The 288,358-nt window shown below is 42.2% G+C and overlaps 1 protein-coding gene and 1 long non-coding RNA gene across 12 annotated transcripts; both read right to left on the bottom strand.

Moving 5' to 3' along the window:
- Window positions 1-3,022: 3,022 nt before the first annotated feature.
- Window positions 3,023-4,658, bottom strand: LOC113945842. The gene is made up of 2 exons (XR_003527197.1): window positions 4,445-4,658; window positions 3,023-3,066 (listed from the first exon to the last, which is right to left on the bottom strand). It is a non-coding gene; the product is annotated as an uncharacterized LOC113945842 (long non-coding RNA).
- A 54,375-nt stretch (window positions 4,659-59,033) lies between these two features.
- On the bottom strand, window positions 59,034-196,068 carry CHL1 (cell adhesion molecule L1 like). 11 transcript variants are annotated; one of them, XM_027640216.1, is made up of 29 exons: window positions 195,706-195,766; window positions 164,593-164,673; window positions 148,552-148,618; window positions 119,030-119,219; window positions 116,976-117,081; window positions 115,550-115,740; window positions 106,971-107,093; window positions 105,783-105,953; window positions 103,545-103,592; window positions 101,519-101,639; window positions 98,080-98,264; window positions 92,050-92,181; window positions 91,111-91,248; window positions 90,356-90,467; window positions 89,321-89,487; window positions 87,560-87,725; window positions 86,127-86,251; window positions 82,954-83,055; window positions 82,551-82,748; window positions 81,326-81,396; window positions 78,500-78,722; window positions 77,131-77,246; window positions 76,771-76,975; window positions 76,418-76,540; window positions 73,781-73,960; window positions 67,759-67,920; window positions 66,960-67,100; window positions 66,100-66,172; window positions 59,034-64,206 (listed from the first exon to the last, which is right to left on the bottom strand). In XM_027640216.1, exons 4-29 carry the CDS (start codon window positions 119,118-119,120, stop codon window positions 63,990-63,992), a joined length of 3,687 nt encoding a protein of 1,228 aa, XP_027496017.1. In that variant the 5' UTR covers window positions 119,121-119,219; window positions 148,552-148,618; window positions 164,593-164,673; window positions 195,706-195,766; the 3' UTR covers window positions 59,034-63,989. The 11 variants fall into 11 exon arrangements, 10 of the variants coding, with proteins under 10 accessions (XP_027496017.1, XP_027496016.1, XP_027496015.1 ...); XM_027640222.1 differs by lacking the exon at window positions 148,552-148,618 and adding an exon at window positions 65,364-65,367 and having other exon boundaries at window positions 64,100-64,206; XM_027640215.1 differs by lacking the exons at window positions 148,552-148,618; window positions 195,706-195,766 and adding an exon at window positions 196,047-196,068.
- Between the last annotated feature and the right edge of the window lie 92,290 nt (window positions 196,069-288,358).

Below are 288,358 nucleotides of genomic sequence, written 5' to 3'. Positions count from 1 at the left end.
TTGTATGTGATTACCATGTGCAGATAAAACATCTGGTGATTTGCTTTCAAGCACCAATACTTTTCCTGAAGAAATACTTTTAAATCTACTCAGGAACACTTTGCAGAGTAAAAGTGATGAAATTAGGTTAATACATTATTTATGATGAGTGATTTGCTCAGCTCTATGCAAAGTGCAGGAACATCTTTAACCAGTTCAATCAAACTCTGTGAGAAGAGGTGAAAGCACATTGTTTTCCTCATTTTTCTCAGTTTCCTGGCAGACTGTCTTAATTACTTATTAAGCCTTAACATGGCAAGTTTTCATGTGGCAGCTGACAATAAAAAGCTGTGCCTGAACAGATGAGAAAACATCTGGGCAGTGCTGGGAATTGTGGCTTTGCTGCTTCACTTTGTCTGCTGTTTTAGCCTCAAACTCCTTTGCTTGAGGTTTTTCTGCCTCCTTCCCCCTCTCATTTCCTTTATACGTAGTTCTAACAAAGATATTGCAAGTGAGGAAGCGCTGGAGTGCAGAATGGAGAAGGAATTCTCGTTAATCATGCAGGTGCTCCTCACTGGGAAATTCATGGCACGTCTTCCTGCCTCATGTAGGGCTTCAGAACTGATTAACCAGCAGCTTTCAGCCCCCGTCCCACCACATAAGAAAGTGTGGCAATAAAAGAGGAGTCAGCTTCACAGCATCATATAGAGCTTAAATTTCACTGATAATAACAACATGAACAAGGAAATGTGAGAGATGGGGAAAATATCTCAGGGAAAAAAAAAAAAAAAACAAACTAGGATAAGAAAACAATTCTTCAGACCTAAAACTAAAAAAGCAGAACGAGGTACCAACAAGTGTAACAAATTTCTAAACCAAGGCTGCAAGAGAAAACACTTCAATCCCACAAGAAGCAATTAGAAGATCCTGTGGAAATAGTGCATTAAAAAGATGAGTCTCCAAAGGAATGAACTGCTTCTTCCTCATATCTTTCTTTTATTATTGTTCCATGGAATTCATTCCACTGCATATTCTCTCTGCAGTGTCTGAACGGTGCTTTCCCCTTTCAGAGCATTATCTGGCCTCTATTGTGAGGGGGGGATGAATAAGCAAAAGCTTTCAAGGCTGCTGAAGAGGATGAAGTAGGTTTTTATTTCTCTTTGTAGAACACAAAGCCTGTAGGAGGGAAATTGCAAAATATTGTTCCTCTCTAACGGGCGGTGGAGAAGTGCTTGGTTTATTTACTCATCTCCCACCTGAAACAACCCACAGATTATTTAAATAAATAAACTTCCACTACATGGCAAGTTTTTATGTGTGGAGTGGGGTAAAGAGAGTGAGAGAAATGAAGGGATATTCTTTTGTGAAGTGGATCAGACCTCTCCCTCTCTCTCCTTCCCTCTCTCCTCTTGCTCTGTTTGCCTTGTAGAGGGGGCTTGAGCTGAAAGAGTTTGGGCATCTCATAAACTAGGGCACTTAGTCCTTGGTTTCAGACATCCATCACCTCCTAGACCAGCCCCCAGGTGGTTTAAAATGCATCTTTCTCTGCAATTCTCCAGTTCCAGTCACCTGGAAGCTGAAAAGGCCTTTATACCCCTGAGTCTGCTCCCTGCTCTCGTGCCCTTGGTGATTCCTGCTCCTCCTTGGAGTCAACTGGAGACACAGCACAAATCTGGGTTAATGGGTTTTATGATCAATCAACTCTAAGGCACATACCTGTCCTATTAATAATGCAAATGGGATAGGATTATTGAGTTATGAGGAGCTTATACACAAATATTAACCGCTAATACATTCATTAAGCTGACTAAAGTATTAATTAGCTTTGATGCTGCTGGATTGCAGAGCACCAGATAGTTTTACCAAGGCCTGCTCAAATTGATTAGTGTGATCCCATGCTGTGCACTGTGTTTCCACAACAGAATTGATCTTTTTTTCCTGGATGAAGACAAACAACATTCTAAACCACATTGGGGGATGCTTCTGACTGAGCTTGGTCGGGGGAGTAAGTAAGAGAAATATCCTGCTGGAGAGTTTTATCCTGGGTGGGATCTTTCACGTCAAATTTAAAGTGGTTACTTTCAGTGTCTCTTTTTAGAACCAAAAGAAAAGTAGAATAAAATATTCTCCATTTTTAAACTGTGCTCACAACAACATCAGTGCAGACCCTCGTCGATGGGGGTATAAATATTGATACTTTAATATTACACAGGTTTAATAATCATAACTTTTTTTCTTTTAAAGGGTCCAAGACAAGGCTATGAAAGACCAGGATATTCCAACAATCCCACTGGCCTGGGGTCATTTCTCTGCATCTACTGAGGGTTAGAAAAGTTCTTCAGGGTTTGATCTGAGTGAGAGCCACACAGAGATGAATGTTTTCAAGGTATTAAAGGATCTTGAGCAAGGAAAATTTCAGATTCCACACAGTTTTTCCCCAGCTCTGGACGGCTCATTGTCCCTGCAACATTATCTCATTTCTCTGACTTCTGAAAGTGCCTTTTCATTTGCAGCACTTCACTGACAGTGAGTGACAGTTGTTCATTAACCATTATCTCTTCTAATTTTCTGTGAACTAATTGCGAGGAGCATAAGAAAAGCTATTAGAATATTGGAGCACTGAGGGATAAGAGAAGAAAAAGAGCAGGTCAAGATTACGTTGGGTCACTGCAATTTACAGCAATATTTCTTTGAAGAACTGTGGAGGTCTAGAAGTCAATTGTTAAAAAGAAGGCAGAAAGAGGCTTGCTAATATCAATTCATGAATCAATAGAAGTGTCCAGTTTGATAAGAACTTCTATAGCAATTTCTAGGGAAAATACTTACCTTATGACATGACAAGCATCTTTATTGCATGGGTTAAATGAGCCAGTAAAAGGAGAAATATTGCTGGTATACTGGAGCATAAAAGTAGGACTGAAAAACAGGAATACTCTGGCACAAAGTTAAGATAGCCAAAAAAATCAACCAGCCCACAATAAATCCCTATTTGAGGTGATGCTTACAGTGCAAAGCTGATTTTTGAGGAAGCAAACACGTTTTGGCAATCCAAAGGCATCATTACTCTGGCTAAAGTTTCCCAGAATTCTGAAAGAAACAGAAATAAAATTATTAAAACTATTGCAAGCTATGGGCAAAGTAATTTTGCTCATGTCTGCATGAACGTAACCAACCACAGCAGGAAATTCCTTAAAAAATTAGCTGATTGTGAGCACAGATCATCAGGTTTGTGTATGGATCCCTCATGGCTAAAATTCATTTTTGGCAGCAATGAATGAGGGCAGTAAAAAATTGTAAATCAAAATATATACTCCAATAATGTCCTGTTGTGTCAGTGGGATTTCAATAGCTCTTGAAAAAAAAGGTAGAAAAATGTGGGAATCTAATATTCCATATTTCCCTGTCTTTCAGAACTTAGACTAATAGGTGGAAGAAACAATGACAGAAAAAATGGCCCCATTGCTCACATGTAGCCAAAAAGTAAGATATAGGTATCTTTATAAATCAAATGTACAGCTCAGGCACAGACGGATTAACAGGTGGAGAAACAACAGATGACATTTCCAACACTGATGGGGAAGAAATATGAGCAGGTTGAGTAGTTTGGACAAGCTAAAATTCAGCACAGCACACTTTGGGAAATAGATGGCTTTTAAAATAACTCTGGAGTGTTTCTGGCCTCCTCCTGGTGCCTGCTGGCCCCTGGGACTGGGAATTCATCCTGCACCATTGTTAGGATAACAAAGAGTGAAGCTGATGAGCACTTGCACCAATCTGAAATGATTCTTATAGCCAATTACTCAGTCAGAGTTGTTCTGGCAGCAGAACACCAGAGCAGAAGTTAGAATGTTAAAATAATGCAACATAAAGGATTTATTGCTGTGAAAAAGGTTCCCCCTGTTTAGGTGGGGGCAGCGGGAAGGGTATTCCCAAAATCCTTGTGGATGGGACCAAAGAAACCATATCTTAGCCTTGGAGTAGATTAAAGGCAGGTAAACAGAACATCAGAAATATCAGTCACATAATGAAGGTGGAAGGAGATGACTTTTCCACACTGGTAACCTTCATCACAGAAATGCAGGATGAGATCATTGGAACACAGATTGGAAGAGTTATGGGATGAAAAACTAGTGAAATAAATCACCAAGCATGGCAAGTGATCGTCTGCAGCCAAGATGGATGTTTCTTTTTTAATTTACCCAAAAGACACAATCTCTTCAGTTGCACTCCATGATCTAAAAGGTCTTTTCAACTTAAACTTTTCTGATTCTCACTGGGATGAAGCTCTAGGGCTCATTATTTTCTAAGACATCCTGCAAGCTATAGACAACTATTTTCCACCATCCCTTCATTGTAAATGAACATCCAAGCAGATTAAAATAAACCCGTTTTATCACTCAGATTTAATGATTTCCTGCTGGGCTTTTCTAATGTTGAGGATTGGCCTTTTTTTAAAAATACTTACCAGTAAATTTGCCACCAGCCTTTTGTTTCTTCTCCAATGAGATGTTCCCCTCTTCCTTCCAGGTGTTTATATGTAGGGATGACCAATCCAGCAGGAACAACTTCTACCTCTCCTTGAGCCCGGAGTTCATAACACTCTTTGAACATCATCAGCCCTTAAGTGCTGAAACAAGGTGAACATTCAGCTCCAGAAACTTCAAATCCAGGTGAAGTGAACTTGCTGATTAACTCTGTGAATGAAATGAGTACTTTAGTGTAGTGCTAAGATGACAGCAAATGAAAATCTGTCCTAAATTACAGCAAAACCTGCAGGAAATTCAAGGCACCTGCTGAGAAAGTAGCTTTTCTCTTTAGCTGGAATGTTTAATCTTTCTGACTCTTGCCTTGTTCTGGGGGAGAGGGAACACGAGTACAGATTTCATGGCATGGTCATGGCCACTGAAATGCTCATATTAATCTGGATTTGCCTGCTCTGTGACTGCTGGCAATAAGGACAGTTAACATTCCAAGAGCACTTGCTCTTCAAGGAGACTGAAGAGCGTTGGGAACATTAAGCTCTGAGGTCGGTAATTTACTAATGAGAAAACTGATTCAAAGTGAAATTAGGACCTTATTCTCTCCTCCACTGAAGCCAGTGAAAATCATTTTGTGCTTTCCTTGGGCAGACTGTATGTGGCTTGGGAAAGGTCACACGAGAAATCACACAAAAATTAGACCAGAATTCCAACAACCTTTTTGCTTGTTCAGCACAGGAATAACTGTCCCTTATCCAGGGCCTGAGTTCTTTGTATCTGAATCCCTTTTCCTCAATGCAGTTTAGAAATATTCCAATGAATTTAGATTTTTCTAAGAGTACATTTCCAAGTTCTTTGAAGCAGTTAAACTTTATCAAAAGGCTGCTCTGTATTGCTGAGACCTTCCTAAGGCATCCAGTTTTCAGTGTGACATGATGACATTGAAGAAGTCACAGTTCAGTCTCCAAACTTGTTATTTTAGAGGTCGTGTTCTCCAAGAACCTGATCCAAACCTCTCTGTACTTAGTAGGAATCTTTCTGCCCTGGGGCTCCCTGGGATGTTTTTCAAGATCCCTCTGTCTCTGGTAATATCTCCAGCAGTTTATTACAAAATTCCACAATACAATATGCATTGCTTGTGTGGCTGGAAACCTTTATATCAGCAGGGCAGATAAATGCCAGTTCTGCTGTCATAATACACCTCACCAGAGGGGAGAAATTGAGGGTTGTGTTTATAAATTTGATCCATTCAGGGCCTAGAGCTGTAGTAATTTAGATATAGGAGTGTTTGTGCCCAAAATCACCAGAGCATACACATGATTATTTATCTATGTATAGTGCTGGTGTTGGGCATTAACACCTACTTGATATAACAGGAATAAACATTTCCTGAAAGAACACGAAGGACACTGGGAAGGTACAGCACAAGCACAGCTCTATAATGAACCTATGGAATATTTATGCTGTGCATTCCACATAAAATATGGGAGAGCTGCCCAAGTAAAGCCCTCCCAAAACAAGGTAAGCAGGACACTTTTATAATGGTGATATAACTGCAGGAGCATTCCTGGACTTTTATGAACCTTATGTTTCCTATTGGTGTTCCTTCAAATTATATATCACTTAAACATCACTCCCCAGCACAACTGAAATAATAAATGTATTTTCCTGCCATACAGAGCAGAGTTTTTGCATTATTCTGGGCTTCAACAAATTCTAGTGCGCAGTCAATGGCAAACATATTATTCTACTGTGTCACATAAAGGATTATTTCAGATGTTTGAAATAATGCAGACAGTTAAAGGTTATGGGAGAATAACATTAAAGGAATTCATTGTTTCAGGGCCTGATGGTAATGTGAATGATAAAAAGGTGATGACTATTACAGCCTTGAAGCATTACAGTCATTTTGCTATGATAATAGTTCTCAGATTTGGTTATAGCCCTAATATGTTACCTGAAAGTTAAAATCAGATTCTCAGGTCTGTTGGCACATAATGATCACTTATTGTCTAGAATGTAATTTCTGAAAGAGAATGAGAGTTGATCTTGAGGATAAATCCTGCTTTATTTTATGGTTTTCTTTTTTTTTCTTTTTTTTTTTTTTTAAGGGCTAAACATGGAGTTTGTACTTCAGAGAAGGAATCAATTTGAGATTGTCATTTTTGAAACACACTGAGATAAATCTCTCTCCTGCTCCCTGCTTTTACAGCTCTTTGGTCCAAGCTATTATGGACCATGGGCAGGCAATGTTCCTGGTGTTAGCAGCAATCCACCAAAGCTATCAGGTGGCTGAGAGCTTCAAACCAGACCCTACAGGTGGTTTGGGGTTTTCTTTTGGAATCCCAGAATGGTTTGGATTGGAAGAGATCTTAAAGCCCATTCATTCCACCCCCTGCCATGGACAGGGACACCTTCCACTAGCTCAGGTTGCTCCAACCTGGCCTTGGACACTTCCAGGGATGGGGCAGCCACAGCTTCTCTGGGCAACCTGTGCCAGGGCCTCCCCACCCTCCCAGGGAACAATTTCTTCCCAATATCTAATTTAAACCTACTCTCTTTTGTTTTGAAACCATTCCTCCTCATTCTCTCCCTACAGTTCCAGCCCCCCCAAAAGTCCCAGCCTTTCCCTTCCCTACACATGGCAGGAGAGAGGAGCTGGACTCAATTTTCACTCCCCCATGACCCCAAGCACTTGTCCCAGCTCTGCTACAAACACTGCCTGTTCTGATAACATCAGCACTTCACCATCCTTCATGTTTGTTTAATCCATCATTTTTAGGGCTCTCAAATAAAGAAGGAATCACTGTGTGGTCACCTCTACCAGTTCAAACTGTAAGATTGCAATCTTAGCCATAGCAAGGTCACAAAATAAAGCACATAGAAGGAGGAAAAGGTTAATAATTTTTTGCATTACCTGTAATAAGTGTATAATAAAGTAGAAGAGCTGTGAAAGTTAAAACATTTCTATTCTCATTCTCTCTTTGTAGAGAAACACATACAAACATAAAACCCTCAAACAAACAAAAAAACCAACTCAAAAGAATCCCAAGAGAAAGACAAGGACAAGGATTGGGAAAGGATAAGAATAATATTTCAGCAAAAGCTGGTTCCAGACAAGCTGAAAAATAAGTGAAATGGTGTCACAATTATGACAATACAGAATAGAAATTCAATATTTGTTCTGTAGTTTGTGCTCTATTTTACAGGACTGGGAAGTGTTTGATTAAAAAGGGAGTCGTGTTCACAGGCTGCATTATTCTTTCCAGATTTCACTTTTACAACTCAGGAGAGTCAAATAAATTTCTTACCCCGGAGTCTTTCTGCTGTCCCTGTATTTCTGGAGCTTCACACAGGTGATTGGAAATCAAACATTCAGGGAGATACTGCAGTTAAGTATTAAAGCTGACAGGTTTTATATGGCGAGCACAATAATTGATTCCATGTTATGCTAACCTACTCTGCAGGTTCAGGCAGTGAGGAGAGTTCCATCTCATAGAGGAGTCACTGAATTATTATTTTTCTTAAGGTTTCTAAAAGCACTGAGGCAATTTACATTTCAATTTTCCTTTTTTAAACATTTATAGAGATGAAGAATACAGTGAGCGCTTGTATGGGCAAGAGGACAAATCCAGCTCTGAAAATTCCCCTGAGAAAAAACCACACTGAAATAGTAAACAAATCAGTAAAATATTTAAAATAAGTTAACTTCTTGAAGGGAGGGGTTGTAGGTTTATTTTCTCTCTTTTTTTCTGGTCCATTTACTACCTGCTGGTGGCTTCTTTTTGGAGGGGGGAGCTGGGAAGTGCTTGGCAGTGGCAACAGGCTGAGTGATTTCTGGCATTTCAGAGTTTAAAGGCAAACAAACTGACACTCTTTTAAGCAAGATGGCACCAAAACCCATTGGCATAATGTGAGTGCTGACAGATTTTGGAGTCACCAACTCTCTTCTTGCTCAGAAGGTGTCCAGGGAAGAACTGAGACTTCCAATGTCCTTGGCAGAAGGGGGTTTTCCTTGGTACTCCTCAGTGGAATAAGAGTTTGTTATCATACTCCACCATGGAAAACAATCTGTAGTCTAAACCACTGCTTTTAAAAAATATATCAATATTATATCAATATATATATCTCAATAAATATATCAATAGTATATCAATAAGTGGGATTCAGAGTATTGTTGAACACGATGAAAGTTGCCCAACTTTCCCTTCCAGGGTCCTTTTCCCTCTTGAGATCCCCTCGACCAGTCAGCAGAGGGATTTCAATGTGTCTCTTATTTTTTCAGGAAGGTCTCTAAGCTGAAAATGAGGTGGTCTGGGTTGAACTGCCTCCCACCTTCCCTGGGACTGCTGTTTCACCTCAGTGCATGTTCACCTGGAACAGAGAGATTCCTTCTGGGACAGCTGCTCCAGGACCTTAATTCACATCCCAACCTCATGTTGTGCCAAGTGGAAAACCACCAACTCCAGGATTAATTCATAAAATACCACCTTTTTACCTCCTCTTAACAAGATATTGCCATGACCCAGTGTCTGTGGAAGTAACAGCATTTCTCCTTCAGTAAGGACCTGTTGGAAACCACTTCCTTTTTTGAGCAGTTTTTGCTGTATTTAGGGTGAGAAATGAGTGTCGCTTTCCTTTTGCACATTAGGGCTGCTGAGCTGAAGAAAATGGGTATAACTTTTCTCTTAATTCCATAATCTTATTATCCTAGCTCCAATAAAAACTGATAATGAAATCTGAGGATATTGAGAACTTGGATTTTTTCCATTAAGTTTAACTTGGTATTTTTTTTTCAAGCAATGGGGTACTTACCATAGTCCAACTCTTTTTAAGACTATCCAGGGAAACATAAACCCTTGCAGCAAGCCATTCTCTGTCAAAATTACATCTGACCTGCATATTTTTGCAATTCTCTGATGCATTATACAGTCAGATCAGGTTGTTCCTTGACCAGTTGTTCACCCCTATCAATTGCATTAGCATTTAACCTGTCAGCTTAAATTACAAAGGTAACAAAGGTTTGGGAAGGTTACAATAGATCCAATCTCACACAGAAGTGTGGAAGAATAATCTTAAATCATCCTTCGATGTGAGTGTTGTTTTTTCTCCTGACATACATTTACTTACCTTCTAGAAGCATCTCTGGGCAACTTTTTATGGTGAACACTACATGAGATCAGCAAAGCTTGTCAAATAAGGGCAGCACTGGCAATAAGACAGGCATGTATATTTTATCTGAACTTAGATTGTACCTGCTGGGTCTTTACTCATTTTCTCTTCTATTCCCTATCCTTTCTCTGGGCTAAATTTCCTCTTTTTCTCTCTCTAGAGATTCTGTCCTTCATTGTGTCTGATTAATAAATTAGGTGCTATTCTACAGGCACATAAGAATATTATCAAGGATTGGAGTCCTTTAAATCCTTAATCCTTTAGGCTCTAATAGAATCAGAGGATCAATAAGGTTGGAAAAGACCTCTAAGTTCATCAAGTCTGACCATCAAGCAGCACCACCACCGTGTTCACCACCAAACCCTGCCCTCAAGTGCCACATCCACACATTTTTTGAACCCTTCCAGAGATGGTGACTCCAGCACTGACTGCCCTGAGTGGCCTGTCCCAGTGCTTGACAATCCTCTCCATGAATACATTTGTCCTGAGGTCTTCTCTAAACCTCCCTACACATGAAGATTCTGTGCCTGCAAGAGGGTCAGCCCATCCCCTCCTCAAACCATCCATCATCCTGTGCTGGAGATTTACCACTCTACCACATCAGTTTTTGGGTATTGTATCAATAAAATGCCAACCTACAATCCCAGCACGCTAAGGAAAAATCTGTTCTCTTTTAAACAAATGAATATGCTTGGAAAAACTAGAAATCATGTTAATTTTACCTGAAACTATTCATATTTCTATAATGCCTTTAAAACACATGGGCAATGATGTCAGAATTCCAGCTGCAGGTTGCCTGAATAGAAAATATGACATAATTCCTACCACATCTGCCTCTACCAACCTCTCTGTGCCCCTTCCAGCACCAGCACAGGCTGCTGAGTAACATAAAAACACTCCATAGCCTTTGGAAAAGCTAAATCTGCACATGGTGGGCCAAAAATGCCCCTGACAGAAGAATTAGAAAAAACTCACAAACCTAAAAGCAAAATCCTGATTCTGTTAACTTATAAACACGTATTTATTTATGTATTTACACATAAATATGTGCACATATTTATATTATGTGCATATATTTATGTATTTATACATTAAAATGTATTTCTGATATATGTATTCCTCCCTTTTTTAATAAAGAGTTTCTACCACTAACATTCATATGCACAAAGCTCCCATCAAAGTTTGCCTGCCTGGAAAATGCAGCTTTAAGACAGTAAAGTAATAATATTAAAGGTAAAGCCAGATTGTGGTTGTTACTGAGCTCAGGAAGCACAGTTAAATATTTCTTTGGAAATATGTAGATATTTTTAAATTATTGTTTTCAGCATGTCCAGAACACAAGTTAAAAAGGCTCCAAAACAACAATGGCTGTATCTTAAGTTTGAGCAACAGATAAAGGCTAAAAATAATGCTGAAAATCTGGTTTAAGGATATATCTTTATCCAAATGCCAGTGTTCCCCCAGGCAGCTGTGGCACATGGAGTGTGCCGTGATGAATGGGGTTTAATAAGCAGGAGAGCAGAGCTTGGCCTACATTGGGCTGGAGTGCATCCCCTGCTGGAATCAGGACCTGCTGGTTTCATCTCCCCATCGAGGAGCAGCTGCCTCAGCCCTCGTGCAGAAGAAGCTGGGGCAGGGTTGGAGGGAAGGCTCTGGGCAGGACATTTGATTGCTGTAATTGTCTGGATATAATTAGCCAGATATGCAGAGATATTTCGGTGCCTGACTGAAAGAATCAGGGACTCACAGGATGGTTTGGGTTGGGAGGGACCTTAAGGATCATTTCATCCACCCCTGCCATGGGCAGGGACACCTTCCACTAGCCCAGGTTGCTCCAAGCCCCGTCCAACCTGGCCTTGGACACTTCCAGGGATCCAGGGGCAGCCACAGCTTCTCTGGGCAACCTGTGCCAGGGCGTCACCACCCTCACAGGGAAGAATTCCTTCCCAATATCCCATCTAACCCTGCCCTCTGGCAGTTTGAAGCCATTCCCCTTGTCCTGTCACTCCATCCCTTGCAAACAGTCTCTGCCTCTCTTTCCTGTTGGCCCCTTCAGGTCCTGCAAGGCCACACTTTTAGGTCACCCCAAAGCTTCTCTTTTCCAGGCAGGACAATCCCAACTCTCCCAGCCTTTCCTCCCAGCAGAGCTGCTCCATCCCTCTGATCTTCTTGGGGCCTCCTCTGGACTCTCTCCAGCAACTCCACGTCCTCCCTGTGCCGGGTTCTAATCTTTACATTCAGAGAAAAATAAAATAAAACCAAATAAAAACTAGCAAGACCTAAATACAAGAATATTTAAAAGCTGTTGGATCATATTTTGACTATGCAGATATTACTTCGAAGAAACAAGAACTGCTGTCCTCTGATCAGGGAACTCTTCTTAAGAAATCATTGGACTACTTCTCTTATCTCAGATAATATCCTGGGATATTCCAAAGGAAAACGACTATTTAAATGCAGGATAGTCCCTATAAAAGCACCTCATCAAGACCTGCACTGCAACATGGTTCATAACTTCTTGGGTGAGCCAAACACTAGCAAATCACAGTCCACTTGCAGCTTCTTCAAATATATGTGGAAACACTCCCATATCTATATTTGTAACTCAAATTAAAACTATTCTTTCTAATACTGTATTTTCTTAAATAAATCCTAAGTAATTTAGTTTCTTGTGACACAAACCCAAAGGCAGCCCTCAGCCCTACCAAAAATAAACCTTCCTACCATTTGGTGTGTTTTTCCAATGAATATTTATAGCAGTTCAGGTGTCAGAGACTCTTTTCAGTGAAAAAAAAAAAATAATAGCCTTGTTCAGGTTTTATTGATGTAACTCACGATATTCCTGCCCTTGTACAAAACAAGGTTATGCTGGAGTTGGATGTCAGACTTCATTAAAGTGTGTTCTGGGCATCCTCAACCTGTGGTGCTCACTGACCCCAGCACCTCTCAGCTCATGGACCTCAGCAAGGCTTTCTGCTGCCACATTTGCAACATTTCTGCAGAGTCAGCCAATCAATATTGGTAAAAAAAAACACCCAAAAGTTACCTGCCTGTGAATATCGTTGCAATATTCCCAAGCTGGTGGTGCTGTTGGCTGTGAGTACAGTTTGCTCCTCCACTTGGGTGGTTTCAAGTCTTTCTTCTTCTTGAGTCACAGCAAGATGTGGAAAATAGATCTTTCTTTGCTTTATCCAGGAAGATAATCCCATTTGGAGGATGTTATCTTTTAAGCAGAGCCCGTGGAATCATGGATCAGAGAGCTGGGCTTTGAGACTTCCACAAAGCTGCGAAATTTGCACAAAATAAAGAGATTTTGCTTCAACAACATCCCCTCCCTTCTCCCAGAAAGAAATAAAAGGGAGAAAAAATTCTCAGATTCCTCCATTTCCAGCTGTATTCCCAATACAAATGCCATTAGGTGGTGGATTGGGTATGGCCCACAGGCACTATTTATGGTCTGCAATCAAGCTGCAAGCCCAGGAGTTCAGTACCACTGTCTATCATGAAGTCAAACTCTGAGGCTAAATAACTTCATACCCGGAAATTTTGTCCCACCATATATTAGCAAATGTCCCAGTGAAGGCTCCAGTGTCATTTGTTTGCAGTGCTGACCTTCTTTTGAAGTATTACTGGTGTTTGTCACCGCTCTGTTCCTGATAGCAGAGATTTGCCAGTCCTTGCTGCCTCTGCTATCAAACTGCTTCACTTATATATTTAAATGGAAAATGGCTCCGTGTTTTAACTGAGAGAGGAATTCAGATGCAGGGGATCTGAATATCACAAGTAGTTCCCTCTGCAGCACAACTCAGGGAAATATTTGTGGAGCTGATGAATCACTGAGATTCCTTGTGCAGCCTTGGGATGTTGATGAACAACAGAATTCCACCCAGAAACTGCACTGGATCTTGGATTAACAACACTTACCAGCCACAGGGCTGAGGAATTCCACTGGACCGAACCCATCCTAATTTTCTCCATGTATTTCACATCACACTTTGCCACACTCAGGGCTTTAATTTTTTTCTGTGATTACGTTTTGCTTTTCTTTTTCCTTTTTTTTTCCATTCAATAACTGCCAGAACTGCAACAAAATATAGAAAATGATGAAAATTATGCTTAATCACAGTGAGAACATCAGAATCCAGTAAATAAATGCTTTCCATTATTCCTTCTTAATCCTTAAATTAATGCAATCTTATAATTTTCCTGATATTACTGGCAATCAGAGGCTCCTGTCAGCTTTAGAAACCCTCCTTGTACTGAAGTTCAGCAGGAGCAGGAAACCTGATTTCTCTAGGTACCCGAAAAGTCCATCTGTAAAATTAGACACAAATATTAAATATTTTTAGTGATTTAGGATGTCTCCTTTGACAGGTGCCTATCAAGTCATCCCAAAAGTTTTCTTCCCCCAAAAAATATTTGCAAAGAAGATATTTGTTGAAAAAACATGGATGTTATTGCTCTCTATCTTAAAAATAAATCAGGTTGTAGAAAACCATAACTCCCATAACAGATCCATTGCTTGCTGAATACACAAAAGAGTTCCAAACTGATACATTGTATGGAATTAACTAATCAGGTGAAGTTTATACCTATTAAATTAACCAATGCAAACCATGGTGTGAATCCCCTTAATTCAATTCCAAGCTGGTTTTATTTGCTTTGGGAAATGTACAAGTAGAAACTCAATCAAGGAAAAATGCTCCTGCTATTCCATTGTGTCTCCAGTTGGTACCTTTATACAAACTTAACTAATTGGGGAAAGAGAGTCAAATAAATAAAGCCCTGCATTTAGAGAAAGGCACTGTCTTATCTATCAGAAAGTTTCTGAGAAATAAGAATAATATTGGGGATAGAGAACTGATCAATATTCCCCTCAAAGTAGACTGGTTAAGTGCGTTAATTAAATTAAAAGCTGAAGATTAGAGTCCCAATTGCAAAGCAGATGTTCTGTACTCACCGACCTGCCAAGGTGGGATATTCCCCTTCACTCTGCTGTGCTTCCATTACACACCAGAATTCCTGGGAGGGTCATTCCCAGCACAAGTGAGAGGCCAAACCAACTTATCATCTTTCCAGATACTCACAAAGCACAAATTTGAAGCATCCTTTCCCTTTATACTCAGGAGTGGGAGCTCCAATCAGCAGCTTCTGGCACATGTTCCTGATGTTCCCCGTGTTCCAAGGTCACGGTGACTCTCGTGGCAGGAATGATCTTGCAATCCCGATGATCTGCTCTGGAGTAGGAGTGGGCAGAGATCACAGGAGTGTGTAAATCCGGGTGTGTAAATTTGTCCGTTCGCTCCTCGCTCCCCCTTCAGCTGATTCCCTGTCATCCCAGGCAGTGGCCGGGAATTCCAGCACAGCACAGAATGACTGAAGGGTTTGGGTTGGAAAGGACCTCAAAGACCACCCAGTCCCACCCCCTGCCATGGGCAGGGACACCTTCCACTAGCCCAGGTTGCTCCAAGCCCCGTCCAACCTGGCCTTGGACACTTCCAGGGATGGGGCAGCCACAGCTCCTCTGGGCACCCTGTGCCAGGGCCTCCCCACCCTCACCTTTAGGGAATTTCTTCCCTAAAGGAAGCACTCAGGGCTATCAAAGGTGCCACAACACTCTCTTGTGACATTCAGTAAAACATTTCTTCATTGCCTCATATCAAGGTCTGTTTCTGTGCTGCAAGACTGAGAACTGCTCCAGAAACCTGTGGAATGTTCTTTTCAGGAAGCTCTCACCACAAGTGGCACTGGGTCAATGTACCAGGCACGTGCTCGGCCCGAGGCTTCCTGGCTGGATTTTGGAATGAAATGAAGAAGCTACACACCTACCCCATCACCTTCAACTAAACAGCTGTCTGGGTGGCTTCCAGGCTTTTCCAATGGGCTGTCCAGAGGATGCTGAGGTGACAATCCCACCAGGGAGGTCTCCAGGAGCTGCAGCAGCAACTGCACATCCCGGAAAGCGATGGCACATCCCGCTCCAAAAATCCAGGATGACGTGATGCCAAACATGACCCAGAGCATTCTAGAAGCCTGCTGACGGTGTGTTTTCTTTTTTAGAAAATGGATTTACAAAAAAAATAAGTAAAGCCTCAGAAATACTGAGCCATCTGATCAGTGCTAAAAATACCCCTGCTATTTGCATGGGGAGAAAGATGTTTACATTATCAACGACAAAGAGGTTGCAGGAAACTCGTGGATTTCTTGTCAGTGTACAAGGCTTAGAAATAATATTTTACTGAGCTGAATGTCTCTTGTATTTGCTTTTTAAAAGAGTAGCTGCTTTGTATTTTAACCATGACCTTTCCATCTGTCGGGTCAAGGATATCGGCTGACCACAGAGTTCAAAGGAAAATAATTCCCATCAGACACTGCATTTTATTTTTCTCTGAAAGACAGCTTCTGCCTTTGGCTCCTAGTCAAAATTTTAAGGATCTATAATCTTATGATCTATGATCTTAGTTTTTGCTGAAGAAAAATGAATAATTGTATCTTTTCCCTAAACTGGAAGTCTCTTTCTATCCAATTTCCTACAGCCCAGTCTCACCTAAATGCAATCCCTGTGTTAATAATAGAGACTGTATAATAATTAGAGTCACAAAAGTCATGGAGCATTTTGCTGTGGAGCATAGCAGTAAAATAAGTGGGGAAAAAATAAGTGGGAAAAACAGTAGTTCAGTTTCCTCAGTCCATTGTTAACATTGTGTCTTTACTGAGAAATATAAAGGCACCATCACAATGAGATGGTGACATGGATGTCACAATAATTCTGTCACAGTTGGCACATGTACCAAATCATCTCATTCCACCCCTTGCCATGGGCAGGGACAGCTTCCACTAGCCCAGGTTGCTCCAAGCCCCGTCCAACCTGGCCTTGGACACTTGCTGGCTTTGATTTCTGTATAACCGTAGACAGCAGGTGCTTTACTCTCTCCTGAATGGTAAAATACAAAGAAAAAAAAAAAAAAACTAAGGGGAAAAAAAAACCAGGAAAACTTGTGAAAAGAGGCAGAGAAGGTAAGGCAATAACTTCTGCAAAAGGGAACCTGTTCTGCTGAACCCCCTTCTCTGGGGCAGAACTGAAGCAGATGAAACACATGTTGGCATCTTATTGCTTAGTTTTTCTTTCTTCCCTTTCTTTTCTTTATCCAAAAGTGAAGGAAAGTGTTCCCTCTCCCACCTCAGATCTATCCATCAGTCAACAGATCATGAAAACTGTGTCAAAAAAGAATAGTGTTGGCAAAGCAATAGAAACTCCTGAAGAAACACCTATATGTTGGCTTGATAAATTATTTCTTCATTTCTGTATTCATCCAAAACACGTGTATTTTCACGCTCCATTGAACAGAGAAATACTATGAGTTGCCACAGAAAGCTGCTATTAAGTTATTTTTCTTTTGCTGAAGAGGTTATTTGCTGTGGCTTTTCAAACCTTGCTGTCCTTCCTGTGCCCTACTGAGCACAGGGGCAAATTAATTTTTTAAAATGCTTTTAATGGAAGATAGTTTCAAACTTTACTTAAACTGAAGCTTTTTCTCTGCACCAGACTCAGTTTCCAAACTCACTTGACAGGATCCTGATATTGCAATCGTGCAAAATTCAAGCAAAGTCGTGATTAAAAATGGATCAATAACATAAAAATGTGATGTTCAGTAGAACAGAGGCAAAAAGGAGATGCTCAGGAAGATCCCAGCAAAGCTTGGCAGGACCAGGGATGGGTTGGAATGTGCTGAGGAAGAGCTGAGGCACGAGCAGAACCCCAAGCTCAACTCTCTGGCAGGGGATGATGGAAACCAGCTGCTCTCAGGAAAGAAGAGGACACCAAGAAGATGAAAACCAGGCTGTTAATGCCTTTTCCATTGAGATGCTGCTTGTCCCCTCAATTTCCCAAGTTTTCTCTGAGCAGGAGTTTGGGTTTCAGCAGTGCAGCAGCAGGGAAGTTCCCCACTGAGTGTGGATGGAGTTTCATTTCCCCCCCAGGTTTTCAACAGTTTGCAGAGAAGTTATGAACGAGACAGGGTGTAAATCTGTGATCTCACATTTCCACCCACCAACACTCTCCCTCTTTTTTTTGTCAGGTCAGTCAAATTAATTGGTTTCAACTCTTTTTTTCAAGTGGAAGTTCATTAAAATTTTGAAAAATTGCCATCACAAGAAAAAGCACAATCTTCAGTTAACAGTGTCAACCTGCTATTGCACTGGCTTCTTTTTCTTCTTAATTGGATGTGTTGAATCAAATTCTGCTTAGCAAACAGCTTGGATTTGGGCAAATCAGCATTTTTTTCCGGTGGGGGAAAAAAAATTATCAAGAAATTCCCAACCATCTCAAATAATTTCCCAGATGTGGTGGTAGCTTAAAAAAGTTGTAGCCTGTTCAAACCAGTTTTTTGTATGTTTAAGGTTTTCCTGAGGTGTCAAGGGACAATCAGTCACCATTTGTACTCAATAAACTGGGAGATGATACTCCAGGAATCGATGCAGCTCTGCAGAGATTTGAAAGATGTGCATTTATTGGAGAAAGCAGTAAATAAAAATAAAGCTTCACTGGAATTTAATTGAAGTGTCCAATGGGTGAGTTTGTACCTGTGTGTATAAATAACTTAATTATAAATAAACAAGCCAAAGGAAAGGGAAAATTATAAACTTAGCAAGTATTGACTAATACACAAAAAATAAGGTCAATGTCATCAAGTTGTGCTCTGCTATTCTAATTCTGCATTATTTGCATAAAGATCCTTGCTGACTGGATGCAGATGAGTTCTGACTCCCCACTCCATCGGGAAGAATCAATTTGGGGATATTATAGACTAAACCAACATTTTCCCACTGTATTCCCAGTGTCTGTTGCACATCCCAAGGTCAGTGGCTCACACAGGTGAGTTCCAAAGGACTGGCACTGTGAGTACACAGAAAGTATTAGGAATAATATTGTCTCAATATTGATTTAATGCTATTAGAGGTATTAAAGTCTTTCTAAAGGCTTCTTGGACAACTCACAATTAACATTTCTTCAATCTTCTTAAATTATCAAGCGCTGTGAAAACAGACAAGGTCATTGTTTTATCTGCAATAAAGTCAAAGGAATTGCTGGAGATATGGCAAGAGTATTACACATATAATTAACACTGTGGTAATTTATTCAATAAAGCTCTCATTTAATTACAGGGACCTATTACACTGAGTGATGTGTTAGGGGTGATTTATATCTCAGATGTAAATATTCAGAAAGAGGCCTCCCCTAATGAAAGGAGCTGCTCTCTGCTCTCCATCCATGTCCCATTTTGCTGTGCTGGTACAATATACAAGATATTAGAAGGAAAATCTTCCCTGTGAGGGTGGGGAGGCCCTGGCACAGGTTGCCCAGAGAAGCTGTGGCTGCCCCATCCCTGGAAGTGTCCAAGGCCAGGCTGGATGGGGCTTGGAGCAACCTGGGACAGTGGAAGATGGGCAGGGGGTGGAATGAGATGAACTTTAAGATCCCTTCCAACTCAACCCATTCTCTGACTCTGATGGAATCAGCCCCTTGCAAGTTGGCAGTGATAATTTTGGAAAGACTGAGTGTCACCTGACACTTCCTTGCTCTTCAGGAGTGTGGCCCTTGACCACCAGCCACTGACACCATCCTGTGGTGAGCTGTGACATGTGTTATGCTTCTTTTTCCTATGTTGGTGTTCCTTTCATCAACAAACAGTGAAGAAGTTGAAATATGTCAGCAAACCTGTGCTCTTTCTGCATCCATCAAGAAGCTTAATCAGAAATAATGAAGTAGGAAACCATACTGATCTGTGCTGCTGGAAGTATAAAAGGGGTCTTTTTCTTAACATGGAGAAATAAATATTACTGATCACAAATAAAGCATTTCTTATTGGGATAATATTGTGTGCTGTCTGCCCTCTCTGCCCTTGGGTTCTCCCAAATCCAACAGAGACTCTGCACAAAGCTTTAAACCCCAGAGCTTTTAAAGGCTGGGATATTTAGAGCTGCAATAAGTCACTGCCTCTGCATGAACTACTCCTGGGCTGTTTTACTACCAAAAGCTTGGCAAATCACTCTATTACTTAAGTCTTTTCCTCCCCAGATCTCGGCACTCACACAAACCCAGTGGAAGGAAGCCGTTTATACGTGAACATCACACGTTCCTCAACATCCATCGCTCACAAAACGCTCACTTATGTTATCACAAATTTAAACAACAACAAAAACTTCAAACCCAGTCAAAGCCAGCCGTGTCAAGCTGACAGGAGTTGATGACACTCATAAAAGGAACAGCTTTCTAAAGAGACATCTTTCTCGTGGAAAGTGTTCGCCAATTGATAATGCAGGTAATAGTCAGCACTCCAGATCTGTGCTGATATATAAAACTGCTGTCAAAACTGCTGCCTTTATTGACATCATCATGAATACTTTGCTCCCAAGGTAAAGACATTATTGTCAGAAGCAGCTGAAAACATTACAGAAGATATTTCTCAGTTTAACTATGTAAAAGTCTGTTGTTAGAAACTCGTCAGGATTCCTTAACATCAGAAAAAGACTGAAAGAACACCACTCACAATAGAATGTCTCACTTAAATATCCAATTTAAATAGGAAAAAAAACACTGGATTGGTATGACTGGTCACTCCAGGCTCTGGCAAACAAGCTGTGCCTGCCCACATCACATCTCACATTCTCTGCACAGCCCTGGCTGGGGGTCTGGCAGGATTAAAGAAATCCAATGGATTGGAATTCCCTCATTTGGTGAGGAAACTACTGAACGAGAGGCTGTAATAACAAAGTCTGTTCAGCCACATACACCCCTCACAAAACTCTGGAGCACTGCAGTGTCTGGGAGCAGCAGGTAACTGTGGAGGAGCAGAGCACAAAACCTGCTGTGCCCATTGCTACAACCTCCTTCAGCAAACACTGAGCACAACAGAACCAGAAAATATCCTGAGTTGGAAGGGACCCACAAGGATCATCAAAGTCCAGTTCCAGACTCTGCACAGGACATCCCAACAATGCCAACCTGTGCCTGTGCATGAAAGGAACAAACCATTGCCTCCCTCGGTGCTGACCTTATTTAACCTTGCCTTATTTTGGCAGATAAAACGAGTCACTGCAAAACAAATCTGCAAAAACATTTCAACAATTTGCCACTGAGTGGAACCCAAACCCAGACACCTTTGCTCAGGGACAAGCTCCTGTCTGAGCCTTGTTGTCCCAGTGACCTCCTGCCCTGCTCAGAGCTCAGAGCCAGGGCTGGTTCACCCTGTCCCCATCCCTGGGACATTTCATCCCACTCAGCTCTTACCTCTAATCTAATTTGACTGAGATGAAGGAACCTCCTGCTCTCCAGAGATCGATTCTCCTCGAGCGCAGTACATAAATGAATATTTTACAAGCCATATAAATGCAGCCCTTTCCATTTTTCTTTCCCAGCTGTGCCGTAGGAAGGCAGACACTGGGACCAATTTACAGCGTTCGGCTCCTGTCTCAGGAGCAGGCAGAGATTCTGAGCCCCTCACCAACCTCCCCCTTTGGAGGGCTCACTCATCAGCTCCAAAAATAATATATGCTGCTGTTGAGTGTATAACTTTTGATATAATTTTAACTCCTGCTCATCTGTAACAGCTGATTATTAAAAATTTGCGATAAACAAGAGAACACCTTCCTGAGGTTCTGAGCATCAGTGGTCTGTGGTGACCTCTTTGTTGGGAAAAATCAATCTGAACCAACACTACTGATGTGTGAAACTTTCTTTAATAAGAAAATGCTCTCTACATATGGCTACATTCTTTAGTGTCTAGTGGTCAATAGCTAATATGATGTACCTTAAATGTGGCTATAGGGAATTAACACTTGGCACCTGTGGATCCCACTGCAATCACCCTTTGCTTTTGACTTCAAAGGCAATAAAAAAGTAATACTGAGATCAAAGACTCCCAGCACAATCAGAGGTTTTGAAGTTTGCAAACCACAGAAATTGGAGGCATTTTAGTTCGTTCTCTCTTGTCATTTTCTGAACTCCTGAATACTTTGAGTCACTGTTCAAAGTTCTGATATAAACTTAGGTTTTGATGCACAGGGATCTGAAGATGCCAGGGAATTCCAGATTAATCCATGCTGACAGCAAGGGCTCTCATTACCTTTCCATTGATTTTGAAGATGGTTTGCAAGGTTTGGGGAAATAAATAAGCTCTGTTCTCTGTTCTGATGCTACAGAATCTCTGCTACTTGGGGCAAACAGTGCCTTTTCAAATATGTCTATGCAGCATCCTTATATTTGGGTGAGGCCCATAAACACCCTCCAACGGGTGTATGAGGAGCAGATCAGTCAGAATTCTGAGCTCCTTTGCACACTGCGCTCTGCCATTTTAGCTCTCTATTCTTGGAGTTTTATTCTCTCACTGCTTTTTGGATGTTTGTAACCATTTGCTCATCACCATCCCTGCCTGAGTGACACCTTTCTATCCCCAGGACACAGGTGCATACCTACTCTTCCTCTTAAAACCTTCACCAAGGAATATTTCCAGTCCAACTTTCTTTTCTGATCGATAGATCAGACACAAATATTGAGTGAGACATTCAGGAATGGATGGTTTTCCCATGCACTGAGACAGCTGCTCAGTCCCCCATTTCCTGCTCCATTTCTCAAACCTCCTTATCCCTTTCTATATTTAAACAATCTTTTCCACTTTCTCATCTACTTGCTCTTATCAACATTGGTTATCTTGCTTCCTCTCAGGAAAATTACCCAGCTTTCTACATGATGGATCATTTCACATAGACAATTGTGCTTATTGAGAAATTCAATACTTTTGACTTCTTGCTGAAGAACCATTTGTAACCAAACTCCCCAAAACATGATTAATGTTCCCTCCCTTTCCCCAGTTATTAGATGGAGCAGCAGACACTGTTTTAAGGTCTTCCTGTGGCACAGGCTACGTAAAACATCCAATATTTGCTCAATTACCATGACATCTCCATGCTTAATATTCCAAACTAACTATTAAACTTCAGTAGCAAACATTTTGATCTGACCTCGCGATCCATATTATTTAGTGATCCAAAATCATCTCAGACAGCGCTGTGAGACCTGACCAAGCGAAATTCCTCTTGAAAAACAAAATATGGGCAACCAGAGAACCAGTCCCTCAGAGCCAGGCACAGGGGAGAAGCTGCGTTGAAGTTCCTGGAGCTGTGGAACAGAAAAGCTGTCAGCATTCCATGATTCCTGAAAGTCCCATCACATTACAGCTTGGAAACTAAATTGCTTTTCCTTTATGAGAGATAATCTGTGAATGTAGAACCACATCATGGTTAACCCCATTCATGCAGAAAACTGTCCTGGGCAGGTAAAGGGATTTTAAATTTTGGCAACTTTCTGCATATCCAGGGGGCTAAAGGAGGGCAACCTCCTCTTCCCGCACTCCAGGGCCCTTGTAAAACAGGCTCTACAGAGCAATAAATCTGTTTATTTTTGTTATGGTTCTCCCCTCTCTCTCTGACTGCTTCTGTTTTCTTTTGGAAGGCACTTGATTGTACCATTCCCTGTCTGTTTTCAGCATCATAAAATGAAATTCACTTCATTGATCAGAAGATGACCTCTATCCAGTGCCTCTTAGATTAGAGATAACAGCAGGCTGCTGTCTCACTGAGAAATAATTTCTTCAGCTTCCCCAGCTCCTCTTTATTATGATTGCTTCCTAACATATCACTTAAAAACCGGAATGGAAAACAAATGAGAATTTCTTCTCCCAGTGTTTGTATTTTGACTTACCAACAAACACAGACACACACACTGCAGCACTCGGTGCTTTGGAATAATTCATACTTTCCTGTGGAAGATGAAGAAAATATTTAACTGTAGACAAATGAGCTGAGGAAAGGGGTAAAAATGGATTGACATAAACTCTGCATTTTGCCTGAGAGACTTTCTGCTTTAAAGCAGGAAAAATGGTAGATGTACATTCATGTGAAATTTAAACTGTGCATATTCAGGAACAGGTTTTTAAATATCAGCAATAAAGATCATGTTGGAATACATTATCACATTCTGCACTGGAGCATGTGTTACATATTTATAACAAGGAAAGCGTGCAAGACTAATCATACACTATGAATAATGCCATGTTTTTACAGGCACATTTGCAGTGTGTTATCCCAGACATTCCCTTCTGCTGGGGACAGGAGGAGGGAGAGGCTCCTCCAGCACTCAGCATCCTCTGCAGGAGGACCCCACCTCAAAGGTGTGAGGTGTGCAGTGACATTATTTGAAAATAGGCATAAATGTGGGTATTATTGCAGTGATTTCGGGCCCTCTGCTGAGCTGTGGGAGAGGTTCAGTTGGCAGCAAGTGCTGCACTTTGTTCCCAGAGTCCTGGAAGTGATGGGATTCCTGGAGGGCTTATCAGCCTCAGGAAAGCCTCTCAGCTTCGGTCTCACCATCCTTCACTTCCCCTTGGTGAAGAATATGCTCTTCAGGAATAAAATAAACTGCTCTTTTCCTTCCCTCCCAACCAAACTTTGCGTGCCTCAGCCACTCCAGTGGGCTTCTGACAGCTGAACTTATTTTATCAAGTAATATATAATTAAAGCTACACAAATCTGATCCTGTATTACACTAGTACAGATGAAATACTACATGAATATATCATCCAAGTAATGCCAGTTTTATGAGCTGTTTGCCCTCACATGAGCTACTCAGCAGAAGCCCTTCCCAGTGTACTGAGCCTTTCTTCCTTTATTTAAGGAGAGGGAGCTTTCAAAAGAGGGAGAGTGGAGAGCAAATGTTATTTATTCCTGGCTGTGATGTGTGTCAGTGCTGCTCTCATGTGATGGAACAAATCTACCCTCATTTTGGAGCATCTTCATGCAGATTGTCCTCCAAGAAATTTAGGCTGAGCTTACAAGAGTGAGTGTGAAACAAATACTGGGAGTAGTTTTGGTCCTGGTCTGTGAAAGGTGGTCCTGCTACAGGATTGGAACAAGAGAGTATTTAAATTGTCTTCCAACCCAAACCATTCTAGAATTCCAAGATTCTGTGAGCAGTTCTGCAAGAAGGGGATGTGCTCAGTGGGATTAAGGACCAGCTACCAAAGGGTTTGTCCATAAAACACATCGTTTTTTAATTAATATTCTCCACCAGTAGATGAAGGACAGCCTTTAGAAACATTGATAACATATCCAGAATGAACTTTTTGCAATTTGCTGGACAGCTGTAACTTGTTTTAAACTTAAATTTTGTAAACAAACTTTGACTTACCCAGGCTTCAAAACCCAGAGCACATTCCCAGGAGAAAGGAGAAGCTCTTCCTCAAGGTCAGTCTCACCCATGGATTCGTGGAATAAAATCTGAGCATCCCTTAAGTAGGAATACATCATCTGGGAATCATCTCTCTTTTGTCAAGAAGGAAGTCCTTGGGAAAGGGACTCTGCTTTTCTTCAGGGTTGCACCAGGACAGAGCTCTGCTGTGAACTTGTTCCTCAACATCCCACTGGAATAACATCAACATTAACTCAGAAAACTTGTTCTGCACAAAACTTGCTGGGCACCCAAACGTGCCACTGAAAATCCTTGTGCCCCATTTTCAAAAAAAGACAGGGAGCACCTGAATTACCAACGCCTTTGTTCCCCTTTCTCCTCAAATTCTCTGGTGCTCAGAGAGTTACTTTGAGGTGGCCAATCCACAAGGTTTGTGACACGTCTCAGTGCAGCCCCTGCCATTGTTTCAGACAATTTTATCTGCTCTGTGATTTTCCCAGCTCCTGAAAGCACACAGATAAGCTGACAGACACATTTGTTGCGTGATACTGGCTCTGCACTGCTAATATTGGCTGTTGCCTGACATTTTATATAACAACATTTATATAACAAAAGTTCCTGCCATTTCTAAGTTATGTGATGCACCACACAATTCAAACCCAGTCGGCCCATTTTCTCCCCTTATCAACTTACAGCTTGGGATGAATCAAGTAATATCAGAAAAGATAAATTATGCCACTGTTTATTTACAGTTTGCATCCTGCAGTTGATGTACCTCATGCAGGCATTGACCTGTGGAAGAACTGGAGCAGCACATTATTTTTGCAGCAGTAAAATTGATGGAAATTGATGATGCCTGAAAAACACACAATTATAGTGTCTTGATTAAAAATGGAGCACATTTCAATGAACTTTTTCCCTTCTTCTCGTGATTATGATACACAAGTACTAACATTAATGGTATTTTTTTATATAATGAACCATAAAATTACAGTTGGCAGTCAAGAGCACTCTAGCAGATAAGTAAGGCAATTTTCCTCATCATTTTTCCCTTTGTTGTCAATCTTGTTGCATAGCCCATTGCCTTTTCAATGAGCTGTAATGTGAATATTCAAGATCTTGCTTTTCCCCAGTGTATATATTCCAGTTGAAATAATTCAGTTTCATGCCACCCATTTTAAGAGGTTTTATTAAACAAACTTCATATTTTTAGGTCTTCCACCAGTCCTAGGACTTGCCTGCACGCTGACAAAGAGAATAATGGCATTGCAATGGCACAGGTTTCAGGCAGATCTGCAAAAGTGCTTATTGAGCTTGCTGTGCAGACAGGCTTAAAAGTTTGGGTTTGATTTGGCTCTACCATTGTCTTTCTCTCCTTACAGAAGGGTTTGTGAAGTTTAGACATGTTTGAATACTCACCCTGTAAATATGGCAATCCAATTATCTACCAGTTTAGACTGAACTGAGGTACAAGGAACACACATATAGGAATCAGCTCTCCTATTAAAGCATTTTAGGAAGCATTTACTCCCTGCTATTGCCAATGGTCTCATAATTTACAACTCTCGATAGAAATTATTGTTGCTGTAGTGTGAGAAATGAGTAGAATGTTGTATAGCTTCGTCTGTGTCTTACATGGAATAAAATGGCAATAAAAAATAATATATTACGTAGCTTGGAGTTAGAAAAAAAAAAAAGTGAAGTGCTCTTGAGGGGAATTTTGATTGGCACTTCCCACTCCATGTAAACTAATCGGATACTCACAACTCCCTCCTCCTCCAGCAGTGGGATGAAGTCCAGGATCCTCTGAAGACAAAAAAGTTGGTGAGTGTGACCTTGTCCACAGTTTGCAGCGCTGGGTGAGAAGGATCCTTCCCAAAACGAGTTTGGAAACATCCTTTTTCTGTCCCTCGGCTGCAGGATTTGCTCAGAGAGCTGAGCACTCAGGGAAGGAGATGATGTAGATAGCTCAGATATGATCAAGATCAACACTTTATCATCACAGCAAGTTCAGAGTCATGAGAAACTCACGTGGACGTGCTCAGCCCTGGTGCCACATGACACTCAGTCTGATTTTGGGCTGTTGTGAACTGCCAGTTTCTTCCTGCTTCTCGCTCAAATCTCTCCTGATCACCTCACCAACCTTCCTCTATTATTTGTGATTTGCCAAGGACAGATGTTCTTTCTTCTTTTATCTGAACAAGACATCAAAATGTTGGTGGGTTTTGGTATCTCTTAATCCCTGCGAGCAGCAACAGCACAGCCAGACAAAAACATGATAACTCTCTTTGTAAATAAGAATTACAATTACAAAAGTCTGCCCTGAAGTAACGCACAGCAACTCCTTCCTGCAGTTCATCGCTCAACTCGCTGCCAAGCTCCAGTCCCTGGCTCCATTCTGGGAGTTAATTACATGGATTCCAGCAAAATTTTGTGATTCTGTAGCTTTGCTTTTTCCCCCCAGACTCTGAAGCAAATACTACCAGTCACTGCTACTCAAGAATCCCAGGATGGTTTGGGTTGGAAGAGACCTTAAAAATCATCTCATTCCACCCCCTGCCATGGACAAGGACACCTTCCACCAGCCCAGGTTGCTCCAAGCCCCGTCCAACCTGGTCTTGGACACTTCCAGGGATGGGGCAGCCACAGCTTCTCTGGGCAACCTGTGCCAGGGCCTCCTCACCCTCCCAGGGAACAATTTCTTCCTAACATCCCATCTATCCTGCCCTCTCTCAGTTTAAAACCATCCCCCCTCGTCCTATCAAATTCAAAACCTGTAACTTGGATATTGTGCAATGCTACTGAAATCCCCACATTAATGGAATTATTGTAGCTCATTTTGTGGCATTTGCTTCCAGATGTCTGGGAATTTGCAAGGCTGTGCAGTGCAAGAGTGCTGTTAAAAGAATTTTTAAAATTCAAGGGTTTCATCAAAGACAGATTGTTTTATTGTAACTTATAGTAGTGAAGATAATTAATCATTATGTCTCATTACATTTTGTCAGATCAGCCTCCACTAAGAGATGAAGTACCACAAAGTAAATAATCTGTGGAACAACAGTCCAAATTAAAGGAGGTGACCCTTATTTTCATTTTGGATTTCTATCACCATGTGAAACACAACTCTTATCCTGGGGAGGGGGGTGGAAATCAACCCTCCAAGACCTCCTACATGGTTGATCTAAGTTTCTTGCAATTCTCAACTTAATTGAATTTAGGGCTACATTCTGTGGTATTTAAACATATTAAAATCTCATTGACTTCAATGGGAGTGTTATTCAGTTAAAAACTGCATTACTTCAACTATTTATTGAGCTCTACTTGAATAACCACACAGAATCTGATGGCTCACAGAGATCTCTACAAACACAGGAAAAAAAAAGAAGAAAGAACAAACTAAAACAAAAATTATAAAGAACTAAAAAGCAGACTGATCTGTAAAAAGTGAAAATGAGACATGAGGATTGAACAGCACAGATTGGAGCGTGAAGTGCTGCATTTTCAGGGGTGCAGCTGTGATTTACCCATCCAAACCAGAGCATCTGGCAGCTGAGCAGCTGCTGTGGGTTCAGTGAGGAGCAGAGGGTGCCACAGACCTGCCTCTGCTCCCAGAGCTCCTCTTCATCCAGGAGCTGAGCCATCAGCACAGATAAATCCCCTTGATGGGATGAGAAACACCTCCTTTCTCCCACTCCTTGCAATCAGCACCTTTGTTTTCCTGTTCCCTTGGTAGCTGATCCCCAAATGCTTTGAGTTTGCACAATATGAGACCTTCTTTCAGGCAGAGATATTTTTTAAGGTTCATGAGTCGCAATAGGTTTGGAAAATGAGCCAGTCTGGGATTCCCTGTCCCTGCCTGTGAGCAGAGTCATTGGGAATTGGGTTTATTGGTTTATTTCTGCAATATTTGTTTTGTTGGGTTTTTTTTTTTTCCCTGTGGGTTCCTACCTGCAAGAAAAATGTAGAGGCAACTTTTAGTGGGTCACACCATAATTCTTCCAAAGAGACTGCTGGGAGAATTTCCCAGTGCTATTAATTCCCATTAAGAGGAAAGATGAGGTCCAGATTTGAACATGCAAAGTTTGCAAGAAATTGCAGTGAAGAAGGGATGCCACCTTCCTAGTGTGGAGAAGCTGCTGAGACCAAGCTGGTTGCCTCTCCAGGTGGCTTAGAAGCAGTGGTTGGTTTTATCCAATTTAAAGGGAACATGGAATGAACTCCCAGCACTCAGAGAAGTACTTACATGTATTAGCTGAAAAATTACCAGGTTGGTTCTTTAGGTTTCAGCTCCAAGAAATGCAATCCTTTCTTAAAATGATGCTTAAATATGCAGTTCATCAAAGCCAAGTTTTAGAAGAAACCACCAGTATGTCCATCACAGGCAACTTCTAATCCCCAAGTACCAAGAACTCACTGTTCCTCAATGATCCACATTTCAAGGGTAGGCTGGTTCTCTTGTATAAAGGCTGTTACTAAGCCAGACCATGTCTATAAAATAAATCAGAGTTAAGATGGTTAGCAATTAAATTTTGTTGTGAGGTGTGAATGGTGAGACCTGTGTTTCTGATGTAGGACACAAATTGGTGAAAAGTGTGAGAAAAAAACATGCTCTGATGTCGTTTGGTACCTGTCCATAGAACTCTCACAAACAGTGAAGGTGCCTGATCTTGGCTCAGAGAGGTCAGAACCAAATCCAGGGCTGAGAAAGGAAGAGTGTCAGGTTTGCAATGAGCTGATGTGGCAGGAGGTCAAGGTTGACAAAGCAGCAGCAGCCCAATGGCTCAGATATGCCCATTGCTGCATCAGTCTGCCCAAGCCTAAACAATACAACAACTGAAACTGGAGGGGATCATAACCTGAAGCAGTTTGTTTCATACTGTACAATCATGATAAAGAAAATCTCAATTTTTCTCCATCAATTTGCCGTGTAAATGGGAGTTTCAACCAAAAATCTTTCATCAGAATGAAAGTCTCATGTCAAGGACATGAACCAAGCTTAAATCTCAGAGGAACAGATATGAGATGCTAATTTGGGTTTGGTTTTGTGACTAAATAAAATGCTGCCAGTTGTACTGTCCATTTGGAGGCTGACAGGAACAGGGAGTAGAAATACCCCTTTCATATGGTGCTTAGCAGCAAGGCAGAAGAGTGTTCTCTAAACCAAATTAATGCACATGCCCTGATGAGATAAATTGCATTTTAAATTTATTTCTACAAGTAGGAGGTGGTTATTCAGCTTATAAACTATTCCTCCTAATCAGAATCTCTGCTCTTTTGGCCTCTGAGGTAACAAAAGGAGCACACAAGGATCATTATTTCTCACATTTTCATGAATGCTGGCTCTTCTCTTCTACCAAAGGCATCATGGAGGTGTTCACCATGAGCTGCACGAGTAGAATAGCAAAGAGACAACCCCACAAAAAAGAAATCTGAATAAATAAGTTGTAATGTGTGCGTTCTGCTACATTAAAAGTGGTGAAGGAACAGTTAGTGTGTGATAAAGCTACGAAGTGAGAGAAATTGGAACTTAAAATTCTCACTGATCCACTCCAGCTTCACACTTCACTTATAGATTTTTATTTCCACTCTTTCATGAGTCTCTGATCTTATGATTTTCCTTCCCATTTTGCAGATTTTAATGAGTCTATCAAGGCATTTGTATAGCACTGAGGAGAAGGTTATGCAAAGTCTGGAGTGAATTCAAATTGATTCTGAGCACAAGACACTTTAACTTAATATCCATCTCCCACTACCAAAATGGCTTGTTAGTACCACCTCACACTTCCCATCTCACATTGGTTACATTTGAACAAACCAGGATCCTTTTATCCCTGTGGTTAATAATTCCCAGTCCTGTTCTCATTAATGCCACTGGGAGATATTTGCTTCTCTTACACTATTGCACTACCTTAATAGAATGTTTTTTAATACACCTTTGATTATTTACTGCTCATGTGCTCAGAGTTCTGGAGCAATGTCATGGTGGTTACAGATGTTCTGGAGCTTTTTATGATAACAAAATCTGAAGCAGCCGATTTTTTTATATTCTTTTCAATATTTATTTCATTTCAGGTCAGAGAGTGACAAAACCAGTCCTTGACAAAGCTGTAGATGCTCACAAATATTTATAATAAAGTAGTATCTGGCAGCACTAATGAAATCTATGGAATTGCTGACATGTTTAATGAGATGCAGATAATTAAGCACATTTTTTTTGACTGGGGGAGCCCAGGTATGATGGAGAGGAGCACCAAATTTCAAAACACTGGACACCCTAAAACTAAAGGAACTCCTCATGCCCAGCTCACAAAGCCCACTCATCCTTGGGCTCTGACCTAACTGACATTTTCACCATTATCCATGCAGGTTTTAGAATTAATTATATTTTCCTACAATTCTTCAAGGAAATTTCATGAGGGGAAGAAAAAAAATCACCGACAAAACTGTAAGAAAAAATGAAAAAAAAAAAGGCAAAATAAAAAGAGGACAACAAAGGAGACTGCTCTAAAATTAGTCTGTGTTTGAAGACATGTCTCACAGAATGATTTTTGAGGCTGTGGTGGTGTAAACCATCCCACACTATCGACAGAACCATGAGAGACTATCGACTCGGGGGGGGGAAGGATCCAACCCCTGCTCATCACAGCCCTCTCACTGGAATTTGAGCCCTCGAAGGTTACAGAGAATGGAGTCTATAAAACCCAAGCCTAAAAAGTGTATTATTTCTCAGAGGACACAAATGTAACAAGCTTTTCCTGATGGCAAAAATCCAATTATTGCAGTAAAGGTTGTGCTCGGTTTATTTCTCACTTGGTGTCAAAGCAAACTGTAAAATGAGGTGCATGGGAACTCTGCTGCTCTGCCTTTACTGGTGCATAAGTTTATACTCTGCCTTTTTTACTGTAGTTAGGAAGAAAACAAAAGGAAAAATTGAAAGGTAATGTCATCAAGCACCGGCCAAGAATGTGATATATAGATTTTTTTGGTTTTTTATTTCTTGAGAACTGCAAAGAAAAGTTTAGCATAGATTGGATCAAATATCTATTTTTCTTTGCTGACAGAAATAAAGTTATCTTCATCTCTATTGAATTTTTCTTCTTTTTAGGTAGGAATATATGTTAAATTGGTACAAGTGCTTTTTCTATTTGTTTGGCAGAGGGAAAGAAAAAATTCCACTCCATACTAAAGGCTAAAGCAATTATTCCTGGCTGTATCTTTGTTTTCTGGGAAATGACAGCGTGGCTTGCAAGGAAAGCAAAGTTATGTTTTTAAGGAAAAGAAGTGCAGAATGAAAACCTCGATGAATTTTCTGCACTGACCACTACAAATAATGGATGCAACACTCCTCCCCTTGGATCCCAGAATCATCTGGGTTGGAAAAGATCTCCGAGATCATCAAGTCCAACTTTTGACCCCCACCTTGTCACCCAGCCCAGAGCGCTGAGTGGCACATCCAGTCCTTCCTGGGACACCTCCAGGAGTGGAGACTCCAAACCTCCCTGGGCAGCTCACTGAGTTCACAGCAAAGTGCCCTCAGAGCCAAGACCTCTTTGAACACCTCCTCCATACTTCCCTAACTTAGTGACATTATTGCAATAGCTGTAAAATGCCTTTTTGCTTCCTTTTGCTCATATTTAATTTTCCTTTCAGATGTTATGAGGTCCTGCAGCAGGACCTAAGCCGGGAATTTATTCCTGGACAGAGCCAGTGCCCAACAGCAGCTGTGGGAGCACAAAATCCTGGGCTGCATCCCTTTGCCATGAATAAGCTAAAATCCAGCTTAAAATCAGGGGATTTAATCAGCCTACTTTGACTGACCTCACTCGAGACGACCTAACTCAGTTTGGGAATTTGTTTTTGGCATTTGCTAAACAAGACTAAATCAAACAAACAAATCAGAAAGCCACCACTTATTAAGTCTGACCTGCTGCCTCTCAGATTGAACTCAGGTCAGATCCTGCTTAACATTCACAGTCAGGAGTAAGTTTTCTCTGTCAAATGGGAACTGTTAAGCCACACATAAAATGTAATTAAGCACAAAATCCAGCTGCCTTCATATTGATGGGATAAAACATCACCCGGTGGGAGAAAGGATGGAAGAATCTGGCCCAAAACTTAAATTTAAACAAGGTTATGTTAAAAAGATAACTGAAAAAAATGACCATGCAACACGAATACTGTATTTTAAAAACTGGTTAGTGCTCACAAAGCTGCACTACCATCAGTTGGGAAGAGGGCACATCCATATTGGAAAATAATGAAAATAATGTCTGTCTCAGTGTGTTTGAAGTGGGGATTTGTCTTCAGCTGACTAGCACCTACTTGCTATTGCTCTGTTGAAGCTGACTAGAAAGCAAGATAAATGAGTCCTTAGCTGACAATTGTTTGCTAATTCCTATTAGTACAACCTGTATTCACTCAGGAATTTCCCAAAACAAATACTGAACGTGCTGCTTTTAGCATATATTGGGAGGTGGGGTAACCCCTTTCCAGCCATTCCAGAGATTTTTCCCTATTAATTTTTACATGGCAGTGATTAGGAAACAGCAAGAGGTGCTGTCTTTAGTGGTCCCACTTCAGTGTCTTTATTTGGATTTCCTTTTGAGTTTTCATCCCAATTAGCTAAAAGTGAGATCACTTTTTTGGTTTGAGCCATGATATTCATTAAATATCTAAAATGCACCTTCAGTAATTGTTGTTGTTTTTTTTTTTTCATTCAAAACTTCCAAAAACAACAAACAAGAAACAATTCTCAGAAAACTCTGCAGGATATAATTATATTTGACATAATGCTCTGAGTGAGACCAACACATAACAGACAATAAAACCACGATTTGTAGGAGGCCAGCACTTCAAGGCTACAAAAACTGTCCTTTCCTCAACCTGAGAGGTTTTTAATAATGCTGTGACACTCCAGCCATGCTTACACCAACTGATATTTATTTATTGACCCCAATCTCGTGACACAGGTCGGAGTTGTTTGCCAGACACAAGACAGGGACTTGCCCACTGGCTGCTGTCAGAGTCTTTAAGTCTATTTTCATTTATCTTCGCGAAAAAAAACCTCGCCCAAGTAAAAGCTGCAGGGCTCGACTGGCAAAGTTTGGAACAGGTTCATTTCTCAAATTAAAATTTTATAGGGCCCTGGCTGTCAGAGCAATTTCCAGACATGCCAGGCCAGGCCTCATCCCTTGTGCTGACACCTGACTACCTCCAACCCCATCTGCCGCCACCCCGATCCCATGCCAGGGCTCTGCCCTTGGAGCTGGGAATCACCAGCAGGAGCTTCAGCCCCTGTCTGCCTTCTCCTTCACCCCCACACATCCATGCTGCCCTTTTCCTTTGGATTTCATTCCCTTTCCAGTTGTTGGGTTTTTTTTTATGCAGGCAGGTTTATGATGACTATTTCTGCCAAGCCTCAGTGGTGGCTGCCTTTATCAGCCCAGCTGACAACAAACCATTGCTTAAATATATTTGTGAATGCATAGTTAAAACAAACAAACAAACCAACCAAACGCTGTAATGTTTTGGAGGAAAATAACCCCCAAAGGAAGTCAACGAGTTGATTTGAAAGTAAACTATGAAAAATAAAATTATTCCTGTGGAAAACTCCAATAATCTGTTTTTAATATTTAGGCTGCTTTAAACAGCACACAGATTAAATTTGATATAGATGGAATTGCAGCCTCTATTTATTTGAATTCGTACATAAGGAGCAACATAAAAACCTCTGGAGTTTGTGGAGGAGTCTGTAGCAAATTTGCAAATAACCATATCTACAGCAGCAGTGTATAATGGACCAGTATAATATACTGGAGAAAGTTGTCACTTGTTTGGCAATTAACACTGATATAGCAGGGAAAGGAATGAGAGGATATTAACAGATTAATCTTGGGGCCATTTAGGCTGCGCTGAAGCAAAATGACAATTTTTCTCCAACTCCTGTTAGATCAGTGCCCTCTGCTGATCAGTGCCTGGCTCCAACTGCTGCAGGAAACTGTTCAAAACCTCCTGAACACAGCCAGAGTCTGGGGATTTACACTGACAGGGAGACACCCTGCAGGGATTTATGCCCTCAACACCATCTTCCTAAGGGAAACTACAGATGAGAGGGAAATTTAGCACCAACAGCCTGTAGTGACAATATTGCCTATAATTACAAGCATCTCTACACATCATAACTTCTGTGGTTCAGCCCAGAAACAAAACCTCCTTTGCTTTGCTGCTAAACTTCATCTCTTTCTCCTTTCTGATCAAGTGAAATATTTTTAATGCATTGTGGAAAAAAAAAAAAAAAGGGATTTACTTGTTCATGTTACAGCTGTATATTGAGATAAGCTGTCTCTTTGCAAACAGCCCATGCTACCACATTTGGCTACTCCAAGAGCAAGGATATTTTTAAGGTGAGTAAAACTGGCACAGACAAACCCACAGATGCAGAAAGAAATGAGTCCAAACTTGCTTTCAGCCCTTCTTATGTTGAATGAACTAAAACAGAGTGTCAAGAATTATCTTACATATCTATAATAAGTTATACACGCATTATCAGCCTGATATCAGTGTTTAGCTAATAAGCAAAATGCAAAACATGAGATATTTGCCAGCTGTCACTTCCTGCAGCAGATACAGGTGGAAGGGAAACCTTGTCTCACCCACAAATATTATCGTGCTTGGGGATGCTCACACAGGCAAGGTCTTACCTGCAACAAATGCAGAAAGCCACAGAAAACTATGAAGACTAATGTTTTTTAAAAGCCCTAAAAAATAACTACAAGAAAGCAGAACACCCATAAAAAGAGAAAAATTCAATAGTGAGCTGGGAAACTTGACAGCAGCCTGAGTTTAGGCACTGACTGGAAGAAGGAACAGGTTACCCCCAAAAAAGAGAAAGAAATGTACATTTCTGGAGTCTATTGGTGCTCTTTACATTTAATTCCTTCCTCTTTTTAGATTAAGCTTTCAACTTACAAGCTCTCTACAAATCCCTGACAGGAAGGTGGAGCCAGGTGGAGGTTGGGCACTTCTCTCAGGTAACAAGCAACAGGACAAGAGGAAACAACCTCAAGTTATCCCAAGGAAGGTTTAGGTTGGATATTAGGGAAAATTTCTTCACCAAAATGGTTGTCAAGCCCTGGCAGAGGCTGCCCAGAGCAGTGGTGGAGTCACCATCCCTGGAGGGATTTAAAAGGCTGGGTTAGGGGTGGGATTGGCAGCGCTGGGACTGGGGAACAGTTGGACTCAGTGACCTTGGGAAGGCTTTTTGAATGTAAACAATTTCATAATTCTATCCCAAAACACAGCTAGAAGATAGAGAGAGCCTGAATTCATGTTATTCAAGAGCATTGCTACTCCCCAGCTCAGCTCTCCTGGGCAGGATTTTCTTAGGACGTCACTGCTGTTTTAATTTCTGTGCCATGAGAGTGTCTCGTGCATGTCCCAGTGGGGTGTTGCTTTTGTTGGGGAAAGAATCAGAAGAATACCACTGACCATCAGAGTGAGGAGTGGCAATGAAAAGCTGACACCTTTATCTATCACTAATCATTTTAAATAGAGGGAATACACATGGAAGGGACACTGGGATCCTCTCAGTGTGAGGTTGTGGATCACATAGTGCAGCCCCCGACCCACCTGGAGCAGCAGACCACCAGCACTGCAGTGCCAGCTCACCACAACACAGCTGGATGGACAAGGGGAACGGATTCTGCACTCGTGGTAGTAACTGGGACACCCTCTGGGTGTCCTGGTTTGTCCCCAGCAGGAGGAACCTCAGTGCAAGACCAGAGCCTGGAGCCGAGCCACCCGTTCCCAAATAACAGATCCACAGCAGATGTTGGGAAATCTCAGGAAAACACAGGAAACAACCTCTTACCGTGCTCTTTTGTAGAACATGCTATTTTTTCTGCGCTTCCATGCTAATTAAGCTCCTTCCTCCCAAATCCTTCCCCTTCCCTGAGTGAAATGTCAGCATTAGTGCTGATTCAGTGGCACCGACGTCTGCGAGCGGCGCTTTCGGGAGTTAACATTTAACATTTAAGCACAACGGTGCTGCTGGCAAGGTACTACTTGGCACAGAGAGAGCGAGAAGTTTGGCAACTCCGGGCCAACATGGGCAGCAGATGTTTTTAATGCCAGCTTCCCTCTAATTGTAAAGCAGCAGCAACAGCACAGCGTGAACGGAGAATTCCATAAATCTCCGATGTAGGACTGGCCCACAAGTGCATAAATTCTGCCACTTGTTAACAGAATTTTGCTGACAATCTCCATGCTCTATTTAAAACTGCGTGGTGTGCAGTCCCATTTGGCTTCCTAATAATAGGCACAGCTTGCTCAGGCCAGGCTTGCAGACACAGGTTGCCATGATACAGTTCCCTGCGCCACGGAAATCGCAGGGGCCAATTTGGAGCACGCAGCTGAATCTTGCATCAGCAGGGCCCTGGTGCCAGGCATCTCTGCTCAGCAGAGGAGGATTAGCACATGTAATCAAAGTTTCCCTGGTCCTGAGGATGCAGCAGCAGTAACAGGCTTTTCCCTCACCTGTAATAAAGCCCCCGGTGCTCCTACAAGCTGTGAGGGTTGAGTCGATAGGCAAGCGTTCGCCCTACAAAGAGAATTTTGGCTTCGTGCCCTCACTTGCTCAATGCAGTCATCCACCATCTACTTTCCTCTGTCACACTGTAAAAATACAAGCTTTCCTGTGCAGAGGGTACCAGAGCTCACAGGGGGCTAGTTTGGCTCCTGTAACCTCTGCTCTCGCCCCACGGTGCTAAACCTGCTCTGACATTCTCATGGGGTCTGGAAATTATTTCCTCAGATTTTTCCACAAAATTAATGTGACATTAATCCTCATCCTCAAGATTATGATATCAGTCTTGCACATTGTTTTTCCTGGCTGGAGGCATCAGTGTCACTAATGCTCCCAAAAAGAGATATGTCCAGGAACACCTTCCCTGCTCCCCGTCCAATCCCACCGTGCTGCTTCATCCAGACAGGAAGGGTTAAACCACAAACATAAAATCATGGTTTGGAGCTGACCTGGAAAGCAAAGTTTATGAAACATTTATTTGCTGCTCTGACATCTGGAGGGAGATACATCATTTAGGTCATGAATTTTTCTGTTTGGATCCAAGCTGATTGCTCCTGTTGCCATACTCCACCCTCTGCTCTCCTGCACCTTGTAGCCCACAGCTAATTTTAAAAAGAGAGGAGGTTGACCCTTAAGAAAGCTTGAAAAGTAAAGTGTTTCCTTTTCTTTTCTAGGCAGCAGGAAACAAGGCTGTTCACAAGAAGAGAAAATGTAAGAAATGAACGTTTGAAGGCCGAGGAGTTAATACGAAGAAATAAAATATTGCATGTTTATGAGTGAAATAAGAATGTATCCTCTTGAAACTTGCACTCAGAGGAATCTGAACTGAGTTAATCAATCACCAGAGTACTGATGGTGGAAAAAAAAAAAAAAAAAAAAGACTTATCAGCAAGAGGCTGGCAAAGTAGGCAGAAGGAGAGCTGGACATACCAGTCCACTCTGTCTAAACCACTGAGGACACATTCAGCTAATTTAATTCCACACAGCAACATCCTACTCAAGACAGCTGAGCTCCTCAGGCTAAAGATGTTGTTTGTCCAACTTTTATTATCCTTAGTTATAAAATTAGAGAACATGGACTTGACTTGCTGTGGTCACTGTCACTGCAGGACGTTCTCTCTCCCTTGTCTGGCAGCAATGCACTCTCAGCCCCTATAAATGTTATCAGAAAAGTGGAAGGATACTTGCAAAGGAAAGGGTAAAAACTGCCAAAAGAGTCAAACCCCATCCACTTCTCCCTATTACAGTGCTTCCCAAGACAGAATCCCCTGAAGGAAGAGACTGTGTGAAAACAGGAGCTGTTTCTCTCTCTGACAGAAAGAGGATTGACAGATTCAGTATTTATTTTTAAAAGAATGCCTAACTAAGCATCATTAGTCACCCATCATCCATATTTTTCTCCATAAATGAGAGTGCATGAAGCTATAGAGTCTCCAGAGAAAGCAATTACAATATTAATTTCAACTAAATGACAACTAAGAAAAAAAAAAAAACTCAGCTAGTTTAAGTTCAGTTCTCTTAGAACCTGATTATGAAAATGATTTCACAAACACTGAAAACCACCAATCACCAATGTAATCCTTAAATGAGCTCCCTGGAAGGATCTGCAAAGAGCAATATCCAGGAATACATTCCATCAGTAATGCACATGCAAGCCTTCAAGTCTGTCAAGACACAAGGGTGGGTCCATAAAAAACCTGCTGGATCCTTGAGGTGGGGGACCAGGAACACACGTGCACCTGGAGCTCTCTGCTCTGAAATTCCAGGAGATATATCTTATAGTCCCACTTCATGGGCCATGATCCCTCCCATGCCACTGGGTGTTGTCCAAAGCCTCACTGAAATCCTAAATGCCTCCTGCCTTTAAAATTTCATAGACTCCTAAAAATGATGGTTGGAAGGGACTACAGGAGATCACAGTTCCACCACTCAAAGTAAAGCTCTTCATGCTGGATTAAGTAAACTTTTGCCAGTTAAGTCCTGAAAATCCTCAAGGATGGAGCTTCTGCAGCTCCCTGGGCAGCAGCTCCAGCACTGCTGGAAGGATATTTGGAGAAAGGGCTCCTCATCCTTTCCTAAATGGGAGAGCTGAGAGAAATCTTGTAACTCACTCCAGCTTTGAAACGGCACAGAAGGCAAAGTCACAGTGTGAGTGTTGGTGTCCCCAAGTGCCCTGACTGTCTCCTCAGCTCTGCTCACTGCTGACAGGGTCAGACCTGCTGCCTCAGGCATTGTGTCACCACTCCAGCACCAACGGGAGCCTTCCCCTAATTCAGATTTCAGGCCAAATTCTTCTGATGAAAAGGTTTGAAATGACAACAATATAATAACTGTCTAGTTAATTTACTCAATAATGAGCACCAATTATATACCATGAACATTTCCTTTGTGAATTATTTTCCTTCTCAACAACAGTCCAATGGTTTCCCATCCTCAGAACAACACAAAATAGTTTATGCCAATTTTATAGCTGTCGAATATGCATTATGTTCCTGCAAACCCCAGTGAGATTGATGTGATCTTGTATTTTAACTACACTGGCTGGTTCTTGACTTGGGCTCTGCTCTTTGCTTTCTGGCAAAGTAATGCCCATTAAAAACTGGAATTATTCTAAAATAACCTAGAAAACAGGAAAACAAACAACAATTGAAAGGGTTCTTTTCAAAGATTTCAAGGGACCTCCTACTTCAAACCAGCCTCTTAGACCACCAAAGCCTGTTTAAAAGTTGTCTTCAAAATGAAAAACAAACAAAGCTAAAACACCCTTGATTGTAGAAAGCTTCAGGAACGTCTAAATATCCATAATTTGTCATGGAACTCACTCTTCCTTCTGAGACTGCAAAAACCTCAGTGCCTCTGATGGGTTAAATGACACCTGGTTGAACAAAATTTTTAGGACATGGTGCAGTTGGGAGAGTTTACTGACTGTATTTTGCAGGAGCTGTGTGATACTTGCTGTTGGCTCAGAAAATAAGTGGAAAAGCTGCTTAATTCTCCATCCTTGTGGTATAACACCACCCAAATGAAGATGTAAATATAAGCAGCCAAATAGGAGTTGTATCCTGTTTCTTGAAACTTCTCTCTGTGCTTTCAGATCTGCCAGACTCGAGTTTCTGACCCCAATTAAGCAGCTTCATCTCCATCCTTCAACCCAGGAAACAAATAGGTAGAAGGGACGACCATATGTTTGGGGTTTCAGTTCATTAAATCCTTGATCATGCAAAACCTTTTAAGAGTTACTACCCCATAAAATTCATACAAAGCTCCAGTTTGTGTTGTTTGGAAGAATCTTATTAAACACTTTCTCCAAAGAAATATTCCAACCTTTTGAGAATCAGCATGACACTCCAATGAATTATTCATGCAAGGCTCTGCAAGATGGGCAAGTTTCCTGCCAAGACGTGCACAGTGAGGGGTGTTATAAAACTGAAATTGGAATGTGGAGAGAACTGATGGAAAAGATTTCAAAGATCATCTCTGTTGAAAAAAAAAACCACCCCACAACTTCAGACCTTTAAACTCATTTTTTTCACAGGAGAGAGCCTCCTAAATGTCCCGCTTCACATCCACTCCCAGATTTCCCAATTTTAGACCATGCTCACAAACAGATCTGTGCTTTTAAATGAAGCCACTGAGTGATGGAGGTGGGATTTCTGGGAATCATTGACACAATTTATTCCACTGATACTTAATGAGGCTGAATCTCAGGAAACTCTGCAGAGGTTTCCCTGGTCATGTTCATGCCCCAGCAGCCCAGAACATGCCCTGGGCTGATCCTCAGCAGGGCAGGGGGGATTGTGCCCTTCTACCCCCTCAAGTGAGACCCCCCTGCTCAGCTGCAAGGTCCCTTCCAGTACAAACCATTCCATGAACCATGGAGGCACAACCTGCTGACACCACGGGGCTTTTCCTAAACTACCCAGCACATGATTCACCTACACACACTGAAGGAGTACCTGAAAACCAATCAGGCCCAAGAACAAAATCTAATCCAATTAGTTGAGCCTAACTCAGAATCTGACAGCTGGCAAGAACCAAATTAAAATTGCACACCAAAAATGAAAATATTTTTTTAAAACTGACATTCCCAGGTTTAGGTGCTGCTGAAAATGAATAAGGATTCACTTTGCCCCCAACAAATGCTCTGCACTGAATAACTAATGAAAGCCACATTTTAAATTATACAACAGGCATAGGAGGGATGGCCACCACCAGTGCAAAGCAACTCAGTCCCACCTCTCATTGTTTTGGTGGTATTTGCACAAGGGGAAAAACAGCCTTGTAAGCACAGAGAGTTGATGTGAGTGATTGCTGAGCACATTTTAATAATTAATTCCACCAATGAGTTGAGTCTATTTTAATTTCACCTTAGACAGTATTGCTGTCTCAGTGAAGGAAACTGCAAACTCTTCTGTTACTGTTCCAAACACTGACACTTTGGAAGCATTACAAAAGCAGCAGGAACGTAATGAAAAATATATATATAGTGCTGAGACTTTTGAGCTGCCCAAAGTGCTCTTCAAGATCCTGCAGATAATCTTTAGGGAATCATCCAAACAGCTCTGTTGTATAAAGTTACATTAAACGATTGTACATCACACTGTGATGGAAAAGTCATGCCCAAAAATGCTGATCAGTTTGATTGGACATGGATTCAGTTCCAGTGCCTTAAAAGGCCTGTAAAGAACAGCTTAGTAAAGAAAAATAGAATAACTAAACCCAGCAAAGTGATCATGCTCGCATGTTTCAAACAGAAATGTAATGGAATTATTTATCTGTGAAGGAACCACTAAGAGGATCGGGGGGGAAAAAGTGTTTGTAAATCTCTTTTTTTCCTTCAACTAAGATAAAAAGTTGTTTTGTCCTGTGTTTTGACTTTAGAGAAGTTTCTACAAAGTCCTTTTGCATCAGTACCCCCATGGCTAAAACCACAACACTGCTTTGCAAAGCCCTAACACGTGTCCACATTTAGGCCAAGAAGAATTTCGTGCACACCAAGCAGATGAGGTGGATACTTCTGGCAAGTGAAGGAATGTTTCTACATTTTCCCAGCTGCCTCCCAAAAAATACAGGTTTCAAAGTCGCTCACAATTTCCAAAAAGAGGCCTTTTTCTCCTTTGGAGGAGATATGATATTTTTTCCCCCCTCTTTTCTTCCAAAGGGAGCAAATTTCATGTCACGAAATTGCAAATATTTGTGGGAGCAGCTTCTTCACCAGAGCTTTCAAGAGTAAAACCCTGATTCCAGAGTAGAAAGAATACATTTTTGGAAGAAATTAAAGCATTTTCATCAGTATGAGGTCACAATGTTATTTCACTGGTACCTGAAAACTCTTGGCCCTATTCCGACTCCAAAACACAAAGGAAACACCATCCAGGAGCTTTTCTTATGAGAGAAAAGCTGCATTTCCTTACAATTTCCTTGCATTTTGAGCAAAAAGGATTTAGAAACTGGCATCTTATTGTGGCAGGTGCAGATTTTATTTCTGCTACTCCGAAATGTTGCACAGATTGTACTGGGGACTCTTTTTCTGAGTTAAAACCTTTGGCATTTCTCTGAGATCAAGTCACAGAAGAAGAAGAAGAGGTTATAAATATGTGTTACAGAGCTGTCCCAGTCTAAAATATATTCTGCAAACATATCTTAGGGTTCTGTAAATAAGGTTACTACACATAATCCCACAGGTTCCAGTATTATATGTACATAATAAAGCTTAAGATCTTATTCGATTTCCAGGTATTTTGTGAGGAAAGCCACTGGCAGATTCTCAAGGGCCAAATATTTCATTCAAAGGCAAGGAGTTATTATCATGCTCTGAATAGATATAGTAGTTAGTTTGTACAGCATCTCATAAAAGGGTAATTTGCAGACTTGAGGAGAAAAAGAAATGCTTTAAGGAACACAGGGAATATTTATGGAGCTACACAAATTACTTGGCTGAGTATTATTTTAGGAACTGTTCTAGAGACTTATTTTAGAAACTGAAATTACTCCTTACAATGTAACTTTTGCCATTATTATTATTATTATCTCTTGCACTTAAAGATATTAAATCCTTGCCTTGAAATTTGGCTCATGAACATGCAATTATGATTAAGGCACTTCATCTTCTTGGCCCCTTAATTCATCACAGTAACTGGTCAAAGTTCACACAAAGTCTACAATAAATGGAGCTGGCCCAGGCAACCTCAGTGCAACACAGCAAATCCAACCCCAGGGTGAGCACATCCTCATTTTCTCCCAGTGACAACATCCCCTCTGCCTAAATCTGTATTTTTGGATCTCGAGCAATACTCTGTAAATAGCAGATGAATCAGGTTATCTAGGAAATGAAGCAGTTTTCACATTTTCAAACCAATTGTGAGAATAAACTTAATTATCAATGTGAAGTAAACATATTTTTCTCACATTTAGTCCAAATTGCTCAGGGTAGTGCTTTTATCCCTTCCCTGCTGTTTCCCTGAGTGAGCTGTCTCTCAGAAGAACAGGAAACATGTTATACCAAAGTGCTGGAAAATTTGAATTAGAGATCAGTAAATCTAAGATTCAGTGCTGATCACACAGGTGGCAGAAGGACTCTGGGACTTGAGTATTAATGTGTCCACTTTAATAATAAACTTAATGAAAGCCATTGCTGCAGACCAGATGTGCCCATCACACTTGTATCTTATCTGTCTTTCATACATTTAATCAATATACAATGATGCTGAACATATCTGTGCAAACATCCCTATTTTTTAACCCTGAAAGCTAATCAATAATATTTCCTTGGCTTAACCATTGGAAACAAGGGGTTGGAAACATGGAACTGGCGCTTCCTCCCTGGCAAACATCTGTGGGTACTAAATCCACACCAAGATGACAGCTGAGCCTGGTAGTGCCACCTCTGTGTCATGGAAAAAAACCAAGAGTTTTCCTGAGAATGATACTGTTGGGAAAAGTTTTTCTCTGCACTGGGTGTTTTTAGAAGATTGGGATAACCCCAAAGGGTTTCAAACAGCTTCCAGGGTCTCATGTCCCAGGAGACAAGAGAGCAGGATTGGTCCAACAAGCAGCAAAGACAACCCACAGCCACCTCAGCCTCCCTGGGCAGGCTCTCCCCAAAACAGCCCTGCTTTCCATGGGAGTGTGGATTGGGAGTCTGGTGTCCTGGGATGTAAAGCCTCTCTGGACATACAGGGCAAACACGCCCCCAAATCAGGAGTGTCATTATTTTATCTGGGCCACAGCAGCCATGAGGTGCTTGAGAACATAACTTGGGGAAGGAATTGGACTGAAAACCAAAAAACTAAAGCTGCCTTCCCACAATCCCCCTCCCTGCAGCTCTGTTGGCCACAAACAGGTGTTATAGGACAGAGATCCCGACTGGAATTTTCTGTAGAGTTCAGAGCAACAGCTCCTCCATTCCCATCTCCTAATCTTCCATTTAGAGCTCAAAAATGTCACAGTTTCACAGGCCACACCATGGATTGACATTCCTTGGAAAGTCATTTACTGGTGGTCAATACACTCTTTACAGAAATCTATATTTTATATCTCTTCACTGTAGTTCCCCATAATGTTAAAAAAAAAGCCTCACAAAAACCAACAACAAGAAAAAACCCAAACCAACAAAAACAAACAAAAAATGAGGCTGTATGATCAAAATTTCACATTAAGCTTTTGATAATTCCTTGCCAAAGGATTCAATAGGAACCAGAATTCCTAAACAAAATTACAGCTCCCCGTAATTTGTAGTCATTTTCCAACTAATGTATTTTAGCAGAAACACTAATGAAAGACAACCTGACAGCACTCAAAATATGTACATATTACAATAATGAAGACTTCATTAGAAACCCTATAAAAAGTGCCTTCCATATGTTTCACAAAACACGGGATGTGAGCTGTTCCTTGATTCTGGGTTTGCTCCATTATGGAAATCACATTTGCAGACATTAAACTAGTTAACGAGTTTATTTGGTCTTTTTTTAGGGCTTTGAAGCTGAGGACAATGGGTCAGATGATCAGAAAACGAAATATTTGTTTACACTGACCCAAACTGACTAAAATTTTGACTAAATTCTGAGAAACAACAACAGTTTGAACACTGCTGGTCTCAGACGACCCTGCAGTTGCAAGGACACTTCTTTCTGTCAGTAGTGATAAAACAAATAAATACTCATTAAAAACCCAACCCAACAAACCAACCACTGTTAGATAATTAAAAGAGTGCTTATTTTCTTATTTTTAACACTATAGAGCACATTAAAGCCATTAATTTAAGATTCATAGGTGAGTACTGAGAAAAAGAAAAAAGTTCTCTTGTAATGGTTTTTGGTTCAAAGTGATGTTTTTCCTGCAGTTACATCCCATTGACTTGGATTCTGTTGATTAGAAATTAACTCAGAAATCTGACACAGCTCCACCCAAATCCATAGAATTCCATTTAGTTGCTGGTGGAATATTGATAATCAGGCTCATCAACTTCAAATGAGCAGGAATTGATTTACCAGTCAGGAGGAGTCGTCAAATCAGGCTCCCAAATCCAGCCTGGTTCCTGGAGCCCTCCTCAGAGACTTTTGATTCATGAGAGCACCCAATAAATATTTTAATAATCTCACTACGAATAAAGAGATGAAACTTCAAAGGTTTGCTTCCCTAAGGAGGGGGAAACTGGAATTTTGAAAAATAGGGAACAAAAGAGTCAAAGGAAAAGAGGGGGAAAGTGACTTTCTGGGAATAAATCTATCCTGGAGGCTGCAAATATAACCTGAGCACAGCAGGTGTGAGACAAGTGGGTTGTCAGAGCCTTTGGGAACTATTCTGCTTATGGAGCACCGTGTTCCAAATGATCCCTTCTGCTGCACCCAGGGATTTCAGCCTCACAAAGTGCTTTTCACTCCTAACTGGGTCTAGCAAATAAATATTGGCCTATTTTTGTGAGAAATATCAGTATCGAATTTTCCCTGCCCAGGAATGAAATGAAAGGTTAAAAAAACCTTAACCTGGGGATGAATGGTAAAATGGAGTGGGAAAGTGTGCTACAAAAATTGCAACCTGGAATTTTCCCCCAGGGAACGATTTGATGGACTTTCTTTGGGTTTAATCTTCCAAAATACAGGATACAGATTTAAATTTTAAACAGAAATGTCATTTAAACCCTGAAAAGCAACTCTTCACTTAAATACAAAGCCAAGCTATGCTCTAAAAATATATGTTTTTAACAGGGATATTTGTCAAAAGCATCTTTATTCCCACCACACTGTTTTACTTCCACATCTACATAACTCCTGGTGGAAAATTAAGGGAGGAGCATCCAAGAAGAGCCAACTGCTCTGCAGCTTCTAGAAGCCCTTCCATACTCAACTCCTCCTGGACTCTAGGATTTTTATGATTTTTTTTTTTCCTAAAGGCATTGGCAGTTTCTTTTTCAACTTAAACAATTTACAAACCCAACATTAATGTGCAAATTGTATTGGCAATGCATCAACCGAGTCCCCAAAATACAACAGTATTTTCATTCAGAAGATCCAACAACTAATTAAAGGGGAAAATCAGGGCAGATATTGTTGCTAATTTTGTCAATTAATTAAGAGATGAAAGGAAGTTAGAAAAGAAGGACACAATATTTCAATGTTTGCTTCAAAAATCTGTGAGTTCATGAGTTTCTGAAGAGAATTAAAAAAAAAAAAAAAATGCTGTATCTGGGAAATATTTTTAGATTTTGCAGAGTCCAGAGAGGCACCTGTGCACATCCTGACCTCCAGCAGAGCTGCTAAAAATAGCCTTCAATTTAGATTTACACCACACCTTCAAAAACTAGCCCTAGAGCCTGGATGGCTCTTTAGAATACATAAAAAATGGAAGGGCTGATGTGGGAGCTCAGTGGTCAGACACATCTGGGCAAGCTGAGGGGTGGATGATCAGTTTTAGATGTTATTGCAGATGTCCAGTCCTCATTCCTGGGGGGTGGCTGCTCCAGCCCAGGGGTCCTGCTGAGGGCTGTGCCCTGCAGGGACCCCACTGTGCCCTGCAGGGACCCCACTGTGCCCCCAGCCCGCCCTGCACACCCAACAACCAAACCCTTCTGACCTGCCTTGGCTCAACCTCACACTCCAGGATTGGAGGACCAGTCCAAAGGCCATCAATAAGGGTTGGAAAAATCGAGATTATGGCAAAGAAATCCAGTGGTGGAAGTTTGCCCCTCTCCCAATTTATCAGGTCAATAATTAATGAGCCCTGCACACACCACTGACAGCTGAGCTCTCTGCATCCAACCTGCAGCCACTGTAATTTCTACCAGTATGATCCCAGCACAGACCAGTAGAGACCAATCTGGGAAGTCCTTCACCTTTCCTCTGTTCTTTAAGCAGACTCCAGTTTTACAAGGCTGGACTGCAAAATCTTTCATCATTCTGGTGAATTTTCCCTGAACTCCCTCTGAATTTCCAAGTGTCTTCATGAACTGTAGGCAGAAAAACAGGACAGCAGCATCCCCACATGGAGTCTCCTCGTGACAGAGAGCGCCAGATTCTCCCCAGACCTCTTCAGTATTCTCCTGTTGTGCTCTGCTTCCCAGGATAAAATCTCCTATCCTGCCTGTATCAGCTCCCATTCATTATTCTTAGATATATGACCTTACATTCGGTGCTATGAAACACATATTGATTGAACGCTCATCTGACAGCCTTGTAATTACTCAGGTCATCCCATTTACCCTTTTTAAATAATGGCAGAACACCAGCTTTCTCCCAGCCTATTGAAACTTCCCTGGCGAGCCAGGACTTATTAAAAATAAACATTAACGATCCAAAGAGAAGCTCAGACGGCTCTTAAAAATTTTAGGTGCCAGTTAGGCAGACTTAGTGATTTAACAGAGTCTGATGAGAGTAGCTGCTGTTTAACTGCCTCTTAATCACTACTGGGATATAAATTATTCCCTCCTGGGAGGCAGCAGCATCACCCTCCTTCCTCCCTCTCTGCCAGGACAGAGGCACCAACAGCTCAGGGTCCAGCTGCAAACGGGCTGGTGCAACTTCTTTTCACTCCTGTCTTATTTAAAGGATATTATGAAAAAGAAGATTATGAGACAGGTTTAAACTCACTGGCCAGACATGGTTTTCATGCCTTTTTTTTTTTTTTTGTCTTACTCAGTTAAACTCCTCATTTACATTCTCTGCTGTGTGCTCCTAATTGCCCCACTCACCGTTTGTTATGGAGCATTTTAGGGCCAAGGAGAAGGGGAGGAATTAAGGAAGTTCCATTGCAAATTTTGTGAAACCGGATCTTTTGGAGAAGAGTAAATAAATTATTGAGATTTTTGCCCATTAACACAGACCAGACATGATCAAACCGTGCTTCCCTGCACCAAGCAACCACTAATTTTCCATTCAGTGATCAATCACTCTCCTGCTGTGGAGAGGGGATGTAATACAGAGCTCCTTCCTGTTGGATGGGTGCACCTTGAGTTAGGAAAAAAGTCAACCATAACTTTTGATCTCCCTTCAGCTGCTTCCACACTGGCTGCTCAGAGGGAAGAACCCAGGGATGCTGAGGTTCTTCTCCAGTTCTTTCCCTAAACCTTCTGCCCTGCAAACACACGCTGCAAAACAGAGAGCTGAAGATCCTGTGGGATTTGTTTTCCAAGCAGACCTGACCGAGTGCCCCATCCTGTGTTTTAGCCATTAGAAAAGTGAACTCACTGATGGCTCATTTGTATTAATTGCCTGGCACTGACAAGGGCAATGCCCTCTGGTCCCAGGGCCATTCCCTGTGCCTGCTGCCTACTTGCTGCTTCCAAAAGAGCAGAAAGAGCCACTAATTGTTATGTCCAATACTGTTCATTTCCTGCAAGCAATACTGATTTAATTAAATTTACATGGCTATAAGTGACCAGCTACAACTCCTCTCATCTGTTTATACAGGTCACTAGAATTGATAAATCTCCATTTCATTGCTGACATCTTCATTTTAAGTGCTCCCTCAGTCCCCTGCTGAACTTTCAAAGCTGTTTCCTACCCTTCCTGCCCAGCTATTCGTGCTGTCCTAGCTGAGGCTGGTGGAAATAGAGAAGACCTTCCAGAGGAGGCAGGACAGCAATTCATAAAACACAAACCCTATTTAGTGCTATCACTGCCAGGGTATTTCCTGGTATAGATTTCTTCTCAAAGACCCTTCATGCTCAAAGTGTGAAGGGTTTTTGAGAAAAAAAAAATTGAGTATTTCTCTTCTTTCACTCACTTAAATCCTCTAGAGCCATTCCCAGGTGAAAACAGAGGTTGCAAAGCCTTGACCCTCAGCAGAGATCACCATCATCCCCATGGTGGGTACCTGAAGCCTGCAGAGACAGGCACTGCTGGTGATACCCCAGCAGGGCAAAAGCTCAAATGAACAGGAAATAATCCTGTGCTTTGAGCCCCAAAGTGGACAGGATTGACCCATGGGCAGCTGTGCCTTCCTGTGCCACCGAGAGCCCTCCAGTTCCACTCCAACAGACACGTTTGGCACCGAGGTTAAAGCTCATCCCATTCCCTCTGCTTCTCCCAGGGCAGCCAGGACCACACTTCCACTACCTTCAGAAAGCTAAAAATCTGAATGAAGGAGCTTAAAACCTGCTCCACCTCTGTGGCCTCTCCACAGCTGTCTCTTCAGCCAGCTCAGCTCTCTACCCAAGCCCCAGGGAAGCACCCAAACACTTTGTCCTTGTCCCAGGCTCCCGTTCCCTTCCTCCCCATCTTTTCTTTGGCTCTGGGAGGAGAATTCCCACAGCCCTCCCATCCTGCCGTCGGTGCTGGAAGCAGGGTCACACCAACACAGGTGAGGTGACTGCTCCCAGAGCAATCCCTGCAGAGCAGTGGGGGTTCACTTCGAACACTGGAAAGAATAAAAACAAAACACGTTTTCCAGCTGTACGGAGGAGGGAGGAAGGAAGGAGACACCGGGGCTGAGCAGCACGAGGTCCTTCTCAAAGCCTGAGCTCAGGAATCAGCTCATGTTTGCTGTGCTGCTGGACAGCTCCAGTGCAGGGGAGAGGAGTTCAAGGATCCCTTCCAGCCCAAACCATTCCATGGTTGCACCGCCACCAACTGGTTCCCTCTTGCAATTAATAGGAACAACATTTGCTTGGGTCGTTCTGATATTTTTTTTTTTCATAAGATTGTGTCCGAAAAACTTTTTCTGCAACGAGGGAGAAAATAATAGAAGCAGCACTTCCAAATCACTTATCTGTAAGATTTAAAGCATTTTGCAAAGGAAAGGATCTCTGGCCATTTTTCCTCATCAGACAGCACCTCTAGAAGGGAGATTGTCCTCAGAGTGCCCCATTAGCTGGGGAGATGCATTTGATATGGAGCTGAAGCCTAGCAGACTGATTATCCCACTGCTGCCACGTGTGTTAAGTCAGAGACAGAACTCAAAGCAGCCAAAAGGCAAATCTGGCCCAGTTTCTCCTCTTTCACTCTAGGGAGAATTCAATCAAGGATTGATTAATGCTTGAATTCTCATCAAGAATTAATAAGTTCCTGATGTGGTGAAAATGAAGACTCTCAGAGAAGCAGCAAAGCTTGTTGTTTTGTACGGGGGGGGGAGGAAAAAATTACATATATTTGGCAACTCTGATGAGATGGCAAAGTGACAGAGAATTCTGAATTCCCTGACTGCTTTTGATATTTTAGTATTGAAATGAATGGGTTGACTGCAGAGATGACTTGAGCTGCTTCCACCAGTTTTCCCAAGTGCAGGTACAATGTTTAGGGTCCTTAGAAACACATCAGGACAGGAACATCCCTTCATTACCTCACTTGGGACCAGGTCCCAGTAAAGAGGGAACAGCAGGGGTCAAGGTGTCTTTGAAGTGTCTTAAATCTTGTGCCTTCTGGGAACTTTTGCATTTACTGGGATGTTTTTAGCTGTGAGACTGACTGATTTATCTAAAGGCCCCTACTCTTGTTGCTCAACACTCATTCAAAAAGGAATCCTCCAGGCTCAGGTGGGTGCTGGAGGAGAATATAGACCAACATCCTCAGTACTCACTTAGGTCTGACCTACAGAAGGGAAGCCACAAGGATACAGGAAAACTCCACTGGAATTCCCTCCCCCAGCTCATGCAGGAGGTGCTTGGCATTCTTAGGAGCAAGAGCTTTGGGATACACACTCAGGAGAGGAGGAACTGGTGAAGTTCAGTGTTAAAATCCAGCTTATCTATGCACCAACTGATGTCAAGCACTTGCAGGTTCAGGGGCCAGCAGCAGCTAAATACTGGACTCAGGTGTTTGGTCTGCTCTGAAGTTCTTAAATCCTCAAGCAGCAGAAGTTCTGAGATTAAAAAAACCCAATAGATCCTGAAATCCAGTTAAAGCTCAAGAACTGGAGGCACCAGAGTCTGAGCAGCAGTTATTGAGGCACAGGGAAAGCCTGTCAGTCAGTCCAGCAGGGACAGGGCCCAGGGAAATAATCCTCACAGGTGATTTCCTACAATCACTGTGTACTCAAATCCTTCCAGAGGACACAGCCAAGGTTATAAAAGTGATTATCTGCAGAGACACAGGACCAAGCAATATCCCTGCCCAATCACTCCGTGCAATTATCCTGATGCATTCCCTGGAAGAGCCCCCGTGCACGTGGCAGGATGTGCCTGTTCCCCCGTGTAACCACAGCAACTCTCCCTCCTGTGCTCCAGAGGGGACCAGAAGGGATTTGGGATAATAAACACTGAGCTGAAACACCAGGTGAACGCTGCAGAATATGAAATTCCAGACTGTATTTGTTTCTATTTAGCAACTGTTTGCTCTCACGAGAAGAGTTATCAAGTGGTGATCGCTGGGGATTAAAAAGCCAAGTGTGACTTGCCTTGGCTTCACCAGCCTGGAGGGATGGGGATTGCAAAATTTAACTTGCAAGGTGCCTCATCCTCTGATGGTTAAAACTGAGGTATAACTGAATAAAATTTCATTGTAAGGAAATAATTAAAAACTCTAGATCACATACCTGTCACATGCAGGGAAAGAGTTTATTCTGTTCCATCTTATTTTACTGCTCATTTTAGGGTGGGGAGCAGAAAACAGGTTCCTGTTTTATTTCACAATTTTTCTTTCACATCTCTATAGACATTCATTTGTATGTGCAACAGCAACAGAAATATATATTGTCCAGAAACCCTTATGGAATATTCTGAATTTTCACAGGGAAAATGTACAGGGGGGAAACTCCCTCTGTGCAGACACAGGCAAAATGAGTTTGGGAAAGGGAGGGAAGGGCAGGTTTTAGACCACTGGAGTTGGAATTTTTCTTCTCCCCATGGCAAGATGAGAGTCCATGTACTGATTTAATTCCACCTCAAACCTCTGCCCTTTCAGCTGCTTCTCAGCTTTGAAATTCACCTTTACACAGACAACTTAAACCAGTCAGTGGCTAATCCAGCTGGGAAGTGTGAGCTCAACTCAAACAGTGTTTGCACAAACATGGATGTGAGTTTTGCTTCCTGTGTTCATCTCCCTCCTCATCTCCCAGCTACAAAATGAGCATTGCCACAAAAAACCCAACATCTTCCCTGGTCAGGGAGTCCAAGGACTTAAATTTCTTTTTAAAAAGGAAAAAAAAAAAGTTAATAAACGACAAGAGAGAAAATACACATTTTTTGCCCTTGTTGATATTAATTTTCTTTCATTTTACATGAGTAAAATCAGAGCAGAAGTTGCTGAAATCCATGGCACTACCACTGCTGTACACAAAGTGAGGAACAAATGAAGCTCCACACATTTCTCCCTCTCCACATGACTGTGGATGACAAGAACACAATATCTCTGTTTTTCCATTCTCCCAAACCAAGCCCTGGTCATTTTTTTGGGGGAAAGTCTCACTTATTATAATCCTAGAAAAAAAATATATTCCTTTCTTTGCATATCTGAACAACAGAGCCCGTAGGACCTACAGCCAAATTCACCTGGGGAGGTAGCAGCTCAATGCCACCATTGCCACTGTAGAAAAGCCCATTCCCTTGTCCCCAAAATGTGTCACTAAAGGTTAAAACTAAGAAAAAGCACAAAGTCAATACTTTCTCATCAAAAACCTCATCAATGCACCTGAATACTGAATAAAATGAGGCTCAGCAAGTACTAATAGTGATAAAGGTAAGAAATATTCAGTGATATTCTTGGTACTTCCTTTGAGTGGCTGGAGAGATAAAAATACCTTAAAGAAAAGAGACATGATGCTTTAAGACTAATTGAACCAATAATCAAAGGCTGTCTCTAATTCCTGGACCAGGAGGTCAATTACTGAACTAAATTTGACAGCAGATAGATGGTAACAGTGTGCAATTACCATTTAAAGACTTGATAATTATGGTAAGAATTAGTCTGCATTTTCAGCAGCAGCAAAATCCATCCATTTTTAGCAGTTATTATCTTGATTATGAGAAGAAACAGATTCAGCTTTGTCTTGTCAAGCTGACAGAACCCTGCAGGTACAATGAGCCCTGACAAAGGGCTGAGGAAACGAGCCCATGGAGTTGGAAGTTTCCTTTAAAAACTGGAAACTTCAATGGCAGACAGGAGAAAAAGTTCATATTGGGAGCATTCAGCAAGGAGAGATGTGGACAAATTTCAACTCATGTATAATAGGACGGAGAAATGCATGTTTTTGTGAGGTTTGCCAAAATTAGTCAAAATGTCGCCTTTGCAGATAGTTAAATGTTCAGTTTTGAAAGGCAGAGTCAGCAACAGAGTCACAATCCTGCATATTTAAAGAATTAATATGTTCTTCTTCCATTCTCCCCATGGCTTTATACAGTCAAAAGGAGGGGAGTTTTGTAACTATTTATTTTTAAAAATTATAAAATTCTCAGTAAACCACAGGCTGAGCCTGATGACCTTTCTTCCATGAGGTAGACTGGATTTATATTTTTTTCCCCTTATTGAAATAATCTGAAAACACAAGTGTTAAATTCTTCCTCTTAGTCATGATTCTGCAGCCCTGGGACTCCAGGAGCTGGGAGGTTCAGAAAAGCTGGATTCAGGTAAATCCATGGAGATGCTGCTGCTCTGGGAGAATGAAAACCTGTGCAGGAGAGTGGCTGAGCCCAGCAGAGCTCAGCTCTAAATATATGCAAAAAAATCCAGGAAAAATATAAAATCTGGAAATTAAGAGTTATCAGGACAACAAAACACGACACCATTAAGAATTAGATCATTCACATCCTTGAAGTCATTAAAAAATGAAATAAAAAAGAACAGTTTTCAGTTTTCTTTTTTTTCTTAGTAAAAAAACTTCAAGAAACTTCTCAAGACCTGAAAATCCTCCCCAACTGATGGTCATGGGAAAGGAAACAAAGCAAACACTTTTCAGCAAACTATTTCCTCCTCAAAAAACTTGAGGTAAAACTCACTTAAATTGCTCCTGGTGAAGAAACAATGAAAACAAGTGGCTTTAACAGCTGCTGTGATTTTCCCCCCACCTCCCAATGCTCCTCAAACCCTTTGTTCCAGAGCTATTCCCCCTCCACTTGTCATGGCCCCTTCCAGACCCCTTTGCTGACATTACTCTTGGCAACAGTTATTTTTCCTCCAGACGTTATTTTTCAAATTAGGTGAATTACTGTGTCAAACGATCTGATTTCACTGCACTTTGTGTAAATTTATTTACTTAGTGGTCTCTGGGTTCCATGCTGAGCTTGGAAAATGTACTCTTTTCAAAACTATAAATAATTAACCAGAACTCCTGCTCCACTGGAAGTTGCTACTCCACTTGTAATTTAAATAGTCCAGGATTTATTTTTGTTTTCCCTATGCATGTTTCATATAAATTGCCACTTAGAGGAAAACAAATGCTTAGAACAGTGACTGCATGAAGTCATAAAGGATAACATCCCTCTTACATGGTGAGCTTATTTTTATTAGAAGCTGCATTTGTGCTCTTCATCGTTTAATAAATAATAATAAAAGGTATTCACTTAAAAATATAAGCATGCACAGGAGAGAGAGACACAAGTGATTCCTGGGTTAAATTCCACACCAGGACCAGGCTCAGGAAGGTCTTCACACCAGTAACAAACTGGTGAGTGCCTGAGCACCTGCACAGATCTTCTTTACATCACCCAGAAGAGCAAGTGGGAAGAGTTTTGAAAAAATGATCATGTTTTCAGCTAAATATTCAGCATCAGCATCAGCTTTCCATGAGATCCACATTCCCTAGAAGCCCAGCTAAGCACTTCTGGGCTCACACACCCTGAGTGACAGAGTTGGGGATGTGGCAAAGGTCACACTCTCCTTTGGGTGTCTGCTCTCCCAGGAATGAAAATTTATTACAAAGAGCCTTAAACCCTGCAGATTAGCCTCACCTTTTTCTTTTATTAAACTTAAAAACTTTTTTTCCCTCTTTTTTTTTTCCCCCTTTTTTTTTTTTTAAGGCATCAAAAAGTCTGGAAGAGCTCAGACACCTCAATCCACGGTAAGTTCAAAATCCCACGTGTATCTGTCAGTGGAACACAACTTCCACCCTGAAGGGATGAGAGAGGTTACAGGTGGTGAGAAAAATGCAGGCTGAGGAAGAACACAGGGATATAAAACAGGCTGGAATTTCTCCGAGCCTGGGGACAGCAAAGTTGAGGGATCAACACAGACAAATCCTGATGGAGAGTCAGAAGGAAAAAGAAAAATAAGAAGTCTGTGCAGCAGAGGCAGTCCCGTACCTCAGGGATGACAACAGGCCTTTTCCAGAGGAAACAGCTGAGCAGCCACCCTTTTTCCAGCCAGGAAAAAGGGGAAAATCCCACAGCACAGGCTGCAAACCAGCCCTAATACAGCAAAACCCTTTGTTGGGATCACAGCCCTCCTAAATCTCCCCAGCAAGGTCTTCTCATCTCCTCACTTTACTCTTCCAAGTAAAGGCAGTACCAAACCCATTTTCCAACAGCTGGTATGTTCTCACCTGGATGCCTGGTCACTTCTCCACAGCCATGGGTTTTCCTGCAGCTCCACTTCCATCTCCAGCCCAGCAGGAACACAGGAGATACAACATCACCTCCCAGTCCTGCTCCCACAGGATGAGCTGTAACACCACTGGAGGGCTTCCCCACCCCAGAAGAAATGGGAACTGCAGCCAGGAGGGGAACTGCAGCCCAAATTGGAAGGAAAGGCTGACTGGTCACCAAGATAATTAGTAAGGAGTATCTCCTGTATGGCATTTCCCTCAGGAGAAGGAACTGAAAATGAGCCACAGCTGCCAAGTGCTTCCCACCCTCCCCACTCCTCCTCACCTCCATCCCAGGTGAAGCACAGCTGTCAAAGCCATCAGTTTTTAGAGGTTTCAGTCAAAAAAGTACTGGAAACGTGCTGAAAAAGCATAACATCAGGAAGCCTTTGAACTCCCAAACTAAACCAGGGGGTGAAAGCAAAACCAGCTGAACACAGGGTACTGCTGCCTGCTTTCTGCTTTGAAATGTTCCTTCCCCAACATTCCAAGCAAAGGGAGAGGAACATGCTGCAACCTTCAGGCTGGGCTTGATATGCAGCATAGAGGTACAAACTCTACATTAAAAAAAAACAAACAAAAAACAAAAAAACAACTTGAAATGAAGAGAGTTGTGCTTTTTTTCCAGAAGTGCCCATTTCTGCAGCCAGGGCTGGGGTGGCACAGCCCTTCTGGGCAGGTTTGGCCACATCATATGGGCTTCAAGCATGGCAAAACCAACACACAAGTCTTGTTAAATGAGGCCTAGAAATCTGCAGAGCTTAGACATTTCCAAGGAGGGAGTCTGCTGGCATTTCCCTCTGGGTGACTGACTGACTCCTCTGCATTTCAAGCTTATTAACAGATGGTAAAAGTCAAAAAGCGATGACATTTCGTTGTGGGACTGGAGAACAGAATGAAATGTTTGAACATTAGGAGTTATACTCTGCCCCCAAACCACTTCTATTAATGCCAAATGTGTATTAAAAGCAAAATACCAACTAAAAATATATCGTTCCCTTATTTTATCCTTAAACTTTGGGGGGCTGGGTGTCAGCAGAGGCTGTGGGATGTGCTGAGCTGGGATGTGCAACCCACACACCTGAGGGTGGCAGCAGCATCTTTATCCTCACTCCAGTGAAGCACATGATTGTAAGACTTCTCCCCCCCCATTATGCTCTTGAGAAAAGTGTAAATCTCGTTATTCCAGGACGTGAAGAACGATAAAAGAAAACTTGGGATGCCCTTGGTGCCTTGCTGAGAGGTGAACGCCAGTTAGCACAGCCCTGCTGGGTTCTGCATTCCCACTGAACATATCCAGGAGTTTTTGCAGGTGAGGAATGAGTTACAAAAGCCCTGACACCTTCCAGTTAAAGTGAAGTGGCAAAAAACACGTGGTCAAAAGAAATATATTGAGTGGAATACCCCCAAAATAGCACAGAAACCAAACCAGGATGGGAAACCAGGGATTATGCTGTGTGTGTGTGATTTGTCTCACACCTGACATCAAGTAGATCTTTCAGATTCCTGTTAAATACATGAAAGAAATAAATTGATTTTGCAATATCAGCTGCCATGGATTTATCTGCTGGCTTTTAAGGAGTGCTCAGTTTGAATGTTTCAGTTATCAGGTGGGTGCATCACATGCAGAACCTTCTCCATGGACAGGCAGATTACAATTAAAGAAATCACATAACACAATATTGTGGGGAGGGGAGGGACAGGATGACCATTTTAATAATCTGTAACAACAGAATGAAGGTATTTTGCTCCTTTCACATTTTTCTTGGCAGGTATTTTGCTCTTCTTCTATTTCCATTGTCAAACAAAGCACAGTTGTTATGTTTCTGTATAATAAATAAATATAGATTTCAGTCTTTTAGGACAAACATAGTTTACAAGGATAACATATAGATTTCAGACCTTAAGCATCAGTGTAGTTTCCCCTAATTAAGGTATAAGAAATAAAAATAAGTATTACTGTGTTCCCTGGTGCCTGGGTATTTATAGAATTTATTTAGCATTTATAAAATTGAAAATATTCTGGTGATCTTTAATGAAGAGGAGCAGAAATTCAACCTGCTGATGTTTATAGGTGTATTCTACCATGTGTAACTCGATCAGGTCCTCTCACCTCTGCTCACGCCTGGTATGTTGACTTTTGTCCTCTGTTTCATGGCTAAGTGGATTTTAATCTGGATAATGTTATTTTTGTGGGTATTTCACGTGTCCCTCAGCTTAGATCTCTGTGTGCTGGGAGGTTCTGTGCTCTTAACAGGGTAGATAAAGGCTGTAAGAGATGCTGACAGTGTATGGGATGACAGTATGATCCAGGAGATGATCAGACCATGGAATTAATGAGGCATTTGAATTCGAGGTGTTTGCAGGTCAGGTTCATCCTGCCTTGGTGTTGTATCCACATGGTTGTTGGTCTGTGGTGTCCAGCAGTCCCAGTGAAAGCCAAGGGCAGCTCAGCCTTGGTGTGAAGCAAAAAAACCTCCCCTCACACCACAAGAGAGGGCTGTGGGTGACAAATAAAGCAGATTCCCAGCAAATAAATGCTCTCAGGTGAAAAAAAAAACAACCCAAAACCAAAAAAAACCAAACCAAAACAAAAGAGAAACTTGCTGATTACAATTACAACTAAGGCTTTTGAAGATTACATCAAGTCAAACTTTTATTAGCAAAGTTGTATTTCATGTAAAATGAAAATATCTTTTCGAACCATACGTGCACACCTGCGTGGTACAAACAGCAACTACAGATACAACACGTTCCTCTAAACTTTAATCAATGCACACAAACATTTAGCTCCAAAAAAGTAACGTCCTGACGGTGACACCACATTTGCTTTGATCTTTTTTCCTCGTGAAATTACAAAGTATCTCGTGTAAAGAATAATAACAACAACAGTAATAATAATAATAATAATAATAATAAACCGAAACACAGACAGTGTGCTTTGGCTCAAACCCACCGGGGGGTTCCTGCCTGAAACCAGAACAAATCAGTGCAGATCACTTGAGATTGGACAGGAGAGATCCAGAGCTGCCATGTAAACATGTCCTGGTGCTCCAACACGGTTTGTGCATTTATATTTTGAAACCCTAAACATTGACAGAGGTGCAGCCGAGGGCTCAATCCCCGGGCAAACCAAGGAAATTCTCTGGGAAGAATTTCCTTCCTTTAGGTCTGTTTTTTGAAGGCAAGTAAAATAACTAATTGCACCTTTCATCTGCAAAATAATGACTGTAAAAAGGAGGAGGAGGAGGTTTCCTTTCAGAAGCTCGAGGATCAGTGAAGGTTATTCTAACTTTCGTTTACAAAATGTGGATTTATCATTTAAAAAAACCCCACCTTTTTATACAGAAAGGTTGTGCTAGTTCTTATTTTCATCTCAAAAATTATATGGGCCTGAAAACTTTTATTAAAACCTCTCATGCACTGGATTGACCCACTCGGTCAATGGAATTACTTACCAGGAAAAGAGCTGCTCATTAAAATTTGTGTAACATGAACAAATATCAATCATTATATGATATTCCAATTAGATCCATTTAAGATGTGAGTTACAAAGAAGGTTTTTTATACATGAACACACAATTTTATCCAGAGGGGGAAAGTCATTTTCAGATTTGATTCCTAATTCTGCTCTTCCTAAAGGTCCAGCCCAGTGGGGCTTTGATACCAGTCCTGGAGTGTTTTCCTGTTGAACTGCAGAGAATGGAAGATTTCTGGAGGTTGGATCCCCAGACTTTGCCAGAGAAGGAAGCTGGGGCCATTCCTACAAGTTCTTGATTGTGTAATTACATTATATATGCATAAATATATATATTAATTAAAGAAAAAAATAGTTCTGGGATTACAGCCCTTACCAAACCAATATTATGCTGCTCTGTGAATCCAAACAGTTCACTTGGGAGAAAGGACAGAGTTTTTTCCCATGATTTAGGAAGAGCTGATTTTATTTGTTTCATCTCATGCACAGTCAAAACTGCACAACTTTTTGGGACACATCCATCCCTCTCTTCTTTCCAGAGGCTGTTTAAACCCACAAACCTGGATGAGTGGGGCCAGGGAAAGGCCTCCTCCTTGCTGGTTGGAATCACATGATTTAGACTTAGATATCAAATCTGAAAGTGTCATTTCCCCTCTCACACTTGGACTGAGGCAAAAGGAAATGGTGGATCACAACCAAACGGAGCCAGACCCCAGCCATGGCACGGGATAATGAATGATTCCCAAATGGAACCAGACCCCAGCCATGGCACGGGATAATCAATGATTCCCAAATGGAACCAGACCCCAGCCATGGCACGGGATAATCAATGATTCCCAATCCAGCTCCGTCTGCTCCCACGGCAGGACTCCCTCCTCCCAGCAGCCAGGCTGACATTCCCTGCCAGGTACTAATTAATAAGATCACCACAGACTGCCATCAGCTAATTTTAATAAACACTCCTCTCCAGAGGGGGAAAAAAAAAAAGCAACAAAGGATTTAGTGACTTAATTTAGGATTTCAGAGCATCGTGGGATTTTTGAGGCTTGTCCTATGCAGGGCCAGGAGTTGGACTTTGGTGACCTTATGGGTCCTTTCCAGCTCAGGGTATTCCGTGTTTCTGTGATGTGCAGTAAAGCTGGTGATGCTTTTTGTTGAGCTACATGGCCACACTTTCTCTCAGCTGTAACATCTAGAAAAAAAACCTCAGCTCAACTCCTTGCAATGACAAAAAACTCCTCAGGAAAATCTCGCCTTGCTCTGTTAATTTATTTTCGAAAGCAAATCTCTAAAACACCATCGGTGCCCTGCACTTCCCAGGGCACACTGGATGAGCTGTACCCTTCCAGCAGAAAATAAAAGCCCAGGGAGGGGGGAAAACCAGGGAAATAAATGATTGGGGAAGAGAAAACAGCTCAGGTGAGGGAGATTTCCTGAGAGTTTGAGCCATTTGTTTAATATTCACGGGGTATGTTCCTCAATAGCCTGTGTGCCCTGCACAGGTTCTACTGCACATCTTTTCCTCACTGTTGGATTTTTAGGCCCTGAGGCATCGTGAAGCACCAACACTAAGATTTAAGGATCTGAATTAAAATTTTAATGGGAAAAACAGCACATCACAGGGACATCATAAACACCTCTCAGCAGCAACAGAGCGAGTGGGAGCACAGGGGATTCGTGTTCATTATTCCATAATTTGACACTCACTAATACAATCTGAAGTTTGTGCCTGTTTAACAGAGGTTTTTGCTGAGAGGAGGAGTCTGTTTTATCTGCAGTGACCCCAAGCACAAGGAAATGGATGAGCAAACACAGCCCATCCCCAGCCCAGAGGGCTCAGGGAGGATTTAGGGGAGCCCACCCCAATTTTATTCCCTAGTTTTGTTCCTATCTAGAAGACCCTTGATCAGTGCAGATGATTCCTACAGGAAATACCTTAAAAACAGCCCAAAGCTTGCAGCAAAGATTGTCACAAGCCTAATCAGTTCTTAGATTTTATCTGGTTTGGGCTGCAGCAGACACGAGTCAGCAGATAAAGATGCTGCTGGGAAACGTCTCTGTTGCTGAGATGCCAATTTTCACATGTCTCCAATTGTGCACTCCCTTCTTTTGAAAAGGAAGATTTGTTGTTTGGGGGTTTTTACCAAAATGAAAAGCTCTTTGGAATTTTTCCATGTTTGGATTGAGTGAAATACAGAAAATAAAACTTCATAAATTACAAAAAGTGAATGATTTGGGTCACTGATGTAGCGTGGGGTGATTTTTGATTCAGGGCAGGTTTCCACTCATCATTTTATACTCATATACAGAGCCTCAGTGGGGGTTTGGGGCTGGCTGGTTGGGGGTTGTTTTTTCCAAACAGAGGTTACGAGAAAGGCCCTTAAAAACTAAAATTAAACAAAAAAAAGAAGCACAGATACGCAGAAGCACCGAGCACCAAAGGCTTCCAGAAATTACCAAGCTCTGAGGAGCAGCCCCAGCCTAAGGGGAGCTGAGTGTGATCCACAGCCTTTCCACTGGGAACAACCTGCATTTCTGTGGGCAACTAACTGGGCTTAATTGGAGCCCTTACTGGAAACTCAGAACCACGGGAGGAATTCTTGCTTCCTCGCTTTCCTCCACTGAAATCATGGAGCCCACGAAGGAGCCACTGGGGAGATTTGCCTAATTAGCATCACAATGCAAAATAGCTTTTAGGATCTATTCCTCCTGCAGTCACTGTTTACAAACATTCTAATGGAAGTGACAGTCCTTTGAAAGCCCAAGAAGAAATGAAGCCACATCGATACTCTACTCAAATTAGCAGATTCAAAAGTACAAATGCTATTAAAGAGATTCAGGAGATTTCAATACAAAAAGACCAAGAAAATGCGCTGTACAGCTTTGCTGAGTTAGTGCTGGGGAGGCAAAGGAAAGAATTTAAACCAGCATTCAGTCAACAAAATATTAACAGAAACTCTACCATAATATTTTCTCTTTGCTTTTGCTTCTGTTCATTTAACAGTGAATAGCTTGAAAATAAATGATCTCTCAAAAGTCAGGTAGCTCTAGTTTAGGTGATATTGGAAAAGTGTGAGAGTGGGATGACTGGAATACACAAAAACTCCTTCTGAAAACTAGTTTTGCTGGTCCAAACTCATATTGAGAAGCAATTCTATTCATTCCTACACAGCTATACAGACCCATGCTAGCAACATGTCTCGTTTAAAATAAAACCAGGCTGATCTTTACTTTTGTCAATATTAATATCATATGTACAACGTCTCCAGGAAATGTTTGCTAGCTCACAAATATACAGATATGAGACAGACAACAAGGATTTTGCTTAGAAATGCAGCTTGCAGAGACTGGGGAAAACAAATTAAAACACTTTTGAGTGATGGGATGGGAACCCTGTTTTGCCTTGCCACAGGAAAGATGCTGCAGCTTAACTTATTTAAGGAAATAGTGCCAGCTACTGGGCAGCAGCTCCATCCACATTTTGCTGTGGATAAAGCTGCATCTCTAAGTATTGGTAATTGAAGTCAGCTGTAACCACTAAAATAATTTTTAGAGTATCATACACGAAGGAGTTTAACACCTTAGGAAAAATTATACAATATATAGAATATATTTCTCCGGTATTTTAAATTAGCATTTTTCTCAGTAGGGTCATTGTGCCACTTTGCAGAGTAACCTGCTATTTTGATTTGATTTTCTTGGTTTATAACTCCTGGGTTATAACTGAGGCCATGACACATGTGGGAATTCTACACGTAAATGTATGTACAAAGTGACAACAGCCATACAGGAAAAAATTATCTGTACAGAGAAACATATTCCAAACCTAGGAAACACATGGAGTAGCATTTAAGGATACAGATATAACACCGAGAATTTCTGGGTTGGTCAGACTAACACATTTTGTAGAGCAAATAATTCTTCGTTTTTGTTTTACTTAGAAGAAAACACGTAGAAATTAAGATAGAAAATCATCTTTTAGTGGCAGTGACTCATTTTTTATATTACCTGGGTGTCAGGTTGGTCCTGACCAGCTCAACTGGCAACCTGTGGAGTGCTGATCGAGATAAATATCACAATTAAACACCAACCATCCCTGCCAATATTTCAGGCGTGGAGAGGAAAAGTTGCCGTAGAACTCCCAGTGCTTTCCACTGATCCTTTTTCCTTAGATCCAGAATAAGCTCCAATAAATGAACCATCTTCATTGAACATCCCATGCTCCCCTTCTCCATAATCTACCAGACTATCAGCACTTTCAGTGGCTTTAATGTCCCCATTAAGCGACTGGAGGCTGCCTTTCAGCGGCTTTTCATCGCTGTCACTACAAAATAAAGAGATGCCTTTCCAAAAATCCCGCTTTGCATTGCAAAAAAACCCCCCAAAAAACAAAAAACCCTGCTCTTTTTATTGGGAAAGAAAAGCAGCAGGAGGGAGGAGCGAGGGAGAAATGTCTGTGTGGGTGATGACATGGATGATGAGACCCCGTGAGTCCTGCTCTGCTGCTCCTCACACAGGTGGGTGCCACCAACCTGAACTCCCTCATGAGGGATTTGATCATTGTTCAACAAATTAATTGGTTAAAAAGGTAAATATTGATGAAAACTACCCACGTGTTTAATCTTTTGCCCCTTTTTGCCTTGGGCACGCAGGAGAACGGACAGAAAGGGAAGGAGAAAGAAAAGGAAATGCTGGAAAGGATCTGAGGGGTCTGTTCCAGCAATCAGGGCTGATGTCAAGTCTTGGGCACCTTATAGAGGGATATTTTCAGTTTACAAAACAGTGGGCAATATTCAGGGCCTAATTATTTAATTTCCTTCAGAGTTGGGTGGGTGAATTGATGAGGCATCAGCTGGAGGTTTTATCTCACTGCCTTGGGAGCATCTGTTTGAGTTTAGGTACTAATAAAAGTGTTTTCCCCCCTTTTTTCTGCTGTTATTTTATCTTTAACTGGTGGACTTTCTTTCTGCTAAAGAGGAGGAACAGGGAAAAACAAAAGCAGGATCAGTGTCTGGTTCCGCTCACGTGCAGTCCATGTTCAATGAAAATTCCACAAAAAAGACAAAACCATCATCAAAATTCAGGGAAAAAAGGGGAATTCCACTGGCCATTCCTCCTCAGAACCAGAGCAGCCTGATTTCCCCTGACTGAACACAACATTTGGGGGGATTGGGAACATAGATTAAAAGATTACATTAAAAAAAACCCCTCAATTAGGCCTCTGAATTAGGTACATAATTACTCAGTTACAGCCCTTGCTGATGCCAACTCAGTGTCAAAGCTTTGGCAGTGTTATCCAAGGAAGGACAGAAAAATTAATCTGAACTTCACTTCTTCAGGATAGACTCAATATGTGTGCAACCCACACATAAAAATATTTGCTGCTTTTCTGCACGTGGCATTTCTACTGATAAAAAAGGCAAGTTTGGATTTCAGGGGGAAAGGAGGGGGTCAGAGTTATTAACCTCAGGACTTTCTTACCTTTCTAAATATTTGTCCCATTAGAAAGCATTAAAAATTAAATAAAGATGAAATTATGCAGAAAAAAAAAGCCCCTATTCCAGTACAAATAATGTAGTATATATAAGTGGGATTTCAACAGCAATTTTATGCCCTTAAGGCCAGAGACATCACTTTTCCAGTATGGTTCTTATAATGATGCATTTTCCTTCACACCACAATTACATATTACTTTAAGTTTTAGGGTTTTTAAAGCAGCCAAAGCGGTTATTTCAATTCTGCTACAGAGACTTCTGTAGGTTTGTTTGGTTTTTTTATATTTTTTACCATATTTCAAACTTTTCCTTATTTTATTCCACAAAATGAGCATTCCACATATTACAGATTCGGGCCTGACTGGGATTGAAGCCCACTGAAGACATAGAATTAATTCGATGACTTCAGTGGGCAGCAGGAACCCAATTACAGCAGGCACCCAAATTATCATATATATTTACATTATTCATACAATGCTTATTAAAAAAAAAAAGTGAAAAATAACCACCATAATCAATATTTCCTTATATCCCAGCTTGGAAATGAAGTATAATGGATATACCTTTATATTCCTACTCTTATCCACTCCTATGAGGTTTGCTTTGAAAATGAAAAACAGCATTAATTGCATGCTAGAAAAATGTCCCAAACAATGATGGCATTTGGAAAACAAACAAAACCCCCACAAACACAAATGCTTGGGAAAGCAGGTCCTATTTACCTATATTCCCCAAAGATTTCATCTTTTATTGATTGAGCTTCGGGATCTGGATGCAAATCTTCTTTTTCTTTCACTGTGCAAATAAAATAAAGGACAGGTCTGTGTGTCGTGTTCCCACGTGGACTTTTCTTTTCCCAGATGAATTGGGAAAACCTCCTGTCATCACCCACAGCCTGACCTGGAGCTGGCTGGACACACAATAATTTGGGGCTATTCCCTAATTTTTAAAGAGCTGGAAAGTGTTTATAGGATCCTGGAATGGTTTGGGTTGGAAGGGACCTTAAAGATCATCCAGTCTGGGCAGGGACACCTTCCACTAGCCCAGGTTGCTTCAAACCCTGTCCAAACTGGCATTGAATGTTTTCCAGAGCTGGGGAATCTACCACATCTCTGGGTAACCAGATTTATAGTGCAATACTTAGAATTAAGCCCTTACTAATTTCTTTAAAAATTACAGTATTACTTTTAACAAAATAGTCTCTTTTTAGCAAAACAGTCACTTTTTTTTAAGTTTGGCTTCCTGTGGAAGTTCTATCAGTGTGTCAAGCAGCAGTTATCAGGTGGGAAGTGAGCAGGGAGCCCTGCCAACAAGGAACTTCGGCTGGATTAAATGCTGGAAGATTCACTGAAGATTCAGTCAAAAGCCTTGGCCAACTCTCTGACCAGCACACAGCACTGTCTCACCCAGAGAGCACAGTTTCACTTGTATTCATTAAAATCCCTTCTGTGGATATTTATCAAAAGCTACAAATCCTAATTGGATGTTTGTGCTCGAGGCTTTGCTGCCCCCAGAGAGAAAAGGCTGAAGGATGTTTGTTATTAACATGTGAAAACGGCGAAAGGACAATAAATCCATTTACCTGAATATTTTCCTCCTTTGTTTCTCCTGACAAAGCAAATGGTGAGCAGCAGCAGGGTGAGCAGAGCTATGGCACACATCAGTCCAATGAACCACCCCTGGGTGGAAATCCCATCATAAATTCCAGCATAGGCTTGGGGAAATGGAAGAGGAGCAACAAGGAAGAAAATTAATCGGAGGAAAAGGGCATCACCCTGTGATAACATAAATACATCACATGCTCTGTGCTGGATCCTAATTGAACCAGTCTATCACTACTTATGGTGTTCTACTTAAATGCAAGGTAGAAACACGTCCAGAGTGTGGCATTTTTGGATTTAAGGGGAACACGAAGTGTACAAGGCACAACACAGACATTTCAGAAAGGTAGTTCTGAGGGAGCAGTTGACTCACAGGATTAACACCACACAGCAAAGCTGAGCAGAGAGTTGTTAAGCCTCTCATGCAAGAGCAGTTTTGCGAAAGAGAGAGAGTTAAAAGTGCCCCCAGTACATGCAAATCACCAGACTGGCCACTTCAAATGGATTTATATCACAGCACTACCCTTTCGAAATCCCACAGGAGGGAAAGCTGCTTTGGAAAGGTCTGGGATTGTTCCAGTGCATCAGGTAATGCCCAGGAATCAGCAGAGAACCTCAGATGTGTTTGTGCTCCCGTGGGATTCAACTGCAAGGGCCAACTCACAAATCACAGGGGAAAATGATGATTTTGGAAGACTTTCACTGCACGAACATCAGATGGAACCTCAACATGGAGTCACGTTCAGAATGTTTATCACCTGGAAGGGTTTCATGGCTCACCTCTCCCCCTTGTCTCAATTACATCTTCAAAAATGCTATTGTTATCAACCCAGTTCTTAGTCACTAGTCGAACTGTGTACTCAGTGCCAGGCTCAAGTGCCTCAATGGGGTGAAACTTTTGGGTGGGTTTGACTGCATCAGAAATCCTGCCGGTCCCTTTACCTACGGAATGTACACAGTCAGGTCACACTGGTTAATGGGAGTCATCCAACAAAAGGCCTGTGAAATGCACACTCACAAAAAAGGCAAAGAACACACAGATAGGACACGCACAAGGATTTTTAACCTTTGTCATCAGGCAATTTGATTTCTCAAAGTAAAAACAAAAAAAGACAAAACAAAACAAAACATTCCTCCTGCTTGATTTTTTAATATTCCATCAGATGAAATAAAAGAGCTGAGGGAAGTAATCCTGATGTTTATGGAGGGGTTGGTACATCTCCCAGGATGAAAGTTAATATTGATGGGGGATTATGGATCTGCTTTAACTAATGCATGCTTAAAAAATTACAACTTGCAAACGGGCTCGCTGTGTAAAGATAATCTGGGGTTTGATGCTTCTCCCATTGAACTGAGCTCAGCAGGGAAGCACAGACAGCTTGTTATCTGGATATGGATTCTTATATGTCTCACAGAAAGAAATAACATCAGGATTTGTACTCATTTCTCTCCTGACAGTAGTTTTCCATGTCCTTTTAAGCTCCACAATGCCTTGTTTCAATAGAGTTGGAGTTCGCTTTTAAATTGATACTTAAGCACTTAAATGTTCCTGATGAGTTTAATATTTGATTAAGAGATGGGAAGTTCCAGTAGCTTTGGCTTTAGAGCCTTGATACTTGCAAAACACCTCCTGTAACCTCTGTCTGCATTCAGACTGGGGGGTATCAAACAAGCTTTTTCAAAACAGCATTTGTGGAGAGCAGAAAAAAAGGACATAATGCCTGAACAGGAACAGCCTGTTCACAGCAGCCAGTTCAGAACTGTGGGTGACATGGAGGGATCTCTTTAGTCATCAACATGGGAGTGTCTCTGTCCTCGATGGCAGGAGAGAGACTGGGAGGCTGCATTTGATTAAAATAACTCTTTAATTGTTCTCGGTTGCCCAGTTTGCCTGTTTTATCCAAAGTGGTCTAAACTAAAGGTGGAGCACACAGTATAATTTGAAAACTGCTCTGCCAACTAGCAGTGGCAGTAAAACAATGTTCATTAATACTTCAACTAGTGAACAAGCAAAGCAAGAAGCTGCTGGAGATTAAGGCTGAGTTGACAGCTGAAGGGAGAAAAAACCAAAAAGATTAAGACAAATCCAAGCACAGTCAAAGCAGCAGTTCAAGATAAGTTTTCCAAGGCAACTCTACATGTATTACAATAAGCAGTTAAATTAGTAGCCCACTGGGACCCAGAGAGAACACATCCAGCTGAAATGCTGCTGATACTGAAGCACAGCTCATTAGCATAAATTAATCCATCTATCGGTAATTTTTTGCTAAATGAAGTATGTGAAACCCAGCTATAATTTTTAATCAAACTGCAAATTAGGCAACAGGATACCACAGGTATATTTTAATTACACGCTCTAAAATCAAGGCATCAGAAAAATGTATTTAATGGAAATATTACCCACAAAGTAGCACGAATGAACATGAACCTTCAACCCAGTGTCTATTAAATACCATAAAACACTTGTTTATGACATGATAACCACATGATCCAATGTGTACACAACACCAGCAAACATTTCTCCTGAATTCCTGGGAAGCTAAAGCTGGAGCTCACTGGCAGCCCACAGCTGTGGTTTGTTGTGCATACTCTTAAACCAGCTTAACTAGGCCCTGTCTCCCACCTATTTATGTCCAGCTTGTGCCAACCTCTTCTTTTTGAACGATCAGCTCTTTGTAGAAGCAGAAATGGGAGCTGATATGGCTGGGAAATACTCCTTTTTCTGCCCAGTTCTTGCTCAGCTGTGCCACTGCCCTGGCACATGGAGCAGCACAGAGCTGGGAGGAACATTCTGGGATGAGGTTAGAGCCCAACCTGAGCTGGGACTGGGGATTTGCCAATGGATCTCCAGCCTATTTACCATCACCTATCCCAAAACACTGATTTTTCCTTTAAAATTCAGTACAGGTGTCCAGTGATGAGTGATTATGAGGTTTCTTTCCATGCCATTTCTTATGTTCTGTGTTACACACTCGATATTGGACCTACAGAGGAGAAAGCCTGGCTAATTGGGGCTGGAATAGAAAAAGCAGTGTGGGATCCTGAAAATTAAAGCAAAGATACCCAGACAAGGAAAATCTCCACCTCCTGAAAGGCCAGAGAGCTGAAGGAATGAGCTTCAGAAAATTGAAAGCAGTTGGGTGAGGTTTTTAATCTCCAATAAGGGAGAAGGAACATTAGTAATAAAGGCATATCACCAGCACTTTTCATCTTCCCCCACTATTTATCAGCCATACCATGGGACTTGCATGAACATTAAGCACTGAACTGCAATTTTACAATATTCCTGCTGGGCTCCAAGATTTATGAGTACAACCCAACACCCATTTTTTATAGAAGCTTATGGTATAAAGGGAAAAACAATAGAAACCACCCCCAAAGACTTCAGAGAGTGCTAGTTCTCCAAAAGTTAGCACATCTGTTATAAAACAGACTTAGATAAAAAAAGCTGGCAGTCTAATAGCTAAATACTAATTGTGGGGCAGCATCTTCATTTGTAACCATACCTGCCTAAATACATCTGGAAAGTTGAACTTTCATTAATTTTCCCCTGCTGTCTGGCTGTTAAAAGTGTATAAATATGCATCCCAAGCATCCTTCATCTCCTGGGCTTTTTTAGTGCAGGAAGTAATTCATGCTAAATTGGGATTATTTTAATCTGTAGAGATTAGTGAGCCTGTTGTACACCAAGTCTACTGAGAAGAATTTCGAGGTGAGGGAGTGATCAAGAAATTTTCACCCAAATTTCACTGGATTCTCTTGATTGTGAGCAAAAAGGGTTTGCTGGTAACAGCACCGGTGGTTACACGTTACTGAGGTTTTTGTGTTATTCCTTTTCCCTGTGCCTGTGGCAAAAGAGAACTAAAACCCCATTTGTTACAAACAGTTACTCTGGTCATGAAGGAAAGTAGGAACCTCTGGCTAAGATTTTCAAAAAGCCTTTAGAAGTTACGTGCCCATTGCCATGGAAATGTAATAAAACTGGTGAGCCTCTATTTCATTGGCTCTTCTGGAAAATAAAGCTACATTTGGAAGGTTTCCTCTGACTGAATTTTTTAATTAATGTTTGAATTTCTGGACACACAGTGATAATTCTCAACATGTAGTACATGTTCAGTAATCCTCGAGAAACACTGGTAACAAGATGAAAAGCAGCTCTGATATATTATTTTCCTTCGCTTATGCAAACACATTATTTTGTGTTATGTTTCTGAGGGAAATGGACATTTTCAAGGGTAAATTAATTAGTTTGTAGGTCATTTGAGAAATAATGTTTGTAAATGTAAAATTAGAGAGAAATCTCATTTTCTTAAAATACTACACTTCTGTGGAATGAAACTAAGATGGAGCCACAAAAATTAAACTTTATTTTGCAGTACAATGCAAATATCCTTTTGCCCAGAATCTTCATGATTGTCCACAGTATTTTATCAACAGATGATAAAGATATTAGGTTGCCTATCAGGGTTTCATAGCTGAGTTATTGTGGCCATGTTTAAGATCTGTCATAGGAAAAAGACCTTTTATGAAGAAACAGAGATGTGAGCATGGGATGATCCTGAAGTACATTTCCCACCTAAATGATTCTCTGCTTCTACCCATTTATCTAGACAGAGAATTATATTTATTTAATTGATGTGAACTTTTTTTACTAAATTCAGCAATTCCAGCCACTGCAAACTCATCACTGGGAAATGGTTTCCACATAAAATACAGGCTGGAAAAATTATAATGTAGAACAAAGCAATTTTCCCTGCACAACCTTGTTTTCAATGGTGCTACAGTCATACTCATATATGTACATATTTAAAAAAAAGAGATGGGCTTTTATTTCTGATTCCAGATGACAATAACAGAGGTAACTCCAAAGAAATGAAATCAATAGCAGGTGAAGTATATCAATGATAAAACGTGAATGAAAGCAGAGCTTCCACCTCAACATCTGCACTTTTCTGGCAGAATGTATTGTGAAATTCTGAAATACCCCTGGCAAAGGCTGTATTACAGCAGAGGAAGTTATTCAAAGCCTTAAAATGAACAAGGAGAGCTTTATGGTTTTATTATTAAACTGGAACATAGTGGATATAGAATCCCTGAATCAAACCCCAAAGTGCTCCATCACAGAGTTTCATTTCAGAGGGCACCACATTTTATATCTGTCATTTATGGGGGTCATTTTGAATGATAAACTTTGACTTCTGAAATCACTCCCTTTCTTCAAAAAGAGAGATTGTTTTAATTTTGAGCAATTGCCTCCCTGCCCACACCAGAGCTTAAAACCCCAAGAAGGTCACTGAAAAGAGTGATTTTTTTTTTTTTCCCAGCCTATCATGTTTAGTTGAAAAATATCTGAACAATTTAGCCAGCAAATAATGACACAGAACTCTAATGGCATCTCAGTGACAGATGCAGTGCCCTAATTTAGGGTGGCTTGAGAACCAGCCAGGAGCACATAAATCACAGAACTGGACCCTTGCAGCTTTTATTAATTATCCTACTCTATTCCAAGAGCAACAAGAACAAGTTGTTGCCACTGCTGGAAAACAGTCTGAAGAAAGAAGAGAATGAGAATAAAGAAATGGTAACATTCTCATCCCACAGATTGGGATGCATCTCATAAACCCTGAGAAGGTGATTCCAAGAAGTTACAGAATCTCCAGTGGCTAAAAAACATTTTTCTGGTTGCCCAATGAAGGTCAGAAAAGGTAACTAATGAGGGGTAATGGTGGATTTTTAGCTGGGAAAAAAAAAAGATCTTTTTATTTCCATAATGAAGAATAAATTTTAAATCATGGTGATTAATAGCTACTACTATGAATAGATTAATAGGTAGAATAATAGTTTCTACTAGTATACTACGGTGAGACTGTAGGCTCCAAGACAGCTGAGAAGGAGTTTTACTACTTGAGAAAACAAACTGCAGATCACAACTGGATCCTGAACTGGGATGTGATGAGTTTAAAGTTTCTTTGACTGAAAAGAATTCTGCAACTTAGAAGTCCAACAAGGGTGTTGTGTAACGAGGACCATTTTTCTATTTTACATCAACATTGCTCCAGACTGTGATCTTTGCTGAAAATGATGAAGGCAAGACTCTTTTGCTTATCACGTTCTCTTTCTCCTTCCCCATGGTAAGTGCCCAGCAATGGTTTCTGATTAATAGCAGGGACCTGCTCCTCAGTGTTGAGGAGTTCTCAGACTTGCTGAGCACAGTACATTTTATTTCATTTCAGCTGAATGTGAAAGATGAGCTCTCACACAGTGCTTGCCATTTTCCTTTAAATCACTGAACATCAGTGTTTCAGGACAGGGTGTAAGTGGCACACAAATGTTCACTCCCAGTCCCTGATAAAATAATCATAAATAATGGATCAAATACACTGCAGTCAGCTCTGTGTTCATCTGGATTTTCCATGTCAAGCAGCCAACTCTAATGCTGCTGGAAGTCGCCCATCTTCATGCAAGGGCAGAATTTGTTTTTATACTATTACAGAGAACAGATTATCTGCATCTTCAGTTTTCAGCTGGTGACTAAATGCAATTCACTCATTCTAGAAAGGCTTAAAGACTTGATTGGTGGGAACAGAAATAGGGCTGCACAGCAAAATGAAGCAGATGAGCTCTGCTTTTCTCAAGAGCTGCACGGCCGCATTAAGAAGTCCATTGATTGTTCTCATGGAAAGAAAAACAAATTTGTTTCCTCTAATTACAAAGGAAATGTCAAGCCTGGAATATTCTCCATAGATTTTCCCATTACTCTTTAGCTCTTCTCCCCATAAAAACATATTGCCCGTGAACTTACTCCCTTGAGCCACGGTGAGTCCCTCCTCCGTGACGGGCTTCCCGCAGCCCTTGGCAGTGCAGGCCTTCACGTAGAACTTGTACTTGGTGCTGGGGCTGAGCCCCGAGAGCCTCCAGCTGAGCGTGGAGCGGTTGGTGACGCTGACGTCGCTCATGGGCCCCACCTCGTGTGTCTCGTTGACTGGATGGGAAGAGGAGCTGGGTCAGATCCTCGGAATCACACAATGAACCAGGCGGGAAAAGATCTCTTGAGATCAGCCAGTCCAACCCGTGACCCAACCCCAGCCTGTCACCCAGACCGTGGCACTGATGCCACATCCAGTCTCTTCTTAAACACCTCCAGGGCAGTGACTCCCCCACCTCCCTGGCAGTCCATTCCAGTGTCTCATCACTCTCTTTGTAAAGAATTTCTTCCCAGTGTCCAACCTAAACCTCCCCTGGCACAGCTTAAGACCAAGCCCTCTTGTCCTACTGCTGGTTGCCTGGGAGAAGAATCTGACCCCCACCTGGCTACACTCTCCTGTCAGGGAGTTGTAGAGAGGGATGAGGTCTCCCCTGAGCCTCCTCTTCCCCAGGCTCAACAACCCCACCTCCCTCAGCCTCTCCTCACAGCACTTGTGCTGTATCACAGGATATGCTGAGTTGGGAGGGACCCACAAGGATCATCAAATCCAACCCTCAGCCTGCACAGGCCCATCCCCAAGAGTCACACCCTGTGCCCCAGAGCATCATCCGAACCCTCCTGGAGCTCTGGCAGCCTTGGGGCTGTGCCCACTGCCCTGGGGAGCCTGGGCAGTGCCAACCACCCTCTGGGGGAAGAATCTTCTCCTGAGATCCAACCTGGCCCTGCCCTGGCACAGCTCCAGCCATTCCCTGGTGCTGTCCCTGGTCCCCCCAGAGCAGAGCTCAGTCCCTGCCCCTCCTCTGCCCCTGCCCAGGCAGTTGGAACTGCAGTGAGGTCTCCCCTCAGTCTCCTCTTCTCCAGCTGAACACACCAAGTGCCCTCAGTGTCCTCACACGGCTTCAAATCAAGGCCCTTCCCCATCTTCGTTGCCCTCCTTTGGACACTCTCTAATGGCTTAATGTCTTTTTTGTATTGTGGCACCCCAAACTGCCACAATATTCAGGCTGAGGCCACCCCAGTGCAGAGTAGAGTGGGACAATCCCCTCCCTCAACCATTTCTGTGCCTGTTTCCAGCATGAAACGTGCCATGAACACTCCTGTGAGGGAGGCACTGCAGTGAGTGGGAAGGATAAATCCTGAATAAGCATCTCACCTTCCTGCCAGGGGCTTAAATGGGATTTATATCCTCCCTGTCAATCTCTCAACTACTCACTGAGCTATTACTGTTCTTAAAAAGCTCTCTGATTCCAGATATGCACATCCTGAGTGGGAGGGAAAAAATTACTGTCTCCTGGATCATTAAATATATATGAATTGCTTCTTGCTTTGCTTCCAAACAGCTGCAAACTTTTACAAGCAAGTTAGAGGATGGTTGTGCTGCTGTGCTCTGCTCTGCCTCAGCACAGAGGGCAGCTGGAGGAGGGGCTGGGAGAAGACTGGGAGAAGAGTTTGTAAATACACAGAAATATCTGCAGGGAGGGGTCAGGAGGATGGACCAGGCTCTGCTCAGTGGTACCAAGCAACTGGGCAAGAGGCAACAGGCAGAAAATGATGCCCAGGATGTTCCACCTGGACATGAGGAAGAACTTTATTCTCTGGGTGACCGAGCTCTGAAACAGAGACCAGAGAGGTTGTGGAGTTTCCCTCACTGGAGATATTCCAGAGCCATGGACACAATCCTGTGCCATGCCCTCTGGGATAACCCTGTCTGAGCAGGGAAGTTGGACTAGATAACCCACTGTGGTCCTTTCCAGCCTGACTCATTCTGTGATTCTATAATTAAACGGATCCACGCTCTGCCCATAGTGATCAAAACCAAAGGGAAGATCCAACCTCAAACCCCTTGCAAAGGCAACTGGGCAGTTCTGCCACCAACAAAGATTAATAAAAAGTACACTGGGTTTTACTTGTTTTGTAAACAGGACATAGTCTAATCCTCAAACAACATATAAAATACCCAGAATGGTCACCACACCACACAGCTGGTGTTATGGGACCAATACTGGGTCTTGCCTGAGGTTGTCTGCTCTGTTTCTCAGTTCTTTCAAAGGCAAGATAGAAAGAAATACCCCTGGAATTAGGTTATTTCTCAGTGATTACTCAATAACATGACTCAGGTGGTTTGTCTCTGTTTCTGCTGAGGCACCTTATGGGGGGAGAAGCTCAACGACACCACGTGCAAATCTGTATAAATGTGGCTTTACAAGTGCTCTCATTACAATTTATTTTGCACTGAATGAGTTTCACTTCAGTAAAATGCACCTACAATTTACAGGTCTTACTAACTGCTACATAAAGCATAATTTGCAAATATGAAATAATTGAATTAGCCCATCAGTGTGGGATAGGGCATGGCAATAACATGTGCTTACATGGGAAAAGTGCCTGGAAAACTTTTAGCTCTGGAAGCTGACTTCAGCCTGCCCTCTAGCAGCCTGTGTGCACATCACATCTGTGGTTTTAATTCAACTGGTCATGCTGCAATTCTAAACTCCAAGTACACCGAACACGTACTTATCTGGTATTGCAAAATGTAGCCAGTAAGGTGGCCATTGGCTTTCCTGGGAAGTCCCCACGACAGAGTGACAGAGTCCTTGTCAAAGTTCAGGATCCTCAGAAAACGTGGCTGTTCAGGGACTGGAAGACACAGGGATTATCTTTCAGAGAGGATTGAACAGCTCTGTCCTAAACACACTTGTTAAATGAGGATACAGTTTAGCTCAACACCTACAGCTCCCCTTTCTAGTGAAGGGTTTTATTGAATATTGGAGATTTTACAATCACTTTAGATAAGAAAATCAACTCACCTTGTCACAAGGACAATTTCAATTTCTGTCCCTCCATCCCACATCCCCATTTTGTCTTACCTCCTTCTGGAGTTTCAAACACCACGGGGGAGCTCTCGGGGCCATCCCCTCGGGAGTTGTAAGCCAGGACAGTTAAGCAGAATTCACTGAAGGGATCCAGGCCAGGAATCATCCCATAGTTCCTGTCTCCTACAAATGTTAGGAAGTGTTTCTCTGGGTGGTGCCTCTTCCCATCCAGCATGTTTTTTGTTTTCCACCAACTGACCTGCATGGAGATCGGGATTTCTATAACAAATCATGTTAATGATAATAATTTCTCTCACCTTCCCAAAAATGAGAGGTTGCAAATCATCCTTGATCTGAGGATTCCTTTAGTAGTTTGTTGAACTATATAGAAATATTTAAAGAGAAACTTTTAACCTTATAGCCTCTTAAATGTCCTCGAACTCTGTCCCTTGGTATTCCAAACCAGAAGACTTTGACCAGTGTGCTGTTCACAACATCCACCGACACGCCCGAAGGAGCAGCATCTGGGACTGTAAAAACAAAAGTATCAGGTATTAAAGACCCTTCCAAGATCCCAGATTCCCAGTGTTCACAGCTCCAGGGATTGGCTTTCCAGCTCAAACCGTGGCAGCTTGTGCAGCCTTACTGCAGGCAAGAAAACAGCCATTCCACCTGCAGCCAGTGGGTGAAATGGGCCAATAAACATGATTTTTTCCATATCAGGGTTTTCCACTGAAGGTTGGAATACAGGTGCACTGGGACATATGAATTTCTACACCAGTATTTATGATTTCCTGCTTCAAGCAATGCTTACAGCAGTGAGAAGAATAAAAAAATGATTAACACAGCACTCAAGAAGGCAATCATGAAGTTTTTTTTTATAATCAATTTCATTTTACAACTAAGCTCATTAAACAGTTGGATTTTAATCACTGAACAACACAGAGAGCTATTACAGTGCCTGAAAAAAAAAAAAAAGAGGCCTTGATCCATTGACAACTGAATTGAAAGGAATATTTTCCAGAGATAGATATAAAATAAGACTCATCACAGACAGACAAAGAAAGTAACCATGCTGTGGAGTTTCTTTCCCCCTGTTCTCACTATTCAAATACACTCTAAGGGGAGAGATGATGCAGAACCAAACCTTATTCCCACCTGTGGGTGTACAGTGGGAATTCTCCTGCCTGAACAGCACCCAGTCCACTTCCAGCACTGAAACCTCGTGCTGGTGAAACACAGAGGGCCTGTGACACCTGGGAGTCAAGGAAAACCACTGGACAGAAGCCCAGGCTGGAGAATAGGACACATCCTTCAAGGACTCGATGGACAAGGTAACACCCAGCATCACCTATAAGTTCACTTACAACACCCAGTGCCTGAGAATTTGTACCCAATTAGCAGAGTATTTAACTTCTGACAGTGTTAAACTGGTGAGTTGGGCCTCAGAGAACCCAAAGCCTTTTTTTGCCCACCAAATACAGCACGACTGCTACACTTCATAGGCTTCTTATGGACTGTGGCGTTCAAACAAGTACTCACATTAAGGCAGCAGCTGAGATTAATGAAAGCACAAGTGACCTCTCCAAAAAACCCTCACACTCCAGCAAACTGGCATCCAGCATCAGTGGTATCCCTGTCTGCTGAAGCCTCTTATGCTGGGCACTGGCATTTCAGCAGTTTTGGCTGGGAGCTGTCTAATCCCTCCCTCCATATCTGATGGTTTTGCATGTCAGGAATCCCCCATGCAGCGTGTTTTGACATGAAAGTCTCCCCTACTCACAGTCCTCTCCCGAATATCCGATGGTAACGTTTGGTTCGGGGCCGGATCCTAAATTATTGACTGCCTGGACTTTGATCTCATAAGGCACGAAGGTGGGAGTGTTTCTCACAGTCAGGGAATGTTTCTTCACCATCTCCTCATTCCAGTCCGTCCTGACCCCCCGCTGCCTCCAGCTCACTTTGTACTCCAGCCCCGGCCCGTTCCTCTCCACAGGTTTCAATGGCTGTGGGAGAAGTTAAAAGAGATCTTGTCTGCCTTTGTTGCAGCAATCATGAAACAGCAGCAGAGGGGAGGGGGGGAATAATTTTGGGGAGTTTGTTACACATTGGAAGAGAAAAAGGAGAAAAAAAATAAAGCCTGAACTTTTCACTGTCACGTTAATTTTGAGATGACTGGAAGAACAATGTCGCCACTCCAAGAGAAATCATGACACTGACTTGGGTGAAAGCTGAAGAAACAGTTGGATTAAAAACAGATTAATTGTTAGTAGACACATTTCTGCATCCTACATCAGGTTTTCTTTAGCCACAGGTTTTCTTGTGTGAGGTCAAACCACATGCCTTTAGCACAACTAAATGGCACGTTTTGGCACACGGCTGTGTGTGCCTTTTAACAGAGATAAAATTTGCATTTTATCTTAGAATTTTATGTAGCATAGCAAGTTGGGTCATTAAAATTTAGATCTGTTCTGACTGCACACCAAATGCTTGAAACTGTGCCTGGATATTTAATGTGCAACTGCTGGGCTACTCTGTTTTTACCCATCAGCTGAAGAATTCATCCCAGCATGGTTCCCATCTAATTAACATTCATTTATAAAATATTAGGGGATGTATAGCAATGGTTTGTCATGAGACATTCTCCAGTTGGGTTTATTTCTCTGAAAATGTCCCACTTTAATTAATAAAGTTAAACAGTCACCTGCCCCACCAAACATGCTGATGGTTATTTTAGTTCATTAAAACAGCTATGGGTGTTTCCCATCATATAGACTATTTTTAATTATATTTAAATTACACGTTGTAAATATTAAATATACAATAGCTGCTATATATAAATATGTAATAATCAGTATCCAAGTTGCACACAGAGATCTGAAATGAAATGGCATCAATTAGCAGCAGAAAGTGATGCCCCACTGATGCTCCTCATCCACCCAGTCTGGGGGATCTGCAAAAATTCCCACTGCTCTGCTCTGAGGGTATGAGGACCTTTGGGATGACTGTGGCCAATGAGTTGGTAGATTGGGCAGCTTTCTAACAGGCACCACTGTGAGATTCACCTCCATGGCAAAGATCCCAGGGAATGAGATTTGCAAGAGAAGCTGAAGAAGTAAAAAATTCCTACTAAAATATTACTTCTTGTTTAGAGCTAAATTGAAGCACTGCTTGACTCGTATTTTGATCTCCCTTAATGCTGCAAATCCGTGGCTGAAAATGTAGACACTAATGCTCAGCTGGTCTCTTAATCCAAAAATAGGCAGATTAACATCATTTTGCAGTTTTTGTCTGTCAGAAATAGCATGTTCAGTGCCCAGCAGTTCCTCTGAAAAGCACACAGGAAACGCCATAAATAAATGAATATCCTGTTTACAGCATTTTAATGATTCAACAAGATTTAACAAAGCCTTTCCAGCCCATTCTCTGCCTTCAGTCTCAGCTTTCACTTCCACTTTTGCCCAGTCTGAGCAGTGATCAAACGCTTCCCAGAGAGGAGCAGAACTTGCTTCTGTTCAATGAAGTCATACCAGCATTTCCCAGTAAAAATACTGGGTGTTACCACTCCAAATCCTTAAGGTTGGAAAAAACCTCCAAGGTCATCAAGTCCAACCTTTTCTGAGAGGTGGGATTGTCCCTCCTGACCCTGGGCTGTGTCACACAGCAAAAATCCCATTCAAATCCAAGCCAATGGAGAGAGGACCATCTCCTTTTGGATGCAATTACAGCCTAAACCTGAAGTTCACACCGGGTAAACATTTATTGTTCCTCACTGTGAGCAGCAGATTGAAAAATAAATCTCATGTAAATTGTGTGTAATTCCAGCCACAACAAAGATATGTTTCCTTCCACACTGGTGGAAATTTGTGTTAAATGAAGGCATATGTAACCCTCCCAACTGTTGGCACAGAACCTGTAAGCTCGAAACCCAGGAAATTTGAAGACTGGAAACCATCCTCAAGACTTTTACACAGTTCCTTTGATGCACATCATATGCTTTCGGGCTTCATCCACAGTCCTTTAGCTCTTGGTGTAAAAATTCAAGCTCATTCTCTTGGACAAGAGATCTGTGGCATTTTTTAACCTCCAGGCTGGCAGGGCAGAAGCCATAAGTCACCCATCCCCTCCCTGGGCCTGGCTGCTCATCCTGCAGAGCAGGATAAGACCACAGTTATTTGAAGCACTTTCTAGTGTACCAGAAGCAGAGATGAGCAAATTTTGTGGGATTCTCAAGGTGTTTTATAGAATCACTATATTTTTTTAATATCTGGTGAAGTTAGACATAAAAAACTGTCTTTTGAAACAAAAGTGATGCTGGGGGAGAAAATCCAGAACACATTTAAGCCAGTGACAGATTTACCTTTGGCTTCAGAAGAGTAAAGGATTCCACCTATAGAATTTGCTACTATTTCCTAGAAAACAGGGGTAGGAGAAGGGGAGACAAAGTCCATTAAGGAGAATAAAGGGATCCACTATTTTTTTAAAAAATGTAATTATATTCCAGCAAGGAACAACATAACATGATAAATTCCATGCTGCTTCAGAAACTGATGCTTGAAGATGGAACCTGTTTCCAATATTGTAGCATTTACAGACATGTTTTCCTTACCTCCCATTTCATCACCATTTCATTGGGTTCAGAAGCCTCGACTCGGATGTTTTCTGGGTTCTTGTCTGGAGCTGAAACCACACAGGTGACAAGGTTAGTTTGCATATCCTGGGGTTTATTTGCATTTAGCATTTAAATGCAAAACAAGCATCCAAAAGCATTTCTTACATCTCTCTTAGGGAAAGACACCTAAACAAAAAAACCACTTGTGAGATTAATTACTTGAATCAGCAGAGCTGACGTGACCGAAACACATTGTTTATGCAGTTTTGATTCCTAAGTGGCCCCGTTGGTTGGAGCCATCAGCTAACGTGGAACTGTGACTTTTGGATTGGAAAGCACCAGATGTAGGGGGATTGTGAGGACGAGATTTCTCTCCCTGTGGGGACACACTCAGCTGAGAAGCTGAAGAAGGACCTGAAATAAAAGTAAAGGGGGATAAAAAAAAAAAAAAGAGAAATGCCAAGGAATGCAAATGCTGAGCTGAACAGTTGGCTTCAAAAATGATGTGCAGGGAGACAACATTTTCTGCCACAGTGAAATGCTCTGTGAATGGAGAGTTTTGACAAGCTCAGTGCTGCTGAAAGGCTCCCTGTAAAACCAGCTCTTCTCCAGCAGCTTGTCCATGAAGGGCTGCCAAGGGCTTCAAAGGTGGAAAATCAGCAGAGTGGGGTGCTAGAGGTAGGAAAAACACAGCAACCTGGACTCTTCCCTCTGGTACCCTCTGGAATTTTATGTAGCATAGCAAGTTGGGTCATTAAAATTTAGATTTGTTCTAACTACACACCAAATGCTTGAAACTACAAGCCTGGACACTTAATGTGCAACTGCTGGGTTGCTCTGTTTTTACCAATCACTGAAGAATTCATCCCAGCATGGTTCCCATCTAATTAACATTCATTTATAAAATAGCAGATGTATGACAATGGTTTGTCATGAGACGTCCCTCAGTTGATTTAATTTCCCTGAAAACGTGCTACTTTCATTAATAAAGTTAATGAAAGCGGTAACCTGCCCCCCCAAACATGCTGAGGGTTATTTCAGGCCACTGGACCAGTTGGGGGTGTTTCCCACCACATAACCTACTTTTAATAATCCTTTGAGCTGCCACCGAGAGCAGCACGAGTGACCTTGATTTCTTCACCCCTCTGAAGCACAGAGGAGGGCACAGAAAACGCTAAAACAACACGAAAAATGGTAATATACATTAGAGAGGATTTTTTACCAGCTGGGGGTGTTGAGTAGCGCAGGGATGGTTTGCTGGGCTGGCTCCTCCCCACGGCGTTCACGGACACGACGCGGAACTGGTAATTCACGTACGGGGCCAGGGACAACAGGGCTGTGGTGTCATCCCCGGGGATTCTGGTGAGCTCCTGCCACCTCCCTGGCTCCCAGCGGTTCTCTTCAAACTCTATGATGGACTCTGGGCAGGAAAAGCAACAAAAAAACAGAAGAAAAAAGGCAGAACTTGTATGAACAGCTTAGAAATGTCTTATAACAGCTTAAACAAATTAACTGTCGTAGTCAAATGGATTAAGGAGGGTTGTGAGCTGGGTTGGTTTCTTTGAACAGCCACGCTGTGCCAGAATGAGGAACAGCACAAGAGGATGCTAAAAATCCCTTCCTACCATTGACAGGGCTGTTGTGGCTGGACCCAGCTCTCCAGGACAGTCGAACACTTCGGTTCTGGTTTTCAGAGAGCTGAAGGTCTTCTGGTGGATCAGGAACATCTGAGAAAGAACAAAGAAGTGTCAGGAGCACAGCAAGCTGCTTCTGCTTTCTTAACGTTTTCCAAAGGACTGGAGAGTTCAGTGAAGGTGGTGGTAAAACAGCCTTTGATTTCAAAATGGACACAATGAGGAAAGCAGGAACTGCTTTTGAAAATGTTTTTTATTACAGACAGCCAGGTGGAATCTTCAGGACCCAGGGAACGGCTTGAAGTTGTCTCAGGGGAGGTTTAGGTTGGATATTAGGGAAAGGTTCTTCCCCCAGAGGGTGGTTGGGCTCTGACCAGGCTCCCCAGGGCAGTGGGCACAGCCCCAAGGCTGCCAGAGCTCCAGGAGGGTTTGGATGATGCTCTGGGGCACAGGGTGTGACCCTTGGGGATGGGCCTGTGCAGGGCTGAGGGTTGGACTCGATGCTCCTTGTGGGTCCCTTCCCAACTCAGCACATTCTGGGATTCTGGTCCTGACTTTTCCTTTATAAAAACAATATCCTTCTCAAGTTCATTCCCATCTACTCTCATTACTGTGCTTGCAGCAAGAGAGTTTTCTTTCCAAATCAACACCAAGATCTATTTAATCATTAACAGATATTGACGCTGCTCTCAGCAGGAACTTATATCAGCAGCACTTGGATTTCCTCTGGAGCAAACCAGAGTGGGAGAAGGTGACTCAGCTCTGACAGTTATTGAACTTGGCCTTTTAGGGTATGAGTGAAGGGATAACATTCATTAACCCAGCCATAGGGGGCTATATTAATAAGAAACAAGAAAATTAATTACCTGCCAGCTCTACTAATGCCATCCAGAGAATATATCACAGGCAGAGGTGGTGGTGGGTGTGACAAGTGTAGTGAACCTCCAGGGGACAAGTTTGGGGCTACAGAAGCCCCAAACATAAAACTACCTGCTGCCAGAGATCACTTTATAGGGACATGGGTGCCAAAATGACCAAAAGATGCTGCTCCCCCTCGCAGACCTTGGATACAGCAAGGAGAACACACATCTCCAACACCTCCTTTTGCCAAAATTCTTGTAACTGAACGACCATTCCCAAATCCAACAGTTTCAGACTGACAGATGGTTGTCTGCCTCATGGTTTGCTCTGACAGTCTGATTGTTTTGGATTAGTTTGGTAACTGGAATGTGATGTAAAAGAGTAATTTCTCTCTGCTGGAGGTTGGTGGTGACCTCTCACCCTCCCAAAGTCCCCCACACACTCCCCCCTTAAACTGGGCTGGTGTTTCAACACCTAAAAAATGTGCAGACCAAGGAAACGTGATTGCACAACTTCAGGTCTTTGACCTGCCTCCACCCCAATTCTCAACTAAATTTTTGCCTGACAATGTCATTTCTCACAGGAAAACCAGTTCCTTCAACCACAGACTGTCTCTGTCATTGTGAAAAAAATTCACTGTGCTTGTACAGAGTTATTAAAATAATAATATTGTGTTTTCTTGTTTTGCAAAGGGATGGAGTCACCACGTCTGGTGGTCTTCAAAAGATGTGTGGATGTGGCACTTGTGGACATGGTTAACATCTGGATTCAATGGCCTTTGAGGTCTTTCCCAATCTAAACAATTCTATGATTCTTTGTTTATCTCAGGGTACATCAAAAAGTTAAGAACTTTATATTTTAAGTTAAGAACTTTTATATTTGGGTTGGGGTTTTTTTGTTGTTTTACTTTTCTCTGCATTTCTTTCCTCTATTTCTGTAATACCCGGGAAAAATCAGGAAAACACAGTTAAATCTCCAAGAATTTTGCTGTTCTATTCTTGGAGCATATCCATTTAAAATTCAGTATATTAATTTAAAGATGCTGATGGTGCATCTTAAAGATACTCAGTCTGCTACCTGTTCATAAAATATACAACAAATATTTAGAAATATTCTAACTGCATATTTTTTTGCTCTTAGTTGCCCATATTCTGATGTCTCCATCTGTGCCATATTTAGTTCTTTAGTCATCTCACAAGTCTTTCATTGCAAAAGAAACCTGAATTTTTCATTTGAAAAGTAACAGATATTGTTAAGCCACCAAGACCTTTCTCATACACAATAAACAAGGAGAAAAGAGCACAAAACTCTTTTTCTTCTTCTGCAAACCAGCTTTTTAAACAGGAATAAAGTGCTTTATGAAATTTTCATAAGTAATGTAACGAATAGCCTACAAACATTTTGAATTATAGAGCACTGAAGAAGCCAGTACCATAAATAATGTGCACAGCATCTTCTTAATTTACTATTTACCGAAAAATATCACGCCTTTAAAATGCAAAAACATCCTGAAGGTCAGATTGACTTATTTCTTGTCGCAATCTCTGCCAGAAATAAATAAAAATGTAAAATGGAGCAAGAATTAATGCGATTAAAATGATGCAAGACCATCCACTAAATTTTAGTTATCGGGTGATGCCCTTGGGTACCTGTGCAATGGGATACACAGCACTCCACAAGTTCACCCCCCGAATTCCAAGTAGCCCTTCAGGAAGGGAGGCAGGTTGGAAGGAGGCTCACACAAGGTCAGGTTTCAGACCCAGTGGGTCAAGGCTTTTCTCTGCTGTGGACTTGCTATTTGCCACTGGACAAGAATTCGCGTTCTGATTCACAGAGATAATTAATCCTTTTAGGTGCTTAACTTCCACTGATCTTCAGAGGAGCTGGACAACTAAATACTGGCCTTAAGTCCTTCTTCTTCCAAAAATAGTTCAGTTATTGTGCAGATTTCCAGTAAAATGAGATGAAGGACTGAGCAAGGACTTCAAAGCAGAGCAGAGCCATTCTCAGTATGCTGTTACACCTTCCAGCCTGGGCTGCCCCCCTACAGCCACTGTGGGGGACTCCTGAACTGAGAAAAAAATGCTGCCTCATCTTCCTATAACAAAGATTAAATAAATAATAAATAAAGTTTGTGTCAGCATTCCTGGAGGTAGAGGGAGAGCACAGCTGGGGTTAAGGAGCGAGAGGCTGTGAAATTGGTTATTGAGGCTTTCTAACTGAACTGGACAAGAGAAGGAAAGAAGCAGAAGTGCTGCAATGGCATTTGGAGCTGTTTGAGCACCAGGGAAATCAGCCCTTACCAAGAACAATCAGCCGTGACTCGGCCGTGGCAGAGTCCAGGGAAGTGCTGCCCACACACGTGTAAACTCCTTGATCCTCCAGCAGCACACTGGAGATGAACAGTGTGTCCCTGTCCAGAATCATCCTGAGGGGCCAAAGAAAAACAAGGGATGAAAAAAAAAATCTGTAAGACAAATATGACAGACTGACACCACTGTTCTCTGAAAAACTGTTCCTAAAAACACTTGGTAACGGGACATGCTGAATAACATAACTGCACATCAGGACTATTAATTTAAACAGAATTGTAGTTGTATTATACACTGTACTGGGGACTACTATTTGTATTTTGTAGCAATTTAGCCTCCATGGCTGGAAGTTGATGTGTCAATCCTGGTCTGAAAAGAACCCCATTGGTATGCACGGGATGAGTGTCTGAATCATGGGATTTTGGCAGGTCATTAATGAGGCAAATATGTGGTCTTTGTGTTGGAATTTTTGGAAGGGTTGAGTAAAACTGGGCATTCCCAACCCACTTGTGTAATGTCCAATGCCCAGGGGAAGTTGGCATTATCCCAGGTAAGTGGGCTCCACAGCAGACATGGAAATCTCCTGGCACTCCCTCCCCACCCTATGTGGGCTCAGCAGGATCTCCAACCTCTCCAGCACTGCAGTGTTTAGGAAACCACTTCTCTGCTGTGGTAGTTAATGAAGACACCTGATTAACCACTGTAGGACCACTCCTATAAAGGCTGAGCTCCACCCCCTTGAGGACAATGGAAACACAAAAAATGGGGCAAAACTCAACCTGGGCTTGCAAGTCCTAAACTTACATATAGGACAAACTCATCACTTTTAATGTGTAGGATTTTAGGCAGAATCTCAGATTTTTCCATTCACTTCAACATTAGAAGGACTTTGCTTTGGACAAAGAGGTGTAAAATACAAAAAAATAATAGTTCCAATGAAGTGGAGAAACAACTCCATAGCTGACTTCCTTGGGGCTTCTTGGGTTGAACCAACAATTATATTATATATAAATTATCTATATTAGATAGATAGATGGATGGATAGATAGATAGATAAGAGATAAATAGATAGATATAAATAGATACATATGGATATACAGTTATAGGTAGATATAGAGATATATTATTATATAGATATATCCATATAAATATAGTGATATAAAATATAACGTTATATTCTGCTGTGATGATGAAAGAGTTAATAACCCCCCAAATCACTTCCCATCCGTGGTAACTCCTACAGTTGCATTTATATGTATATATGTATAAAATGCAGATCTATTCACACACCACAGGAAGAATTCTTGCAGGCCTGAATTTGCATTTCAAGCTATTAAGGCTCCTGGTTTAAGGAATCTGGTGTTGCAGCCCCACATCCCATTACCCAGCTGAGATGAGAAGAGCCCTGTTCCCTCCCCACTCACCTGCCACCTTCCGTGCTGTTGACTGGCAGCTCATCTCCATCTTTCCTCCAGGATAATTTAAAACTGTGTTTCAAGTGGGAATCATACTCAGCCTGACATTTCAATAAAATTGAATGTGATTTCAGCACTCGGGCGTTCTTGGGAGTAACAACAAGTTTTGTAGCATCTGATTGATCACAGAAAAACACTTTGATTAGGAGAGAGAGCGCGACTATTATATCAAATTTTCACCACACACTTCATATGTAAAAATCAACCTTAGGAGCAACAATCATGCCTCTTTTTTTTTTTTTTTTTTTTTGTTATGTATACACACACTTCAAGGGGAGGATGGTTTGTTTTGAAATAGGTATTTGCCAGGATTTAATTTTTTGCCTCAAATTGTTTTTCAGTTCACTCTAATCCAAAGAGCTCCAGAAAAAAAAAAAAATCCACAAAATAAAAAGTCACAGGTGAAAATCCTTGTTAGCAGACTGTCATGAAATGGATGATAAAAAAAAAAATAAAAAGGCTTGAATATGATTTTTATGTCTAATTGCCATTTGAAATAAGCTTTGGCAATGATCCAAGAAAAATTACAAGCTTATTAAAGTCAAGTGAGAAAAAATTATTGCAATCAAGTTTGTTCTTTTAATTGACTGTAATCCAAATGCAGAAACAGATGAATAAGTAAGGAGAAGGCACTTAGTAGAATTTATATTTGCAGAGAAACGTTGCCCTGTGAGAATTTCATTGTACATTTTCACGTTTATTAGCACTGTAAAATTTACAAAGCAAAGGGAGTGGGTGGAAATACAACACAAAAAGAGGGGGCTTTTTTCTTCAAGTTTGTCACAGCAAACCCTGCACTGGAGAGTCCTTTGGAGGACTTTGCTAATTCAGTATTTAAGGGGTTTTTTTTATTGGCAAGACCTAAATCCTAAGTAAATTTGTATAAAACCCACTGTGTGCTGAACAGAAGCTGTTTGCTGCCAACCCACCATAAAAATCCCTTAAAACAGAACTGGAGCACAAGGAATGGATCTAAAATTTATAAGTAAGCACATTTCAGTAATATTTTTTTGTTTTGCTTTATTTACCAATATTTATCAACAAACAGGCAAAAGCCCAGTGCAGAGTCCTTAAACCAGCAGCACCCACAACTCATCCTGCTGCACGTGCTTGGTGTCCACAGCGGAATTTAATTCACTTTGGGATGTTCCTTCTGACCCACAAATGGGAAATGGCTTTAGGGAAGGAGATGGGAAGTGGCTTTAGGGAAGGAAATGGGAAGTGGCTTTAGGAAGGAGGAATCCCAAGGCTGTGGGAAAAGCAGGAGCCCTGTCTGGCTCAGCAAGGACCCCACCAAGCCACGAGCACAGGGAGGGCTCTGGGCTCCCAAGGGTCAGCCAAGAACCTGCTCTGTAACAGCACCCATGGCAAAAAGGAGGGAAAATCCTTTCAAAATAATGAAGATAATGGACATGGAATGAAAACCGCAAATTTTTGGTGGCTTATGCAGCTTCTGCAAGTGTCAAGAAGAAAGTGGACATCATGTATAAGCATGGAAAAATCCAACAGAAACTTGGGGACAATATTAAAGGCTACATGTATATGAGACCTCTGGCAATTTCAGGTCACAGTACCCAGAGAATTTCTAGATTCACAGAATAAATCTGTACCCTGGACTGAACATTTACTAATTATTTATTCACTGAACATTTGTAAATGTAAAACCTTAGCAGTTGTGAAAGGTTTTTCTGTTCACGAGTGAGCCTTTACCTCTTATATCCAAATTAGCAGTGATTGCTCTTTTCCCAACAGAATTTGCAGCCCAGCAAGCATAAGATCCTGAGTCTTCCTTCTTTGTGTCTTTGATCTCCAGGGTTCCATTCTTATTTAACTCATAGCGGAACGTTGAGAGGGGCTCTATGCTGTCATCCTTGGTCCTAAAGATCAGAACAATAGGGTTGGCTTATTTCTAGGGCTGCAGGAACTGTTATTTCATGGAGTTATTGCAGGGGACACGGGAATTTTGGGTCTCAGCTCTGCCTCTGAGCAATTAAAGTCGTGGTTAGGGTCTAGATTAGGTATCAGGAAGAAATTCTTGGCTATGAGGGTGGGGAGGCCCTGGCACAGGTTGCCCAGAGAAGCTGTGGCTGCCCCATCCCTGGAAGTGTCCAAGGCCAGGCTGGACAGGGCTTGGAGCTACCTGGGCTAGTGGAAGGTGTCCCTGCCCATGGCAAGGGGTGTAATGAGATGATCTTTAATTCCCTTTCAACCCAAACTATTCTATGAACCTCTGACAAGTGTCCTGCAAACCAAAACCACACTGAGAGCATCTAAAAAGGTCTTTAAACTACTCTGTCTTTCATCTATAGCTGCCATCTGCAATTTTACTGTATCTGCCAAGTGCTGTGACAATCCCGTGATTTCCAACCCTATGAAACCGGGTCCAGCTAAATATGTTCTGTAAGTCACTGTGTTTCCACCTCAATAATGTGCCCAAACTTAAAAAGTTGCCAACATTAATCTAAGGATTAGTAGCAGGATTTGGCTACTACAGCATGGCTTGGCTTAACAAATATCCCAGCACTTGTCTCACACAGGTATTGAGGATTTTCATTAACCCTTTTTATAAACCAATTCCTCAGGGTTCTTAGAAGTGTATTTGAACACAAGAAACTTATATCTGTATACAGTTTTGTTACAAATTTCTAATCTTAACTCTATAGAAATGACTGACAGATTTTTCAGTGTTTGGTGAGCCCGTAATGAACTTGTTTCACATGAAAACATCACCTTCCAGTATCTTACCATCTGACATCTGCTGCAGGTGAGGCAAAAATGTCACAGTGCAGGAAGGCACTGTAACCCACCACTGTAGCATAGTTTTCCCCATCTGAGGTCAGGATTAAGGGAGCAATATCTGCAGAAGAGAATGCAAGGTGAGAAGCACTGGATTTCACAACTGGGAATACAAATATTGTCTGTGCATCATCCACTTTTCCAGCAAAGGGCAAATGCTGAGGCACTTCATGGGAATTTCCCTGCCTTTTGGAACCAGTTGCACTGAGCAACTGAGTTCTCAGAAGCTTCCAGTTGCCTGCTGGACATGTTAGAAATGTCAGAAATGTCACCATGAGACAAAACAGATCCAGTTCTGTTCCTTTAGGGATGTTTTGTATTAAATAAATCCCCATCACTCCCTTTCTCCAAAGAACAGTCTGGGAATCACAATTGAAATTAAAGATTAACAGTACACTTAATAATTAAATAATAGAGTTGTGGTCACAATTCAGCCCCCAGCGGTTTGAATTCAAAAATTTTTGAGCCCAAGTATGTTTTTGAAATAAAGAGTATATCAAAGCTCATGAGTCTCTCTGTTAATATAATATTGCCCATTATAAGACTTGTTACATTAACTTGGTTAAAGTAATTCCTAAAATCTGGGGGCAGTGCAAGGAACTGTGACATGGTTACAAGCTCCAAGCTGTCCTGAGGATTCAGTCATGAGAATGGGACCCTGGGGTTGTCAGATCTTTTGCCATGAAGAAGAAGGGGGCACTCACTGAGGACATTCACGTTGGCACTGGCCAGGATGGTGCCGTGCTTGTTGGTGGCTTCACACTGGAACACAGCACTGTCCTGCAGCTGCAGGTTGGTCAGGCTGATCTCCCGGGTGGAGATCCTCCCTCTGAAGGTCCTGCCTGGAAAAACCCAAATTATGTCAGGAGCTGGAGAAAACACCATGACTGTGGAGTTCATAGTCCCTCCTCACTGCTTGAAAGTCAAAGGCAAAGCACATCTTCAGGATAAGCCTGAGACTGGTTAGAGCACAGTGCTACTAACACCAAGGCTGTGGGTTTGATCCCTGTATGGACCCTTCACTTAAGATTTCACTTGGACTTGATGATCCTTGTGAGTCTCTTCCAACTCAGAATATTCTGTGAAATAAGGGGATCAAACCAGAACCTTGTTCAACAGCCAGAGGGCGAGTTGCAGAGCACTGCCTTTGCCAGCAGTCCTGAAGAAAGTGCTCCAGAAAGTGCTCCAATCAGACTTTTCAAAATGGTAGTAATAATACTGCTATACCAGGAGTAATAAAACTGCTACACCAGGAGTAACAATACTGCTACACCAGGAGTAATAATACTGCTACACCAGGGAGCAGGGCCCGTGCTCCACAGCCACTTGGGCTCATTCAGAAGCACAAAGAAAGAGGAGGAGACCTCAATGAACATAAGCTGTCCAGATCCCCAAAAGATTATGGGGTGAGGCAGAGGCAGCACCTCTCAGGTGCCACTGCTCCACACCGTACTGCGTTCCCTTCAAGATCACATTTAAATATTAGCTTCTGAAGTAAATAAATATTAATTAATATCTACATAGATTCGAGTCAGACATCATCCAGTGTGTTAGGATTTGTGGGTTCCCTCTGAGTGGGTGCCACACAGGCTCATGTCACCCAGCCAGCCCCTGGGCCAGCCCCACACTGGATTTGCACGTACTGTCGATGGGCATCCCGTTGAGTTTCCACTGGATGCTCGGCTCCGGGTTGCCAATCGCCTCACACAGCAGCACGAGGTTCGTTCCCACGCTGTAGACACCACCTTCGGGCTTCTTCAGCCACTGGGGAGGCTCTGGAAAGAGGGGACAGAGCAGGGATCAGTGTCACAGCCGCAGGAGTCTGACTCTGCTGTTGCCGCGGTCCTCCAGGAGATGGCAAACGCTGCCAACACTTGGCAGCCCGTCCCGCAGCTGAACTGGATTCAATGCAAAGCGATGTCAGGAAAGGTAAAATTAGCATCAGCACGCATCGGTTCTGTCCTTCAGACTCTGTGAGTGTCAGGGAGAGTGTGGAAACGGGCAGTGTTTATCCAGGTGGAAAACAAATGCAAATGGGAGGCGAGAGGCTGGGAAGCAGGGACCCTGGGATGGGTCAGCATTTCCATAAGGACCCTCAGACTGTGGGCTGGGAAATGAGCTGAGATTATTTCAGCAACGCAGACAAGATGCAAATGCCCCTCTCTGGGCACGAGAAAGTGTCTCCCACTGCCTTGCCCAGAAGTGGAAGGAGTTCCACGACAGGATTTAGCACCTCCACCTGCTCTTCCAGCTGTGCTGTGTACTGTCACTTCAATATTCTGATTTTCCATCCTCTATTCAGATCAGAGGCTGGCCCGAAGCACGTTTAGGAATGATGAAACATTCTCTCATTCTGAGGATGAGAGAAGGTTTGGGTGCAGAACTGTTGCCCACAGGGTGGTGGTAGAGGAGCAGCCGTGTGTGCTGCTGCCGTGTGAGCAGCCCGTCAGCTTCAGGTACCCAAACCCTGTCGGAAAAACACATCCAAAAGGGAGGGAAGGAAACTGAAAGGCAGAAAAAGAGCCTTTATCTGATAAATGCTTCATTCTCCACTGACTGAATGCAGGTCCCTGAGCCTGCCTACACTTCAGTGGGCAGCCTCAGTCCAAAACACAACCTTGAATTCATCATTATCTCCCCCTGAAAAGCAAGAAACTTCCAGATTTCAATACCAGACCTGACACTACCTCTTCTGCATGTGCTTGGCAGGTCATGGCACCTCTTTCCCTATTTGAAACAGGTGAGCTAATGCCTGGGAAACACTTGGATCTGCTAGCTAATGCTCAGAAAACACTTTGAAGATGAGCAGAGCTGTTGCCTGGTAATACAACTCCAGATGTTATCAGTGTGATAAGCTAAGACAAAGCATCACTGCTCATATTCACACAGATATTAAAAAACCACCTCTGAAGTGTGATGATACACTTCCACACCCAGCCCAGCACTTCCACCTGAAGAGACATTGTTCATCAACATATAAAGACTCAAGTAAACCCCAAGATACTGAAGCTTATCTACAATGATAAGATCTTCCCATTTCCTTCACACAGGACAGGTTTCTTACCTTCCTCACACCCAGACTGACATGACCACATTTGTTTTGCTTCCTGGTATTTGACTCCAGGAAAAAAACTCTTGCAAACAACAGAACATTTTGGTCTTGCAGATCTTTTTCCTTCTCTCCCTCACATACATCATGCTTTCCTCAGGAAAAGACAGGTTAAAGGCACGGAGGTGAAAAGGTTTGTGGCAGTACTGATTAAACTGTTGGTTTGGAATTTTTCCTTTAAGTCTGCCACAAACTCAGTACTTGTGTTAGGATATTTCTGTGTTTTGGAGGAGGGGACACCAAGCACAGCCTGAATACAAACCACCTGATGCATCCCTTCCCATTTCCATCTGTGCATGTGCATGATGCCTCTCTTTCCTTTCTCAGCATGGGAATTGCTGTGGGTGCCCCAAGGATGTGATGCAGCTGTGAAGTCAGAGGCAATGAGATTTTGCCAAGTATGAAATGGAATTTCACAGAAAGGCTGAAGAACCTCTTTTCCATGTGGCAGATATGGTGCACTACTTATAAGTATACAAAGTAGAAGAATAACAAAAGACACACATATTTTTAGAAACTACAAAATCCAGTGGTCGAAGAGTCAAAGAGTTAATCTGTGTGAGCAACAGGGAGTGGCAAATTTTTCCTGCATTTTCTTGGTGAGTGTTATCAAAGTGAGCCTCCTGATTTAGAGATTTAGGTCTTTATAGAAAATACTGACAGGTTCAAACATGAAAGGGATCTAAAACGGGCATTTAGTCCATCCTGCTGCAACAGAGCAGGATCATCTACACCTAAAACACCCAAAATGGATCCAGACCTTCCCCTCAGCCTCCCATGCTGTGGCAGCACTGTGCTTTTCCCCAGGACCAGAACAAATTTGGAACATCTAACCAACATCTGCCTTGCTGCAGTTTAACATATTGTATCTTACATCATCCCCAGGAAACTTTGTGAAGAAACTTCTATTCATCTGAATGCTCTTATGCACTCCCCAGATTTATTTTTTTACCAAATTAAACATATCTGGTTTTTTTCCTCAAATGCCATGATTTTGGGTTCTGTGTGGGTTCTTGCTGCCTTCTGAAATGCCTCAGTTAACTCCAGCCTTGATGAAATTCGTGATGTAAAATTCCTTACATTAGGTGAGGCCTTATCAGTTCTCAGTAGTTCTTCTTACAACACCACTTTTCTTCATACTTTCCAGGATGATTTTTGCCTTTTCTGCCAGACTAACATTTCCCAGCCACGTTCAGCTCTCCATCCAGCACCTCCTCCCAACCACCCTAACCAGACATTTCCCACCCTGTGCTGATGAAGCCAATTAGTGCTGCCTGGGGAGAATTGCTCTGCACTCGTGCTCACTGAAGCCCATCCTTCTTATTCCAGACCACTCTCCCAATTTGTCAAGATCCTTTCAAATTCTCCTCACATCTCCCCAAAGGCTGCCAATCCATCCCACTTTGGGGGCATCAGCAGCACCTTCAGCTGCAGGTACCACCCTGGGCTCTGCATCCTGTTGGAGCAGCTTTCCAGTGAAACACAGAAATACAATTTGAACCCAGTTAAAACACCCAGTCCTCGTTCTGCCTCACATTAATTTCATCTATTTTCCTTTTCTCTATCTGAATACTAGAGACAAGTACTACTGCAAGACACAACTGCAAAGGCCCTTAGCTATTGTATCATTACTAAAATAAGCATTATATTGTAATAATTATTTCTATTAAACACCATCTAGGAGCCTCAATCGAGATCAAGGTAACACTAGCTCAGGCATTATGATACTGCAAGATTTTGAGGTTATATGTACATTTGCTGTTGGGTTTGGTGGACTATAAACAATAACCAAATAAACATTTGAAGTCAAACAATTTGTGGGCTTGCTTTGCTATTTTTTTAAATCATTGTCTCTCATTCTAATAACAACAGTGAGGGTTTTGTGCCTGCTCTGATGTTCAGGTTACAGCTTCCCTTGCAAAGAGAGATTAAAATGCTCAAAGAGTCAAGCAATTTGCTTGCTGAATATTTTCATATGCTTGGTAATAATTACCTGAATCTTTGCTCCCAGACTCAGTAGGATTAGTAAGTGGGCTGCATGCAAATATCAGTAAAATTGTTATTTAGAAAGATGGGGCACTGGTTTGAGATCCTCAAATGCCAGAAAGAAGAACAAAAAACATGGCAGTAAATCCTGATTTACACACCAGCACTACACTGAGGATGGTTGGTGGTTAATAATAGATAATTTTTCCTCCATGTTTAATTTTCTTTTCCCTTCGAGAGGAGCCTGTCAGACGTGAGGAAGCCCTAAGTCAGCACAACCTCCCTGAAGCCAACTGAAATTAATGCTCAACTCCAGAGCTCAGGATCTGCCCTTGAGTGTGCTCACAGGAGCTCCTGCAAGAATGATGAACGTGTCCATCTCTGATTAATGACAGTGACATTTGCTGGTTAGGAATTGGAGAAGACAACAATGTTTGGGCTCATTTTTACCTTGATACCTTGGTTGTGAGGTGACTCCTAATAGGAAGAATTCCTGCAGGTGACAGTAGTCATCATTAGTTACACACATGGAAAATGAATTTAACAGCAATGGCTGGAGTGGGATTATTTCCTTCTTTTACTTTCCTAAGTACTTGTTTGTTAATAAAAATTTGCCAGAAAGTTTTCCTTCCCCTAGAGACCGGGAGAGATAGAGGTCAAAATCCTAAACTGCTAAATTAATGTTATTTCTCTGGTATTTTAGTTTTTGCAGCTCCTGCAATTTCTTTGAAGGAATCGATTTTTTTTTTACAGCTGAGAAAATCATCACCAGATTGTTAAAATATTCAGCTACAGCAGAGATGCTCCAAACCATCTGGAATGATTTCTGGGAGTCAGCACTTCCCCTCTATCACAGCTGAAAACTTGCCATGCCCTGGTATCCCCCTCTGCCACACTTCCAGGGAAGGAAATAAGGCTGTGAGGCACGAGGTTGTGTCAAGTGGATGGGAATGATTCATCACACACTGGGAGAAAAGGCTTTTCCTCAGCTGATGAGTAAATACAGAGCAGGGGTTGAAAGTGCCTTTCCTCCCATCATTGTGACTCCTTGTGACCAGGGAGTGAGAAGAAGCCCAGATGAAAATGAAGCTGTTGGCAGACTCTGACAGATAATCCTGCTGGTTATTTATTTCATTTTTTGACTCTGCAGAGCAGAGGGTGGAAAATTTCTCACCAGTAAAATGTTCTCGGGGAGTTTTTCAGCTGTGCTTCAGGATTCTCATTCTGCAGCTATTCCTGGGCAGAAGCTGCAGTGGCTGGGAGGGGTCTGCAGGTCTTGTTTGTCTTTTCTAAGTCTCACCAGAACTCTGCTTGGCTCCTGGGAAAGAGCATCTACATCTGCCTTGTGTGAAGGGCTCACACCTTCAGAATTTGGGGAGGAGGAGGAAGGGGGATGGAGCCACACACCTCTATCTGCACTCTGCAAGATGCCTGGGATGAAGGGATCTTGGCTGGCTTTGTTAATCTACCACCTTCTCGAGCACCATAAATAAATGACGAGCAAATCTTGCACAAACACAGCAGGTTCTCTGTTTTGCACAAGCACAAGCAGCCAGCCCTCACCTGGATCAGCCACCAGACCTGTGTGTGATCATGCACAGAGACTCACCACCCCTCACACAAGGGTATGACGAGCACAAGTGGAACCCTAAAACTATTTATGAACGCTGCTAATATTGGTCATCCTTCCAAGCAAGCAGGTGGGGTGGGAACAGGCCTTGGATACTCAGTGGGATGACAAAAAAGATCATACTACAATTTTTTAAAACTGTTGAGGAGGTGGTGGTGGATTGTTCACAGGTTGGACCCTATGATCTTAGAGCTCTTTTCCAACCTAAATGATTCTGTTCACAATTAGTAGAAAATATTTGTTTTACTTTGTTTCACAAATTTTTATGATGCTTTTCAAGGATTATAGAAACCACTCTTAGCTCAGGTTGTCCCTACACAAATTCACAGCAAGAGAGCACAGGAAGGAGGGGAGGAGAGGGCTGATACCATGTCTGCTCACTGCAATTTTACAGCCCTTCCTAGGAACTCACTTTGGAGGAAGCCAAAGAAAGAGAACTGAGCTAAATGTCCCTCTGATCCAGCCCAGAGTAGCCATTTTCAGTCTTTAAGGGCAAGGGGAACAATTAGATCTTTTTGTCTGACACTCAGATTAATACAAGACATTTCATCAATATCTCTGCTTGACTAACTCACATCTTTAGAATATTGAATCTGCTCACGTATTTGTACTCCTGTTCACCACTTTGTAAGGCCTTCATGGTTCAGGAAAAAAGATGCATTACTTATATATATATACACATATTTTTTTTTTTAGAGTTGCTACTTTCTGCAACCTTCCCAAATTTAAGAGACCAAAATTAAATTAGGTATCAAAAATTAAATAGTGTCGTGCAATTCACACATGACATCGAGTTATATTAGCAAAGGTCATCATTATTATATAAACATAAAATTTGGAAAAGCATTTCCATAAAATATGGAAAAGCTGATTATTATTATATTATTCCCTTCCCTTTCACCAGCTCTCTGTTCAAAATCAGTAAGGTCAGTGAAGTGTACTCAGCACCTTCCACGTGGACGTGGAACTCGTGCTTCGCCCTCCCCATGGGGTTGCTCGCCGTGCACTGGTACGTCCCTTCATCAGCTGCTGACACTTGATCTATCTTCAGGATCTTCCCAAAATTCTCTGTTTCTGGTTCGTCCTTGGGCATGTTTCCAGTGACTTTGACCCAGCTTAGATGAGGAGTTGGGCTAAAAAAAATAAAAAAAGAAGATTTTTAGTTGTATACTAAGCTGCTTCCTGTGATAGCACTGCTGGAGACTTCACACTGTGGTTTGTCAGAGGATTTTGAGCCTTTTTAAAACTCCAGGGCTAACTAAGGGTTATATTATAGACCAAAACTATTCTGTACTGCTTCCTGATTTGGAGAACCCCTGTGAGTGGGTTCTTCAGCAGGACAAAGCACGAGGCTGCATTCCTTGAGTGTGTGTTGGCACGGACTGTGGGAGAGGGACCGGAGCTCATCTCCTCCCGCTCCAAAAGGGCACCTGAGGACAGACGAGGAGGTGAAGACTTCATTAGAGTGACTTCACTCACTGCCTGCCTGTTGGCCAACCACTGGAGGTGGCTGAAATGCTCTTTACACCCTCAGAAAGCGGTGACACAGGGATTGGGGCCAGACCGTCGTCTGCGCATTCCCAGCTGGGCTCCGCGTTCCCGACACCGCACACGACACACGGACACAGTGTCAGATCTGCTCACTCTCGTGCCCGTCTGTTCCCGTGGCTGGATGCCCTGGCACGAGCTGCACAAAGCCCCAGGTACCCAGAAATTATAGATTTCTAGGAGCACTGAATGCGAATATCCCATTATTTCCTGCCAGAGTCCTTGTCCCGCTCTTGTCCCAAAGCCTGGCCTCGTGTCTCCTCGGTGTGGCACGGAGGCAACGCCCTCCTGACACTGCCATTACTCAGGATATAAGTCTTCAGAAAAAATGACAGATTGGAAATGTACTTAATTCCTTATTTTGCAGTTGGATGCCCCTGATCTTAGTTGTTGGGAATCTGGCTCGGTCTATCTGCTTCCATGGGTTGGGGACATTTGGTGGGATGGATTGGCAGAGATACAGGCAAAGCTGATCATTTTTCTGCTGAAAAGGGAAATTTTAGCAAAAAAAAAAAAAAAAGCTTTTTTTTTGTTCTAAATATTGCATTTTTTGAAGGATTTCAATGAAAGTATAAAGAAGTACTTTGTATTCTTTCAAAAGTGGCTGTTTTGAAAAAACCCACCTTTTTGTTTGAAAAAATAATTTTTAAAAGAGTTTCCTGGAAATTTTTGAGTGAAAATTGTATATATATATTTTTTTTTTTACCTTTTCCCAAATAAACAAGCTTTTCTGGCTTTCTCTTCTTGTATATGATATCAACTTCTGCACCTGAAATTCATATTGGAGTATTTTCAAGGTGCTTTGCCCATTCAATACTTTGAAAACTCTATAAACTCATAACTGTGGACTAGGGGAGGTTTGTGGGTCAGCAAATTAGTTTGATGGGAAGTGAATTAGACAAGGAAGTGTTGCAACAGGGAACCAAAACTTGCTGCAGATACCTGGAGTGAATCCAACAGAGACAAGTAATTCACCTTCCTTCAGGAATGCCAACCAACTGCAGAGGCAGAACCCTGCCAGCCTAAATGAGCAATGCCCTTTCAAGCCCTTATGGAAAAACAAAATACCCTAAACATGTTTGTTCAGGCAGATAAATATCCTGACTTTGGAATTTTCGAGAGGGGATATAATTTCAGAGCCTTTATTAGGAATTATGTCTGTGCTAAGCAGGCTCTGCCTCTGTTGTACAGCAGGAGGAGAGGGTGATTTAAGGCTCTGTTTGACACAAAGCTCTGTCACAAACAAACCAGAAGGGACTTTGCTTTCACTGTGGGTTTGGTGGGTGCAGAGATTTTCGCTTTACCTGTTTCTCTGGTGGCAGCTCGACTATTGCATGGACAGGCACATGGGAAATATTGGAAAACTGGACTGGGGTTTCTGTCTGTGGGAGTTAGTGCAGCAGGGACAGCTCTGAGAGAGGGAATCACAGCTAAGTTGTGAGGATGGCACTCAACATTTATTTAGCCATTCCCTTTTTTGCTCACCCTCATTTTGTCCTGTGTTTTTTACAAAAATCAACAAAATTGTCCTGATTTCCCGCCACATACCATCTATTTTTACCCTGCCCTGTATTAACCCTCCCAGTACCTTAAGGGAACCTATAAGAGAAAGGAAGAGACGCTATTTACAAGAGCCTGGAGCGACAGGACAAGGGGCAATGGCTTCAAATTGAATGAGAGTAGGTTTAGGTTGGATTTGAGGAAGAAATTCATCCCTATGAGGGTGGGTAGGCCCTGGCACAGGTTGCCCAGAGAAGCTGTGGCTGCCCCATCCCTGGAAGTGTCCAAGGCCAGGTTGGACAGGGTTTGGAGCAACCTGGGCTAGTGGAAGGTGGCCATGGCAGGGGGTGGAATGAGATGAGCTTTAAGGTCCCTTCAAACCCACACCATTCTGTGATTTTGTGATATATTTTTACACTGAACATCTCCTCCTCCAGATATTCCTCCATAGTTCCTACACCTGGATCCACAACTAACCTTTGAGTAGCTTCCTAAGATAAATACTGACAGCAATAACAAGTTTGAGATGTCTGTGCAGCACAAAGCACCACAACACACACAGGAGTGGGCCCAGGAAAACTTGGGACTGGGACCAAATCTGAGGTTTGCCCATTACTGCTGGTTTTAGCAGGATCAAACCTATAAGGCTGATTCAGGTTTACTGTATTTTTACATAGTCAGGGACTTTGTTCCTTCACATACTGTCATCTGTGAGAGCATCCTGGAAAGAACATCCTTTGTATGGAATTCTGGGTGCTGGGGAATGGACCACAGTGAGCAGGGAGGTTCACATGGACACCTGAACCAGCATCTCCTGCTGCAACTGGGCGAGATGGACCACTGGTTTCACTCAGTGGCACATCCACTCCTTAAAGAATGCCTTGTATCACATCACTCAAGCACTTTGCTTTTAAAAACATGAGATCTTGCTGAAAAAATGTTGAGCATTGAAGCAAAACTGAATTGACAAAACCAGAAAAGAAACATCACAGGTTGTGAGCCACAAAACAGAAGTGGATGCTGATGTTATTTAGTTTCTCAACATCTCGAAAGTAGTACTACTGAAAAAAGCTCAATAATAGGGGCCTTTTTTAAATACAACAATAAAAAAAAAAATCCATACTTACCATGATGTGATTTTAATTACTTGTTTACAAGCTACAGCAATAACCAGTGTTGCATGTGCTCTGTGCTGCTTTACAAGGAGCACACAAACTTCACAAACAACTCTGCCTAGAAATTCAATTTCAAACTGTTGTATAATTGGTAATACAGCTTTTTCTCTGCTCATTTCTATCTCAAGAGGTGATTAAGTTGTGCAGAATTGTGCATTACTCACAGCCCTTCAGCAATACATTCGAGGAGCAGGACACCTCCCTTGATGACAGTGACTGATGAGCTACTGCCAGCAGATTCAGGAGGGATCAGCAGTTTGGGTTTTCTTTCCTTGATAAAATTTGCTGAAAGATAAAATAAAGGAGAAGTTAGACATGAACTCTTAGGGCCCTCAGTAATGCCCCAAACATCACTGCTGTCAGAAGGTTTCAGACATGGATTTGAACGTTTTCTTTTTTATTTACACAGTTTGAGGCTAATCCAGGACATTTATTTCTCCTGATAAGAGTCAGAAGACAAGTACAGTGATATCAACAGGCAGCAGTACTGGTGAAACCCCTTTTTCCTACAGTTTTATGTCCTGTTTTCCAAGCACTGGCCCTTCCTACCATTCATCTCATCCAGTCTGTGTACACTGGTGCCCTCAGTTGCTGAGCTTCTGGTCCACACCATCTTTCTTAACACCCTTCTTCTGCATTGACTTTGTTATGTTTTAAACCTCAGACGAAACATCATCTCTCCTGACTTGAACATCACACAGAATTGCCCTTCTTGCTACAATTATTAAATCTACAGTAATGGAGATACAATTTGTAGGGAAGACTGTTAAAATAATAAAACAAGATTGACTTGTATTTGATTTCAACGGCCCATTTGTTCCAGGCTGCCAAACAAGGGTTTCATGATGAGACACAGAGAGAGTTCAATGCCTGCCCAGTTATCACTCTCATAACAATTAGCACAGTAATGAATAAGTCCCCAAATGGTCCTAGTTCTTCAAAAATAGTCAGTTATGGATGATTTGGTAAAAGACCACATATATCTCCCTGAACCATTTTCCAATTTTTCATTTCTTCCTCCCCTTGCTTTGTATCTCTACAGATCTGTGTCACAAGTGCTCTGAGCTGCAGCAGAACCCTTTGGTGCCTCTGGATACGCTCACACATTTCCCATCTGCCTCCACCTCCTGCTTCCAAAGGCAGGCAGTGCCCCTTCCCAGCAGGAGTTCAGATATCCCTCGGAGGGAAAAGCTGGGTTGGAGTGTCTGCCACACCTCCCAAGACCTGCTTGCTCTGCTCACAGGGCTCAGCCTCCACGGGCAAAGGCTTGAGGCTTGATGAGTGCTCCAAATCATCCATCCCCAAAACCCTTCTCGGAGCTTGTCCAGCAAAACAAGATCTTTCGGGAGGTTCGAATCGGGCATTTCAAAAAACAGAGACTCTAAAAAGTAATTCAACCAAAGAAATCAGAGTCAAGAGCTACAAACAAAACCCAAGACTCTCGTTTTTATACATTTTAAACAAAATTAACTGGGTGGAGAATTGCAGGAATAGCCACTAGCTGCCTTCTGGCTTATCCCCACTGCCTGCATAAAGCTCAGCAGGATATTTCCAGGTTATTTTTTCAGAGAGGGGCACAAAAAGCAATGGAAACTGGGAATCCTCAGGATGAGAAATGCTTTGCTGTAGTCCTTACTTGTGGGGTGTAACATGCAGGTCAAGGTACAGACAGAGAGAAGCACCTCTCATATACAGGGAGGGTTGTGTCCATGGGGACAATTAACTCAGAGCACCCAAAACTCTGTAAATCCACACCTTGAGCTCCCCCTGAAATAATGCAGCCCCTGGGTGACCCTTTGGACATGAATTCATGGTGTCAAACCGTGGCTCCCTAATCCTAGAGTTTTCCTAACTGCCAGAAAAAGATCTGGAGCATCCAGCTCTGGCTGCTGCTCTGAGCTGATAACACAAGAAACCCAGGATGTCACCCTCCTTACATCATGTTCTGGAGAGTGAATGCTTCTTCCTCAACTAAAAAAAGCTACCTTTTTATTAAAAACCCTGCAGACTTCTGTCAAAAACTTTGAGATGAGCAAATTGTCCTCCACGGAGCACTTAAATCCAACCCATCACAATCAAAAGGCTTTTGTGATATTTTTTCTTTTTTTTTTTTTTTTTTACCGGTTCCCATTTCATCTCAGCTGGTGGATTCTCAGTTTAAAGGCTAAAGAACAGATGTATTCAACTCACCCTTAGTAACAGCAGCGTTAGGTGAGCCTGAGTCATTAGCATGCTTTACTGAAATAAATAAAAGTGACAACCAAACACAAACATGCAGGGTTGAGATAGAATCAAAAGAAACAATAAATCAACCAAAACAAAATCATGCCCCGCCCCAACCCCCCTCAATTTCTGCCATAAAAGAAAGAAAGAAAGAAAAATATAAAGGAAAGTAACAGATGAACAACAAATTTTTGAAAATACAATGGAAATTGTTCAAATATATGTGTTATTCTGCAAAATACTCCATGGGTGATGCAATCAGCTTTTCAACCTTGCTATCTAGGGTAAAAAAAAAAATCACTAAGTTCTAAGTATCCATTAAAAAGAAAGGGTATCTAATTTATTTATTCTCTTGTTTCTTATTGCTTAAATTTCCTTATATGTCTTTTTTTAATGCAGTCCCTCAGCAGGGACTTGGCACAGAGTGGGGTGGGCGATGTCAAGCTGAGTTTACAAAACCCTTTAATTTATGTTTCACTTTTTTTTTTTTCCTAGACCAAGTCTTGTGACTTTGATGACAAAGTGGACACACTGAAGTGGGTTTTTGGGTCGCTTCCAGGGCTACCAGTGGCCCCACAGCCAAAGCCCATCTAATTTTTCTCTGTGTGTGCACGTGTGGGGGACTGGACCCAGTGGAAAACCCACAGAGAGCAACGTTTCCCCTGGATATTTTTCTCACAATTATTATCCCAAGATACACTTTAAGCAAGCATTAAGACACACAAAGCCACCAGTCAATCCTTTATCTTTTTATCCTGACAAGAAAACACTCAGAATCACATATTAAATATGAGATTTTCATTCACGAAGCAAAAAAAATCTCCTTGGCTTTCTGAGCTGCATAAGCCCCAAAGGTCAGAAGTATTAGTGAAACAGAAAACTGATATTAAGGGCACCGGGAGCTCAGTGAGTGGTACAAGTGATAGCACAAATTCTTACAGCCAGAAGAGGTGCAGGCAGAGCAGGATGGGCCTCCAGCTGGTTTAAGCTGCCTTAGTTCCACCAGTTTCTGTTGGGCTTTGCTGATTTAGCACAGCTGGAACTGTGCCCCAAAGGCTGGGGTTATTTTTTTTTTTTTCCTTGAGTATTTGTATCCTTTTCCTCTGGTTCTAACACTGTAGGTGTACAGCCCATCCAGTCAGGGCTGGAATCAGGGGTTTGACACCACAGCAGGTTGTGTGCGCCCAAAAAATGGACAGGTTTGATGGAGCTGGGAAGGGGCTGGAGCAGCAGGAGCAGCTGAGGGAGCTGGGGGGGCTCAGCCTGGAGAAAAGGGGGGTCAGGAGGGACCTTCTGGCTCTGCAACTCCCTGACAGGAGAGGGGAGCTGAGGGGATGTTGGTCTCCTCACAGGGAACAGGACAAGAGGAAACAGCCTCAAGTTGCACCAAGGGAGGTTTACGTTGGATATCAGGGAAAATTTCTTCACTGAAAGGTTTTTCCAGTGGTGGAATCCCCATCCCTACAGGGATTTTAAAGCCACGTAGATGTGGCACTTGGGGAGCTGGGTTAGTTCTGGGCTTGGCAGTTCTGGGAGAACAGTTGGACTCAATGATCTTCAAGGACTTTTCCAACCTCAACAATTGTGAGATTCTGTGGGAGAGCAATCCCTGCACGCCCCAGTGAGACCCGAGGGCAGGGCAGTACCTGAAACCATCTTTGGTATAAAATCCTTGGAGACTACAGGAAAACAGAGATGGAAAAATAAATTTAAAAAAAATAAATAAATGAAAATTTGATGTTCCCTACACAACATTTCATGAAGAAAATGGAAAGTGCCTTTTGTGTGACCACTGATACTGAGGGCAGCCTGGAAAGCACCATCCTTCCCAACCACATGGATGCAGCTGGACAAAAACAGAGAGGAGGTGGCCACATAAAGTCCTCAAAACCCAGTGAAGTCCCATCTGTCAGAGACCTGCAGGACTGTAAGAGAAGCAGATTTCCCTAATACATCATTGGCTTTCCCCGTGGGGAGAACAGGAGGAAGAACGGGGCACTTTTGGGGTCCGACAGCTGCAAAAAGCTTTTCTGGGTTGAATTTAGCTCTGAGAATAAGGTTAATAATGCAGGAAATAAGCTCAGTAATGTGCCCTTTCTTAAGAGAGCATCTCTTCAAAGACACAGGGCACACATGGGCACGCACTGATGCCTGGGGAGTTCAGAAAGCATCAGAAAACAGGGAACTGCTCATGCCCAGACTTACAACGGGAAACCTTCAGCGTCATTGGCATTTTCTGCACAATTGTCCTGAGCCTTGGAAATGCTGCAAAGCAACAATAATCACTCCTACTGTCATTCTCCTCCACGTTGGCGAAGTACAGATCTCCCTTAAGGCTCATGGAGACCCTTTCATCTTGTGGAATGTGCTGCAAATCTGCAAGAAGAAAATAATTGTGAGATGGTAATGACACTGAGCTGCTTCACTAATGCTCCCCTCTCATGTGCTTCCTTCCAGATACAGCCACAAAACAGAACTTGGATGCAAAAAGGCAGAAAACACGGCGTAAACAATGGGTTATTCATCAATATTCAATGTACAATAAATATTTTTCTGTAACAATACCTATTTATAATGTAGATGGAAAATAATCGATAATAAAAAATACACAGGGCAAAGTTCCTGCTCAGGTAGAAGTAAATTTTCAGCATCTCTCCTAACAGAAAGGTCTGGAATGGTGATCTGGAGGTCACCACTGGCAGATGTCTCCCCAGCCAGTCTCCCAAGCATTTTGCTGTTCTGTAACTCCAGATTAGGGCAGGGCACATTTGTAGGAGCTTGGGTTGCTGTTCTGCCTCCTTGCTGATCCAGCCTAATGCAGGTCTGTGCTAACCAGGCCTGGCAGGAGCAGCGGGGCTGCCTTAAAGGATCAGAGCTTTAGTCTGGCACCCTGTCTCTGCAGGTACCTGGGCAGCATCCCAAACAAACCTTTCATGTCATGGAGACAACAGGAGTTACTTTGCTTCCCAAGAGCCAGAAATTCCTGCAGAGCACAAATGCTGCAGAATAACAGCACAGAAACCCACAAGGAACTAATTATACAAACCCAACAGATTGTTTTTTTTCTTGGTTTCATAAATCAACCATTAGTTGATGAATATTGACACATAATATCCTCTCTCCATAAATGCAGGAATCCTCATTATTGGTAGTCATTAACTGAAATATGAGCTTTCTGATAGCTCATCTTTGATAACTTATTGTGTCAATCCACTCTACAACTTGTGTCCTGTGAAGACAGATCTCCATTCTTCATTTTTGAGTATCCAGATATTTCTCCCAAGCACTTGCAGACTTCTCATTCTCATCAATTATGAATCTGCAATGAAGCTGCTCTGGAAGACAAATGTTTTGAATCTCCTTGCATGAACTGTGCCAAAACTGTTTACTTACCAATATTCATCCAATAGATATGCAAAGGTGGGATGCCTTTTGGGGGGTTACAGTGCAAAATCACAGAATCTCCATGCTCCACATCCAGAGGCTCGATTTTTTCTTTGGGGAACTTTGGTACACCTGCACAAAGAAGGAAAAGTTCCTCTTTTATTGTCACCTTTTGAAATTTTGTTTTTTCTTCCCCCTTTAATGTAGTTTTTAACAAAATATTTACCTTAACAACTTCCTTTGGATTCCTGCTTTTAATTGGTATTCTTATTTATGAAGTGGTGCAGAGTAGGAAACCCCTGCATTTACTCAGAGTAGGAAATCCCTGCATTCAAGGATAGCCTGAGTAGGAATCCCTTCATTCACAAAGTGCACAGACCACGGTATTGAAAGCCAGGCACTGAATGGGGATGTTTAACACTTGTTCGTGATGTCCCTGTGCTTTGCTTGGGCTTTATTTTAACACATTTATTTGCAAACTCTTTCTACAGCTCCTTTGTTTGCACTGTCTGGAAGGGACAACTCCAAGCCCCAGAGAACCACAGCCTAAGGCCAAGCCTGGCACAGAGGGCTGGGCACTGGTGGGTCCCCAATTGCTCCCAGAAGCTGGGAAACCAGCCTGGGAGTGCAGAATGTCCTGGGAAGTGTTGGCTAAAAAGTGGTTCCCAAGAAGCCACTTGCAAGTCCCTGCAGGTGAGGACAGACATCAGGCAGCAATTCCACCTCGTGCCTGGAGGTGTCCCGGTTCTTATCCAGCTCCAGAATCAGAGGGAGCAGAAAGCTGGTGCAAAGCCTGTGTTCCCTCCTCATCCCCCCAGGGGTGGAAGCTCAGCCCTGCAGACTTCCCCAGCAAGCTCAGGATGCAGAGACAGGCTTTGCACAAAGACTGCACAGGGGAGCACAAGGGCTGCACTCTTTGGGCTGAAATAGAGGTTAAATAGTTGATGTTTAATCACCCAGAGCATCAGCACTGACACCAGCCTGTGCAAAGTCAACCTGGGCAACCTCAGCAGCCCAAATTTCAACCCAAGGGCATCTGAGAAGAGGGGGAGCAGAGCCCACCCCAGACCAAGCACTGGGAGGCTGCAGCTCAGAGATTATCACCAAGAAACCAGCCTGCAAAATGGAACCACTCCTTACAGGAGTTTAGCTCAGACAGTTTCAGGGCCTCCTGCTTTCATTTCAGGCAAGTTCAAACCGGCAAAAAGTTTCAGTTTAAGCAACTGCCTCAACCAGCAAAATGAAGAGCAATTAAACAGCAAAGGAATGAAAATGTCCTGGCTGGGCAGAGTCAAACTGGCACAGCAAATATCACCATCCTGGTGTTCAAGTCATGACAGGGAGCTCTGATGGTGCCTACACAGCCTGAAACAACAGCCTGAAACAACAGTGGTCCAGCAGCTCTGCAGGGAATCTGCAGCATCCTAAGGAGGAGGGTGGGAAATGCAAGGACAAGACTCTGAGGACACTTCAGACATTTCAGGATTAGTAAACATAAAAAGAAGCAATCATTAGAGTGCTGATTGCCTGGATGCAGGCTGTGCAGAGATTTTATCTCCAGGAGGATTATTAGTAGGTTATGAATTCTTAGGAGAGGCAAAATGGAGCTAATGAGCATCACCCACCCTTGTAGGTGAAATTTCAGGTGAAAAAGAAGAACTACATATTTATATCCAGTACATTCAGCAACCTACATTCTTCAAGTCCTGGAAAATACATCTGCTGACTGCAGAGGTGAATGTTTTCCAGTAGGAAAAAGCCAATTTGTTGATCTAAAGCTTGTTTATTCCCAAGAAACATCACTCTCAACAAAACTTCAAGAAAGCTGGATCAAGTGAAAGATAAGGGATTTCTGACTAAACCAGAGACCAGTAAATAGACTAATAGTGGGATCATTCATGTAGGACATTGGAAACTTGTTCAAACTCATTGTTTGCCTCATTTAGCACAACTAAATCTAGGTCTCCAGTCTCCCAGTTGGGTGCCATAACCACTGGTCTTCGCAGTGTATTTCCATAGCCAGTAATTACAGAATTACACAAAAATATAGAGTCCCACCAGGAGAGTCATGCTCTCAGTGTCATTAGCTGGGAGCACAGACATTCATCTCCAAAGTGTGGCCCAGATTTGGCATCTGGACTTCACTGGGGGAAGCAGAAATTTGACCCCAAACGTCCTCCACCTCAAACAAGCACTTGCACTGCAGGTGACTGAGCCTTTTGGGCTCTTTCCTGCTGCTTTTTTTGCTTATTTCACCATGAAAAAGATAGAAAAACTCTGATTTCCCCTCTCATAATGCATAACTTTGAGTGTTTTGAATCCTTGAAGCTTTGTAAAAGAGGAAAACTCAGTTTCAGGATAAATTCCTGAGCCGAACCTTCTGACAAGTGCATTTTTTTGTGGTCTCAAACAGAAAAATACCTGCTCTGAATTCTTATTTATTAAAAATAAGAAGCTACTCTCACATTAGACTTTGGCTTTTGAACAGCAGTCTCCAGTACATATGTCAGGAATATTTTGGATTTTTTGCAGTGTTCCTATGTTCTAAACAGGAGATATTCCAGAATCAATCACTACTGATTCGTGGCTGATCACAAGAACTGTCACAGCTGAATTAAGCTTGAACAGCCACAGGGAAGACAAAAATCTGCACACCTGACATGTAGACATCTCCTAAAAGCCCTCCATGATGTCTAAAACTCTCAAAATACCTGGGAAAAGTTGTTGGGTTTTTTTTTCCTGGGAAAGGCTTTGCTGCCCAAGTATTTATTCCTGACGAGGCAGTACCATGACTGCTGCACAGCACTCAAAAATCAGCCTTAAAGTGCTTTGACAGTGTGTGAACCATGGAAATGGAAGATTATCAGTGTCCAGAGTCATTTGTGCAAGGAACCAGGCTTTGCTTAATCCCTTGGGGTGACTCAAAGTTTAATGAGAGGAGCCTGAAGCACTACTGGGAAATCAGGGTGGCTGGGAGAAAATTCAGAAAGGAGCCTGAGTGTCTCCCTCCTCCTTCTTACCTGGTCAGAAAATGCAGTTTCTCAACCAAAAACAAACGGGAGGGACACCAATACAATGCAATATAAAATCCACATTTGAGTTTAGCTGCATAAATTCACAAATACATCAACCAGACTGGGTTCTCCATCCCCAAAATTGCTGATTTACTCAAGTATCTTTTGGCACACTTTGTCCCACAGCTTGGTTTTTGTCCTGCTGCTGACTACAGTGACTTCACACTACAACTGTACCAGTTATGGCAATTTATTCCACTTTATACAAGAATACATCCCGTTCAATCTGATATTTTACACTTTTCTCAGTGAAGTGTTGAGAACTTGAAGGAAAAGCATTTCTCCAGGTAACTTGTCTTTGAGACTCCTGTGTCTTGTTTCTATTGGTATCTGATATAAAATGGGAGTCAATTCTTAATGTTAAATCAACAACAAATGAATACATCGTGAAGCTATTGTAGAAAAACATCACTATCCACCAGGTCTATTTTTATAACTTTCTCTGTGGATGCTGCTGGAGATTTGTCCTGGGATAGAGGGATGCTTAGCCTGATCCCTCATGGATATTCCTATATTCCTCCTTGCAAATAAATCCTTAAAAGATGTAAAAGTGAGAGAAAGCAGAAACAGTCAAGAAATTTTGTTATCCTGGCAATTTCCAGTTCCTTGGACACTTTAATTAGTTTTAATTAGGATTTTTCATGCAGATCTATATCTTGTGCAGCAAACAGCCCAACATATCAAAGAATCTCAAACATGATTTACAGTCCTCAATCACAAGTGCACTGAATGCATCTTGGGAAGCTTCCAGTGCTCATCTCTCCACCTCAATTGATATTCTGAGCCACAGGAGCAGTAGTTAAATCTGTAATTTTCATTGCAGCCTTTGAACTGTTTATGAGATGTAATCCTGCTTATTTATGGATTTTTTAATTGTTGCATTAAATTGAAAAAGTTACCAAAGGCTGGCTGCCAAGAAGACTGTGGCTGTCAGTCTACTCTCCCTCAAAGATCTGGGGTGGAATCACTGATTTCTTTTTCCTGTATAAATCTCTCTATCACCCTTTCCAAAATGATGGTTGCTAGCAACAGAGTGAACTCAACCATTTAGATGGCCAGTAAAGTTCTCATAGGTACAGGACATGGGGTTAGGAGATAAGAGGGTTACATTTTATTCCCATCACCTGCAAAGTCTCAGTGAGTTCCTCTCTTTTATTTTCCATGGAGGAACACAAAGTGGGTTACTGAGGCTTCCTGCTTCAGTGTCAGCTCAGCATCTTCTACTGATTTCACAATATTCACATCTGGGTTTTTGAATATTAACACAGGTTTGGCTTTCTTTGGGAATTCTAGAGCTCACATCACTGGCAGAGCAGAGCCTGCCACTGGACAGTTTTATGTTCAGCCCAAATTTCCATCCCCAGATCTCTGGGCTTTTGGAGCAGCAGCTTTAGAAATACTGAGCATAAATCTTAAGGCAATCTACCATGAGGAGTCTTTTACACCACAGTTAATTAAAGAAGTTTAAACTGTACTTCTTCTCCTTCCTCTGGCATGGGGCCTGCTCACTAATTCAAGCAACAGATTCCCAAAATCCAGGAGGAGGGGAGCTGAAGTCTGTGTTCTCACCATTTAAATTCATTTTCCTGCTGCATGTATCTTGTAACAATCTGGCCTTTGTTAGTGCTGCACACAGATCAGATCCTCAGAGCCCATTCTTCCCCCTCTCCTTAATGTCAACCTATATAGGGGAGGTGGGGTATTTTCATTATGTAGGTGAGATTTAATGATCATTTCTGCTGACATTTCCATTGCTTTCCTGGGATGACTACTGTGAGTAAACAGCCTTTTGTTCTCCTTTTCAGCAGCCACCTCACAGACCCAGTATTCTGCTGCTGCAGTGTAAATGTAATTTATGAAAGAAGCTGGCCCTCTCTGACTGGCTGGGGTTTTCTTCCCTTCACTGGCACAGTGACTTGCCAAGTAGCTTCACATTTGACTTGAATGCAGCTGGCAAAGCTCTGCCACCTCTACATCATGCCATGAATGCATGGAGTGATCTAACATGTACCAGTCTCTGCTTCAAAACCCGGGGGTGAATAGAGGTGATTTATGCCCAACTCCTCTGTCAGGGATTGCTGATTTGCAGCAGATCTGTGCAGCAGCAGCTCTTTTACTTGGCCACAGTTGTGGACCATCCAGCACTTCAGAAAAGCAAATGTGTCTTCTATTCCTCTCTGAATCCTGATTTCATTTTCAGCATCTACATTGCACCATTAAATGAAAGACTTGATGGCAGAAGAGTACCAATAACAGCAAATGTGCTTTAAGAGATGTATGAGTTTGGTAAATCCCTCTAATAGGTTATCTGTACCATGTATTTATTTTCTGGGTTTAGAACTTTGTACATATTAGCTCTAAAATTCCTCCTGCACTTGATAACAGCCATGTTTGTAACCTCTCAATGAATTTGTTGCTAACTGTTCCCAGTGTATTTAATACCTACTCAAGCTGTATAGCCAATTTTTCATTAAAAGCAAAAAATGTCTACTCTGAGTAAAAATTTAACACTCCCAAATACAGACATAATTGTTTTTCATGTTAAGCATCTTTTTTAGTTCAGGAGCAATGGAATATGGGAATATCCTGCTGCTGGAGGTGACATCCCTTAATGAAATGTGACACTGAGGTCCTCAACTCCTCTGAAGTGCAATGACTTTGAGACATTTTGCTTATAAAAGTCACAGGAACCCCACTGCCCTGGCCAGGCTGCAAAGTGAGTAAGCATGTCCTGTCTAAAGCTGAGGAACTGCATCAGGCTCCTGTTCCTGCCTGAAATTCCAGTGGCATCAGCTGCACTGTCCCACCTGTGGAGCCAACTTACACCATCAGCTCAGCAAACCTCAGCTTACTGTCCTAAAACTTTGTGCAGTTCTCCTCTACTCTGGAATGACATTCCCTTAAAGTAATTGCATGTTGGTAGAGATTAAACCACAGAGCAAGAGATGCAATCTTGGGAATTCCTCACAAACACCAACCTGTGGCATCAGGGTGTGCATTGCAACACGAAATAAATTTCCCAAGGAAAAAAAGAAATCCATAAAACTGGATGGAAAGGAAATAAACCATGTCTTTCATGAGCAACACTCATAAAGTACATTCACATGGCATCCTTAGAAGTCCTCTGCCAGAAACTCTCCCAGCCCTTAAAATGTGTCTTGTGTTCCGTGTGACCACAGCACCACGACTCTCCCACCCCTGGCTACGCCTTGAATGCTTCTCAGAATTATTTCTTATGAAAAAGACGTGAAAAAAATGTTCATACGTGTTTCTCATAGCCCATTTCATCCACACTGACCTGCCAGAAGTAGGTTTTGTACATAAATAGCCATGTCCTGGCCCTGTGAGGCTGAGAAGGCAGGGGAGGAATCCCCTGCCACGTGAACACACCAATTCCACCTGGACAAAGGGCTGTCAGATATTTGACAACAAAATATTGTGGGAGCTCAGAAATGCAGGATCTAACCTGGAAAAAATTCCACTGCATTGCTGAATTTTTTCTTCCTCTACATCCCACAGCTGCATTGTGCAGCCTGTTCCATGTTCTCACCCTGCTCCACCACAGAGCCAGGGAATTTTCTTCTCCTTTCTACTCCCACTAAGAAGGTTCTGCTTCAGATTTTTCTCTTCCAATTTCATATATTTCAATCCTGAATTTAAGACAATTGTGTGTTCATCTTCCAAAATAAAAGGGATGAAATGTATTGGTACAAAGACACTTGTATCAACATCAGGACACGATCCAGTGTTGGACCTGGCAGTGCTGGGTTAATGGTTGGACTCCATGAGCTTCAGAGGTCTTTGCCAACCTTAATGATTCACTGACTCTATAATATTGTCCTAACCAGGACCTTGAACTTTATATCCATAAATCCATATCCATAAATTGCATCCCACTTCTGCAAACCTGGTCCCTAATCCCCCGTTTCCCTCTCTGTGCTGGTGATGGAAGGACAAGTTTCCAGGATCACTAATTTTCACTACTATATTTTTGAGCTCATTTTCCACTCAGTTCCAGGCCTTTCAAATCCTCCCTGTAAGTATTTATTATCCCAAAGCCAGACTGCTCCTCACATCAGACTAATGAACTCCCAGCTGACTGAGTCACTTCCCCTGGAGCTTTCAAACATTTGCATCAGTTGCTATTTTGCTGTAAAAACCTGCTATTTGTGTCATCCTTCCCCCAGCTCCTAATTCCCTGTTCCCAGCTCAGAGATGGGACCATATTGTCCTCCAGTTCCTCACTGGAACAGCCTTCAGTCGTGGCTGCTGAGCTGAAATGTTACAGTCTTATGACCCTTAACAGCTTTTGCTTTTCAATAAATGTTTGGAAAGCAAAAGCATCACATAATTTCTCATTCTTTATCAAATAAAATTATCCAATATCAGAGGGATCATGCCAAATTTAACTCAGGAGTTTCTCCAAACTCACAAAGTGCCTTTTACAACATGTAACCAAAGTGATCTGACTCCAACCAATTTTGTCTTCTCTGACAACAGCTTCCTAATCCTTTATTGCCCACTACAGTTTAAATTTTTAATATAATTCTAACACTAGTTCATGAGCCATCCCATTACTTTTACCTTTCATGAACAGCTAATGCCTTTCAATAACTGTACTGCCCTTAGCTACTCTGTCATATTTTCTGCTATTTGCTTTATCTCTTCAAATATTTTAATTCCTATATTTTCATGATGTGCTGGCATCAGCTCACAAACAAATTGTCTCTGCCCAGATTACTTAGAGAATTTACCAGCCTACAACTCTCATCAATATTTATGCTTTCTTCTTTAGAGAAAGAGGAAAGTATTAGAAGTGGAAGAAGAAGCAGTGGGTCTAAACAAACACAAATCAGAAAAGAATTCTTATGGGTTTTATGGCAAAGGCAAAGAAAGTGCTTTACAAAGGCATTTAAAAAGCCAAGTCAAAGCAAACAATCCTTTTCTGTTGTTGAGCTTCCAGCTCTCCTGAGATGGCTATCAAAAAGTTGATACTAATTTACTCACTAACTCATCCTCTAGAGGCAAAGTGGGGCAGAAAATGCTCAAAGAGCAAAAGTAAATAATAATAAATGTTCTCCCAAATACTGTATCTGGGAAAACATATACATGTTCTACCCAGTTTCATTTGGATGCAGTTGGGAAGGAGTGTCAGTAGCTGCACTTGGGAGTTGATAGTCCAGGGGTCTTGTCTGAAATCCTGCCTCCAGATTTGATTTCTGTCCTCAAAACCAGCAACTAAATTAAATCATTCCAGGGAGCAAATAAGATTTTTTCCCTTGAATATTCACTGAGTAACAAACAGTTCATGTTTCACCACACACCAACTTAGGAACAAGTTCTTTCTCATTTCATTTCAGGAAACACAGTTCTCATATTAATATTAATATTAATATTATTATTATTAATTATATATTATTATTAATAATTATATATTATTAATAATAGTTATATATTATTATTATTAATAATAATAATAATAATTTCAACCCAAAAGTAAAGTGAAACCCTTACTTGGAACAATAAGCTCAATTTCTTCTGACATGGCAGTTCCCAGCACGTTGGAAGCAAAGCAACGATATTTCCCTTGAAAATTGTTGATGATTCCTCGGTTTTGAATCACAAAAGTTCCAGAGTTGTTGGATGTAACTATCCTCGGGTCAGACAACAAATCAAATGGTTTTCCATCCTTAGTCCAGTTAAAGCTGAAAAATAAAACAAGTGTTAGGAAGGGCAGGTTCCAGAACAGCACTAGGAGACTAAACCAGGGGTAAATGTGGGTCCAAGAGTGTTTTATTGAAATAAAAGGATGTAAGAGGGGAGAGTTGAATGGCAAAACAACCATTGTTTGTGACCTATTTGTCATAGGTCCTGTATCTGGACTTCTCAGATGGACTGAAATTTGGCTGCACTGATTCAAAATCTGGCAGTTGGAAATCACAGTATAACATGCATTCAGTGGGAGATGTACCTTTTTTTTTTTAAGAGTATTGTTTCAAGAGAATAAATTAATGTCGACAAAACTGTATATTTTGTCACTTCACTAGTTTTGGCAAAACTGCCTTGCTACAGTATGGAGGGAATCTGGGTTCCTATCACCTAACAGGCACTATCACATCACTCCAAGACAACAGAAAACTTCTCATTGATGCCCTGACAATCTGTGAAACAAAGGGAATTTGTTATCATGCTACAAATCCCCATTCAGAGCTCAATTAAAAGTGACCAAGTAATCTTGATATGAAGTAAAAAAAAAACCTTTTTAAAGTTTAAATTGTGTTGCAGAGAAAGGAGAATGGAAGGATTAAAGACTAAAAATGACATGAAAACCAGTTATTAATTTAGCCCATTCAGTGTGGAAAGCCTCAAGAGGAGCTTTTACATTCTTGTTAATCACATTTTCATTAAAAATCTTTCTCTTTTCTACACTGGTGTAAAATACATAAAGCTTATCTTTGGATATTTATTTGAATGACTCCTTCTGTGTCCGTTTGTAACATCACCATGGCCCTGATGATGTCAGGTACAGATGAGTTATCTGATAAAATGCAAATGTGATGTGTGAATACATGATTTAATGTGTTTGGCATTTTTAAGGTGGCTGTGGAAAAGGCAGAAGAGCAGCTGGGCTCCTTTGATTATTATTACACACCTCCTATCTTTTGCAGCACTGCCCAGACAAGGTTTTTTTTAAATCATGGGGTGAACTTGGCACGTGCCAGAGAAATGGAACATCTCCCAGCAAGAAAAAACATGTTGATACCTACTTACAGAGTGAGGGGAAGTGATGGAGCAACAAAAACTGACTGGCCCAAGTGGAAACCCAAACCTTAACCATGATGATGAGCAGGTTAATGTGCACCAGCCACCCACAGCCAGAACAATGTTTGGCAAAGGTTAAAAGCAAACAGTTTCTGCTGCTTCCCCCAGCACTACTCACGTGGGATGTGGGTTTCCTCTGGCTTCACATTTAATTGTAAAGTCCTCATCAAAGGGGTAGGCAACCTGGGTGTGGGATTGCTCTGTGATTGTTGGAAGCTGTGAGACTGAGCACAAACAGGTATTGGGTTAAATCACCAGGCAAGCAAAACGGAGCTCCCTCGGGTCCTTCCTTGGAAAGGGACAATGTCAGGATTGCCCCATTCCTACTAAAAGGGAGTCTTGTCTTAATAAAAACATAATCATCATCTTCCTGGTATGGACAGTGCTCTCTGCTCCCCCAAACTGGTCACTGGCACTGCCCCAGTGGCCAAAGAAAGGCTTGGCTGTGCCCAGCCCAGGGGCATCACCTGCTCACGTTCAGAGCTGGGACTGTGCTACCCCTGCAGCCAAAGCACGGGGCCGTGGGCTGGGGAATTTATCCATAGGGCAAGTCAATAACTGGCTTTTAATCCAGACACAGATTCACACACATGAAGCAGCAAACTTGTACCTCTGTCCTGGATAAAATTGCCAGGAAATCCATGGACTGCAAGGCTGAGTTAATACCCCTCCAGGGTGCAGAGTTACCACTCACACGGTCACGCAAGGATGTTGCACTAACATTGTTTTTTTTTCTGAGGGAATTAAAGTGTTGCAAATGCCTGTGTAGCAGAGCCACACGAGGGAGAACACTCCCTGCAGCAGGGCTGGGGATAATGGGATCATCACATTGTTATAAACAGCCAGCAAGAGAATTAACATGCTCTTTGGTTGCTATTTGGAGTCCAGGAAGCTCAAAGCTGGAGCGAAATGTCTGATCGTATCGTGTGGTCTCAAAGCTGAACACTTTCTAAGACCACCAGCTTCACTGATCAGGAAGAACTCTTTTTATTAAAATATAAAATGCTTTGTTAGAGCAAATTAATGGTGATGTGGTTCCCTCACGTAAAAGCAGTGGGTGCCCAGGCAGTTTGTCCTGCACTTCACAGGCACAGCTCCACTTCTGCATTATTGAAACTCAAGGAGCTGCTGCAGAACCTTCCTGAAAAAAAACCCTCTACTTTCCGATGCAAATTGGGACAGCTTTAAAGAAAACTCCTCTAACCCTGCTTGGTTGCCTTCCCCTTTGCAGCCAGGGCTGTTGGCAGCTCCAGGGTGCTGACAGCTCACAGCAGCTCCACGGGATGCCCCAAAACTGGCTCATGTCCTACTCTGAGGCCACATCACTCAAAACCCTGCAAAGAACCCACAATGCTTTTCCCTTAGGTTTATTTGTTTATTTTCCCCCACCATAATTCGTAAACCCCAATATTGTTGAGTTTTCCTTTGTTGAGACTGTTTAACCACCCCCCCAAAAAAAAAACCAAACCAAACCAAACCACACCAAACCAAACCAACACCCTAGTGCAGTTTGCAATCCTCCTGGTCCATTTATGTTTAGAAAATGCAGAGCTCAGAGGTCTGGGCTGTGCTCCAGGCAGTGGGGTTCATGGGCTTTGCTTGGATTGCTCCCTATGAGCCTCATCCCATATTTTACACGTGTCCTGGAAGCACATGGACCGTGTAAAACAGGCAGTTTAAATGCACCACAGCCAGAGAGGGACACAGGAGGTGCTCCCCGGGGGGATACAAAGCACAAAATACCTCCCTGGGGACCAACATCCACCCTGAGCCACACACCTGCTCCTTTTCCAGGCTGGAATGGCAGGTTGCAAGACAAGAAAACAAGGATATATGTACATCAAACAAGCTTCAGGGAGATTCAGAGCCAAAATGAGGAATTTATGTGAAGGACAAACCCAAACCCTCGGAGCTAAGCTGTGTGTTGGATGGCAAACACCAGCTAGATGTTATTAGACAAGTTCACTGCTGCATTTAAACAGGCAAAACCAGAGTAGCTCTACTTTGTATCACACCCGAATTTCCCAAAGGCCAGGTTGTGGCAGGATTAAATTTGAAATGGAACAACTGGAAAGGAGGATTTAATATTTTTTTTCTTCAGGGGAAGTTTAAAAGGAAAAAAGGGGATATCAAACAAAACAGCAAAGTGTACAGCAAATAACTACAACTCACCTGATAATGGTATTTCAATAGCTGCTGCCAAACTCAATACAAAGAAAAACAGGCATATGGTGATGCCTTTTGTGCTTAATAGCATCTCCATCACTCTTCTGTAAACAAGGAGTCCAAACAGAACAAGAGATACCTGGTGCTTCCTCTCACTGTCGCTTCAAATCAGACGTAGGGATGTGAAAGTGGAAGTCTAGTGAGGAGAAGAAACAACAATATTACCCTGCAAAATGAACTTGGGTCTAACAAAGTTATAAATAAAGTAAATGCTTCAGCTAAACTGCAAATTGCACTAAGTGGTCCAATTTCCTCTCCTCTCTCTCCATCCTTTGGTTTCAGGAATAACCCCCATTACATCTCTAACAAAAAAATATATACACAAAAGTACAACTCTATTATAGCATAGAAGGTTAATTATTTTTTTTGGGGGGTTGCAATTAAAAGTAGGGATGGTTTAAAATGCAGTATATTTGTAATCATTCCAGTTCATAAATTTTTCTAATGAGAGTTGTGTAAGTTGGAAAGTAATGTAACAGATCTAATGAGAGAAATTTGGTACACTAATGACCTTGTTCATAAATCTCATCTGTCTTTTATCTTTCATTTATTCTTAAAAAAAGGACACAATCTCATTTAGTTCATTAATAAGGACCAGAACATGAAACATTTGCTTTTCCTCCATAATCCCAGAACTCCTATAGGTAGGTTTTACACATTCCATTAGACACTCTTTGGTTCTTCATTACAAGGCAAAAATGTCTTTTAGCTGCCAAAAGGAGACATATCCAGTGCTAATGAGCATTCAAGAGCAATTCACAGAGAAGTAAAAGTCTGGTTTAGATCAGACAGCAGGAAGAAATTGTTCCCTGGGAGGGTGGGGAGGCCCTGGCCCAGGTTGCCCAGAGAAGCTGTGGCTGCCCCATCCCTGGAAGTGTCCAAGGCCAGGTTGGACGGGGCTTGGAGCAACCTGGGCTAGTGGAAGGTGTCCCTGCCCATGGCAGGGGGTGGGACTGGATGATCTGCAAAGTCCCATCCAACCCCAAACATTCTGAGATTCTTTGATTCTGTGAATGTGGGTACACAGAGGATTTCATGCAGCTTCATTCATGGTATCTCAGTGAATTATGAACCACTCTGAGGTGTGTTTTGTACCTGTGCATCCTCTAACACATAATGCTAAGGGACATCAGTCCCAAGAGAATTTAGACCTCATTGTCAAGATAATTTCACAAGAGCCATTTTTAAGACAAGTCTACTGTGCAAAGGAGCAACCCCAGCCCTGTGCAGCACAGTGAGCTCTGACTCCAGCCACCAAGTTCACAGGCAGAGCTGTACGACCGTGGCAATCCATTTCCAGACTAAGCCTGGCTCAAACACGGCTCTTGGATCTTTGCACATCCCACCCGGTTAATCCAGGGATCAGAAAAGCAATCCCGGGATCACCGGGAGCAGTTGGCACTGGGGGCAGGCGGGAGGTGGGACCCGGGGATGCTCGTCCTTGCCCAGCACGGCTGGAGCAGGGACAGAGCTGAGCCACAGCCCACACACACACACAGGGTTTTCTCCTCACAGTTGGTTTGCTGGACCTCTACAACACACAGGCACAAAGTAAAGATTCCCCTTTTACCCAGCACGCTCCCTCTCGCTTCAGCTCTTGGGATTGAGCAACAGGTTGTGCGGTGGCCCTTCCTCCAGGGTAACTTCTGTTCACATGGTCCCCAGCTCATGAAAACTTCCTGGAAGGTGAGGTCTTTGAGAGCAAAATCCTTGGATGAAGGTTGAAATTGGCCAACGAGGGGCAGGCGACAGACACCATAATCACATAAGCCTCATTTGGTTAGAAATGAGGCTAAAAACCAGATGTCTTATAAGTATCTTAGGTAGCGAGTGTTTGCTGATGGAAGAACCTGACTAATCTGCTTAGTGCTGGTTTCACAGAGGGGGATGGTGCAGAAGGGCACCGGAGGGGACAGAGACCCTCTGGCTTTGCTGCCACCCCCAGGCTGTGCCCGAGAGCAAATCAGGCAGAATGAGGCAGCACCAGCAGGTTGTGTTTTGTGGCAGTCAGTATTTCCCACAGTTTGAGTTCTCCTGGCTCTAACTGGTGAGTAATGGACCTTTCCAACCCTCAGCCTGCTAAAAGCTGGGCTGTGTGACAGCCTGGGGGGCACCCAGGACACGGAGCAGCCCCACCTGATGGCTGCTGTCACCGCAGGACAGGGCTCCCACCCTCCCTCACCTGCTCCTGGCAGACACTCAGCTCCAGATCTGTGTCAGCCACAGCAAAACAGATGCTCTGACAGCAAACCCTCTGGACACAGAATTGCAATTTAGGCCCATAAAAATCTGACCAGTGTTGCTGCCTGCAGATGGTACATCCGTGGCAGTGAAATCCTCCTCTCTCCCATCTGCTGACAGCTCTGGGGACCCGAGCAGGCAGGTCAGGATGCCAACCAGAGGCAGGAGAGCTGGGATTCCAGGAGGTGTGCAGCCTGCTAAGGTCACAGGCTGAGCAGCAGCAAGTTTCTTTTTATATCAATGTTACAAAGCGTTGTGTAGATTCAGATTAAATTCAAGGAAGAAACCAGGAATACAGCTCGATTCCTTACCCAAACCCATCAGCTCACACCATCGTTTTTTGGTTTTTTTTTTAAATAAAGTGACAGAGCAAAGCAGAAACATTCCAAATAAGCAGGATATCCTTTATCCTGTGGTACAGCATGACTTGCCTCTGCAGGCTGCTGTAATTAGTCGGCCTGTCTAGCGCCTCGCTCCTCTTCCCTGGCTGGAATACTAATGCAGGGGCTGACAGCACCAGCATTGGGAAGCAGCCAGCACAGGGGACTGGTGCTGCTGGACTTGTGCACAGCCAGAGGATACTTCCAGAGGCCACTTGGAAATCTCTCTGCACTGTGTTTTACCTTGACTGGTTTATTCTGGGGTGGATTCCCCAAGATGCAGCCCCGGTGTGAAAGGAACCAAGCAAGAGGAATTAAGCATCTCTATCTTTCTGGAGGTGTTTGCCTGGTGATAACTATCCAGCAAGACAAGCCTCCTGTTCCCATGTCATATATATTATCCCTAATGGAGCAGCAGAGGTGCTGTCTGGGCTGACAGTAGGTTTTATGGAATGCCAGCCCTTTATGCACATCTCCCCCAGTCTCTGCTGCACCCTGTTCTGGACAATGCTGGTCCTCAGCACATGGACAGGTGAGACTCATCCTCCCAGCAGAGACCTGTGCCAAGCTATTAACCTTATTTAAGGTGACTACAGAGAGGGCTGCCAAGCTGTAGGCGTTTAGGATGGCTTTAGGTGTTTAGGATGGCTTCAGGTGTTTAGGATGGCTTCAGGTGTTTAGGATGGCTGTCACACCCTTGGCTGTCCCACCCAGCCTCAAGCCCACAACTCAGCTGAAACTACAAAGATCCTGATTAAATCACCAACCCCTCCTCTCATCTCCAGCACCCAAACAACCCCCAGTCCCTTCCTAAACAAGCCATATCAGACATCCTCCATCAGATGCCCAGACATCCATCCATCTATCCATCCAGACAGCCCATCCATCCCGGCTTCAAACACAGCCACATGCCCAAACTTCAGGCAGCACAATTCTTCCCTCCTGGGATGATTAAACTCCAGCCCAAAAGTTCTCATCTTGTGCCAGTTCCTAGCAAATGAACAATTTAGTTGCTTCAGTAATTTGGAGAAATAAATGAGGGAGCTGTGCAGGCACTTGGCAGCTGTGGGCAGGTTTCGGTCTCTCTGGTGCCAAAGCACAGCTCTGTCCTTGGGGGTGGGTGAGTGCCAGAGAGCACCTTCCAAAATCCTACCTTGGTAAAACACCAGCCCTGCTCTGAGATAGCGTTGGGTGAGGCCCAGAGCTCCTGTTTTTCATGGAATCACTGCATGGTTTAGGTTGGAAGGGACCTTAAAGCCCACCCAGTGCCACCCCTGCCATGGGCAGGGACACCTTCCACTAGCCCAGGTTGCTCCAAGCCCTGTCCAACCTGGCCTTGGACACCTTGTGGATGTGGGGCAGCCACAACCTCTCTGAGGAGCCTGTGCCAGTCCCTCACCATCCTCACAGGGAAGAATATCTTCCCAATATCCAATCCAATCTTCCCAACATCCAACCCATCCCTGCCCCCTGTCAGTGTGAAGCCATTCCCCCTTGTCCTGTCACAACAAGGGGTTGGGAAAAGCCCCTCTCCAGCCTTCCTGTGAGCCCCCTTCAGGTACTGTCAGGCTGTAAGGTCTCCCCAAAGTCTTCTCCTCCCCTTTCCTCCAGGAATTCCACCTCCTCCTTTGTTCTCACAAGGAGCTGGCTGCAGCATCCCTTGGACCAGGGAGGGGGGCACCAGGTTGCCAAAGAAAACCTTTCTTCCACCCAAGGAATGAACACATATCGATGCAACAAATGTCACATTCACAACCCCTCCTCTCCCGTTCGCTTTCCCCCCCTCCTCCCTCCATTTCTATCCTTCTATTTGCTTTTCTCTGCCTCAGGCTTAAGTCAAGTAATTTGAATTCACTGCAAATACTTATCTGTAGTTCCTTACCTGCAATTCATTATTTACTGTGCTGTTCAGTTAATAGTAAATACTGATTGCTCTAAGGACAGCTCATTTGTTTGTTTAATGAGCTGCCTTTAACTTACACTAAGCAAATCTTTCAAAATTTTGCTCCAGTTTTTTCCAAGGAGCAATGCAGTTCCAGAATCTTTTATTATACCCCCTTACTTCCAGAAGGATGTAATAAAAATATTGGACAACCAAACAAGAAAAAAATTACATTTCCATTTATCTCATCAACCTAGTGAAAAATTTTCCCTACGTGTAATTACTACATTAAAATTGCTCATAAATAGTAGCAGGATGACAGCCAAAATTCCCAGATTACTGGTCTACTGCTTCCAAGAGAAATTATATTGCACTACTAAATTTGGTACCTACCTCAGCTGTTTGGTTCTCCCTTCAAATATGTAAGGTTTGGTTCTTGTTTAAGTCCTGTACAGCACAAATATTCAGGAAAGTACTGGATTCTCACAGCTTAACACTGGGACATCTCTGGGCTAAGTTTTTCATTAGCTAGAACTGGGTTTAATTTCTCAGTGACTTGTAAGTAACAGGATTTTTAAATAAAAAGCCATTTGTGATTAGAAATTACAGCCTTCTGTATGGTCACAGTTACAGAAAAACAGAAGATCACTTTGGAAAGAAATTGTGTTCTGGTATAAGAAATAAAAAATGTGTTGTTTAATGATACCACATGGAACCATAAAGGTTGGAAAAGACAAGTTCAGTGAGTATATAATATAGGAGCTTAATTAAGTCCTCTCACTTTCTCAGTTACAGTCCCATGGTTGGGGTTCAGCTTGTAGAGCACCAGTGCTCCAGAAGTGTTGTTTCCAATTCCATCCCTGCACAGGGTCAGCCTGGACCTGGAGGCTCCAACCCATGTAATCCCTTCACCCCTACCACTTTTGAGGCTGCAGGGATGTTCCACCTGCAGCTCCCAGAACAGGTTCCCTGGGATACAGGCAGAGCCCCAGGGAGCACATGGAATTAATCACCCCTGTGCTTTTCCATGCCACAAGTAGAGGTAGCTCCCTACTTCACTAATTAGCTGGGAAATGCTGAGATTTATACCAGTGAAACCCTAAACACAGTGCTCCAGCAACAGCATTTGTGCAGCTCTAGATGTCTTTTTTTTTCCCCTGCAACCCCCCCACGTGCAGAGTCACTCAAGTGTTTGGAAAAGATGAGAGGGAATATTCATAAGGCCCCCTCGTTTCACTTCAGGTGTCAGTGTTACACACACAGCTTCTCCCCTAAAAGCTTTTTGACATCCCAGTGCTAGTGGCAGGGAGAAGATAACCTTCACTTGACTCTATCCCAATCACCTATTTTGGGATGTTGTCAGTTCTTAAAAAAGCAGCCCACGATGCAAATGCTGGAAGTGATTAAGATAATCACCGTAATGAGAAAGCTGTTCTTCCTTCCGTGGCAAAATATTTCCAAATAGACAGTAGCACAAAGCTGGAGTGGAGATATTTTTTTTAGATGCAATTCCACTCTCAGGAGGTTTAGTGAGAAAAGTCTATGTATTATTTATCCTGCCAAGGACTTCATAAACCTTATTGGACAGCACATCTAAAGTAAAAGTTGTCAGTGTAGTTAAACAACTTCAGCATTATTTCACAAAATTTATATGTTTCAAATATGATTGCAAGTATTATTCCTTCCCAATTTCGTAATCCATCAGTCTTTCAGTTTCCCAAACCACAAAACCACTCTAAAAATGTGATGGAACAAATATAATTAATAAAGAAATATGTACCAAAGGCCATGAAATGTAGCACAAGCAGCATTAAAAATTCACTTCAATAAACAGTGTATTAGAATTAATTTCCCTGGGACAAGGTTATAAGAAATAAATAAGGAATCCGGGAGCCCAGCTTGTCAGGTCCTGGTTTTCTGGGAGGGCAGTCAGCCATGGGGTGGGCAGGGGGATGGTCTGGCCCCAGACTGTGACCAGCATCTCAGTTGGATGTTCATGCTGATTGTGTGGAACTCAATTTATGGTGTTTCTGACTGAGCCACCCTGAGCTCAGCAGAAGTTAAGAGGTGTACAAGCACCTTCCACTCCAAGTGCCCAACCCCAGCAGAAAGCACCAGTACCAATATGATTCCTGCCAATTAGATTATCTGAATAATTTTTTCCCCTTCTTTTTTTGCTCACACCTTCCAAAACGTGCCATGAGATGGCTCCTTTCAAGTCAGCAAGAGTTTGGGTTTGGGGTTGGGTTTTTAAAAACAGCAATGTTTCTGGAAATACATGGTATCCAAACTTAATAAGTGATGCCAATTTGTGCCCCAAAGAAGGCGCGGAGGAACTGCTCAGAGACAGAATTTTCAGTCTAGGTTTTACCTGGCTTCATAAGTAATTTAGAATCACAGAATCATAGAATGGTTTGGGTTGGAAGGGAACTTAAAGCCCATCCTGTTCCACCCCCTGCCATGGGCAGGGACACCTTCCACTAGCCCAGGTTGCTCCAACCTGGCCTTGGACACTTCCAGGGATCCAGGGGCAGCCACAGCTTCTCTGGGCAACCTGTGCCAGGGCCTCCCCACCCTCTCAGGGAAGAATTTCTTCAGTACCCATTTTGATCTTTCTGCTTAACCCATCCAGTGTTAACTGGAATTGACTGAGCCCACCAGAGGATCATTTGTTAAATAAAACTTCCCAATTCTGCATTTGCTTCCTGTGAAAATCTGCGTGAGCAACTTTAAAAACTGGAACATTTGACAAAATCACCAACTTAATTTAAGTTACACAACTGCTGAAAACAAAGTTCACTTTTGCAGCTGTGGATATTCACAACAGAAACCTGCTCAGAAAGTCACAGCCCTCCAAATATGATGAGGAGCCCCAGGTTTGCCAGCGGATCATCAGATCCACTCTGCTGGAATCTCAAAGTGCCTCAGAGCAGCACTTGTAATAATGACTCACAAGAAAATCCAGCCTGGAAATCAATACCTGGTTTAGCCTCTTCATAACCAATGAAATAAACCCTCACTGAGGATGGCACTTGCTGCTGATGAAAACCTCATTATACTTTAGTTGTGGCATTACTGACACCGCACTTACAAGTAAATTGAGATAACCACTGGTGTGGTTATTTGTACCATTAGAACACACAACCCTGAGTGCCCTGCAGCCAAATCCCACCACTAGGGGTGTTCTTAAACCTGTGAGTAAATACAAACATCTGTATTGATTTTAAGAGAAGAACAGCGCTGAAGCAAGACACCAGGTGACCCCAAAGTGGCTCTGGCTCAGCCCTTCTGATGGGACAGGCATGGATAAGCATTAGAGGGAGTGCAGGAGAATCCTCTCCTGGTACAGACACCCTCCCAACTTCTACTGCTTGGGGACTTTCTGAGCCAGATGCTGCAGCCAACCTCTAGTCTGTAATAGCTACCAACGGGCCTCTCTTCCACCAATTTAAGTATATTTTTTCTTTTTACTCCTTTGATGAAATATTTGACCTCCATCAACTGAATTAAGGAGTCCCTCAACATGTATTAACATGTAAGTGTTAAATTTACTGCTTAATAATCTCACTGGCTCTTCCCAACTCTCTACAGTCCCCCCCCCTTGGCATCAGTTCTGAGTGTGCAATTCCTTGTATCCCCCCTTTGCAAACCCATGACCAAACTGAACCCCCCCAGAGCAGCAGCTCAACCAGAGTATGTGTGTGTGCTGGGGTAACTCAGCAGCCCAGTTTGGTCCCAGGTCCTGCTTCCCTGCCCATCCTCACTGCAGTTGCAACTATTCCTCCCCAGTTCACTTTTGGACTGGGTTAACTGGGCACCTCTGAGCAGTGGGAGCTCTGGGCCACTACAGCAGCTCCTGGAACAGAGGAGGTCAGGTCTCTAGACACAAACCTAATCTTTTCTTCAGTGGGAACCAATCCATATCTTTACATTCATCTTCTATCCTTCTTCCAGTTCTACTGGGGCAGCAATCTCTCTTTCAGGGGAAAATGTGGATTCAATGTAGTGTACCTGAGGTGTATATACCACATCCTGCAGCATAAATTGCTGGTGCAAATGTTCTGCAGACTCCTGAGAAATCTACAAGTATTTAATTAGCAAGTTTTTAAGGCATTTAAAGTGGAATTAAAAATACCATGTTGAAATTTTAGACTATGTTCCTTCACTGCACCATGAAGTGTACTTTGCATGATTCTTGTACAAGTCACCATAAAATAAGGTTTATATATGCATATTTACAGATGGAAGAGCAGCCTAATCCCCCCACGTGTGTCTGCTTTATCTCCTTCACTCAAAGGTATGGCCATGCATTCATTCATTTTTTGTTAACCAATGAAACCAGAGGGATTATTCCAGCACAAGGAGATAACGCTGCAGCAGAGGAATGTCGTGACCTACAAACACACAGTGACCATCACTGGTAACAAACCAGCCCAGATCTGAGCTTTGCAGATCCACCTGAAAGCACAGCAGCCTGGTAAAAATTCAGCTGCTGTCTGAGGCTTTTGCCACTCTGTATTTCCTCGAGATACTACGTCTCCTACACGAGCTTACCACGTTTCTGCCTGAAACTAGTTTTATATTAATTGAAATTTTGAACAGCCATTAGCATTTCAGCTCATAGGTCAAGCATGAAGCACAAACCAAAGGACAGCAGCAAGTGGGCTGGGTGAGTGGGGGTGAGGACGTGTCAGGCAGGCACAAAGGAAAGGACAGCAGGTTGCAGTTTGTGTTCAGATGAGGCTGTTCACGACAGCTCTGCTACGGAGGAGATGCAAATTCTCCTCAATTTCAGAATGGATTTGCAGCAGAGGCGCTTGCTTCTTTTGTAATTTCATTCTCCCTCTTTCAAAACACGGAATAATAGGAAAATCATGAGCTTTCTCACGTTAATACAAACAAACACGAGTTATAGTGAAGCAACATCTCCTCGGAGCAGCCCTGCCTCACCTCGAAGCCTCTCCTGCAGCCCAGCACAAGGCACAGTCTGAGCCATTCCAGCTCCATCCCTGGGCAGACACAAAGCCAGGCAGAGCCCTATTGACTTGGAAATGCGGGCAGGGATGTGCCAGGCACAGCTCCCCGCGGGCCTGCAGGGTGATGGGATTGTTCAGTGAGCAGAAAGCTCAGGGGGAACAGCTCAGAACGCGCTCCGAGCGCACAGCCCGGGGCTCCTCGGGAATGTGCCCCGGGAGGAATCCTGCGCTCCGGCAGGTGGGAAAGGAGGGGGAGAAAAACCACACAGCCAGCCCTAATGGGCTCCACTGGAGAGTGCAGGGTGCTCGTGGTGCAGGAGCAATCCCCGTGCCAGGAAAACCACCCCAAAAGAGCAGAAACCACTGCAGGGCAGCGAGGGCTCCCCTCGGTGTCAGTGGTTCTCACAGCACGGGCTGGTGTTCACTGCAGAGCCCCCTGCGCTAGAAACGAGGTGACAACATGAACAGAGGGGAAAATGGTGTTTAATTGCAAATGAATTACCCCTATAAACAGGAGAAAACAGTTATTATTCCCACCTGATCCACTAAGGATCATCTGTTCCTGCTGCGCCACAGGCAGGTGAACTCATTCACAATGTACAACACTGGCAGTGCTGTCAAACATCAAAATTCCTAAATCTGAGCTCGCTCCTTCATCCATGCCGTGCACCATGAACACTCACAGTGCTTCTCAGTGCCTCATGGACTCAGGGGACTCTCAGTGCATTCCCAAGACCCCAAGTGAAAAACCCTGGCAAGCTTCACACATAAAACCTTAACTCCCCGAGAAAACTAACAGCAAAACTGAGGCAAATCTCCCCTCTCGGTTTTATCTGTGTATCTCAGCACAATGGCACTACAAGGCAGTGAAAGGCAGTGGGACACTGCGTGTTTCTAATTTAAATTGCAGCCAGTGACTCGTGACCACGGAGGGATTCACAGCGAGCAGTCTGTGTACTTTCTGCCTTCCTCAGGTTTTTCCTCCTCCAGTGTAATAACAGAGATTAGCTCCTTCAGCTTTGTGGAGGACCTCCCTAGGCTTGCTTTTCCCAATAAGTCGAGGCAATTGAGCTTCCAACATTTTCCACATTACCAGAGATACAAAAGATTACTTTAAAAAAAAAAAAAAAAAAAGTAAAAATTAAGTCAAATGTAGTGATTCAACCACAGATGCTGAATGAAAGCATTTAAGGGCACAAGTTAAGCACCATCCACATCACTCTGAAATCCTGACATGCCTGGATGGGGAGCATCTCTTCTCAGAATGAGAATCTTGGTTTGATTCTACAAGAGGATCCACACTTATGAGTGTGATTTACAGTCTACCAAGGAAATACCACCACAGGAATTGATTTAGGGTAATAATAGTAGGATTTGGCCCAGTTTGTACATTAGTAAGTCGAGAGCAAACAGGATAGCATTAGAGACACATGGATATTTCATCCTTATCCTGCATTTCCAACTTCCCTTATGTTTACCTGGAATCTACAATCATTTCCTTCATTTCAAAGAACTTCACAGCTAAATAAAACCCCCAACAAGCTTAAAGAAAAACACACAGCCCAGCCCACACAGGTGAGACAATCTCGTTTCACCTGTATTTTTTAGGAGCCTTTACAATCCCGGCCCAGGCTCATGAGAAAGTGATGGGACAAGTTTTTTGTCAGGATCTCCAGGGAGAAAAGTGTTCACAATCATCCTGGAGATGCCTGAGACATTCCTCCAAGTAGCATAATGCTGCAATTTATCTGGTCATCATTTTTTTTCCAATAGCTCCTGTTAATGAAAACGTTTTGTGCCCAGGCTTTCAGGGGAGTTGTTGATAAGGTGAGGATTATTTCTGAGCACAGCAGCAGTTTTCTGCACTCACTCAGGTAGTTTTACCATTGTGGGAGAAAAAGCATCATTCAAAATGCTCCAAATCCCAATGATTTTCTTGCTGCAACAGTTGCTTTTCTCCATTAATGCCTTTTTTCAGGGCACTGAATCAAAATATCCATCAGCTGCACTGACGACAGCTGACAATATATTGGATATATCTACTGTAGCTGTGAAAGAAAGGGAAAAGACTTTGCAATTCTGTTTTTCTCTCCTCTGGATCCACATTCATCATCCCTTTCACTGCCTGAAAGATGCAGAAAGGCAGTTGTCAGTGACTGCTTATTTTCAGGTGATCACAGGAGAGGTTTCATCACACAGATCACAAACACACACGGTATATTTGAAGGCACAGTTGATCTTTAGGAATACAACTGAACTCCAACTATGTGCCTGAACAGAGAACAATGAGGAAGCAACACATGCAGCAAAACACACTATCCAAAAAGCCTAAAAGCCTGGAAAAATACGCCTATTTCCTAAGCTCCCGGAGAAAAATGTTTTGAAGGAAATTGGGCAAATCTAAGTCCATTGCCTGAGCTACTGGGGGGTTGGTAAAGCATCTCCTGAGCCAGACAAGAAGGTTCAGAAACAATTCAGAGGAAGTGCCCACTAACTACACAAGGGTAATTTAGATCATCACTTTTCCTTTCTCTTTACTTTTGGTGTTTTCTTTCCATGGCAACAGCAAAACACAGTCACCTAAATCCCACCACCAAATATGAAGTCCTTGTTTCAAAGCTGGAGCTGCTGCTGGTTCCCCATGAGGTGACTTTATGAACACTGAACACAAACCCACCATATCTCCCTTGCTTTGAAAAAAAACCCAACTCCACCTTGCTAGAAATTAAAGTAAATAACATTAAATTCAAAGTACAGCAAATGTGCATCAGGAGTGAAAAATTCTGCTTCAATTATTCAAGTCTGTTCACGTTAGGTAAAACTGTCAGGAGTACCTTCATGCTGAATGTCAAACAGGCAGAATCATGGCCTTCATTGCCCATTCTCTCCATAACACCCTGTTCTTCAGAGCAAGAGTGACTTTTTCCTCTGCAGAAGTGTCACACTAATCAACTACAAGCACGTTGGGATAACGTGCTCTCCATGCCACACACATGAAAACTGTATTACAGACTTTGTACAGAGCTTCTACAACATCACACGTGTTGCTCTAACTTTTTCTTAAAAAGAAAACAAACAAACAAACAAACTTGTAAATACTGTTGGTCTTACTGTTTTTATCCCTAAATACTGCTGGCCATATTGTTTTTTCTCTCATTTGTGACATGTCAGGTGGATAAATCCACTTCATTGCCCTCTAATCATTATCTCACATTATGCACCTTAGGAAGACTCACCAGAAAGTGCCTGAGAAAACCTTAAAAATACCCCAGAGAGGAGCCAGTTATGAAAAAGGCAAGAGCTGCACAATATCTTTCATACACTTGACTCTCAGATATCTCTAATTTAGTGTCTCCTTCTTCATGCTTCCCTGGAAAGAAGCATGGGAAAGAAGAGCTGCATGGCTTCATTTCTTATGGATCTGAGCACTTCAAACAGCTCTCCACAGCACAGACATGTGAATGGACACCCCATACTCTTCATTCTTGTCCAACTCAACTGGTGTGTCCATTGGGTCCATCCCCTTGGACCAAACAACATCATTTGTTATAGAGCTAAACTGCACCTGGAAGCCTGATGGAAGCTCTTAATACTCCCTGAAAAACATGACTATATTATGATAAATAACATTCTATGTTAAATGAATAACAGGAATCCTCTCAAGGTCCAGGTCACAGGGTGGCAGATCAAGAAGCAAAGGGAATTTGCTGAGAGCCTGAAAATAAATGCAGGGAACTGTCTATAGCCAGTGGCATGGGGGCACAGGGCAACACTGCTGCAGTGGAAAGCCACACACTCACCTGTAATTTAGCCAGGGAATGCTGGAAAAGAGCTCATCCTGTCCCTACCTAACTCTGATTTATTCTGCATAGCAGAAAAGCCAACAGGAGCCTTCCTTGTTAGACCTTGTACACCTAAAACACAGGTAACAGGAGGTGGCAGGTGACGTATTGGCTTTCTTGACACTCTGATTTGCAACTCCATAAAAACCCCCAGATCTTGAAGCATCCCAAGTTTCAAACAGGCAGAGAAGGAGCTGATGGCTCCTGAAGACATGGCAATATAAAAATGAAACCACTGCTGCCATTACAGCACATGCCCTTTGAGCTTTCCTCTCCACTCTCCTTTTCCTCCCTTTGTTTAGCTGCAGTTATTTAAAGGACAGATCTCTGTTTAAGCAGCTGCTGCCACGACTAGTTGGCCCAAGCAGCACTTTTAATTAAATATTTGCTGCTGTGAGAGTTTTCTCTCCCCTCCCTGCCATCCTTGTGGACAACATTTGCTCTTGCAAAGATAACAGGTCTGCTGAGCAGCCTCCTCCTTTGCCTGCCAGGCCTCCTGCACTCCAACCCCTGCAAGGGTGTGAAACCCCCACAAAAATTAATTTTATGATATGCATCGTGACATTTGCTATCAAGGACAACCATCAACAATAAGGAAAAGAAATAAAGCTTGCTGGGATTTAATAATGATTATTAAATTATGTCATTTACATAATTAGGCTTTAGTAATAACTATGGCATATCTCTCATGGCATGGTAAATTGGCAGAGCACTTCATAAAGGGATTTTGGGGCTTTTTTCCTTCTCTTCCTTCTCTCCCACCAATAACTGAAGAGTAGATCAGGTAAATGATATGACAACACACACTAAGCAGGTTTGCACAGAGGATGGAAACTGAGATGAGTATCACAATGTGAATAAGAGAATTCTTGAGAAATACGGATTTCAAACAGGTTTCTTACAGATTCCTTTCTCTGAGAGTTTCTTCCTAGTCAGCAGCCAGGTATAACAAAGCCTCTGGGATGCTCTATGGTATTTCCCAACCAGAATCAGCAAGACATCAGGTTCACTCTACCATACCTGTTCACAGAATTGTTCACTCTGTTCCTCCCAGCAGGTAACCCTGGGAAAGGCATTAAAGGCAACTGGGTTGAACAAATACCAGTAAAGGCTTGACTTGCTTGGGGAAAAGCTCCTTTCCAACAGACATCTCACAAAACAAATGTGTGTCTTGACTCATCTTTACCTGGTCTAGGTGTGACTCTGAGATTCTAACCTATTCCCATACCGGAAACAGCAGAGTGTGGAAAAAATCCCAACCCTCTTCACTAGACTGAGTTTGACACTAGAAGTGGAAAAGGTAAAGAGAAACAAAAAAATTTATATTTTTTTATTAGCCAAGACATTTCAATCTCTGGGAGAGACACTTGTGGTCTCCCTTTGTGCCAAAATGAGAAAGCAGCAAGGGATGAGGATTCCTTGGGAGGGTGGGGAGGCCCTGGCACAGGTTGCCCAGAGAAGCTGTGGCTGCCCCATCCCTGGAAGTGTCCAAGGCCAGGTTGGAACAACCTGTGCTAGTGGAAGGTGTCCCTGTCCATGGCAGGGGGTGGAATGAGATGATCTTTAATTCCCTTCCAAAGCAAACCATTCCATGATTCTGTGAGGCTGAAGGGATGAAGAGCTGTGAAGCAGCACAAAGGAGCAAAGAATTTGGAGTGTGAAATAGAGATGGAGAGAGAAAAGCTTCAGGAAAAAAAGAGGCAGCATGACAAGTACTTAAGGAAAATTAGAGCAGACACCAAACAAGGCTGGTAGAGCTACATGGGGCCTTGGAGCAGCTGCTGTTAGATGTGGATGAGAACAGAACAGAGCCTGGGAGAGGGATGGCTCTGTCAAAATCACAGGGAATGCAGATGAGTGAGGGGTCGGTGCTGTGCAGAGACAGGCAGTGCAGGGACCTGAGAATTTGTGAGGCTGGAACAGGAACTCACTGGGGAAGAAATGAAAGAGAGACTGGTCTCAAAGCCCCGAGCAGGGAACTGGAGACCCTGCAATGGCAACAGTCTGTGAGGATCACAGAGCACAGCACTGAAAATTCCATTCAACTGAGTATTTCAAACCCGCCTGGATTCCCCAGGCTGGGAGACACAGTGGGAATTTATTTCAAAAGGAAAGACTAGAATCACCAAGAAAATTTTGGGGGTTTTATATATAAATCAAATAGTTTAAGACAGACAAGTCTGTACAAGCTATTCTGTCACATCAATACACCAGTATTACAGGACTCAGCCCTCACTTACTCTAATCTACACCAAGCTGTATCCTTTGAGGTCAGGATAGATGCTCCTGACTGATATCAGTTTCAATGGAAAAAAACCCAAACAAACCAAACAAATAAAAATTCTGTTTCTATGGGAAACCTGTCAAATTCCACTCAAGCACCAGAATATCTCCCTGCATTTCCAGTTAACAGAAGCAACTGGTGAAGCAAAGCAGGGCTGGGGCCACTCTCTGTTACCTCTCTCAGAAAAACCTTTCTTGGGGGGGATTTATTAATATGATTTACACAGTAACTGCAATTCAGTTTGTTTCCTGAAAGGAACAGAAAAGATCACCATCCCAAGTCCCTGTGCTTTCCTCAGATCCATTCACCAGTGAACTGAGGTCATTGTCACTCTCCTGACTGCCAGGCAGGTAAATCCAAACTGACAACACACACAGGTCCTTCAGATCAGTGGAGAAATCAGGGAGAGCCTGAGAGATGTTAATAAAGTACCTCACCACCCTCCCAGGGAACCCCCATCCCTTGCTGCTTTCTCATTTCTGCACAGAGGGCGGCCACAAGTGTCCATCCCAGCAGTCGAAACATCTTGGCTCAAAAAAAATCTGTTTTTTTGTTTCTCTTTACCTTTTGTACCTCCAGTGTCAAACTGAGTCTAATGAAAGCTCTGGGATTTTTTTCTCACACCAAGTTGGCTCTGTCATTTCCAGGATGGGAACAGGTGAGAATCTCAGTCCCACCTCGCTTGGAGGTAACGCCTTCAGCAGCTGCTAATTCAGGTACACACCAAGTTTCTGTTCCCTAAATCTGTCTCCTTTTCTTTTGTAGCAACATTTCTAATTTTGCAACTTTGGCTTTATTAGAGTGAAAGTTGTTTTCATCCTCAACTTGGCGAATGTTTAAAAGGGCTCACACAAGCTTGCTGGGCACAAGGAATACCGCTTTCACACTCAAAGAAATCCGTGTTTTCAACAAATACGTTAAGCCTCTATAATCCAGGACAAGTTTGGGCATCCCAGGCGTCTGGGAGTGGCTCTCACTCGCTGCAAAATCAGCTCCAGGGGTTCTACCAGAAAGCTGCAGGCCAGGAGGAAACATCCCAGAAGCTGGTTCTTGTCTAGCACCACTTCTCCCTATCCAAAGGGACCACCCAGGACTCCAAAAAACATCCAGACAGATGCAAAGTGTGGCTCATCTGCTTCTAGACCTGGTGGAAAAGCACTGGCAGGGGCTGCCCAGGGAGGTTTGGAGTCCCCATCCCTGGAGGTGTCCCAGGAGGGACTGGCCATGGCACTCAGTGCTCTGGGCTGGGGGACAAGGTGGGCATTGGGCACAGAGGGGATCCATGGGCTGGGAGAGCTTTTCCAGCCCTAATGATTCTGGGATTCTGTGAGTGCTGTATAGATGGAACTGGTGCTGCAGAACCTGTCCCAGTGCAGAGCAGGCTGAGCCCGACCCAACACCTGCTTAATGTGCCAGGTCAGCAGGAGGTCAGACAGTGCCCCCCAAAATATTCATCTCAGACACACTCCTGCACTCTGGGCCTGACCAGTGTCATGGAAAACCCTCTCAGTGGCAATTTAGCCATGAACAGTCAGGAGGCAGCTCCAAGTTCCCTCAGAAAGTTGGCAGTACCTTTGCTCCAGGCTTTGCAGTGACCAAGGGCTGAAGTGTCACCTGCAGGGAGGGGTGACACCAACCTGAGCCCAAATCCACTCGAGCTTCCCTGCAGGTGCCAGAGGTACCCGCGGGTGCCAGGATGCCACGTTTTACCCACTCCAACAGGTCTGCCTGGAAATGTTTTGCTAATCCTGAACCACAAAAAGGCTTAAAATATCTGTCAATCAGGGCTGCCTCCCCGCTGGCCTCCCCACAGCCCTCGCAGCCTTGCTGGGAGGATTGATATTGAGATCACCAGCACTGCCAATGTACTGAGGAAAATTAAACCCCAGCCGTGGAAACAATAGCTATTACAAAGTGTGCAATCAGCAGGAGATGGGATGAATGCTTGCAATTCTGAGGCGTAGAAAGCACTTTTAAAATGCCTTTAGTCTCATCTGTACTTCTTTAATATTTTGCTGCCTGATAGTTGCATTTTATGGCTGGGCCACGATTTTAGCGAGGTACAAACTTATGGAGTGTAATGTCAAGCTATGTGGTAAAGTCAAGTAAACATTTGTAGTAATTATATGCCCAGGAGATTTCATAACATCATAGAATTAACAAGCAGCTCAGTAAATTATATATCACTTGATCTGCAATTGCTCCATCTCCAGCAAAGAGCTCAGCTTCATCTCCAGCAGCTCTGACAGGACGTGTCAGCGCGTGGTGCAAACCTGTCAGGCAGTTATTGTGCACTAATATCAGCCACCACCTCACCTCACAATGCTCCTTTTCAGAGACTTAAAGCCCAATTTTCCTGCATTTTCTTTTCAAGAGGAAGCACACTCTTCACCAGTAAAAGCAGGCAGTTTTCTCGCACCTCGGGATTTGTGTTGGAATTCATTTCCACTTTTCCTTCACCACGGAACAACTGCTCAAAGGGCCTGGCTTGGATGCAGCGATGATAATTCCTAATTCCAAATGGGTGTCTGGAAACATCGAAATGCTCCCAGGCTCAGCTAGGCAGGGAGATGCAGGCTGCCTGTGGAGCAGAGCAGCGTGCCCAGCCAGCAGGAGCGAGGTTCTTGCTGCAGACATATGTTCCTAAAGCGCTCGCTCTGGCACAAAGCTCATTAAGCACCCTGACAATCATTTTGATAAAGCACAAGCCAAAAGCTACTGCCTCTCCTGCCGAAAACTTAAGCAGTGAGGATGGCTCAGGAGATTTCCAATGAAGGGAATGCAGATTGTTTTTAAATATCTCTTTCTGGGCTGCTCCAGCCATGCCAGGGTTACCAGCCAGGGCGATTACAGGCAATCGGCTCGACTGGGTATTTGAGCACAGCAATAAATTGCCAAAGCAGCTGCTGCTCTCCTGCTCAGAGATGAGTGCCCTTTAGCATTTGCTAAAGTGATTTCCTAAGAAATCTGGATCATTTGTCAGGCCACTACCTGAAATGTGTAACACACTTACAGAACTCGCAGATTCATCACCGGTTAATTCTGTTTTCTGAACACACAACAAGGAGACAATGCTCAGCCATCAGCTCCCTTCACATCTTACAGCAGTTCCAAGGCAGAGAGTTTACTGCCTTCCACACAGAGTCACAGACTGGTTTGGGTTGGAAGGGACTCTAAAACTCATCCAGTTCCACCCCCTACCATGGACAGGGACACCTTCCACTAGCCCAGGTTGCTCCAACCTGGCCTTGAACACTTCCAGGGATGGGGCAGCCACAGCTTCTCTGGGCAACCTGTGCCAGGGCCTCCCCACCCTCACAGGGAACAATTTCTTCCTGATATCCAACCTAAACCTACTCTCTTTAAGTTTGAAGCCATTCCCCCTTGTCCTGTCACTCCAGGCCCTTGTAAAAAGTCCCTCTCCAGCTCTATTGGAGCCCTCCAGGCACTGCAAGGCCACAATGAGGTCACCCCAAAGCCTTCTTTTCTCCAGGCTGAACAATCCCAATTCTCTCAGCCTTTCCTTCCAGCAGAGCTGCTCCATCCCTCTAATCCACATGTCCAAGCTGCCTGACCCACACAGCCATGGGCTCCATGTGGGAGATGCTGCTCATTCCAACCCTTCCAGGGCGAGCTGAGCCAGAGCTTTGGCTTTGCACCATCTGACCTCTAAAAATACAGGAGCTGAAAGATGGGAGCCTCAACCAGGGACGTGAACAAGCTGTAACATCAGCCAGCTCCTTTCTGACACAGGAATTTATCTATTAGTTTATTTAATTTTCCTGGCAAATTTAATTCTGCCTCTAATCCTTTTGGTTGCAGGAGCAATGCACTGGAACTGCATCTCTGAGCAGCCTCGACCTTATCTCTCCTGTATTGTTTTCTTTCAGTAAATGACTAATTTATCCTGTGCACACTCTAATACCACAGCCATCTGCCAAAAGGTGTACAAACCATCTACATTGCAACAGAGTCTATTAATATGTATTAAAAATCACATTACAGTTGACATAAGCCATTTTTGCACATGAATATGAAAAATACGACTATTATACTTAAAACTTTCAGCTAATCATGCATCACTGATTTTCTCCCTCCGAGTTTATAATTTAAACCTTTAAATGTTTCATAGCAGCCTCATCAAACCAAGGTTGCTGATGGCTGTTGAGCTGAGACAGCCCATTAGAGTAGCAACAAGAAAAAGGAAAAAAGAAAACAAATAGGAACCTGTTTTGGGAGGGGACAAAAAAAATCAATTAAAGAGTAAAAAGGAAATTATTTATAGATAACAATAAAATAAAATAAATTAAGAAATAGTGTGCACCTGCCTCTTTCATTGTCTCATATGACACTGGTCACAGTGCAAGGATGGCTTGTAACATAAATCTGTCCAAAAGGACATCAATGCCCAGCAGACAGAGCAGCTTTGACAGATGACATGCACAGAACAGACAGATCAGAGGTGACTTCTGTGTGAGCCATAACATGACCAGTCCTGGTTCAAGCTGTCCAGACATCAGAACCCATCCAGCTCCCCAGTACAGCTTTGCCTTTGCAGAGCGCAGGAAACATTCCCTAATTTCTATTTCACTCCCAGTTTTAGGGCTTTTACTCTGCACAGCTCATTTAAAACCCTGGGACTCAACAGCCTGAAAGCTCTGAGCAGCTGAAGCCCAGAATGGGGGCACAAAGTCCCCAATGTCTGCAGACTGTTCCCCCCAGGACACCAGTCCTGCAGGTATTTGACACGACTGAGACCAAGATTCCAGAGGATTTGGATGCTCTGCTCACATCAATACCAGGAGCAATCTCTGAGCCCAATCTCCAGGGGTAACTTCAAAATCCCAGACTGGGTTTTTGGTTTTCTTTGCGTGGTTTGTGTGTTCCTCCCCCAGCACTGAGGGAGCAGATCCACTTATGTTAGAGTTTATTAGACTGTGTTTTCCCCATCCCTGGGTTACCTCGTGTGAATGTTAATCACTGTCATTATACAGTTTATTGTCTGTTAAACCCTTACCTCCATTCCCACCCCACTCCCCCCCCCAATAAAAAAGTGATTAAAACCAAATTAAAATAGGTCAGGGGAGAAAACAAAGAAAACAATCCACAAAACTGGGTGCCATTTCATAAAGGACTTTTGTCCAGATGTTAAGATCCCTTTCCCAGTTGGCCACGCTCCTCATTTCCAAACTATCCCAACAACCTCTTCATATAAGTGTCTTCAAGAGCAATGCCAAGAGAGAGTGCAGTGCTGTTCCCAGTTAAGTAGATGAAAACCTCTGGATTCTCCCATGAATCCAAATTTTTATCCCAGGGCCCCTTTTCCAGAGTCACTGAATAAGGCACCAACTATTGGAATCTGAAGTGCTACCAGTAAATTATTGCATTTAGGGTTGAAATGTGAACTGGGAAAGGTGATAAGGACAACAGAAACAGGAATTTCTAAGGACCTGGAAAACTGCCACGTTTCAAGACTGAGATACATTCATTGCTATGAGTCTATGAGGTTAAAATTATCTGGAAAATTAATACACAAGTGAGTCCAGAATATAAAATTAATATTCCAACATAATCTTGTGTAGTTTATGCCATACTTCCTTTGGTGACCAGGTATCTATTTGAATTTCCAAAGTGGTTCATTGCTCCTAGCAAAAAATGCAGCCAAGTAAGGAATTCAAACATCTGCATTCAGGTTTTATGAATAAAATAGATAACAAGGGGACAGGGGCTTCAGCAATAGAAAAGTAATACCTTCTGAATACTCAAAAAAACTCCCTCAAAAACACTAAAACACAAACAAAAAAAACCCCAAACAAAACGAACAAAAACCAAAACAACACTGAAAAAAACCCAAAAACCAAAACCAAAAACCAACCAACCAACCAAAAAAAAAAAAAATAACAGAAACAAAAATATTCCACAAAAACCAGACCAGAAACCACAACCAAAATGTCCCACAAAACCAAAACCCAAACCCAACCCCTTTTGAATGTATTTCATTGCAGATGTTGATGTTCTTTTCCCTGAATGTTTGTAAAATCGTGGGTAACACACAGGAAATACATTGAATCTCTCTTGAACCACAAAAAAACCATCAGTTGATGTTGCAATGGGGTCACAGAAATCCATTCTATCAGGAGGCAGACTCGAATTTCTCCCCAGTATCCCCCATGATGGATGGATGGATAGATAACTATGATTAATTTTAATCTATCAGAATAATGTTTAAATATTAACAAAACTCATCCCCAAGTTCATTTAAATTATTAACACTTGATTATCTATTAATTGATTGTATTATTTTTTCATCAAGTGCTGGAGTTTCTCCCCAGGACTGTTGCTATTCCAGCTCCTTCTTCCCACACTGAATTCATCCGTGGCCCTGCTCCTGGTAGTAAACTCAACACCCAGGAGTGACAAATCAGCATCTGAGTCAGAAATTCGGACTTCTGAGCAAGTTCTGTTTGTATGAAATGAAAATATCTTTCATTCTAAGGTTGTATCACTGGTTCCACCTTCTTTTACTGCTCCCAAACTACTGTACACAGACATAATCCATTCCATCAGAGAACAGCAACCACCTCACCAGGTAGGTGTCTGCTGCCTTGGTACAAACTTCACATTTTGCTTTGAAATTAATTTTTAAATTAACTACTTTTGCAAAATATTTTATCACACAGAAAGCAGACTGTGCATTTTCTTGCAGGGGAGATCATGTCACTGATAAAGAATTCTCTTTAACCTGCATGTAAGGAACTTATGACTTGAAAATGCCCAGACCCATAGGATGCAACTTGTGTGACTAGAAACTATAATTACAGACCTACCTGTACATTATTCATAATTAATGATTACACTTATTAAATACAGCCAACTTTTATACCTTTTCCCCACCTAAATCCCCATTTTAAGTACTGATTTTCACACTGCTGCTTATTTTCCTCAACAGAATTAAAACCATACCCTCAGGGAGTTACAAAATCTTACACAACCAATGGTTGTGGTATCTTGGTGTTGATTAGAGGGGGTTGGGTAGGACAGGGTGTGGTTATGACTGGCCTCTGAGTAAGACTAAGACACAAAGATTTAAGACACATGTATGCAAATTCTGCCTCTATTCTGAGGAAACCTGCCACAGAAATGCACATGGCATTCAAAGGCCATTTTGATGGAAAATATGGTATTAAAGGACAAGGGCAGTCAATGTTTGCAGCAACTCACTTGGAAATAAATATGATTATTTGCAAGGGTATGGAGAGACAGGTCAAGGGGGAATGGCTTCACACTGAAAGAGAGGAGCTCTAGATTAGAGATTATGAAAGAAATTTATACTGTGAGAGTGGTGAGGCACTGGCACAGGTTGCCCAGAGAAGCTGTGGCTGCCCCTGGATCCCTGGAAGTGTCCAAGGCCAGGTTGGACGGGGCTTGGAGCAACCTGGGCTAGTGGAAGGTGTCGCTGCCCAGGGCAGGGGGTGGGACTGGATGGGCTTTAAGGTTCCTTCCAACCCAAACCATTCTGGGATTCTATGAGTACATGGTAGCAGAAAAAAAAATTAAATCTGAAGGGGAAAATTTAGGATAGAAAGCTGGCTTGGAAGGACTAATGAACAAGATGACAATCCAGACACACAAGGGGGCTGGGAAGGGGAAAGAGAGGATATAAATAGCTTTAAGGAAGAAACTGCAAAGCTGTCCCTCTTGCCTTGGCTACTGTTGTATTTTGGACGTGACATCCCCTTCCCTGCTCCCCTGCTGCCACGAAGCCCTACAGCAAATTCCTGTGGCACATGGATGGCCCAGTGCTTCTCCCTCCCCATCTGTCACGGGGAAGCTGCCATGTCATTCTTCCCACATTGGAAACACAGGCCAGGTTGGACAGGGCTTGGAGCAACCTGGGCTAGTGGAAGGTGTCCCTGCCCATGGCTTGGGGTGGAACAAGAGGATCTTTAAGGTCCCTTCCAAGCCAAACCATTCCATGATTCTGTGATACCAAAGAAAACAGTTCTGGACGACTGGTGCAGCTTTAGGAAGCAGTTTAGCCCAAAGCCAAAGTGCACACCAGAAGTCAGATAATGTTCATGATGCCTGTGAGAATCCATCCATCAGGACAGAGAATGACATGTCCCACAGCTGGGAGCTGCTGAGGAGTGAAATGGGCCAGAAGCAACACTCAGACAACCTTCACACTCGTGAATTAAAAGGGTACAAGTGGAGAGCGGGGAGAAGGCTCTGTGAGTTACGGCACATCAAAGGCTTAGTGACATTGGAGTAATAAGAAATAATGAATATTTAACTTCCAGTTCTTATTAAAAAACCTATTAATGTTTTATTTTGTCATCCATAATAAAACAAGAAATTAGGCCAGTGATTCTTAATGACACACACAGTGCTCTAGCAAAATTGCTGGACCAAAACAAAGGCTCTCCAGAGTAAGGGCAGGCAGGAGGGGGAAGCTGAGGCCCATGTCAGGCTGTGTTTTGACTGTGCCAGTCTCACACATAAAACCAGCACTTCCTTGCACTCTAAAAAATGTTTGTGAGGGCAGAGCATGAGCTCAGAAAGGGATGATGTGGATTACAAATCTCAATTCAGACCCTGTCACTGCAGTCCTTCTCTTTTCCAAATCATTGTGGTGCCTTTAACTAAGGAGATGGTCTTGGTTAGGAGGCAGAATTTCAAATTCCAACTCTGCCAGACATTACATATGATCCTACTGCACTTCACTGTGTCTACCCATGATGCACCTTCTCCTTCCATCTTTTGGACACCTGGCCTGTTCATACCACAAGTTTCTCAGAGCAAAAAAAAATATCTCCTGTACTTCCCATGGGATCAACAGGCTTATTCTAATAACAGTATATTTAATCACAGCTTTAAAGTACTATTTAAGCCTTATTTTGAGGTGCATTTGTTCCAAGTTTGCCAGGAAATTCAGGCTTTTAATTACAAACAAAAGGATGCTTAAATCCTCCCGGTACCAGTTCATAAATGTGACACAGAGGTTTAACAGAAGAACTGACAGCACCTGTGATCCTATAAAAATGATTAATTAAAGTGTGCAAAACCCAAGTAATATGAGTAAGTAAGTGCCCAGGGTATTCAGCAAGGTGAAATTAGTGGAATTCTATACTTTGGAAGACCTGAGCAGGGAACACCATCTGCTCCTGCACAGCACTGTGGGCACAGCTTCCATGCTCTGTGGGCTTTCCAGTGCAGATGAAATGACACCAGGAGACCAAGCTATAAGTGAAAATGACTGACTCTTGGGTTCCTGACACCTACTGCTGCTATAAAAAACAGGGAATCAGAGGGAATTGGGAACTACAGCGCTGCTGCAGCCCCAGGTCCAGTCTGGAGGGGACTGGCAGGAGATAAAAGGCACGTGCATTACAGCACAGCTGGGAAAAAATCCACAATTTTCCCTTCTGAAGGAATCAGTGACAATGAGTAAACCCAGAGCTTCTGCTGCAATTCCTTCCTCCTCTTTCCCCACATAGAATCATGGAATTCCAGAATGGTTTGGGTTGGAAGGCACCTTAAAGACCATCCAGTCCCACCCCCTGCCATGGACAGGGACACCTTCCACTAGCCCAGGTTGCTCCAAGCCCCATCCAACCTGGTCTTGGACACTTCCAGGGATGGGGCAGCCACAGTTTCTCTGGGCAACCTGTGCCAGGGCCTCCCCACCCTCACAGGGAACAATTTCCCCTGATACCCAACCTAAAGCTACCCTCTTTCAGTTTGAAGCCATTTCCCCTTGTCCTGTCACCACATGCTCTTGTAGAATGTCTTTCTTCCCCAAGTTAGACCTGGTCTAACTGGCACAGGAAGGTCACACTGACAGCACCAACACCCAACCCAGTGCAGTGTCCCCCCTCCACGGCACAACTCCCCCCTCCCCACCCCCTCACAGGCTTCTCCAAGCTCCCCAAAATGCCCACTATTTCTTGCTCCTGTCATGATTTTCCCTCTTCTCATTCCACCAGGAGCCAGGAAACCACCTGACTTATCCCTGGAGAACACCCTGACTCGCTGAACTCCAGCAGGGAGGTAACTCAGCCTGGGGGGACAGCTCTGAATTCCAGAGGAGAACAGTTTTCCTAAGCTGGGTTCAGCTAATCAAGGTTTCACTGCAGCTCCCCTGCTCTACCTCAGTCATTTATCACATGACAAGACCTCGAGTGCAGATCTACTTTGCATATACTATTACTTATCAAGAGCATTTAGTCACAGGACCCTCTGGAGAGCACATTAGGAAAGATTATGGACTAATTGTACCAAAGACTCCCCTGGAGAATCCCAGTGCTCCAGTGCAGAGGGCACACACGGCTGCTGCCACAGCCCGAGCGTCAAGGATGACTGGTGAAAAGGTTAAAGCTCCTGCATTGGATTCTCCACAGACTAAAGTGGCCCCTAATGCCTAATAATTTAATGTATTTGCATTAATGTACTAGTGAATCAATATTTGCTTTAGCCTATTGCACGAAATAATTTGAAATGTTTCTTCTAAATCCAATTCAATTTCATCTTTTAACACTAAACCACCTTTATTTCATCATATATGAAGAGCCTAATTAATATTTCACGCTTACTACTTAGGCTCAGGTTCACAATAATCAATTGCAAAACCCAGCTTCCACAGGACTGGTTGGAGCTTAATCTTCCTTTTTGCATGTGCAGTGCCCCTCTGGGTTGCAGTGGATTTCCATCAAGCTGATTTGTTCCTATTATCATACCTAGACCTTTACTGTTAATTAAAAGAGAAAAATAAGTGTATCATTGTCTCTACAAACAGAGGGTTTATTTGCCCTCCCTCTTCTCATGTTCTTCCTCTGTACTTTTTGCCTACAAGGCATAAAGTGCTGGGTGATTTCCAAGCACAAAGTTTCTGAATTTAATCTAAATTAAGCCCCATGTCCAATTTGATAACAAATCCCTCCAATGTCAGTATTCACACTTCATGATTGTAATTACATACCTAAAAATCATAATGTGACAGTGTTGACTAATGCTCCAGGGCAGATTTTCCTACCATTCTATACACACAATCCATCTGATCCATCTACATGTGATTGTTCTCTTTGGCCTTAGGCTAAAAAATGAAATTTTTCAAGCTATTTCTTCCCATTATAAATGTTTCTGCTGGGAAAACTGGACACTTTCTTTCTCATTTGAAGATCTTTGAATCCAAGCCACAGAGTTAATAAATACATCTGGAGTTCATTTATTTTCTGGAAACACCAGCTTGGTTTTTACTGTAACAGACATCACTCCTGAATTACTCCTGACTTCAGGAACTTGAGTTGCTAAATTTCAAAGGACTCTTCCACAGGAAGAACCACCAAACAGTCGATTTTTTTCCCTGGTCCTTTTCCACAGCCTTTCCAACTGCAATTGAGAAAGACAACTATGGCTGGAAATGTGCCATTCCTAATCCCAAGCACTCTGATATAACTGGATTAAAGTATATATATATATATATATATATATATTCAGATTTATTTCCAAGTCTAAGACAGAATAAAATCACCTTTCTGGAGTGCAGGAGCAACCTTCTTCAAGTTTTTCCTGCTGGGAAAAAGCTGGATATCAGGATGTCCTCCCTTTACAGGAATAAACTCTGAATATCAGGAGAAGCTTTCCATGCTGCCAGAGCAAATCTGGGCTATCTTTTCCACTTGGACCAACTTATGGGGCCTGTGCAGATCCGTGGAGAGCCCAAAACCCTCCAAGAGCTTCAGTCCCTTCAAAGAGGATGCTCCTGTGAGGGACTTGGGAATCCTGCACTGCTGATAATTAACATCCATCCCTCCTCTGCAGCAGGAGCTTCCCTGCTGACCTTCCTACCAAAAGATGCAGCATTTTAATATTAAACAGCCACAGGGGGGAAAAAAAGAGGGAGGAGGTGGGAGGGAAAAAAATTGGACTGTTAAATTCATAAGTTTCTGTGCCTAAAGGGGATCAAATCCAGTCTAAAATGATCCCTTTGGACACGTTATGGACAGAGCTCTCAGAAGTCAGACACAGGAGCTGAATATACAGAAATTCCTCACCCACCACACATAAGGGACTTTTCTTTAGCGAGGCAGCCAGCAGCTCTGCTGGAATACTGTGGGAAAAATGAACAGATCCCACCTAAACAGAGCTTTTCCTGTGTATATTCCATCAATTCTGGGCAGAGTGCACAGCCAGGGGGGGAGGAATCCGTGATTTCAGTCACTGCTTTCCTCAAATATCATTTTTTGCAACTGCAAAAGCCTATATAAGGAGGCTTAAAGCTTGTTCTCTGGAAGCACTTGAGCCAAAAATCCCTATCACATTGATGCTCATGGAAAATAAGGAGAATTCCATGAGAAAAGTCAAATTCATAGTCACTGAAATTCCCTCCTCATTGGAGGTGTTTGATCAGCAATAAGCCTTGCACTGATAAATGGGAAAAATACAGTGATTTAATGCACAAAATTACCTTAATTTACACGAAACCCCAAATATGCTAGTGTGGGGCATTCTGAAGTTTTTTCCTTCTGAATCCTGCTATTCCTATGGAGAAACATCAGCGGAGCACTGAGCAGACAGGAAAGCTGGAAGACTCACTAAGCCACTTTTAAACCATGAAGATGTGCAAAACTGAATATTTTCCAGGTTCATTAAAATACAACTTAATTACAGACCTCAGGTTTATCTGTGTCACCCAATGTCACAATACTTCAAGGCAGGTGATGAGGGGAAAAAGGCAAAAAACCCCAACAACTGCATCCAGCAGCAGAATAATCTGCATTATTCATCAGCAGTCGTGCAGTGACAGATCCCAAATAATTAGTATTACTCATGTTAAGTTGTGCAATTCCCCTGCCTGAAGAGGAGCCACAAAGAAATGTAAAGTAATTTTATAAGGTAGAGATGCTCTGGAGCTGCTGCAGAGCCAGAAGTGCCCACATGGGCTGGGAAGGTCCAGCAGAGCAAAGTTCCAGCTTGGGGTGAGGAGGAAGAATAAACCTCCCCAAATAACATGGAGTGGTACAAATCAGAAAAGTAAAGGAATTGAGAATTCAGATGTGTGCCTTACAGGTTAGGAAAACCTGTGACTTTGCATTCAAAGGGGAAAAAAAAAAAAAGAAAAAAGAAACAAACCAAACCAAACAAAAAAAAAAACAAACACAAAAAAACAAAACCAAAACAAAAACCAACAAAACAAAACAAAACAAACAAACAACCACAAAAACAAGAAAAGGAAGCCAAACAGAAGCAAAAAGGAAACAAAAGAAACAAAAACCAAACACACAAAAGAGAAAAGAAAGAGAAAAGAAACAAAAGAGAAACAAGATACAAAAGAAAAAAGGATAAAGATAAAAAATTCTTTAAAAAAAAGGTGTGAAAAAGATACAAGTGAGATTAAAAAAAGATTTTGAAAGATACAAAAAGATACCAAAAATACCGCAAAAAAATATATAAAACTATACCAAAAGCATATCATAAGTATACAGAAAGGATGCAAAAGGAGATAAATACACACAAAAAGAATAAGATACAAAAAGATGCAGAAATGCAATAAGTTAAAGGATACAAAAAAGATGAAAGATACAAAAAGGGAACAAAACACATAAAAATACAAACAAAAAAGAAACAACAAAAATAACAAAAAAGAAACAAACAAAAAAGAGAGAAACCAACTGTTTCTCTGCTCTGCAGGTTGTTTGTTTTTCCCCCTGCCTGACAGAACAGAACTGTTTTTCCTGGCTAATTTTCTTTCAGCTGACACAGACACGAAAATTCAGTCCAATTTTCCCAGCAAACATCTCTGTTCCACCTGGAGAACCCGGCCCTGAGGGGTTATTGATGGGTTTTCCCAGAGAAAGGATTTACCTGAGGCAAAACTGTTCTGCCTGTAGCACGTGAAGGAAAATGCTGGTTCAGCTCTGCAAACACACACCTGTGGGACACACACGGACCTGCTCCAGACCTGCATTTAGGGTGGAGCCAGACAGGGAAACAAAACATTTTGGCAGAGCAAAGTGATCAATATTTAAAATTAAATTTGAGTCTATGACTGGTAAATAGAATATTCCCCTTCTTTCCCGTGCTCAGGGCAAATAAGGCCATCACAGAAACTCGGTAAAATAAATCACATTTCTTCTGTTCAATCACCCAAAAACAGATAGAAAGAAAACTTACACCATCTCCCACACAATTTCATACATGAGTAACATGGATTGACACTCAACTGCAACATGGATAATATTCTTTGACAGAAATGACCATTTTCCCCAGCATATTTTCACCCCAAAACATGCTCAAGGATTTTGTCACTCTGCCTCAGATCTGATAAAATGAGAACTTCGTGTGTCCTGGCTGCCACAGAACATGCTGGAGAAGAAGAAAATTGGGATTTAGAGGATGGGATGTCAACCTGGATTCCCATTTTAATACTTATGAGAAAATTACCCCACTCTTTTCTTTTTAGTTGAATTTTTCTGTCCTCTCCAGTTTCAACCAACATTAAGCAATGAATTACTTTCCATCCTCATCCTTCCATCCTTCTCTCCACCTGTTTCACATGAACTTCTTAACATGAGATTTTCCCATTAACACAAATAAAATATGTATCTTTTATTTAAGTCCATTTTTTCTGACCTTTTCATGACAGTGATCTAGGACAGTTTGGTACAGAATTACAGAATGATTTGAGTTGGAAGGGACCTTAAAGCCCATCCAGTCCCACCCCCTGCCATGGGCAGGGACATCTTCCACTAGCCCAGGGTGCTCCAAGCCCCATCCAACCTGGCCTTGGACAATTCAGGGATCCAGGGGCAGTCACAGCTTCTCTGGGCACCCTGTGCCAGTGCCTCACCACCCTCACAGGGCAGAATTTCTTCTTAATATCCCATCTAAACCTATTCTCTCTCCATCTGAAGCCATTCCCCCTTGTCCTGTCCTTCCAGTCCCTGATGAAAATCAGGAACTTGTATCTCTAAAAGCATCTCTGTCTGAAAAGATAATTGACAATTACTTACTGTCCACATAGAGCCAAAGGTAGAATTACAACTGAGGTAACATGAAAGTTAGGAAGAGATTCCTGGTGACTTCAGCAGAGTTTGGATCCCTCTTCCACAAGGAATCGCAAGAGACTACAGCACAGTTTTGATAAATCTTCCAAAACTGGAAGGGCACTGCCTTGATGTTCAGCTGCCCCCATTTATTAAAAAGACAGAAAGAAGCTGCTTCCACTTAGAAGGAGCCAAAAAAAAAAAAAAAAAAGCTGCCAGGCAAAACCTGGCACATCCCACAGCAGCCAAACACGGAGCTCATTAGCCGGGAGCGCCTGCACAGCCCTGGTGACTTTTCCTGCTCATGCCAGCCTGGAAGGTTCAAGGTTGCAAATGGTTGTGGTAGGATACTTTAAAAATCTAACCAGTGCTAAAGAGAATTTGCTTTTCAGCTCAGGAAATCAGTGTTTGCTAAAAGATTCCTACAGAGAACCTGAATTTGGGTTCTTCAACACTGAAATGTATCAGAAATACAGTTTGTAAGGAAAATCTGGTGTATTTAGCCAGCAAACAACTGGTAAAAAATCAAATTCCTCTATGACCCAGGGAAACAGAAATGTTAAAAGGAATTGTCCCAGTTAAGGTTATTTTAGATGTGAAGAAAAGCAAAAAGCACCAGTCACTTGAGAATAAACTCAGATGTCTCAGCTCTGCTTCAGCTCAAGGTTTGTCACTTCAGCTCTGCCTCACTGGGGAGCTATGAGGGGACATGAGACACAGCTGAGAGACTGAGAAAGCAGGTTTTGTTGAGAGACGTAAAAGAAAAAAACCACTACAGCAACAACAACAAAACCTCCACAAAACCTGTGGGCTAAAACAGGAATTCAGAAATACTGACTATATAGGGAAAAAAATCCTGATTTTATATCAAGAAACAAGGTTCTGTGATACAACTCTGCAGAAAGACCAACAGGAGATGGAGAGACAAATATAGGTACAAAATAGAGGCAGACATATATACAGCCCAGGCATGAACACATCACAAACACTTCCCAGAGTCTGACACACCAAGGCACCCCAGCTCAGCATGAACAGCAGGACAATCTTGGACATCTGTCCCTCTCTGGTGACACATCAATCAGCCATCTGACATCCCCAACCTGCTTTTCATCAGCTCAGAAATTACAGACCTTCTTCGGGGGGAGCCTGTGTGCTCCTCCTCCTCCTCCTCCTCACTGCTCAGGGGGGCTCTGGTGCCTCTCCTGCCCCCTTGTCCTTCTCCTGGATGTCCCTCCCTCCTCACCAGGACCTGGTCCACGGGTTGTGGCTGCAGCTTCCCCAGGGAATCATGACTATTGCAGGGAATTTAACCTGAAACGCTCTGCAGATGCAATGAGTGGCCATTTAAGCAGTGAGTCATCTTTTCTGGGAGCCTTTTAAGGAACTTTGCTGGCACATTTTCAGGGTGAATTTCTTCATACTTAGTTTTGCAATTTGCAGGGTGATACATCCCCGAGCTGGAAATGTGGATCATATGGCAGCAGAACCACGTTTATCAAGGGAAAAGCATTTAGCATTATATTTTCCTGAGTGTGGTACTTCCAAAGCCTGATCTTAAAATATCTGAGTCTGTCCTTCTGCCCTATTTCAACGAGCTCCTCTTTCAAAAGAAGTCAGCTGAACTTGGCCAAGAAATATTTAAACTCTATCTTTCATTACAGCCGAGAAAGCGATATTTTAAATAGTTTTAACATGAGTTCCTAAACTCAGCTCATTTCTGTCTCTGACTGTCAGAGCAATCTCAAGCTATTCTAATGCCTTTTTTTTAATTATTATTTTATTTTATTGGAGGTTTTTTGGTTTGGTGGGTTTTTTTTGGTTGGTTGGTTGCTTTTGTTTTGTTGGGGTTTTTTTGCAGTTTCCAGCATCCTTTCATTTGCTTTTGTGCTCTTTCTGGGAGGGTTTCTCTTAAGATCAGCTTCAAATGGGGGCAGTTGGCCTATCAACACATTTTATGAAGCCAAATTACTGAAAGTACCACGAAGCTTGGTGTAATTACTGTGTAAGCAATTAAAAATCCTCAAGTACTGTTATTTCCTAGGCTATGATGGCCTCTAACAGAATTTCTCTTAGATCAACATGAAACACTTCCACACTTTCATTTTTCCACCCCGAATGTACCCAGGGTGCAAATCTGTGTTACAGAGATGACCAGGTTCCTTTCAGGGGGATCTCAGGGTTCAGCAGAAGACCCTCTACAAGTTCATGAGATGTGGCACCTTTTCTTTTCAATGACATTCCCAAAAAGCAAATTATTTTTGGTTATTCCGAGTTCCCTGGTGGATGTCAGCCCGCACCTGCCTTTGCTGCATCACCAGACTGCTGCCTCTCTGTTGAGATAATGCCTGCAAGTATTTTTATCCCTCTTTCCAGAGAGGAATGGGTTGCAGATGGGTGAAAGTGGCAGACTTACAGACAAAAAAACCACCCAAATGAGTCAGAGAAATGTGATGAATCATCTAAATGCAGGGAAATAGAGAGAAAAGAGATTTGCTCTCATGTCTTGCTGTAAAACAAAGTCAATAATATCTCATGCATCCAGGTCACTAATTTGGACAAATCAGTGGGGAACTGGACAACCACCTGCACAGAAACAGCCAAAAATTAAACAATTTATAATCACTAATTAAGCTAATTCCTTATGTTTCAACTACTTGTCAATGAAATGAGCTATGATGGCAAGTCCTGGAAGCCTGAAGAGATTGATAGCAAAACAATACACCTAAATGTACACACAGTGATGGAGCAGGGATTAAAACCTCATTAGTCCTGTGTTAACCTGTGCTTTGCATGTCAGAGCTCAATACCTGAATACACAGAATGACAGAATGCAATATTTATTCTTTCTACATATAAATATACATATATGATCTGTAAAGGACACTTAAATCACATTAAGGAGACAAATCAGTGGTATTAATTATATACTTTTTAACTGAAAATCTCAGTTCTACCACTCTACAGTAAAACACTCTCTTACCCTTTCACACACATAGAGAAAAAAAATCCCTATTAAATCCAATTCCTTTAACACATGATCCTTTTCTTGATGTATTTCTCACCAAATGATGGCACCACATTCATTTGATGCCTCATGGCACAATCATCCTCCCATCACCAGCATCTGGACCTATTAACTCCTATGGGATCCAGTGGGGCACTTTTCCATCAGCCACAACACTCAATGACAGGTCACTTGTCTTGCAAGTGTGAGAAAGACTTTGAACAGAAAATAGTGTGAAGAGAAACCGAAGCTCAAGTTAATCCTGATACCAAGCAACCTTTTCTCACTGATCTTTAATACTTGCTACAAGAATTAAAAATCAAGTTTCAGGTCAGGACATTGCCAGCAACCCCCAGGAGGCCAAAGGTTCCAGCTCGTGATGGGAACTTCAAAAAATATGTCAAAAGCATTAGCAGTTCTGAGGGAGACAAATGTTTGTGTTCAAGCCCTCTGGTTAAAGCCAAAATTTAATAATGAGTGGCATCAAGAGCTGTTTTTCATTGCAAATCAAGTAACAAGCAAAAAGGTTTGCAAGTGTTTTCTGAATATCATTGGTTTAGTGTTCCACGAGTGCCTTGACAAGGCTAAAACGTGGAAATCTTTGGTAAAGCCACTGCTTCCCAAAATGCTGGGTTAAAAAATATCACCTTGAGAACACCAGGGTGAAGTCATCATTTATTCAATGCCAGGCTAGGCTTTCAGAGTTTCACTGAAAAATACTCTGCTATCTAAACTCTACACCCAAAAGCAGCCCCCAACCTCCTCCAGCTCCTCCCAGGGAAGGTGCATTGCCCTCCACCGTGGGGGCTGTCCCATCCTCACCCACCACCCCTGGGCACAGGACAGCAGCACCCCAGGAGTGTTGGGGGACACTGAATGCATCCCCCACTTCCCAGGAATTCACCCACCAACCTTACAAATAAAAATTCAAGCAGAAGCCCTTCGAGAGAAACGAAAATCCCGTGTAATGAGCAGGGGTTTGGCCAAAACTGTGCATCTTGATTTGGGGGATAAATGTTAGAATGTCGAAACACACTGGTTTCATGAGAACTTCTTTTTTTTTTTCTTGGTAAAGGGAAAAAAGCACAACTATTTTCTAGGACAGCTTGTTGAGGAAATTAGGCTCTTTACACTTGTCCCATCTATCCAAACCCCTCCATCGCTGGCAAGCAGGGAAATTTCAAAGGGAAGAAACCCAAACTTTTCCCTCCACTGAGAAAAAGGGCATTGCAAATTCTGCTTGAGAGCAGCTGAGTGGCAAATCTCAGCGTATTTACTGGCAGCTCAGCCAGCCTGGGCCTAACATAGGCTGGGAGTAACCCAGGATTATCTCCTACCTGCTGGGGAAGGCACAACATGCACCAGCTCTGCCCAGTGCACTGATTGGGAATGCAAGGCAGTAGGAAAACAAAACAGGCTTTGGGGTTCACAGGTTACAGAGTATCTTGTTTGGGAAGAAAGGCTTGATTTTTAATTACCTGGAGAGAATTACTTTCCCTGTTATTTCGTGCTCTGGGGTTATTATTAACTTTTTAACATAAATCTGCATTGTAGAAACGTAAACCCAAGTTGGTTAATGAAAACAACCGCCCTGTGGGGACACAGCAGCTCAACAGATGATCAAAAAGCCTCATTAATCTGCAGGATTTCATGAAAGAATTAAGAAAAAAATATGTATTTCTCTAACACAGGCACGAAGCACTGTTGAAAATATCTCTCCCTTCCCCAAAACTAGTTTGCACAGCAACAAAGGCTCCCTCAAATCTGAAACCAAATCATTAAGCAGCAGTGGGAAAGCACCCCTTGCCCAGGCGAGGAGGTTTCATAGCCCTCACGTCTGTGCCCTGCACTCGTTCATTAATTCCCAAATGAGGATTAGGAGGGCACACAGTGCCCCTTTGTCTCCCAGTGTGGCACGCTGAGGATACAACCACAAGCCCCTTGTTAGTGGGTGTCCTCCTCACCCCTCTCCTGGAGGCAGGACTTGTGGAGTGACGACAGAAGCCGCGCGGGAGCTCCGGCCAACGCAAACTGTCAGGGAGCAGCAAACAAAAACTGGTGGTTTCACAGCAGCCTCTTCCAAGCACTCGGCTCAGAGGGAAAATCTGGAGCAGCAGCCCTACATCCTCACACCTCAGCCCTTCTCCTCCAGTTATCAAAGCTCCAGCCCCCAGCAGGCACAGAAATCTACTGAGCATCTGTCAGGTGTCTGCATGTAAGGGAGGAGATTATAGGAAAACAACCCTTTGGAACAAACATGCCTATTAAATCTGGGAGAGCGATAACGGTATCCAAGTTCTTGAATTTAATGAGGCAACGGCACTAAGGGCTGACTCTTCCTAAATGTATATATGGAAATAAATCCCTTGTAATGAACTCGTGTGTCAACTGGCTTTGCCCTTCCTGCATGTTAACGATAAAAAATTCCAGTCAAATTATTCCAGGCACTGAATAACCAGTTTCCTGTACTTACCCTTAGCCCTGTGTGCAAGGACAGAACAGCAACTACACTGAGGGGAAAAGGCACATTAGGCCACCTGGTAATAACTCTTTTCCCTCTTTTGCCATATTCAGACATGATCAGCAATTTTGGTTTTGGCAGGATAGGAAATGCTAAGCTTGGCAGGCGAGTGTTTAGAAGAAAATGATTTTTTCAAAGGTGGTGAGTGAGGAAATATGCAAAGTGAAATCTCTCCAAGAGATATCTGCCTGCTTGGGAATCCTATTTCCAGCCAGCCAAGGAAGATGGTACAGCCAAATAAACAGATTAAAAACCTGCCGGTACAACTGAACAACGATCAGTCTTAGAGCTCCAGAGGAATAACTTCTACTGCAACAATTTATGATCTGGCATGACAGGACGAGTTTGGAGGAAACATGTCAATAGCAGAGCAGCATTTAAAGAAAATCCCCGAGTCATTTGTCACGTCTCTGTCAGGCCAGACTCGGGCGCGAGTCGTTTTGTAACGAGACATCAGCTTTTAGAAACTGGAGCTCCAGTGACTTTCAAGACTTATGTTGCTGACATGTGGCTGATTTGGTTAGCCAGGGTATAATTTTGTGAGTCTACTCAGCGCACACGTGTGGCATGGAAAGCAGGAATCCATCTGGGCCCACCCCCCGCATCCGGAACGAGCGGGAAAACGGCAGAGGAGAAAGGAGCAGCTCCCTCAGACAAACGGCAACTTCTGCAAACACTTCCCCCAGCACTTGTCAGAGATGGGAGAGACAGCTCTGCACGGAGCATATGTGGCTTGGGGAGGGAGATGAAGGGCTGATCTAACGAGAGCTGGCACCTTGCCAGGGCCCGGGATGCAGGGAAGGAACGGGAATGGGCCAACTCCGCCTCGGCAGCGGGTGGAGGGCGCGGGGCCGGTTTGTTCTGTTCTGGAGGAACATCAGTTCACCCCATCCAGGGTGGATCAGGGTGTCAGAAGCGGTTCTCAGCCTGTCAGGAAATAAGGTGATTCCTCATCACATGAACACTGAGTTGCCTCAAGATAAAACACTGGTAATGTTGGTGATTCTGGTCACAAATCACACCTCTCTGTGCAATCACTTTGCTTTCCAAAGTCTTTCTGGTTGCCACAAACTGCATTCAGAGAAAATGGTGATTTCAATTTCTAGTTTGATAATCTTCATGGGTTTTATTAACTTAATATTTTAAATCTTAAGAAAAGAAACTGATATCACAGAATCACAGAATATCCCGAGTTGTCACAGGATGCAAATCTGTACACCTAAAATTTGCTTATCTCCTTTTTGCTATTAATTATTACATTTTTAATCACTTTATATTCTCTAGCATTTACTTATGCTGTCAAATAATGCATTTAGAAAAATAATTCAATAGCTCAGTCGCTTTCAGAAAGTGAATTCCTCTTTCCATTTCCTGAAGGGACCTGTGTTATTTTTTGCTTTTAAATTATTTCTTTATTCCAAAGTACAGGACTGAAGGCACTTTCTTATTAAATCTGTCACAGAAACACCTGACTGCAAGGTGGCATTGCAGAAAAGGGGAATATTGCTCATAACAGAATGAAATGCATAAATGTTCAAGTCTACGGAGGCAGGACTTGGAAAGGGATTAAACTACTAAAACATAACAAAAAGTAGGCTGTAATTTTTCAAGAGGATCTTATAATGGTTTACCATGCCTCTTTAATACATTTATTACGTTTAGCATGTATTTATTATTTCAATGTTCTCTACTATTCTGTCTCAGACAGACAGAGGACTGCACTATGCTACACACTGGCCAAGTCTATAACTAATATTGCTAACAAAGATACATTTATATATATACATAAAACTAACCAATGCTTTAATTCATGCCACAGTTTTGGCCTTTTTCCCTATCCACAATAGGAATTTGCCCTCACATTTGCCTTTTCACAGAATCACTGAATGATTTGGGTCAGAAGGGGCCTTAAAGATCATCTTGTTCCCACCTCTGCCATGGGCAGGGACACCTGCCACTAGCCCAGATTGTTCCAAACCCCATCCAACCTGGCCTTGGACACTTCCAGGGGTGGGGAATCTACATCTGAGGACTTTCTCCTCACACAACACACTTCTATATTTTTCATTTGGTTGGATTTGTTTTTTTTTTTTTTTAAGATTGAACAGTCTCTCAGTTTGGGATTTTAGGACAGATTCTTTCAATTCATTTCAATTAAAATTGTCCTGCATTTTCCCAAGGTGAAGACTAGCAAAAATATACTAGTTTCTCGTGCCCATAATACAAATTCTTAGGCCTTTTCCTGGAAGGAAAAGTCCCACAGCACAAGGATCAGACACCAGGAGAGCAAAAAAGGGAGGGAAATGCAATGGGAGAACATGACCACAACTGCAGTGCACTTATAAAAACAAGAATAATGCTGTCTAGTTAACAATAATTCATTTGAAGCAGGAGCTGGGACCACAAGCTGAGCAGAGCTTGAGCCTATGTGAGTAAGATACAGCTGAATAAATCACTGAGGATTAAATTCTGTTTGAAATACTTCAGGTATCTGCTGAAGTTCTCTTTAAACTACCAGTAATTACTTTTTAGCACTGTCTGGGAATGGCTGAGGTCCCAGAGGGTAAGAGATGGTCAAACAGAACAGTTATTTTTAGGAAGGGGAAAAAGGAAGCCTACATAGTCTAGTTTAAGATTGCAGGAACAAATGATAAACCAATGAAATTGTAAGCACTCACAGGAATATAAAGTGAGAAGAAACTGCCAAGATGAGTTTGTGGAGAACTAACCATGTGAACCCAGTCTTCTTGGGTTTTAAATCAGGATAATTTCCCTACCACAGCAGGCAATCAGATGTGATACATTGTGAACAAACATATTCCTCTCTCACAACAAGGCAGACTTACCAACTTCTGAGTTTAGACAGACAAAAAACCCACTCAAAGAACAGTTTTCAACAGTTCACTTCCACATTGAGGGAGCACATCACGTGTTTGACTCGGTCCCATATTTTCATGAGTGGCTTAGGTCACAGGCAGTGTGGAGGATCCACCAGCACTCTGAGTGACAGCACTGACATCCCAAATTATTTCAAAAAAAAATCTGAAATCGTGAAGTTTAATTAATAAAAAGGTATGCAAAGTCCTACCTATTTTGGAAACAATCAAGAGCAAGATCTAAAACATGTGGTTTTGGATGGGCAGCAGTACAGTGAGGACAGAGAGGTTGGAAAGGATAAAACCTAAACGTGAGTCAGCACAGCTCTGCTGCCAGAGACAAGTGGTGTTTGGGGAAATATTAACAGATGTTAACCACACGACACAGGAGGTAATTATTCATATGAGATTTAGAAAACATGACCTAGAAAGAAGGATATCTGCTCCCTCTGTAAAAAGAGAGGGCTGAAAATGAGACGTGGCAGCAATATCCCAACACATTACAGGGTTTAATTAAGAAAGCCACGCTCAGTTGTACTTTGTGAACACGAGCAGTGGCTGCTTTAATTCACTGAGAGGAAAATTAAGGACAGATAGTATGAAAAGCTTTCTGAGCTACACAGATAGTTAATCATTTCAATACATTATCTCCAAGAAGGCTGCTGTGACCTACTGCTGGAAGCTTCTAAAATGACCTTGACACAACCCCCTCTCCTGAGGCAGGATGTGAAGTGGGGTCCAGTGGGCTGAGCTGGTTGACCCCTTAGGATCTTGTGCCAGATTTGCATTCTGACACTTATTATTTTTAGAAATAACATCATATAGAAACATTATCTCCTCTGAAAAAGAATCATTTAATTTTGCACATCTGACTGGGGCTGCCCCAGCACAGCACAGCTTCATATTATCTTTTTTTTTTCCAATTCATATTAAATACTGGCAAGGCAGGTCAAATATGTCCATGTTTGAGAATTTTCAAAGAATCTGTCCCTAAAGGCACCTCTTTATCCTAGTGCTCCCAGCTTCATCTTTTCCTAAGAAATACAGTCAAATAAAACCAAATAGGAAAAGCTCCCTTGTTACACTTCCAACACTCCTGTACACATTGATTTCTTCACATGGTCTACTCCATATTCTCTTCAGGAAAAAGCCATTCAGGAGGCAGTGTGTAATATAATTCCTTCATTGTGACATTTGAATTACATATTCTTACTCATTTTTCCTTAATTTACTGAGCATTTGGTAGTATTTTGCAGTAAAGCTTATTTCAGCATCAAAGCAGAATTTTGTATTTCAATTTGCTGAAGTAACACGTGAGCTTTGCTGCTGCTGAATTTATTTTAACCTTATATTTTTGTGTGATTTTATTAACTCATTTATATAAAGCTGGATTACACTTTATTACCAATCTATTTTCTCTGTGTCTACAAGTGTATAGTAATATGGCAGATAAATCTGAAATAATAGGAATAACAAAAGTACTATTATGCACAATTATAGCTGGTAGCACCCAAAATCAGACATCCTTAATAACAAATGACAATATTATATAAAAGAAATACCATCTGAAAACCGATTTTGCACGGTGTATTAAAGGCTTGATGGTTCAGGAGATGGGTAATAGAATAAAAAGCCTTTTATCTCAAGGTCATCAATTCAAATACAAGTCAGAGTGATAGCAACTGAAAGCCATTTGATGGGGGTGCTAATGAACCCAGTCTTGTTACTGGAAATTTAAGAACCAGCTTAACATTTAGGCCTTTCTGCTGGCCCTGGCACAGCCAGCCCAGAAGTCCCAGAGGGTTTGAGGAGCAGATCCAGCCCAGCAGGTAGAGCTTTATTTCCCTTGTTATCCACTGCCAGCCCCAGGCTCTGTCACTATTTTAGCAGCTCCCTCCCAGGTACCTGCTCTGTTCCAAAATCCAACAGCACTGCTGGGCCTTTTATTGCTTGGAAGGCTGAAAAACAGGGTTGGGCTTTCAGCAAGTGACCACTTCAGGTGATGCAAAGGCAACATTCCAAGTTGGAACAATTCCCTGCATTAATGCATCACTTTTTTTTTGATATCTTACTATTTTTCTGGCATGTCTCAAATAATGTGCCAAAGTAAACCAATAAAGTGGGAAAGAAAAGAATCCCTGTGCAAACTCCAGCAACTGTTCAGCTGGTCTCACACCAGCCAGCCAATAAAGCACAGCACATATTGCATGACTTGACAAGCAAATTCCAGATCTTCTCAAATAAAATCCCTGCCTAATTTCCTTTGTTCTGTTATAATACCCATACAATTTACTGTTGGCTCTGGTATTACCATGATGCAAAGCACTGATAAGAAACCCATTGATGTCATCCTTTTTATGCTGAATGAGATTTTTATTAAAGAAAAACCAATAAAAACAACCAAACACTAGATATGAATTTTCAATTATTCTCAAAAAAAAAAAAAAAAAAAAAAAAAAAAAGAAAAAGGCATCCCAGAAGGAATTTGCTTTCATATCTTACACAGGCAAAGCTCAGGGTTTGCACATTCAAATCAACACCTACAAATATCTGTTTGCAAGAGTAAATGGGGTCACACAGAAGCATCAGAGGGATAAATAATCATATATGGAGCGACCTGGTCTGGTGGAAGGTGTCCCTGCCCATGGCAGGGGGTTGGAATGAGACAGTCTGGGAGGTCCCTTCCAAACCAAACCACTCTGAGATTCTGTAGGAACAGGGTAAGTGTTCTTACAATCTCTAATTGGAACACCCAGATTCCTTTTTGAATTGAGGTATTCAAACAACCTCTCCAGGTCCCTTCCAGCATCAATTATTTTAAGATTCTAAAAATTAACCACCTCACGCCTCATGTAAACTCCACCTTCAGTAGTGCCTGGGTTTAGGGGAGCTGTTTTGGTTTTCAGAACTGACTTATGGATTCATTTTAAAGGTACCCAGGTGCCTGAAGATGCAGTTTATGACCAGCTTGGGTTTATGATGTCTGGAAAACCAATTCCCTTAATGCAACTTTTCCCCAGTGCAATAACCATTAGAATGCTCAACCCTTACCCAGGGGAGACAGCAGAAATCCCCAAATCCTCACTTTTCTGCTGAAGATATGTCTTAGCACCTACACTTCCTCAACTAACACCCTGTGGATGTATTTTGCTGCTACACTTGATAATTTATTCCTAAATCCTGATAATCTCACAATATTTATAACCCACAACTGAGTGGGAGCAAAACCTCCAGTTTTATGGAAGCTCTCCAGATGCAATCCCAGAATGGTTTGGGTTGGAAGGGACCTTAAAGCCCATCCAGTGCCACCCCTGCCATGGGCAGGGACACCTTCCACTAGCCCAGGTTGCTCCAAGCCCCGTCCAACCTGGCTTTGGACACTTCCAGGGATGGGGCAGCCACAGCTTCTGTGGGCAACCTGTGCCAGAGCCTCCCCACCCTCACAGAGAAGGATTTCTTAAAATCCAACCTAAACCTCCTCTCTGTCAGTTTGGGCCCATAGAAGTGTATGCTAGGGGCCATACAAATTTTGGATCCTCCATCAGCCCAAGACGTGCAGCCTCCAACACTCGATTGCCATCTCAGATTTCCCTTCTTAGTAGTCAGGATTTACCAACTCTGATTACCTGAGGTGAAAACTAGAGATCACTTTGGTTCAGCAAAGAGCTCCCCCCTGGCTTGCAACACCAAATGGCCCTACTTACTTCGTGTCTATCCAGAAAACTTACTGTCAAAAATACAGAAATACAGATTTAAGTGGATTTTGGAGTATGGAAAAATCCCAAATCCATCAGTTAAGGGCATTAGCTCATGTGACACACCTCAGTGAAGTCAATTTTCAAGGATAAGCATGTGACAAGCTGACTGGAGGAATTCTCCTTTAATGCATTATTAATTCATTTATTATTACAGTTATTATAATCTTTATGCAGGGCACTGAAGTTCAATTTGTTCTATATGAGCTAATGTTTTTAATGAGCCCTTTCTTCTCCTCAGGATGGGAGCTTCCTTAACCACTTATTTAGCTTTTAAGCACGTAGAAAATGACATGATGATGTACCCTGCTCATAAATACAGCCTCCCATATCATGCTCTGAATTTTAAATGAAAAGAAATGATTACTAACTTTCACGCCGCCAAACATCTTTTTAAAAGGTAATAAGACTCATGAACTCTAAATTTAGGAACTTCATCACACAATAGAAATCTTAATTACGATTCCTCTCTCTGACAAAGAGGAGAAAGGCATTCAAATAAAAAGGCCCTGTGTAAGTAAATGCAGTTCTTTGTGGGGCAGACACTGGAACACAGATTAACTCGAGTCTCAAGCCCCATCTGAATGGCTTTGGGTTCATTCTCTGGTCACTGCAGGGCAAAGAGGTCACGGGGCTGAGCCCTGCCCCGAGAAACTGGTTCACTCGGGGAGGAAACGGCGCATTAAGTAGAAAACTGGATGTGCTTAAAGTTGGGAACCAACGAGAGGAAAACAGCCCATTTCCAAACATCCCCACTGCTGTCAGGACCCCCGAGCACACCCACCTGGCTGGGAAGGCTTTGGGGACCTTTCCTGCCAAGGGAGAAGCTGAGGGTGTTTAAAAACCCCGTGGATGTGGCACCTGGGGACAGGGGTTAGTGGTGGTGGCCTTGGCAGTGCTGGGGAACAGCTGGATTTGGTGACCTTAAAGGTCTTTTCCAACCTAAATGATCCTGTGATTCTCTATAGGAAGCTGCTCAAGTCTGCACTTTGTTATCCCGACATTTCCAGGATTTCCCCCTTGGAATGGAACGGTTCAGACCACGGGATGCTCTCACAGAGATCACAGGAGGAGGTTTAGGGGGATAAAAAGCAGGAGAAGGTTTTTGGGGGATATATGAGAAGGTTTTGGGGGTCTTTAAGAAGAAACAAGACAGACTGTCCCCTAGAAAAAGCAGAGTAAGTCTTTATTCTCCTCTCTCCCACATACCTAAAAAATAGCCATGGTGACCTTTCCAGATGGCTGGGCTTGAAAGAGGGAAAGTTTATAAGCTGACTTACAAACTGACAAGAAAGTGAGCTTTTCAGGGCAGAGCTGCCCCTATAAAGAGATAAATGAAAATATAACCAGATTTTATGGAGATCTGGAATCACACAGCAGCTGAATCCCACTGTCTGATTAGCTGGGGTTTATCAGAAACTAGTGAATTATTTCCTACTTGAAACAATCACTGGCTATAAGGAAATAATCAATTTATGAGTGGGAATAATAAAAAAATAAAAATAATAAAAAAGTTAGAGAACTATTCAGAGACTATGTTTTATCAATAACTTTATCTTTCTGAATTTTACAGACCACAAAAGTTCACAAAATGAAATTCAGCAGCAGATGCACGAGATGTTCTCAGCCCTGCTCTCTGCAGCAGCCAAGGCCACGAGCAGAATACAGAAAATCCTAATAAATGGTAGCTCAGAAGAAAGTTATGGTGCAAATAATTCCCATTATGGGCAAATCTTTGGCCTTAGAGCTCCTATTATAAAAGTTAATGGGAAATGAATATATTGGTAGCACAGACTCCCTTTTCACCAGCCACAAACAGAAACAGAACACAGAATTATAGGAGGTTGTTTTTTTTTTTTTGAATAGGATTTAAAAATAAATAAATTAACAGCTAGAAATCCCTTGCCAGTGTGATTATTTCCTCCAAGCACATCTCACTCCAGGAAGGGTCCTCAGGCACTAAAATACCCTGGTAACAAACTGTCCTAGGGAAGTCCAAGCCATAAATAACTCCAGGGTTCCAAACCCTTTTTTCCCTGCTGAACAGTTGTTGGCAAAGCCACCACTAAGGCCCTGCTCTTCCGCTATTTCTCTTCCACAGGCCCAATTTTAAAGAAATCCAAGGTCCATCTCCCACTGTGGATCCAGTTCTCCAATGTTTGAGGTAACTCACTGTCCCCATAAACCACCACCAACAGCTGCTGGGGAGCAGAATGGGAGGCTGACCTTGAAATGATCAGAATAAAATAATTACAGCACCTTTTTATCTAGAACTGAGGGGGTTTTAAACTGTAAAATTACAATTTCCTCACCATGAGTTGCTACAACAGGATAAAGCCTGACTTGGGGCTCAGCTACACACACAATAACAAGTGACTGCCTGACTTGGAAAGAGAAGACAAACAAGCTCCATCTGACCTCAGAGAGCTTTCAGGCTTTGAAATCATGTCTGCATTCTTCAGGGAATTAAAATCACGTGGAATTACTCCAGAACACACTTACATGCACAAACAGATGTACACACCACACACACACACACGTGTTTAGGCTTTTATAGAAGGAATATTAAAGACAAAAATGGTCACAAAGGGGTCCAAAATGGTTACAATGACTTTAACTGTTATGAATCAGAAATGGAGGTAAATAAAATCTGCATCCAAACCACAAATATTTAATTTCAAAGAAAAAAACATGCATTTCTAACCAGTACATGCAGCTGCTTCTTCATCAATGCATGGTCAGTTTGTAGTTTTACATCTGAGGGGTTGTCCCCACTTTACTGCATCTAGAGAGAAAGACAAATTTGGGATTTGATAAATGGAATGTCATGTGTTGAATTTATCTAAACCAGTATCTTTATCAGCACAATTTCTTTGCTTTATTTTTTTTTCCCCTCTGTGTCACTGAGTTTATGACTGATCTCATTCTCCTTGCCCTTCATTTAACTGGAAAAGGACAGGCTTTTCCATATTTGAATAACAGAAGCAACATACCCCATGGAATAGAAAAAAAATGGGCTGAAGTGAGAAAATCTGATTCTTGTTCTAAATCTGGTTTGTGACCTTGGAAGGAGTCACTTCTCTGCACCTCCATTTCCCCTCTGCTTCTTTGCCTTTCTTGTCTACTCCCATTACAAGCTTTCTAAAACCTGTTAAGTGTTTATATAACACCAAAAGATAAGGTTCAGCTTTCTTTGGAATCAAGAGATAACACAAAACCAGAAACAATAAACCTTATCAACCACCACTTACATTATTGCTCTCCTGTAGTTCCACTATTATGAAACACATTTCAAAATGATTTTCAATAGTTACTTCCCTTTCAAATCAAAAAAAAACCAAAAAAGGCTCATGAAAGGAAAGTGTATTCAAGGGGAAACAGATCTGGTTTATTACAATATATTCCACCTGTTTTCAACACGTTGGTCAAGAGCTGTATTTCTATATCAACCTCTCTAACAGCTGGGCATGACACACCTCTGCTGTTGACCTGGCACCTCGATATTCCCACCCACAGGTGGGTCACAGGAGGTTCTCTATGTGCTGGAAGCAAGAAAGCCAAGGGGAAGACGGGGGAGCTCCAAAACCACTTCTCCTGCTCTCTCAAAAGAGAGAACACGCACACAGTATAAATTCCAGGCCAACTCCTACGTCAACAAGGAGAAAGAGGAGCACACAAGGAAATTTTGGTCTGTTTTTACCTTTGTGGGTCACCTTTAAAAGTGATTTTCTTTCCAGCCTCTCTGTATGAATGACAAGATATTCAGTGAGATGTCTTAAGGGAAAAGAAGTGATAAAGAGGAATCCAGCTAACCTATTTTCTTCCTTGTCACTACCTGATAATCTCTTTATCTGGTCTGATCTCACCAGTTGCAGACAGACTTATTTCCCTACGGACAGACTCAATCCTTCTTCCAAAGTGCACATGTGAACATGCACCTCCTTTCCCACAGTGTTTTAAATTCACATTGGAACATCCCCTTGCTCTTTTGGGGTACATATAGACAGATTCAGCCCACACACAGATGCAAGTGTATTTTACACTGTACGTGCTTTAGTCTTTCAGATAGTTTCTGTGGTCAGGGGCACACCAAGAACATTTACATGAACCTCCCCCTCAACAGCAGTTTGCAATTTCACTGAGACACAATTCACCAGCACATATATTTTAAATTTCAACCCCTTTGTCGATAAATTATGGTTTGTGATGTGAACAGAAACCATTTTCTAAAGCTCTGCAGTGATTTAGGAACCTCGATTCTATTTTCAGCTGCACCTTAATCCTTCTTGACTTCTATTGAAGGTTTAGCTTAGACATGTTTGCTCTCCTGCTGGCAACACACTCAGCCTTTCAGAGGGCCTTTACCTCCACAAAGTAATGTGCCTGCAATTTGTAATGCCAAATGCAAATTGCCTGATCCACAGCCTGTGCCAGCTGGGCACAGCCCAACAAAGCTGTGGCAGCCTGGGCCAAGCCTTGCAAGACATGCCTGGGCTGGAAAACAGAGCAAACCCAATCCCAGTCCCACACACAATCACCAGGGCTGCAAAGGGGAGTGGGAAAATCCTTATGCTGGGAATCAGTGCAAAACAGGCCATTTGCAGGATTTCAGTTCATCACAGCCCTGGATTCAGAGAGTTCAAGACAAGATGCTGTTATTCCATCAGGTCTGGACTTCCTGCCATTACATTTCCCCCAGTTATCTCTATATTAAGCCAATTCCCTTGTAATTGATTAAAACCTCTCCTCCAAATTAAAAAAAAAAATCTCCCTTTTGTTTAGAGACATGGGAAGAAAAAAAAGAAAGAATTCAACATTATTTTAATCAGAGATTCTAAGGGAGGAGGGAATTTTTATTTGTATGTCCCCCTTCTCCTATTTTTTAATTTATCTCCAAAATCACAGCAGAGAAGAGTAACTCAAGTGCTTTATAGCCTGAATTCATTCTAATCAGCTGTCTCCTATCTTTACCAGCTGTTTGTCTGCTTCTCCCATTTATGCTGTGCATCTTGGACTTATTGATCTAGTAAGCTTTAAATTACAGCTATCCATGGGAAAAAAAAAGAAAAAAAAAAAAACAAACCAGGAAAGACCAGAGCTGATAAAGGATTTCTGAAGGGCTACTCAGTTTTGCTAAAAGAAAATCTTAATGGCATTTCCTGGAGAGAAGGTCTGTGGGGCTGAAGTTATTAAACAGAAGAAGAGCAAATAGAGCTCACAGGTTGGAGGAAAGAATTTATATCTAAAACATTTTCAGTGGAAAGTGTAGGAAAACATGTGGGAAAAAATACAGGATATAGTATTAATAACCTGATCTGTAGCACTGGGTGTATTGGGTTTATTAGAGCCATGTAGTTTGTAGCAGCTCTTGTTTCAGGTCTAGTTGAAGCAGTAAGGATTCACTGCTCCCCAAAACCACTCCCCAAAACCATTGCTCCCATCAAAAAGGCAGAGCAGGAGCAGAGCTGATTTCAGTGCCCACTGCAGCTTCAGCTCAGACACTGCTCAGGGGGTCACTCCAGGCTTTCCCCAGTGAGCTACTGGGGGTCAGAGGATCATGGAATGGTTTGGGTTGGAAGGAACCTCAAAGATCATCTCATTCCAACCCCACTTCCATAATCAGGGAACCTTCCACTGTTCTCCTGAAGGAACTCAGCTGACCATAAATATCCACAGTTCACCACAAATCCAACACTGCAGTCAGTGACACCAATTCCCACAGGAAGGTGATCTCAGCTCCTGACAACACGAAACACTTGCTGAAGGTTATCCAGCATATTGCTCAAGTTTCCTCTGTACCATGAAGGCAGAAAAACAACTTGGGTGTCTCTGCCCCAGGTGTTCCTGTTGGAAGGAAAGCACCATCATTCCTCCTGTGCAACAGGCACAGCCAGCTCTTGCTTCCCTGGCTCAGGTAAATGGCTCTGGCTGCAGCAAGATACTTAAGTTTAGAAACCAACCTATTTCACAAAGGGATTGCTGAAACCATGTATGTCTTAATGAGAAAACCTGTCTCCCATTCTGTGCTGAAAACTCAACCTGCTGCTTGGTTTTTCAAGGGAAAAAAATCTGCAACCTTACAAACTGGAATTTATGACAACTGTCCTAGAAACCTTGTGGCCTGAATCAAAGGCAGGTGCCCTGGTCTTTTAAATCTACTGGGATTTTTAAAGATGAGAAATTAAAATACAATCCTTTTCCTCTGTGGGTGTGGACAAAGTGTCTGTGTGTCTGGACACCCAGTGCTGCTTTCTGCTCTGCCAAGGCATTTTATTGTTCTGATGTGCCACAAGTGCAGTGGCTTTGCTCTTTCGATTTTTCCAGAAGATCAGAGGGAGCTGTCAGATTTCTGAGTGAGGGAATGCAGTTCATGCTTTCATTCACTCCCTGACTTTGACACTGTGTTGCAGCTCAGAGAGGTGCGGGGCAGGGCAGGGCAGAGGCAGCAGGGCACAAAGATGGCTTTGAGGCATCTCTGCTCCCTGTGTTGAGCTGCCCAGGGGCTGCCCTGCTCTCTGAGCAGAACCAGCAGCAAATGCTGAGCCAGGATTAGGTCTGGCATGACCTGCTGCCTCTGGCCATGCCACAGATGGCACAGGCAGATTCCCAGGCTCCTCCAGCTCCTGATGGCAGAGGAAGAGCAGGGATGAGTGGTCCCTGCAGCAATGTGACCTTCACATTTCATCCACCCATTTCTCCCTGACAAATCCAACTGATGAAGTAAAAACCCTTGAGTCGCTCTGAAAATGAGAAACTAAATATTTGAGTGTTACTTGAATTGTGCCTGCTACAGATCCCCACAACACAGAGCAAGACAATTCGTAGATTTGGCCCAGAGGACTTGACAAAGCAGGATGGTATCAAAAGCAGGGAATGCTGCCCAGGATGGAGCTCTGGCACTGCTTTGGATGCTCCTGAAGCCAATCCAGTCCTGCAGAGCTGAGCTCTGCACATCAAACCTTCCGAGCCCTGGCTCTGCCCTGCAGAGCAGACCATGAAGGTTGATCCTATTTCAGTGACACGTGGGTGGCAAAGGGATGAAAGGACCCCAAATCCCAGCAGCCAGGCCTGGGCAGTGTTTCCATCAGCTCCAACTCCACTGCCAGTGAGGAGTAAGCTCCACTTGTGCCTATTAACAGCAGGGTTTTTAAGGAGGAAGTTTTTTCAAGCAATAAAAAGATGCATTAACCAGCTCAGAAAACAGCACAGGATGAAATGGATAAACTGCCACAGCAAAAGGTCAATGTCCTTATGGCTTATGGATCCCACACAGGTGAAAAATGTGCTAAAGGGATTATTTACAGTGATATCTTCAGATTAATACCAAGTACATGAAATTAGTATGGGTTGAGAAAAAAAAAAGCAAGAGAGAAAAGAACATCTTTAATAAAGAAACAAACATTTTAAGTGTAATTTTACCCATGTGCATTATGAATACAACCCAGTGTGCTGAGAAGAGTCAGCACAACAGTTTTCCATTTCTTAAACAATATGATTATTTTCTCTTTAGCAACAGTAGGATTTATTAATTTTACAGGAATAACATTAAGAAGTCTAGTTTAGTAGACATGTTTTGCCAATATTTCAGTTTTCCCGCTAGGAAATGCGTTTCTGGTCTGTCTCATATTTAGAATAAGGTGGCTCAATAACACCAAACACAATGTTACGAGTTGCTCAAATATCTGTTTATTTATTACTAAAAGGACTATCAGAACATGAAGAGAGCCTTGAAATACTAATCATAGCTGTCTAGGACCATCACATGATGTGAGCCAACAATTCCTGTGATTTACTGTACCAATAAAAGAAGGCAGCCGTGAACATTTTTGTAAATCAAGTCTATTGGGCCAGATTTTGCTCCTTGATTACTCAGGCATAAGAAATGTTATAGCACTTTACCAGTACATAATTCAGGTGATGAATTTAATAATATGGATAGGCAGCATTAAAAGCTGTTACAATGTTTACCAGAGGGAAATCACCTTGGCTCCAACTAACACACAAAGGCTCATGCTCACACATGCACACACACACTCTCTCTCTGAGGTTTGTCAGGGCAGCAGAGCCATTTTTCCCCTAAAAAAAATGCCAAGGTCTGTGCAAAATCACCCAGGTCTCATGTAGAGCTCTGCCACACCACCCCAGGAGGTGAATGCTCAGCAGTTAAACCCTGTGCCATGACTTGCACGCTTGTGTTGAGTTTAAATTTGCAGTTTACACCAGGTGTTACGATCCCTTGAGGGAACCTGTGACTGGCAGAGAATCACCTCTGTCAATATTTCCCTCCTGGGTCGATAAATCCTGATAGTCAATAAAAGTCAGCGAGCAAAACCAACCCCAGCAGGAGCCTTGGGGTGAAATTTGGCACTCTTAGTACCTGCCTATTAGTTAGAATGATTCTGCATTTAGGGTCCCTGAGGTATAGAGAGCACTTTCACTTGGTTTTAATAACCTTCTAATGCACAAATCTGTGTTACCACCTTTCCCTGAGCTCTTCAACATGGATTGTGTGCAAACTGAATGGCACATGGGCTGAGAAAAGGATTTCTCCTGAAGAGGAAAGGCAGCACCCTGAGTACCTACCAGCTGAAAAATATCCACCATTCTCCAGGAGACCCATGAGTTCCCATCACAGTACTGGGGGTTTAGGAATGAAAACAGCCAAAAAAACTTAGTTCTGTGGTTTTTTAAGATATAAATTAGTTTTCAACTATTCACACCCGTGTGGCAAAACACGTGGTCCTTCTCAGACACTCTGGAGCAAATCTTATCATGGAGTCAGAAAATCCCAGAATGGTGTGGGTGGAAAGGGACCTTAAAGCCCATCCCATCCCACCCCTGCCATGGGCAGGGACACCTCCCACTAGCCCAGGTTGCTCCAAGACCCGTCCAACCTGCCCCTGGACACTTCCAGGGATGGGGCAGCCACAGCTTCTCTGGGCAACCTGTGCCAGGGCCTCCCCACCCTCACAGGGAGAAATTTTTTTCCTAATATCCAGTCTAAATCTTCTCTTAGTTTGAATCCATTCTCCCTTGTTCTACCACTGCATAAGTAGTCTCCAACTCAAACAAATCAGTGTAGGTTTTTTAAAGTTATTTTTATTTACACCATCTGACAAAATATTCCCTAATGTGTCCTGGATATAAATTTTATGCATTATGCAAATTTAACTGAGGATACTCTTCTCCACTCTACAACACAAAAGTCCATCATATGTGAGCTGCCACGATACATGAACTCCAAAAGATCAGAAGAACCAAACCCATGACAGTAAGTACAAATAACACACCCAGGGTCTTGAAATTATTTTAAAAATAATCCATTTTGTTGCTTCCCTCTTCACAACAAATTTCGAGTATAGTTTTAATTAAGGAATATTTTCTTCCTGTTGTGAAGACAGTTCACTGTTAATTTATAATTTTTAGAGTCCTTTTTTCCTGGAAATGTCCTGTAAATGCATATGGATGCTGTCCAACATTAAAACTGGAAACTTAACCTTATAATATGTGACTCTATGTTCAGATTGCTAATGATCATACAAACTAATAAGTAACTTATTTGGCACCTAAAATGATAAGCAAAGCCAGGAAACAAGCAAACCAAAAGATTTCTAGACCCAACTGGCAAATGATTTACAGACTAAAAATTTCTCTAGAGATTAACTTATAAAAGTTAATGACTTTCAAGCAGAAGGCAAAAATGAAGTCAATAGTCTGAAGTTGTTCATTATACCTCATTTGTTCAATTCTAATCTTGATTTGGTCATCAACTCTCTGCTTGTTTATAAGACAGTCAAGCCACGCAAACAAAGTGATATTTGTTCATTTAACAATACTGAACCCTTAGACAGCATTTTTCATCATCGAATCTCAAACCCTTCTCCAGAGAAGGAGAGCTTTGTTATCCCCGATTCAGATAAGGAAATTGCAGCAGAGGGGATAATTGCAGAGCCAGAAATAAAACTTCCGAGTACCAGGCTAATGACCCAAGTAAGAGCACAGGGCACTTGATTAGCACAGAGACAACTGAGGTCAAGATGGGCCATTGCAGCATTGCAACTTTTGAACTGTTGAAAGCATGAAGAGAAAAGTGCACCGGGAAAAATTACATTAATTCAAGTGCTTTCCACTGGCACTTAAGATTTCAAGTGTTCTGTTAACTCATTCTGCCCACAGACATGCAGAAAGACGATCCCCCATCAGGAAAGGTCATTAAGGATATGGTTAAGTTATTAAGGTACTCCAAATATTTAGAATCCAATAGGGTTTTGAATTATTTTTAGTCCATCAGAACATGTTGGAAAAGGCACTGTAAAGGATTAAAAGCTGTTAGAATCTATGCCCAGGAAACAGAATTTTCCTCAGAAGAGACTAACGAGTCAGAATTATTTCTCAAGACCTTTATGCTGTGCTGTGAAACAGGTGATGGGTTTGCTGGGAGCTTGTGGGTCAGATGAGAGAGGAGCAAGGAGGATCTTGCTGTGGGGGTTTGCTGCCTACCACCCAGGCAAGAAATGGAAGTGGATAAAGCTTTATGGAGCCTTCACAAAGGCCCTGATCATCCTGGGGGACATTAAGCACCCTGGTATTTGCAAATATGGCACTGGTGGTGCACAAGCAACTGAGATTTGCTGAGACAACATCGGTGCTGAAATTCAGGGGGGCAGTTTGGCTTCCTCAGAGAGATAGAAGGTGTGGTGCTGTGGGTGACGGCCCTGGGGTGCAGAAGGACACAGGAAAGCTCCTTGATCTTCCAGGGAAACATCCTCAAAGCAGGAGAACAATCCACCCCGAGGAGTGGGAAGTGGAGCAGACGTGGCAGAAGGATAACTTGGCTGGACATGGAATTCCTGACTGATTTCAAACACAGAAAGAAGTGAACAGAAGGTGGGAGTGGGAACTATCCAGAAGGACTACAGAAGCCTTGCCCAAACTGCAGGGAAAAAATTAGGAAAGCCAAAGCCAGGTGGAGCTGAAGCTGGCAAGAGACAGTACAGACAATTAGAAAGGTTCACCCGTAGGTACAACTGCAGCAAAAGACCAGGGAAAATGTGGGTGACTCCTGAATATGTCAACAAAACTACTAACAAAGGGCATAAAGGAAGGATGAGGCATTCAATGACATTTTTGCCTCAGTCTTTATGGGCAAGGCCTCCTCTCAGGCTGCCCAAATCCGTGGTCCTGATGTCTTTGTCTAGGGTAGGGAAGTCCAATCTATGGCAGAGAAAAATTGTGTCAGGAGGTACTTAATCAAACAACCTACAGAGGTCTGTGAGTGTGCAGGAAACAGGCTGACATCACTATGAGGCTGCTCTTTAAGTCTTTGAAATGTTGTGGCAATTGGGGGATCCTTCTGGTGACTGGAAAAGGCAACTGCCATGGCCACCCTTGAGAAGGAACAAGACACAGCAACATCCAACTGCCTGGTGACTGTCACCCCAATCCTAAAGATAACAGAACAAATCTTCGTGAAGACAACTTGTTCAACCTCTTCACGTCTTCATTAACAACTGAGACAATGAGAGCAGCAAGTTCCCAGGTGACAGCAGAGCTGGGGAGCTGCTGACACGCTGGAGAGCGGGACGGATGTTCAGTGGTGTCTCAGCAGGGCTGGAGAAAGCAGCTGACAGAAAACTTCCAACATTCAGCCAAACCAGACATGAAACTCTGCAAATTGAAACCCACGGAGCAGAAAGCAGCTCCAGGGAAGACAGGCTGAGGGTTGAACAGGAGCTGGCAGTGATGGTGATGGATGCCAACCTCACGCCGGGCTGCGTTTGCAGGAGCAGAGCCAGCAGGGCAAGGAAAGCAATTCCTACTCTTTATTCAGCACTTGTGAGACTGCATCTGGAACAGAGCGTCCAGTTTTGGTTTCCCTGTTACAGAACACTGACAAACTGGCAGAAATTCAGCAGAGAGAACCAAGATGATGAAGGGGCTGCAGCACAGAACTGAGGAGAAGCTGCTGAGGGAAGTTGTTTGTGTAGCATGGAGAGAGAAGGCTAATTGCTGTTTTCACCCGGACAAAGCCTTGAGCAGCCTGATCTAACTTCAAAGCTGTGCCTACATTCAGCAGGAGGATGGACCAGATGACCTCCAAAGGTCCCTTCTAATCTAAATTATTCTAAAATTTTAATGGCTTCTCCTTCCCTTGTACTTATCACAGTGCATTCACTCGCAAAGTATCATTTGGAAATAATTATTCTGACTTTGTGCAACATTTTCAAATGCAATCCAGAATTCCATACATATTTGAGAAGCATCCAACCGCAGGTGAGGAATATCATGGCCTAAAAGCCAGTCAGCTGGAGCCAATTAAAGCACCATCAACCTCCCATCACACCAAAATGCCTAATTGAACTTCCACCCTCCATGCAAGATGGAGATTTTTGCCTCCTCCACAGAAGCCCAAAATGAGGGGTTCACTGCTCTGGGTCTCTGCAAAGCAAGATCATTATCAAAACACAACGATCAAAACAGGAGACGCCTTGCACTGATTAAAATAATGTTATTCCACCCTCGAAGGGAAAAAAGAACATTTCCCCTGCAAAGAGATGACCTCAGATGTTTAGTCAGAGACACCCATTTTTACCCTCCTGGCTAATGCAGAACATGAGCAGGAGCAAGTGCCACCCATGCATATTTAGAATTAAACTTCAAAAGCAAGTGGTTCATTAACATGAGGAAAAACAAGATGTGTTTGAATGATCGTTAGTCACGGTCTAATAAAACCTGAGCTTGGGCTTAGAAAGAAGAAAAAAAAGCTAAAGTGTATGTTGACTGAAATATATAAACTTCCAATGAAAATCAATTGGTATTTATAGCTGCTGAATAATGCACTCATTACTATTCATTCTCATTACTGTGCATTTTGCAACTGTCACAAAAAATATGGTGACTGACTGACAGCTTTTAAAATATTTTTATGCCTCAAGAACCAAAATAGCTGAAAGAGAGCTGGAATTTGGAATTCAAAAAAAACCCGGACAAACTGCCAGTAATACAGCAACCTAACCTTCTCTTAATTTCATTTTTTTGTGCAAATTTGCCCTGTCTTCTGAGTTAATTTGAGTCATCATTTTGCTTTTCTCCTTTTTTTGTGGGGGAAAAGAATCATTTTTCCCTCCTATTTGGCTTTACTAAGCTGTGAAAAATCTCTGTATATCAGAAAGAGTACGAGCAACATTTTCCCCTAATTAGTCCATAAAAATGCTAATTTCTCTAATGAATCAGATTGAAATATCACAGGAGTAGGTAATAGCACAAATACAGAGTTTGCTTATGGGGTAGGCTCTTGCTAATCACTACCACAGCACTGGGCTACTCACGAAACCAGTCCTATAATGAGGTTAGAGAGGCAAAACATGCTCATCTCAATTTTTTTGAGCCAAAAAAAAAAAAAAAAAAAAAAAAAACAAACTTCCCTATGCATTCCCAGCAACCTTGAATTCATGTCTACATGTGAAGAAAACCAGACCCCCAGGATTTACAGCCCAACCCTTCCATCCCCACACAAGCAGAGGTCCTCTGCCTGTTTACTCAAGCTGAGGATGGGGCTATAAATCTTTATTCTGCCCAATTTCATTGTTAATATAATCCATTTCTGAGACTGATAAAATAATACTTTCTTTTTTTTTTTTCATGGACCGGTAGCTAATAATGTCACCACTTTGAATTACACAAGACTGAGGTCATTGTCTGTCTGCCCCACAGCATCTCTCTCTAATTTTCTTCCTGTCCTTACACTTTTGCTTTTGCCTTCTGTGCTGGTACATACTAAGGCACTTGTATCCAGGAAGGAGTGGTCTTTCTCCAAGTCAAAAATCTAGTAGAATCAATGAGCTCTTAGAGGAAATCTCCTAGGGTTTGACCTTCAGGGTGGCCTTTTCCTCTTTAAACCCCGTGTAAAACAGCAATTCTGCCAATCAGTCCTCAGGAAAAGATTTAAAGAAAGGGACTGTCGCCCATTGGTGGCACCAGAAATCTAAGCAGGAATTAAGCAGCTTGAAAAAGCCTTTAAATTCAACTTGCCATTCTCCCAGAGCTCTGCATATATTCTTCATGGCCCTGTGTTCCCTGAGCCCTTTGATCATTCCATATTGAAGTAGTCTCTTGTTTAATACGCAGCTCCGATGACTCCACGATAACATCAAAACAGAAGGGAACAGAAAGGACATGAAAGAATATGAAGTCAATGGCTTCCCCAATCACAACACACAAACAGGGCTAGTTAAAAGCCACGGCTTTACAGAGCTGCCTTTATGCTCTCACAAAGCTTCACGCAGCGTTAAGACCAACTACAAACTGGGACTAATGATTAAAACTACATTGGGCTGCCTTTCTTCTGCTTTAATTGTTGCTCGCTTTGCTCAGAGGGATTAGATCCACAAATCCAGCACCTATCTTTGTGCTTCAGCCCAGAAGTCCATGGCACCAGCTGGTCTAACCATTTTTCTGTTAGAAATCAGGGCTTCCAAGACAGGGTTTCCTCAATACATGGAAGATGCACACATCTATAAAACATGGTCCTTCATCCTTGTACTGTCATGGAATGGTTTGGGTTGGAAGGGACACCTAAGATGATCTTGTTCCAACCCTGCCATGGGTAGGGACATGTTCCACTAGACCAGGTTGCTCCAAGCTACATCCAGCCTGGTCTTAAACATCTTATAATAGAGCTCCAACCATCCTCTAACCAGTTCTAGAGGCATTTTGAACAAGAAGCAAAAAGGGAGAAGAAGTTTCATTGAAATCTGTCTTGTGCTCTTCTAAGAGCATCAACTCGTTCAACAAAAAAAAAAAAAAAAAAAAAAAAGAAGAAACAAAGCCTAGTTACACAAGATTTTTTCCTCCTGATCTCCAACATCTTCCTGTTTCAGTGTTTACACAAAACTCCACAGTATGTTGTGGAGGCCAGACAGACAGAAAAGTTGATGTCTACTGTCTAGAACTGATCTCACACTTGGTTCTCGTGCCATATTTCCTGGCTGCCTACACTCATGTTAATCTGCTAAACCCACTTGGAAAGCAACATATCACTTGTCCTCAGTTCTATTATTCATCAGACAACCAGGATGGCAGTTCCATGACTGACTGCTAATTATCCTTTCCCACTGCATGTCAGAGCCCGTTGCATTTTCGGCAGCAATTTATTCTTCCTCCCATGGAGTCCTGAGGTGGAAGCTGAGGCCTATTGAAGTCAGTGACAAAGGCCCCATTGACTTCAATTGTGTTGGGAATTCATCTTTTAATGGGAAGAGACCTGCCTAAGTGTTATTTAGTGTATGATGTCAACACTCTGAGATAACAATGACATGGGGATAACATGCATATCACCAGCAGTGCCAGCACGGGACATGGCCCTCCAAGGCTCTGTCACATCCCAGACAGGATCATGGCACCTTCCCTTTCCAGCTGCCTCCCAGCACAGAACAGCCTCATGTCTGGTCAAGCCCAGTGCACACAGCATGGTGTGTAACTGCTGGGATTTGCCAGGGTGATGGAGACGTCCCCTTTGCTCCCTGGGCTGGATCCCTGCTGAGCCCACAGCCTGGGCTGTTCAGATCCAGTGCCTCGAATGGAGATACAATCCCTGTCTACAAAAGCAGCTTGGAATAGCTATGGAAATATTAATTCACAGTGTACACTTCACCTGAGCTTCTTTAAGAGGAGCTGAAAAGACAGTGAGATGGCAAAGGAATCTCACCTTTCCCTGACTTCCTATTTCTCCTCCTAGACGTACTGGCAAGAGGGACAGCAACATTGTCCAAAATGCTCATTTCTTACACAGAAAATTGTAGTTTACATCTGAGAGTGTTCTGTGTATGTAAAAGAGAAATGAAAGCTAAAATCCAAGTGTTGCTTAACACATTTTCTGAATTACAACAGGCCTTGAGGATGTTTTTGCTGCTTTGTTTGTTTTTGGTTTTTTTTTTCCCCTTCCAAATAAGCTATCCTGACTTGTCTTTTCCCTCACCTATTCCTACTGCCTTACTCCCCCCAGGTTACACAGACCAAAGTGTTTCAGTTTTGTGTTCACTCTCAGCTGGAGGACTCCCCTTGCCTGAACTCCCAACTGGAAAGAAAGATGCTCAAGCCAAATTCTCAGCACAGCCCATGAGATTTTAATCAAATATATTTTTTCTGTGCTTCTGTAAGAACAGATTTCAACTTGCTGCTCCTTTGTTCTGTGCAAGGCTGGTTTTCCCTTTGCTAATCCTGTACCACACAAGCCAGCTGACCTCTGAGGAAAAGGGAAATCCATTCTCCTCAGTCAGGATTGGTCTCTGGAGCTTCTAAACCACTGAAGCCTTTTACAGTCCTGAGTTTGCTTTTCTGATGCATCCAATATTGCTGTTGTTTAAAAAAAAAATTATGCAGAAAATTATTGCTTAAATTAATAGCAATTCTTATCTATGGAAGGAAAAAAGAAGAATGATAAGAATCAATCATGATTCCTATGTAATATGGGCTGTGACAAAGCTGCGGAAGTAAAGAGGGATTGTAAAAACTACCTCAAAATATGATGCAGAATCCACAAGACAAAAATTAAATAAATAAATGAAAATCAATCTGCTCTGTACTGGTTGTTTGCAAAATTAGAACAATTAATTCTGTGTAAACTAACCTATCAGGAAAGCACACTGTGGGGCTCCTGATAGCTGATATTGCACTACACTGTATTAAGGAAAGAATGATTTAATGAGATCCCTGGAGAGTCTCCATGGACTTGGATCATCCTCTCAAAAAGACCATTTTTACCCCATTTAGCCGCCAGTATGTTGCATCTCTGATACACACATGAACAGAAAGAAAAAAAAAGGAAAACCCCACCTAAAAAGCACTATTAACACAATTATCAGGACCAATAGGAATTGCATCTTTCAGGATCAAAAAGGACATTATGTCATTTTCAATATATAAGAGCCATCAGAAATAACATCTGTATCCTAAAACTCACTGCACTTAAAGCCACTTACAGCCAGAACAGCAGCAGCACAAAGAAAGCTTTTACACACAGGGGGGTGTGAAAAAACATCATCATCATAATAATAATAAAAATAAAATCACAGAGTGCTTGCCAGAAAAATCTCCAACCTGACTTTTATTAATATTTTATTTTTCTTTAAGTAAAGACCTAGCGTAGAGCTTACAAAATACAGTAAGTGCCCCAGTTTAACATTTGATTTTTCAAATAAAGTGGAGAAAAGCACCTTCAGCCCCCAACCCCAAAATGGCTGTATTTCCAACTGCTCACTTGCTGGAAAATAACAGCTGGGAAACAGCAAGGTAGAATATCTGATCAGGAGCTTAGTGCTAGGGTTAGAAGCTGTTCTATTTGCAGATTCTCTGCAAAAAAACCATGTATAACCACATTTGTGTCTCCAGCCTGAGCAATCAATATTCTCAGGTTTCAAAACCTTTTCCAGGGAAGTCTGTGGATTTTTCTCACAGTCTGATCTGTTCAACACAAGTGTTTCTGCCAAGTGGGGCCTCAGATTAGAGGGGCAAACCCCTGAAAATTTCAAATGAAGCGCAAATAAATAATAAACCAACAAAGGAATCCTTATAAACATTCAAGCCACCCTGTAAATTAAGATGAATTACTGTAAATTAAGATAAATTACTGCATTTCCTCTCCAAATGTACTGTTAGACTTTATGGAAGTACCAGCTCTCTACATCACTATCATAGGGCTGGACAGCACTAATATAAACCAGGCTGTGATGCCAGTGTTGATTTGCAATATTTTCATGTTTCAGCAAGTTAGTAGCTCAAAGATTCAACGTTTTATGGAGTTAACAGGAATACTCAAGAGCTTAAGCATTAAGCAGTTAATGAATGCAAATCAACATGCCAGAATATGCTGAATTATCATCATGCTGCTCCCAGTTCACCTGGGCCAGCCCATGTGACATCCTCTGCCATGATCCCACCTGGACCACGAGACACCCTAAAAGAACAGCTGGAAGAAGCCAACCCGCAGGAGGTTGCTCCCAGGCAGCCACCACTGAAGCCTGTTCTCCACAGGGAAGTGGATTCCAGCCCATATTAATCACCCCTAATTGATTTTACACCACGAGGAAACTGAAAAAAGAGTTCAAATACAGTCTTTGAGTCCTAATATTTACACGGGCAAACATTTGTTTATCTGTCAGCTGTGTAATCTCAGGGCCTCTGCAGAGCCTGGGACAGTCTCTTAAGTAGCTTTCTCCAGTTTTGATTAGCTACCTCCATAGCCAGCCCTATAAATATTCCTAACATTTGCACCCAGTGGACTAAGTGTTTTGTTGAGCAGACTAATTGGTTCACAACCCCTGCTAAGTATCAGCCATATCATCCCTGACTGCCATGGGCTATGATCATCATTAGCCAAGTGACAATCTCCCAGAGAATTTGGGCTTTTTAATCTCTGCTCTCCCCGAGGACATCAGACTTAGTGTGGGTTAAAGCCATCAGAGTTTGCTCTCACTCCTTTCTTACTCTCCATTCTCAGCACAGAAGGAAAAACCTTGTGAGTGTGGTGACCCAGAGGAAGTTCATGTCCACACCACCAAAAAGGGACCATGAGATGTTACAGATCTTGGGGCCAGTGCTGTTGGGGCAGAGGGACAGATCCTGCCTGCATCCACATTTCCACAATTTCCAGGAGAAGTGTAAATTAACAGATCCCAGCTGAAGTCACACCCTGATGGAAGAAGTCTTTGAACTTCATCTTTCCTTTTATTGACCCCACACTAACACCAAAATGTCATAGCTGGGACAATCCCAGGGGCTGCAGAACCACCCTGTGTGTGAGTACACCTGCCCTGACACCCAGCTGTGGTGGGGAGAGAAAAACTGAAGCAGGAGAAGCAGAGAAAGAAGATGAAACACAGGTCAAAAGCTGGAGGAAAAGGTGAAAAAGAGAATAAAGGTGGAAAGATGAAAGGTAAAGTCTGAGAGGACATCATGTCTTCAGAAAGGCAGAATCCACCCAGAGAGTAGCAGCTCCAGATAATGCCAACCTAAATCTGGAGATTTAGGAAAGAAACAAACAGGGGTTTTCTCTTTGTTTTGTTTCATCAGGAAGAAAAAGTTCTGCTCCTAAACTCAGGAAATACTTTAAAATGTTTTAGATCTGGAGTGTTAAGTTCTCTGACTTCAAAAGACACACGAATCACAGACACCAATTTACTGACATTGCTAAAAAAACCACCACAATGAAGAAGGGCATCATCTCCTCATTGCACCTCTCCCCATCCAAAGGGAAGAGCAAATACCTTGGCACAGACAAAAAGCCCTTCCTGGCCCTCTGGATTACCTGCTTTCAGACTAAATTCTTCCTCTTAAAAATATCCCTGCCTGCTGCTGCTGGAGATTCACCTGAGCATTTCAACCACAGAGGGGAAATGAGATGTTAAACCATCACTCACCATCTGAAGGCAGAAGGAAAAAAATCCAGCTTTTCCCTGTTGGCCTTTGTGAGTTTTATAGAGAAACAGGGTTATTAAAGGATGAAATCAAAGCAGCTCTGATGGACACCTCCTGTCTCGTGTCCAAACTTGTCCCAAGGCAATAAACTCTGGGGTTTTGGGACCAGAGCTTCACCCCAGCAGTGTCCTCCCATCATAGCAACCCAGCAGCATGAAGAGTTTTATTTTTCTTTGAGTCATGCTGAGAAATCTCTGCAATTTGTAGCTTTGGAAAGCCTCCACATTCACATTTAATTTGAAATTATATCCTCCCTGTCAAAACATGCCTGGGGGCAAGTCACTTATGAAGAAAAAAAAAAAAAAAGAAGAAGAAGAAAATATAAATCTGAATTTTCCTGTCTGCTCTGAGTCATAACATCTGCCACAGATGTCAGCAGCTGAAGACAGGAAGATGTTCTTCCTCAGAGAGGAGCACCCAAATAAAGCAATACCCCAAAATAGAATGAATCTGAATCACCTCTGAGGCAAGACCTTAAATATTAGCAACAAATATTAGTACATGATCTTTCCAGCGCTTCTCATGTGCCCACACGAGGCAAAATACCAAATGACATACCTGTCTGTTGAAAAAATAGAAGGTATAAATGCACTTGTATGTGTACACTCATATAAACACACACATTACAGGGGTGTAATACCAAGTTTCAAAGTTCATGCCTCTGGAATAAATCTAAAAATTTGATATGCTCCATATTGTGCCTGAAAGGGAAACAACCAGAAGTGAAGCAGCTCATCCATGTTGCTGGTACTGTGATTATTTTCAGGGAAGATAAATGTAATATCAGATACAAAAGCTCAAGGCAAAAGCTACTGCCTGTTGCACCAAATGGTTTTGAAATCTAAATAAATATATGAGATATACGATCTTATTTCCATGAAGTGCATAGTGGTTAAATAATTCTATGCAAAATCAGACATATATAGTAATTTAACTAATTGTGTGTACATATATATATATATTTATAAATAAAAACACCTTTTCCACTCAATCTACTGCATCTTCAGAAAGGGCCAGGACACTCAGTTTAAAGGGAACTGTGGAAACCCTTGCAGGAGACAGTTCCAGAATAATCTGTCCAGGGAGACATTAATTTCCCCATCCCTATATTTAGAAGCGACCTATGATCTAAAACATGAGCCTTCCTCGAGGGTCAGAAGAGATTTGTTTCATTTTATGCAACTGAAGTTAAATTCACAAATAGCCCCTGGCCTTCAGGAGGCTGAAGGAGAAGAGGGTTTGGATTGGATTGTTTTCTTTCTACAAAAAATATCAATAGGAAGCATCTGCTCAGCAGCCCGGGGTACTCAAGATGCAACTGAGATGGGAGATCCTGTACAAAACGCCTTAGAAAGGGCTAAAAAGAATAATTATTAATAATTATTAGAAATTTAGATGAGCTGCTGATATATTCTGACCTTTGAAAACAAACATTCAAAAATTATAAAAATAGAAAGGATTAAACTAGATGAAAATAAGGAAAATATTAAAGGTCTCTTTAAGAAAGGAATGAAAAGAATTATCAGTATTTCATGTACAGACCAAGTGTTTCAAGGAATTGACATGACAGACTTAAGTATTTATGAAAACAGGTGAAACAGGGTCAAACAGTCACTTCAATGATCACATTAGAATTAAGAGACAGCAAGTTTAAAATGGGGAAAAAAAAATCACAATAATTAACTTTGTGAACTGTCTGGTACCAGGTTGTTATTGATACAAAGGGCAGAATGATTGGAAGAATGATTAGATGTTTAAAGTGTTAATAATAATACTTTCCCAAGCCAGGATAAGAATTTATAAGAGCTATTGATCTCATGTTTCAGGATGAAAGCCAAGAAGTAAATGCTTGGGAAGAAGGGAAAAAAATAAAAGAAAAGAAATCTTTCAGGGACACTTTGCTCCTTAATTGTGATTATGAGGGTTCAGGGGAGGAGGGAGGAATGTTTGGGGTTGGGGTTTTTTGTGTGGTTTGTGGCTTTTTTTTTCCCAGGGTGTTGAGTCATCCAGTATTAGTTACTAACAGGGAGAGGATTCCAAGTTAATTGGATCTTTAATCGGATTGAATAGGGTAATTCCTACCTCTCTGCGTTCCTAATGGATGTCACAATGTCAGGAGTTAAATGCTGAAGTGCTGCTCTGATTTGAGAGCAGCTTCTGGGGAATCCTTAGGCAAAGACAATTACTGAGATGTCCATTGAGAAAGAAAATGATCATGAAGGTCGATACACTTCCAACAGAATTTCTGAATAATTAGTTAGTCCATTCTTACAGGTAGGGCAGACACTCTTGAACGATATTTTTTTCCTCAATAAATAACTTTATTACCATTTATCATTTTTCCTAGTTCCAAAGAGAACATGACCATAATCAGCCCAGGTTCTACACTCTGAAAACTGCTCCTCAGTATTGCTGGCAATGCAAAATGTTCGTGGCCACACGAGGCAGAAACACTCAGCCCATGCAAAGCTGCAGGTAATTGGATGCTCTAATTGAACACAAAGAGTTTATGTTTCTGTTAAATAGTCCAAAGGAAACACGCTGCCTTTTTCCAATGAGAAGATCCTGAAATAACAACTCTCTTCAAAGCCAAAAACAATAGAGGAAATGTTGCTAAACAAAGGTAATAGCTTTGCGATGGAGTGGTAAAAAAAAGAACATATGTGAGTTGTTTCTCTCCCCATAATCATTACAGAAACAATCTCTGCTGTGGATGTTAGACAGAGCTTTTGAAATCTTCCTGGAAAAGTCATTTCCACTCCTGGCCGAAGAATTTCCATGAGAGTAAAATTCCTTACAGTCTTTAAGGCATCCATTTCACTTCCATTAGAACTGAAAATCCACAGAAAAGACCAGCAACAAAGTCAACCTGGACCATGATTTTGGCTGAACCACAGCACTTCCCCACAGCAGAAACACAATACTATGTTTAAATTAATGATTGCCTCATTAATAGGCATTGGAAGCACTTGCAATAGAGTTTGTTTCTCCTTGGAAAAAAAAGAAGTCAGAGTCAATGACCTGGTAAAACTATTTCAGGAGGACAAAAACACACAGAACTTGTCAAAAAAACCAGCTGAGACCATGGAGATTTCTCTGCTGGATTCCCGAAAATTTGGTTTAGTGGTGTAAATACAGGGCTCAGGATTTCTTTTAGGACTGGTATCTGTAAGACTGATGCCACCAGGGTGGAGGGCACAGCAGAGCCCATGGTGAGGACTCTCTGCTGAACAGGACCACGGAGACACCACTTTCTCTTCCCAGAGCAGCAGAACAGGGGGCTGACGGCGCCAGAAGCCCGAACCACAAATAGGTTTCTTCATCATCATTAGCAAAGCACAGAATCCAAAACTGCTGTTTTGACTAGGAAACAGATGATTCCAGCCCTGCCAGCACTCAAGGTGCTTCCAATGCCAAGATTCCCTTTGCTGAGACATATGCTCCAACACTCACAAACAGAAGCACTGTCTCCAGTTGAAACTCCTTTCTTTGTCCTTTTGGCGCTTCTATTTCTCCTTTTTTTTTGTGCTTCCCACGTAGGTTTCTCCTTCTCCTTATCTTCTGCCTTAGATTTCCTTCACAATGCTCAGAGATTTTAAGGCCTTTGCATCTTCCTGCACATCACAGGCAGTTTGTGCTTTTTCCCTATCGCTGCAAATAACATCCAGTAACTTGTGTTTGATTGCATCACACAAGGTATCCCCTCTCAGTTTGAACAAATCATAGTTCATTCTAGTGCTTAATCACAGATTAAAAAAAAAAATGTCTTTAATGTCTAATTTAAAATTGTCTGGCTCCAGCTATCAGCTATTGGATCTGATTTTTCTTTTCTCTTCTTGATTAAAAAGCTGGATATGCTTTCCCCATGAAAATACTTGTCCCTGTAATCAAGTCCCTTCTCAATCCTCTTTTTGATGAGCTAAGCAGATTGAGTCTCTAAATCTCTCACTGCATGGAATTTTCTCTACTCTTCAAATCAATATTGTGGTTATTTTCTTGACTCTTCAGTTTTGTAAACCCTTTTTTTCCAGTTGCTGACACCAAAACTGGACATGGTTTTCCAGCATTCTCATGGACTCAGATAAAAACTGTGTCAAAGGATCCTTCAGCTCATTACGAAACCATCTTCCTTTCTCTGTCTGCTGTTACCCCTCCATACCCTTTCCCCCTGGTCTCAAGGCCACTCTCTTCCAGTGCATTGCTCAAAACACAGGCAACTGGAAGGAAAGAAGAAGAGGCATCTTGCCAGCCAGTCAGTCACTCCATATAACTTATTATTTCTACACTCCCAGTATTGCCTCACCCACAACTTTGGCAGCAGTCAATTAATTTTGGTGTTCAGATTATTGTTAAAGATGGTCAACAGTTTCAGGACTAGTTCTGGTTCTTTTGAAATCCCATCGAACCCACACATCTTCCAATGCATGAGCCTCACTGACAAATACCTGTTCAGCTCTGCCAGCTAAGTCTTAATCCATTAAATAAAGGCCTTGGAGCAACCTGAGACAGTGGAAGGTGTCCCTCCCATGGCAGGGGTTGGAATGAGATGACCCTGAAGGTCCCTTCCAGCCCAAACTGTTCCATGATTACATGAAATGACACTGTTACTAGTCCTACACACCAGCTTTGTTGGGTTGGCTTGTTTTTAGCTGAGATTTCCAAATCTAACACTAAAAACTCTGCCACAAAGCTCAGTTATCCACATCTATCAAACCTGTAACTCCAAGAAGAACCCTCTGTAGAGGCCTTAATTATCTCACTATTCTTTAACTCTATACTAATTCAGTCCTCTATCAACTTTTCCATTATTTTTCTGGGATTGGTGCCAAGCTCTCCAGACAATCATCCACTACTTCCTTCTGCTTTCCCTCTTTGCACATGGACTCCTCTGGTATTCCCACAAAACACCAAGATACCCAGGACAACAGAGCCAAAAACACTTGGCCATCCTTGTGTGATGCATCACCCTACCTTTTCCAAAGATAATAACCAAGATTTTTCCAACAGACACTTTATGCCTTTGATCAGTCTCACCTTTCCCTCCCACCACCATTTCTGTCCACCCATCCCAGTTTATCTGTCACAAGGTACAGAGACACCAAATCCAGTGCCTGAGGACAATACAGGCCAAAAAGCTCATCACCAGGGCCTGCTTGTGAAAGCTGTTTGAGAAGCTTCAGTGTTCTGTTTTAGCTGTAAAATTTGATTTTTAAGAGATCCAGCTTTGACCTATCTATGTATTCCATCAGGAACTATAATGGTAGGACACAGGGTAATGGGTCCAAACTGAAAGAGGGGAAATTTAGGTGAGACATATGGAAGAAATCCTTCCCTGGGAGGGTGGGGAGGCCCTGGCACAGGTTGCCCAGAGAAGCTGTGGCTGCCCCATCCCTGGAAGTGTCCAAGGCCAGGTTGGACAGGGCTTGGAGCAACCTGGGCTGGTGGAAGATGTCCCTGCCCATGGCAGGGGGTGGAACGAGATGGTCTTTAAGGTCCCTTCCAACCCAAACCATTTAGTGGTTCTCTATGATACATCCTCAGTAAGCAGTTTCTTTCCAGTGATGCCCATTTCCTCCCCCCCACCACATCCTCTCGATTCCCTGCTCCAGAAGCACATTTAGCATCCCAGAGAAATTGAACTTTCAAGTCCCAGCCCTGCTCTGGGTGATCCTAAGTGGACTGGACACCCTCTCCTCTCCAAGGTGTGCAGTAAATTGCTGGATTAGCAGCACACACTGTAACGTGCTCGGGCACTCGGAGTATCAGCTGTCTCACATCATTTACCTGCAGCCAAGTTACAGTTCAATTACTGAAGTAATATCTCATTCAGGCAGAACAAAGAAAGGAAAAATATGCAAATGAGTGAATTTAAATTCACTTAATTTAAAGGCCTAAAATTTTTAAGGGCACACTCCCTCTCTGGGGACATTTGGGTTCAGGGATTATAAAATACATGAAGCTATAAATGGTTAAATGGATTGTCACTGCCTGAGCATCAAAACATTGCATACATTATTCTTTTCAGGGACTGCATTATATAATTAACACTGGCAATACACAGAATTCCTGACTATATCCTATCCTATGCAAGGATAAAACTTGGTCTAACTACCACCCATTACAGGGAGCTTTGTGCCCAGACAAGCTTAGCATACATTTTGCAGGATCACAGTGGAATAGGTTTGTATGGAGAATGCTGCTTATCTGCTGAATACAAAGATCATTCCAATTTTTTTGTGATCCACATGATAAGATTGTGAATAACCCTTCAGGTTTGTTGCCTGTTGGGATTTGTTTTTTTTTTTTTTAATAAACACTGAGGCATATTTTTTATGCACCAAAGATGAATTTTTCCTCTTGCTATGCAGCTGGAATTCTGTGAGGTTTCAGTGCACAGTGATGTCTGACAGGGGGAATGGCTGACAGTGAAAATCTGCTGCACTGGCAGGATAATGTGGTACAATGCTCCGAAAGGCAGGATCCTGAACACGGGGAAGTAAAGGGGAGAAAATCTCTTTTCTTTAGGGGCTGCATAACCAAACAAGCTGTATTACAAGAAAGATGGAGAGAGACTGTTTGCAAGGGCATGTAGTGACAGGACAAGGGGGAATGGATTCGAACAGAGTAGGTTTAGATTGGATATTAGGAAGAAATCCCTCCCTGAGAGGGTGGGGAGGCCCTGGCACAGGTTGCCCAGAGAAGCTGTGGCTGCCCCTGGATCCTTGGAAGTGTCCAAGGCCAGGCTGGACAGGGCTTGGAGCACCCTGGCTAGCGGAAGGTGTCCCTGCCCATGGCAGGGGAGTAGAACTGGATGAACTTTAAGGTCTCTTCCAATCCAAACCACCTCATCATTACCTTCTGGTGCCACCACACGTGCCACACTTCACCTTTAATAAAGCTTTGTTCTATAATACAACTCAAACAGCTCTCAATTTTCAGCCATTCCCTGGGATATTACATGAAGCTGAAAAGGCAAGTCCAAGCATTTCCTAGCAGGTAGGCACCGTCTGGACAGGTATTAGCTGAAAACCAGGGTGCTGAAATCCCAGGTTGAGTGAGGGCTGCACAGGGACAGCAGGGATGCTGCAATTCCACAGGCTCAGCAGAGATAATCAAAATCCCAGATTTAGGTGAAAGCCTAAGTCAAACCTCACGCAGTCAATAACAGAAAGGTGCATTTGTCATGCAGGTGGTAAAACCTGAGCAATTACTGGGGATTTCAGTGGAACCCTGTACATTTAATGAAGCGGGTCTGGCTTAGCTTTGTGCAGCTGGGACAGACCTTTAATCACTGCTACTCTGTAGCTTACACGCCACAGTTGTCAGTTGTGTGACTCAGAAACCTGCAATATTCATTGCTGTTTCTTGGCTGTTTGTTTCCAGTCAAAATAGGAGACAAGGATAAGCCACTTGAGAGGAGACACCATCACAAAGCTCCCAACAGGAGTGTTTGTGGACACGATTCTGCAGAAGCCCAGATGGCTGAAAGTCAGTGTAACTCAATCATCCTCAGCTGAACCACAGTCATTTATATCAGTCAAGGACCTGAGCCATTACGCTTACTTCTCAAACTGGTTAGGTTGTAAATTAGATTTTCATCACTCCTGGGACAAAAACCTGACTCTGATGAGGTCAGGGGGAGTTTGACCATCCATTTCAGTGGCGCCGTGACTTCACCAGTGGTTTTTCATGTGCAATATTCAGCCTGAAAGTCACCACAGTTTATCAGGCTTTCCTAAAAATGTATTAAATTAAAGCTTCCATTAGTACTTGCAGATAGCTCAAGTCCTGTGTTCTTTACTTCTGCTCAAATGGAACCAAAGGAATATTTATCACAAAGGAATTTGGATTTTAATGACCAAAGTAACTATGGTTTGAGCAATGCCTCAGCAGAATTCAAAGTAAGCACAGAATACAGTTTATTCCTGCAGAACTAAATGAACAAAAAAGATCAGACAGGACATTCTCTGGCTTACAGCAGGTCAAAACAGAAATCCCCTAAAACCTACTCCCTAATGAAATTTTATAAGAGAAAAGTCATTGGTGGAGTAACATGAAAGAATAACCTGTGAAAAATAAAGCACAGGACCCTTATCCAGGAAAAGACTTGAGCAATAACACAAATTTTAGACAATAAGTTCACTGAAATCAGCAAACAGGTTGTGGTTTGGAGTATTTTGCCTACAAAGGAGTAAACCCAATGACATTAGGCAAACGAGCATGGATGCAAACATCCACACAGACCTGGGTCAACCAGCACAAACCACCCCAGTACCTCAGAGGGGAGGATTTTAGGGATGAGACAGACAGATCCCACTGGGCTATGGGATCAGCCTTGGGAAAAAAAAAAAGGTAGAGGCGCCCAAATCTGCAGACAATCTTTTATTATTAATTCTCTGTTTTCAGTAAACTGCAAAAATAATGATGTATTTTGTGAGCATGTCTAATAATAAAAAAAAAAGCCATTGAGTTAATCACTCCTGTTGCTGAAAGCATTGTTGTGGTATTTTTCTAACAGAAAAGAATCTGCCCCGGAATAATAATTTTACTTTCCCTATAAGCAGAGCAATCTTTCATCAAGACTAATTTTATTTCAAGCACTGGGGATACAGCACTGGCACCAGCCATTTTTTACTGAGACATTGTTCCAGGTTTCCATCGGGTTTAATACTGTAAAATACACGTGACAGAACTGAGCGATGCATTTTTCAAACATTCTCTAAAGCTGTGGGAATACAGTCCTTAAAGGCAGCCCTCTCTCCTTTCAAGTGCCATACAAGCACAGCAGGCAGCATTCAAAGCCACCTCTTCTGTGTCAGCCAGCAGGAAGGGCTGACAGGGAATTGCCTGTGTCACACTCCAAAAGTCACCAAAGGAGACACAGACTGAAAGGTGGATGGGCCCAATTCTGCTTGATTTCCCCCACCCCCGCTCCCCCCCTTAGTGGATTGCTGCCTAACCAATTAATTTTGGCCTGAATAGCGACTGCCAGCCTAGCAGAGTCATCCCCAGGGCCTCCCAAAAAATGGAGACACTTGAAATGAGATTTTTAAAAGCACCAAAGTCATCTGACTAAGCTATACTGAGAGGACAGAGGACTTTGGCTCACTGAAATGCCTGGGTTTCTTTGGAACTGGAGCCTTGTGCTTTCACTGCTTGGCTTGTCTGTAGTTGCATTTTCTATTCAGGAGGGCACTGAGAGTCCCCAGCCATCAGATCCCCTTCCCATGGGTCCTTCCCACCTTTAAAGTTACAGCTCTGTCCACCTCTCAAAAACAGAAATGCACAAAGGTGCTGCCTCTGATGCTCCCATGAGGAGGAGGTGTCAGGAACAGCACCAAGCAGGTGACACCAGCAGCAAGGTGAGGTCCAGACTAAGGACCAAGAGCACTCACAGAGCAATGCAAAGGCCACTGGGTGCTGTTCTGAGGATAAATATCATGGCAGGTACACAGGGGTCACCTTTCCCCACCTCCCTGAGTGCAAACACAGGGAGGATGAAACAGGGACACCACAAGAAGCTCCATTTCTGCCCCAGTGGGTGTTGGGAGGTGACCTGTGAGAGCCTGGCGTGGGGCTGTCCCCGAGGCAGCTCAGCCTGGCTGACACACCAGCTCTTACAGCCAGACTGGGAACCATCTGTTCAAAATATCCTCGAAAGCTGCACTCTCACAGAAACAACCCTGCCCAGCCTTGGTCGTTGGCTCCTTCTCCTCCAGCTGCTCAAAAGTGGATCCAGACTCTATTGCTTCCATGCCAGAGAACAGGAGCAAAGACATGGATGAGTCCAAGCAGGCTCATCCCTGTCCTTCCCAATCTCCCCGTCACCCTCCCTAAGTCAGTCAGATCCTCACCACACACACACCTCTGATTTAATTCCATCTTGTTGCTGACAAACAACAAGAGAGAAAACCCAAACAATAGGAGAAAACCACCTGAAATCAGCAGTTTTCTTTATAATTGGAGAAAAGAGAGGGCTAGAGAGAGTCAAAAGAAAATATGAAGACTTAAAATCCCTAATGAAGAAAGCAACATAATTCTTGTCCTTACACGAAATAGGATCTGCACCTGGAGATCACTCTCGAAACAACAAATATGATATCAGCTGTAACAATAAACAGTAGTTTTAATGATAAACTGTTTTCCATCTGCATTTTTTTTGAGTTTTATACATTCAGGTGCAATGAAGGAAGGCGGAAACATCTGCTAGGGAATGCTGAAGCCCCAGAAAATAACATATCACCACAGCCAGCACTCCATGGACTTCATAGGGGGTGTCTGGGCACGCCGGGAGGAGAAATCCAAGATACCAAATATTACCATGTACCTTCATCTGTTTATAGTGCAGAGGCAATCACTGCAATGGCAAGTGCTAATCAGCATTTGGGTATGCAAATGGCCTTAGAGAAGTCTGTGCATAAAACAGATACAAGGAGAGTGGCTGGGAAAAATAGAAAAGCCAATTAAAGCAACCTTGACTTTCAGGCACTGACTTTGTTACATAGAAACAACAGGAAAAAAAAACCCATAACAACACCACCACAAAGTCAAACAAGCTCACATTTACCTTAATCTTTGCCTAAGTCTCTCTGAGCATAGAAAGGCAATTAATTAATTAGAAGTGCACAGTTTATGAACTACTATAATCTTAGCCTAGGAATACTGACAATGAGTTGAGATTTGGTTCAGTGTAGTCTTAGCAGACCACTACAACACCCCCTTCTAATCCAATATACAGTAAACCACGCAATACTCAAGCTCTTTAAAGAAGAGAAGTACCTGGATTCCTTTTTCTCATCAAGAGAGAAGAAATTTTCCAGAATACCAACTGCTATCTAAATAAAATGAATACCATGGCAGCCTGCAGTTGTCCCTGCCCTGGTGTGCTTTCTCTTAGTTACAATTTCAGAAGGGGATATGTCTATATTAGCAAGCAGCAGAGCTCAAAAGGGCATAGATAAGTAGAGTAAAACAGTGCTGGGAACCCCAGATCCAAGAGCAGAGCAACGGCTCTGCTTCAGCTCCACTCAGGAGGCCATGGATGAAAAACCCATTAGCAGCTGAAGTGCACAAAGTAAACTCCTGACAGAGATATTCTGGCTTAGGTTCAGCCAGAATTAATCCAGTTTGTGAGGTCTCCCTGCAAACAAACACCCAGTAAGCGGGATGCGACGACTGCAAGATTCCCTTCCAAGGTTCTCTCCAGAACTAAGGTGTCAGCACACACAGACCCAAGGGCAACAATAAGGAGTTCACTGACAGAAGTACAATTCAGTGAACATGAACTGTCTGCAGGGTGCCACAGCCTGGTAAAAATCAGTGTTGGCACTTTGGGTATATAACCATGATAACATTGCTCTTCCTTCTGCTCTTCGAGTACTAAATCTTTTATTTCCTTACACAGAACAGATCTGTTAAAGAACCAACGTCTTCCTGGAGGACAACTCAGCAGAGGTCTCCAGCCACAGGGGCCATAGGATGGGCCAGACCATCCTGATGTAATTCAGACAATGATCAAACAACACATTCCATGTTGCATTTCATAATGGAGTGTAACTGCAGGATCTCACAGCTCAAGACAGCATGAGGGGAACTGTTCAAAAAGCACTTGGTAGATGACTGCCTTTGTTAGGACTTACGTGTCCCACTAATGATTTTGGGTTTTGCACAGAAGCCTAACCAAGAAAGAACAACTGAAACTTATTGTAAAACCCTGAGCACACCACCACCAGAACGTGGTTTACAAGATTCCTGCTCTGTTCTCATCCCCACGCTGCTCCCCAGGCTCTGTACTGGGACATTAATTTTCATTACACATGATTTAAGGTTGTTATAAGGTGGGCTTTGTGCTCACAAAGAACCCACAATCTTTAACAAAACAGAATTTCTACTTTACTGGACAAATATACCAAAAGAAATTGTGGCATCTTGGTGGGTTGCTAAGCAACCACGAGCTCCAGTGTCACTTGTTTGTGATCAATTCAAGTCATTCATCAGGCTCTGAAGCGCCAGTTCAGGAATTCCAACAAAATCTGTGCCTTGGGAAAGCCACGGGGACTTCCTGACACACAATACCACTTTCTTTCCTCTAAGATAAACTTTGTAGATGTTCTTTTGATCTGTGTGATATGTTAATTCATTATTCTTAACATACTGCTAATGGGAAAAGCTATAATTAACTAACTACAGCATTGTAACTCGTGCAAGATAAACTGAACTAATTAGTAGTGTTTAAAGTAGTCCCTGTCCTCTCCCACTGGGAAAGGAGTGGATCCTTTCTTATCACAGAAGCAACTGCCCACAACATCATTTTCTGTAATGAATAGATACCTTTTTGTTTCATTTTCCCTTCCAAACAGAAGTGATAAAGTACATTTTTATTGGCAAATAAGGTGGCTACAATCCAAGCCCCTTGAGGTACGTATCCATGTCGTGAATAATGTTATCTTTCATTTAAAAGAAGGCTTATCTGTTAGGTTTCTTGGGATAAAGAGGTGGACTGTTGTGTTTCCATTCATTAAGTTTAATTGCTGAAGTAACAAATCCTAAATGCCCATAATAATGACACTCGCTCACACTGAGTTAAATGTGCTCAGTGTATATTGCTGAAGCACAGTCTCTTTATTTCAGCCTCATATTCAGAATTCACTCCTATTTCGATAAGAATCAATGATAAACAGGAAGAGTTTAGAAACAAACTGTTTTGGAAGCTGTGTGTTGTGTACAGGAAAACTTCAGCTGCTTGATTGCTGACAGGTGGTTTTTTCTAAAGATATTTCATTATAATTTCACATACATTGGGCAATATTTCTGAAGAAACTCCAATGCTTTCTGCAAATCTTGGTATCTTATCTTTTGCATCCTATTTTAATGTCACATGATCTGGTCTTGTAGTTCCTCTGCAAGCCACACTCCACTAACAGCAGATGCTCAGCCCAAGTGAAGACCAGAGAAACTGGCTAAAAAGAATTTATTAATTTTTTAACTACCCTTTGGAAGAGGTGGGCGGGTTTTTTTTTTGTTTGATTTTTTTTTTTTGAAACACAAAGAAAATGTATTATTTTTAAGCAACAGCAAAGTGTTAATACAGCAGCAGTTGTGCTTTTTAATAGTTCCTATCAGGAAAAGCCAAGCAGGGGTTCAGGGGAAGTAGTGGGCAAAGGATGACATGCACAGCTCCAACAAGGCAACACTGCCCATGTGTTCACAAATGGGAAAAACTGACATATTCATTTAAAGTGCAGACTCTTTTCCTCCCTCTCTTCCTCTCAGAGCTGCATCTAAAGTCATAATATTTATTATTTATTATTATGGAATGATATTTGGGGGAGCTCAGTCACACCAAAGGAACCTTTGCCAACAAAACAAAAATACCACCTGTCAACTCTCTGGTGAAATTTTCCAAAACATGTTGCAAGCAAAACTACTCCCATGTGGTGCTGAGGATGAATTTCCTTATTTTTTATCTGTTATGGTCGAATACCTGTACATTATCCAACATACCAGAGCTTAGCCCCTTTCTGCCCCAAAATAAGCAGCAAAGTATCACTAACCGTAGAATATATCATATTTGTAGAAGTGATAGGTGAGAAATCTATGTACCTTTACCGTGACTATTAGAAAACGGAACCTTCTTGCATCCTGAAAACCCAACCCAAGCTGAGCCCACCAGTGCCCTGACCGTGCAACACAAATCAATAACACACAACACCGAGGTTTAAAGATTCCTACAGCTCTCCTGCAGAGCAACACGGGCACATCGCTTCCCCAAGAAAAAAACTCAAAACTGGGGACTTTTGCAGTTATTTAGGTATTGCAGGGGAAAAAACCACACAAAATCCTCTCCAAAATCACTAGGAGAGAAGAAACAAGTGTTTGCCACAGAGGCAGGACATCCAGGCTGGCAAACTTGAACGCAACTAAGCCGAGAGGAGAGTGATCCGCCGTCCCCCAGCAGAGCCCCCCCGGGCCCCTCCATCGCCCCCCGGGTCCCGCAACCACCCGCAAACTTTCCCCGGGCAGCGGCTCCTCCGCCCGCAGGACCCGCTCAGAGCGCGGGGAGCCCGAGCATCCCGGTGGGGAAGGAGAAAGGGAAGGACCGACCCCCCCGGGACCCCCCGGGATCCCCCCGGGGCACTCGCCAGGGCTGAGCCCGGCTCCGCTTCCTCATTGCTCCGCAGGGCGCAGCCCAGGTGCGGTGCCGGGAGGAGGAAACCCAGTTTTAAAATAATGTCAGTAATGATTCTAGAGGGTTTCTGTGGCCGGGCAGGACGAGGGGAGGTGGCTGCAGGGCAGCCCCTTGGCTGGGCACCCCCGGACCCCCATCCCAGTGCCCCCGCGGTACCTTGAGCCCGGCGCGGGCGGAGGGTCGCGGCAGCAGCGGCTCCGCAGCCCCGTCCCGGCGGCTCCGAATTAATCGCTCCACCCCGAAAAAAAAAAAAAAAAAAAAGGGGAGGGAGGGAGGGGGGGGAGAAAAAACCCAACGCAAGCACCAACCACCCCAAACCCAGCCCCGCTCCACACCCACGAGGAGGGAGAGGGTCCCTCCGTGACTGGCATCGCTATCTCCTCCGGCGGAGCTTACAGGGAGCCATGGCAACGAGCCCCGCGCTCCCCAAAGCGCTGCCGCCTCCCCCGGGGGTCGAGCAGCTCCCACCCCCGCCCCGACCCCGCTCCGGATCCCACCTGCCCGATCCCAGAGCCGGCACCGAGGAGCCTCTGCCCGCCGCTCCTCCGGGAGGCACCTGGCGATGGCGGGAGGGACCGGGAATCGCGGAGGGAAGGAGCGAGGAACGGGAGCCCCTGCCCGCCTCCCGACCGCGGGGGTGTCCCGCACCCCGGGCAGGTGCGGGAGGGGCGATCCGAGTGCCGGCCAGCCCAGAACCACAAGGGGAGGAGGATAAAGGAATGGCCGAGCTGGGGGACACTGCCCCCGGCAGGACCCTCGGATGCTGTCGCTTCGTCACGGTGGTCACCAAAATCCGGGCAAGGAGGGGAGAGGCGCTGCTAGGGAAGAGACTGGCCCCCGCCCCGGCTTAGCCCTCCCTGGGGTGCAGAAGTGTCGTTGCTTTTCAGAGGAAAGGATGAAAATTCGGAAAACTCCAGCCTTTCCTGCCCCACAGCTCTCCCCCTGTAAACTCCCGTGTACCAATCATCCCAACACCCGGTGTTTCATGCATCCACACCTCTGAAAAATCCATCTTTTCCTCTTTTTTTTTTTTTTTTTCTCTAACACCCCCTCCTAACGTTTGCTGTGTGCGCTCTCCATGACCACAAACCCAGATCAGGTTGATGTGTGCACCTGAGCGCTCGGGCTGTGCCTGTGTGTGGTTCACCACAGCGATCCCTGGGTGGAATGGGCTAAATTTTTAAGTGATTGGTGAAGACAGTCGTCACAAATCTGCCAGTCATTGTCTTAAGCACTCCTTGCAGAGAGGTGGGGAAGGTCAGACATAATCATTTTCATGAGGCCTTGGACTTCTCAGACGATTCTGTCTCGCTGATGACCTTTGGTTGTTTTGCTTTTCTCTGAGCTTTGCCTAATTCAATGAGCAATAATCACAAAGTAACATTCACGGACATTAAACCATAAACCCACCCTACCGAATCACAGCCACACTCACGGAGATTATCAGCATTTGGGTTAAACATCTTTTGGACAGTGGCAGTCAGAATTTGTTGATGTGCTGGCCAACTGATGTTTATCTCTAGCAGATTTAAGCAGGTGAGCTTACTATTTGGCCAGGAAGTAAATAAATAAATTTAAGGAAAGGTATGATAAAGATGGTAGTAAAAGAAAAAAAAAATCTGAAAACTGGAAGGGTAAAGAGCAGAATAATTTAATATATATTTACAGAAAGTAAATGCAAAACTGTTAAAACAATGGTATGTTTGCAGTCATGCAAAGAAAGGCAAGTCACAGATATAATTTTCATATTAATCTGTGTTTAAGTGAATTTGATCCAATATAAATGCCAAACTTCTCCCCAAATGCGTGGAGCAAAACATGGAAAGCGTGCTGTGGTTGCTGAGAAAGCTCTGAAGTTGAGCAGCCGGATTTCTGTGCGGTGCAGACCCAGCCCAGAGCACACAGAGGGAATGGGAGTTCTCCTTTTGAATCCTGCCCTCACGGCCAAATCCTGAATTGACTTACTGTTTCGTGCAGAGACAGTAAAAGGCTACATTTACAGCACATTGCTTCCCAAAGCAACCAAGAGCTAAGCAACAGCCCTGTGCCCCCGTGCAGGGGAAATCTCAGGAAGTAATGGACAGGGAATCAGCTGGAGAGGAATGTCTCAAACATGTCAGGGCTGCAGAGGTGCTGAAAAGCCATTTGACCGGGCACCAACAGACCATCAGAGATCCACTCAAACCCAGAGGGGACTGGAGATTCATTGGAGCGTTGGCAACAGCTGAAGACACCAAGGGTGGGAAGCTGCTTGTCTGGGAGCTGAGCTAACAGAGCTGGGAAAAGCCGGGGAGAGCTGGCATTGCCCCTCCTGCCACTGCCAAGAGGATGAAAAATGGGGACGATGACTCTTCCCCACTCCTGGCCAACACCATCCCGGATGCCTCAGCAGGACCAGGAGTTTCCAGGTTGATCTCTGACATAAAGAAGAGGGACAAGAATTTATTCACCTCCAGTGACTGCTCGAGGCAGGACTGCTGCCAAAGCCAACTTCCCAGGCTGCCCATCCCTACATGTCCCCATGCCCATCCCAGACACCATGGAGGGAAGCTGGGCTTGCAAAATGCAGCCACCACTTAGACTTTCATTTCCCTGCTGGCCCAACTTTTAGATCCTCTCTGCCAACATGATTTTCCCCAGGGCCTCCTCACTTTTTCAGGTTTCAGCCCATAATATGGAAACCATAACATGGTTTGAGTTTTTCACACAGAATCAGGAAGAAAGTTTTCCTTCCGCTAGGAAACCAGCTAATGGAGAAGTCAAAGTACCTCAGCTCACCAAAAGCTGCTCCACACTTCCAAAATAAAATATGTTCATAACAAAACATGGCCCTAACCACATCTATTTGAGAAAAGGGTTTGCCTTAAGTAAAGGGTAAATAGATATAATCCACTGTGCTTCAGATTTCACCGGGTGATGAAATAGGACAAATGTTGCAGCATTTCAGGCTGCATAGAACAAAAATAGAGACAGAGAAGTTCAGTTAGGTCCTCTCTGTGTCTCCACAAAACTGCTCTTTATTTTGGGATTTCCTGCTGAAAATCAAGGAGCCTTTTCATCAAACCCACTACTTAATGTGAGAAGGAGAGAACAACACTGCGAGAAACACTGGAAAAATTAATTAAATCTCTCTAGGCTTGTACTGATTACATATTTAAAATACATGCTAAATGCATAATATTGTCTCAAATCAAGTGCAAGGAAAAACCCTCAGAATATTTATCTCAGGAGTTTTCTGAAGAAATCAGAAGGAATAGAGGGTGTGTTTTGTGCTGATCAAACTGTAACTTGTTACCTGATTCATATCCTCCCTCAAGACACACCTACCATTTTAAACCCAGTTCCAGAGTCTGATGGCAGGCTCAGAAGATTCCCAATTGTACTCTAAATGCCATTTAAGATACATGAAATACTCAGGACAAAAGAACAGATTGGCCAGATTTTCTTCAGAGAAAATTAATTTGCTGGTGATTGCCAGCACGTCTCCCACCACCACCTCTCGGTAATAAAGATGCTGCAATTTTCTGAATAGGTGGAATATGCAAAAATAGGAATGTATTTGAATATCAAGGACCACAATTTGATATGGATTTTTTTCTTAAAAATAGGATAAGCTTCTGGGAATCTGTTTTGGTCCTGGACAAATTAAATGGCTAAAATAATTGCCTTTATGCCAACTGGTAATTTTTCCATGTCAAAATTTGGGGTTTAGATGATACCCTGCTGCAACATTTTACAGTATTTTCATTAACTATGGAATTTTTAGAATATTTAAATTATACCAGCTGAGATGTAGCTTGAGAAGCACAAAGCTGCATTAGAAATTTTGAGTTCACAGGAACCACAAAGGGAAAAACAGAGATGAGAGAGAGGGTGATGCATGTCCCACTAATGGCTTATTAAACATGGATCTGAGCACACCTCATCAACACTTAGCTTTGAAATGGTGAAAGTTAGATGGGTCTTGACCAGAGAGAAACTACAAAAGTGCCAGAAAATGCTCGTCTGTCCCTTCCTAATGAGGATACAGGAGAAATCCACGTGATCAAAGGGCAGCAAATCTCAAATGAATTAAAGGAACTACCACTTTTCGCAGTTCGAAGCAATCCCAGGAATTCAGGCTCTGAAGAACCTGGAGTGAAATGCTGGGATTCTTTTTCTTAATCTAATTTTTTTAAGGCTGGATAATTTTATGACTGCTAATAACATTTGTAACTATGCAAGCTAAGATAATAACAATGGTAATCAAATCTCATGCTTCAGGGCATAAATTGATTGCTTGGAGGGGCTATGGAGGTTTTTCCTTTTTTCCCACCACTGAGTACATGATTTCACAACTGACTAAGTGCATTACAAGGGGAGGGTTTGCTCCTGTAGCCAGACAATTGATCTAATCCATAATAACAAATATGACACCAAAATACAGTGAGCTGCCTGTCTAATGTGCAAAACACTAATAGATTTAGGATCAAATTCAGGGAAATATTTGGTTCTTATTTCCCAGTTAGTTTTCTGCAGTTCTTTTCGAAGACAGCAGCAAGGTCTACATTAAAAATTAATAAATCCAAAATACAAACAACTCCACAAACTTACTTAGGAGCAAGAATGCCACAGTGAATCTGAAAGACCCAAGTTAGGCAAGGGGAGTCGTCCATAGTGAGGTTCAGATCCAAAGATCAGGATGAAAAACAAGTCACAGAGTAGGCTGACCCATGTTATCCCATGGCCAGCTTGTAAGAACTATACATTTCCTTCAAAAAAGAGGCTGTGGTCTCTTTTTCTTGAAAAACAGGCACAGCAGGAGATAACAGAGCTCAGCCTGGAGATGGGGATTTAGGTTTAATTCCCAGCTGTACCAGAAAGCTCCACACAAGTTTGCACTCTGCTCCAGGACAGGCAGACTGAGCTCTGGAGAACATATTTCATCAAGCAGAAAATAATCAAAGATTCACTGGACCCACCCTGGGGCAGAACTGAGCCCTTTCTTTGTTACAGAATTTCTGGAAGAAATGCTTGATCTCCACCAGTGTCACTACAGACTATTCTTGTTCTTTCACAAAATCACAGAACTATTTGGGCTGGAGAGGACTTAAAAAATCCTCCAGCTCCAATCTGCTGCCCTGGTCAGGGACACCTTCCACAGAGAATATGATTCATAGAATATTTCCTTCAAACATACACCAAAGGTCTTAGAAATTGCCCAGAAAGCTTCTTTCTGAATGAACATACAATGCAAATAAGAACAACTTTGTACCTTGTTATTTTTGAGGTCATTTCTTGTTAAGTGAGACCTTTGCCATCGCAGGTTTTAGTTTTGGGTTGGTTTGCTTTGGGTTTTGGTTTCCTTTGTTTATTTGTTTGATTTTTGCACTGTGCAGTGGTGACGTTCCCAAATGCAACACTCCAAAGCAGAACTCCACAGCACAGGTTTCATATACACACAAGTATTGAAAGCAGAGATGTGCCACATCAATCTAGTTGGTCATTCTACCAGAGACACCTTCTCCTTGGGTAGCCTGCCCAGTTATCCAGGTACCAGTCCCTGGGATGAAGCTAAAACACTAATTTGAAGAGAAAGGCTGTACAGTAATCAGAGAATCACAGAATATGCTGAGTTGGAAGGGACCCACAAGGATCATCAACTCTTAACCCTGCACAGGACCATCCACAAGAGTCACAGAATGGTGAAAGGACCTTAAAGATCACCTAATTGCAACACTCCTGCCATGGGCAGGGACACCTTCCACTAGCCCAGGTTGCCCCAAGCCCCGTCCAACCTGGCCTTGGACACTTCCAGGGACCCAGGGGCAGCCACAGCTTCTCTGGGCACCCTGTGCCAGGGCCTCCCCACCCTCACAGGGCACAGTGGCAGAGCAATGCATGCCCAGGCCTCTGGCACAGAATGGAACAAGGACATTTATAAGAAAAAGCAAATGCCACATGAAAACTCCTATCTGAAAACATATCTTTGGTCTCTGCACAGAACTGGCACAGAGCCCAGACAGAGCAAGGCACAATATTTAGTGAGATGGAATTGTGACTCACGTCAGGACAATGGCATTGATCTCATTCATTTGTGGAAGAGATTAAAAGAGGCCCAGGAATAAAGATTTCCTATTTCCTGAACAATTGCTGCTACTCACTGGACAAAACATCAGCAACAAAGTCCTCACAGTTGTTCTTATTCTTGCCTAGTGCAGAGGTGGGATATATAGAATGAAGCCCTTGCCTGGATAATCCATAAGCACAGTCCTATTTTTACAGTGATGCAGATGAGACCTATTGCTCACCAACTGCTGAATAAAATGCTTTGTGGTGTTTTTTTTTTCCTGTGAAAAGTCAACTGCCATAATTTCCATAAAATTTCTACCGCCAAAACCCTGCATTGATATAACACAACCTAATTATCCAAACTTCCCTATACAAAAATAAGAACAAGTATTGTAAAAAATGGTTTGTGCACATTTTCCAGCTGAGAATCAAACCCATTTGGATTGTGATAACAACAAACATTTACAGAATTATTCCAGCTACCCTTGAAACCAAGCAGTCACAGTTCTGAACAGCTAAATCAGAATTACCAGGGACCCCCCTCCCAAGTTGTGCAGACACATGAACAAGATGATTGCAGAAGGGTTCATTTGGTTTTCATGAGAGAAGAAGAAATGACAATGCTCTTCTTAGACAGGGACAAACACTGGGCCTGGCTAATGCTATCATTTGTATTCTTCCATTTTTTTGTGTCCATATAATGAACTGATTTTATTACAACAACCTGCATTAAAATCCACATAAAAACCCAAACAACTAGATGGGTTTCTGCTGAACCAGTTGGTGCTCCCTGCATTCCTTTCCCAGTTTAATCTGACTGGTGGCTTGCAGGGTGTTCAATAGGTCACCTGCATCAGCAATTTCAGCCCAGACAATTTGCTTCTAAATACTACATGGTATGATACACATTTTCCAATTACATCTCAGACTGCTTTTAAATTCTACCAGACAAAGTTATCTGAAGACTGGAGGGCTTGGGAAACAACAACACACAAATAACTGTATATTATAGCAATTATTTTTTTTTTTTTTGCACAGTCAGACTGTGAGCAGTTATACAAAATTATTGATGCAAGCAGGGAAGCAAGAGCTTGACCAACAGCATTAGATTTCTTTTAAAAATGTTGGCAAATTCTCCCATAACAGAGTACATAAATGATTTATCTCTCTTCAATGTCCTTCAGACAAGACATTCAATGAGAAAAATAATTAGTAGTGTGAATACAGATAAAATAATTGGGAAAACACACAGTAAAAACAGGCATACTTTTGTCTTGTCCTTCAACATTGATACATGTGTATATATATATATATAATGAAAACCCAGGAGATTTTATTAAAAATAAGCATCACTCAGTAAATACTGGAAATATTGCCACAAAGACAAGAAGATGACTGTGAGTCAAAAATTCCATTCTTATGAGAATGAAACAAAAGAGTCCCTTTAAAGTTTGGGGATTACCAGAATGATCAGAATTACACTTTTAATGTATGAAAAAACACAGTTATAGTTTCAGTAAAGTTTGCAGGCAAAACTTAGCATTTTTTTCCATATGTAAATTAAAAAGATAAAATCTCCCAACACTTGGAAGAGCAGCCAGTAAATGCAATGTGATGAAACAAGGAATTCAAGTCATAACATCTGAATCCCTATGAAGAACCTCTACTCTGAGTGGGACGTAAGTCTGAGAGGGGTTTAAGAGCCTTATCCATCTGAGGGCTACAAAATCCATAGCTGAATAAGCAGAGGATATGAAACTGGCATAAAAAAAAATAGGTCAGGCAAAAAAAAATAAAGTGCAGAATTGGAAAGTGCATCTTACAGTGAGCAAGGAGAACTCACCAAGTGGGAGGTTAAGAGCTCATTAGATCCCTGTCTGTGGACCCAGAGCAGACAGATGTTTGCAAAGGAGGGCTCCTCTATCCAGCTGATAAAGTATAATAAAGCATAACCAGAACTAGTGACCTCTTTTTTCTAAGCAGTGAGTTGGATTAACCCTTTGGCAAAATTTTCTTAGTTGTGGTAAGTTATTCGTGATGGGCCATTACGGCACCAAGACTGTATTTTTTTCTTAAGAACCCTTTTTAGCTCTAGAAAAAAGGGTTGAATCAGGGATTGAATCAGGGATGAATGATAAAAGAAATTCATGTTGGTTGGTCACAAAGGTTGTGCTGCAGCCCTGGCTGATGCCCAGCAGGGACAAAAGCCCAGCTCAGCACAGAGTCCAGGCCAACAGGACCCTGGAATGAGCCAAGGATGTACAAAGATGACCTCAAAAGAAACCAATTAAACCAAGTCCTGTCAGCAAAAGGAACTGCTTTTGGGACCTGTCCAGCTTGAATTGACTGCAGCTGCACCAGGCTCTGCAGGCTTATCCTGCTCTGTCACCCTTAGTCCTGCTCACATGGTCCAGCTCTGCACTGTGGAGCAGAAAAAGTCCTGTGACAACAGCTATGAGGGCTTGAAAAGGTTCCTCAGAGAGGTAACATGCTCCCTCAGAAATCAACACCTTAAACATGCATCCTAGTTTGGCTAAATCCAACACTGAGGGGAAACAAAACCAGGGAAAGCCCTTTGTCCAACCCACCTGTGTTGGGATTCATGCAGGTGAGCTCTGGTACACACAGATCTAATGATACAGATTTACCAGGGAGTCCATGCTGGGCTGACTTCCAGCTCCTTGAAGTTCATAAGGCTGAAAATTCATCCTGTGAATGTTTCTATCATCTCCAACAGCTCCCAAATTTCAGCTTTGGTGAAAATGCTTTCTCAGTCCTTCTGCCATCTGCTTTTTTTTCTGCTGGGCTCACACGTGTTTCTCTGGCAGCGACTCTGTAAAACTTGCTAAAGCAGTGAAATGCACAATCAAAAGTACATTTTAAAAGTGTCTCGCCTCATTTGGGAGTTAAATGCACTTGTATCACACGTGCATAATGATTAAAAAACTGCAGATCACCTCTATTTGGCTATACATTTCTCTGCAAAGTATTCACTGACTGCTGACAAAACCAACCTCCTCCAAGGTCCAGGATCACAGATAAACAGATATTCTCACTTGTGGAGTCCCTCACATCCCTTATCCCACCACTGGATAAAGAAATACCCCTGCCAACATTCAACCTCTGGGCAGAAATGCAAGCCAGGCATCATTCTGCCATGATGACAGTAATCACCAATGCACCAAAGGAACTTTTCTAAAGGAATTGCTTCTAGAAAGATACTTTCAACCCTCTGTTCAAGCTGTGAACATCCAAACTGTTTATATTTCTCTTACCTTTTCTGGAATGAGCTTCCTTCCCTATGCCATCCATGATTCACTGGAATACCTTAAAAGCCTTACAGATTTTCTGGGTAGGGGGAGCAGGAAGGGTAAAGAAGTTACCATTTTCTTTCAAACTATAAATAAAATAAATAACTGTTTCAATTTACTTCTTTCTACATGACTACATCTCTTTCCAATCTAAATAGTTACAGGATTCACTGGTTAATTTGTGGAAGAGACTAAAGGACTGTATTTTCTCTTCTTGCAGTAGTCAGTCATATAAACTTATTTGTTGACAATTGATGATTCTGCTCTTATTGCCAAGAGATTAGACTGACTGAAAATAAGGAGAAGGATGTTAAATTATGTAACTGCAGCAAAAGTAAAGCCAAAATCTCCTCACACAAACCATTGAAAAAGGAAGTCCCTCTAAACTAACCTGTCTATCCAAAGCGGGAGTAAGAAGGGGTGAAGAGACAAAAGATTCCAAACTAGGCAGGGCTTCCTCTGATCAGAATTTCTCCACTCATAAAAGTTTTCATTCCACATGAAGATGCCTTTCTTCAGGCACAGCAGTTGAAATACAACAGGGCCCTTGGGTGGAAAATTAGAATATAAAGGCTATCAACTGCCAATTAATCTTGTGAGGTCAATGGGAAACAGCCTGAATTGCTGTTTCCAGATGGGCAGGAGGACGCTGTGGAATTTAATTTACCCTGTCACCGATGCACTCTGGCACATCTCCGAGTCCAGGCTCTCAGAAAAAGCAGCTGAAAGCCCAATGAGTCGGCAAGATTTGGGGACTGATGTGTCAGTTTATTCTTGTGCTTGGACTGGAGATGGATATATATCCATTATAGGACAGATGGGTCACTGTGTCCCCTTTATCTGACACTTTGGGTTGGCCTCAAAGGTGTCACCATGTTGAAGGCAGGTATCACATACAAGGGATGCACAGAAGACTGTTTAATGTTATTTGACTTTTCATTTAAATCTTATTTGACCTTTAATTTAAATATTAGTAGTGCTGGTTAAAAATCTCTAATGAGTTAAAAACCTACTCAAATTTTCAATCATATATATTTGATTATGATTATCATATGATTATAGGATATATTTAAGGAGAAGACAGTACTGACTTACCTTAAACACTTGAACACTTTTAATGTTTGACATTGAAGTGTAAAATGAAGCAGTGAGTTGTGTTCATCATGAGCAGCTGAGAGAAATTAAAATTTAAAAAAAAAATCAAGTCTTCAAATAAAAAAATAAAAGTCCCTGAAATCTTCAAAGCAGTGGCTGAAGGTGTGAATGCTGCCAGTGATTCAGACAGCTTTGTGCTTCTCTGAGAAAAAAAAAAAAACGTGAGAAATGCTGGTACTACTGTGTTTTGACTCACGTGTTCTCATCCAAAGATGCTTTTTGAACTTAAAATACTGAGCAGGCTGCAGCATATTTATGGCTGTGCACCTCCAGAGAGAGTTTTGAGCACTGAGACAAGCCCTGTGCTGACAAAGCCTCTTTTAAAGCACAGCTGATCTAGATGTGGTCACAGACCACTCACCCAAGGCTGGGTTTAAATACTGCTGTAATAAAGCCAAGTGCACCAGATAACCCCTGGGGGCACCTATTATGGTTACTAACATATTAATTGACTAATGTAGCTACAAAATGGAATAGTCTTAAATATGAAATATGCTGTCTCTTTGAAATATGTTGAGATCTGGATCAGCTCGTTAGAAACTGATAACAGGCAATATTTTCCCTGTGGTATTGGTTTAGAGCAAGTATTTATCCTTCAAGACATGTAGCTAATCTTTGTCCTAAGAATAAGTTGCTCTTCATGACAAGGGAAAACCTTGCTTATGTTTCCCAGAAAATGCTACTTTGGCCCACCAAAGAAAATAAGGTGATTCTGTGGAAAAGTGAGAAGCCACAGATTTCCACTCCCTGGGAAGTCAGTGTGATGAGTTGTGCAAGACAGTGGAGAAATTCAAGGTGCAAGTTCAGCATGCAGAGCACCAAAAGGCAAGAGAAAGTAAAATATGGCTTTAACTGTGATGAAGAGGATAAGGAAGGCTTATGGGTGTTTATGTTGATGAGGTTATTGGCTTGGAGTGTGACCCAAGGAGAGGAGAAGATGGATTACTCCAACAATGTTGTCTCTATCTGTGTAGGAATGACAATGAAAAACGGGGCTTTAATTGGCAGCTGCCTCTTCACCTGGACTCAATAAGTGCTCTCACTTGTGCCCCTGGAGTTATGGATGCCAAAAAGGGCAAAGACAAGCTGGAATTACTAAAAAAAAGACGACAGAATAAAAGACAAGCATGTTTTGACTGCTGGTATAAATCAGGAGTGATGCTGATGAGCAGGGGAGTGATACCTCTGTGAAACAAAGAAATGTGAGCAGGATGAGACCCCTCCTCATTAAGTGAACAAACCACTTCTGAACCAGGAGAAAAACACAAAGCTGGCCTAAATTAAAGCTGCAGAGAGACAACTTTTGCTATCCAATTTGCACAGGATTTGTTTTGCTCGCAGAATAATTCATCCTTATTTCTACTGCAGTAATGACTCCAAGTTCTGTGATAGCTGGGCTGTGTGCTCACTCCTGAGATAACATTCAAAAAGAGAAATCAGGCAAAGGATGGTACAAACAGTGGCAATATAATGGGGAATGTTGGCAATTGGGCTGTGTTTCATAGGCTAACTTGCTTTTTTTTTTTTTTAATAATATGAAGTTGTTTAATTTTTTTTGTACTGTAACATTATAATGGGTGTTTGGGGTTGTTTTCTCCACAGGAGGGGAACTCAGGGACAGGAGAGGAAGTGAAAAAAAAAATGAGGAGGTTAAAAATTAAGAGGAATGTAGAGAGAAAAAGGGTTAAACAGGAGCAGCACAGGGGTAGGTGATGAGTGAGTGCCAGTGGGGGCACTGCCTGGGCCAACATCATTCTGTCCCATCCCACCCAAATGGTCCTGGGGGTCAGGACAGACCCCAGGACAGCCCCAGATGGGGAATCAGGCCCAAGGCATCCTGAAGGTGAAGTAAGGAGCAGTAGGAGATGGGGTCAAAGAAAGACTGAACAAGACTCCCCAGTGTGACTCTGAGGTGCATCAACCTGGTCTATGGAAGGTGTCCCTGGGGGTTGGAACCAGCTGTTCTTTAGGGACCCTTCCTGCCAAAAGCACTCTGGGATTCTGTTCTGTGGTTCCATGATGCCCATAGCACTGGTGAAAGCTCACTGCTCAGTGAGGCAGGTCCTTGGGAGACAGATCAGAGCACAACCACACCAGTGCCATGTCCCAGACACCTCCTGGATGCTTCTTAAACACCTCCTGGGTCCCCAGGGAGCAGGTGTGGGAATGGGGGTCCTGGAGAGTCTGTGCAGGGCAATTAAATCTATTAGTGCCCTCGGGAGAAGGGGTGAGAGAGGGTACACAGCAAAGGGATAATGGATAAAAATTAACTGACTGATAGAGCTGAAAGGCATCAGCCTCCTGGGTGGTGCTGTGGACCCACAGAGCTGAGCTGCTGTTTCAGTCCCAACAGGACAGAATCTAAATTTCCTTTGTAGGACCTGGGGGAAGGGGCCTGGTGGGGGTAGAAAGGAAATCTCTGGGGTCTTCTCCAAGCCTGGGGGGGTTCAGGAAGCCTGATGCACCTCTGGAGACCACAGGGACCAGCCTTGCATGCAGTTAGCGAGTACTTTTTTCTCTTCTGTTGTTATGGAAACAGGCTGTGGAAGGGCTGCTGAGGTTCTGAATCCTCGGTGTGCATTGAGGGCAGGTAGACAGGGGATCCCTCTGTAGTTTCAGAGCTGAATAAAGATATGGATGTTATTTTGCAGATAAATTAAATAAGTACAGATAGTCAAAGCCCCAGCACAGAGGCATTCCTAGGATGGCACTGTTCATAGGAAAGCTGCTGCTGGGAATTCCTGAAATCACCTGTAAGGCGTGTGCAGCATCACCCTGCTGAATGCCAAAGGTTTTGCCTAAGGAGACACCTGGTTACACCCAGAGACAACTGCACAAGGTGCATATTTCATTAAGAGATTCCTTATGTTTCTCCAGTTAATTTCAAAGCTCTCTCCAACCTAAAGTTGCAGGATCAAAGACCTGAGGATTCAAAACTACCAGGATAACAGTGGTGATTTGGAGAGAGAAGGTGAGTTGACACCTGAGATAATTCAGCAACTCTCGATGCTCTGAGGCTGGAGATAATCATTCCAAGTGTGTTATTTCATCTGGGATAACACACATCATCCAAGCCTGTGCTTCTAGTTCCGTGCTTGGCAAACCAGACTGGTTTTTCAGACCTCCAGTCCTCTGTGGATGCTCTCAGTCTGTGAGCCAAGACACTTCTCCAAGAGACTCAATGACTTCTTTCAAGAACAAACTTGCAAGAGGCAGCTGGTAGATGCATTTACTCATGTGAGCAGGCCGGGAAAACGTGTCTGATTGCAACAAAGGTCAAAAGAGATGGTTAATCCCTCTGTGGGCTTCCTGTCCCACCTTCCATCAATGGAAGCAGCTTCCTCCCTATTTATTCAGCTGAACAATTTGCCTAAAACTGTTCAAAGTCTGTAAGTCAGACAGCAATGTTTAAGCACAGAACAAAACCATCACAAGCCAATTCCCTCAATCTCCACAGTAGGAAAGAGGAAAGAGAAATTCTCCAACACTGTTTCACTGATGAACCTCCCACCTTTGTGGTAAGAGTGGGATTGTCACTCTTCCTCCCAAGGATACCTTCAACTCTGTGCTAAAGCTGCTGATCAATGCACTACCTAATGCCAGCTCTGGATGGCATCCTCAGTATGGATATTTGTCCATTCAGTAATGCCTGGAAAAAAAATACAGCTCACACAGGTTGCTGCAAGCTCTTGGAGGTAAAACTCCAGTCTTTCCAAGCCAGACTGTGAGGTACCCTGAACCTGGGAATGAAGGAATATGCCCAGAAGAGAAACTGCTGCGTTGTAGGAAACTTCCTCCTCTCTTCCAGCCCTGGGGTAGAGTCAGGGCTTCTGGTGCCCTCTCCTGGTGCCAGAGCACCACGAGCTCTTCTACAGCAGTGAGACCACCAGCATGGTCTGTCTTCTGGTGCTGGGCTGACACCAGATGCTGGGATTTACTGATGTGTTTGTGATAACTTCCCAGTTCAAATCAGTAAATCTCACACATGGGGAGAGAGGGGACTTGGGCAAACCCATGAGATGTGTCACTGTGCCGGGCTGTCCAGTCAGTGAGTGATGCTGCAGTGACACACAAGTGTATCATTTCCTTTGGGAACCATGCATTCAGGTCCATGAAACGATCCCAGGTTTTTAACTAACACAAACTCTTTTGGTCTGAAGCTGGATTCTTCAAGGCTCGTTTTCTGCTGCTCTGTACAGTCAGAGGTAAATAAAACCAAAACCCTTTCCTATTCATAGGTCTTGTGGAAGGAGTCTCATGAAAAGTAGGCATGGTTTGCAGTCTGAGCAACTATCACTGGGGGGGCTTCCCAAATAAATCAATCCACACTCATTAGACCTTTAGTATAGATAGCAGTGACAAAGGGGACATGTGGGCACAAAACAAAACATAGAGAAGATCTTTCCTTCACAAAAATGAGATGATGCCAACTTTTCTGTCCTTACCTACAGAATGCACAAGCTCTTTCCTCCATCCTCTCGTTCTGGAGAAGATACAAAGATTTGGAGTGATCAGCACAGAACATCACTATAACCACTGAATTTACAAGAAAAGCATTATGGCACAAACAACAGAACAGACCCCTGTGATGAACAGGTTTTTATTACCTAATAGTAATAAGTAATACCTAATTTTTTATTACCTAATAGTAATAGATAATGACCATGAAATTCAGTAGAGAAAAGGTGAAATCTGGTGTTCTACTGTCCCTACCTTACTGCCTTCATCTGAAAATGAAATCATATAGTACTTTTCCATCAGTATTTGCTCATGAAGGTTAAATTGCCCTCAGTTATCCTGAACTAAACTGAAGGACCAGATCTCTTGCAGGAGCACTTCTGGGAGCAGGCAGCAGCTTGGAGAAAAGATTATCATGCAGGAGCAAGATTGCACTAATTGCAGAAATAGGTGTTTCAGCTGCTTCTGCTTTGGAGTATTGGAGTGAATTAAAACAGATGAAGCTGACATTAAATAGAGATTGAGAAAAAGTACCAATGACTGGGAAAGCAGAGCTGGGCACAAGATGAAGGAGGTGTTTTATTATGTGCAATGCTTCATGATTTCAGAGCTGCTTGTGTCACTGAGCGCACGAAGTGACCTGAGTCTTTCCAACAGCACTACCTGCAGGACATGGGAGAGACATCCTACTGTCCATCTGCAGCAGATGCCAGGGGCACACAACCAGGTCAGCAAGACACCTGGAAGAGAGCAGAGACAGAGATTCATGGAATGGTTTGTGTTGGAAGGGACCTTAAACATCATCTCATTCCAACTCCCTGCCATGGCCAGGGACACCAGGTTGCTCCAAGCCCCATCCAACCTGGCCTTGGACACTTCCAGGGATGGGACAGCAACAGCTTCTCTGGGCAACCTGTGCCAGGGCCTCCCCACCCTCCCAGGGAAGGATTTCCTCCTAACACCTCTTGTAATCTCTCCTCTTTTAGTTTAAAGCCATTCCCTGTTGTGCCACCACAATCTGCCCATGTAAAAAGTCACTCTCCAAGTCGCATCCCCTCCCCGTGGCTTGGGCTGTTTCCTCAAGTCTTCCTCACACAAAGACACCCCCCGGTTTCCATGAGGATCTCTCTTCAACTGGAACAAGTATCCTGTGTCTACTGGGGGTTTTTTCCTGCCTCAGGGCTGTACCTCATTGCCCAACCCAGGCAGCCTCACGTGCAGCAGGCAGGAGATGCAAAGACAGTCTCTAGTCTACAGCTGCACCAACAAAAGCTGTCTGAATGCAGAAAAGAAATAAACTGGCAAAGTAGAAAGCCGAGATGATGCAGAGCATTATTCCCCTCCACAGGGCTCTATAAAGCCATGACTACTAAGTAGTATCTTCTAACAAATACATATTTTTGCCTTTATTGCTCAGACTTATACCAAAACAGATACACAGACTGGTGTTGCATGTAAACTCCTTTTCCCATTCAGAGTAAATACAGTGTGAGCATTTTCCTGAAAATACTGACAAAATAAAAATGTCCTCAGGGAACCATATCCCATTCCTTCAGCTGCTCATTATGTAGCTTGCTCTGAGGTTCATCATACTGAATTTTGAATCCCAGGTGCTGATGGGAACAGAAGCATTTTGCCAAAAAAACAACTGTTTTAAAATCAGTGCCCAGAATTTTTTTTGTCTGTGTGCAACATTTAGGAGACTTAGTGAGGTAAAGGCAGAACTAGATCCAAGTCAAAAGGTGGTACTTGGAAAGATTCAGAGGATAAATTGGGTGGGGGAGAAGTGCAGTACTCAGCATTCTTGCTTATAATCTTCAATTTACATGGAATGGTCTCAAAACAGGGATTATTATAATGTGTGAATTCATAGCTAATTGAAAAAAGGTGCTGTGGTTAACTCAGGAACTGCTTCATTTCCTACCCTTTTATCCTCCCTAAATGTGAATCTACATTTAAACATGGAGGAAAAATACATGGTGTATTCAGGAACAAACAAAGGTATTGTCTGACATAAGGAGCTTATGTAAATGTGCGATGGCAGAGCTCCTTTTGCCATAAACCTATCAAATACCTCAATAAATCAGGAAGAACAAAAAAAAAAAAAATCTTTTATTTAAGGAGGTTTGCAATGGGATTTCACCTGTCCAGGACTGAGGACACCACTGTTCAGGGTAAAAAAGGAGATTTGTTAACATCTTCCTGAGCAGTAAATTGCAAATAAATGTCAAATTTTGTGTGTTTCCATTATGTAGCCACTGACAGTTTGCTAATTTTCAAACCAAAGTGACATCATGCAGGGATGGCTGCACCTACAGGAGTGTTTGACATCTTTGCAGTCCCCCTTTACAAGTCAGGAGATTTATTTTTGCTTTTAAAGGCACACAGCCTTTAAAAAAATTAATTAAAAGGTGCCTTTACTACAGTGGCTTGAAAAGGCATTGAATGTAATGCAGTGGGTACAATACAGGATCAGAGACCCTGGACATCTCCATCCTACCCACTTCTACTGTCCTGCCATATAATCTCAGCAAACTATGTCCCCTCCTTCTTTCCCTCTTGGTATTCTTACCTTTTAATTTTCCTTTTAGACTGGAAGACTTTGGAAAAGGAACTGTGTCTTATGACATATCAATAGAGTCCTTCAGTTCCCAGTGTTCTGCTCTCAGTTGTTCTTGGAAGACCAACAATTCTAATTACAAGGAGGCAGGATGCATGTGGATGCAACATTATTTTGTTCAGGCTAATCAGCTCAATTCCATCAGTGGAATCTCTCTCAATTATAGGAGAATCCATGTGTGTGACTGAGACAGCAGGAATCAATCCTAATTACTCCCCACTGCCTGCACCATTCTCCTGTGCAAACAGGGAAGGGACACGAGGTGTTCCCAACACAGCCCAATTCCTTCTTCTAGGAATCTGTTACTGCCCTACCAGGAAATGCTTTTGCTGTGCCAAGCAAGGAAAGCAGCAGTATTTATGTCAGAAACAGCAATAAATGAATGTTTCAAGCAGAAAAACGGTTGTAAAACTCATCAGAGCCCTTCCTAGAGAGAGCAATGACCCATCTTCCTTCCACCAGCATGTTCTGAGCAATGGATCCAACAGCTTGTCAAGGAGAAAATACAGAATTCCCTATGTTTTATGCAAGATGAGAACTCCATAAAATCATTTCCTTGTCCTGACAGAAAAAGCTACATTTTGTGCTCATGGTAAATTCCCTTTATCCTGTTGTAGGGTCTCAAATCAACCTTAAACCTAATTCACCTAAGGATGAGTGTTGGGTTTAAACACCACCACTCACGAGGCACAGAGCAGGAGTCACCACTGTGGATGGAAGGGGCAGGACCATCAGGTCACCAAAACTGGCCCACAAGTGGCAGGATCTCCTGGCTCAGACTGTCCAGAGAAGAATTCAGAGCTGGTTTGATCCCACCACCACCAATGACATGCACAGACAATATTATAGCTACTCCAAGTACCTCTTGAGCATCCCTGGCAATCAAGCTTCATGTTTGTGTGTACCAATACTAAATGGAGTGAATGGGTTGGAGTGTTTCCTTTGATCATCTGTATTTGTATATTAGACCCCTGAATATGCTCCTTCATGCACAAATCAATCTGAGTTACAAAAGATATTGAGCACAGACTGCCCAAAACAGTCATGAAAAGGGGTCAGCTCAGCCAGCCTGTGCTCCTGCCTGCAGGGCCAGGTTGCTGAACTCAGCATATAAACCTGCTTTTATTTTTATCCACCCAGATCTGAGTGCCTTATTTTGAAAGGTCTGCTACAAATCCAACCAGCAGCCACAGAGGAATTAGAAAGCTGCTGTGTCTCAGAAAATAATTTTTGTCCAGGGTGTTTGTACAAATAAATGAATGAAATTATTCAGCAGAGTTGAAAAGTCAGGACAAGGGTGCAGTGAACCAGAACGGAGTGATAACCAAAACCCTCCTGCAGCACAGTATCCTCTCTTTGTTTTGGAAAGTGCAGCTTATTCCTGGCAGGAATTGCACTTCCACAAGTTATACCCACACATCAAAGAACGCAGAAAGAAGTGTAAAACAAAATTGGAGGAGACAATCAGCAAGATTTTACTTTAAACCTACAGTTGAAGATCAAAAGGTCAACGCCACGTTTCCATCTCTTTTTGTCCCGATGATTCTAAATTGTGCTGCTCTTCTCCAGGGCTAGGTTTGGAAATTGCACACAATCTTTGTCAGAGTTTGACCTTGCAAAGATCTGCCACAATAGGGATTATGGTGTTGTCAGAAGATTATTCTGCACCTGTTTCCGTGACATTTGTCCCTCACAGAGGAAGTGCAAATACTGATGACATCGACCCTCAGCGATGCCTTGTCACTCCTGGTGAGACATAGCTGGGAAGCAAAGAGACAGAAGGGAAAAGGTAATGCAAAAATAAAAATAGAAGCAGAAATTGGAAACCTTTATTCCCCCCGTCTACCACTTCTACCAACAAAGCAAAACAAAAGGTGCACAGGAAAAATCAATAGGAGTGAGCAAAAAGAAAAACGTGTGGGAAATATACACAGAGAGATGCAGGAACTCCCAGGAATTTATACCAAAGTCACATTAAAAACTGTATCTCTCTCCAAAATATGGAGAAACCCTGGATAAAACATGTCTGACATAAAAGATTGCTGAGATTGAAGTGACTGACAATATCCATGGGGAGAAAAGACAGATGAAAACCAGGCTGTTGCAGCTGGATGCTCTGACTGAAGTTAGATGTTTCTTAGCAGGAGAGAAATGTAATAACTTTGGAAAGAAAATTGAATAAAGCTAGAAAATGTCCTCTGCAGGATGAGTGAAAGGCTGGCATCACAAGCACTGACAACAAAGCTGGAAACAAGCTTGAAACCTTAGTTTTCAAGTGGTACAAAGCTCCTCTTCCGGACCCTGTTAACTTCCCACTAACCATAAATGGGATTAAAGGACCTAATAAAGTTATTCCATTTTCCTGGAATTACCTGTATTTTCAAGCTTTTTCTGGCTCACAGTACCATGATATTAAGTTTCCTCATTCTCTTGGCTGCTGGTGGAAAATGGGAAAGTAACTTTGCGGGGCTGTTATAAAAATCTCATTCTATCTCAGTGTCACCAATAAATACTGTCTTTGATATGGATCACATCTGTAACTCTGCAGGAGTTTTCCTGTGAAAAAAGTGGGGGGTTTTTTTTCTGAACTACGTAGCATAACACAAACAAATCTCTAGCTTAGAAATTTAAAATGGACATATTTCTTTTCAATAACCTTGAATGTTTTAATCCCATCTTACCAACAGCAACATGAAGAGAAATAAATCTAATTTTTGTACCTATGTGACACCAAAATCTCCTTGATTCCAGCTAGACCTTAAGCACATCAATGACCTAAATCCTCATTTCTAAAAAGACAGGTTGAGATTTAATTTACAAAAAACATAAGCTATTTTTAAAATATTCACCAGTTTTTCATCTTCATTCATTCTGATGCACATATTTAAACAGTTTCCAGTATTTCAGTTTTCTTGGCCAAGCAGAAATATTTATTATACTTGTAAAGTTTATATTACCCCGTAGCAAAGCAATTTATCATTACTATACATGGGTGACTTTCCTGATTATTAAAATACTGTTAAAGTGAAAACTGCTCAGCTCACCACACTTCTCCCTAATTTATTCTTGTTGTTTGACTTCAACTGCAATATAACTGAAAAATAATACATCTGAGTGGAGAAACTGAGACACAGGATGGATAGTCAGGAAGGTGAGAAGGGGATATTGAGTTGTTCTGGGAGTGTTTTGGAGCTGGTTAGAAATGGCCAGTGGGAAAAGGAGGCTCAGGGGGGACCTTCTGGCTCTGCAACTCCCTGACAGGAGGTGGGGCAGGGGGGTCGGGCTCTGCTCCCAGGGAACAAGGGACAGGAGGAGAGGGAACAGCCTCCAGTTGTGCCAGGGGAGGGTCAGGTGGGACATCAGGAGGAATTTCTCCCTGGAAAGGGTGGTCAGGCACTGGAAGGGGCTGCCCAGGGAGGTTTGGAGTCCCCACCCCTGGAGGTGTCCAAGGAAGGACTGGACGTGGCACTCAGTGCTCTGGGCTGGGGGACAGGAGGGACTCCATGGGCTGGGAGGGCTTTTCCAACCCTAATGATTCTGTGATTGCCTGAAAAGTTAACCAGGGATCAGGGAACTGCCCTGGAAGTTGTCACAACTCCACTGCAAACACACCCCAAGCACACAGGAGGCTCAGAAGTGTCACAGCCCGACATGACTTTGTTTTTCTTTATATGGAGAAGGTTGTGGAGAAAGCAGAGTGATTTTTTAACAATCCCACAGGAGGGAATTGGAGTTCCAAGTGTATAAAGAAGAAAAGTTCACAAAAGTTCTAGATCTTTTTTCCAACCCAGTAAAAATCATAGAATCATTAAGGCTGGAAAAGCCCTCTAAGGTCATTAAGTCTGACTGCTCCCCTGGCACTTCCAAGGCCACCACTAAACCATCTCCCTAAGTGCCACATCTACATGTTTCTTAAATCCCTCCAGGGGTGTTGATTCCACTACTGCTCTGGGCAGCCTGTTCCAACACCTGACCACCCTTTCAGTGCAGAAATTTTTCCTCATATCCAACCTAAATCTCCACTGGTGCGACTTGAGGCCATAACAAAACGTTTTGTTAGGTTCAGATATTCCCATTGAATGAAAGAGAAGTGACAGTTTTTTCTGGCTTAAAACACCCCCTTCATGTTTCATTTCACAGCCTCTGTGGCTGAACTCGAGCTAGAATTTTGCACACCAGGGTTCCAACCAGCAGTGATTACTTATGGCTGAATCGACAACTTCTGCATGGGAGGAACTGGGATGGCAATTCTGACAGAGAACGACCCCTGAAAGCTGCCACGGGTTGTGCTCTAAGTTTTGAATTAAGCATCAGCCCTCCTTTGGTCTGAGAATCTTGTCAAATTAAAACCTGACCAAATCCAAATGCTCATAAGCAGATAAGAGCCCCGAGCTCATTATGGCAGAGCTTTTCATTCCCCAGCAGTTCCATTTCTCTCTGTCGTTTGCTGCCTTTGTAGTGATAACTCCCATCACTTTAGAGTTGTCACGAAATGAGATTTTCAACAAAACATTTATTTTTCCAATCTGAATTCACCATGTTTTAGGTAATACTTCCACATTCTTTCTTTTTTTTTTCCTCCTGAAACTGAACCTCAGGTCAAGTTGGAGGCTGCTCCTTGCTGCCAACAATTGCCCCAATCAGAGCGGCCGCTTTACCTCTTAATGAGCTGATTTTTTTGTTCTGTTTCTTCCTCTGCGTTATCTTAAAATGCAGAAGATGGTAATTTAGTTTAGAGTACAGAAAATCCCCTCCAGTCAGAAATGCATTCTTCTGAAGCTGTAGTGGCCAATAGCAAACAAAGTTCAGCTCTTTGGGTGATGTCAAAACAATGCCTGATGGTAACAAAGCCAGCTGCTTTGATTTATATTGCCTTCCCCCAGCAGTACAAGCCAGCGTTCTGCTCGCCCTTTTCGCTGCAGTTGCACATTAAGCTGAATGCTTTGGAGATTTTCTCCAACAACTCCCAGATCTCTTTGCTAATCAGTATTCGACACATCTTTCCTTCAGCAGATGCGCTGTTTTTTCCCTTTGTTCCAAGATTCATTGTTCTCCATTAGCTGCAGTTGCCATTTATTAGTCCAGATGCAGAAACGATCCAACGACCCCTTATGAGTCGGTGTAAAACACCCACCCACACGTCTGTGCTCAGCAATAGGCCCTTGGATCATCATGTATTTAAATATATGCACTGAAACCATGGGCTGCTTACGTGAGATTTATGGTGTTCCTCAAATGTGTGTATGACAGCGAAATGTGATTTTGAACTGTTAAAAGTGAGCCAGCTTCAAAGACGGTTTTTTTTGAAGATTTGCTCTTCTGGGCTTTGAGAACAACACAAAAAATCCACAGAAGCAGATCCTCAGCTGGTGAGAAATCTTGTTAGAATTAATGCTGCTGTGTTGATTTACACCAGGTAAGAGTGTGATCAATTAAATCTGTGCTGTGAACTATATAATTTTCTAATGAAAATTTAAATGTAGTCTTGCTAGGCGACAATATTCATTTTGGAGTGAAAAAAGGAGAAAAAAAATGAAGTATGGAAACACTAGGAGGATCCATTCTTGAAATACAGTCAAATTGGTAGGAAATGGAGTGTGTCATGCTTAAATATTCAAACTACTGATAATATAAACAGGTGGCAACCATATAATGTAAAGTACATTAACTTGGAATTCTGTAGACACTTGGAAGATAGGAAAATAGGATTTCACATTGCATTAGTTCACTGGTCCATGAAATCCTATATCCTTCTTTCAACCCTGGCTAGTAGTTAATTCTTCAGTGGAGGACAAACCCACCCCTCATAATGCAACTCAGAGACACAAAATGCTGTAAGACAGGAGAAGCAGGAAAATAAAGGGCAAGACAGTCCTTGGAAAAAATTGGAAAAGGCCAAAAATAAGAACTCATAGCTTTAATAAAGAGAAGAGATTCACTCCCTTAGAACCAAGCTCAGCTGGGTTTTGGGTAGCTGGAAGAATGAGGTGCTTTCTCCCCTCAGGTTACCACTCATCTCCCCATCAACGCTGCCTAAAATTTATGGTCACACTGCCCTTTATGAATAAAGATGTTTCCACTTCATAAAGCCAATGGTATTACTGGCACTCACTATTCCCCTTCTTGCGGGGGGAGGGGGAGGGTAGCAAGGAGGGCAAACCAGTGACCCTCCCTTTGTGACAGTCCCTCCAAAACAGCCCTGAGAGTCACTGTCAGGGGCAGGTTGGGAAGATAATATCAAACACAGGGACTATTGTCTTAGCTACCACAGAAATAAGTGTGGGTTTAAATTAAATTAAATATTTTGGCATATTCTGGTCCCACCCTTGGAAGTGTCCAAGGCCAGTTTGGAGAAACCTTGTCTAGTGGAAGGTGTCCCTGCCCATGGCAGGGGTGGAATGGGATGAGCTTTAAGGTGCCCTCCAACCCAAACCATTCTGGCATTCGTTGCTTTTAAAAATGTGTTCACTCTGAGAAATGCACCTGGAGCATGGTCAGAGGACACCAGAAGGGACTGCCCATCCTGGTGTGGGGCACACCCCCCCCGGCAGGGCTCCTGCTTCGTGCCACCACCCTGCCTCACACACAGCTTGGGTTTTCTACCCTCTTGGGGAGATGAGGGAAAGAAAACCCTCAGAGCAGCAGGGGAAGCACCTCAAGAACCAACACAAAATAGTATCTCTGTGTAAACTCAAACAACACTATTTTCCCACTAGATCTGGGCATGGATCCTATTAAACAGCATGGTCACTTCTTTCCCTTGTTCCCAAATGACTTTTCACACCAATAAAATGACAATTTACAACCAAATCATTTCAGGACTGTAAACTGTTCTAAAAGCTGAGCTCAGGCAGGGGCTAATGATGCAGTAGATTTACTAAGCCAGGTCTAAACATATGAGAGCGATTGGAAAAAATATACTGTCTGATACTTTTTTAATATACTTTGGATAACAACAGTACACAGAAAAGCATCATTTAATATCTTAAATGATCCATCTTGTCATGCTCTGGCTTCATCTCAGATGATCTATTAGTTTACAGCATTCTATTATGGAGATAGAAAAAAATAGCTTGCAATAAATTATCACAGCATCTATGTACTTTTCAGTATCTCCTTCCTTTCCCATTTAACACATGCCAATGTAAGTCCTTTTCCAAATGCATGGGTCCTTTTCCTAATCTTTGGGAGCTCTTTATCAGCACAGACCACAGGATTTGGGATATCTCTCCTGGATAGCAAATATTTGGTGTATGATCACTAGACCTTAAGTCTTACTGGTGCACAATAGCAAGAATCCTGATCCATTTTGGAAGATGATGAGCAAGTCAGACTCTGCAGATACCAGGAAAGGAACAAAATTCCTGGAAGAAACAGTTCTAATTCCCTCATAGGTTTTGGAAACTTCTTGAGAATGCTGCTCTACCCTTAAAATGTCTGTTTGCTAAGGAGCTCGGGCCCAGCTCCCACTTGTGCTCTCTGTGCCACTCCTGTACCGGGAGGTTGCCAAGAGCAGGTGGGTTTTCCAGGATGGATGTGACTCTTTCCAATGGCCTCAAGTCATGCAGTGAAGGGATTGATCCTGGGAACCACAGCTGGAGTTTAAAGGAGGTCTGGAGGTGCTCCAAAAATGAAAATCCCACAGAAATGCCATAATAGGGCAGGCACCAAATGCCTCCTAATTTATGCAGCAACAAGCTGTTCTCCAATTTGGGTGCAGAGATGAGCACAGCTCCAGATCAAGGCTATAATCTCCTGCATTTATCAGCCTGGAGTTCCTAAACAGCTTCCTCCCTCCCGTTGTAAATGACATCTTTTGATACGTGTTATCACATTTTTTCATACAAATTCCATTGAAACAGCAGAAGAGCATAACAAAACACTGAATTATTCCTGCTAGATTCAGCAACTGGAATTAAAGAGGGTTTTTTCCTTCTTGATCATAATTGTAATATTTCATATTCCTTCTACAAAGAGCAGAATTTAATGGCTGTTATGGATTTTTCACCCCCTTAGAGAATTTCTGAAAAATTCAATTATTTTTGGAGACTGCTTGAGTTTATATCTCCCAGTGATGATGAATTACCTATTGTATGGCTGACTTAAAAACAATACACAAAAATCAATTGTTTGACAAAAGGAAAGACACAGAGAATCCGGGATTGGCACAAAATGCCTCTGCCTTGAGTTTAAAAATTAACTAACGTCAAGAACTTTGCCTTTTTAAACCACTTTCTGTAGCAGCATCTGATTACATTTCAGCTGTTTTGGTTTCCCATAGAGATTGACTTTGCCAACAAGATGAGTTGCCATCAAGAAACTGTAATTAACTTAATGAACTTTGTCTTTTAAACAGTTGGAGATTTTAGAGCTCAGAGTAATGATTATTCACGAGTAGCAGAGTTTTGTTTCAAACATCCATATTCAGCACCAGATACAAGAAATTTGCATGTTCACATTTTCATGCTCAGGCATTACAGTGGTTTTTAGAATTGCTGAGTGTCTAAAGAGTAATGTTAGGCATCAAATAATAGCGTTAGAAATCACAATAAACAACACTGAAAATGGAATTTAAGTAATGCCTCTTATAAGCAAGAGTTTTACAGCTCAAATCTGCTAATAAATGAAAAGCATTGCACCAGACCACTTCCTTCTGTGAAGCCCTGGGATCTAGTTGGAAGCCAACTTTTCATTCTGTCCATGATTCCAGAAACAAATTATCTCATAGTTTGAGCTGAGTAGCGTGAATTGTCAAGAAAAAATATAGTTAGCCTGAAGCTATCAATACAAATTGTTGCAGTGCCAAATGCTCAGGCTTTGCAACCAGCTGATCTTCCCTCTTTAAAAGTGTTTTCATAATAATCTCATGCTAAACAAATCAAAAAGTGCTGCACTGGTAAAGTTTGACTGTGTAGTGCTGTGATTTTGCCTCGCACACACTCAGCCTGTTCTCATCCCCAGGCCATCAGATGTTTTAGTTTGGGGGGTTTGGGCATAAGTTGCTCAGCAACTTTGAATTAAACTGTGATCTTTGATGGGGAGTAAAGTGTAAGAAACTCCTGCAGAGTTCTCCCTCTCTGAGAAAGGCTGATTGTCCTGTCCACACCAGACCCAGCTTCTTGTCCTAACTCATTAAAAGGAGCCCTAACTCTGAACATGATCCTGCACAATGTTGCCAGTGGAAGAAGGAAGGTACAAATATTCAGATGGTAGATTTAGATTAGATATGAGGCAGAAATCCTTCCCTGGGAGGGTGGTGAGGCCCTGGCACAGGGTGCCCAGAGAAGCTGTGGCTGCCCCATCCCTGGAAGTGTCCAAGGCCAGGTTGGACGGGGCTTGGAGCAACCTGGGCTAGTGGAAGGTGTCCCTGCCCATTACAGTGGGCTGGGTGGAACTGGATGGGCTTTGAGGTCCTTTCTCACCCAAACCATTCTGTAATTCTATGATTTAACATCCATCTTCAGAAAGTGGCCACTGTACCTTTTTCCTGTTGGCACAACCTCATTAATTAGACCTGTAATTTATCCTGCCCTAGAAAAGCAGTGTCCAAAACCATCCCAGCAGCACAGCCCATGTACTCCCACACTGCTGGGAGACAGGGATGAGCCTCCTGCCTGCCTTGGGGTCACCTCCCCACCAAGAAAAATGAAATCCTGGGGAAGAGTGAGTGATACATGTCTGAGGAGCAAGGCATGCATGGGGTGCGTTGTAACTACAGTGCCAGCCTGCCAATTTTAATGGGTGACCTCATCTCAGACACTTTGAAAAGACTGTTTTCAAAAGGCAATCCACATTTCCTGAGAAAACTCAGTTTCCTGACAAGGCATTCATGCTGAATCTCTCTCAGGAAAGAGCTACCTTGCATGGCTTAGAGATTTGTCAGAAAATGTGTGGGGTTTAATTTGAGGGTGTCAGCATTTATTACTTTTCTGTTTGGGGAACTTTTTTTATTATTATTTCACTCTAGAAAAAACGTTCCTGTTTTAAATATCCCTCCTGCTAAAACACACATAATTACATTGTCACTGAAAAGCAAGAAAGTTGAATCTCGAAGCTCTTACTCACCTGAGTAACCTCCCTGAATCAGAGCAGTGGGATCAAGCTCCTCGTTACGTGTCTCTGGAAGGCATTTTGTTATAATGCTCCTGGATATCTCCACTGAGGACCCTCCATGAGCCTCTCCCGTTGTAAGGGCTTTGCCATAACTCCTGGAAATGCTGTATCCCTGCAGACAGATGTACAGGATGAGTGGTCCTGCTTCCCTTCCTTCCTGCAGAGGGGAAATAAGAGCCACCACTGAGTCCCCATGTGGTGACCACGGTGCTCTCCAGCTGTTTATAGAGGAAACATTCCCCACTGGTGAGGGTTTTCACGCTGAAGAGTTACAAAAGGGAAGCATCAAGCAATTCCTGAACCTGCCAAAGGTAGGAGCAAAGGTTTTCTCACTGTAGCAGCTGCAGGTTTGGGATGAGACCATAAATTCTTGATTAAATTGTGTGCATGAAGGCATGAAATTCTGGTGATGGTATTAACTCATCATTTTTATGTCTGAAATACAAAACCGTGGTTAAACACCTTCATAGCACAGACATGGCAAATAATTCAGTTCAGGTAGATTTAGCTGCCTAAATTAGGTTCTACTAAAGAATAGCTGCATCCACATGAAGGCTTTTGCCTGTACAGACATGCAGATTTACCTGTGTCCAAACATATCTATGACACCCAATATCCAAATTCCTCAGCACTTCTGTTGTTCATGGAATTAAACCTTACGTAGAGTCCTTGAAGACCATGACTGCAATAAGTGGACTAGTTTGAACTGCAGAAGCACTGAAGCTAAAAACAAAAAATACAAATTGTCCACACACAAAGCTGTGCTAATGGTGAGGGAATTCTGCATCAACCTCAGTTTGATCAGCAGCAGAGCTCACTCCATAACACAACAGAAGCGAGGGAAAGGCACTATGATGTGTAGAAAATGCAAAGAAAAAGAAACAGAGGTGTGAAACAGCAAATATTCTCAACAAAAATATGAATGAATAAATGAATAAAAGCACCACAACACATGAAAAAGTTTGTCTTAGCAGCAGAGAGAGTGAACAGCTGACGGTACCACAGGACATCAAGAGATGCCAGCGGGTTCACTGAACCCAAACCCAGCTGATGTGTGGTCACAGCCCAGCTCCAAAACATCTGGTGTCTAAGGGAAGAGTCTGGCCTTAGGCAACACCATATTTATTGCAATCTCCATCCCAAAAAAACCCCTGACAATGAACCAAACTACCACTTGGGAGATAAAACACAGTTTTCTCTAACCTGTTTTAAAACACACACGTCCCCACACAGGACATTATTTGGAGGAATGAAGACAAATCCTGTCAGTGCAAATATGTCAGCCAGCTGACAATATTTTCTGACAAGTACCTTGAGGGCAGAAATCAGTTAGAGCAGCTGGACAAGCTGCCCCTGCTATTCCTCACCTGTGCTGATAAGCTGCCCTGCCAGCCCTGGACACAGTCATACTGCACATTTCAGCTGCTCTAATTTAGGTGAAATTCTACCTGTTACTTTCTGTAAGGCTTTCTAAAAATCAGGACACCTTTTATGATCCCCTCTGGTCTAGAGTCAGTTATAAAGTGCATGTGTTTTGCCTTTTCCTAAAGCACAGTTACTGAGAAAATGGGCTGTACAGGTATCATTTATGTGGACGAGCCAGTGCTACCTGTAGTTACATCAAGAGACAGCTCAGCACCTCCACGTGCTGAAACAGGAAAGATCAAGAGCTGTTGAGCTCTGGAGGTGCAGGACAATGTTGTCACCACTCAGCATCATTCCCCCCCATTGCCAGGGGCAGGCACATTTCCGTACAGCTGTAACATTAATTAAGGTTACCTTTTAGCAAATTCCTTAAGGGATCCATGCTATTCCCTAAGTCAGGCACTGCAGAAGCAGAAACATGCAAACAGAGCAGTTTTTGTATCAGTGTGGTAAAACATCATCTCATCTGCCCCAAGATAACAAAGAGACATGAAAGAGAAGAAACGAAGTGATGGTGAGAAAAAACATGAAAATATTTTTCTTTTGGTATATTCACAGCCTTGTGGTGCATGGAAATGCTCCAGCAACTACCTACCTACCTAAATTTTAACCTTGATTTTTCCACTAAGTGAACCAGAGCATAATTCCAAAAATAACTCTATAACAGACAAGTGTGAGTTCAGGGATTGCCCTGCAAACAGAGAGAGATGATGTCTTGGGACACCCCCCTTTCATCTGCAGCCCTCCACATTTCTCCCTTCTTCCTGTTTTTCACAGAGGCTTTGCTGTCTCCTCACTTTTAGGTTTCTCATGAAACTCATTTTCGGCAAAAATCTCAGTCCAAGACTGTAGCAAAGGAGCTGCTCTCCTGACCTGCCATTTTCCACTTCCAGAATAACAGGTGGAGGGGGAAAGGATATGTGCAGCAGGACTGATGAAACCAAATGCCTCCTTTAGGGCTGTTCCTTGAGTTTTCTAAAGCCTTCAGAAAGTTTTAGTAAGACAAGTATCAGAGATGGTGGGGTGAGAACATCTGCATCACCCCAGGGCTCCCTCGTGTGAAGTGGGGCAGAACAACATGTTCTGAACTTACAGACACTGCCATGGGGTGTTTCTTCTCTAAGTTTCTTCCCACTGTTGGAAACTTAGATTTTCCATGAGCTTTGTAGACACACACCAGCTCACCGACCTCAGGAAGCGCCTGCAGAAACTCGTGAAAAGTTTGCTGCAGCTTTTCTTACTGTGATGAACTGGAAATGCAACTTGTTCCTCATCAAAACCATATTTAATTTCAGGGAATTCCAGTGCTATCAGAGGAAGTGTTTGCACATGGGTTTATCACAGCCCCACTGGCAGCCACTCACACTTGGTTTCCCCTTTAATCCATACCCAGTTCAAAGCTGCCTTGAAATTCTCCACGGACCATTTCCAGTCATCTGCACAGATCTTGTGCCCATTCTGGGTTTCATTGAAGTCACTGGGAGAATTTCCACTGATTTTAATTGAACAGGCTGTTTAGCTTTCTTTTTCCCCTCTGGCAATGAAACATTCCAACCAAAAAAAAATTTCAACACCGTGTGAGTGTGGGTCTCCTATTTTATGGCAAAACTGAAAAGCAGCTCATGTTCACCCAGGATTTTAGTAAAATTTACAAATAAGAACCATTTGGTGTGTTTTCCTCTTAAAGCACACACCAGTTGTGTAATTGGTCTGAGTGTGAAACTATTCTGAATTATGCATTGAGATTTGCTAGAACAGGACTTTTAAACACAAAATATATTTTGAGTTGTACGTTACACTGTCAGTTTTCTTAATTAGTTTGTCTGTTGTTTTCTTCTTCCCTGGGAAAAATATCATAATTTCCATGTAATTACTAAAACAGTGGATCATAGCATGATTTCAAATAGGATTCAGGGCAAATTTATTCCTACCCACTGTACTACTGTCATAGAATCATGGGATCATTAACGTTGGAAAAGACCTCCAAGATCATCAAGTCTAAGTTCTGACTGAATACATACTAGAATATCTGAGCCCCCAGATCTGCTTTCTCTGCAAAAGTGAACTATTAAACATAAAAAGAGGACATTTTCCATGATATTCATCCTTTCTGAACTGATTGGGAAGAAAAAAACAGGATGTGAAGACAGCCAAAGAAGACCTGTTGGGTGGCAGTGGTGAGGGATGCTCAGTGAATTCTTAAATAATTGTGCCCTAATGCCAAGAATATCCCAGGGTTGGCACTCCCCTCCTTAATTTCCTTCACTCTTAGGAAGGAATATTCCTTATCCTTGTCAAATTCTATGAATATTTTGCTTCCAGTGTTAACAAAGGTCTGATTCCCCCCAAGTGCTGTGACAGGGCCTGTTCAGGGTGGTTATTGTGACTGCAGGAGCACACCCCAACAGGAAGATGCCTTCCCTGGGAATGAAAGGAAATCCACAACAAAAGAAGTCCAGAAAGTTCAAGTCCACCTCAGGTTCACTGGTTTCTGTGCTATTCTTTCATGTTATTCATATTCTCACAATGGAGAACTGCAGAATTCAAACACATTTTCTCGAGGTTTCTTTCAACGTACAAAACAGGGTTGATTCATTTAAACAAATAAACAAAAAAAAACCCAAAACCAAACACCAAAACCCCACCAAAAATCAAAAAGAAACAAAAAACCACCACCAAACAAACAAACATAAAACCCCCAAACACTCCTCCTCTCCACCTCCCCCAAAAAACCCAACACGAACCCAAACGACCACAAACCCAAAGCCAAGCTGTCTCTTTTGAACTCAAGTGTCCAAACCCCAACAATTACCTGGATTGCTCAAAAAATAAAGTCCTAATAACATCAAATTTCGAAATTTTTGTCCCTGACAGAGCAGAAAATCAACCCCCTTCCATGCCTGGCCAAGGAAAATAGGCATTTCTTGGTGATTGATATTCCCCTCCACCCAACACAGTGTTAATTGAATGGATTCCATTAGGATAGGAATAGAAAAGACCAGATTAAAAAAACAAGCCAGCTGTAAACCGAGCCAGTGATTTTAATGGGAAGAAAATAAAGGCCGGCAATTGCGTGGTGAAGTGCATCAAAATGTTAATTACTTCCAGTCACATCCTTCTGAACTAGTGGAGAGGATGACGGAGATAAGGCCTAATAAAAAGTCTTCCCAGACAGCAGAATTTTAGCCCTTGGTTATCCTGCAGTGGAAATAAATGGGTAAGATGAGGAATATTTGCAGCAGTGTGGACTTAGTGTTTAGAATGAGTTCCCAAATCGTGAGCATGTTCTGGCTCTGGTTTTTGTCAGTGTTTGCATCTATTCCAAGTGAGGGCTGGTATAAACATTTCTATTTCAACTTGGAAACCGGGTTTCAGCAAGACACTTCAGTTCAGCCAAGCAGGACCAACCTAAGAACCAAACATGATTTGGTACCACTTTACTGTTCTCATAACTGGTTCCTGCAGAGAACACAGTTCCCAGCAGTCCCAGGACCAGTTTTACTTTCATATTACAGAAATACACCTCAAAGCACAGTCACAGGTGAGCAGCAGAATGATGGTGCAATCCCTTTCCAGGATACATCCTGGATTCCTCAGAAAACCAGCTGTGCAAATCTGTGCCCTGTACCTCAGAGTGAGGCCAAGCAACCAAGGTCCTTGCCTACCTATACACCATAGATAGGATGTGGGAAGTTGATATTCACAATCCAAAAAGATTGGGTTTGGCACGTGACTAAAGATATTTCAGAAGGTGGTTTTTGAGGCACCAGTTTTATGAAGGCTCTGTCCACACCAAACTCTTAGAAAACTCTGATTTCTGAGGTACCTAGAAAAGATCATTGTAGCCAACAGTCACCTAAGGCAGAGGAAACTGTGGAAAATCCGGCCTCAAACACGAGTCCCAAGTTGTTCTGAAAATTCTCACCCTGTGGTCTCCAGACAAAGCTATCCAGGTATTTTATAAACAGCCTGATCCTGACTTTTCTTCTTCCCGACTCCAAACCACATCAGCCACCTAACAAGGAGCATGAAAGTGTGCTCCCTTTGATTCCTCTTCCCAGCACCCTCTCAAGAAGAGAGGGATGCACTTGGTTCTCATTTGTGTGGGAAAATGTTGACAACAAGTTCTGATATCCAAATCCGAAAGAATCATGTTTGTCTCTGGTTTTAGGAATTGGCTGTGGAAGAAATGTCCTTTTCATTGCTGATGTGAATCAGGACATAGAAAGAGAAGAATTAAAGAAAATGCTGCTGTTCCTGGTAGAATAATGGTTCTTACAGCCTCCCTTCCTGTCAAGGAATGGAGTATTGATTTTAATCTGACAAATCTCAAAATTACAGGAGGTTCTCCAAGTCCCACAGAGCAGCCCTGATGAGACCCTCTTAGCTTTCCTTCCTTACTTATAACTACAAAACGTCCTCACAACTGCCCTAACGGGAGCACGGAGGAATGAGAGTCTGGGGAATTTTAAAATGTCAGAAATATGCAAATATTACGGATTAGTATTCCACAGAGAGCCATAATTTTCAGTGTTTGCACTCATTTTAGCATTCCTTTTAAATTAAAGGCACAATAGGTAAGCTGGCAGCATGCAGATGGTTTGAAGAGTTTAAAACATCCTTATTCATAGTTTGGATGTTTTTTCCTAACAGGAGCTATTTAGAACCCAATATTTGTGCTCTTTCAAATGTAACAGGATTTGGTCTGAGAACTAAATTCACCAGGAAACCAGTAAGTTATTCGACTTAATGGTTTTGCATGTTTTAAACATAAATAATATGTGTTAACAACATCCCTTCAGATATTGAAACCTTGAGATGCAGACAGCTACCTGTTCAGGAAAGATTGCAATGGAACAAAGCTATAATTCCCAGGGAACAGGCACAGGAGGAATGTGCCACTTTGGAGAGCCATGAATTAGATCCAGAGAGCACCACTACACTCCAAGAAATGCAGCTGGGGGTAGATGAAGGATGTTGACACTCCCAGTGCATTGCCACCTGCCAGAGGTAACTCTAGAAGTGAAAATGCTCAGTGGAAATCAGATATTTGGCAAAATCCATTAAAAACATCCACAGGCTGATCAAGGGGTGGCTTTAGAGTCGGTCATCAGCAACCACTGAACTCAGGCCACGCTCATATTGCTCTCTGGCTTGGAAAGGTGTCCCCTCCCTTTGCAATTTTGAGTTCAGTTCCATCTCCAGGGGTTGACTGAAATGCAGGGAAGTTGCTCTGGATCTGGTCTCTGGAGGTGGAGCATCCTTGTTCCCTTTTCCCTGCTGTCTGGCAAGAACCTGACACACATGGGAGCAGCATCTCCAGTCAGGGACGGGATGTGAACCACAACCCTGGTCAGCCATCTGGAGCTGGGTATCCTGATTCCCCACATCCCAGTGGGTGCCTTGAGCTGGGATTTATTCTCTCCCTCCAACCTCCTCCCTTTTTCTGGCCTCGGGACTCGCAACCTCTGCTGTGACAACCGCGAGCGGTGAGCGCTGTTTGTTCTGACCAAGCTGTGAACAGATCACTGCTAGGGGGAAAAAAAAAAGGTGATGGATGCTCTTCTTCACCCCTCAGCTCTCAGGATATGGAACCCAGTGGTTTGGGGGTCTCACCCTGCCCACCATGGTGCCATTGTACACCTACAGTTGCTTCGTTGGCACCTCGAATGAAAACGCCGGAGCTGTGGCTTGTTGAGCTGCCCCCAGAGAAAACCTGTTGCCCACCTCAGCCCATGGCTCAGGTGGAGGCCATATGGCTGCTGCTCCTCTGGGGACAGCTCCAGGCACGTGCTGAGCTACAGCAGCCAGCGATTTGGGAATTCAGATGTCAAAGATGAGATGAAAGACATCTATTTCTTCCTCTGTCCCGGCCCCTTAAAGACGTTTGTCCCTTTTGGGTTGCTCAAAGAACCCTCCTCGTGTGCCCACCAGCACATTCCTGGTGGAGCCTTACCAGTTAATAAACTTTCCCCTTGTCAAGCAGGGGGAAAACACACAAAAACAACCCAAAGAAACAAAAGCTTATCCTATTAACTAGTTGTCAATTATCCTTGATGGGTGATTGTGCCAGTGGCCACGGGGAGATGCTGGCAGGTGTAATTACTGGATTCTTTTAGCAGGGTTATAACCTCTGACTTGCAAGGCCTGTCTTCAGGTACAAAAGAAAGTGAAATCACTGAATAAATTATGATAAGCTTCTGCCCTGCATAAATAAGGAGGATTTCAACTGAAACTGGATAATTTTAATTGCCAAAGCATTTTATTTTCAGTGCATCACCTCTCATGTTGGATGGTGTGAGCAAATATCCTCACAAAGTGTGGTCTCTTGTTAAAAAATGCAGGGACCAGGACTGAATATTACAAGGAAATATATTTATGTGGAAAAATATTACATGTCGAGCTGACAAGAATCTACTTGTGCTTATTACAAAAAGCTACAGCACAGTTTAAAACTGACAATCCATTACTAGAAATCCATCTTTTGCTTAGGATGATAAACCAAGATTGAATTATAGATTTCACAGCAGCAATTCTGACATTCTGCATTTAAACCCGCACCTTCTGCTTTCCTAAAGCTTTTTTAATCCATTCATTTGAAATAAACGGTGATGCTCAAAAATTGCCTCAGTTCATGGACATTTTCTCTGCAGGAAACATAAAAACACAACTCTCAAAATCCTTCACAGACCTTGTTAAAGGGGCTTTCTCATAAAAACCTCATTTTTAATGTTTATTTAATTTTTTTAAGTTCAGTTTGATTTGTTAACAAGTACATGCCCCAAGTGCATGTCTGCATTTCCTATTTAATTCAAATTTGCAGGGAGGGCTCAGATGTAGTTCTGTGTTGGGCAGGATTCTGGTTTGAGACCATTAGCATTCATACATGAATATTTAGTCACACGTGAAATCCATCTAATCCACAGATTGCAACGCCAGTGAATAGGGCAAGTTTGTTATCCACATTCTTCCACTAAATTAAACCTTTCTGTCTTGTGTGAAGTCATTTAAAATGGAGATTTCTGTTCGCTGTACCTTGTTCAATGACAGCCCCAGCAGCTGGAGTATGGGCCAGCTCCTTCACACTGATGTTATCCCAGGAAGGGACACCACGAGTCCCCAACTCCAGCTCGCTGCTGCTTCCTGCTCGTCTCGCTTTGATAATTCAGCGACAAATAAAAGCAGTTAAAGCACTCAAAAAGCTCATTGGACTGAGCAGACCGGGCCAAATCTGGTGTCACTCCCCCTAAAGAGCCAAGCCCAACGTGCAAACACACGTGTGTGGGGGAGAGGGAAAGACTTCCCAACTCAGCCTTAGAAACGTGGAAAAAGTTCAACATTCAGACTCCCCCAAATGTTAATCAGGCCGCCGCCTTTTGTCACTCCGCTGAATGACCGTAGTCAGGCTATTTAAAGCAACTGATGCATTCAGTTGTTAATTGTGAGTGCCCATTGAGGGCACCTCAAATGAACCACAGTCTCCCTCGGTTCTCATCCCCCCTCCCTTCCCAGCAAACGGCTGGAAAGGCTCTAAGACTGAACACGAAGTTCATCTCCTGAACCAACGAAGTCCTGCAGAAATTGTTATGGAAAAGGACGGGCAGTTTTGGAGGAAAGAGGAAACTCAAGTATTTTAGTGGTTTTTTCTTTATCACCCAAACCTGCCCTTGCTCTGCTCTTGTCTGTTCTCAGACCTCCTGAACGGAAAAGTGCCCAGGCTCTGTCCCCTTTCCATGTGTCCCCAGTCCAGGCCAGCTAAGGAGAATCCTGTGTGAGAAGCTGTGACCACCCTATTGTTGCCATAGTCAACATATTTTTTACAAAGTCAGAAGAATTATTCTGTATGTCAGGTTTTTCACCTCCCTCTTTCACTTGTCTGCTCACGGGGAGGCAGAGGTTGTGTGCCATCATTCCTTAAGTGTTATTTTATGTGCTAGAAAACATCTATTTCAGCCCTCTACATAAATATTTAAGCACCAGTTCAAGGATTCATGAAGGATTTCAACCTAAACAACCAGTCCAAATAATGTCAATGGTTTTATTTGCAGAGTGTAAAAATAAGTGCAGTCACACACAGTTGCTGTGTAGGGCAATAAGCAGCTCAGTGTGGATGCTCTGCATGAATGGAGGAGAACACCTGGACCATCCCCCTGAAAGCCCAGACGACCATCTGCTGGCCATGATAAAAAATTAAAAGGCAAACAGCCTTCAGGGAAAAGCCATGCATCACTAGAAAGAGCCACAGACCTGCTTCAGGTTAAACCTGAACGACATCCCATGAAAATCAAATTCCTGGGTACAGCAATCTCCTGAGCTGCTGTCTGTGAGGAGTCCTGCTGGGGAGTCCAAGCAGGGGCATGAAAACGGGTACCACTGGCAGCACAAATGCCTTGTGTAGCCCTGGCTGTGAGCAGTGGTGCTGAGCTCAGAGTGGGAGCACTGAGCAGCCCGGGCTGAGCAAGGAAGCAACATCAACAGGGGTGATGTGGAGCTGGACAGCACCAGCACAACAATGCAAACCCAGCCCCCATAGTTTGCTAGGGAGAGACAGAGTTTCTGTGTGCATAAAACAGAAGGCTGAGGCCTTGGGGATCTATAACAAATATTTATTTCAAGAACAAACACGCAGAACCTAAATCCAAATGTATAAAATCTGGATGTGCGGAGTTTAAAGCTCCAGGTACATGAGCAGCAGGGACATGAAGAGCCACTTCTGCCACACACAGTGGGACTGAAGAACACCATGGACCTACCACAAGTGCTGTCCAGGGATATCCCAGCACTGTTTCATCTCTATAATGTTCCAAACCCTGTCCTATTCAGCCTGGAGCTTTTGTTTTGTTAAGAGAAGGTGACTAAACCCTGTATCCATTCAAATGGTAGAAACAAACATCTCCTTGGTCAAATTTTCTTTCTCTTTCTAACTGGAGCCACATTCAGGATCTCTAATCAGTGCATTCCCAGCACACACAGGCATGGCCTCAGCTCCTCATTCACAAGCCTTGCAAAATACTATTTAAAGGAAAAATTTCTAAAAATTGAGGTGGTTTGGTTTTGGGGGTTTTTTTGCAGTGGTTTTAGTAACAGCTTGTCTTTGCTTTTAATCCCCAGCCCTGGAAGTGTCCAAGGCCAGGTTGGATGGAGCTTGGAGCAACCTGGGCTGGTGGAAGGAGTCCCTGCCCATGGCAGGGGGTGGCACTGAATCTTTAAGGTCCTTCCAACCCAAACAATTCTGGAATTTATCAGGATGCAAACAAAAATAATGAAAAACTGTAACAATCCCACCAGTGTTTCAATCAAAGTGCCATTAACCCCCTGGGGAGAAAAGTCATAGGGGAAAATCTAATCTACGGATCCACGCTCAATAAATTCCCAACATTTTTGGAAATTCAACTGAAATGAATATATTTTGCCCTAAAATGGGACTTATTGTAAAGTACCCAAATACTGACTTAAAATATACTTCTGTAAAAAGCCCATGGAAGATTAGTTGAAGAAGGTTACATTTGTATTAAAAAGAGGATTTTTAATAGGCAGTAAAACAAAATAAAGAATACCCACCACTTTTTCCTCCTGATTATTCAGGTGGAGTGAAATATCTTGTCCTGTTGCTTACAGATGGAGTAGGTTTAAATACAAAGTAGCCAGATTTTATTTTCCTCTGTTGACCATTCTGTCCTACTCATTTGTAGCCTGAGAGACACTCCCAAGCAGCAGCACTACCTTTAACACCAGTTTTTAAGCTGCTCATTGAAGTGTCACAGTTACAAGCCCTAAACCCTGGCTTTGGCTGATTTAGCAGCTTCTGTACTCTGAAAAATCCAAATTCTATTACCAAAGAAACCTTGCCAATGACATGATATTACACAGCATGAAATCACTCCGACATCTCATCTTCTAAGGGACTTACATGACAGAAAGAATCAGAAAATCTACACAGTCATCATAGCTCACAATTTTTCCAGTTCCCAGCCTAAACAAGGCACCAGCCTGTTTTCTGAGCCCTGCATTAGCATCATTCAGCATAGGGAGTAATTTTCTGTTTGAAAAGAAACCACATTGGGATTATAAATTAATATTAAAAGCAACCCCCACACTCTTGTTGTCTCCCCAAAGAAACTGAGCTGGAGAGGAGGAGGGTTGCAGCAGATGCAGATGTTCCCTTGTATACTGTATTTAGAAAAACAGAATAACAATAAAACCCTGAGGCATTATCTGCTTTCTACCTGAAAAGGCAGGAAAGTGGCTCAATCTACATTCTCTTCATTACATTTTCTTACTGTTTTCAGTGACACAAGAGCATCACATCAGTACTTGTTGATGTGGCAGCAGTACCAAGGACTCACATGTGACACTGGCACAGACCTGGCTGGTGCCCCAAGGAGAGCATGGTTACCATTTTTCTATTAAAAATGTAGAGAGAAGGAAAGTTTATCATAGAAAATTGAACCACAGAGAAAGGAAGAGGCAGATTTCCTCTGCTTCACACGCCTCACAACAGAGCCAGGATGCTAAACTCGGTATCTGCACTTCAGCCCAGCCAGAGCAGTCATTTTGGGAGGAAAAAGGGTGGAAAAACAACCACTTGTGCCAGGGTGATGTGATCAGATATCTGACTATGCAGCTTTTAGTCAAGCTGAATCCTCCTCACTTGAATCATCTAAGAACCAGCACTCCAGTCCCAACTGCTGGAGCCAGACCCCCTCACTGAGTTTAGAAAAGCTCAGCCATCCTTCAGAGACAAGGACAGGCAGCTCTCCACTCTCACAGGAGTAGAGGAGAAGCAGGGAGTCTGTAGAACAAGTTAAATCCGAGCCTGTCAGCTCTCAGAAGCTCTTTTTGACCAAAAGATGAGACCTGCCTGAAGCAGAAACAGCCTGAAAAGGGCCAGACCTTCCCCTCCTTGGCCACCACCATCTGTGGGAGCTCAGGCAGCATGGAGGCAACTCAGAATCACCTGGTGAAACATTCAGCAATTGGTGACATGAAATAAAATTCCCTGAGCCATTCCTCAGAGCTAAACAACCCCACTGCCAACATTTTAAGGAGAGAAACTGCAGATCTTCAAGTGAAAATGAACCAGTTGAAGGAAAACTGAGGCTAATGGATCCTTGGTAGGTTAAATTCTCATTTTCTCTTAGATTCATTGAGGTTTTAACTTTGAACTAAAACTCAAAACGTAACATAATTGGAGGTATTAAGCACGGATTTTCAGAGACGAATGCCAATATCCACAGAAATTAGACTGGAAAATAGTTTTGAAAGTTACTCCTAATTTTTTTTTATTATTATTGCTATCCATACTAAGTAGATAAATAAAACAATAGCGTAAATAGTAAACAACCCCCACTATAATAAAATAATGGGTGCCTGTGCTAAGGTCAGATTGTTGCTGGGTTACACCTTTACGGTGCACACACCCAGGGTTAGCAGTGATGTCTGACTCAGCTCTTGGGACAGTACCTAAATCTCAGTAATTTCTTAGTAATTCCAGCCCACACCAGCCTGCAACCAAGTGCTTGCAATACAGAAACAGCCCTATGATGTCTGCCAGGCTGGAGCCTTGAATCCCGAGGTAAATACATCATTTTGCTCTGCTAATAAATAAGCTCTGTCCTGGTTAGGCTGGAGTGTGTGTCACTGGGGGATGATGGCAGGGGCAAGGATGGGGTCTGGGGGTCAGGGGCACAGTCAGGGCAGGGACCCCCTTCCCCAACAGCTGCCTGGTGTGATTTAAAATATCAGTGCAGACACCTCAGGGCTTCCCTGCTACCTTTATATGGGAACACAAAGAAATAACTGGTATTTAATGAACTATATTATAAGAGAGGAGGAATTCCAGTGGCAGATTGCAGCTACAGCCTTTAATCTTCATTATGGATTCAAACACAAGCATCTAAAGCAAGATTCAAGTGGGATGATGAAATTCCTCTTGTTTAATGGATAACAATCAAGGAACACATAATCCCTTATCACAACGATTCTGCAACTCCTCTGTCCCTTTTATGTGCATAATATATCTTAATGGGCTTTACAGCAATTTAGGGCCCAAGACAAAGCATCTGGCAAAGACTAATTTACAACCACGTCGCTCACGAGGAACACACACCATCCACAGGGCTGAAATATGGGGTGGCACAGGCATTTAATCTTCCTGCTATCCAGAAGTCCTGTAAATACTCTTCAAAGATATCAGAATTTCTAGAGAACAAGGAAACCCCCTCCCAGTGTTGCTACGTTTCCTTATGGCATTATTTCTCTTTTAATTGTTATCTTTTGAGCAACAGACTGAGTTCTTTTTCACTCATTAATAAGATTACCTCATGTTAATTGAGATATTGTCCATGTCCTTCCTAGACATTCTTGCAGAATAACAACACCACACATAGGAAAACAAAACTTAAATAGAATTATCAGGATTTTGAATTAAAAGCAATTTCAATGATAAATAAATATAATATGCGACATGGAATAAGTCATTGAGAAGGTAAATACAAACAGTTTACAGATTTCAGGCATTTTAGAGAGAAAATGTTGAGGAAAATCATGATCCCAGTGTAAGTGCACAGACAAGGCAAGTGAGGGAACGATGAATGTATGGAAAAATGGAATTAGTGTTCCCTTTTCATTTTAAGGACATGTCAAGATGTGAGACTGAGATGCATTTGTTTTAGAAGATCCTTGCTGATCACAGCTATGTTCTGACAAGTAAAAAACACAAGTGCTGTAAAAACATGCACAAGTAGTGCCTCTACCACAGCATTAGTTAGGTCCTAATGAATTTGAAGGAGGTCTTCCCAGAAAGACCTGAAATATATTCAGGAGTACTGCTACATTCTATAGGGCTGCAAGCAGTTTAGAAACCTTGATGATATCTGCACTAGTCATTCATTTTACTCCACTGGTCCTGGAATCTTTTTGAATGAATCCTTGCTAGAGCTGAAGCAGATCTTACAGGAGGTGGAATAATTTTCTATAAGAAAATTACAGTTGAGAGAAAACCCAAAAAACCTGCTCAGCTGTTGAAATGGTTAATTGCCTGCTAAGACTATGTATCTTTTTATTCTCCTGACAAGCATCTTACAGTCACTTTTGAAGTAGCTGATTATCCAGATTTGGGTTCTCATAGGCAAAAGCAGAGGCTGATTTGGTGAATTGTTCATATTCTCTTTGCACCTGCAGTCTCCCACTGACAGACAAATTTTCTAACCACTTCACCATTCTCTGAGTCTTCCCTGTACTCCCTGAAATTCCTAAATTGCAAAGATTGTGCAAATACTACCCTGTTGATAAATGCTGGGATGTGTGTGACCTTTTGGTCACTCACTGTAATGGGAGCTATTTCTCCACTAATTATTAAACAGTAGTTTTCAGGTAATTTTGTGACTATTTTGCAGGTATTAACCAACTGTATATTACTCATATTGTTCTATAAAGACCTGAGAGGGGGAAAAAATGAAAATTTAAAGTATTCTTTAAAGGATATTAATTTTCCCAAGTAGGCTACTATGTGGGCCTTGTCACTTGATTGGGAACCACCTTCATTTGAAAAAGCTCATCCAAAAAGATGAGTGCCAAATGAAAGGCCAAGCTCAGACTTTCCTGCTCTTGGTTCAAGGATGAACAGCCAGAAATGTGGTACCCACAGAGTCAATAATTCCATCTAAGCATTTCACAGCTGCTCTACTAGAACTGTGTCTCTGATTAGCACGTGGACCAGAACTTCTCTCTCTAACTTCTATTCTGCCTGTAAAGGATTTAGAAAGGTGAAGGTTGAACAAAATTACAATTCCTTGTTATATTCTGGCCAGGAGAGCTGAGGAATGAAATAGGGATTGCAAGGTTTGCCATCCCATCAGCAGGGAGCAGGCACTGGAATCTCATTCCCTTTGATCCCTATGGATCCTTCTGGAACCTACACACGACTCTTCTGGGCCAGAGTGTATCAGTGCATTATTTTTAATGGTGCTAGCAGGATTTCCATGGCTAATTTAGGTTTGAGGGTGGGTTTTACTGTTATTTTTTTAATGACTGTGTGACCAAGCCATCTCCCCCTTCCTCTGCTCAATAGATTTATGTTGTGTTGAGCTACATCTGTTCCAGTACCTTAAACTGCTCCAATCTGAGCTCTATTGACATTTTCATTATGTGTGAGTTGACAGTACATGGTTGTATTAAGGGATTTCCAACGATGGGGGAGGGAGGGAAGGAGGGGCTGGGATCTCTCTCTGCAGAGATTTCTACTAGATGATGATGCTTTTCAGCCTGGCAAAATGATAATGCAAAAAAAAAAAAATTAGGGCGTTTTAGTCAGTGTAAGAGGACAAAAATCACAGCATCCCTGTGAAATAAGTGCTGGCTGGAGAGCAAGGTACGTGTTATTAATATATATCAGTATCTATATTCCAGAAGGAGATGGCCAAAGACTATAATTAGCTCTGAAGCTAAAGTATGAGCAGCATAATAATAACTATTAGTCTAAAAAGGAATGTAATGAATAAAAGCTCGGTTCACAAAGGAACATAATGTTAATATTGAAATCTGGACATGGTAAAATGGCAAGTTGTAAAAGAGGAGCATTTAATGACACTTTGTGTCTGTGCAATTTATTCAGGATATATTAAAAAAAAAAAGGAACAATTATAATTTACAAGAACAAGGAGTGTTTTATATGTGTTTTGTCACAGTCTATCAATGATCCTTGCCTTCAATGCTGTCTCCAGTGTGCACATGCACAACCTCTGTGCTGCACAAATACACCGAGATATAAACACACATATATATTTCTATATCAAATCAGGATTTTTGTCTTCCTACAGCAGGAAAAATGGGTAGAGAGAACAATACTGGAAGAGATAGATATCAAACCTTACAGGAGATCTCTCTGGTTGCTCTCCAGATCTGACCTTGAAAGGCAGCTTGCACATGATTGTCAGTGAGTGCCTCCTCCTTTTCATTGACCAATTATTTACACATTTCTATTCAAACCTGAGGCTTGAGAACATGGGGGAAGAGAGGAAAGCTAATGCAGGCACTTTGCCCTCTTTAAAAGCTCATTCTTATTGTGAATTGAGACAAAGAAGTTGGTTAAACTCATCACAAACTAAACAAGACAAAGAGAGTGTTCTCTGTGTTCATATTTCCTCAGTGATCCCAGGTTTGTTAGGACAAAGCAAGATAAAAGTGTAGGCATTTAACAATCAAAGCTGCTGTCCCAAAGGATATTGAGATCATATTGAAATATTTCTAGTTAGAGTTATTAGATTATTATTATAATCTGTTGATCCATCCTTTTTAATATAACAAAATACTTCTCTCTCTTCAGAATTAAATTCCTTTCTGCTGAGTTTGCAACTAGAGTGAAAGGAGAGAAATAGATAAAAAGAGAATTAATCAAAACCCCTGAGCTGACAAACTAGTCATGTTCTCCTCCTATGGTTCCATCACCTCTTCTTTGATTTCAGCAGTGACTGACTATTCAACACATTAAAAATGTCTGTCACTACACTAAAAGCTGCCATGCTCTTGACCTGGCCCACGTGTCTGTTCTTCTTCCTCCACACTCTCCCTTCAACTTTTCCTATTCCTTTCCCTGCTTCTGCATTAATATTCACCCAACTTCCTCTGTATCATCTGTCATCCCGTCACCTGCACCTAAAATAATCTGCTGTTTTCCTTTACCAATGATTCTATCTCACCACATACGAGTATCTCCCTATAGAATATAAAATAAATAAAATAATCTCTTTCATAAATGAATGCTCCTCACCAGTGATAACTGTGAACTGCTATGATTTACATGACAGTTTGCTGGAAACTTTATAGGCAATTTTCCTCCCCCACCTGACCTCAATGATGTATAAAATATACTTTAAAAAATGACTCAAACATAATTTGTGCAGGAAGGTTATAGAGTTATAGAATGATAGAATGGTTTGGGTTGGAGGGAACCTTAAAGACCATCCAGTTCCACCCCTTGCCATGGGCAGGGACACCTTCCACCAGCCCAGGTTGCTCCAAGGCCCATCCAACCTGGACACTTCCAGGGATGGGGCAGCCACAGCTTCTCTGGGCAACCTGTGCCAGGGCCTCACCACACTCACAGGGAAGAATTTCCTCTGAATATCCAATCTAAACCTCCAGGTTCTAATCTGTCTGCAAATCAAGAGAGCTTTCCCAAAGGTTCTGGTATTTCACTTTAAATTAGGTTGAAAACAAGGGCAAGAGTCTACTTATTAAAATAAGTCACTTCAAACCCAGCCTAGGATGATATCCATAGCCATCAGGAATGATTGAACCACACTGACCCTACAAAAGCAATTTTGAGTAACCTGTATAAATAGAGTGGGTAGAACTACAGGGAACAAGATGAGTCACCTATTTCCAATACAACATTCTGCCAACGCTTCAATAATACAAGACAGCACCAACAAAACAGATCAGATCTGTTAGTTACACCAGAAAAGAGCCTAGAAACTGCAGATTTTCACCAAAACTCTAAGGAACGCCTCAGTAAACATTAAATCTTCCATAACAACAAAGTGAATTAAAATATGCAGCACGTTGGGAGAGTCTATCAAGAGTTCAGGCCTCAGTGATGTGCAGGGTTGGCAAGGAGGACCAAAAGTTAACATAGCTGCAGACAAAGCAATTAACATCTCTGTTATGTGCTATTGATCCAGGGATCCCTCTGTTAACAAACCTTCCAAAACCAGCCAAGAAAGCACTTGCTAATAATGCAAGATGAAACAGATACCAGCCAAATAATCAATTAAATGGAGCCATGAGATGCCTCCTTTGAGGATCAAGGAGGAGAAGAGAGATCAAATGAAGGAAAAAAAAAATCATAATTTACAGTGAGGAAAACTGTAAGATGTTCATTTGAAGTCCAAGCTGATAACATAATGCCATGAAACAGGGACAATCAGCATCCTGGAGGGATGAGGATGATCCTCTCCTACTGGAGAAAACCTTCCAGTGCCTCCTTCAAAGGGAGGGACTGGATGTGACCCTCAGTTCTGCCTTCAGTGATCTGGGAGGCTGAAAAAAGAGGTTACATAGGGGGGAAAAAAAGGACACAGGAGCCCTTTTACTTGTGAAAACTGCAAGGAATCACAATGCTGTAAAACAAGGTTATGTCAGCCATTGAGGAAGAAAAGAATTAAAGTAGCCTTGCTTTTCCTTCCTCTTGGAAACTCAGGAAAATCTAATTTTGTGCAGACTATGGAAGCCATTAACAAAGAACAGTGAGGCTCCTCTGCACATACAACTCAAAATAAATGTAATTATTCCATTTCACTTTACATCTGGGGTTTGTAGTTTGTTTTTGTTTTGGTTTTTTTTTTGGTTGGGGCAGCCTTTCTTCTTGCTAAATAGGTGAGAGAATTTGATTTTTTTTAAACTAGTTACAATAGTTATTCATTAAGTTTTTGTGATCAACATACAGAAAAAAAATCCCTCCACATACAATAAAAAAATGAATAAAAAATAACTGTCACAGGACTTTTGTTGGTTGACCATGTATTTTAAATAATAATCATGAGCATGAGACCTGGTAAAGAGCTAGAAAGAAGACATCCAAATATTTTTGTTGCCCTTCCCTATTCTGCTTAAAGAACTCAAATCCTATTTTTTTCATTCAGCTGGGATTGCTAATAGTCATTACCCCATTAATTTAATTTATTAACTAGATAAAGCATTAAGCAGAGATAACAGCAGCCCCACTGGAGCTTTTTGATCAATAGTCTTTAAAAATTACAAATCACCACATTTGGGTACTTTAGGTGAGCTTTAATTTCTCCATGGAAATACTTTAAAAAACCCACCACTTATGAGTAATTCATGGAGTAAACCAAATACATTCACTATCAATGACACTATTATTTCCATATAAATGGGTTGGGGAAAAAAACCTGTGTTTCAAGGGGTTAAAATATCACATCTGAAAAGATTCTCCTTTACAAAATATTTAGATATTAAAAATGACTTGAAGTCTTGCTGCAAATTCCACAATGGTACCAAACCAAGGCAGTTTTATTTATTTAATTACAGAGTCAGGAACTTCTAATGGATTGAAAAAATCAAGCCCAAAGAACAAAACATAAATCAGTTTACTTGGGATATTTCAGCAATTTTCTTTTAATTATTCTTGTTAATTTTTTCCCCCACTTTCCCTCAGGCAAATGTAGCACCACCAAAACACTTGTCCTGGCAGGATTTCAGCACCTCCCCAGCTGGCTCCTTGGAGAAACATCTGCTCTCCCAAAAAGATTGGAAGGTTTGTGCAAGGCAAGAAGTGGAAGTTGGTGAATGATGGTGACATGGCACGTGGGGCACAGAAAGAACGTCACTCTGATGCTCAGAAAGACAAAAATCCTACAGGAATAGGTGCAAAAAAGCACTGCAGGGATCAGCAAGGGCAGTTAATGAGACAATATTCACCAAGCTGGAAAATTCAGTTTTAGAGAGCAAAGCCTCCATCTGCTTAGAGAGTAAATAACCCTATTTGTGAACACACCACAAGGAGGAGGGAAGGATCTGTAAGTGAAAGAAAGAGGTAAAAAAGGATTAATATAAATTAGCCAGGAATAAATTTAGTCTGAAATCAGATGGCAGTCTCTACCCATTATTGGGGAAAGGTTACAGAGTAGAGTCCCAAGAGGAGAAAAATTCTCATTAGTTTAAAAATGGCACTTGATGGGTTCATGGAAGGTATTCCATGGCTTGGATATCTCCTACAGCAGAGAACTGAACTCGTGACCCAGCTGATCCCATTCATTCCTGGGAGTTTCTTCACATCAATGTGTGTGTCCAATCATAACCTGACCCTTTCTCATGCTTTTAATGCTTTAGGTTCAACTCAATGCCAGAATTCATGGGTTTGGGAGCTTGATACATATTTTTTTAGTGTTTTACACACTCCAGTATCACATTTTTTAAAAGAACAAAACCAAACCAAACCTGACACTCTGCTGCAGCTCTTGATTTTTCTCCCCATACTGTTAAGGCCCCTTTATCTGAATGTTATTTAATGAGTGTCCCTGAAGGGATTAGCATGTCAATGTGTGTATATTGATTTCCTAATCCAGTCCATCAAAGCTGTTATGATCTGGCGACAGCACAAGAAGCAGGAGTTCAAGGTTCTTCACACAGCTCCGACAGTATGTTCTCGAGCCTCTTGATGTGAGAATTAGCTCACTCCTGAAGTCCAATTAATCTGATGAGACTGTCAACAAAGATGTCATTTCTAGTCACATTTTTGGGGATGTGGACACCTGTCTAAAACACAGGATGAGATCATCAGCTCATTAACATTTTCCAGCAGATGGTAAAAAGCTGCATTTTCTGTCATTTTGGGCTGCTCCATGTTTTTTACAGCCAAGGCCTCTGAGCTGTGGGGCTGCACACCACAGAAACCAGAAGAGCTGGTAGATATGTACTTAAACACCAACACCAGGATGCTAGAGGAGAAATAGGAAGAGTTTGCAATCTCTTTCCAACATTGAAATACATAAATTGGAAAAAAATAGATCGAGACTGGCAGAGGGAGATTGGTTAAACAAAGCCTTTTTCTGAGTAACTTAAAATTTCATCCAATAATCCTTTCACAGAGTAATTTCGGTGTGGAATGTTTCAGTTGCCTGTGGGGCCATGACACTATCCTTTTCTGAGGTCTATGACCAAGACCTCTGCCTGATCCTACACCAGACACAGAGTCCTTCAGCTGTTCCCTGATTCCATGGAGCCTGGAGGAGCAGGAGCCCCAGCACTGCCTGGTGCCATCCAGCAGAGTAAGAACCACTTTGACAGTCCTTGTGCAGACAAAGCACAGGCTGCTGCTCCTCAGCTGCACTGCTGAGGTCTCAATCCTCTTACCCCTGCGTTCACAGGGAAGCTGTTTAACAAAACTGGAGGAAAATCAGATTCTAACAAGTTTCCAGCTGGGCTAAATACAGCAAAAAGAGAACATGTAAGTGCACATCCTATTTAGAATTATTGCAATAATACTCAGAAGTGGAGTTTTCTCAGCATCTGGAGAAATTGCTGTCAAATGAGCAGAATATTTTGAAGGCTTTATGAGGAACCCCCCCCTCTTTTTCTTAACAATAAAACTCCTACTATGCCACCCTTATATTGCTTTTGCTGCTCAAACGTGTCACGGCACAAATTGGCATCCTTCCTATTTTTGATATTGTCTAATTCCCTGGGTCATTAGTTATGTAATCATAATCATTTTTCTGCTGGGCTGATTGGTGCTATCTATCTCATCTCCTTCCCTCATCTCACCTCTTTAGTAGTGTTTGAGCATGGATGGGAACATCCAAGTCCCTCAGGGCACCATCTGGTCCTACCCTGTTCAGAGGGGGCTAAATGAATGACATACTGTATGGTACTTCCTACTCATTAGTTACTGATTCCTTGTGTTGCTGGGTTTTTAAATTCATTCCATTACATATTCTTCAGCTAATTTGTTCATTTCTGTCTCCTTTTCTTTATATCCATATCTAAAGGCTTCACAAAGAGGGGGGAAAAGCCCAGTGGATAAGGAAGTGATGTGCTGGAGGGATGATGTGATGGATCAGGAGTGATATTGTGAACGTGAGAACAAAGGAGATTGTAGATCAGTGTTTAAACTACCCACAGAACACAGAAAATACTCACAGGCATCACAAAGTAATGGGGGAAGAATATACGAGTCTATTTATACACATTTCTGTGAGTCACCTGCCCGTGGGTAAGAGATCACGTTACACAGCCCAAACACCAACAGATGAATCTTTTATATGTAAATAACACCAAGGCTAAGAGCTAGAGCTATCTCCTCCTTTCCCAGAAGGATTAAAATCCAGCCTGTGCTGAAGTAGAAACAATTAGAAGATGCCTTCTGAAGTTGTGATTAACTCATGTTCCAGCCTTCCCTCCCTGCACTGCCTGTGGATAAAGGGAGACAACATTTGCATTTCTCCCTCCTTTGTGCTCATCTCCCTAAAACAGATTGCTTTTTTTTATTGTACTATGTAGCACCATAAATGTAGATGGCCTTTTAAAGCCAAATATCACTCTTGCTAAGTAATTGTCAATTAAATTCAGTATTAATTATTCTTAATAGCCCAATCTCATCCACTGTTTTCCATGTGTCTCATTTTTGCATGCATCTAATGTCAGAGCAGACGAATTTTAGTTTGGAGGTTTACTTAAACCCTGTATTTAATGAAATCATTGTATTGCTGGGAGAATATGTAAATCTCTGAAGTGGAACTGCAAAAACTTGTTACAAAACAAGTGCAGGCCATTGGCACGTTCAGCTTTTGTAACCAAACATCAAATCATACAATGACAAAAATGCAATAACTTAATAATCAATGCAGGCTGTAATTATACTGACACTCAAAGCCTTTGGTTTTTAGGGTTTAGTGTTAGAAGGCATGTTCTCTAATCCCCATTAAGACAGAAAAATATCAAGAACTCTATTTCTACCCTAATTTCCAGCCTCCACCTTGGGACAACCTGCCTGGAGGGTTGGAGAAATCGTGTGCCACAGCCCATCAGCAGGGCAGGACCAGGGGGTTGGGGTTACCCAGGAGTGGCTGGAACAGAAAACCTCAGTGAGACTCTCTCCATCATTCCCTAGCAGTTAAACGTTTTCTTTTCCCTGTGCCCACAGGGCCAGCCCCTCATCTGGCAGCTCCACTGGCAGGAACAGGCTGAACTAGGATGCAAACCCCCTCTGAGGGCAGAGATAAATGAAGACTCAGGTGTTTCTCCCCTTGGAGTAGAACCCAGCGGAGCTCAGGGTGTGTTTCTAATGGGTTAGTTTTACCCTGGCCTCAGGGATGGATGTGCTGGCATTCCTCTCCAGCCTTTTCCACGCCCTGCTGGCAATCCTTATGTACAGGAGTCAGTTCTCAGCAGACTTCAAGCTCTGCCTGAGCAGTTTTGTGCTCACAAATAGCTGGTGCCTCATTAGGCAAGAAGCAGCAAGAGGTGGAAAGGGAAAGACAAAGGTGATAGCCCAGCTTTGCTCTCAGTCCTGACCAGCTGCTGGGACAGAGCAACTCCTCCTCTTGGTCCCCAAATTTCATTTTAAAAAATTTCCTTATACCTTTTACAGTTTGCACTTATAGCACAGAGTGACCTTGTGCACAAACAGGGGGTCAAAGATACCCCCAATCAATCTGTCACTCCCTCAGTGAAATGAAAGGAGACATTAAGCAGTGTTACAGATCCATGAAATCCAAGGGAATAGTGTCAGCTCCCTGAAATGGGGGTTATATTTTCCACATAACAGTCTCGTACCAAATAGCAAAACAGAACATAGGATAAAATTCATAACAAACAAATTTAAAAAGATCCTCAGTTCAGTGACTGTAACAGGCATTCTTCAGATGCCTTGCAGCCATTCATTCTTCCTTATATCCATTTGAATGTTCCCCCTTGGCCTTTTGTTTTCTTTTTAGCTTTCTAAGCCTCTGTGCCATTCCAGAAGCTGTTTACCCCTCTCCCTGTCCTTTCCCTCCCAGCCCTTCTCATTCTGCCTCTGCAAGACCCTTTCTCCTCTATGATTCCTCTCCCTTTTTGGCAGCGTGCTCTGTGCTCTTTTCTAAATTCTGTTTTGCTTCTTAAACCTTTTTATATTTTTTTCTTCCCCCTGGACTGACTCTCTTTTTCATTAACCCAGACTCTTTCTTCCCCCCCCCCCCCCCCCCACTTAAAAAGAGCATTTTATCCTGGCCAAACGAAGGGCCTTGCCATGTTCTCATTTACAAATGTCACTGCAGCAGGGCTGAGATTCTGCTCGGGCTCTGGGAGCTGGGCTGGCACAGAACAAAGGCATCGCAGTGCCTCGCACACCACACCGTTGTTTCCCCTCAGTCCTCCTCCACTAACAGCTTGCAATGACATTTTAGCAAAAGTCAAGCTCTTTACAGCTCCTCCCCCTGCTTCCAGCAGGAATTCAGAGTCCATTTAGGAGAAACCATGAAAGACTGACCCTGAGTAACAGAAAAGGAGGCACAGCCCCTCATTTCTATCAGGCCATCTTTATTTTAATCCACTCCAACATTTGAGATTTTTTTTCCCCCCTTCATCAAATATTCAAGTGTAATTTGTAACTTTTAGTTCAGCACACGAACTCCAACAGGGCTCAGCATGCACAGGGAGGTGTCTCTGTGTGGACCCAAAAAGGGATAATAATCAGGTTGATATCACCAGGACTGAAGTGCTGAGTGCACATCTCTGCCATAAGTGGTATAAAACCACATTTAGCAGAAGGCTGTGCAAAGAAATCCATGATTTTATATGTAAGGCATCACCAGCTAACCCCAGCTTGATGCCTCACTGCCAGACCCCTCCTCAACCCCAGCCTCCCTCCTTGGTGCCCTCCAAACCTCATGGCCAACTCCAGCAGCTTGAGCCTCATAAGCCTAAAGAGTTCTTGGTGGCATTGCCTCTTTTGCTTATTTGTGTATGTATTTATATTTATCCACCTAGAAAAGAACACGAAAATAGGAAATTAACTCCTGTAGAGGTTGGCAGACTCGCTGCAGGAGCTCAGTGTTTGCGTTCCCTCATTGCCTGTGGAGAGGAGCTCAACAAGCAGGTTCCCTGCCAATGGCAAAGACCCAGAGGGATGGTGGAGGAACAGCCCATCTCCTGCCTCTGTGTGACAGTGAGGGACAGCCCAGTGTCACCACTGTGGGTCACCCAAGGCCACTGCACAGAGACAAAGGGCCCTGGGCACCAACAGCCCCTGGCAGTGGCTGTATGGAGATACCAGGAGCCATCAGGAAGTCCTGGACTGAGCAAGGAGAATCTCCCAGCCCTGCTGTGACAGGGAATTAAGTCAGTGGAAAAAGCCCCCCACTGGCTGCACTGGCAGCTTGGTTACCCCATAAAAACAAACAAACCAACCCCTCCTCCCCAAAATGCCAGGAGAGTTATGTAAGGCTTTGCTTGCTTCGAAGGGGATTTCAGCAGCACTGGGGCAATTGTGGGGGTGGAAAAGCATCACTTGTCCTCAGCAATTCCTCTGATTCTCCTTCTAAAAATCTAAAAAGTTTTCAGGTTCTAAAACCCCTGAATGGTTTGGGTTTGAAGAGACCTTAAAGACCAGCCCCCAGCCACGGGAAGGGACACCTTCACTAGACCAGGTTTCTCCAAGCCCCATCCCATAACTGACCAGCAGATTCCCTGAGCAAAGGTTGGTCAAACCAGGTAAATAAACCCCTGGAAGGGTGCTCAGGTGGTGTCATACAGAGCTGCTGTTCTGTGACAACAGGAGCACCCCAAGCTGCCTCTGCCTCTTCACCACCAGCCATATTTAATCTCATTTACATTAAGACAATACCAAAACCCAGAGTTTGTTTGGTTTAGACTGCTGGAATAAACCTCTGTCATTCCTCCAAGCCCCTTTACAAGTTCTTACAAGGCAGAGCTTAGCAGAGAGAAAAGAGTGAAATGAAGCAGGCGGGCAATTTTCCCAGCTCTGAATGCAGGAATGAGGCAGGAAGGAGGATTTTCTATCTCCAGCACAGGCAGGTTCTCCCTGGGGAAGAGCCAAACCTGCTGCCAGCTCTTCTCTGCTCGGGAGATAAAAGTGATTTCCAGTGGGAAGAAAATAATTTTGTTTGGGGCTTTGAGTATAAATTAGTATTTCTGGGCTAAAACTGATTAGTTTAGTGGTTCCACTGCAAGGTTTCTCAGTCCACAGAAGAAGAATATTAGAAGAATACTCCCAAATTCGTACCTGAGTGGACAGACAGCAACTGGTTTAGCTGCACTTCCAGGAGATCTGATGTGGGATACCTGTGCAGCTGCAGGGGGCTGCAGCTCCCCAGGGAAGCCATTCCTTCCAGTTGTTCCAGTGGGAGCAGGATGCATTTATCCCACTCCTCATTTCACAGAATTATAGAATCCTTAAGATTGACACACCTCTCTAAGACCATTAAGTCCAACCATGGCCAAACCCACCATTAAATCACGTACCCAAGTTCCACAGCAAAATGTCTTTTTTTGAACACTTCCAGGGATTGTGATTCTCAAACTTCCCTAGGTAGCCTGAGTATTTTTACATAAACCTGCAACAGGAAGGTTGTTCTGTATGCAGAGATATAGGTAAAATGTTTAGTAACCCCCCAAAACCAACAGCCAAATAAAAAATGAGAAGCTCCGTGCAAAATTTGAAACTGCTCCAAAAAGACAAATTTGTCCCAATTTAACAGGAGCTAAAAGTCTGTGGATACAATAACTCTCTGCTACACACTGGAGTTAATGTTTTGATTGCTCTGGTTTATAGAATGGCACAACAGTCAACAGTGGTTTAAATGACAATAATTAAATGCCCTACGTATGAAGGAGCTGAAATGATTTATCAGCCAAAAGCCACTGAGTGCTTGATCACTTCATCAGATCATTAATCTGCCTTCCAGGAAGGTGCTTGGCACTTATATAGTCAATTATATGAGTTTTAAGTGACTGGAAATCAGTACATATACACAAGATCAGATCAATACAGGGCATAATTCAGTTCATATATTCCATCAGATATTCCATCAGATATTAAGTGGGGTTTTAAGACGACAATTTTCTTTTTATTAAGGCAAATTAATAAATAATTTAGTGCACATACAGTTCAGAGAATGACCAGTGTGAAATAGAAAACTCTTTCTATTGACACCTGCCAAGTTCTCTCGACATTCAGTAATTTAAAATGTTGGGAGACAAGTTGGGTTTGGCTTAAATTCTGCTGAGCTTCCTGAACACATTGAGTTGGATTCCTCCCACCTTTCTGCTTTGTAGCATCTCCTTTGCCTTCTCTTTTGGCTGGAGTTTTTGCCAGGGTGCCTACAGATGTCTACTACAGCCATAGTGTTTTTTTTGGTTAAAATACAGTCCTAAAAATACGCTCCTACACTTGGAGAGTGTCAAATTCATCCCGAGTGTTAAGCACATGGAAACACATCCTTGAGAAACAGCAGCCTGGAATCTAAATTAAGAAGCAAAATAAGTGGGACTTCACTTAGTTTTGACTTTTTCTGTAAAAACTGCTTGTTTTACAGACTCTCTTGGATGATTTGTGCTTCCAAGAGGCTTTATCTTGTCAGCTCCTCTCTCTCAGCTAAGAAAAATATTACAGAAAGTTGGGCACATGCAGATCTAGGGCTTCCAAATCTCCTTTATCCTTTTAAATCCCACATGCCTGGTGGCTTTCTAACAGCTCAGATGGTGAGAAACCAGCAGATGTTTGGGATACTTTATTGGAAATAAACAGTTCAGGGAGGAATCAGACCAAGTGGCTGAGCTCCTCTCCATGAAATCACCCAATTACCTTTTCAATGTTGTGTTGGACAAGGAGCCCTCCCTCAGCCTGGAGTCTTTAATTTACCATTTCAGAGGACTGGAGTCCTTAATATACAAACTCTGGCCATGTGACAAGGTCATTTATCTTCATTTGCACCTCTTCACTCTTTTGCTTGGAATAGCAAATAACTTCTCAGCTCAAAGCACCGGCCTGACTCAGCCTGAGATTTCCCCCCTCAGGTAGCTCAAGCATTCCTGGTCTGCTCCCAAGGGATTCTCCTACTTCCCAGCCTGCCTGGATCTCTTCAAGAAGTCTCTCTCTTTTTGACTGGCAGTGCTTCACCTTCTTTCATGACCTTCTGAGCAGCCCCACAGAGAACAGGAGCCCTTCTCTAAAGAGCTGCTTGGCCAGAGACCCTTTCCTCTCTTTTCTCCTTCACCAGATTTCCAACAGAAAAATACAGCCAAGACCAAGTAGCCAAAAGTAGATCATGAAGGGTTTTTTTGGGCATTCTGGAATTATTTGGTTTATCTTGCTGTTGTTGCTCATAGGAAAACACACAGGTCTCATTACAGCCTTGAAGGCAGTGCCTTCTCCTAATCCTTCTTGGTTCACTCCCTTCCACTTGCCAGCAAGAAACTGCTCTAGCACGAGTGATCCAGACACCCCAACCTCATCAGAGTGCTTCGTAGCCTGTTAACAAACACAGCTGCACCCACAGAGAGCATTTTAAGTAAGTAAATAGGAAAACATAGGCACTAATAAAATAAAACATGAACATCAGTGATACTTGCCCACGTCATTTGCATACAAATTCTAGCACTATATTAGTTATATATTTTTTAAATGCTCAATTTCATAAAAATCATTGCCTGGTGAACGCTGCCTTTTGACTCCTGGCAAAGAACATAAATTAATTACCTGTTTAGTATTCTGGGTTTGCTTTAGCAAAATGAGCAGCCAACCTCTCAGAGGGCCAAAATTCAAACAGAAACCCAATTCATGCACAAGAGATCGGCCTTACTTTCCAGCCTTAAAACTTGGATAGGGACCATACTGTCACCAGGGCTCCTGCCAGCCAAGGGGGTGATGGCTGTACAATGCAGAGCAAACATCCTCACTGGGAACAGGGAGAGAGTTTGCTGGGATGCACTGAAACCTGTCTGACAGCATCTACAAAGACTCCTTCTACTAAAGCACCCAGCTTCCTATGTCCTTCTCAAAATAGATCAGAAATTCCTTGTGCCAAAGACCAGTTCACTGGCAGCTGTATAATGGGCAGCACGGAAAACAAACAGCTGTGGGATAAAGCAGGAAAATCCTAGGAGAAAATGTCAGGAGATGGTGATGCTATCACATCAGGTCCAGGGAGTGTTCCTCATCTGGTATAACATTCTCCCCCCTCCCAGCCTAACTTTGTTCCTCCTGGGTTTCCATAAGTGTTTTTTTATAAATGCTGATTTCTGTAGCAGAGGGATTTCACTGTCCTACGTGCAAGACACAACACGAGGCGTCTCTGCAATATTTTAACATTCCAGTTTTGTGCTGTTTCTAGAAAACAACTTGAGTCTCTGGTAGCCATGGAGACCTGGGGCCTGGCTGGAAGTTCCTGGGCTTTAACTAGTTGTTAGTAAGTGCCAGAGGGCAGCCAAATGCAGAAGCCTCTCTGAAACTTTCCCCTTCCAGCCTGGTGCCCTGCTAAAGCAGCTGAGGGAGAGAACAGACATCAAGAAGCAGATGAACCCAACACCACATGTTGTTCCCAAGAGGAGAGATTTGCACTTAACCATCACCTTGTCACTGGGATTTCACACTCACTCACTCCAGTGCTGCCTGGAAACAAGGACACACACAGACACACACGGTCCCTGTCCCTGTGCTGACGTGGGCTCACACTCTGGGGGACAATTCTCCAGCTCCTCGTTGACAAATATCTCACCATCACATCATTGCAGGGAGTGTCTATTGGAGTTGTGGAGCATAAAAAAAGATGTGCTACTTTGAGAGCACATCTCATCTTTCAGTTTGTTTACTTGTCTGACCCAACAGTGACAGTTCTGTGAGGGTGGTGAGGCACTGGCACAGGGTGCCCAGAGAAGCTGTGGCTGCCCCTGGATCCCTGGAAGTGTCCAAGGCCAGGTTGGATGGGGCTTGGAGCAACCTGGGCTGCTGGAAGGTGTCCCTGCCCATGGCAGGGGGTGGAACTGGATGGGCTTTAAGGTCCCTTCCAACCCAAACCATTCTGTGATTCAGTGTCACAGTGAGGCAGGGGAAGCCCCAAAAAGCTTGCAACAGTAAAACTTTCCCCACCTGACTTCTTAATGTTAAACAATATTAAGTAATATTCGTACAGAGTTTATGTTTTGAGTAAAGAATGAGTTAGGATTGGGCTAGACATGGCCCATTCCTTTCTCAGAGAGGAGCTGTAACACTCCCAAAAACTTAAAAAAATCAGGTAATCACTAAAATCAGGTACCTGCCCTGTTCTGAATCACAGAATGGTTTGGGTTTGGAGGGACCTTAAAGCCTATACAGTCCCACCCCCTGCCATGGGCAGGAACACCTTCCACGAGACCAGGTTGGTCTTGGATGCTGCCACTGTCCTACTCTGAAACCAGAGACTGAAGTAAAAAAAGCAAAACCAACAATAAAAAAACCCTCCCCTCAAAACAGAAATCATTTCCATATGAAAAGACGATTATGGGAGGAATTAGAAAATACGGGGAAATTGCTGTGGATTAGGCAAATGGAAAAGGTGGAACTAAAATGGCAGATTAATTCCAGACTAAAACACTGTTACTGAAATAAGGAACTGCAAATTTGTGAACTTGCAGTGGTTTCCATAAGTGCTTATTCTTGTTTCAAAGTTGGAAATACTGGTGAGAGGAATCAGGCAACTCAGAAGAGTTAGGAAAGCTGATTTGGAGTCTAAAATAATCCATTTAGTTTGTACTTAAAAATCACTTTTAAGGGAAAGAAAATGTAAAATACATAATACATTACTTGTAGCATTTAATTATCCACCTTAATTAACTTGAATAATTAAATAATCCGGTTTCCATTTAGATCCAGCACTTTGCCTGCTGAAATACGTAACACGATTAAGGAGAGAGGCTGTTTGAATCTCAGGGATGAAAAAATTAATCTTGAAACCTGCTTTAGTAGCTGCTGCAACTGCATTTTGAATGTATTGATTAATTAGATTTCTATGCAGGGAAATTATGAATTTTCACATCATGCCAGAATGCAGAAAAAATGGGAAGCAATTGCCTTCTTCATTTCCCTGACTTTTATTAGGAGATGTTACTCTGAGCTAGTTCATTGCTGCTTGCACTGCAGTCACACTGGAATTTGTTGCTGTGGCAATGTAAAACACAATATAATGAGAGGATTACAGCAATGGTAAATATTCCTTTAAATTATCCACCATTACTCATCTGAAACTGCCAAAGCCTTGGAGCCTGCACACCTACAGCCAGTTCTTACAACCTCTAGAAGGTACCACAGTCAAAAAAATCTGATTATTGAAGACATTAAACACTCTCAGGTTGTATTGAAAGCAGCAGGATGACTGAGTTTCCAGCAGCAATTATTAAATCAATTTAACACTCTGTTATCTGTCAGTATTTTGAGTAGGGAGGTCTTTTGGGTGTCCACCTTGTCCAGGCTCCATCAGCTCCCACAGCTCTGCCCAAAGTTGTCAAATGGCATCATCAGGCACCCAGGTAATTCCTGATTTAATCCCTGACATAACAAGTGCTGTGAGCAAAGCACTTATGAGACCTCAACCTATAACCATGTCACTAGAAATCAAATGTGAAAATATATTGCTCCTGAGCAAGATCCCTAGGAAAGCTAAAGAAAATTTCATTAGTTTTTTTATATCATTAGTTTTCTGCCTTGTTCTCTTTAGCAGCCACAGCCCACAGAGGAGATACGGGTACAAATGCCTAAATAAAATTTTTTCCATAAAGCATTTTCCCAAATCAGTGTTCTTGTCCTCCTTTATTGATTATTAGCAGTAGCAGGCTGGAAAACCAGCTTTGGATAAGGTGTAACTGGACAGAGTTGAGCTTTACTGGTTGCCATGGAAGAGGGAAAGTTCCTTTTGAGGGCTACAGGGCATGGGTGAAATGGCTAATCCAAATTTTAAAGAGCTTTCACGTTGAACATACAGGATCTCTCCAACATGCAATTTTGGGGGCAAACCTCCAAATTATTTTTTTTTTATTTGTCCTTACTTTGCCACCTTCAATGTCTTATTGAATCCTTCCTCAGGAAAACCACAATTGCCTGAATGGATTTCCCCAACCCGCCTGTGTAGGTGGGTTACAAAGAAATCTGTTCCACAAACTCCAGAAGCCCCCCCTGCCAGCCCCATTCTGCAATGCTGCTCTGGCCAGTTCAGATGCTTGGCTTTTATTTCTCATTATATTCAGTTAAAAGTCCCAGCAAAGCTCGGTCATAGAAGTGTGGGTTTAAAAGGAAGAGACTTTCCCTGCCAGTTCCCCACCCGATTTCTTCACCTTTGTGTTTTCATCTGTTCTGTCCTTTAGCATGGTGTGTTTGATCTTCACACAATACCTACAAACCCAGGACAGAATGTCTTTGCCCTCAGAAATAACACAAAATGACTCAGCACTTGGAATTGTTTTTCCCCCACCCCGAACAATTGCCTGACCTTTTGCTCTCTTCCTGATCCTCCATCAGCATAAAGTGACCTCACTTGACTAAACTCATCACACCACTGGCATTTCCAGGCTGTAACCACAGGATTTTTGATCTGAAGAGGAGTCACTGTTCTGTGCACTCTCGTTGAGTAACTTTTTGGTTCATAAACTTATAGCTCCAGCATCTTTTGTGTATTCACCCATCTGTGGTGTCACAGCTGCACAGAACAAAGTCCTGTGGGTTTTAGGATGGCACAAGATGAAAGAAGATTTTAATAGAAATTTGAGACCTCAAACAATATTGCAGCTCTGACTCAGATTTAGAATACTTTAGAGTGTTTAAGGACATAAAATGTTCTTTGTCGTTAACATGATTCAATATAAATGAGCTTCCAGCTCCCTTTTCTTTCCTGAAGAGAGAAACCACATCCTTTTTTTACTACACTTGATATGAAAGCAAAAGGAATAGCATAGAAAGGAAAACAGCAATGGTCTTTTCTAGGGTCAGGGCACATCTTTTTAGTACTAGCTGAAGATTGCACAGAATATCTGTCCTTTTAGAATGCACTCATCTGAAAAAATGTACTTCTCTTAAAATAGGCTTCCTGTGAAAAAAGGCATAGATTCCATTTTGGTGATGGCCAAATGATAGACTTTTAACAAAAGAAGAAAATGTCCCTGTAAGTACAGAAAATGTTGGGTTTATGACTTCAACTTTGCTTTAAAGCACTGTGGCTCAACCAGGCATCTCTGTAAGGATTCTAAGCCAAGTTCAGGGGCAAGATGTAAGGTTTGGCTGTGCCTGGCTTTAGGTCTTGGCCACAGGCTGGAATAGCCAAGACAATTTCACAACCCTTTATCTGCTTTTTGAAGATAACAGAGAGGAAAAGGACCACTTGGATGACATCGAATTGCTCAGGACTTGTCTTCCAAGGAGGCTGGCAGGGGATGCCAGGACAGTGTCTCACACCAGAAAAGCCTCTGGTGAAAACAGAGGGGCTTAATTAAAGCAACAGAGCTCACCACTAAGCTTATGGCACATGGAAACAGGGATAAGAGAAGTTCCAAAAGTTTCAGTCTCAATTCCTTAGCTGGAAAAGGGATGTGGTCTTATGAAAAACCTGAAAGTGGACTTGCTTGGAGCCCAGCTCAGTGTTGAGAGCTGTGAGGACAGCAGGGCTCAGGCAAGGCTCTACTTCAGCCTGTGCTTGCAATAAATATTATACTTGGGAAGAAAAAAAAAATACTTGCAAAGGCTCAGCCAGATTAATTTATTCATCCCAACAATTTATTGATTAGTCTGGGCAAAGTCCTGCCCCAGGATTTCTGGTAGCAGAGTGATGCTCCAGTGTCCTACAGTGCCTCTGTCCTGCCCTTTATTAACCTCTCCTGGATTTCCTGAGAGCTTGGAATGTCAGGCAGTAGAACTGTCCCCTCATCAAAAATTAAGTCACACCACAAAAACCAAGCCTGTGTCCAGACAACTTTGGTCCCATCTTTCTTTCATTTCAGTTGTATTCAATGATGGTCTTTTCCAACCTTATTGATCCTGTGATTCCAGGATTCTTGAGTTTAGGGGAAAACGAGCACAGTTGATGTTTGCAAGTGAATTTTGCATGTATTTTCCAGTTTTTATTTAACTGTAAGGGAAGGGCTGGTGCACAAGCTGGTGTTTGGGAGCAGGTCTCCCTGGAACAGAGCACTGAAGCTGCTTCTGCCACCTCATCTTGCACATTCCCAAGGCTAAAAAGAGATGAAAAACCTCTTTTCTACCAGCATTTTTCTGCTCAGAGAATATCCTGCTCGGAGCTGCCTCTGCCCTGCTCAGCTGTCAGCGTGTTTGGGAGGCATCACCACACAAGGATGAGTCGGGAGCATCCCGTCCCTCGTCAGACATAAATAAATACCTGTTATTTGGAATTAAAACTTCCTTCGCTCCCCGAAGGGCCGTATTACAGCACCATTTCTACACAACATTTATTTTTACATTTCTACTGAGAATTATTTATCAGCAATAAATCCTGTCGTGACGCCTGGCAAACCTCTGTATTTCATCGCGGGTTGTCTTTTCTTTGGAAGAAGGGAGGCGTGGAATGGCTCTGAAATGGATGGCAGAGGAGAGAAAAGCAATTGCTGAGTGCCCTCTCGTGATGCCAGGAGGGAACAGCTCCAGTTGCCTTCCTGCCTGGATACTGAACTGGCAGACACTTTTTTCCCTAATAAGATCCCCTTTTTTTTCATAGATCTTATCTTCTGTGTGTATTTCATTCCCGTATTTACCAAAAATTTCCATTTTTTACCATTTAGAAGCAGCTCACTAGAGTCTCTTCGAGCTGAAGACACAGTTTTCCTCTACTTTCATTAAACTTGGGAAATCAAATATGTTATATTTTACCTTTATCCTCCCTTGTTTTACCAGTCCTGTACTTCCTGAGCTTGGCAAACAGATATTAAATCTTTCCTATAACTATTTCTTATTTATATATAACCCACAGCAGATGTTCCGTTGCAGTAGAGAGGGGAAAAAGGAACCCCCCAACACACCTGTATGTGAATTTATAACAGAAGGAAAGCAGGTAAATTAAACAAACACACACACAAAAAAAAGAATGGGGACTTGAAATAGGAGTATGTTTTCTGAAACAATAAAATAGTAGGTGTTGTTAATACAGATGTGGTGAGCCCTGGGCTGGAATAAGTGGATTTGCTGTGGCTGCAACTTCTGGGCTGGCCTAAACTCTTCTTTAGGGTTACAGTTTGGGCTAAGATTAGCAAAACTGCACATCCTTCATCACTCCTCCTTATTTAATATTGAAGAATCAATCCACATATTTCAAGTTTTTCTCTCTTCCCAGCACCACTGTTGCTTCCTGTTAAAAATTTCCCTAAACATTGAGGAATATTCCTCAGCTTTTGTTCTGTTTTGGCAGCCTTGTATTTTTATTTCCTCCCAGGTTGGATGGACACTTTCTGGTTCTACACCCCCGTATCTGAGTTATTTCAAGGGCCTCTATTGCTCCAATTGCAATATTAATTTACCTACACCTGAGGAACCTGCAGAGTCTGCCAGGGAAGTTTCTGGGGGTGAGGAGTAAAATGTAGCAGAATTCTTGATTCTCTTTCAATCCAATTTTTAGATCAATAGGTAAATAGGTAAATTCCCTGTTTTCCTGAACCCACATAAACTTCAATACAGTAATAAAGGTGCAGAAAAAAAATTTAAGAAATTATTTTTCTCTCCAAAATTGTTATTCCACTTCACTCACTGAAGCACCAAACTATTTGCTACCCCTGGGAACGAGGAGGCTCCCTGGGATTTGCAGGGCTTGCAACAAATTCACGACAAAATCACAACAAAGCAAAGGATAAACCCCCTAATTTCCAGTCCCAGACAGCCTCTTCTTGCCCAGGACTGAGGAATACGCATTGCAAATGTTCTTTCTTCCTGGAATGAGACCAGACTGTCATTCCACCAGCCAGCCCAAGGAATTTGTGTCTCTGCAGCAGCAACACTGAACACTCTGAGTCAGCACAAAGTGACAGCCCTGAGAAATCACCAGCAAAACCCATCATTTTATGCCAGCTCTAAACCATCATTTTATTACAGGAATTGCTTCGCTAAATTTAAAAAGAGTTTGCTTTGCTTTGAACAAGGAAATGCTTGAACGACTAAATTTTTTAAAATATTTATAAGCAGATATTTAAAACCTCCTGCACTTTGTCACTAACCTTTCTATATATAAGTTAGTTGTAATGATCTTTATTAAAGTTTATATTTGCTTTCCAAAGAAGATTATTTCCTTTTTGCTACAATGCTAACAGAAAAAAAGACTTTTAATAATAAATAGCATTTTCTAGAGTGAAAGACATAAAAATTGTGTCAGTCCTTGACAAGCCCTTCCCATCCCTGCTCAGCAAAAGTAGAATTTGGGTGGCAAGTTGTAAAGTGAAGAGTAACTTGCAGATTTTCTTCTGACTTTTGATTGTGTGTTTTCTTTAAATATTAAGTAGAGCTGTTAGCAAGTCATTATTTAAGTTAACTGCAGGTATATCTGTTTTGCACTGTCATTGATTGCTGCTTAATTCAGCCTGACCTTCACCCTTCAACCAAACACTCACTGAATTAAAAGGAAAAGCAAGAATGATTTAAAATATCTCTTTTCTGGTTATCAAACTGCTTTGGCATCTCTAGTGCTGCCCAAAACCTTTTATAAAGGCCAACAACAGAGTTTTGACCACAACAAAGCATTTCTATCAGGGAGAAAGCTAATAAAGAATGAGTAATGGGCAGAGTTAGAGGGAATATTGGGAAGGAATTCCTGGCTGCGAGGGTGGGGAGGCCCTGGCACAGGTTGCCCAGAGAAGCTGTGGCTGCCCCTGGATCCCTGGAAGTGTCCAAGGCCAGGTTGGATGGGGTTTGGAGCAACCTGGGCTAGTGGAAGAGGGCAGAATGAGATGAGCTTTAAGGTCACTTCCAACCCAAACTATTCTCTAATTCTCTAAATTTACTGTGAAAAAAATGATGAAAAAGTCATATTCATTTTCTGAAGAGATGCTGGCCTGGTTTAGATATATTAATGTATATATATATATATAAATATATATACACACACACATATAATATATATAGAATATATAACTAAAGGTCCCAGTGAATGCTCCCTCAGCTGGCTAAATTTTACAGAAATCACCCTGACAAATATAAGCTGCACTGAAATAATTCACTAGGTCTGAGGGCTGATTGCAAATTCAATCTGATAAAAAAACCCACTCCAAACCCAACAAAAGAAAAGATGAGCTGGTAAAATGATTTTTGAGACCTTCAGCACCTGAAATGACCTGTATTTTGCTGCTTTTCTCAGGTATTCCATCAATAATCTGTGACTATATGAGGGTTGATGCCATAATCAAAGCTCTGTCAGAGAGGGAAAATAACTTAATGGGTTTTCTGGCATTAATTGTAATTCTGGAGAGAGGACAGACAAGAGGAGAATTGGGTTTAAGAAGCAACAGCCAGGCACAGGCTGCAGACAAGGGATTTGCCAGCGGGTGCCTCAATTTAAACCCATTAAAGTTAATGGAAATACCCTCAGTATTTAAAGTGAACAGTGGATTTAAGTCTTAATATGACACAGATACCCAGCCCAGCTGACAGTTTGAGGATGTGCTTATAACTCACAAAAATGTTTGGAAGACAAATTCTTTAAAGTTCAGTAAAAAAAGAAGGTTGCTCTCTACATCCCACTCATTTCCATCACCTCATTATGCAAAAGTAATCTGTCTTATAGTGCATTGATTTAACAAATAAATAAGGAAAAATGATTGACACTAAAGAAAAACTTCCAGTACCAAGGGCTTGTTTCTGCCATGAAAAATTAAGCAAAAATATGTTCTAGTAACAGGGCCAAAATATTAATTTTGTAGGTTTTTACAGCTCATTCATTATAAATGAGTCAAACTTGAACTTTGGGCTCGTATCAGAACAGAGAGGGGCAAAAAAAACCAAACCAACAAACAAAGCCAAAATTAAGCTATCACATTTAAATTATTCTTCTGGAATTTTGTCCAAGTACATACCTGAAATTTGTGTGTTAATGGACAGACTTATCTTAGGGAAATGTATATTTTTTTTAAGGCAATGTCTAAAATATAGAAGCATGTGAAAAGGTTTGACCACTTATCCAAAGTGATAAAGAGCCCTCCAGAAGTGAGTTTTACACACACAGGTACACACATATATATAAATATTATTACTTCTTTTTGAGCTTCAGGCCACCTATAAAATCTCTGGTTCTTTTCCCCTCCCTTTGCTGCTTTCCTCCATTTTCTGCTTTAAGTTCAGAAGCCTTGAAGCCCATTGAAAATTTAATGCCATCACACTGATTTCTGAAAAAGAAACACAGTTTCTGTGTTTGGCCTTTTTGTTACGTTTTCTCATCTCAGCTGACATTTTGACGACCATTTTGATCAAGATGACTCCAAACACAGCAAACCCTGAAAACAGATTTATTCCTGCAGGCCCATGAAGGCTGCAGAGGACCAGGAAAATCTCTGTTTGGATGGAGATGAAGGAAAAGTGGGTTGGAAAAGGAAGAAGAGACCAAATAAATTCCTATTCCCCCATACCACAGAAATTCAGGCAGAAAATCATGCGTTCAAGTGCCTTTGAGAGGATAGAAGGGCCTTCCCAATTCCTGGGATTGCAGAGAGCCAGGGAAAAATTACCCTGTGCCATTACAGGAAAAATAACAAGAGAGGAACAAATTGTAAAACTTAAGCTGCAACTGATGTTCTTCCCATCGTTATTACATCCTTATTATTTATCCAAAGGCAGATTTGAAGTAATTACTGAGTGCACGCATTTTACAGAGTAGATTACAGTCATACGTAATTACAAAACCCAAAATATAATGGCTACACGGTAGTCAGGATGTTAAATCTCTGAATAATGCACTGAATATATTAGTAGAGAAGCAATAATCAGACCAGATTTTATTCCATTTGAAATATTCCATCCCCATATTATAACTTAAATATAATAAACCTCTAATTCCAAAATGAACACTGATTTTACATGTCACTGCTTAATATTTTATTGGAATGAATATTTTCTACAGTTGTTACGTGTAGCTCAATAAATTATTAGTGAAACTTAGATACCAGAGATCTGGTGCAAATCTAATCTTCTGTCTGGGTATAGTTGATCTCAAGAAGAATAACTCCATTCTTCATATATCTCCTCTAATGAGTCCAGACAGCACAAGCTGAATGAATATGCCAAATATTAGTTGCCTGTTGAGCTTTTAAAAATTAAAGATTCAGGGCTTTAAAGCAAACTGACTAAAATTAACCTTCTCTTTAGGAAACTGCACCAAAAAAGGAGATTCAGCCTTACCTCAGAAGCTCTAAAACAAATCTAATTTTATATGAATCAAGCTAAAAAGGCACACGTATTTTCTACTCTCCACTTCAAGACCATCATCACAAAACACATGAATATTTCAGTTGACTGGTTCAAGAGCTGCACTACCAAAGACTTGCAAAACTTCATCCCTGGAAGTGTCCAAGGCCAGGTTGGACAGGGCTTGGAGCAACCTGGGATAGTCTGACCCCATCAGATCATGGAATTAAAAGCAAACAATGAAGGACTCTTCAGAAGCCTCACTATGCTTGTACTCACACCAGGGAGAATTTCATCCTCTTACCCAAAGCTGAAACAGGTATAACTTTCTCCCCTTATACAATTATATCTCTATCCCAGATGCACCAAGATTAATCCAGAAATTTTACTGGAAATAAAGGTTTACAACCCCTAATAACCATTTTTTTTCTGAGGTTGTTGTGAGGTGAACATGGCTCAAGAACTCCCATCATATCTCCATTATAATCAAACACATATCAGAACAGCACAGAAATTATTAATAAGGTATTTAAATGTTCATTGTTTTCTGGTCTGGAAAGGAACAGTACATAATCAAAAATGCTTCCAGGAACCATTTCTGTGTTCATACAATGCTGAGTATTTAAGCAGGAAATTATGTTATCCCTCCTGCATTATATATTTAGCAGTTGAGGTGCATCTGAAGCACACATGAGAGGAGTGAAAGTTCAGATTTAAATAGCTTGACAGTATTAAAATAAATATAATTACTGGGTGTGCATAGCAGTGGCACCAAAGAAAATAAAAAGGTGTATAAAGAGGTGGTTCTAGACATTATGCACAGTTATCACTCAATTATAAAAAAGCTGCTTCTCTCAACACCTTTAAAATTACTCCACAGAAAACACATCCACCCCTCAATAAAGGTCCATACTCAGTTATAGAAGTTTTCTCCCTGCTTTAACAAAGATATTTGCTTCCTTTTCCACCTTTCACCATGGGATATAACATCCAGGAATGGCTTCCAGCCAAATACAGATTTTGTGCCATTCTGGCAGCCAGTCTAGTTTTCACTATCCAGGTTAACTAGAGAATGAATACAGTAAGAGGCTGTGAATATAACACAAAGCAAAACTCAATAAAATTTCACTTTCAAGCATTTTTCATCTGTATCAAGTTGTTAATGCACAGTACAAAATCAATTCTCTGAAGAAACATTTGAAACAATTTGGGTTCTTTTACATCTCATAATAAAGACAAAAAGAATAGCATTGCTTGGATCTAGTCAACAATTTGTGGTAAGAGCTGGAGGGAGATAAAGGACCAAATCCTTGGGCCTAGGAAAGAGCTACATTCAAGTAACATCAGCCAATTGCAGCAGAATAAATTACTCTTACCTACTTTGCAAGCTGCAGATGAGAGGGCAGTTGTTCCTCACACAGAAAGAGATCCAAACATCCCAAATTCTGGCCACAGGGACGTAGAGGAGACGAGACACACCCTGCTCTCCCTGAGTTCACAGAAAAAGGGGAGAAGGCACTCCCAGGGGCAATTTAAAATATAAATCTAAGACAGGTGCTCTGAGTTTCTCCTGCAAAAACCCTTCTCATTCCACCTGTTAAAAAGAGTTGTTTTCTATAATGACTTTCAGTGAGCTTTAGAAGCAAAGACCCCACAAACAGGTGACTCCCCCTGATGCAGTGGCATTTCCAGGTGGAAGAGATGAGTAGGGACAGAGCTGCCACCAATTCACCACTCAGCTGAAAACAAGGGAATTGATGGGTTAAGGAGCAGAAAATAGACCTGTTAACATCCCATGGGACGGACCAAGGCAAGGAAAAGGGCTGTTGCATGGATATTGCTCCAATTACTCAGAATAAACCCCATTTCTAAACAGTAGATATTAGGGTTTTCCTGTTTTATCACCGGACACTGGGATTACCCTACAGACACATTAATGGATACAGACTCCTGAAACCCCAAATAACAGGAATCTGCTGAGGAGATCCTGATCCCACTCTGTCCCAACAGGGAAAGGAGGTGATGGAGACCCAAGTGACAGTTGTGTCACAGCCTTTCTGGGGCAAATGCTCCAAACTTTTGCCCAATGCTGGATTCTGCTCCTCTCCACAGGATCATCCCAAAGGCTCATTATATAATTCAGCAGTGCCAGCTGCACCAAGGACCACAGTAATAAGGATGTTAAGGACGTTTCAGGGACTTTTTAAATTGAATTGTGCCTTTTTTTAAAAAAAAGAAAATTTGATTCTCACAGCAGAACTTCCCTAAGAATGTCCTCAGTATTAAGCAAATAAGTTTGTCCTATTTTTACATCCCCCTTCGGACATCAGGCAGTTCAAACCAATCACTCCTGGCTTTAAATACCATTGGAAGAGAGAATAATTTTTTTTTTCCCAAGTTGCGTAAATGCGAGTCATAAAAAAAACCACAAAGCTTTGACAGCTTTACTACAAAGAAAAATTTACATCCCATGGTCACAGATCCACGCGTTGGCCAATGCCTATTAAGAGAACTCATCAAAAATACAGATATAAACAACACACCTTACTTTTGTCTCAGTACGTCGCACGATTTTTATCTCCTACCCATAAATAATGGAAGCATCAGCACATTTGTCTGGGCACAATAACAAATCCCATCCTCTTGGTAATTGTAAACACACTGAAGCTTGTTATTGACCTTGTATAAAATACTGACACAGGAAAATAGGAAAAAAAGAGAAACAAAGTTTAACAACCCCCTCCCCCTCCATTACATCCAAAGCTAAAATACAGCAGAATTTATAACATGATGTGGAAGGAATGAACTGTCATCAAAAACGAGCTGCAAAATAAAGTGTGGAGCAAATCTAAAATCCAATTTCAATATAGTAAGGTGCATCCATCCACATAATGACAATTTACGTGCGTATTTCACTTGATTTAATCAGTCTTCGTTTTAAACCTTAAAATCCCAGTCGCCGCAGTGAAACAGAATTTATTACCAATCTGGACAAGCAGCACTGCTGATTTTCATAAGTAATCCATTTAGATACTTCTGGACATTTGAATGGCTAAATTCATTAGGCACTCAGCTCTCCCTGCCTGATTTCCTCCCTCCTTTATGCCCCTTCAAAACTCCTGACGTTAACGCGGCACCGGCAGCACGAAATAAATTATTCAGCTGATTGAGTGAGAACATTTCCTGAAACGTTCTGCAACTCGAACGAGTGTTGGAAAATATATTTTTTCTGTAATAATAATAACACAGCCATAACATTTTGACATGAAGTATCCTTCCCCACATTATCAGTTCTCAAGGACCATAAAGGATGGTGCTCACGGGCTCCGTTCGAAAACGCTCTGAACGAAACGATTCTTCCCGCACGGCTCGGAGCGGTAACAAAGTGCTTTATCAGATCCAAGGACCACAAAACTTTGTGTACAGAAATATCATGTTTGATGGCCCATAGGGGATAAGTGGAGGGGTCTGAACCATCATGGATCATAATAGGAGATAAACAACCTTCGCTGGTGTTTAGTGGCTGTTACAACACTTTCTTTTCCGTGCTCGTAACTTTCTAGAGAAATTTTCCATGCCTACTGTTCCTGCAAAGGCAAATCCATTTGTGAGAGATCTATATCAGAATCCATTCATCCATTGAGGACAGTGGTCTGTAGAGTTTGCTACTTTGAGATGGATAAATGAATATTCCCCCCCCGATGGGGGATCAGGGATTGTCCCCCCCATCAGCACCAGCGAGGCCACTCATCAAATTCTGGGATCAGTTTTGGGCCCCTCAGAACAAGAAGGATACTGAGGGTCTGGAGCGTGTCCAGGGAAGGGAACAGAGCTGGGGAAGGAGCTGGAGCGGCAGGAGCAGCCAAGGGAGCTGGGGGGGCTCAGCCTGCAGAAAAGGAGGCTCAGGGGGGACCTTCTGGCTCTGCAACCCCCTGACAGGAGGGGGGAGCCAGGGGGTGGGGTTGGGCTCTACTCCCAGGGAATAAGGGACAGGAGGAGAGGGAACAGCCTCAAGTTGGTCCAGGGGAGGTTTAGATTGGATAGTGGGCAAATTTCCTCATGGAAAAGGTGGTCCAGCCCTGCCAGAGCTGCCCAAGGCAGTGGTGGAGTCCCCATCCCTGGAGGGATTTAAAGCCATGTAGATGTGGCACTTGGGGGATTTAAAGCCATGTAGTGGTGGCTTTGGCAGGGCAGGGGGAATGGTTGGACTCAAGTGTCTTACAGGTCTTTTCCAACCTGAATTATTCCATGATTCTCTGTAAATACATATATACATACACACATGCCTATTAGTATATCCCATTTTTCCAGTGCAAAAGCATAATTTTATTAAAAACTAGATATTTAGACAATTTTTATCCAATCCACAACATACTTTTAAATAAAAAGTAAGTTTTGTATGCATAGCCACATTACAGAATTGTCATTAAGAAGCTGGAACCTGGCAGTGCAAAATAAAACCAGAATATCCCCAAATAACAAGAAACACTCTTGCAGGGATTACCCTGCAGAAATGCTAGTGCAAAATGTGTCCCAAAACACTTTTAAAAAGATCATGTCTCATCCACCTGCAGTTTAGGGCTGTACAACTGTTTCTTTCAAGAAGAGCAGGTTTATATTCCAGCAGAGCAACATTCAAGTCCTGACTTTGAATCATGTGAGGATGCAAAGTACTCAAATGGGTGAATTCTTGATTATACCAGAGCACTCCTCTCACCTCCTGCCCTGAAAATACCAATGCTGTTGATCTCATTCCACAGCACAGCACAGCCATATGTGACAAGTTCAAATATTTCTGGAAAAATCTTGTTTTCCAGCCAGAAAACGATTAGCAGTGATGGTATTATCCTTAATGCTGCTCTCTTTTATAGACTGCTAGAAAGTGTACTTATGTGCTCAGCATCTTGTAAAATTGCTAATAAGAGGCAATTAGAGTTATTAATACTTTCCTTGTAACTGAGAAAGCACATCCTTTCCATCAGACAAAGTAGTTTGTCAGACCAAATTGGTGAAATAACAGAGCAATTTCCTGTTCTAATAAGGCAATTTCTAAGGAGTTGTCTTTAGGTAATTCAGGGCTCTGTTTGACAAACAGCACTCACTGCCCAGAGCATCCACAGCTCAGGCCAACAGGCAAAGTGGCTCCAGTTTTTGGATCTGTGTCCCCCCAAAAGCAAGAAGAATATTTGGCTTGGGATATATAGATGTTTTTAATATCCCTACATGTTGGACTGAGTGCTGCCTTTAAGGTTCCCAAATATTTCCCTGTGAAGGGAATAAATCTGAATTTCCCCGGCATCTCCAAGGGGCATCAAATGGAAATATGAACATTTCTTCTAATCACTGATTGAGACACTTGTGTGTTGTTTTGGAGTGATCACTAATGAGCCCTCTGAGCCAGAATAATGAATTTTTGATTATAAAAGGTAGACAACCCAACACCACAAAGAAAAACCCTTCTGAGGTAGAAGAATAGGTGTGTGGTCATCCCTGAGGCTGCGAACTCCAGAGTCAGAGTCAAATCAAGGGAAAAGAAGCAAAAAAACATCTACAACAGGTTTTAATCAACATATTGGTCCCTACACCAAATTTCTGTAACAGACATTTCCACCTGTGGGTGGATATTCCTGAATCTTGGCACTCACATAAAGCAAAATCCAATGTCAGTGACTATCACTGAAATATTAAATCTTATAAATGTACTTTCATAGGTAGTTTTTCACTGAAATAAAGGTGGCATTTTTAACACATATTTAAGAATCAATCAGCAACTTTAAAATAACAACTTGGCTTTAACAAAGTTCAAAGAAGTTTATACTCAGGATGGGTTGATTATAGGACAGAGCTGCAGAAGTCTTTATAGGAAGCCAGGGAAAGTTTGGCAGCTCTAACTACTACCTTAAAATATTCTGGGGGTTTAATATGTCTTTTTATGCTGAAATGACTGAAAAACCAAGTTTGGACTGTGGAGTTCATCTTTCTTCAAAATGTACACTTTGCCTTAAAATTATTCCCCATCTGGGATGTCATCGTGGAAACTAAATATCACAGATGCGGATCAGGCTTTCAGGTGGAAAATTGAATGACAGGATGAAACAAAAGAAAACCTGTATTTCTCCACACATCAGGAAGCTGATGGCACACAAGAAGAGAATAAATTTTACAAAGAGATTCACAGATGTGTTTTTAAATGCAAGATTTTGAAATTTCCCAGGACATACTAGCTCCTATTTAGATAACCAGTTCAAGTGAAATAGTCAAGCTTTGCTTTTATGCATCCATAAAATTCCTTCCATGAGATGTTCAGTGAACATCAGACAGTTAAATGCAGAAAACAGAACCATAAAGCTACAAGGTAAACATGGGAAGATTATACAAGCTTTTTAAGGAGACACATTAAAATGAAATTCTATATCTATTTTTACCCGTCTAATAAGTGAATTTATTTTTGCACAGAACAGGATGTAAAAACAATCCAAGATGCTCATAAAAAATCTCTGGATAGTAAAACAAAATGCAGTGATTTGACTCTCCAATATTGTTTAAGAAATGCTAACAAGTGACAAATTGAACAACTTGTTGTTTCAGATGGCAAAATATTTTCAAAATTTACACATTTAGATATCCAGCCTTATGTGTTTGGGTTTTTTTCTCCATATACTCATTCTTATAACTCCAAACCTATTATGAATTTTTATTCAGGGACAGCACACTGTTGATTTGAGTCAAATCAAGTTGAATCAGGTTGAGAATGAAAAGCAAACCTAAGGTGATAAAAACAAATAACAACCACAACAACATGAAACTGCACAGTGGAGATACAGAAGGAATAAACATGACCTATGTGTAAAGTCCTAGTAATTCATAAGGCTTTAAAAATATATTAATAGAACTCTAAAAATCAAGCCCACAGGTTTGATATTAAGTATGTCTTCATGAAAGCAATCTCTTAATATCCACTGCAGAAACCTGGCAGGATTCATGAGCAACTCTAGAGCTTTGTTTAGTTTAATTTTGGGACTCCCTCCCACTAATTGCTCAGCAGGAGGAACAGTAATTATGTGAGCTGCAATATACAGGACACAAAAAAAGCAATGTGAATTTGTCACACCAATAAAAAGGCTGAGAAAGCAATATTTTTTACAAATTAATTAGAACCAAGCATTAAACTATATAGTAATTGCTCTCCCCATAATTTTTCCCACAACTACAGGAAATTAGTTGAGGTTTCCAGTAAGTACATATGAGAAACATAATTTTTTACAGTTCCATTTTCATTAGTTTAAGTTTCTAGATGATCACAAATCCAACATGACTTTCCTTTACGTAAAACACAGAGCAGAGAAAATTCCTAGACCTTTTCAACAAAAAGCTGCTTCCAAGTATAAAACCATAAGGTTGTTTTCTTCTGTCCTTTTTTCATGGCATTCCCACAGTAAACTGCTTGAACTGTCCTTAATTTTAACATACAAATATTACTCATATTAAAAATTGGTGGGACACAAACCCAAGCAATATTTTGAACCTTCTCAGTGTTACTGATGTGCATCTGTTATCACATGTGGAAAAATTGGTCTAATAAACCTATTTCATTTGATTTGAATTGACCCAAAAGTAGCATAAACCTTAAATATGCCACAAGAAGGCAAGATCATGTCCTTTTAATGTCAGAGTGATAAGAGCCAGTGCTTAGAAAGAAAGAGGGATTTCAGAGGGAGCCCAAAGTGCAGATGCTCATCAGAGCCTTTGAACTATTTTCTACCCCCTGAAGTGCCCAGGTCTCATGCACAGCGTAAGAATTACAATGCACAACAGATGAACAACACTAAAATGTCTTCCAGCCAGCTTATCATCCTTTCTTGTGGGCTTCCTTGAAAATTAAGGATGAGACAGCTCTGGCAGTTCTCAGTTTGAGAATCCTGGATGTCACCAGACACTCAGGCTGAGGCTGGTGAGTCTATAAAATTGGATTTAGGCTTTAGTACCGAACCTAAATCATCAAAACAAGATGATTTAAAGAGCTGATCTTTGTGTTCAGTCCTCCTCAAAGAAAAAAAATCAACTTTTTCACGGTATAGTTGATAGTCATAGAGCAGACAGCTCATTTTCATACCTTTGTAAAAGTGCAAGGCTGGATTCTGTCCTGTGCCAGCCTGCAAGGAACACAGTGGCACTCTCCTGCCTGATCCAGCTCAAATATGTATTTCTTGGTCATCCAGAGAAGTAAATATCCAGAAATGATCTATAAAACACTCCCCAGGCCTGTGGCTGATGTCCTTCATGGACAGTGCAATGATGCCCAGACAGTTCCAGTGATGTGTTTGTGGAGACAAAGCAAAACCTGGAGGTTTGGTGCCTATTTGCAGGATAATACTGAACTTTTTTCATGCTTTCCCACCAGGTTACACCATTTACAGTACGACTATTTTTACCCAGATTTGCCAAGCAGATTCAAGACACTGGGAATGCTGATGCCAGTGCACAAGAGCCACACTACACACTGGTGTAACACATCTTAGCCCTGAGTACATGTTTCACATTTGCTGTCCTGCCACCATTCTCTAGTTTTCTGCTTTCAAGCTTAATATAAATCCCTTTGGGTATTCAGATTTCTAATCAGCATGGTGGTGATGTTGCATAATTACCCAATTTACGGCCCTTTTTCGTAATTTGAAATGAAAATTACACAACTTAATTAAATTTTAGTGCTGTCAAACTTGACCTATAGCACTGATTTATTTCTAGGTGCTCTGAGCCAAAGTGAAACCTCCAGCAGTAGAACCACTTTTCCCTTGCAAAACCTCATTACAGCTTCCAGTTCTGCCCTAAACTCAAACTGACTACTCTTGGTTTTATTTGTACTTAAAGAAATACCTGATCCAGGTATGGATCATCTTCAAATGTCCTTGTTTAGGAAAGTATTTTAATGGCATTATCAATAAGTAAAATTTAATTTAAAATAAACGTTTGATAACATTCAAAAGTCTTTGTAAGAAAAGACACACAACTATCAAAGATCCCAGAATGGTTTGGGTTCAGAGAGACTTTGAAGCTCATCTCATTCCACCCCCTGCCATGGGCAGGGACACCTTCCACTAGCCCAGGTTGCTCCAAGCCCCGTCCAACCTGGCCTTGGACACTTCCAGGGCTGGGGCAGCCACAGCTTCTCTGGGCAACCTGTGCCAGGGCCTCCCCACCCTCACAGGGAAGGATTTCTTCCCAATATCCCATCTAACCCTGCCCTCTGGCATTTTGAAGCCATTCCCCCTTGTCCTGTCCCTCCAGTCCCTCAGAAATATTCTCTCTCCAGCTTTCTTGTAGTCTTATTTCAGGTCCTGGAAGGCCACAATTAGGTGACCCTGAAGCTTCTCTTCTCCAGGCTGAAAAATCCCAACTCTCTCAGCCTTTTCCCACAGCAGAGCTGCTCCAGCCCTCTCATCTCCTTGCTGGATGTTCATGGAGTGGAAAAGACTAAGTGCTGGATGCCTTTCCAATGGAGTCCAAAGAATCAGCCTTTCCCAAATAACTAAATCTAGTCTTTCATCTTACTAGGACTGAAATCCTTCTTTTCTTGATTTTTCTAACTGTTTCATAATTAAATGCCAACTCACAGCTCTTGGGGTTGACTTTTGACTCCAACATGAAATGTATATTTAACAACCCCTACTAGCATGAGGCTAAACAGAAATGCATCAAAGACAGCTGAGAGGAGGAGGAGGTGTTGATCACAAGCCTGGCATTTTTAATGTTGCACAGCTCCTTTTTCAGCAGAATTTTTATTTTCTAAAAATTTAGTGCTAAATCATAAAGCCTTTTTTTTTTTTAATTTATTTTTTTTTTATAGCTGATACATAATGTATGACTACACATAAATCTAGTCCAAGTCTGGTTTTGGACATTCACAGCCACCACAGCAGAATAAATTTATAACTGAGATTGACTTTAACAGCCTTCTTATGTGGAAGTTCAAAGCATTCTGTGTCTGTTTGGATTCTTCCCAAAATTTGCAAGATCTGGAAGATTTTTAACCTTTCTTTTCTGAAAATAACAGGAAAAAAGACAAAGCAAAGAGGATTGTTATGCTAATTCCTTGTAGCTCTAACCAGTGCTGCTGCTCTGCATTAATGGCACTTGCAGGAGTATTGCTGATGCAGCTTTATTTAAGGATATTTTCCAAGACTGGGCTTCCAAACTCACAGTGAGCAACAATCAGAGAATCATCAAGGCTGGAAGAGACCTTCAAGGTCATCGAGTCCAACCATCAACCACCATAACCCCCCTAAGCCATGTCCCCAGTGCCACATCCAGATGCTTCTTGAACACCTCCAGTGATGGTGACTCCACCACCTCCCTGGACAACTTATTCCAGTGCCTGACCAATATTTCAGGGAACATTGTTTTCTAATCTCTAATCTGAACCTGCCCTGGTGCAATTTAAGATCATTTCCTCTCCTTTTTTCACTGGCAGAAGAGATCAAGCCCCACCTCAACCCCTTGCTTTGAAGGAAGGCGTTTGAGCCACTTTTTTTTAGTCCTTTTTGAAGATCTTATGGTTGAAAAAACCCCTTCCTATCCCCTGTCAATCAGTCATGGGAGTGCCTTTCCAAATTATTATATTTTCTTATTCTTTACTGAGTCAAGACATCACACAAAAACTCCAACAGCACAAGTCCATGGAATGATCCCCACTGGTGCCACGAATGCAGCAACAGGCAGATCCCGGCATGTGAACCTGCATCATCTATAAACAATAACTGAATTTGCAGACCACATTGCTGACCTGACTTGACATTTGTTCTGCCAGGGTCTCTTTTTGCTCCCAGTGACATGGCCACAGGTCCCATAAAGTGGCAGCAGTAGTTATTTAAGGGAGGGTAGGACCTTTTCAGAGTGAATCCATTAACAGACTCCACGCTGTCAGCTTTGCAGCCACTCAAAGCCAATCAATTCTTTTAATGAATCAGGAACTGCAAAGGCAGAAAGCAATTAATTTTTACTTTTAGAGACTTTTTTTTGGACACAGAAAGCTAACTTTTTTAAATTAAGTCACTTAAATATACCAAAATTAAAAACCCTTCTCATAAGATCCAGATCAGGGCTAGGAAAAGCAGCTCACTCGTCCTCCTCAGTGGGATGATCAGCGCTCAGGACGCCTCATGTGAAAATTTGTGCACGTGTGGATGTCTCAGAAACACAGGGAGTCTTAAAAACAGAGAGGAAAAGTGTGGTTACACCCTCCACGTTCCATACATGGCACAAGCCACTGAATTACTGGATTCAAAGGCAACCTCAGACTGAGTTTGCCTGAAAGACCCTGAGCCTTGCTCTACATTTCACCCACAGTCCTATGGGCTAGTCTGAATTTTGCTTCTCACCATTTTGTCGCTAATAATTGATTTCTTGAATGCCTGGAAAAGAAACATTTAGAATATTAATGTGGGCAAAACCCACTTAACTTGGATATTAAAAGGAAACAGTCCGTTTCTCTGTGCTGTGTTTACCAACATGAAGAATGACAAAACCAGAGGAGTTCAATCACTCTCTGAGTTTTCCTTAACACACCCCTACACACATAAATGTACATAAGATAGGATATATTTCATATATATCTCCTCAGCTATCATAGCTCAGGAACAGAAGGAGACCTTTCCACAAAAACCTGTGGTGGAGATGGTTTACCTGGATTTAAGATGATGATGAATTGGAGTGCAGAGCATTCAGGGGGGTGCTGTTCTACAGGGAGAATATTCAGGTATTCCATCTTTCTGGATGGGCAGGATAACTCTACAGTATCCTTCAGCCTCCAGCTGGCAGAAGCCCAAGGTTTCCAGGCACATTTATCTTGGTCACACAGTTTAATTTCAGAGCTTGTCTCACCATTTTTCCATTAGTATTACCCTATTGATTGCAACAGGTTCACAATTGATTTATACCAGCCCTGGGGGCATTTTTCTCTGGCTGTGACTCATTCCATAGGATATTCTCCATAGGGAGCCCCTACCCACAGCATCACCCCTGTGGTGGGAGAGGTCCTGGGCTGAGTCCCACAGTAACAACTTCAATGATTTCAGCAGTGGGAGGACAGATCCATATTGTGCCTGTTAAGCAGCCAGAGGAGTCAATGTTTGATAGCAGTGGTGCTCAAGCACATTTTATTTTCCAAAATAAAATTTATGAAGCCTCTGTATTCTGGGAAACACACTATTTGTTCTGAGCAGATGTGCAGCTATGATATAGAATATTCTGTGATGCAGCTGGTGCCTCACAGCAGTACCTGTATTTGAAATATTCTGAGATGGTTATCAGTGTATTTCCTACTGAATTTAAACACCACCAGGACTTTGGTTTAGCTATATATACTTTTTTTTTTTTAAATCAGACTTCTTAATTTAGCTAATGTGTCTGTCTTCCTCTTTGTCGAATTTGTTCCCAATTAAAAGGGCACTTCAGCCTCCCCAAATGCACTCATATGCTAATAAACCCGGGTCCTTCTGTAGCAGCACTAATTAGAGAAAGTGTTTCTTTTTCCTAAAATAATTCTGTACATTCTTCAGCTCTTTTTGCAAAGCATTTTGATGAGAGTTGCTGGGAGCTGGAAGAGAAAAGTACATTGAATGTTTGAGAACAAAGAAAACCAGACAACTACATGGAAATTATAAGAAAAATCTGTGAAGAGAGTGGCTTGTTGTGAAGTTGGACTCTGATAAAACCCTGAAGTCCACTTGATTTTAAAAGACAGTATTTGAGATCCTTCACTAAAACATCACAGTGTGTCACTTCAGTAGGAAAAAAAAGTCACCTGTCTGAAAATCAGTTTTTAAAAAATCCTTTTTACGAAAAATTACTAGTCCTCAACACCAAAACTGCATTAAAAGACTAATTTCAATAAGTTCTAGAACTCTAAGTTTTTCTTCAGTTGGTAAAATTATCAGAATATCTTATTTTGATGAACTCAATATTAAGATATGATTTGCCATTTCAAAGCAACCTTTCCCTTCAAAATCTGAGCTGATCAGGAGAATGACAGACCAAAGGTAACAGCAAAACAATTCAATGCTTCAAAACTAGCAAACCTTTATTTTTCAAATCAAGCCAATAGCTCATCAGTTTGCCAAAAAAAAAAAAAAATAAAAAATCAATAATAAGCTTTTTTTCTGGTGTGGGATTTAAATTAGATGGAAACAGCAGAAAAATAAATTGCTCATTTGCATGTGTTTAGCTTGTTTTGGTGCTCTGGTGCCTCACAGTGCTGCCTGAAGGCTGCTCTAAATTGCACCTCAAAGCTCATGTAATGAGCCAAAACAACCTTCAGGAATCAGTGGATTTTAAAATTTCCCTCCTGTGGCTTCTTTTCCAACACACTGGAAGTGAAGAGGAGCTGAATTACCTGGATCACAACAGCTGGAATCAAGAGAAACAGAGAAACTGCCTTTTTTCGTGGACATCACAACACTCCTGGTCCAGGCACTGACAGCAACTTCTGACACCTGGGGGAGGGAACACAGGAAACCAGGAGGTCATTTAAAATGGCTTTAAACTGCCAGAGGGCAGGGTTAGAGGGGATATTGGGAATAAAATCTTCCCTGGGAGAGTGGGGAGGCCCTGGCACAGGTTTCCCAGAGAAGCTGGGAAGTGTCCATCCCTGGAAGTGTCCATCCCTGGAAGTGTCCAAGGTCAGGTTGGACGGGGCTTGGAGCAACCTGGGCTGGTGAAAGGTGTCCCTGCCCATGGCAGGGGGTGGAATGAGATGGGCTTTAAGGTCCCTCTGAATCCAAACCATTCCATGATTCTCTGAAGGGCAGTGAACAGGAAAATGCTCTCCAGTCCTCTATCAGACCAGGTAGACTTAGCATTGAACTCCTGATGGAGCCCACTAATAAAGCAGAGTCATTAATTATCCCCCTCTGCAAAGTTCAGGAGTAACAATAACCTCATAAATGCAGAATACACTACACTTATCAAATATCTCTTTATTTCGGGAGGGCAAATCTTTCCTGAAAAAAAATTAATTAATAAAAACTTTATGACCTGGCTGGTTTTTTAAATATCCCTCCTTGCCCTTCTGTGACTTTCACCGCTGGATTTTTCCATCCTTTCAGTACAATTTACTACGGACTAAGGTTTTCAAAGTGTTTAAGAGCAGAAGGAATGCAGATAAGCACCAGCTGGGACTTCTCAGAGCTGCAGACAAGTTCACCTCTGCATCTTAACACCCAATTATCTTCTGGAAATACAGCTGCTTCTGCTTTAGGTGCCTGCAGCATAAAATACAGCACTGAGAGGTGCAAGACTGCAGATATAAGAACAAGCATACACACTACAGAAAAATCACCCAGCATGTTGGGTACAGGGTAAAACCACCTGTCACTTCTGATAGGAGCAGCATTATTTAGATAATTATCTTTCAAGACTTGTAAAAGCAACAGACATGTGACTGTATCTGCAGAACTTTATGTACAGACACAAGGAAAGAGCACAGGGTAACCAGCTGAGATCCTAAATAACTTCACAGTATTTCACATGCTGAAGTCAGTAAATTGTTTGTAGAACAAGACAGTGCTCAGTTTGAGCTGTATTTCATTTTAATACAGTGAACTAAGCTCTTTTTCATAGGTACTGGGGGCATTTTGGGTCGTTTCCCATCAACATTTTGGGTGCCCTCCTGCTTCTCTGAATTTTAAACTGTCATTCATCCATTCAGCAACTACCACCTTCAACATTAATATCTGTCTTATTTAACAATGTGAAAAATACCTCCCAGGGAAATACTGAGGACGTTCAGTCTTGTTCATTTATCAGCAGAGGAACTCAGTGGTTTGGAAGCAGCACCTAAAAACCTTCATGGGGTGGAAGTGGCAGCAGTTATGGGGGCCTTTGTTTGCTACAGAACATAAATAAGGGTTGGGAGCTAAAAGGCAGAAAAAAGAGTTAAAATCAGTTCTGCACTGCTCCCCCTCAGGCTGGGGGGTGATTCCTGGAGCATGTCCCTAAAAACTGGAACTTCAGAGGCCCTGTCAAGCAGAGAATGAGGAAAAACATGATAATGATGAAACTGCTTTATCTCAAAACATTCCCACTCCAGACACAAACTGAGCAATTACTGTCATACTGATTATTCTCCTCAGGTGACCTTCACAATTCTTGATGATTCTCTCCCTTCACTGCTCTGTGTTCATCAGTCTAATAAACCCACAGAAATGAGTGGAAAGGATGGGGGAAAAGGAAATAAGAAATATCTCCTTAACACGTGATCCCCCAAAGCTGAACGTGAAAATCAATGACAGAAACCTCCTTTCACAAAACTTTGAAAGGTATTTCTTCTAAATTCATGATTTAGGCTTATCAGCCAACACCTGGGGAACAAAACCAGTTTCCACTAAAATTTTTCATATTCTTTCTATTTCTACATTGCTATTTAACACAAACAGCTTTTTCAGGTCTTTTAGCAGAAGAATATATTTTTCACTTTTCTGTTTGGTTTTTTTTTTTTTTTTTTTACTTTTCAAATGCAGATTATGTTTGCAGTGACATTTACCTGACTCTGGAAGAACACATCCAGTCCATGAATGTAAAATAATCTATGGAAACCAGGAAACCACCTGACACAGATTCTGCTCCGAAATCCCATTTATGTTTGGGATTTTCTCCATAATTCAGGCAGTACCAGCAACGTTCTAAGTTGTCTGCAAGTATATCTGGGGCTGAGGGCTACAGGAGTTATATAAAAGTGAAATCTCTAAGCACATTTCCTGTGGGTCTGTGCCGTTCCAGGTGGGGTAATATGTGCCCAGATAAAAAAATTTCCTGAAATCCCATCCAAATTCATGGTTTGGTGATGAAATATCTCATGTATCTGAATCAGGAGGCATCTTCTCATGGTTCTTTCTGTGGGGGACACACCTTGCTCCCAGTGGAATAAAAAGGACAGTGGGAAGCATCCCCACAGCTGTGGATGCCAGTTTTGTTGCATAAATAATTTGAAATATTCATATCCTCTGTTGGATCTGGTTTTGGTGGGAGGAGGCTTGATGTGTTAACCTATAAACCTACTCCTCAAAGCTGTTTTTCACATAAAACGTCCTTTGCCTGAATGATCACATCAACACCCAGAATGAGAATAAACCTCCAGGTTTACCAGCCAGGGAAACAGCTGAAAACAAAAAATAAACCAAACCTGAGCCCCACTTGGCACTCTAAGGTACAAACCTGAAATGAGTAGCCCTGCCACGGAATTATTAGGAATTGTTCACCATTTCATATCCCTGATCCAAGGCACTGAATCTGAGCCTTTTCCTTGTGCCCCTGCACAACACACACTCCTCCCTCCTGTGCCTTGTGGTTTGTGCTTCTCATCCCAGCAGATGTTTTGCAAATCATAAATTAAAGCCCAGCTTTATTGCCTCTCATTTCTGTGGCATTATTGGCCTTGTTGTGGGTCCCAGATACAGGGGTTTATGACATGCACTAAATCCCTGTTGGTCATTTGTTATTTCACTTTAATGGCCCTGTCACCAACAACTTTTGCCTTTTTTAAAAAACAAAATAACAAAATTTCCCAGGGTTTACTCCTGGAAAGTGAATTTACTTGCTATTATGGATAATGGTAAAAATTCTTGTTTTTTGTATTATTTTTTTGAATTTCACTGGATCCAACCAAAAATTAGTTACCACAGAAATAATTTGGCTGTGTTTTGTTCACTTCAACACTTGGAATAATCCAGATTTTTCATGTTTTTTAAGGCTTGAAGATTTAACTCTTCCAGTCAAAAACATGGAATCTATTAGGTTGATATAATGTCTTTTAAGAAAATGTTCTAAATATTAAAAATGCTTCTTTTTGCTTCCTGTACATTTTTCAATCAGGCCACATTTCCATAATTACTCAGCACAGTGACAGATTTTGTGAAAGAAAAACACGAGGGTAAAGTGACACTCTCAGAGATCCCAAATGATTAATGAAAACTTGAAATAACTTGTAATAATGCAGATAATTCCATCTGGCAGAATTCTACCTGCCCAGAATGCTGGATATCCATGTTGCTCAATGGAGCATTCCAGAGCCAGTGCACAAGGAGCAGGATGATTCCTGGGATGGCCACATGGAGCCTGGAAGCAACAAGGATGAAGAAAAAGTTAATGGTGACTCAAAACAAACCAGTTAAAAGGCAAATACAATAAATGAAAATGAAAATAAATATTTTTTTAGCTAGACACTTTCAGAGAACAAAACCAGATCGTTGACTGTGCAGTGAATAAAACATCTGTGTAAATTCTCACTCCCATAAACCATCAGATGTGCAGGAACAAAGTGAAAAACACAAGGATGGACAGGAAGTGTTTGTGAAAACAGATTGTTAATATGAGAGAGATTTCCCCTTTCCTCTCTCTATTATTTTCCTTCAGCAGAGAAATACAGAAATATAGAAACATACTTCGGGTTTTCCACATCCAGTTTTGGAAACTTATTCCAGTAACTCACCAGGAATTTGACCTTGTTTTTCTCACCCGTGCCAAGAAGAATTTGGAAATTAATTAGTGTGGGAGTAGCAGTTCAGCTTTAAAAAATGAGCTTCCTTGCTCAAACTGGAATAAGAGTTGGGAATGAACACAAGAGGGAGAACAAACCCCACATTTGCAGTGTTTGCAGCATCAAACGTCTCTGCAGCAGGTTAAAATAACCAGGAAACCCAAAATAAAGAATGGGGTTGAGGCTGTTTAAACCAAGATGCTCAGAGCCAAGTAGAGTCATTTTGGGTTTTTACCTCCACTTCCTACCTAATCATATAAATAGGAATGACTGATCCCTGTTCTTTTCTCACTTGAAGCAAACATAAACCTCAGACAACTAAAACAGGGCAAATAAAGCCTGAATCTGCAATCCCAACAGACATGATTATTTAATAAAACACATGGCCATGTTGTGAGTTGGAGTAAATGAGCTATAAATGTGTTGAATAGTTGTGGCTTCAAAGGTCAGGAAGGTTTAGTTCATATAAATGAAATTCCAACCCCCTGCATTGCCTTTAACTTTCAGTGACCTTTCCACTTCTAGTGACCTTTAACCCTATTTTAGGGAGATCCACCCCCTATTTTTAAAAAAAAGAATATGAAAAGGACTCAGTAAGTGAAACCTTCAATATTTTAGATACCTGCAAGTGAAATAAGGCATGGAAAAAAAAAAAAAAAAAAAAGACTAATTTGACAATGGCAAAATCCGTGACATTATTTAAGCAGCTCATTATGGGAAGCATTTGACTTGTTCTCTGAGCTCAGCTGAAGTTTTTGCTGCCTTCCTGCACTTGTTAAGCCTTTTTGGTACAAACTAAAGAGCTGGCTGTCTAATCAGAGATTAATAAGGCTGTTCTCAACTTATCTGGGAACTCTACGTGGCAGCAGCATCAAGACGAAAAGAACTAAAGTTAAAAAACTTCCCCACAGTTAAAGGAAAAAAAAAAGACAACCAAAGTTTGTTGGCTTCATTTTGAAAAGTGGTGACTTATTGCATTAAATTGAGCTTTTATACCTATCTTTTCAAAGTCAAAATATTTTCAAGTACAAACTTTCAAGCAAAACGTCACTAAACAAGGGTCACAGCACGCTGAAGCTTGTTATAATACTTTTCTTAATGTCATTAGATTTTGAATTAACTCAATGTGTCTATGTGGGATTCATTAGGAAAAGGAGTTGTGGCTACATAAATGACTGCCAGCCAAAGCATTACTCCTTGTTACCTAATTCACACTTGAAAATATATGGAAAATATCCACAAAGGCCAACTACAAAGTTGCCTTTGATGAATTACACTTGCCTTGGGGAAAATCTTCAAAAACATAGCCCTGGATGGAGTCAGGGCTGTTTCACCACTAATTTCCTAGAGGAAAGGAGTGGAAAAGCATTAAAATGGAAATTTCTTAGTGTTTTCTGCAATCCAAATTGCACTGCCTTAGATCCATTGTGAGAGTTTGAAATCAAACCGCTCTGTGGGTAAAAGAGCCGTGACATTTCAGAATTGGTTTCCCCCCCATTTGTGGGAATTCCCCTTATTTAACAGCCCCCCTGCCAGGCTCTGTGGGACCCTGCAGCTCTCTCCAGATCCCAGATTCCCCATTCTCTGATGCCAAGGGCCATGTTCCCTTCCCCACAGGCCAGATCTCAGAGCTCTCTCCTCTGAGCTCGAGGTGTGCTTTTGCCATCCAGGGTTTCCTCCTCTCCTGGGATGGAAAACAACAGGATCCCAGGATGTTGTGACTGTTGCATCCCTTTGCCAGCACAGCAAGCAGCACTCCTCAGAGTTATTAAACAGAACCTTCTTCAGACCATGTTATTTTTCCAGGGATTTCCTCATTCTGCACATAGAACCTCATTCTTACTCCCTGAGAACAAAAGAACCCAGTAATGACAATTCAAATGCCATCTAGAATGGTGTGGAAATGCCATTTCCAGTTCAAATACCATCCAGAGACTATGGAAAGCCACGTCATAGGAAGGTATCTTAAATTATACCACTGCTGTCTCTGCTCCCAAACCCAAAGCACTGGACCTACCACTGTGAGCTCACACAAACAGATGCGCCACCAGGTAAACTTCCATTCCTACCTGCATTTGTTCTGGGAGCATCTCTGCAACACCCACAATAACAACTGCCAGAGAAAAGATTTTCCAGTGCCATTCAGGAGACAAGCATCGTCCAGTGAACATGGTAAGCTAGAGAAGAAGACAAAAGAAACCCACAATAACCTGTTTTTATCTAAATGGCACAAAAAAAACCCTCCAGCTCAGAGATATTCTGACAAGTGCAGCGTGAGCAGAGAGCAAAAATGCTATTTTGGAAGTTATTTTAGTGTAAGGACAGTTTAAAAATGCATTAAAAGCCACTTCACAAAACAAAAAAAAAAAAAAAGAAAGAAAGAAAAGAAAGGAAAAGTGAGACACTTCATCTCAACAGTTCTTGCAGCTGCTGCTTGTAAACAAACTCGGAATTGTTTTATCAGTCCCATGGCTCTGGACCATGAAGTTGACCCTGAAGGTAAAGCACACATTGTTCCCACTGAAAATGTGCCACTTATAAACCAGCTTTTAGCTCTGACTCAACTCCTGTGTAAAGTCAGTGGTAAAATATTCACCAGAGTAAGAAGCAGGAGATGCCACCCAATTTGCACTGTGAGCTTCTGCTTCTTCAACAGTGACAAAGGGACACTGTGCCACCATCCTCCCCAGGGCACCTCAGCCACTTGGTGCTGTTCAAATATAGAAATCTTCTGTTCTTGCAAGTTCATCACTTGAATATATTGAATTTTGGGAAAATAGCTGCCATAAGGGAAATCCCATTGAACAGCCCTCACTTTAAAAGGTTCCTGACACTAATTTTTCAGGAACTGACGCTTATGACCCTTGGAATTCCTGGTGAGATGAGGGTGGTATTTCAGGCACCAGTTCTGAAAATTACTTAATATCAGTTATTCTTTTTAAACCATTACTGGATTAGTCAATGTTTTCTTTAATGAAAACTAAACGTTTCTGAATTTAAATACTAAAATTTATTACACATTTTGTAAAGACAGTGCAGAAGCAGAGGTCAAGCTCTACTTGTCTTCTGAATAATTCTTGAAAAGGGGAGAGTGCCTTTATTTTTCTGTATAAATCAGAGAATTTCAATATAGATATTACAACATTAAATGGATTTTGCTGGAGTACATTACAGCCATTTAATAAATCACTGTTTAACAGAGAAAAAGGGGAGACTTTGAAAAGAAACCTAATTCCATACAACTTCCTGACAGAATCAATTAATCAGTGACTGTAATTTCAGACACTTGTTATAGAGCCCATACAGGAGGCAGAAGATACAGATCCATGAAATATTTCATCATTATGCACGAGTATGGAAAATAAATTTTGCAAAGAAAGATCATTAGCTTGGGAATTGTCCATATCAAGTATCCAATTAGACACAGTAGAAGCTCAGCAGAGGAGAAGGTGCTCCCTGCAGTTCCCACCAACAGCATCACCTTGGATTAAAGGCAAAGGAGAATGAGGAGAACTGCACAGAAAATCTTATTTCTGGGGGGAATTTAGGAAAAGTCATTGTGGTCAGTGAAGAGAGTCAATCTCAGCCCATATCTGGCTTATATTGTGCTTGTTTCTCTCCTGAAAATATCTTTAATTTGTTCCTCTCACTTTAACCTGCTCCTCACTGGCACAGGTTGTCCAGGGGGGTTGTGGACTCCAAAACTTTCCAGCATGTAAAGAACAGCAAAGAGATTCTTCAATTCCCATGCAAAAAGATGTCAAAGCCTCCTCCAAAAACATGGGAGGAGAAAAAACTTAAGAGACCTGAAAGAAAATTTGCTTTTTAGTGTTGCCCAAGTCAGCACTTGCCAAATATTTTGTCATTTTTTTTCTGCAAAGAGTCAAATTCATATTTAATCACAAGCATGGCATTGGATAAGTCAAAACTCTATAATTTTGCTTTTTCTGTCATCCTTACTTTTGTCTGGTTTAGTTACACTTTGTGTTCAATAACATCTTTTAAAAAACAAGGAAGGAAAAAAACCCATTGCAATTCAAAAAGCATCTGTAACAAAAAAGCAATGCTTTTCACAGAAGCTGAATAGGTAAAAAGGTTTTTATTTTCAATGCCTACTTAGATTGTCTCTGTAATTCCTCTCCGACATGATCCAACTGACAAAATTCCTGAGAAAATATTTACTGTGAAAAATGGCAAAAGATATTAAGCTCCTAAAGCACTGACAGACAAGTACAACAAATTAAAAAAACAAATTAAAAAAGAAATCAGATTAGTTTCTCCTCACCAAATTCATCTTTACTCTTCTAATAAATATTTTCCTTGACCTTCCCTGTGTCCTAACAACGTTGGTCCTGTATAGGACCAGTAATTTAGTTAGTCATGCCATGGAAAAACAAATTAAATTCTGAAACTTAGGCAATTTTAAAAGTATTTTTCTAAGGTGAAGTCAAATGTTAGCTATGGAAGAGGAAATTTCTCCATTTGGCTGGGAAATCAGCTCTTATTTTGGCTTTGTGCCCTGTGCTGCTTTCTAAACACTGGCAGCTGGTGCATGAAGAAGAGAGACAGGAAAAGATAAATAGGGTAGAAACTGCTTAAGGTCTTTGTAAAGTTTAATGAAAGATTTATCTCTTGAGGGTAATGTTCCTCTTTCTTTTACTGAAACAAGAGTTTGATAACCTCTCATTGTGCATTTGATAAATTACACCTTAGAGTCATAACTAAAATGAGTGAGTGGAAAATATAAAAGGCCAAAGCAAGGTCTACTTATCCGAGTCTTCCAATAATAAATATTCAAAGGAAACTGGGCAGCACCTGAAGTCATTTTAATTACAGAAGTAGGGATGAAGTGTTGTTCAGTGGTGCTGTGACAATGGGAGAGGAGGATTCCTCTGCCTTTGTGAACACTGTACTATCCCTGGGGTTAACCCCACTAATTGCAGCAGGGGATTAATGAGTGTTTGCTGGGGAATAGCAGGGCCTGAAATGCTCCATTGCACTTGCTCATAAAGCAGCTGAGAGAGGAGCTGTGGAGTGACTTCACTCCTCTGTTTTCCACTGAGTTTCCAAGCTCTTGCTGTATCACTCCATGCTCAAGGCACGTGAATGTCAAACCCTGACTGAGGAACTCCCTGGTTCACAAAACTGAGCATAAGAGAGATGGGTTTGGACTTCAGCTTTCTCTTGTAATCTCTATATACCAAAAATGATCCAACTACAAGGCAAACCCCCATATATTTATTGAGAACAGAGCTATGAGGACAGACACTGATTCTATTAAATGTTTCCAACCACTCTTGGATTGTTTAAAAAAACCTCACACCAACAGCCACAACAACACCCTGGGCATGTAAAGTGCTTTTGGTTTTGCTTTTTTTCTTTTTCATTTTAAGAAGTAGAAAAACTACTGGAACATCTGGAGGTAACTAAACAGCCTGCTCAGCAAACAGCAGGGCACTTAAAAGCTTTCAGAACTTGGGTTCAAGGACAAAAAAGGTGTAAGGATTCAGAGTGGTCAGAGAATTCAGGACTTCTATATTTCTCCTCAATTCATGGATAATCCAGAATATGCTCATTCATATCTCTGCAGACTCCCTATAGAACCCAACACTTACAAAAGGTGAAAGGAAACTTTTTTTCTGAGGAATATCACTATTAATTTTATTCCCAGTAACATGTAGTTTATTTTATAAATGCTGTGAGGGTATGAATTATTAAAGCTGTAGACCCACAGCCTAATTCCTTTCCAGGACAATTTATCCCTCATTTGGTACTTAACACCATTACAGGTAATAAAAGCAATTTAAATTTCTCAAATTAAAGAGAACAGAAATTCTCAATGGGTCATTTATAGATATGTTCAAAGCAGAGAGCTCTTTATGAGGCAAAGAGAGACCTCTGGGATTCCACAAAATTGATCCCATATCACAAACACTTTAATTTAATGTACCTCTTGCTACTCACTTTTAATGAAGTGATTATAAAAAGGGCATCTGACTTTATTGAGCATTAACCTTGCTCGCTGTTGGGTAAATCAGGAGATCAAAGAACTTGAAGGCATCTAAATCCAAATAGATAATTTTAAGAAAGGACATGTGTGACCATTACTAGGGACTGTTATTATTGCCTAAAACCTCATCTTTGCAATAAAGTATGAATTTTGTCCTCCTAGGAAGAGTTTAAAGGAAGAGCACCAGATGTAGTGTATGGAGCTGTTTTGCAAAAGGCTCTACCAAACACATTTTTGGTGTTTTTCTATGGAATTTGTTTTCTGAAGATGGAAGAAACTACAGGCTGGAACCTATAACATTTGTGTCACAATCAAACTACCACTGAACCTAAAATATATCCACCCACTGGGTTTTAACTGTGGAAATATCTGGGAAAAGTATAAGCATAATAAAAAAAAGAGCATTTAAAATGTATTAATTTAAACAGGACATGAGATGGAAAGTAAACATCAAGAAACAGCAAAAAAAGGGGACAGAAGACTCCGGAAAAAAATACAAAATCCAGTGTGATGGCATCTGAACTACAGGAGAAGCAAGCACAGGACAGGTCTTTGCCTTGGAATGCCTTGAATATTTAAAAAAACCCACAAACCTAACACAAAAGTGATTTTTTTTGAGATTTCAACTAGAAGAGGATCCACGGTGTAGATCCTACAAGCACTGGAGAATAGTTTCCTCTGACTGTGACACTTGTATGTCAATATATTCAGAGCTGGCAGGTGAATTGGGAGATGGGGATCAGGCAGCTCAGGCAGAGCTGCTGTGTCCATCAGCAGCTCCAAAGGAGATTTCCTGGAGCCCTGGGAAGGGACAACACCAGCTTTGTGTCCACACGTGCCACAACACCTCCCTTAAACTAGGAAAATCTGAAAGAACACCCTTGAAAAAAGTCCTCAATCTTATAAACAGCAAAATCCAGCCATGAACTGCCCATTCAGGTGCTGATCTAAGAGGGAGAGATTTACTTTGGATAATATTTGCATTGTTGGTTCCTCTCCTGCTGGCTGTGACACCTGGGACAATGGGCTGGAATCTCTAACACCACTGTTCAAACAAGGACACAAAAGCACTAAATGCAGTTTTCAAGTGCTGTGTGTTTAAAGGAAAGGTCAGAATCAGGGTGAAAAAACGAGCCTACAAAAAAAAAACCCGGGACCACACACACACAAAAAAAACTACACCGAAAAAAACCTCAAGAACAATAAAAGAAAAAAGATTATTCTTTGCTGAAGGTAATCTCTCAGAAGAGTCTCTAAATGACTCTTTGAGTGCTGTAACAAAGGTAAAGACTTTGTTTATAGATCTCTCACCAGTTTGGCACAGGGAGCCTGATACCAGTTTTGTCATTACATGGTTACTTCACCATTTCTGTGTCTGAATTCTGTTATCTACGACAAGGTCAGAGTCACTTCTATTATGTGTCCCACCTCAGCCATCACTTGTTGATGAATCTTTTTGAATGCAAATAATCCCTGTAAAATGCACAAAGAAAAATAAGATATTATGTTAACGAGTTCCAAACAAAGCTGTCGTAAAATTAATGAGATTGATTTTCTTTCCCCTGTGTGTTCAATTTTGCATTTAACAATAGTATCAGAAAACATTAATTTTGGAGCAACAGAAGAGGAAACAAAGGGAAAATAGGAAAAGTGACAATCTCATTATTACTTGAAAGATTTTATTTTGACAAGGGAAAAAGAGTTCATCCCTTATCAATACTAACCATAAATTAACATAAATGTTTCCAGCAAGAAATCATTTTGATTAAGAACAACACACACTCACACACAAAATTAACAAAATAGTTACAGTACTTTTATTCTGTTATTAAGGAGTTAAAGTTATGTATTCCTTACAATACATGATGGTTTCTAACAAGTAGATTCAAATGTTTGTTAAAATAAAACAGGGAGAGATTTACACCAGCACAACTCACCTTCCCCATCCTTCCACTACAGAGCAGCTTCATGGAGGGCTTATTTATCACAGAAATTGATAATTGATGTGTAGGACAAAGCTACCAAAATAAGCCCCACCAATCTTATTAGTGTTATGAGAGGGAAAAGCATATTTTCTTAGCATAGACCGTGCTTTTGGAATAGTTATTGATTTCTTTATTGCTTGTCTGGTTATTACTAAGTAATGATTCTGGTATAATGGGCTTACGGAACCCACTGAGCCTTGATAAGATTCTTAAATATTTCTGACAGAATATTTATAAAAAGAATCAGAGAGAAAATAAGCTGTCACAATGCAGAATGTTATCCA

This window comes from Corapipo altera, unplaced genomic scaffold (genome assembly GCF_003945725.1).
Source record: "Corapipo altera isolate COAL_440 unplaced genomic scaffold, ASM394572v1 55, whole genome shotgun sequence".
Taxonomy (NCBI): Eukaryota; Metazoa; Chordata; class Aves; order Passeriformes; family Pipridae; genus Corapipo; species Corapipo altera.
The sequence above is the reverse complement of the archived record's forward strand: the minus strand, read 5'-3'. Positions and strand labels throughout refer to the sequence as shown.

Coding starts and splice junctions, on each gene's coding strand:
- CHL1 (XM_027640215.1), bottom strand. CDS start 119,120: ATGGAGATGCTATTAAGCACAAAAGGCATCACCATATGCCTGTTTTTC. Junction 103,593..105,782: donor GACGCTGAAGGTTTCCCGTT/GTAAGTCTGGGC, acceptor TATTTATTTCAG/TAAAGCATGCTAATGACTCA. Junction 83,056..86,126: donor GTCACGGCTGATTGTTCTTG/GTAAGGGCTGAT, acceptor GTTCTTTCTCAG/ATGTTCCTGATCCACCAGAA.